This window comes from Rhinolophus hipposideros, assembly GCF_964194185.1.
Source record: "Rhinolophus hipposideros genome assembly, chromosome: 11".
In the NCBI taxonomy this organism is placed as follows: Eukaryota; Metazoa; Chordata; class Mammalia; order Chiroptera; family Rhinolophidae; genus Rhinolophus; species Rhinolophus hipposideros.
Window position 1 is genome coordinate 39962326 of NC_138057.1, and position 243926 is coordinate 40206251.

At 36.8% G+C, this 243926-nt stretch overlaps 1 protein-coding gene across 1 annotated transcript; it reads left to right on the forward strand.

Annotated features, from left to right (window-relative positions):
* The first annotated feature begins 31554 nt into the window (after positions 1 to 31554).
* Positions 31555 to 218001, forward strand: RORB (RAR related orphan receptor B). The gene is made up of 10 exons (XM_081065590.1): positions 31555 to 32159; positions 164405 to 164490; positions 168665 to 168806; positions 176466 to 176867; positions 192913 to 193034; positions 194382 to 194514; positions 197060 to 197167; positions 198705 to 198815; positions 201967 to 202079; positions 211589 to 218001. Exons 1-10 carry the CDS (start codon positions 32153 to 32155, stop codon positions 211742 to 211744), a joined length of 1380 nt encoding a protein of 459 aa, XP_080921716.1. The 5' UTR covers positions 31555 to 32152; the 3' UTR covers positions 211745 to 218001.
* Positions 218002 to 243926: the final 25925 nt, after the last annotated feature.

A 243926-nucleotide genomic window follows, 5' to 3' on the forward strand; every position in this document is an offset into this window, starting at 1 on the left:
TGAATTAAGTTGGGTGGTTCCTCTGCCCCACATAGTATCAGCTTGGTAGCGTAGTCACTATGTTCAACTGAACTATGTTCAAGAGGGCCCATTCACATGGTTTGTAGGAGTGCTGGTTATGGACTGGAAGAGCAGATGGGGCTGTTGACTAAAGTGCCTCCATTCTCCTCCACTTAGCCTCTCCAAGAATCATATCATAATGGCTGGCTCCAGCAAATTCTTAAATCTAGCCTTGGATGTTATACAGTGTCACTCTGTCACATTCTATTTGTCAAAGCAAATCATAAGCGTAGCCCAAGTTAGAGTGAATAACAGAAATAAAAATGCATAGTACTTACATATACCGGAGGTGCCAAAAAAAATGTATGTACATGACTTGTAGTCAACTTTTATTATTGATTTATATTGAGTATTACAATTTTTAATACAGTTTTTTTCCTTTCTTAAAATGTGTATACATTTTTTGGATAAATATAAATATATACCAAAAAAAGGATAATATTTACTATCATATACATTTATATTCTTCCTAACATCTTGTATTATAAATACAATAGACAAAAAAGTCAGAAGGGATATATATTATTATATTTATTATTATATATATCATAATAGTAAATACTATTCTTTCTGCTCCTGTAATTCTGTGTGTGTGTATCTCACAATATATATATACATACACAACTATATATAAATGCATAAACACAACAATACCATATATGAAGTCAGGAGAGAGATAAATATAGTTAAAATGTCTTATAGTCTTTCCATTAGTTCAAGAAAAAAAAGCTGAAAATTAATGATCTAAGCATCGATCTCAAAAAAGATTTTATAAATCAGTAAATAACATCCAAAGTAAGTAAAAGAAAAGGAAAAATAAACAGCAGATAGTAAAGAAAAAGAAAACAAACATAAGATAAAGAAGACCAACAAAATGAAAGTTGGTTCGCTGAAAAGAATATAAAATAAATAAATTTCTGAAGTGACTGATATAGAAAACAAGAGAGGAGTCACAAATAACCAAGAAGAAAAATGAACAGGGTGTAAAGCTATAGCCCTTAAAGGCATTACAAATATTAACAAGATGATAGTGTGACATCTGTATGCCAATATATTTGAAAAGTTAAATGATAAATACAAATTCCTAAGAAAAACACAACATATTCAAATTGATCATCCAAAACCAGAAAATCTGAATAGTCCTATGTCTACTAAAGTTCTTGAATCTATTTTTTTTTTATTAATTTTATTGGGGTGACAATTGTTAGTAAATTTACATAGATTTCAGGTGTACAATTCTGTATTACATCGTCTATAAATCCCATTGTGTGTTCACCACCCAGAGTCAGTTCTCCTTCCATCACCATATATTTGATCCCCTTTACCCTCATCACCCACCCCCCACCCCCTTACCCTCTGGTAACCACTAAATTATTGTCTGTGTCTATGAGTTTTTGTTTCTCATCTGTTTGTCTTGTTCTTTTTGGTTTATATACCACATATCAGTGAAATCATAGGGTTCTCTGCTTTTTCTGTCTGACTTATTTCACTTAGCATTATTCTCTCGAGATCCATCCATGTTGTCACAAATGTTCCTATATCATCTTTCCTTAACGCCGAATAGTATTCCATTGTGTATATATACCACAACTTCTTTATCCATTCATCTATCGAAGGAATCTATTTTTATAAACATCCTCACACACACACACACAGATACACATAACTTTCATCAGGTCCAGGTAGCTTCACCAGTGAATATGGAACATATCAAATATATAAGAAAAAAATTAAACACTTATACCAATCAATAAAACACTTCCAGAGAATTTTAAAAATCAAGACTAGTTCCCAACCTATTTTATGAGACCACAGTAACCTTGACACAAAACCTGAAAAACTCATTTTTTAAAAAAGATTTTTATTCAAATATAACTAACATACAACATTATATCAGTTTCAGGTGCACACCACGGTTAAACATTTTATGTACCCAAAGAAATGATCACCATGATAAGTCCAGCAACCATTTGACATCATTTCACATTATCACAATGTTATGGACTGTATTTCCTATGCTGTACATTACACCCCCATTACATTATTTGTTTTATACCTGGAAATTTGAGCCCCTTGTTTTTCTTCACCTTTCCCCACTTTTTAATTTTTTAATTATAGTTGACATTCAGTATTATAATATTTTATATTAATTTCAGGTGTACAGCATAATGGTTAGACATTTATATAATTATAGAAGTAATCCCCTGACTAGTCTAGTACCCACCCGGCATTATACATAGTTATTACCATATCATTGACTATATTCCTTATGCTATACCCTACATCCCCATGACTACTTTGTAAAAACAAATTTGTATACTTCTTAATCCCTTCTCCTTTTCACCCATCCCTCCAAATCTCCCCCTCCTCCCCCGTGGCCCAGTCTGGCAACCAGCAAAATGTTCTCTGTATCTATGATTTTGTTTTTCTTTTATTTGTTTGTTTGGTTATGTTCTTTAGATTCCACATATAAGCAAAATCGCACTGCATCTGTCTTTCTTTCTGTCTGACATACTGCTTTCAGCACAATACCCTCCAGGTCCACCCATGCCATTGCAGATGTCAAGAACCAATTCCCTTCCCTGGCCATATTCCACTATATATATGTACCACCTCCTCTTTATCCATTCCTCCATCGACAAATACCCAGGCTGCCTCCACACCTTGGCCATTGTAAACAGTGCTGCAACGAACATATAGATGCACACGTCCCCTTGAAGTAACATTTTGGGTTTCTTCAGCTAAACACCCAGAAGTGGGATTACTGGGTCCTTCTTTAGCTCTTGTTATAGCCTTTGATTTAAAGTCTACTTTGTCTAGTAAAAGTATTGCTATCCCAGCTTTTTTGTTTGTTTGCTTGTTTCCATTTTCATGAAATATCTTTTCCCCTTTACTTTCAGTCTGTGTGTGTCTTTCAATCTGAAGTGAGTCTCTTGTAAACAGCATATGTAAGCATCTTATTTTCTTATCCATTCATTCAGCCTATCTTTTGATGGGAGTATTTAGTCCATTTACATTGAAAGTAATTGTTGATAAATACGTAGTTATTGCTATTGTGTTATTCATAGTTTTGTTTTTGTTGTTTTTGTTTTTGTTTTGTTTTGTTTTGTCATCTTAAAGCAGTCCCTCTAATAGTCTTTGTAATATTGGTTAGGTGGTGATGAACTTTTTAAGTTTCTTCTTCTGGAAGCTCCTTAACTGTCCTTTGATTCTAAATGATAGCTTTGCCGGGTAGTGTAATTGTGGTTGTAGGTCCTTGCTTTTCATCACTTTGAATATTTCCTGCCAATCCCTTCTGGCCTGAAAAGTTTCTGTTGAGAAATCAGCTGACAATCTTAAGGGAGATCTCTGGTATGTAACTTACTGCTTTTCTCTTGCTGCTTTTAAGATTCTCTCTTTGTCTTTAACCTTTGGCATTTTAATTATGATGTCCTGGTTTGGGCCTGTTTGGGTTCATCTTGTTTGGGTCTCTGTGCTTCCTGGGCTTGTATGTCTATTTCCTTCATTGGGTTAGGGAAGTTTTCCATTATTATTTCTCAAATAGGTTTTCAATTTCTTGCCCTCTGTCTTCTCCTTCTGGCACCCCTATGATGCAAATGTTGGTATACTTGATGTTTTCTCAGAGGCCTTAAATTATCCTCATTTTTTTCTTTTCTTTTTTGATTCTTTTTGCTGTTCTGATTGGGTGTTTTTTGCTACCTTACCTTCTAAATCACTGATTCATTTATCTGGTTCATCTAATCTACTGTTGATTCCCTCTAAGGTAGTCTTTATTTCAATTATTATACTCTTTATTTCTGACTGGTTCTTTTTCATGTTTCCTATCTCCCGTTTTATATTTCCTATCTCTTTATTGAAGCTCTCCCTGAGATCACTGAGCATTCTTTATACAGTCTTTGGAACTCTGCATCTTGTAGATTGCTTGTCTCCATTTTGTTTAGTTTATTTTTTTTATTTTTTTTGTTTGTTTTTTGTTTGTTTGTTTGTTTGTTTTTTTCTGGAGCTTTTTTCTGTTCTTTCATTTGGGACATGTTTCCTCGTCTCCCCATTTTGACTACTTCCCTGTGTTTATTCCTATGTATTAGGTAGGACTGCTATGCCTACTGGTCTTAGTACAGTGGCCTTATGTAGTAGGTATCTTGTGGGACCCAGTGGTACAATCTCCCTGGTCATCTGAGGCAGGTGACCCAGGTGTGTCCCTTGTGTGTGTTGAGTGTGCCCTCCTGTTGTAGTTGAGCCATGGTTGTTGAATGCACATCAACGGGAGGGATTGACCCTAGGGCTGATTGGTTGTGAGGACTGGACATGACTACAGTGGAGGAGCTCTTTTGCAAGGGCTAATCCTAACGGGCAGGATTTGCTTAAACAGGACTCTGGTCCCTGCCTAGTTTGCTCTTTAGGTGTGTTGTCCTTGAAGGCGGCCAGGTGATGCTCTGGGTGACACTCTGACTCAGTCCAAAGCTGGTCACCAGGCATGCCAGCCCTGGGGCCTGAGGTACCACCACAGGCCAAGTTCAGCCACAGCCTATGCTCTGCCTGGGGCCACCTAGCATGAGCCGCAAAATCAATCTTCAGATGGCTGTCACCCCAACTGGGCCTAGATGTGCCTTGAGAGGCCAAGGTGCAAACTGAGGCCATCTTTGCTTGTGCCAGGCTTCGGCTGCTCATCCAAAGGTGCAGGACATGCTGAAGCCAGATGCTGCTTGTTTTGGTTTTGTGAACTTTTAAGAGATTTTAGGAAAAGTTCACAGCGTGAGCCAAGACAGGCTGTTTGTGTGGTAAAGCCACTAGAAGCAGCTTGGGTGTGCCCAAAAGTTGGTTTGGGTGGGGTCTTAAGGAATCACCAGGGCAGGGTGGAGTACAATGTTAACTAAGTCGATGGAGACTCAGATATGGTGGCTACCTACTTCTGCATGCCAGGAATGGGGAAGGCTCAACAAAGAAATAATGGATTCTACCAGCACTTTTGTATGGCAGAAAGCTGACCATCTTGCCCTCCCCCTGGTGCCAGACAACCCTGACAAGATTCTTGAGAAATAAAAATTACAGGTTAATCTCATTCATAAATACAGATTTTAAAATCCTAAGCAAAAGTATCAGCATGATGAATTAAGATATACAACTCACATGATTCAATGTATTAATACTGAATTTGTATGTGTAGTTGTGTGCATGTATGTGTATGTGCGTGTAGGTCATAATTGAAAGAAACCAAGTGTAATTTATTCCTGGAATGCAAGAGTATAGGGCTGGTTTAATGTTAGAAAATTAGTCAGTGTGTTTTACTACATTAACAGAAAAACAAAACAAAACAAAAAAAAAAACACATATTTTTACCACATTAACAGAATAAACAGAAAAGCACTCACAAGGATTTTACATATTTCAGTATCATGTTATGTAAAAACCCTTAGAAAACTAAGAAAGGAAGGAGACTTGTTTAATCTAATAAAGTGGTTTTTTGCTTTGTTTTTTTTTAAATTTAATTTTTTCTTTGTTTTATGTGTCACAGACACTTAATAGTGAAACGGGAAAGCCTTCTCTCTGAGACTGGGTATGACACAAAATGCCCACTGTCATTACTTCTATCATATTTAACATTGTACTGAAGGTCTTAGTAAAATAAGACAAATAAATAATAAAGGGATTCATAATGAAGATTTGCAATATTTGCAAATGACTACATCGTTTATGTAGAATATTTAAAGAAATCTACAGAAAAATTATTAGAATTATTGTAAGAGTTTAGCCAGACACTAGGATGCAAGACCAGTATCAATAAATTTTATTCCTACATATGAACCAAATAATTTTAAAATTGAATTTTGTGCTTATACTATTTATAATTGCATCATAAATATTAAAAATCTGTAGATAAATCTCACAAACATGTGACTATCTCTAACAAAACTATAAAACATTATTCAAGAAGGCTAAAGACGAATGAACAAATGGAGAAATACACCATATTGTTTTGGATTACAAAACAATAGTGTAAAGATATCAGTTATTACTAAATTGATCTATAAATTCCATTCAGTCACAAACAAAATCCCTGCTGAGAATTGTGTGTGTATGGAAACCGACAAGTGAATCCTATAATTTGTGTTTAAATGCAAACAAACAAGTATAGGTAAGTTAAAATTGAAAGAGAAGAAAAAAGAGGTAAGTATTGCTACACTTCACATTAAGATTTATTTTTAAAGCTACAGTAATTAAGAATGTGGGATTTATTCAAAGATAATTAAATCCATAACAATAGAAAACAGAGCTGAGAAACAGATGTGCACATACATGGACACTTGAATTATAATAAAAGTTCCACTGGAGAGCAATAGAGAAAGACAGTCTTTTCAACAAATGGTATTGAATCAATAGGATATACATATGAGAAAATAAAAACTTGATCTCTACTTCACACCGTACATAAAAATCACTTTCAGATGACTTGTAGAATTAAAAGTAAATCGTAAAAAGGAAACCATCTAAAATATAATCTATTAAAATAACTTCATGATCTTGAGATAAGCAATGATTCTTGTCATATGACACAATAGTCACCATATCTAAAGGAATGTATTGAAAAATTGAGCCATATTAACACTATGAACTTCTGGTTACCAAAAGTCACAAAAAAATAAACAGGCAAACCAAAGTGGGAGAAGATATTTCCAGCACCAAGAAAAGCCTTGAACCCACAATATGTAAAAAGAACTTCAGTAAAAGACAACCAAAAGAAAAATGAATAAAAGACCTGAAGAGGCACTTCTCGAAAGATATAAAAAGGGCCTGTAGACATTCGAGACAGTACTTAACTTTAATAGTCATTATGGAAAGGTAAATTAAATCCACAAATAGATGATAGTACACCCCCAGCAGAATAGCTAAAATTAAGACTGTCAATGCCACATGTTGAGGAAGAGGAGCACTGGGAACTATCATAAAAGGCTGGTGGAGGACAAATTGATATAATCGCTTGGAAAATTGTTTGGTATTATAGGCTAAGGTTAAATGTAAACATACCTCATGACCCAGCAATTCCACTTTGACCTACATGCCCATATAAATACATATATGTGGCCAGCAATAGACATGTACAAGAATTTCATAGCTGCATAATTTGTCATAGCCCTAAGTGGGAAACAACCCTAATGTTCATCAGTAGAATTGTCAAATAAATTGTAGAATATTCATATAATGGGATACTATATAGCAAAGGAAATGAACGAGTTAACATGCCATAACATTGCAAATGTTTTGGTGAATAGTTAAACAGAGTTGGTAAAAGATTCCATGAAGATTAAATGAGATTATCCCTCAGACGTGCCTGTTATTTAGACTCTAAGTGTCTCAATTCATTAACTGCTCATTAGTGTAAAAGTGTATCTTGGTTACATTTATTTTACTTTTTTAGTGAAATGGTCCCCTTTGATATTCAGTCTGCTGTCATTACTTTGAAACTACCTGCTCCCCTTCTAATCTACTGGCTTTAACCAAAGATGGTCTCAGGAAGGGACAAAGGACCTCATGAACATTGGCTTTGCAGCAGGTCTGAGTTAGGATCTGCAGTCTAAGACCAATCAAAGGGCAGAGGAAGTTTCTTGGAAACTAGTGACTTATCAGCAAGAGAATGATTCGTCCCACTGAACAACCAAAGAGCACAGGGTACAAGGCAAGGATGCCAGAGAAAACCCTGAGTGGAAAATGTATGCTAAGCACACAACATGCTTTCTTGTTTTGGAGTCTTGGAAAGGGAGGCAAAGACAAAGTCTTGGAAATGTACGGACAGATAGTAAAGGAGAGGCATTTCTACACACAGAAGGTTTTTATAGGGTGTCAACAACTTCTTTAAAGACGATTCAGACTATGAGTGACAACTCTAAAAGTTCTTTGATCCATATCCAGGGAAGTAATATTTGTGCACAAGTAACTCAAATACTAGTTATCCTGTTTTTAAAAAGAATAATTGAGAGTTCAGTAGTTATACAAGTATGCCTTGGAGTCAGAGTTAAATATACTGTAATCTCAGCATTTTGTCAGCTGAGCATTTTTCCAGCTGTGATGTGGCTAGGATAACTAACCTTTTTTTAGGTCAAATTGTATCTCTAAAATAAGTATAATAACATCTACCGAACAGGGTCATTATAAAAAGTAAAGGAGATAATATGTATAAAATATATATCACAGTGTTTGGTAAAAATAATTACTGTATAATGGCTACTCTTATCCAAAGACAAACAAACATTCATACACACATGCACACACAGAAACTCAAGTAGCCCAAAATCTCAGGAGAGAAGTTAGCACTGAATCATATGAGCAATATAAGCAGAGGTTTAAATTTGTCATCTAACCAACACTAGAGGCTGGCCATCAAGGAAATAAAATTGTTGTATCGAAGAGAATGGACATTTTTTTGGCTTGGGTATACATCTGATAGATGACAATACATATTATGTGATATCATAATGCTTTCCAAATGGGTTGTGCCAATCCACAATGCCACCAGCAATGTATAAGCATACAAGTTTTGCAAAAACTATGATTACATAAGGTATTACCATTTTTGTGTCGTTGGGTGAATTTTCATTATTTTAGGAGATCTTCAATTAATTTACAGGACTTCAGGAGATGTTTAATTAATTTTCATGATTTTTAGGAGAGACTTAACTAACAGGCATTACAGAGCTCTTCAACTGAACCAATCAGTTTTCATCACTGTCATAAATTGATGAGTCTCATTAAACAGAGTGAGACAGCACAAGAAAAATTTTTGTTTTCTAAAATGGTATATACTTAATCTAGAAGCTCATGCAGTTCTGAAGCTCTCTCACAAAGCATTTGCAATTATCCACAAAATGTGCTTCCCAAGAGCATTTTGAAAAATTGGGGTTATTTTCACACTTCCCAGTGTTTTCAGGCTTTCACTGCTTTTTAAAATAATGGAAAAAGTGTGACAACACAAACAGAATTTTTCCTTATGAGAACCTGTTTGAAAGCCCATTGTGCTTTTTGACTATGTAGGAAATTCAAAGTTTTTTTGTTTGGTTGTTTTTGTGTGTTTTTTTTAATCTCAGCACACACGATTTCTTATTTACTCTTAAATAGCAATTTATTTAAGAAGTTTCTTTATTTGTAGTAATTAAATATGTTTAATCATCTCAGAAGCAGAATAATCATTATAAGGACAATTATCTGACAAAGGATTAGGCCTTGAGAGAGAAAAAAACTAAGTTTAAATAGCATATGATAGACTATTTTGAAGTAACACTGAATATATATTGAAATATATATGTGTGTAGTATGCACGTGTGTGTGTACACACTCTTACATGCACCTATATATGCATTATCATTACTGTCTGCCATTGCTGACTATAATATCTGTGATTATAGTTTTGATACCACAGATGTGTATAATCATACTATGATAGTATTTGTTATTCCTTCCATTATGTGGAAGGGGATATAACAAGGACCCCCTATGGAGCTTCCAGGTCTCTTCCAGGTATCTTAAGAAACTTCCAGGTATCTTAAGAAACCCATCACAACACTGAATTGCTCTTTCATTTTCTGTTTAAAAAGAGAGGAGAAAAAAAGAAAGAGTACTTGAAGTATATCATCATGCCCTCTACAATTTATGTGACACAGCTCAATACAGTTGTCACCTGAATAATGTATAATCGCTTCTACCGTCTTAAAATAAGTCCATTTTTTGTACAGTTATTTCTGGTAACTTAACCTATCATTCTTGAGAGAGTAGCAAGCACTGAGGATAAGTTTGGTTTTTAAGGCAACACACATCTCTTGTACTTTAAATATGGTATTGAAAATGTTATTTACATCAAACAGAATCCTCATTAGGAAGACATCTTAGAAAAATGTCTTTCAAGTTTTGTGCCAGTAAGATTGAGCTTCTCCTTCAAAACTTATTTTCATCTCATGAATATTGGTTATACTACGGTGTTTCCCCGAAAATAAGGCCTAACCGGACAATAAGCCCTAGCATGGTTTTTCAGGATGACATCCCCTGAACATAAGCCCTAATGCATCTTTTGGAGAAAAAATTAATATACCCCTGGCCTTATTTTCGGAGAAACATGGTGTAAACTAATGATTATATTTCACTCTTTGCCTTGGTTTACCATCAAATTAATGGCCCACTTTTGACAGACATATAACTAGACCACAATTCATGGTTGCTATGAACTAACTTTACATATAAATTCATTGTATTTTTAAATTATTTTACTCTTTATTTCCTCTTAAAATTTTTATTGAAAAAAGATTAAGCTCTCTTAAATCCTTCTTGACAATGCAGGTTATGCATAAATGGAATAGAACTACTGAATCCATTACTAAGATAGTATTTCATTTGTGTATCCATATTGATTGAGCATCTACATTTACCAAAGAACTATGAGAGGTACTAAGATGAATTAAATATGACTTATGCCTCAGTTTTGTAAGAGACACATTTATGTAAATGTGTAATAAGAATTTAAGAATAGTAATATCTTGTTATGAAAGTAAATGAGATAATGTACTTGGCATAGAATCTACCATAAATGCTCACAACATTTTAGCTGAAGCCAACAGAGATTATATTAGAACTGGAATTTTATGGATAAGTATAATTTTGATATTTTGATATGGGAAAAAAATATACAGTGCTACAAATAAAAAGGAACAGGTACAGGAAATGATGATCCATGCACAGGAAAGAATGTGTAGAAGAGTTTGGCACCCAAAGAAAGTCAATTGGAAATAGGTTTGGAATGGTAGGTCTTGATGAAAAGGGTTTGAACGACTGATGATAATGTGTTTGGGCTTTATTCAAGAACAATGCAAAATACTTTTAGGTTTTAAACAAGGACATATTGTAATTAAATTAATTGGAGAACAAATGAATTTAATAATTAAAGTGGGGAAAAAAAAGGTGCCAAGTGAGATGAGCAGGACAGTGGTCTAAGTAAAAGATAATGATATCTAAACTAGGGTAATTGCAGAAGGAATAGAAAGGAAATAGAGCTTCAAGATATCCATAGACTATAGATGCCTGAGAACTTGGCAACCCTTTGGTTTTGGTGTGCAAAACTGGGAAAAGTCAAAGTCTGTGGCTTTCAGTGTAGTTAATAATCACATTCAAATGTCATCAAAACAGATAAGAAGTTAAGGAAAAAGAAAAAAGATGAAGGTTAATTGATTAAGATTGGATGGATAGTGTTTGAGATGCCAGTAGGATATGAAAGCTGAGGTGCCAGTGAAGTCAGAATGGGAAGCACTCAGAGGAGGGACAAAGTGGCGGCAAAAAAAAAAAAAAAAAAGGGAGTCATTTGTGTTGTGAAAGTATTAGATTTGACGAGATTTATCATAGAGAAAATAGCGAGAGAGAAACAAAGAGAGGTAGGCTAGACCCTTGAGCAGCATTTGTATCTATGGCTCAGAGCCAGAAGAGGATGACAGAAAAGGAGTAGTTCATGAAGAAGGAGGGAAACCAAAGGAATTTAGAACAGCGCAAAAGATGAGAGAGCTCCATTCAAATGATGCAGTTTTCCTTCCTCTTTAGCTGTTTTTATTTTAATGAGATCTTGATGTACTTGGGGTAAATTTCTTTTCCAGAAATAATTCATTGGAATTTTTTTCTTGTATATAATAATTATTATATTCTAAAGTAGTTTTTTTGTTTGTTTGTTTTTCCAGCATGGAAAGTTCAACAGAAGATATTAAACTCCATAAGGTATGTTTCAAGTTTCATTAGTCACAAATAGTATTTCAATAGTGAATTAAAATTTTTTCTGACCTTGGGTGGTGAGCACACAATGTGATATATAGATGACGTATTATAGAATTGTACACTTGAAACCTATGTAATTTTACTGACCATTGTCACTCCAATAAGTTTAATTTAGAAAAATATTTTCAAGAGAAATTAAATTAAGTCATGGCACATGTAGTATAACTTTTAAAAACCACAACACTTCTAGGTAATATATTATTCTTCCTCCACTAATTCATTATCTGTATTATTTGTGACGGGTAAGTACACTTTACTTGCTATCAGACTATTTTTGCTTCTGTTTGTACATTTCAGCTTTAGAATTTCTTTACTCCTAAAGATCTATTGTTATCATTTGGCATTAGATGATTCGTTTTTATTAATATCTTCCTTCTAACAGTCTTTTTCGTTTTTCATGTTTAACTTCTAGTATACAGTTAAAAAAATTAAAAGGAGCATTGGTAGTAAATGATTAGTTATTAATGTGACCTAAAAACTTTCGAATATACCAGGCAGTAGGGACCAATAAGTTCATATAAATATTAAAACTATAATTTCACTATCTACCTCTCCAAACCAAGTCTTCCACATTTATTTTTTTCAGTCTTTGTGCTACACTTGGACTCGTAGACAGTCTTCTCAGGTTATCTTCCCCTACTCTCCTCCATTGCCTGTAACTCTACTTTAGGACCACACCTTTCTACTGCCACTCCTTTGATGCCCTTCATTAAATCAGAGCATCCCATGCATGAAACTCAGGTTGTCAAAACTGGGGCATTTTCTTTTCAATCATTAAAGCACCAAAACCCAATTACGTTCTACCAAAACGAAAAAAAATACCAGTGGACTCACACATAGTTCATTGCATCAGGCTTGAGAACAGACAATGGTTGTTTCCTGATCTCTCCCTTGAGGGGCTCATTCCAAACTGTCTTTATTATAGCCTCTCTTTCTTCCAATGCAAGTTAAATCGTCCAAATGCAGGCTTCTGAAAACAACCAGCTCAGCTGTTCATTAGATTCGTGGGACTCTGAATTCCAGTCAGACTGAGCTTGCTCTGCTAATACAGATGGAGATACAAATATATTTATATGTAGATAACGATAGGGATATATATTGTATAAATATATGTAGATGCAGATTATGTGAATATAAGTAACAAAATACACATAGTTACTTTGAGACCAATTTCCTATATTTTACCACAGGTCCTGTTAAAAGTAAATGCAAAGAAATTCAATTTTGCTTCAATATTGTATTAGTAAGCTTTTTCTGCATTAAAAAACATCTCAGAACTTAGTGACTTAAAACAATCACTTATTTAGCTCACAATTCTGCAAGTTGGCAGTTTGGGCTAGGCTTAGCTGTGTGGTTCTTCTGGTCTCGGCTGAAATGGCTCGTCTCTACTCCAGCAGGCCAGCCCAAACTGGCTCACAAAGTGGTCACAGGGATCTAAAAAAGTGGAAGTCTGCCATACCTGTGATGACCTAAGCTCAAAACTAGCACATTGTCGTTTTGCCATATGTTTTGGCCAAAGCAAGTGACAAGGCCAATCCATATTCAAGGGATGGGTAAATGGACTTCACCTTTTGCTGGGAGGAGCTGCAAAGCCATATTGTAAAGGTTTTGGGTATGGAACTAGTAAAGACTATGTCCATGTTTTCAATCTACCACAAAGTTTATAAAACATTCTTAAGTTGATAAACAAAAACTGTATTGAGGCAAGCAACAGAACAGACAATGTTATAGGACAGTCGTCTCCACAGGGGTGTCTATGCTACATAATAAAGGGAAGGATTCCTGGAAGATATTTCAGAATTGAATGCAGTGACTGGCAAAAGAAATGTATTAAAAACTATTTGTTGAATGAATAAATTATTTCAGAGAAAGAACTTTCATGACGACTAAAGAATGGTCAGTGACTAGTACATGTTAAAAATCTATTATATCCCCAGGATGCCTAGCACTAATTTAAACAAAGAGAAATAAATTATTCCATGTTACAAAGGTTCAGGTATATAAACAATTTTCCAAACGGCAAGTGATATAATAAAATGGGTAATGCACCTTGCATTTGCAAGAGAGGAATGGACTTACCTTTGCCTCAGGTCTTCTTGAGTATATTCCCATCAAAGGATAAATTATAGTGAACAGTAATGTACTTGGAATTTAAAAGTTTTTAACAAAAGTACATCTTTAAAGTTCTTATCACAAGAAAAAAATGTGTAACGATGTGTGGTGATGAATGTTAGCTGAAGTTATTATGGTGATCAGTTTGCAATATATATGAGTCATTGTGCTGTTCATCTAAAACTAATACAATGTCATATGTCAATTATATCTCAATTTAATTTTTTTAAAAAAAGAATAAAGTGGAGTTGGCAAATTTGGGGGAAAAAAATTTAAATCAGGTGTAATTCTAAGAAGATGCTCACCTGAATGCAAGAACTTTGGTTCCTTTCTCAGCCAACTTATAACTTAAGGTGACTCAAATAGTAATGGGTGTGTAGGGAAGTGGCAAGAAGGTGGAGGAAGTGTGGTCTACTTCTAAAGCCTGAGGGAGACCTTACAAGCATCTGGTTTTCAATAGCACCCAGATAGGACTTATAGGAGGTTCTTGTGTTCCACAAGACAATGAGTACCACACTGAAAGGAAGTATTCCATTCAGTCAAAGCATATGGCAGACAACTTCCATTCCAAGACTCCATAAAGGTCCCAAAGTTTGGTAAGAGGATCCACTCGGTTCATAAGAAAAGTATCCCTCTCATCTTATTCCTTAGTCCCGGAAAAAGACTACTGAAAAAATATCTACCAATTAATGCAAATAAACAGCTTCCTTTGTCTCCACTGCCTATCAATATAGCATTGCCTGAAATACTGATTGTAATCACCCCAACTTACACAAGTTGGCAAAGAAAATAAATGATTTAAGGAGCCTTGGTCATTTCAAGGAGGGAGACCAATTCGCCCTAGATTGATTTATAAATGTAATGCAATTCTATGCCAAATTTCTATGGAACTTAGGCTTTTTTATGGAACTCAACAGGATGTTTCTTATGGAACTTAAGATAATTCTAAACTCGTCTGTACAAAATAAATATGTAAGAATATCAGTTACAAAGAACAATGAGAGATATATGCCCTTCCATATAGCAAAAATACCTCTAAGTCATCATAATTAAAACAAAGGGAATTGACACAAAGATCAATGAAAGCAGAATAGAACCTACAAAAGACCCATTTCTGTATATAAATCAGAGTAAATGTGATGTGTCAGTTCATTGGAGGAGACATTGTATTTGTTTTGTTGCTGTTTTTGTTTGGGGGAGGGTATTTGTTTTGTTTTGTTTTGTTAGTTGGGTTTTTGTTGCTGTTTGCTAGCATATATTAGGAAGGGCTTACATATTCCAGATACTGTTCTAAGTGTTTTTCATGTAATAATGCACTTCCTCTTTCCTACAATCTTACAAGATAGGTAAAAGTGTTATCCACATTTTGTGATGATAAATTTGAAACACAAGGAGTCTAGTAATTCAGAACTACAAGCAAATAGCAAAGCTGGAAATGGACCCACACATTCTGATTCCATTACGCCATGTAGAAAAAGATAAGTTAGATTCCTACTTATATCATACCAGATAATAGAGTTCAGATTCTGGGCTAACTCTAATGCCAAATTGTAAGGTATCTAAATAAAATAGGGGAGAATATTCTTATAATCATGGAGTAAGGCAAACCTTCATTAAAAAACATAAAACTCAGAAGATAAAAAAAATTTTTTTAATAAAATAAATATTTTTGTTACAGAAAAATAAAATCTCTTACAGGATAAAAGACACCATAATAAGTTAAAAGAGAAGTTACAGACAGAAAATGTTTGCAACTTACATGTTTTCAACAAAACATTCATTTCCACACTATATAAATAACCCCTACAAATCAATCAGCAAGGGAATGATAAAGATACACAATACATAGAACAAGAATTCCTAAAGGTCCATAAATATATGGGAAGGTCCTCAACATCAATAATAATCAAGGAAATGCAAACGAAAACAGTGGATACCAAGTGCAAAATAAAGAATGACTCTGGGTTGTGAAATGAATATTTTCATATACCATTTGTGGCAATAAATATTGGATAAGGACATTTTGGAGTTTCATATCCACCAAAATGTTCAATGTTAAAACTTAGACTAGCAGTTCTACTTGCTATGGGGAAAAAACATCATGTAGAATATTATGTATATTATATTATATTATTATAAAGATAAATACTATATGTATGTATATATATATATATATATATATAGTTGTTTTTATATATACCAAGGGTGCCAATAAAATGTATACACATGACTTATATTCATCTTGTTATTGGTGTATATTGTGTATTACAATTTTAATAGTTTTTTCCTTTCTTAAAATGTGTATACTTTTTTGGCACCATCTGCATATATACACAGATATATATATATATATACATATATATATATATATATATATCTGTGTATATATATACACACACAAAAGAAAATGAAATTTTGAAAATAAATGTAAAGTGAAATTTTTTTAATAAATGAACTAACATTTTAGCAGTGGTTCCTGCTAGTGAAATGAGAGGATTATGGAAGAAGGGAAAGGGGATTGCAATTTTTATCCTATACATTTTTATATTATTTGAATTTTTCATAATGCATATGTGTTTATGTATCACTGTGTTATTTAATTTTTTTAAAGAATAAATCTTGGTTATTTAAGAAAATGTCAAAACTAGGTTCTCCTGTTTGCAAATATAACTGTATTTTAGTTTTGCCATTTGCTTTCTCAGTTTGCTTTCTCGGAGACTATTTATATAATCGAGACAGAGAGTTAATTTGACTTTTTTGGCCATATTTACAGTGGTCCATTTAGGTAGTATACCATGGAATAAGGTCAAATCTAGCCCAACTTGTGAATAGTCAAAAGTTTTTTTCACTTCTTTTCTCTGCAACCCTCTCTATAATTCTGGTATCTCTAGTGCTGTCCCTTCAGTTGCCAAGGCCTGACTGTGACTGCCAGGCCAGCTCCTAGCAACACCAAGGCCCATTGATAGCACCAAGCCAATTCCTTGCTGCCAAGAGCTCCTTTTCTCTCTCTCAGGAAGGACCATTAGCTGGCATGCACCTTTTGCCCTCTGCCTTCCACTTGTTCCTGATGTAATGCAGTTGGTGGAGAAAATGTCTTGAGATCTCCAGGGGGAAAGCATGAGAACAAAAGCTATATTCTGAAAGTGTCTCAGGAACAGATAGAAGACATCTATGTCCCTGGTGGAATCATGAAGACACCGTACTGGCCTGCTTACCTCTGGCATTCGTGTAATGTAAAAAGAAAAGAACTCACTATGTCATTCATTCGTAGTGAAACTGGTCTTTCTGTGACTCACAAATGCCATTCTTAACTCTATAGAGAGCTCCAAGTGGAAATCCAGGGAAATGGGTTGGATGGAACTGGACCAGGTAGTGAGGTGGGAAGGGAACACTGTGATAGCTCCTCCCTTTCCACAAGGGTGGCTGTCTTCTAACTCATGTGGCAGCAACAGTTGGTACTGTTCTCACTCCTGTCAAGGGACAACAAATGAAAATAGATGTGATTTTTTTTTTAACTCTCTTTCCTTCTTGCGATGGTTCTTAGAAAGGGTCACAAAATTGTCCCTACAGGAATGTGTAACATACCTATGCTATTTTTCCTGCCAAACTCAGTTTATCTTTAGGGGAAATTCTCCTACCACATAACTCTGGTAGGGCTCACCCCTCCAAGGGCTCCAAGGATAGCTTCCAGACCTGCCAATTAGGCCCAATCATTGCTTCAAGGATGGGAACTTGATGCAAGCCAAGCCAGTTGATACCAGATCTGGGACTTTTGCTGAACTGTTAGAAGAAATACTGTGTGCACTGAGCTCACACAGGTGGTAGCATGAAAGCGGGAATGTCTGTTAACTATCTTTACCACCTCATGTGTACCTGAGAAGGAAGTGAACACAGAGTAAGGCAGATTTGAAAGATTTGCAAGTGACAAGCCTGATGACAGTGTGTGAGGTCCTAGATCCAACTGTGCCACTTCTGGCCACACAACAAGAAATTCCCTGTTTTTCACAAACCAGTGCTGTTTCTTGAGTGCTTCAGGGCACTCAGAATGGCTTTTCCTCAACAATTAGAATTTCAATAAACCATGAACAGGGAAGAATCCGTGAGAGGACTTGTGCTAAGAAACAGATTAAGACTCAGATAATAATTGAACGGTGAGTGTTTTTATATATGATCTGATTCAATTCTCAAAAAGTCCTGTTTGATTAGAACAGATGAGGAACGAGGAAGAGAAGTTAATGACTGGCCTTTGACTCTAGGTCCTTACTCTTTTCCTGACCTTCTTCCTTTGGCTGAGACCTAGATCCTGACTTGGTTCTTGAAGCACAGTAAAGTGGTTACAGAGCTCCCCACCAGCACAGGATTTTTGAGGTCATAACATGTGTTAAGATTCTCATTAGAAACACCAGAATCACAGAGAGCATATTAAAATCTCCAAAGCTCCCAACTGTGCCACTTTTGAGAAATTCTTCAAGGGAAATTCTTCAAGGCTACCTATGAAAGGCAGAATTGTAGTCCTAGAAGACCCTTTTCTACCTTCTGGGTTCTGCACAGCCACCAAATTAAATACCATATGTTGGAGGCTCCCTCACATAAAAAAACCTTGTCAGCATTTTATTACATGTTCAAATGATCTCTATCTATAATCTCCTATTGATGTCAAGAGATCTCATGGCCCTAGTTATATAGGCAGCAGCTCTATCATAAGATGTCTTCTATATAGAAATTTCTACAAAATAGTTCTGTATTTCAACCACAGGTAATTTTAATCTGCAAAAAAAAACAACATAAGAATTCATAATATTTGCATTTTCAACTCAAAAATATTTAAGTTTACTTGGTTAAGAAAACTTTTTAAAACATAGCATGACGAATAGAGGTAATCTAAATATCCAATACAGGGAAATGATCACAAAATTGTAGTATATCTACTTATGCATAATAAATTATGCTACTAACTATAAGATATGTTATAGTAAACAAAACCAGCATATAAAATTATAGGTACATAATGATATTTGTGTAAAATCTGTGTGCATTTGAATAAAGGAAGAGAACACTGGAAGGAAAATAATATAAAAAATCACAATAGTTATGTGGTTAAATATGATTATAAGAAGCTATTCTTTTTTCTAAGCTTTCTCAGTTGATTGTTATATGTGTTTTACAAATTAAAAAGCATCATTTTGGGGGCAAAAGAGCTGAACAGACTCCAATAAGATAAACATATAGCAATGAAACATATGAAACATATGAAAAGATGTTCAACATCATATGTCATTAAAGGATTGCAAATTAAAACAACAATGAGATATAACTACACACCTATTAGAATGGTCAAAACTCAGAAAAGTGACAATACCAAATGCTGATGAAGAGCAACGGAAGCTCACATTCATTGGTGTTAGGGATGCAAAATGGTGAAGCCACTTGGGAAGACAGTTTGGCAGTTTCTTACAAAACTAAAAATGCTCTTAACATCTGATACAACAATTGCTCTCCTTGGTATTTACCCAAATGAATTGAAAACTTAGAAGCAATCAAGAAGTCCTTCAGTAAGTGAATGGATAAATCAACTGTGGTATATCCAAACAATGAAATATTATTCTGTATTTAAAAAAAAAAGCATATCAGTCATCAAGCCATGCAAAGACATGGAGGAAACTTAAGCATATATCACTAAATGAAAGAAGCCAATCTGAAAAGCCTACACGATGTATGATTTCAACTCTATGACATTCTACGTAAGACAAAACTATGGAGACAGTAAAAAAGATCAGTGGTTATCAGGGACTTGGAGTGGAAGAAAGGGAAGGAGAGATAAATAGATGACATATGGGATTTTTAGGGTAGTGAAACTATTCTGTAATGGCGGATATGTGTCATTATACATTTGTCAAAACCCATAGAGTGTATATAACACAGTGAACCCTAATGTAAACTGGACTTTCGTTAATAATCATATATTAATAATAGTTCATTAATTATAAATACAGACTACAATGCAAAATGTTATTAAAAGGGGAAATTTGTGAAAGTGGAGGGCAAGGCCTTATGGGAACTCTGTACATTCTGCTCAGTTTTTTTGTAATCTTGAAACTGCTCTATAAAGTCTATTAAAAATAACAATTTAATGTGGTTCACAAAATCATCTTATCAGTAAATTCTAGTTTTGTTTTTTATTTAGTTTGCTTAAACTTTTGGTTTTGGAGTATTTTCATTTACAAATGTCTTAAAAATTTTCTGCATAAATTTTAAAGCAAAATTATATAGGACAGTGATTTCTTTAGGCTTACAGATATCTTAGAATATTTTATAGAAACATTCCTAGTTAAGTAAATATTTGATTTAACAATTTTTGTTGTCTTTGTAATAGATTTCCTCAAGGTTTGATCTCTGTTGAAATATATTGGTGATTGAAATGGTAGATTTTATTTAAATAGATACTCTTGAATTTTTAAATGAATAAGAAACCTCCTTGTAAATATAGTCATGGCTTCATAATGTCTGCCTTTTAAAAAAGTAATTCTTTTTTCCTCCTTTGAGTTTCATTTCAATCATTTGTAACTATATAATCCGCATTTTTTAATCAAGTCCTAGATCCTTGCACTCACTGAAGTTGCCCACTCATCACAGTCCACAGAATGAAAACATGCTTGCCTTTTCCTTAGGCATTTTAATGTTTCCATTTACTGTCCTTTTGTTATTGCCAAGTTCTTTAGTTCTTTAGGAATTTTTTTTTTCTTTTGGAGACTGTAGATCTTTCTGAGAGCTAATGTAAGGATCTATTACTCCCCAGTCGAGGTAGCCTCCCAAGCTAAAAAGATCAATGTGCAGCCCGGTTGCTAAAGACCTAGCTATTTCAACATTTAAATGGAACAAACATAGAAGGAACCAGAAAAAAAAAAAAAAAAAAGACTCTATGGACAAGTAACATATGAGAAATATATGACGTACTGTAATATACTACTCTCAATTAAAAGCAACTATGAAAAATTAATAGCTTATTGGTATTTCCCTGGTAGCTTCTCATTCATAATGCTCAACTTTAATAAAAAATAAATTCAATTAAAAACTGTTAAGACAGATGAGTATGGTTGATTTTTATATTTAATTTTGAGCTCAGTGGGCTTGAAGTTAAAATATTGATTTGGTGGTCTACAATTAACTCCCTAAGTATGAAAATGTGCTGGTCCTTTTTCAGTGTGGTCAGGTCCTCTGGCTCCTTCCCAGTAGATTTAAGATGGTTGCTGAACCAGGTCCAGCACTCCTGACACTAGCACTGCGCCCTCTGCTGGACACTGTTCTTTCATTTCCAAATCTGTTGGGACAGGAAGTGAATGGAGCAGACAGAAGACACCCTGAGTCTTTCCACTTACTCATTTAATTTATATCCCAGCAGTATCTCCAGAAGTACAGATAGTGGATAAAGAAATATAAGCAAATCTGTACAATTTTTTATTAACTTACTTCAAGTTTAAATACATGGAATAATACTAGCCTTCTCTGGGAACATGTGTTCCCATGTGTTCAAATACGACATCACTTATTTTCAAAACCATATTTTTTCGCTTTAACTTTGATTACATAACACTTAGGGTCCTCTGACGAGCAAAAATTAAGTCTTTTAGGTAACACTTTTGTTCTTATTTCTACTATACTTTGAGTGCAACAAACCTATTAATTTTTAAAAAATGATTCACTTGGATGTATTACACTTTCTGTCAACTCACTGGTAAGTGGAAAAAATTTTTTCTCCTTTTTTCAGATAATAGCTGTCTCACAGCACTAATTTTATTATTAAATTTAAGAAATTCACAAATGAACAATATTAACTTTGCCCAAATTAAAAAAAATACAAAACTCATAAAATAACCTAGTTGATGGCTATGTGCTTACTTTGCAGTAAAAAACAAAACAAAGTCCTTTCTGAATCTTTTATTTGGGGACTGTGAACGTTGCTCTGTATAATTGGTTTCATACTTGCATACTGTTCATAAACTTCAGCAGAAAAGCCCATCACTTCCTTTTCCCAGATGGTCTACCATCACTATGGTAGACCACAGTGGTCAAGACAGGGACTGGTAGCTTAGGGATGACATTGTGAGAAAAGCCTTGGGACTGAATTGCCAAAAATACGAACAAACAAACAAACAGCAAAAAACTGAGGTATTATTCCTCAGGAAACCAGACAATCAACTCCAGTCCCAAAGAAAGTCTCCCCTGCGCCTTGCCCTCTTCTGTTTTATTTTTAATCCTTTCTTCTTCCTTTTTTGTTCTTTATCTTTATGCCCCAGCCCTACTTTTCCTCATTCATCCTAGAATGACTATTCTGAAATATGTCCCACCAAATATACAATACACATTAGTATCACTCTATTAAGGACATGCATATACCTTTCCCATTTCTGTCTTTTTTAATTTCTAAATTCTCATTCCTTTTCTCACGCTTTATTTCCACCTTTGAGCTCACTCTTATATTTTCTTTTTCTCTCCCTCTTCTAATTCTTGGCTGTTGAGTTGAACAGAATTTACATTCAAATAAAACACAAAACTTTTTCTCCAGATGTTCATACTGGCTGAGATTGTAAGTATCCCACTAGGGAGTTCAGATATACTTGCTTAGAGTTTTTGAAAAGCAAGCTGATTTCATCCCTTTACTCCTAGAGTCCCTCCAGAGAGGAGGATGGACTATTCGAAAATTGGTTTGGATTGATAAAGTACTTTGCTCTTATTTAAAGAGCTCATCTTGCATCAACCTCTCTTTTCATTCACTAAACAGATTCTGCAGCCCTCCTCATCTGAGAGAAGTAGGCCTCCCTTGTCCGCTTTGATCCAGAAACTCATGCTTTCATTAACACAAATATCTCCTGATCTCTACCAATGCATTTTAGATTTTCAAATTGCGTATGTGCATCATTTATCAAAATGCCGTCAGGCCCCAGATCTGCCAAGCATTCAAACTGGGCAGTCCCATGGCGTGTACGTGGATTCATTCTAAAGTAGGGGCATGGTCCCTAAAGGAGCTGCAGTTAGCAGTGTATGCTGTATTTCAAGGAAAGAAATTTTGTGGTACTTTCCAAGAATGAGATCTCACATCTTAAAAAGCAAAATGCAGATTCCCATCTACTCCTTTGAGCAATAGCATAGATGAAAACGTTTTGTACTAAAAAAAAAATGGTCTGATTTTGTTGAGTGAGTTAAAAAGAGGATCGTGTTTTAGTGATATGTATGCAGTAATATACCAGTAACAATGTTGATATTTGGAAAGTGGAAACACACAGGAAGTTCTTAAATATTAGTGGAAAGTGCCCTGGGTCTAGTTGGGTCCAAGTATATGCTTTCTCCAATTTTTTTCAAATTCAAATATTCAAATAGTCTTCACTTCTGTTTTCTTTGTCCATTACAGTCTATTCTGAAACAGAGAAAGATAAACTCTACCATAAAAAGTAGCATTTAATGATCCAGATACTCAATAATTACAAAATGTGTCCATAATTTCAATTAAAAATTCTGGAGAATAAATAAACAATATATATATAACTAACAAATAGTACTAATATTAAAACTATCAAAAATGGACTTTAATGTAACTATATGTTCAAGGAAATGGATGACAAACTGGAGGATTTTACCAGATAACTGGGACCTATTAAAAAAAAACCAAATGGAAATTCTAGGACCGAAAAATATAATAACTGAAATGTGTGTCTTAATAGATAAGTTGAACAATAGACTGGAAGACTGGGCATAGCTGATAAAAGGATCAGTGAACTTGAAGTTAGTTAAGAGTAAAATATTTTGATGGAAGTTTGAGAAACAAAAAGGATAGAAACTACATATAAGAGTGAAAGTAACATATGGAACATGTGAAAAATTCTAACATACACATAACATCATCTCCCTTCAAAAGGGAAAGAGAGAGAAAATGAATGGGGCAAAGGCAATATTTAAGGGTAAGTGTCAAGAACTTTCCAATTGATGAAAGATATCAAGTCATAGACTCAAGAGGTGCTCCAAACTTCAGACAGAGCAATTGAAAAGAAAACCACACCCATACACATCACAGTAAAACAGCTGAAAACCAGAGACAAATAGCAAATCACAAGAGGACTGCAAAATGAGGATTATTTTCACAGGAACAATCATAAAATTAAAAACTAGCTCTACCAACAGAAAAGATGTAAGGCAGAAGACAATGGAATGACATGAATACGGTGTGGGGAAAAAAAATCTGGCCACCAATGAAAATATCTTTCAAAACTGAAGCAACATAGATGTTTTTAGACCACCAAAGACTAAGCATATTTATCAGCAGCAGACTACATGAAAGGGCATGCTAAAAGTAGTTCTTCAGGCAGAAGGAAAATTATCCCAAAGGGAAATACAGAAAGGCAGGAAAAAACTATATAGGCTAAATCTGGGGAAAATCTGAATGAATGCTGACTATACAAAATAATAATAATAATAATAATAATAATAATAATAATAATAATAGGATTTAAAAGCTATGTAGAATTAAAATGCACAACAATATCACTAATGGATCCTGTGAGGTGGAGCATGTTAATAGAGTTTAATATCTTAAAGTCTTAATATTGACTGAGATGAGGTAAGAGTATTAATTTATATTAATTCCAATCCAAGGACACATGTTTAATTTCTAGGGGAATTACTAAAAGAATCATGAAAGGATGGATAACCACCATGTCAATAGAAGAAAAATTAATGGAATGATCCAAAATTAATTAATTCAAAAGAAGAAAGAAGAAAACAAGGGGGGATTCATAAAGCAATTGGGAAACATCAAATTGAAAACAACTAATAATGTGGTAAATATTCAATAAGTTCATATTCTGTGTATTTATTGATTGTTTAGAATTAGCTGGGAAATGTGATGGGCAAGCAAAATCTAATTGACCTGAACTGAAATATTTAACTATTTAATTGAAAAAATTAACTATTGCTAATTCATTAGACAAATTTTCCACAAGCAAATAATAAAAATTATTAATAGCTGATGATTTTTGCATGATAATGATGTACTAAGCAATATGTTAGTATATCTCATTTTATCCTTTTGAGTTTGTTTATTAGCCCTATTTTACATATGTTTTTTAACAAAGGAATGTCAAGCAGGTTAAATACCTGCTCACGTTGAAAACAGCAGATCTACAAACAGAAAACAATTTTTGTTTGTTCATGTTGTTGTTTAGTTTCATTTTACTCTAGATCTGATACACTTAATCTTCACTATACTTACCAACTGTCTTGAAAAGAAAAACTGAATATTCCATGCATTTTTTTTAAAGGGGATGATAATGAGACATGGAGTCATCTTAGCAAATGTGTGAAACAAGTTTTCAGAAAGAAAAAAAGGTATTGTTTACATTGCTCAAACCCTAGCAATTTGTCCAAGTTATCAATTCATTCAACAGTTTTGTTAAACATGGGCGAGGTGTCAGGCTCCATACTAGACCCCAAAGATATAATACAAAACAACAGAGATGCGGCCCCTGACTCATGGGGCAAATGACATTAATAATAACTTAATGTATGTCCTTCATTAGAAAATAACAAGAAAAGACAAACAAATAAATAATCATAAATTCTGATATGTGCTATAAAGACCACAAGAGATGTTCTGATAAAGAATTATATATAAGTATCCTTTTCAGCGGTATAATGAGGGACGATTTCTCTGAGAATATAACCTTCAAGCCAGCAGAGCTTTTATAATCAGGGTAACTACATTATGTATTGCCAGAGTGGAACACCTTTGAGAATGGAAGGAGGCACTTCTAATAGTTATGCAAGGTGCCTGGCCAAACCAGGATATGTATTCTCCCTCCACCTAAGCCAAGGTAAGGAATATGGGTTTTTTACTAAAAGCAATTGGAAGACACTAAGATATTCTAGCAGGGGAATATTTATTGTCTGATTTACATTTTTGAAAATCCTCTCTAGTTTCCAATCAGAAAATTTATGGAATAATGGGCAAAGATAAAGGTAGAGAGCCGAATTCTGAGAACACGGTACCTGTCTACGTAGGAGAGGGGCAGTAGCTTGGATTGATGAGGCAAGGTTATAAAGAAAAGTAGCCAATTTGAGCTAAAATTTGCAGTGTATCAACAGGTAAAGTTAAACAAAGTATTACATTTGCATTTTAATTCATATTTTAATAAATGCACAAGAAATTATCTTAACATTTTGTTAAGTAATCTGGAAAGAGGCTTTTCCAAAGCATGAACAGAGATATAAAACATAAAGGAGAAATTGTGTACCTGTACCAAAAAACCATCAAATGTAAAAAAAGAATGTTATCCATTAAGCAGCACCCCCTTTCTCCATTAAACTCAGCTTTAAGTTTTTGTCTAATTCTTATCAATTTGTAAGTTTATGTACATTGGTTTATAAAGACTATTAATTTTTTGTGCAGCAATACTTTCTGCAACCTATTGTGTGTATTTTCACTTTGTCTTGGGATCTTTTACCATTCAAAATATTTACTTTTAAATTTGTATATAGGAAAATACATCTAACTTTTTCTTTAGAGAGACTAGGTTTCCTAATTTAGAAAAGTTTGCCCCATCCAAAACATTTTATAAATATACACACAAGTGTAATTCTATTATGTATTTTATATATTTTGTTTAAATCTCTAGTGGTATAGTCATTCTACCAGCCTGCTACTTGTGATTTTCGTTTGACTGCTCCCTCGCCTTAACCAATGCCCTGCTACAACCATCATCATCTAATCATTCATTAGACTTTGTAGCTTCTACCTGCAAAATGTCTCTCATTCACTTTTTCTTTTCTTTTTTTTGTAATTTTTATTTTTACTGGTGCCAATTTAATCCAGGCCCACATTATCTATGACCCAAAATATTTATTACAAAAGTATTTCTAGACTCCATGATGGACCGGAATCAGGCATTAGATAATTATTACATAAATTTTTCACAGTATCCTTTTATTTTCAAAGTCAAAATTTGCTCTTCTTTATTTAATGGCATTTAGTAAACAACTGGCTCAGTCATAGAATGTGTGACATGTTGTACTATGCGGTGGAGACAAGACATCAAAGGTCCATTTATTCATTCAGAAGTGTATTTAAGTATTACTATTTGCCAGACAAAATACTAGATTCTGGGGATTCAGCTTTGAAAAAAAATAAATGCAAGTAAGTCTCTGCACTCATGGAACTTAATTTTAATGGCTACGTATGGGTTTGAATCTTGGATTTGACTTTTTTAGATTTGTGATCTTAGATAAACTATTTAACCTTTCTAAACCTTGTTTCTCTTATCTGTTAAGAAAATAAGTGGGGAAAGGTAGGGAGGGAGATATACTACATACCTTGTAGGCTCTTTTAAGAAATAGAAATTAGATAGGCTGATAGTTCATGTGATTCATCCAATATATGTTAGCTCTTTTTTTCCTGACATGTATATTTTGTCTTTTTAGTAAAGCCTGCCTTTCTCACCTCTTATCCCACATATTTAGGTCCATTTTATGTTTTGGCCCACAACATCCTTTTTATTTATTACATAATGCACAAGCTACACATTTTTAGTATTTGCTCTCTTTTTCATTCTGAAAACTTGTTGAATTTGTATTCATACTTAACAATAAAGCAGAACTTAAAGTACGAAAAGATATAAAGACTTCATCTGGGAATAAATTGAGAACAGTAATAAATATGAAAATAACAATATTTTGCTTTCCTTTATAATTTAGTAACCAAACTCAAATGTCATTTTTTCTGCCCCAAATTAGAAAAGTTGAAAATGAAAAAAAAAAAATTCTCTCTCTCTCTCTCTCTCTCTCTCTCTCTCTCTCTCTCTCTCTCTCTCTCTCTCTCTCTCCCTCCCCGTCTCCCCCACCTTGCTCTCCCTTTGTCTCTCTCCCTCTGTATCTTTTATTCATTAGAAATTCATAAAGAAGAGATCTTATTCAGGTCTTTGCTATATTTCTGGTTCACATCCAGTGGACAAACAAGTACAAGGCATTCATTAAACCAATAATTATCAAGCATCCATAAAGTACCAGGAGCTCTCCCAAACTCTAGGGAGATCCTGGCTCCGACTCTCACGGAGCCTTGCATTCTCAGGTACAGAGCATTAGCTCTGTTGCAGCTACCAGGGTCGTGGTATTTGCCTACATGTGAATACCCTTAGAACTACAGATATTGGAGGTAATCTAAACAATTTTCAGCCTAGTAGAGAAATCTGTATACTTGTCTTTCATTCCACCTTTTCTTGGATGCCTCCAGCAACAAGAAGCTCAGTATTTCACCCTTTCCTTTTTTAATAGGTTCCAACATTAAAAGTTCTCACATTTTTCTAGCTTTCCCAGTATTTAAAGACAGCTTTATATCTCTTTTTCAGCTTTTACAGTCATACAAGCCCCCTAAAACGGGGCTTAAAACACCAAATCTTTTAGACATTCTAAATGTAATATTATTATCAGTAGTGCTAATGTGCCCCAAGATTCATAACTATTTAAAATGGTCTCTCTACCTCACCAGAAACCAACCAGGACAGCACCTTGATCTTCGATTTCTAGCCTCTGAAACTTTGAGAAAGTAAATTTCTATTGTTTAAACCAAAAAAATAAATAAATAAAAAATAAAAAATAAATAAATAAAATGATCTCTCTATATATAGACTGACCAGCTCAGAATATAGTAAACCATTTCTTCCTACTTTGGTTTAAACATTTTAGGGTTGAAATAATCCTAAATGCTTTGGTCACCTTAAGTGTTTCATTCAGATTAAACATTTGTGTCCACAGGATATTTCTTGTCATTATTACTTGATGTCCTTAACAGGTGACCTGAAGGATGGCAATATGTGGGGAAAGCAGGAAAGCAGGCAAGTCTAAGTGAATTTATCTCATTTTTTGAGATTAACTACAGTGTTATGTGACTTAATGATTTTCACTTTAATTTATCAACATTTAGATATCAACTGAGAATATACTTCAGGCCCAGAGCCAAAGCGGAGTTTCAAGCTTATAGGAAACCAAGCAGTTCCATAATCATTCAAACAAAATTACTGACACTGTACTTCATATTATCAAGGACACTATATTAATATATTATTATTATGCCACTTGAAACATGGATGTTTCCTGGCAGATAGGTTACAAAATCATCAATTTTTACCTAAGTATTTCATGACTTCTTGGGAAATGCTGATTTCTTTCATTTAAATCCTGAAATTTTTTTTATATAAAAAAGGTTCCATTCAGTTGAAATAATTTGAAAGTTACCAGGAATGCTTAAAAACGGAGTTTTTAAATTTTTTGGAAGATCCAAAACGTCCCATATCACCACATTATGACCAATGATAAAATTTTATTCACTCTAAAAGAGAAAATAAATACTTTGTATCACTATATACATAGCATATTATACATGCACTTTTGAAAAATGACAAAACACAATTAAGTAGTTCTTATTAACATTCTTTTCAAAAATTTTCAAAGGCATTAGGAAATATGGGATATAGTTCTAAGCAAAATTATGTATAGTTGGACCCACAAAGCAAAGTACATGTACATGTCATACATGTCGACTGCCTTTTTTTTAAAGAATTATAGATATAGCAACAGTAAAAAGAAACTTTACAATTTAATGCATATTTACAAATTTAAGACTAAAGAATTAAAATTTTTGAATTTTGAAAATCTTTTTTAATGAGAAATAAAAATCTAAAATAATGACAGCATCAATAATAATTATAGTGCTTACAAAGGCTTTGGAATTTTCAATATGCCTGTGTATCTGTTTCAAGGACATAAAATTAAAATGATGAAGTCACAATTTGTTTCTTAACTGTTTTATATTCAGTATTTTTAATGAAGCAACTAAATTAGGCATAACTTAGTGCAACTTTAATGTAGTTATGATGAATCTATTTTACTTGATTAAAAATGATAAAAACCAGGGAGCCTTAAATACTATCTTAAAAGATTAACTACTGTGCCAATTACAAAACTAAGGGAAAGGTATTTATAAGGGAATAACTATTCTGAACAGTAACTTCCTTTTGTTCATTTTATTTAATTAAAGACTCAATCAACTTTCATTCTCAATACTAAAACTTTCCCAAATTACACATTGGCTTGCAAATGGAAGGGCATACAGCAGGGCTAAGTCAATGTAACATTAGTGAAGATTCAGCAAGTAATCCGTTTTTTATTTAATCTGGCGGTGGGCGGACTACTGGCAGTGTAAAGTGATCTAATTAACTAAATAATTGCCAGTTTTACATTGCATTTCTGTTACATGACATAGTATGAATATATACCAGTAAAACATCAAATTACTCAGGTTCCTAAAGGAGGATGAGGCCTGCTCTGCCAACAGGTCTGCTCAGGAGTAGATGCCTCAATGCCATAAAATTGAATGGATGAGGTGATTCTTTTTACCCCTCTTTTAGGATGACCAATTAACCAAAGTATCTACAAAACTGGATGTGATCATCTGTGTGATATGTTTATTTTGTTTAAGGAGAGGGAGAAACTTGCAAAGGAACATTTTGATATACACCTTAGATTTTTATCAAAGTACAAATAAATGGTCAAGATGACACTAAGGGATACAGATAACTTTACCTACATTTTAATTGCCAGTCTCCTCTAAATTGGTAAATGCCTTCTGGTAGCAACTAGAGTTAACAGTTCTACCCTCCTAAAGACTTGCACCTTTATCAAATAGAATCATACATTCTGGCCTCAGTCTTAGCCTTGCATGGCTAAGGTAGCCAAGATGCCAACTGGGGCTGTTATCCTTGAATTGTGTAACCCAACGCTAGGAGATTCTCCAGATGCTAACAAAAACCAATTTCCTTGACAAAATAAAGCATCAGAAATTTAAAACAATCTTTAAAAATGGAAGAGATCTCAGTATTTTGTTTTTTGCTTGTTTTTAGGTTTGGGAGCAGGAAGTATCTGAAAGATGGTTTTAAAGGAAGAGGACTGATACTTGCATGGGACTGCATTTTAGTTGAGCTCAAAGTGATGGAAGTTGGCCTGTATTATTCTGCCACAAAAACTGAAGTGTCCTGCCCAGGGAAATCCCCGCCAGACACAAGAGTTCACCGAAAAAGGACTCTGCAGAGCGCTGCTATAAATTCAAAACTGTCTGGGGCCCACAGGCTTTGCCGGAGAGGGACCAACGTGGGATCCGGAGAGCCCGCGACACTCGCCACCGAAGGACTGCTCAGTGTCCTCTCCCTCCTCCTGGAATAGGAAGTGAAATGCCGCCTGCACATCTGCCCGACTCTCTCTGTGGGTCCTTCTCTTCTGCACAGTTAGGAGAGTCTCTAATACCTAGTTACAGCCCTGGCCGCCTTCAGCTCCAGTGTTCCTAACCCCCACCCCTTGCCTCCAATAGAGTCCCCTCCCCCGTGATCCCAGCCCCTTCAAACGGTGCCGGGCGCTGATTGGTGGTGGCGCTGACAGGAGGCGGGGCCTAGAAGTCCAGGCCAAACCCGCCCCCGCGTATAAGCCCCTTCTCGGCTCTCTCTCCATCTCTCCTCTCTCTTTCTCTCTCGCAGCCTTCCTCCCTGTAACTGAACAGTGAAAATTCACATTGTGGATCCGCTAACAGGCACAGATGTCATGTGAAAACGCACATGCTCTGTCATCCACACCGCCTTTCTTTTCTTTCTGTTTCCCCTTTTTTTCCTTGCTCCTTCTCCCTCTTCTTTGTAACTAACAATTCTACCACCAACTCCTCCTCCTGCTGCTGCCCTTCCTCCTCCTCCTCCTCCTCAGTCCAAGTGATCACAAAAGAAATCTTCTGAGCCGGAGGCAGTGGCATTTTTAAAAAGCAAGCACATTGGAGAGAAAGAAAAAAGAAAAACAAAAGCAAAACAAAACCCAGGCACTAGCCAACCAGCACATTTTTTTTTTCACCCTTCCTGAAAACAAACAACCAACCAAACAACCATCAAAACAGTCACCACCACCATCGTCAAAACTGTTAGCATAGCAGCGGCGGCGGCGGCAAACGTCACCCTCTGGCCTCGGCGTCCGCCTAAAGGGATGGTTTTCTCAGCGGAGCAGCTCTTCGCCGACCACCTTCTTCACTCGTGCTGAGCGGGATTTTTGGGCTCTCCGGGGTTCGGGCTGGGAGCAGCTTCATGACTACACGGAGCAGGAGAGCGGCCACACCATGCGAGGTAAGCAGGCTTGCGGGCACGGAGGCTCCCGGGGTCCGGCCAAGTCCAGCCAGATGGGGAGATGGGGGAGGGGAGCGCACCCAGCCGAAGGGGAAAGAGGTTAGCGGGGCGCAGTTCCCGAGTTCGCATTCGCAGGTGGGCTACAAATGGCCTGGGCGTAGAAAGTTGTGGGGAGGTGTTGATGCCTCTCGGGAGTTCTGGAGCGACGCGGGAGGGCGCTTTTTAGAGAGAGGAGCGACGCTAGTTGCTTCTTCCCAGTCGAGTTGCACTGAACCATTTTTGTGTGCCACTCTCGGGTGCGGAAGCGGACGCCGGATGGAGAGAAAGCCGGGAGAGGGATGCCTGTCGGCAGAAGCAGCTGGATTCACCCCGCGCGCAGTGGTCACCGACCCGAATTGGGCGCGCGGGGCGCACCGGCGGGCGGAAGGGCGAGAGTGCGAGGGGACACACACTGCCCAAGTTGCAAAGCCCACCAGCATGCTGGCCGGCTGACGCGTCCCTTCGTGGGAGTGGTAGCCAGAGGGGCGGTGTCGCGGGGCAGGACGCGGACTCCGGGATCGTCCCCTGCGCGCGTCTCACTCCAGCTCTGCGCCCTGGCCAGGTCCGCTCGCGAGAGCCCGCGCAGACCAGGGACTAGCGCCACCACGAAAAAGTTGTGCAGAGAAAGTTCCAGAGGATAAGAGAGCCCGCGCTCCCCGCGGTGGGCAAGGTTCTTTTGCCGAAGGGCCGCTGCGGGAGCCGGTGCTCTGTGAAGCCCTGGGCCAGGACCCCAGGTGGCGTAGGCAGTCGCAGGACGTTCCCGGCGAGCTGGCGGCTGCCGGGCGGCGCGCGGGGGATAAGTGGCCAGACACCTGCTCCTGCTGCACTTTGGGCTGCTCCGGCGGCTGGCCTGGCGGGCTTTAGGGAATCACTTTGTTCGTTTGTCTCCAGCGCTTCGTGCCAGGACCTTCAGGTTTCCTGCGCATTGTGCCGTGACCTACTCTCCTCCACTTTTCGCGTGACCACAACTTCACTCTTTTCTTGGAGAGCAGGCCGAGTGCCCGCGTGCCGTGGGGTTCTGTGCAAGCCTCTGGGCACCCGCCCCCACCCCCAGTTTTTCTTCCTGGCCACCCTGCTGTTCTTGGGGTATGGGGGTGTCTCCTGTCCCTTTCACATGTTTTCTATGGGTGCCCGCAACAGAAAGTTGGAAACGGCCAGCTCCTGACCCTCCTGCATCACTGACCCCTCGTCAGGTGGATTGGGCAGGAAGATCTTGGGAGAGTTGGGCGGCAAACACTCATGGCGTTCTACCTGGCTATGTTCTCCCGTCACCCAATCTCCCAGCACCTCTCCAGGAGAGTTCCGAGGGTGCCATGTGCATGCTTCCCCTGCTCCGCACGCAGTGAGCACCGACCCTAGACTCAGGACAGAGAGTGGGCAGGGCGCTGGGATGTGGCAGAAAAGGAAAGGAGGAGGAGGAGCGGAGAGGCTGTACAGGGAGGTGGGTGGGAAGGAGGTAGCTGAAGATAAGGAACAGGGACGTCCCGGTGGGATGGTCTTGACTGACCCCCGCGCACTGGGAGTGGGGACGCTATGACTGCGAACTGGTTCCAGTTTAGTGTCCCAGTTGGGGGTTTCTTCACGTGTTCCACTGTCCAAATTCTTTCAGGAAACTAGTCTCTGTTTGGTTTTGTGTGTTTTTTTCCTGTCCAGTCTCACGATTATTTGCTCTCCTTTAGGTTTCCTCTGCCCGGGGATGGGGTTTCTAGTCCTTTCTTCTATTGCTTCTCCCCTTCCAACACTCCTCCCAAGGCTGGATTCTTAAATTCTGAATAACTGAAACCATGCTACATCTCAGCTCCGAGCCGGCTCTTGGACCTGGGGCGTAAAAGCCGCTCAGTCTCCTCTTAAATTGCGTGTGGGGTGGGGAGGAGGAGGAAGAGAAGAGTGCGGGGCAGAAGTGGATGTAGCTTGATCGCACTGCTCCTGAAGGAGCAATTTGCCAGCGACAGTTCGGGTTCGCCACTGTGCTGGCTTTGAGTACTCAAGCACCTCACAGGGTTGAAAGTCAGGCGCTCAGCTTGAGAAACCAGTCTAAGCCAGTCTAAGTTCTAAGTTCTAAACCAGTCTAAACCAGTCTAAGTTCTATTTTAAGGCGACTCTTAGGCGGCCTGGTGGGACACGTGGAGAAAAAGCAAGCTTAAAAGGTGGCGGGGTCCTTCTCGCTCTCCCAATCTCTCCTTTCTTGACCCCTTACTGTCTCTTCTCTGCCAATGCCGCGCATTTCCTACAGACCTTGCCCTCTTGCAACATAAGGGGTTGTTCTTTAAGGATAGCTTCAGAAAAGTGCCAGACTACTCAGACATCTTGTGGGAGTCAGGGTTTGAACTTGAGTGTGAACTTGAGAAGTGAGAGCGGAAATGAATAAGCTTTCTCTTGTGCCTGGGCTGCTAAGCAGCCTGTTCTGGGAGGAGGAGGGCGGTTTTTGAGTTCAGCTTTACAGTGTGCCCACTCCATTTCCCCCATACAACACACACACACACACACACACACACACACACACACACACACACACGTGCGCGCGCGCACACACACGCGCGAGCGCGCGAGCTTGCTTCCTGTCCCCAGGTAGTCCCCATCTCCAGTCAGTACCTCAGCCTGGGCTCCACGCTTTGCAGTTGGCAGCTATCCTGAGTCAAGGCGTCGCAAACTTGGTCCAGGATTGAGTAGTCACCCTGGAGACCAATCAAGCAACACCCCCACACACACCTCTACCCCGCCCCTGCCAGGTATAGGATAGTTAAAGAGACTTTATCCCGAGGGAAGCTCTGAGGTAAGAAAGGGGTTAAGGGGCTGTGATCTTTGAGGTCATTATCCAGCTCCACAGTGGAACTGAGCCCGGGTCAAGCGTGGTGGTTTACAATGGGCTGGCCTTTGGCAGACGAGGTTGTATTTGGTGGCGCACAAAACATTTCACCCTTTGTCTGCTAGAGGGTACCACATCAGTTCTAGAGACGCTTCTTCGCAGATTGCATTATTGAGAAAAATAACTTCGGAAGGCTGGAGGAAGGACTTGTAATTAGGTCTGTCCATACGTGAGAAACAAGCCAGCCAAGGTGTGGGTTTCAAGACTCCTTCCTGAGAGTCCTGTCAGCCGTTTATTACACAGGGGAACCGAAATGGTAGGATTTTCCAGCTCTGCCTCTGCAGAAAACCCTGCTTCCAAAAACAGGGTCACAGATGTCGTCGCAATCAATAGGTGATTGTGGCACCGTGGATTAGAAATCTGGTTTTATGCTTGCTGTAAACAAGGACGGGGCTTGGCTTTTCTAAAGGGCAGTTTTCATCTGTTATTTCCAAGTAGTTAGTTTTTATTAATTGCTAACTTTAGAAAAAAGGCTGCTTGCTTCCAGAGGTATGGTACCCCTCAAAAATCTGTACCTCTGAATGTCCTGCTGTCCAGGCCTTTAGATCTATCTCCTAAACAAGTCCGTCTTAATTTCCTCTACAAATTCCAATTAAATATTTCTAACAAACATTCGGCCTCCCAACAATTACAAAAAAAAAAACCCCACAACATTGCTGGAAGGACATCTCTCTCAGTAGTCCATTAATAGTTGTTTATTAAGTAATTTTCAGTAAACTGTCTTTATTCCAAGAAAACATTCAAACAGTTTTAAAAAAATCTGAAAGTTATATTTCAAGTATTGTTCAAAAAATATATAGCCACAAAGATAAAATATTTTTTTTAATTGGTTACATTTTGGGATGCTCTCCTGTGACATATTGTTATGTACTTTGTACAGAAGTGCTTAACATCCTGGGCTTCTGGAATACAGATTAGAACCACCAAGGCTTTTTACTTTTCTGTATTTTCAGAAAATCAGGAATTGGAAAACCAGGATGGAAATATAAAGGAAGAAATTTTGAGCAGCAAGCCACATAAACATGAAGAATAAAGATTAAAAATCCTTTGTTAGTGTTCATTTAAAACTTAGAAGTCCTAGATTTTCCATCAACAAACAGTATAGGTTTTGCTCATTAGAAAACCCTTAAAAGATAGTTTCTTGCATCATTATTAAAGTGATTTATGTATAGTTTTACTTTAACATGAGTAACATTTATTTTATACTCTTAATCAATAATGAATGCTAACATTTGCTTATTTTAGTAACAATTTGTTAAATACTAAACTATTAATTGCCTTAAAAGCAATTATACAGGTGTGTATTTGCATACATTGTATTTTAAATTTAAATGAGTCGTGAGACCTAATTTTACAGCAACAAAGATTTTGCAGCACCAGGAAAGTATGAAGTTTCAGGATCAGTCTTCATGCAAATGATGTTCGAACTGTGTAATAATACATACTATTTTTCTAAAAGTGTAATAATACCTACTATTTTTCTAAAAGTAGTATATACAGAATTGTCATCAGAATATTAAAATGATTCTACACAGGAAGATTTTTCTAGCTAAAAATACAAGTAGAATTTTTCAGCTATTATTTCACATTTTATGAACTTGTATCCACCTTTTAGGACTGCCTTGTAGTTTTAATACTATATAGTTTTTATGCCTATGTAGTTTTTATACTTTCACCACAATATTCTTAAGAATAAATGTGATTCACAACACATTAACTCGATTTTTTTCACTGCTATAAATAATATACTTCTCATTTAAAGTTCATATTATATAGCCTTCAATTAACACAGAGTTAAAAATTATTCTAGTAAATTAAGTTTAAAATTCTATATACCGGGGGTGCCAAAAAAACATATACACATGACTTGTATTCATCTTTTGTTATTGGTATATATTGAGTGTTACGCTTTTAATAGTTCTTTCCTTTCTTAAAATATGTATACATTTTTTTTGGCATCCTCTGTATATATGTCTACTGGTGTTCTGCAAGTTTGTAAATAAAGTGAGGTTTAAAATCGCGAGCAATAACATCAATGCCACTGTACATTGGTGAAATCCAAGCCTTACAGATAATAATGTGAGGACAGTTAAGACCATGAAATTCTAGACAGATTGAAACAAATCAAAGGTTAAGAGCGCAAAAGTTATTAGTGATTGAGGTGACCTAAAATATATATTTTTTATCATTCTAGTATGATGAAGAGAATTTCTTAAGACTAAATCATTTCTGTATTTATCTCATAAAGACAAAAAAGCCATAAAGTCTTCAAATTATATTGTCATTGATTTAATATAATTGACATTAACAAATCATTTTATTGTCATGTTAAAATATACAAAAATGTTATGTATTAGGAATGGACATTGTGCTGAATAATTAACATAGTTTTGTTGTTTTTAATTCTAGATGTAGTTTTACTATTCCATCCGTTCTTATCTAAAAGACAGAAATTAAGTAGATGAATGAAATAAGTCTTTTGTAATATAATGAATGATGACCTTTGATAAAATGAGCACTCTACACATAAAGTATTATTCCTTTAATTTTGTAATCATCTTCCAATTACGGCTTCTTGCAAATATTTATCTTACTTTGAATAGAATCTCTGACTTAACAGAATCTCTAGCAGATAATAGCAGTCTTTGGAGGCGTCTGTTGATACACACTGATACACAATGTATATGTATGTGCCTATAACCACCCACTCAGACAAGAAGAATGAATATTTGAGAGAGAAAATCATTCTTATCTTTGCTTTCACAATTCAGACTTCCAAATTCAAACATATTTTGAGAAACAGAAGCAACTTTCCGGAGTATTCAAAAAGAAGAAATGGATACATGTGGTACTTGAGTAGCATACAAAAGAAACTGTTAAATAGCATCTGTTTATAAATAATCTACACAAAACTCCATTATATTTCCTAATGATAATTAGAGGGGAAAGGAATCAAGTATTCAAGTCTACCAAATAAACAAAATATTCCCTCTCAAATTAAGCAACAAATTCATAGATAACAAGGCCTATGGCATGAATTTGAAGGACGTCTCCTTTGTAGCACAAGACAAAGGGAGCATAGAGGAATAAATATTGATTGAACTAATCATCTGATGAATAGAACTGAGATTTACCAGTGCACCAATATAATAGTTTATGTTAACTAGTTCTTTCATAGTGCATATGCTGCCCTTTCAACCCTTGACCCCATCCATTCACTTCTTAATGAGGGAAACCACAGGTGTTATAACGGCATTTATAGTGAATCAAACTAAATATAATAATCATGTGGTTAACTAATGGCATGGGAGGGTGAATTCTTGTGAAAAGAAATATTGTGATCATAGTGTCGCAAAATTATTATGCTCTGTAAACCACCAAAGAAGTTTGGCTTGTTCTGTTCACCTTTAAAATATACATATCTACGATGTCATCAACATTTCAAGCCCTAAATGCATTGTCTCAATAAGTACAATTTTATTAATGCTTACCCGAAGAGTTAAAAATGCTATTCAACACATATATACCTATATTGTTTAATACCTTGCATAGTAAGCATTTAAAACATTTATAAATAACACAGAAATTATATTTTGTATTTGATATAGTATGCATTTTTCTTGGTTTATGTTTATTTTATAAATTTTGAAAATAGAATATAACTTTATAATAACTATTATAATTATTTTTTAAAAATTGTTTTAAAATTGAATTGGGATATTGTTGGCTTAAGCATCTTCTTACAAAGGTCAAATCAATGTGTCACCTTTTGCCAAAACATGAGGCAAAATACTTATTAAAACATGCTCTTAGAAAAAAGCAAAAGTAATTTGCTTTAACTTAAATGCGTTCACTTCTGCATGGTGAACTAAATGTTATTAACTGGCTGGTATGCTGACTTTGTAAATTACTTTACTACACAAAGTATTCATTGATGTAATTTTTATGTGATTTGTTATATCATGGGGTCCTGGGTTACATTTCTCTAATTCACAGAAATCACAGACATAAGCATAGAAAGAGCAAATTAATTTGGTTGTTTACTGAATTATGTTTTTTTGTCACTAGCCTACTTATTACTTTGTACTCATGTGAATCCAAAATCCTGGCACCATGCTGTATATGAAAAATTTGGGATACTTAAAGAAAACTGTTACATAAGTTTTTATCTCATAGGAAAGCTTTTTCCAATGAATATGGTAATAAGTCAATTTTAAATCATATTTTTAAAATTTTTCATACGACTCCCCTTATTATGTGAATTTCATTAAAATTACGTTGTTATCATCTGATAATAGCAGATATACAATATTTTGAATTAGAAGTACAAAAGGTACTGTCTGAATTTGAGCACAAAATTATCCTTAAAAATGAAACATCAAAAGCTTTTTTTTTAAAGGCCTTGGCATTTATAAGCATTACTTGGCATGAAATAAATAAGTAATCCTGGCTGCAAAAAAAGAAAGGAAAGAAAGTAAAATATTATTTTGTTTTAGTTTTCTTACAAGCTTATAAAAAATATTTTCATATGAATTTCTCTCCTTATAGAAAACCGACTTTGATTTTCCCCTGTTCTGAAAACTTTGTCCAATTCATTGATCAACTCATTTCTAGGAGCCCAAATTAAGAGATACTGTTGAATATGAGAATAAGATCATCTTCACAAATGTTTCCATTTTCTGTTTCAATTTTAAAAGGGACAGACTCAAAGATTTCATCTTTTAGAGCTATATGTATATCTAAATAGAGATGTATGCGACCTACATTTATGAATTCATGATTTATTGAGGATCTGCTCAAAGCCAGGCACAGAACTGGGCCCTAAAAGATGTTCAGGTTGGTAAAGCATAGCCAGCTGTGAGGCTATGACAGCGATGATCAACGCAAGAACAGAACAAAATACAGTGAGACGCCGTCAGAACCTCAGAACATCTCTAACAGGGGAAGTGATATCTCGGATGGGCTCTAAGCATAAGTAGAAGTTCATCTTTTGGTTAATTTGTTCATCATAAATGAGGTTTATTAAATTATTATTTGTTGTATTCACCAGTTGCCTTTATAATTGGTACTATGTGAAATTTAGTTTATTGACATAGAACCATTCCGAAAAGAGCATATTCTGATTTAGAACAAGTAGTAGTTTTGTTCTCAAATAAAACTTTTACTCTTAAAATGATTTTCAAGTGACAATTTTTAAAAACCTCTAAGGTAAGTCTTGAATTAGAAAAAGAAAATGTACTGAAGGAGACAAATATCAGTGTGAGGAAGAGTATAACTTGTAAAAAAAATTAGCAAGTATCTCCAGGAAAAAAAGGGTGGGGGATTATTTTACAATATCCTCATACATTTGTTTTTATAAAAGAAATTCTTATTTTTGTAAAATAATCGCTGGTATGTATTGAGTTTCATGTTCTTTAACATTTAAGGTATTAACCTGAAAATAGTGCTATGCAATTTAGCGAAAATGCACAGGAGAGTATCTTAGATAACTACTAGATATCAGGGAGAATAAAATCCACTGAACTAATAGGTATGTCAACAGTGTCTGAGGGCCACAGTAATATTCTTCATAAAACTCTTACATTCCAGAAATTGAAGATTGAACTCCAAAAATTAAACTAGAAAATTAACAGATAGCAAACTGTCTTACAGACTTTTGAGCTTTTCTCTCTCTTAAGCATATTTAAAGAAGGAAAATTCCTGACTTTTAGACAGTAAAAAAAAAAGAAAATTACTGTGAGAACTAACTACTGTCTGTGTCTATCCCAGCATGTCTGTGGGTAAATCACTGATCAGGCTGAAAAAATATCCGCTACAGTTCATAATTAGGCTCTTCATTCTGAAGTGGTAATTTGGCATTTTGGTTTTGTTCATTAGTTTGTGTGAGCTTAGTTAACTTAAATCCTCATACTAAGGTCTAATCCATTCTAAAACACTGACAAGATCAAGTTTCTAAGCCTAGATCCTGGGCTAGGGAGAATTCACAAAAGTAAATGTCAACATTTTAGACATCCAGGCAGCCAAAGTGTCACTCTTGCTCACAACCCTCTAACACTGGCAGGACACTCGTCTTCAAATTTCGACATGGTGAGCAAGAACACAGAGTCGTGTGTTTCAGTCTTGAAAAATAGATGCATTTTTTAAAAGGTTGATTATTAATTAGAATTTATTAGACTAAGGAATGGTGCTCTTCGGTTGTAGCATGTTCTGATAATAAAATGGCTGTTGTACTTGATTGGTTTATTTCTTGGAACTGGAAGAATTTAAGAAGTGAGTGAATGACCCCATTTCTTGGGGCTTTTCTTCAAAGGTGAAAGGCTGGGAGAGAGGGCACACAAAGGCTCCTATAACTTTTAGAAGCTTTCAATAAGGGAGCTAGTTTTCTGGACACCCCCTCCTTCACCTCTTACTGCAATTTCTCTGGTGCTCACAAGATATATGACAATGGACACATACACCCACTTCATGTTATGCCTGGGCCAGTGTGCTATTCTGGGTGGTAAATGTAAATTGAACCTTTGAAAACTAGTGGTTTTGCTTGAAGGGCTATATGTAATATGAGTCTAGATTTTTACTCTAGCTTTTTATGAAAATATGCCTACTACTTAGTATAACGTTAAACAACCATTTTGATCTTTCCATTAAAAGACTTTTTAAAGACAGTCATGTTAAATAGGGTCAGAATGTGTTGCCTGCTGTAATTAATTCTGAGAACATACGATTCAGACACGTGTATTATTTTTATTTTTCTAAATAGTGTAATAAAAATAATTAAAACTAGTTATTTATCAAACTACATTTAAATATGTTTAATTTCACCTATCCAAGGCATGATTCTCAAACGTGCTTTATATGGGTTCCATAATACTGGATTAACATGAAAACCCATATTCTGTTTCCCAAGTAAAAGTTTCATTATATAGCTTGAGACGGAATGAACACTCAAGTCACATTTTTTTATCCAGCAGCTGCTGGCTTCTAAATTCAAAAATCAAATAATAACATACAAGTTTAAAGAATTTAGACATGTTGAGTTTCTAATGAATAACTGGCTATCATTATCATTGTCAGGTCAAATAATAAAATTATTATACAGAACACTTTCTACTAATTTGTACATAACTGCACCTGGCACTTAGCAATATAAACACTTTTTATTCAAAAAGAAGAAGAAACCTTGTTCCAAATTTCCAGTTTTTGAGTATGAGTAAATGCCACACAGTCTGGTTGAATCAAGTAACATTTGTTCAGGAAAAACACATCGTATCATTAAGGTGTAGTGTTTCTTGGCAATAATCTGTTGTTGATAGTTTTTTGTTTGTTTGTTTGTTTTTACAAAACCAAAATATTTCAGATAAATTCATTTAGAAATTTTTAGGATCCTCACCTATTCATCAGTTTGCTCTAAAATTAAATTTAAAACGTTTTGTTTTGTTTTGTTTTGTTTTGTTTTGTTTTGTTTTAATGCTTAGTACCTTTTAAAAGGCTTGATTCTAAGTACTTTCACCCTTGGATATATATTTCTATCCTTGTAATTGAAAAGAAAATGAAGGACCAAAGGAACAGACTTTTGGATTATCTTTCCAAGGGCAGCTCAGAAATATCAACAATAAGAATACTAATCAGATAGTATTAATATCCTTCCAGTTGTGTATTTGTTTCATTTTGTTTTGTTTACTATTATTACTAAAGCTCAACCTGACTGCCACTCATATCACAATAAATTAAAATTTATTTTATTGGTCATAGAAAGTGTTCTTTGGTAGTGGAATTAGTTGATTTTGAATTTCTTTCCACTGAAATTTCATTAATAATTTTGGAAAGGTTGACATAATTGTTGATTTATAATCCAAGATAGACTTTCTTTTATCATGACCAAAAAGTAAAAACAAACAAACAAACAAAAATTAGATGACAAAGTTGTATAATAGGTGACAACCCCAATAGTGGATCAAGTTTAAATGTGATTCAAAAAGTCTTGATTTTTGAGTACTTACAATGTTTAAGAGGTGATGCTTTCTAAGATAACAGTCTCAAGCACAACAAAAGTGGGTTGTTTTTTTTTACAAAACTCCTAAAGAATTGCTTAGATATTTTTTGTTTAATTTGAATTTCTCAAATGTCCAGTGTTGATTTGATCTCTTTTTTCTAAATGAGAAAAATAGATGACTTGTCCAGAATTATTTGTTAAAAGAGGTGGCCCCCAGAATTTGACTTTAATCAAGGGCTTCCGATTCTGAATCCAGTGCTATTTTTATGACTCTACGTTTTCTCTCTTAGACTGTACTATTTTTTGCCACTACTGCACCTATAGAAGATAATCACTAATTAATCATGCTAAATCCTCATGCAGCCTCCACTACCATTGGCCAGTATTGGCCCTCAACATAAAACTTTTTTTTTTATCTTGAGAGTTTTACCAAAACTCTCATAAGTGTTTTGACCATATGAAGAATAGATGATATTATAATACAACCATTTTTATTTGATCACATGATCCCTTTGAGCAAGTTTTCACTCCTAAAATAATGATAATGACATTTAGCAATCTCAGGAAAAATTTAAATAAGTATTAAGAAAAAATCTAGATTCTGAATAGAAGCCGTCCAATAAAAGCAGTAACAAAGTCACAGTATATACAGTTAACACTTTTGTTACTATAATTATCCCCTCAAAGACTCTAAAATTTAATTTCATAAACTAAAATATGCCTTCTTTTATGGAGATTTCAAGTTTTTACTAAAATTGCATATTTACAGATGTTTCTTCCACTCAGATCCTAACTTATCAGCATCTACTTTAGGGAAGGAAACAATTTTATGAGAAGTAGCTATAAAGACTATTGATGTCTAAATATGACATTCCTCTTCATTCAATAATCAACATACACTTGCCTAATAGTTTATAATATTAATCCACTCATTTGTCTCTTCTCTGGTTTTTATGTTTGTCAGGAGGAGGATTATCTATCTTTTTCCATAAGCATTTCAACGACAGAATGGGTAGCCTAACATACCACCATTTACTTACCTGGGTTTAATTAATTTTGTCTAATTGATTGGGATTGAAAGTCTCAGCACACCATTTTATCAAAGGTCTATTATCATCCTGTCCAATTCTATGCTTTGTAGAAGCATAAAATATTTATTTAAGGAATAAACCTTGACAACATTAAAAAGGTGCCATATCTAATTGTGGCTGGCCATATACAGAAAAAAAAAACAATTAAGTTTGACATTGATTCTAAATAATTGCAGAGTTCTGCTCCTCCTTAACAATACCGCAATTTAATGTGTTTTGCGTTTTGGCTGAAACATAATAGTCCTTACATCAAGCTATCACTTATATGGCTATTTTTTATGCTTTCACATTAAGTCCACGCACATTTCTTTAAAAGCACATTTATTAGTCCACTGTTACTGATTTTTCAGGCCTCTTCAGTGTATATTGTGCTATACAAACATAGTTCGAAACACCAACCCTACCGAGTCATTTATTCTCCAGGACTCGAATTGATCTTATTATGTAATGGTCCTGACTCCCACGATTCAACTTAATTGGACCACAGATCCTGTTAGAAAGAAAATGGACTGCACCAGAATCTGCATTGGATTGTCTTCATCTTATATTTAGTTATCCAGTATGTTTAATAATACCACATTGGGAAAAACTATAGGTTTATCTCAGGTGATTCTCTTTGTTTTACCTCACATACAATAGTTCTTTGCTTGCTCTTTTAGAGATAGCGGTATATTTCTTCATACTCACTAATTCTGTAAGTCTTGGTACTGTTGTTGCTCTTAAGGAAAATTCTGAAAACATTTTCAAAAAGGAACTATGTAAACCTGAGAGGAGCTGACAAATGCAGTCTCATCTCTTTAGAAATGTAAAATTAATAATAATATCTTGCCTGTATTTAGTGCTCTGTAGATCTCAATGGGCTTTTGTAGAAGCCACCTGGATGATCCACACAGCCATCTTGTGAGATACGCAGGATGGGTATGAATAGGAATGTGCCCTGGGTAGCTAAGCCAAAGGAAATACAAAGATATAAACAGAGTGCTTTTTAAGAGTTTAAAATGCAGTTTCAACACCTTAAAAAATAGTCCCCAAACAAAAACATAAACAATTGTTTTATAAAAAGAGGAAATACAAATGATTAATAAACTATTGGAAAGAGCTCAACTTCACTTATTAAAGAACTAAAACAATGTGAATGGCATCTTCACCTGTCAAATTATAGCATGGTGTGATGAATTGTACACCCTTAAATTCTGCAGTAGGCTTTTATATTATTACAATCATTGAGCCTACACCCTTAAAAATGACCATAATCTTGGGGCCAGTGATTCACCTTCTGGGAATCTTTCCAAAGCAAATAAACTAAAGTAGCAAAAGACTTTATACCTAAAGACTTGTGCCTAAAGACGTTGTAGCCTCATTAGGATATTTTCAACAATACAGGGAAACCTTGTTGTAATGCTCCTTATGGCACATTTTCACAGAGTATGTACTCACTGTTTTACCAGTATGTATTCACAATGTATTCAATATACGTCACTAGTATTAAGTGTTTATGTGAATGTGACAGTGTGTTTTAGGTCTTCTAGGGATAAATTGGCAAGCAAGAAAAACATCATCCCAGATCTCACTAAACCTAAAGACTAATTTAAAAAGTTGGAATGCAAAATTGTATATGCTATATGATCTAAATTGTATAAAATGAATAAAAAAGTGAAGAAAACAGACACAAATGTTAAAAATCACCTCAGGATATTAAGATATCAGGTAATTGTTTTCCTACTCATTGTCATTTCTGTACTTCCAAAATTTCCCACACATTCTCTGTAGATTCATCCTAAGTGTCAAAGGGAATGCTCACTTACTCTGGCATGTAGTAAGGCTGTCTTTATCTATGGCTCATTGCATTTTAGCTTATCCATTTGCCTGAAGTCAGCTAGTATGATAATAGGGTTAAGGTTGAAAGTCTAATGGCTCATTGAGAAAATCAACTTACTTAATATTTTCACAATTATTCCCTCATTCATTACCAAACATTTAATCAGGGACCTGTTGTGCATTAGGTACTACCCTAAGTATTGAAAATACAAGGTAAATGGGATTCGGTCCCATCTTCTGAAGAGCTTAGAGTCTAGTCTTCTTGAAAGCCATCTGCTGCAATTCACACTAAATACTGGAAGTAGCAATACTAATAATGTGCAGTTTTTAAAACTTTCTCCATCATTGGGAAAAAGAAGGGTTCTGCCTTAATATTTTTTTATTAAGTGTCAGTTAATATTGCCCTTTTTTGTCTCTGAAGGCTTTTATTAATTTGAGAAATATATTACTTCAAATGATGAAGGAAAGATCAGGATAGGATACTCATATAGAGAAATTGATCAACTTGCCTTCATTTTACCTCCATTAAATTAGCCCACATCTATCCCCTGAATACATTGTGGGACTTTGAAATCCCTAGAGATGTTAAAGAACACCAACACAGACACACTCAGGTCTCAAAATGTAAGAAGCTGGAGGATGATTAATTCCCTATTGATGAAGTTGTGGGAAAATTTTTAAATGTTTCTATGCTGTAAGGTAGATGAGGAATCTCAACTTGCCTTTACGGCTTTTGGAAATTCATCGGTATTTCGCAAGGCAGAATTCAAGTATGGTGTTCACTACTAAGGTAGTCTTCATTCATGTGCACTCATACCACTGGGGCAATGGTTCAAAACAGGTGGTGATTTTGCCCCCATCATTTTGACATATTTGGCAATGCCAAGAGCCATTTTGTGTTGTCACAATTGGGAAGGTGCTACCAGCATCCAGTAGGTAAAGATCAGGAATAACACTAAACATTCCCCAATGGACAGACAGGACAGTCCTCCAAAACAGAATTATTCTGTCCCAAATTGTCCATAGTGCTAAGATTAAGACACAGTACCCTAGAAGTATATAAAGGCTTTCTAAGTGGGATCATGTTACAGATCCTCAGTTTTCCTATGTATTATCTGAGAAACCTGGTTCTTCTTTTCAACCTTCCCTTTCACAATAACCCCACTTCAACAAAAGAGAGACCGGAACTCTCATTCATTTCAGATGACTTTATTATGTACGTGTTTCCCAAGATGGAAAACTTCCATTGTACTAAAACAAATGGACAATTTGGAATGTTGATTTTGATGCTGAGAAAGTAAATGATTCTAAGAAATGCACAAAGCATCCTTTTGCAAGTCAGATAGTTCCCATTTCTTTACTTTCAACAAAATTGAAGAAAGACCTAATCAAATTGTTAGTTATAAATCATTAAAAATAGTTTTGATGATAGAATACTATGTGATTTAAAGCATATATTTCAGAAGGAGTTTAAAGAAATGAGTTAAATTGCTATGGCAAAATTAGTTCTACTTTCATTTACGTATTTATATGAATATATTTTCCAATACTTACATTTCTAAAAACAAAAATAAGAATAGAAGTGATGCTAAACTCCCTTACAGTCTAGTAGTAAATAATAGACAAGCACAGATACCAGAATTAATTGGAAGAAAATAAAAAACGCCCATTTGTCTTATTATGAAATGAATTTCATTTAAATATATGTCTTTATGTTTAGCAAATATATAATGTGTGATATATTTCTGTAATTCTTATCAATTGTGATTTGGTAATAATAACAATCAATCCAGAAGAAATGTTATACTCAGAACTCATGTTCACAGGGGGAGCAAATGTTAAATTTAAATATGAATACTTATTTTTGTTATAAAGTGTAAGGTTATAAAAAAGAGAAGTATAACCAGGTTAATTAATAAAAGACTTTCAAATATGAAAATTTTGACAATAGAATTCTGTGGGGAGAGTAAAATGGAAATATGAATTTTAGGAGAAAATATATTGTAAAATTTAAATTACAGAAGAGCTTATTTATGATTTTTTTCACATTTATACTGTCAAGACATTTTGAGATTTAAATTGCATTCATGTATTTAAAGAGCAATTCATCAGTTTTATTTTAAAATATAAAATTTAAATGCCCCAGAAATTATATCCTACTATACTATATATATCCAGTGATATAGTGTACTATATAGTCTCCTTATACTGTTCTAGGATGAAGGGGAATGCTCCAGGACCCGTGATTCCTAGTTCACAGTGGTTTGCCATGTTCTTCAGGTTCATATTAATCTGGTATCCTAATTGCTTAGGAACTGCATTAGACTGAGCAGCTAGGCAACAACTGTTTCAAACTCTTAAGAAGAACCAAGGATGATAACCTGTTCTCTATTAATTTTTCTTAGAGGACCAGACACAATCGTACTTGAGAAGATTTGGACAGTAACTAACATTTCTTTTCCCCCAAGTTTCTTAAGTGTCAGTTCTTTAGAAGTTCTAGGTGACCACTAATCTTAGAATCAGCAACCATGAGATAGAAACAATATCATCCTCAAAAAAGAAGTACTTCAGGAAATTCCACTAGACCAGGGGTCTACAAACGTTTCCCATAAAGCCCCAGATAGTAATATTTTAGACTTTATAGCCCATAAGGTCTCTGTCACAACCACTTAACTTTGTTTGACATTGTAGCACAAAAGCAGCGATAGTCAATATGTAAGTCTCTGTATTCTAATAAAACTTTATTTACAAAAACAGGTGGCAGACTAAATTTTGGAAGGCAGTTTTCTGACCCCAACAGTGGACTGTCAAGTCCCTGAGGACAGGATCCATGTCTTATTGAACTTGGTATTCCCATGACCCACCCACCAAAAATATGGCATCCAATGAATGTTGAATAAATGAGTGAAAGTATTTGAGTCTTAAGAGGATGATAATATATTAAAAATATGCTGACATTCAATGCACTATTGAGGAGAATAAGAAAAGAATCATAAACCTCATAGAACTTAGATATTAGCCAAGGAGATCTGTTTCTAGAAGTACCAGGCAGCTTGGCCACAATTAATAGAATGAGTCTGCAATATATTATTTATACACATTCCCATATTGAATAATCAATTACTATTCAAGTATAACTTCTTATATATTTGCCTTCTTTATATTTTGAACTGCTTGAGGTCAGACATCTTTGACTCCCAACTCTAAACTCTGAATCTTATTCATCCATAATAGGTCATTGAAACTTCAAATTAATTATGAGTGAGGAAAGGTAACTCAAAAATGGCCAATAACCAACTGATCAGCAAATACGTGGTGTCTAGTATGTTCTGAGCATTATGTAGTTATTAGCGGAGATCCAATGTGGATTTATTTATAAAAAAATAAATACTATATGTGCTTATTATGTGTCATATTCAGGTCTAATTCCTAATAAATGTCAAGTCAGTTAATCTTCACAGCAAACTTGTGATGTAATAGTGTTTATTATTAGGTTCATTTGATAGGTGAGGAAAGTGTGATACAGAAAGGTTAAGTAACTTGGCCAAAGTTAGTAAATGGCAAAACTGAGACTCAGGTCCAGGCAGGCCACCTCCTGAGTCTGTGTTCTTTTTTTTTTTTTTTAATTTATTGGGGTGACAATTGTTATGGTTAGCACTCTGGACACTGAGTCTGTTTTCTTAACCATTGCAAAATGCTGTCACTTTTCTTAAGTCAACCCCTGAGTTTTCAAAAGGACATATGTGAATTGTTAACTAAGAATACAACACAATATGGCATTGCCAAAGGACCCCTGTAACACGTAAAACCTGGATGAGTTAAGAAATGAGAAGTAGATGTTACAGTGATAGGACAAACTTTGCGGGAAGTCACTTAAACTAAACTTTCAAATTGTGTAGAATATTATTAGCAAGGAATCGCAAGAAGCTTTTCAGGTGGAAGGGCAGAATAAACAGGCTTGGAAACAGAATTGTAAAGCAGAAATTATATGTGTATACCACCCGCAATGAAACAAAGTGTAAGAAACTAATATTTACTCTACACTTACTATGTGTCAAATACTGCATTGGGTCCTTCATGTCATAGTGGGGTTATTTACAATCCCAAGTATTAAAGTGGGACTGTCAATTACAATCTAGCTTCTACTACTTACTCTGTGTCCTCGGGCAAATTACTTAACTTCTCTGAGCCTCAAATTTTTTGTAAAATGAAGATAAATACTGGCATCATGAGGTCATTGTAAGGTCTAAATTACATGAGATAACATAAAGTACTTACATAGTGCCTTGGTATTTAGTCCTCATTGAGTGCTTTATTTTTTTATTTCTTTTTTATTTTATGATTTTTAGTAAAATATAGCTAACATACAATATTGTATTAGTTTTATATGTACACCGTAGTTATTTAACATATATATACCTAAAAAAGTGATCGCCATAAGTCCAATAACGATCTGACACCATACTACACTATCACAATATTATTGACAATATTCCTTATTCTGTACATTACATCCCCGTGACTTATTTATTTTATACCTGGAAATTTGGACCTCTTATTCTCCTTCACTTCCCCCCCAATTTTTAAAATTTTTTAATTACAGTTGGCATTCAATATTGTTTTATATTAATTTCAGGTGTGCAACATAGTGGTTAGATATTTAAATAATTTAAGAAATGATCTCCTGTCTAGTACCCACCTGGCACTATGCATAGTTATTACCATATTATTGACTATATTCCCTGTGCTTTACTTTACATCCCCATGACTGTTTTGTAACTACCGGTTTGTACTTCTTAATCCCTTCACCTTTTTCACCAGCCTTCCAAACCACTCCAATCTATCACCTTAACAAATCTAGTACCCATCTGACACCATACATAGTTAAAATATTATTGACTATACTCCTTATGCTATACCTCACATCTCCATGATTGCTGTGTAACAACCAATTTGTACTTCTTAATCCCTTCCCCTTTTTCACTCATCCCCAATTCCCCCCCACCTGACAACTATCAATATGTTCTCTGTATCTATGACTTTGTTTCTTTTTTGTTTATTTTGTTCTTTAGATTCCACATATAAGCTAAATCATATTGCGTCATTTTTTTCTCTGTCTGACACTCCACTCAGCACAATACGATCCAGGTCCATCCATGCTGCCTCAGATGGCGAGAACCTATTCCCTTCCACGGCCGAGCAATATTTCTCCTCTTTATTCATTCACTTATTGACAGACACCGAGGCTACCTCCACATTTTGGCCATTGTAAACAATGCTGCAATGCTTATACCACAAAATGAAGTCTATTTTGTCTGGTATAAGTATTGCTACCCTAGCTTTTTTGTTGTTGTTTTTGTTTGTTTGTCTGTTTTCATGAAATATCTTTTTCCATCCCTTTACTTTCCTTCTGTGAGTGTCTTTCAATCTTAAGTGATTCTCTTGTAGGCAGCATAAGTAAGGGTTTTGTTTTCTTATCCATTCAGCCCTCCTTTGTTATTTGAGTGATGCATTTAATCCATTTACATTGAAAATAATTATTGATAGATATCTAGCTTTTGCCATTTTATTATTCGTAATTTTGATTTTTTTTTTCCATCTTAAAGAAGTCCCGCTAACATTCCTTGTAATACTGGTTTGGTGGTGATGAACTCCTTTAGCTTTTTCTTGTCTGGGAAACTCTTTATCTGTCCTTCAATTCTAAACGATAGCTTTCCTGGATAGAGTAATCTTGGTTGTCGTAGGTCCTTGCTAATTTTCATCACATTGAATATTTTGTGCCAATCCTTTCTGGGCTGCAAAGTTTCTGTTGAGAAATCAGCTGACAATCTCATGAGAATTCACTTATAAGTTACTAGTTGCCTTTCTCTTGCTGCTTTTAGGATTCTTTCTTTGTCTTTACCCTTTGCCATTCTAAATACAATGTGTCTTTTGTGGGCCTGTTTGGGTTCATCTTGATTGGGACTCTGTGATTCCTGGACTTATATGTCTATTTCCTTCTCCAGGTTAGGAAAGTTTTTAGTTATTATTTCTTCAAATAGGTTCTCAATCCCTTGTTTTCTCTCTTCTGCTCCTGGTGCCCATGTGATGCAAATGTTGTTACTCTTGATGTTGTCCCAGAGGTCTTTTATACTATCCTCATTTTTTTGGATTATTTTTTTCTTTTTGCCATTCTAATTGGGTAGTTCCTGTTACCTTGTCTTCCAAATTGCTGATTCAATCCTCTGCTTCATCTAGTCTGCTGGTGATTCCTTCTAGTGCATTCTTCATTTCAGTTATTGTATTCCTCACTTCTGACTGTTTTTTTTTTTTTTTAACATTTTACTTAGTATGTTTTATATTCATGTTTTATGCTTGCTATCTCTTTGGTGAAGTTCTCACTAAGCTCCTTGAGCATCCATATAACCATTGTTCTGAACTCTGTATTTGATAGATTGCTCACCTCCACTTTTTTAGTTCTGTTTCTGGAGTTTTCTCCTGGCCTTTTATTTGGACACATTTTTTTGTTTCCTTATTTTGACTGCCTCTCTGTTTGTTTCTATGTATTACATAGATCTGCTATTTCTCCCAGACTTGGCTAGCTGACCTTTTGTAGTAGGTGCCCTCTGGGGCCCTGGCAGAATCTCTCTAGTCACCTGCTCTGGGTGCTCCAAGAGTGTCCCTTGTGTGATTGTGTGTGCCCTCCTGTTATACTTGAGTTTTGATTGCTATTGGTATGTCAGTGGGTGAGATTTACCCTCAGGTTGATTAGCTGTAGGATTTACAGGCTTCTGTGCAGGGGGCTTACCCCACTGAGTAGGATTTGCTCCAGCAGGCTCTGGTGCCTGTAGAGACCACCTTTTGAGTGTGTGCCACTTGTTGGACTAATTGGGTGGTGCTCGGCTGTGGTCTGAAGCCAACCTCCAAGTATGTTAGTTCTGGGGCCTCTTAGTGCAGGTCCAAATCACCTACTGCCTGTGATCAGTTGGGGACTATATGGTAGGAACTACAAAGCAATCTGCAGTTGTTCACTGCCTGTGCTAACTCTGGAGGCGCATGGGAGAGGCCATGCTGGGAACTGTGGATATCTGCCCCATTACCAGGCCTGGGGTAGCTACATAAAAAGCCAGAACACCTTGATGCCTGTTGCCACTTGCTGGCTCCCTTAAGGATTAGACACTGATAAAGCCTCGTGCAGTACACAAGTTGGATGAGGTAGGGACTCAGGGAGTCACTAGAGTGGGAAGAGTCATGATCTCCAGGTTAATATAGACTCTGGTTTAGTGCCGATGTTGAGCCTGGAGCTACTCAGCAAAAGTCTTAGAGCAAACCACGGCCAGCTGCCACCCACCTGGGTCCTATAGACTCTGATAGTTTTTCAAGTGCCATACAGGCAGGGCTGGCTGCTCTCACAGAAAGTGCCTGTGGTGTTTGGTGCATTGGATGGGGTGGGTTCTCAGGGGGTCAATAGGTTGAAGCAGCAGAGCTCATCGGGTCAATCAGATTCACATTTGGCCATGGAGGAGGGCTCAACACAGAAAAGATGGTGCCTGCCTGCTGGCTGCACGGTAGAAGGACTCCACACAGGGAAAATCACAACTATCCTCCAGCCCTCACTTTGAAGCCACACACCTCAGTCTGCCCCCATATGCCTCCGATGCCCCCCAAGTTCCTGTCCCTTTGCTGGAGCCCAAGGTGAGTGTCTGCAAGTGAGAGGGTGTGCTTGGGCTGTGTAAGAGGATGTCTGGGCTTCTTACAGTCTTCCACCCTACCAGGACGGTTGGAATCCTCAGTGTTTTCCATTTCCAGATGTTGTGGGGACTCCTTTTCCTGGCACCAGTAGCCTGAGGTGAGGAGGCCAGTGTGGGGTTAGGGTTTCTCACTCCTGTGGGGGGAACCTCTGTGGCTGAGATACCCCTCCCGGTTCTCAGCTGCCACATGGAAGTTTGGGGCCAGCCCATTTCATGTCTTCACCCCTTCTGCCAGTCTCTACGTGCCTTCTTCTTTATATCTTTAGTTATAAATCTTCTGTTCAGCCAGACTTCAGATGGTTCTCCAGGTTGCTTTTTCTATAATTTAGCGGTAATTTAAATGTATTCACGGAAGGAAGCAGGCACAGTGTTCTACTCCATCATGTTGAATCTCTCTCTGAATCAATTTGAGTGCTTTATTATTGTTTTTGAATTTTTATTGTCACAAGAAAATGTGAAGTGTTGTCTCTATATTGCAAATGAAATTGCTAAGGCTCAGAGTCTCCTGCCAACATCTAGAACATATGTATAATTTCTCAAGTTAAATGGGCTTATGAGAGCATTCTCATTGGGAAGTAGTGATTTGGTTAGATAGGAGAAATGATTGAGACACTGAAATGTCAAATTAAGAATTTTGTTGTACTAAAATAAATTTAGAATGTGAGGCCTAATGTTTGAACTTTTGAAAAACTGAAATATATGACTATTCCTTGTTTAAAATTTACTTCTTAATGATTTAGTGGGTCACTGGAAAAAAAGAAGAGTCAAGCAGAAAGCAGAGAGATCTGCAGACTTGGTCTGGCATATGCCAGTGTTACCAGGCTTAGCTGATATCTCAGTTGCCCCCTTAAACCTGTGTCATAGTAAGTGTCATTATTATCACCTAACAGGTTTTAATATACCTGTCAACTTTACTTCAAAACATTGATTCAGTGTAGCATTGCATCCAATTATGGAGAAGAAATTCAAGATTGTTATGCTAGTTTGGTGTTTGTCCTTTATATTTACTTACATTTGTTTGGCAATGTGCTTAGAGACACATTTCCCAGATATAAATTGCAATGTTTCCCCACATACCATCTCGCTGAATATTGTTATACCAATCGTGTTTTTTTCCGTAGCTATGGAGGGTTGATCTGTTCTTTTGAGGGAGTGTTTTATGAAGGAGGTTACCACTTTTTAAATGGTAGCTATCTAGTATTTTATTTTATTATACTTTACACCCAAACTTTAAAGATCCCACCAAGTATCTAAAATAGTTGAATCTTTCCTCTTCTCCTACTAAAAATTATAATTTCCATCAGAAAAACTTCTCAAAATTTTGCCTGAATCTACTTTTAAACACACACGTGTAAAATGCATGTATGACCTTTAAAAAAAAACCTCAAATTCTCCATTCTTTCATCTTAAAACAAACAAATGCTTGCTTTTATCATTTAATTTTTAGGATTTCTATTGAAAGTGTCATAATTTCATGGTATTTTCTGCCACAATGGAAGGTACTGACCTCAGGAAATCTAAATTGTGAAACTTATGTAACTTGTAGTATAGTCAGCCCAGCATCTTATGGTCTAATTAAATACAGACCAAGTCAGTTAGCAGGAAAGTAGTGTTATGGTGCAGCTATTAGCACCTTGTTAGCAGTCCAAAACCTGCTTTCTCAGGCAGAAAGTATTTCTGAACGCAAAGTTTTATATAGATAAAAGCTGTAATGTTTGAAAGGCATTTGATGAACCTACATTTGAATCCAGAAAAAAAAATATATTTTTTCACTGATTTTTTTTTTTGTCAACATGGGGCCAGTTCATTGTAGTTAAATACCCTTCTCTTTCTTTCTCTCTCTCTCTCTCTCTCTCTCTCTCTCTCTCTCTCTCTCTCTCTCTCTCTCTCTCTCTCTCGTCCATTTTTCTATAAAGAAAATTAGAACACACATACATCAAAGATATTTAATTTTTTAAAAAAACTATCCCAGTACTCTTAAAAACAATAGGTATTTTCCAAAACAATTGTTTTATGTTTTACGGTTCAATTTCTAGAAAAAGTAAAGAAATGTATTTTTTAAATGCCACTACATGAGACCCGTTCATGTACAATGTTATAAATGTGTGATATAAATGAGCTTAAAGTCCACGTTCCCCTAGCATTAATCTCTATTTTTTCTTCATCATCATCATGGCTAATTCTTATTGATCACTTACTGTATGCTAGGCACTGTTTTGAGTACTTAATATTAATCACCTTTGTTAATAATCAGAATAAGTTCTTGAAATTAGTAGTAATTTGTGTGCTCATTTCACAGATGAGGATATGAAGCATAGAGAGTTTAAATAACTTGCCCAAGAAAACCCAGCTAGCACCTGGAGGAGCTGGGATTTGAATCTATATTTTTAATAGATGTGCTGTCCCCTCTTCCTATCACTTACTTATGGCCAGAGGATGCTGCAAGCTGATTTCCATCTTTTGATCTGTCTTGTCTGTCTCAGAGGCCTTTCCTGGGGTAAATGACCTTCAGACACCTCCCTGACTCTAGACAACCCAAGGCTAGGTGAATGGTCTGGGAAAATGGTCTGGTTCATTTTCTTCTTTATGTCGTGCACAGTATTAAAACATCCCTCCTTGGCACCATTAATGAAACATCTGGAATGAGAGGCTGATCACTCAAAATCACGTCTTTCTGTTATAAATGTGCAGTTAAAAAAAATTACCACCAATGACCATACACTACACCTGCCCCTGAGGCAACCTGTCTTAATTTGAGACTGGGTGGCTCACACCCAAGTGCAGGCAATATCCAACACAATGGTAATTTGCTGTCACACAAAAGACAGACTCTCTTCTGGGAATTCAGTGCAAAGTGTTCTAGATTTTAAATCAGGAGGCATTTCGCTGCCCCTAACTGATTGTGTACCCTTGGCAAGTCACCTCTGTGGCCCCGCCTCCTTATCTCTAAATTATAAGATTGTCTCCAGGGTCCCTCCAGCATTCAGAGGAGACCATAGGTTCATGCCTTTAAGGATAATACTTTGATACACTGTTACCAAGACTATTTCCCAGTTGTTTTAGTTATTGAAAAAACAGAGGCTTTGGAGATTAGGTAACCACTCCAAAACCACACAGGTATAAGGTATGCACACTGAGATTTCACCTCAGGACCAAGTGATTCCAAAATCCTAAACTGGGTTGTCCTTTGTGATCCTAAAATCCAATAGATCTGTCCCCAGCAACATGCCTGGTCTTCAACTTATTAGAATTATAGTGAATTTCTACATAGACCCATAACTTACAACACACCAATAATACAATATCCATTAGCACTATATTAAGAGTCACAGATATCAAAAGAAGAGTCTGATTGTTCTTGAATTCTAGTATAGGCAAATTATTGAGAAATTTAGCCTCAATATCATTTATGCTTTGGTAAATTAATTTACCGAATCCCTTCCCCAGAACATGTCTTCCCAGAGATAAAAGGAGAGACCTCAAGGGCCTGAAAACTTGTAAAAGTCTTCCATCTCCTCTAGACAGCGTTGAGATGGGCTATGATGATTTAATACCCTACCTACTGCACAGTTTTTGCTGAAGGCTAGTCGGAGTGTGTGTGCATGTGCATGCGGGAAGTATTTAGAGAAGTCAGGGTGGGTAGCTTGCGTGGGTGATAGGGGAATTCGACGAAGGGAGATACTTTAGCCTTTCCTTCAAGTGCATCTCCCTCCTGAGTACATTTACTTCCATCACAATGGACTAGAAGAGATCCTTGCTTAGTGGTGCGGAACTCTTGAGACCTAATTTAGCTTTTATAGGAAATTCAAAAAGAGAGAGACGGCACAAGAGCAAGAGAACAGAACAAAGATATGAGTTTGTACAGGGAATATTGATACTTCTGGACTGCCTCTGTAAGTCTTTTAAAAGAAATTTTCTAAGTAAATGCTGACTTAGACTTTTCTGTAAGTGCAAGGCCTGAGCTCCTCCCGAGGAACAATGCCCTGCCCGAATCATCTTTACAATTCCCGACAGCCTGTCGTCTCGGAAGCTCAGGTTCATTGGTTTTTACACTGTGAAGGTCAGCAAACATTTTGGAAAAATAAATTTTCCCTTTTTAATTTCTTAAATGTGCCCTCACAAGGATTCCCAGAAATAGAAAAGTTACATAAATGCAAATTTAAAACATGCCCGACAAGCTGTGCCTATCGCTCCCGTTGATCATTTTTTTATTCACATTTCACAGCAATTTCCAAGAACTTCACCACATCCTTTGTTAACTACATATCAATTAAAATACCTCTGAGAGGCAGATACAATAACGCACTATTTGTTATCCTTCTCCAACAGTGAAAGGCCCACTTTTTACTAACTGCTAACACGTAGCACATAGAGACATAGAAAGAGGGAGAGAGGGAGAAGAAAAAAAAAAAAAAAAAAGCCTGCCCTTAAGGATTTTACAGAAGATGAAGAGAGACTTTTTTCCCCCCCGAGGGCTGCAGGGGAAAAAATCAGAGGCTTAACCAGGCAATCAGTGGGAGGATAAGACCAGAACATAGACGTTCTTATTCCTTCTCATCTATTGCAACCACAAAGTCTAATGAATTGTCATTCACGAGCAATTTTGCTACACAAATATAAGTTGTTAGTGCAAAGGGCTCAAATTACTTCTGGGGATGGCTATAGCGTTGTAGCACTGGAAGGCTGACTGATTTTTAAAAAAAGAAAGAAAAAATTTCAAAACATTGTATTTTGAAATTAAGCATCTTTCTGCCCTACTTATTTTCTGAGTCAGCTAGGATCATTTTTCTCCTGCTCTGAGTCTCAGTTTCCTCACCTGTCCAATAGAAGACCGAGACCTGCTTCATTGGATAGCTACAAGAACTAAATGAGGCAATAAATGTCAAATCGAGCAGATATTTGGTAATATTATTTTCTGATTGATAGTAACCACATAAAACGTTTGCACTTTTAAAAGCTGGCCCACTGTATTTAACATGTCACTCATATTTGTAGGACTGGCTTGCTTTTCTGAATACTATGAACCTGCCTGTGGTTAATCGATTGCTCCACACCATGTTAAACCTCGTAGGTATGAGTACAAAATAAATATATAGAAAAATTTCCATAGAGATAGACAAATATTATATAATATAGATAAATTAGTTTGTATAGATTCATACATTCTGTGATTTAACAGATTAATTAACCAGGTCAAGGTGTTAAATTGAGGCAATGATCTTCACATAGCAAACCACATATTCAATTTATTGGGCAACTGGATGCTAACTGACATCCCTTCCCCAGGTAGAAAAATACATCAACATAGCAACTTTCCAGCTTCTAAATTCAGCTATTAACTACAACTTGATGTACTACTACATTGATCACCGTGCTTAAGCCGAAACTCTTGTTTTTATTCTGGAATGATGATTTATTCAAAACAATGTTTTCACTTAGGGGTCTAATCCTAACCCCAAAATGATTCAGATGGTGAAGTCCAGCTGCAACAACAACAGTATCATCTAGAAAAATAACCACATGTATACTGAATCCCTTAAAAGTTTTCCATAACAGATCTAGGGACGATAAATCATGCAAACTCATTCTATAATTAACTAAAGTGTTCTTTTTCCTTTACCATAATCCAAAAGGATTAGCCCACAACCTTTAGTTGGATAAATCAGGGGGCCATAACTTATTCTGCTGTGCAAAATTAAATTCAGATTGTAAACTCTGACAAAAAAAAAAAAAAACAAAACCCCAAACACACACAAAAGTGACCCTTTTCAGAAACTTTAAAAGAAATCTTCACAACGAATACAAAATTCAACTGGATACTATCTCTATACTAAATAGCACAGTTTTCAATAATCTATTTTAGAATTTTTCCATAGAAATCTCCTGAAATCGCCTGGTCGTGTCATCTGATATTTGAGTTAGTAACATGGATAAACGAAGAGAGCCAGGTTCCTACAGTTTATCCCTTATCTTGGATTGTCACAAGGCTGGTTTTTCACCATTTTGGCCCAATTGCCCAACAGTACCTGTCACAATGGGTATTTGTTGAACAAATGCACCCAGGAAGTGGAATCACACCTCATTTTCCATTCTGTAACAGGATGAAAATACAGTTAACCTCCTTTGGATGTTTTACTATGAAATCATAAGGACTGATGAAGCAACATTGCTACAATACTCCAGTCTTTCATAAATATGCTCCTTGTGTATTGCCTCCTATGTCTCTCAGTTGCTGCTCCTGGCTCTGTTCCATCTGGATTTTGTTTTCTGTTGTCATACCACTGATACATTCAATAAAAATTTACTGAACAGTCACTTAAGACCTTTTTTCAGCAAAGCAGAAGATGGATGCATGAATGGATAGATGGACAGATAACTGTCTTTTCAGAGAACATTTATAGTTGCTGAATTTTAGCAGCACGTTTTTAATTTCAGTTTTACATTTTCGGCCCTCCTAAGGTATTGATCGTCTTTAGAGAATTGCATTGTGCTGAATGTATTGATTCTCACTGAGCATGTTGAAAAGGCCCATTACTTGATACAGCATTAATATAGTAATTGAGATCAAGCATTTTTTAGATCCAAAGTAAATGACATTAGAAAAACAGAACGCAGCATTCATCTTCTCTCCATGAAATACTGACCAAAATTATTCTACACAGTGATTTTATTGCATTATTTTCTGAGTTATCTGTACATAGGTCAAATAAAGGCCAGGAAATTGAGTTCGCATTATTAACCCAAGGGCTGATCACAAACTGGTAACACAACAGTGGATAGGTGTTTAATTTACCTCAATAAGGATAAAGCCTCGTTCTTTGATTTTGCTAAGATAAATCATGTAATGCAGTGCATTGTCTGTGATTTGTTTCCCTCGGGGATAGTGTTGATATTCAGTTCTTTAAACTAGTTATCAAAAAGAGAAACAGCATAAAACAAAATCTGTGCAGGTTATTCTTCACAAGGAACAACCTGTAAGCTGAAGTCATTGTTTGGCTTTCTACTGGACCCAGATAACAAATGAAAGAATGGGAGGAAATGTTTTGATGAATAGGGGCATCACTGCAAATCGCTATTAATCTAAAAAGTGAGCGAGTGAGAGAGAATAAAAATACAAAAAAAAGTACCTCTCTTTCAGCTTCCTGCTCTATCTCACCCTTATTAACCTCACACATCACACTGATTTATAGGATAGGGATGGTGCCATTTGAGTTTAGGTGCTTAACAAGCAGTACGCATTTGGTAGGCATTTCTTGAGGTTTGACTCCAGTTGTTAGTTGTTGATTCTCTCAAATTTTCTTCCTTATCTTCTAATGTGCTGTATAATCTTATGGTTTTACCTTATCTTCTCTTACAAATTAATATCTTTTTGTTCCCTGTCATTTCTCAGGTTTTCCATCATCTCACAGTTCTCCTGGGAATTGATTCCTTTGCTCTCTTCTTTTGTCATAATCCTTTCTGTCTTTTTTTTTCTATTTTCTATTCACTGTCTCAATAGTGTTTTAATTTTTTTTCTCTTTTTTTGAAAGAATTTGCTTGATCCATATGTTCCTCCCCATTTTCTTAATCTGCCCATTTTCATTCTTTGCTTTAAACACCTCTCCCTTTGGCTAAAATTTGTCAAAAGCATCATTGGATTAAGGAAGAAAAGATCTCAAGATCTCCTTCTTGTGCCTTCATAAACTGGGTCAGATACAAAACACAAATCCATATTTCTAGGCTATGGCTCTGATATAAAGTATTTTTGTCACACATCTGTGTTGTTTTACATGTGTTGTTTTACATATACAAATATTTCACGACTAAAAAACTCCAACCAGAGCTTTCAAAAAAATCTTTAGCCTAATTGTTAGTGTTTCATAATCCAAAATTAGAAGAAAATATCACCTGTGATGTTTTCCGAACTACCTTTCCAGCTAGACTCTTTTTCTAGGAGACTATGAAACCAAACATGTTTTAAATTTAATTATTTTAGTAAGGATAGCTAATCTTTTGTTTTCTGTTGAATCTTGCTTCTACGATCAGTGTTAAGTGTGGCCTGACAATTTTGATGAATTGATTATGTAGCTGAAGCTGTTTGGGTCTATATTCAAAATTTCATTTCTGAGCTATGAAAACGATGCAGTATCTCAACGGTACTCCACACCAGATTTTCTAACATGGAAATTATTGCCACGACTTCGTTCAACCACAATTGTTTTAGCAAATATTGTGTGCCAAGGCTTGTGCTAGATTCTAAAGAAGGAAAGAGGACTAAAGTGAAAATCTAATATACAGAGAGCCAGAGATACCACCATCCAGTAATTACGGTGTAGTGCGCTCAGCCAGGGTGACATTTCACAGAAAGAGCTCTGTTAGGTGGAGAAAGACCTGAAGGAAGGTGGGGTTCCTTCAGTGGGAGGAGGAGTTAAGGTCAAGTAAGAGCAAAGTCCGAAAAAGGATTCAGTTTTACTAGATGTGATAGCTAATGAAATCGGGGGAAAGCTTGCCATGATTGATACAGCTGTATCGTTATCCTCTCACAGATACTAAGTCTTAAGAGATCTTGAAGGAAATCTGAAGGTCTTGACTTACACTGAAAAGCTAATTAACTTTATGTTTTGCTGGCCTTTCATGTCCTTCCCATAAAATGACCTGGTGATTTAAATGCATGCATGAAAAAAGATTCAACTAATTTATTGGAGAACATAATGTCTAAATATTTATTCTCTTGTTTGCTCAAACTACTCTTGTGGTCTCTTCTCTACCTTGCATAATGTAAATACTTTTTTCAATCACTATTGATTCTCCCCATATTTTCGTCACCCATCATAGCTCAAATATAAAAAAAAACAAACTCAAAAAATTATAATATCTGTCTTTATTTTATACTCAAATAACGAAAAAGAAAAGAATAATATTATATATCCTGTAAAGATCAATTCTGGAAACCTAATGATCCTGTACAAAATTATTTAGGAAAATATGTATTTGTTTCTCATTACATATAATAAGTAAGACTCTATAGAAAAGGAAATCATTATTTTTCACCTTGGAATTGATGTAGCACAAAGTTAAGGGTATGCAAGGTATTCAAAAATTGCTCATTAAATTATATTTAATTTTACTTAAAGCTGAGTCTACTCAGTGATCTACATTCCTAATACTGATAAATAAACACAAGAGATTAACCCAAACCGTATCATCCTTATATCAAGAATGATGATGTTAAAGTCCTGCTTTTCAGAAAACAAGCAATATTTCATTTTGTCAACAAAATGGAGAAAGAAAAATGTACTTATGTGCTATAATCCCTACTGTGACTGATTAAATCCTTTGTAAGTAAAATGTAGAAGTTATAAAGAATTGGAGGTTATATTGATTTTTTTATTACTAGCTAAAGGCTGGTGAGCCATATTAAATGGATTCTAACATCAAGGCAGGGAGAAGTATTTCCAAAATCCTTTTTTAAAAATCAGTAGGAAACCAAACAGTTGTATAGTCTAGTTAATAAAGTCAGGCAATAGGGTAATGGAACTTTATTTTTACTCTTTCTTAGAGAGCGATAGAGATTTATCTTCATAATTGGTCAAATAATCTTCATTTTTCCATCTTGCATTTCACATATTATTAAACCAGTCAGGGTTTAATTCCTGGGTCCCTTTTAAAAGAACAAGAGGATACCACTCCCACACATTAGAATTTTCACTCTACCAACAGAGCAACTTGGCAGGTATGTGAGAAACATGATTTAAGTTCAGATGTTCCCATAGAATTAGAATATCTGTTTTCAATTTTTATAGTGCGGATAGAATTCGACTGTTTTTCTTTCCATCCCCATTCTAGCAGCACCTGATGAATGTTCACCTTTGCTTCCTGAAATCCTCAACTAAATCAGAATCTCTTATTAAAAGTATTTACAGCACAGATCCAGGCCTGAAAGATATTGAGAAAAGAAATACAAACATACTGTAATTGATCACTAAATTTTCAAAAGTAAAGGAGAAAAAATTGCAAAAGGACTAGTTAGAAAATACAAGAGGTGATCCAGTAAGTTTAGGAAAAATTTTGCTCCTAATTTACAGCTTCTTCATGCATGTTTATTTTCACAATAAGAAAACCAAAGTAGACTCTCAAAGACTCACCTAATTTGGAATCACCCCAAGGTGTGATTAGAGCCTGGCTTACATCAGAGCTACCAGGGAATTTATTCAAAATGCAGGTAACTGAATCAAAATCTCTAACTGAGGGGTCTAATACTTAACAAACATCCATTTTAACAAAGACCCCCAAATAAGTCTACACTACAGCTTGCGATTCGTTACTCTAGTTAACTCACATACTTTTCCCTTAGGGGAACAAAGGCTTACATTTAATTTTACAGTTCAAACAACCAATGAGAAAAAGTCTAAAGACTTATCCAGAATCGACTGGACAGTCAATGACAGTGATCCTTGCATGCAGCCATCGCTTCTTTTGCAGAGTACCTTCCCCATTAGATGGCTTCTCCTTTCTTACCTCTGCAGACAAAGGCTGCTGCAATTTCATAGGTCCACTTTCTTCAAACACTTGTTTCTCAGAATTTCTAATGACTTTTACAAACTACTGAAGATACATACGTGAGACATCCAATATAAATTTCCTGCCATCTTCCAAAAATTAAAATTTGTTCCAGAAATTTGGGGAAGGCATATTTTGCTCAATATGCAAATGAAGTGTTAGCCATGATTCCTGGTCTTGCTGCCATGATTTCTGGTTTTCTTTTTTTTTAAATTATGTAATTATAATCAATTTCAGAATACATGTGTGCAATAATGTAAAAGAATCACTGAGGGAAAAGTAGAAGACTCATGGCTGATCAGAAGAAAAAGCAGGCAAATACACGTTTCACAAATATATGCTTTAATACCCAAAAAACAAACAAGACAATAAATAACAACAAATAATAAATAACCAATCTCCCCCCAAAAGAAAAAAAAACAAGGCAATAAAGACTAAATGTTAGAGAAGAGACATTCTCATGACTCATGGTAGAACAAGAGCTGATGAGCCAAAGTTACTAGAAAGCAAATTTCCATTTATAGTAAGGAATAATTGTCTAAAAGAGCTGAGAGCTGTGTCAGGCTTTATCATTGACACGCTCAAGCAGAGTTTGCCATGGTTGACTTTCAGGGAATTTTATTAGGTTGGTGCAAAAGTAATTGCTGTTTAAAAAGTTTAAAATAATCACAAAAACCAAAATTACTTTTGCACCAACCTAATATAAACATAAGCCTCACTAAATGGAAGTTTGGGATTAAAAATCACTTCCATCCCAATGCTAAAATTCTATGTTGATATATTTACAACTATCTCAAAAGGCAATTTGGGAAAGACACGCTAATTAATTAAAGCTAGCCATAAAACTCATGATTTGCACCTAGAAAGCATAAACATGAGCAGTTGACCATTCATCATCCGTTACTAGCAATATATTTTTCAGTATGAGAAGACTTGATTATTATTCAGCTTTTAAATTAGAAATTTATTCTCAAGATTTTTTTAGGATGCAAGGAGAAGCTTTAATTACAGTACTCTACTACAAAACACAGGATGCTAAATTATGAGCAGTTCTAAGACTCATTCATTCTATAAATGAGTATTTACTGAGCACCTATTATATGTCAATCACTGTCCTAAGATCTGGGAATACAGCCATGAACAAAAGAGTTCAAAATCCCTGTGCCAGTGAGCCTACATTCCAGAAAGAGAGACAGACAACAACAACAACAAAAAAGAATAAAGAGAAGGAGAAGGAGGAAACTCTGTAGTAGTATTTGTAATGGTAAATTCTACAAGAGAAAATAAAGCAAGGAATGGAGGGACTAACATGATAAGACGTTGCAGGGAATTACTATTTTTCTGTCTACATAACAAAAGTATAGCCACGTTTATCATTGCCAAGAATAATTTTAGAATTCACAGATTTCATGTCATAGAGTTCAACCTCCCTGGTTTTATAGAAGAGAGAACAGACCCGCAGAAGTTCATGTTTCATCTAAGATTTCCAAGGACTGTGTTCAAATCCACTCATAGGTAGGCCAGAGCTGTTTGCATTGTATCATGTGCATTTCTTAGAAGTTTAGAAATGGTCCTTCAAATCCATTTTGTCACTGCAAATGAGACCAGACTTTGACTAAGAATATTTTCACTCTTCCAAAATATTTCTCTGTGTGTATGTCTCTCCAGCAGCATGTTTATAGGGTAGGCAGTTGACTTTATGCACTTGCAGATAGATGGCTGTTAACACCATGTTGTGAGTAATGATGTAATTTCACATGATTTCCAAATGGAGTTTCAAAGCTACTCTTCCAAGTCTAAGATCTATGTAGACTATCAACAGATGACCATAAATATAGTTTGCTATACTTTATTTTTAAACTATCTGCTTTTAAAAGATACTCCAAATCTGTCACTGCCTTTTCCCTAAACTTCAGTGACATAAAATAAGAGAAGATTATTTTTCTGTGGGGGGAAGGACCAGAGAGACCTTGAAGGAAGAGGTGAGCAAGAAATTATCCTACATGAGTAAAACAGTTATCTACATAAAAGGAATAGGGGATTCTTATAATCCAAGTGTTGAAAACACTTTTAAAGTGCAGTTATTACTAGAAGTAACTGTGAAAATATTATTCTCTTCATTCAGCTGCTCCCTTCATAGTTGCTTTACTGAAAAAGAAAAAATGTTTATTATAGTTAGTAATGCAAGCCTCAGGTATCAATGTCTCAAGTGTCTCCTAATCTCTCCTCCCACAGATGTGTGTCTGACGTTGGAAAAGGCAGCAGCCCTAGATGTTTCAATCCAGGATTTAGTGTGCCAGGCCAGTGTGTGTTTCCCTTTCCACCTGTAAACTGTGAACAAATGAGAGGATGAAAGAGACAGACTGTGGATGGACCTAAAGTAGTTTTTACACTCTAACTGTGGTATAATTGGGTTTACAATATTATTTGGGACAAACCGAAAACTATTTTTTTCTGAACGTAATATATTACTATTTTGTAATATTACTGAAATTCTTTTCTTCTTTGTTGGTAATACCGCACTAGCATTTATTGAAGAGCCACTAGGTGCTAATTTTATGTCTAGTTCTATGAGTTGTTTTGTTGCACTAGTGAGAATAGTCATAACATTTCTTATATGCCTGCTCTATCCCAGGCACTGTGCTAAAAGATTTACATTTGTTGTCTCATTTTATTCTTACAACAACCCTATGAAGTAGATACTGTTATTACTGCCATATTTTAAAAGTGGAATGAAACTAAGAGGTTAAATGACATATCCAAGGTTAGCTACTTAGTGAGTGGTAGGGCTAGCATTTCAGACCCACAGGATTCAAAATCATGCCATTTCTTTCATCAATGTGTTGATTGAACTCTTTATTTGGCCACTTTTTAAAAGGGGTACACATTTTTTTTCTATCCATGAAGATGGTTAAGGAACTGAGGAAGTATTTTTGCAAATATTTCATAATTGAGAAAAGTTCCTCATGCTGTTAGAGAATTTGGAAGCATGGGCTTTTAGACGATAATATTTTTTTTCTTCATAAAGGGAAGAAATATTGAAACCTAAGGACTTCCAAAGATTGATTTCTTTTTGGAAAACTAAGGAAGAAAGGAAAGAAGAGTAGTTTGTAGTGGCAAGAGGTTGAGCAGAAGAAAAAAGAAGATAAGTAAGGAATCAATGAGCTGAGAATAGTTAATGCACAGCTAGAAAAAATATAAAACTAAGATTAAACTATTTAGTTAAAAAAAAATAGCTCTCCATAGTCTTGAAAAAAATACCTCTCCATAGTCTTGAAAACAAAAACTTTGAGGCCAAAAGTTGTCCTAAAAGAAAGCATTCATTGAGCTATGTACGAGCCAGGTAAAGGACCAGGTCCTGGGGCGTGCAAACTAAACCACCAGCAGCAGTAGGGCTGCATGGAGAACACATGGAGTTGACAGGACTCTTTTGTACAGTGGGGGAATAAAGATGTAAGTTGTTTTTAAAGAATTTACATTGGCTATTGATAAGGAGGGCAGGAGAAGGGGAAGTGGGGGCAGTTCTAAGATAGGTACACAGTCCATAAGGAAGAAGTATTTCCTACTTCTGGATGGGCGGTGGCCAAAAGTCCAGAAAGTTCACACATAAGCAGGATGCAGTGGCATTGGATGGTCTGATTTTTTTTTTTAAATAGCCACCTGGAAGTTGACTCAAAGTTTTAACATACATTCAAAAATGTGAGCAGACTTTTGTTGGTTTCGACAAATAGCTCTGTTAACTGATTAACCTCTTACCTCTTCCTCCCACCCTCTAGTCTGCTGAAATTTAATTAAGGACATCTCAGAATTTTTCTCTTGTCAGTCTCTGCTCCTTGTAGAATCACTGCAAATTTCTCTAATATTCTAATCTTTGAAAGTTGAGGCTTTCTTTGCCTCAACTTCTCATCTTTAAAATGGACATGATAGTACCTGACTCAATGGCTAGTTGTGAGAATTAATACAGTATGTGCATTTAAAAGAGTGAACACAATGTATTTTAAAGAGTGCTTTCAACAGTGCTTAGTACATAGTAAGCACTCAAAAATGTTGGACACTGTAAAGTTTTATTATTACATATCAGTATGTAAAAGAGCATGATACCTAGGGGAATGAAAACTAATTCCCAAGTTTCTGGCTTAAATATGAGGACTTATTATTAAACCGGTATATTATTTAACTTAGTAACACTCCTGAGCTGTATCAAGTGGAAGTATATCAGACCGAAGGAATGCACAGGCAATGTTTTGTAGTGTAAATATTCTGTCTTTCACACCAAACTTAGAAGCACCCCAGGTCTCTTCTGAAAACTGAACTTCCTTTTCTGTTTCTGCAAATCTCTAAGATAAGTCCACATTCCAGCCCAAGTATGTTAAAAGGTTGTACACATAACCAAAATATAATTTCATTCCCTATTATATGTCTGTGTTTAGGAAAGAAAACATTATTCTATTCACTTCTTTTGAAAGTTGATAGAAAATTTTCCACCTTTTCTTTAGATTTAGCAAAATCAAAGCTATCATACTTGATATACCCTTGATATCCCCCTGTAGAATGCAATTCTATTTATGACATCAGTTTATAAGGCTCAGGCAACTTAGGTTCAAACATTTGAAGCCAAATAAAGCCTCAACAATTAGAGTGAAGCCCATATCTTTAAAGGTGACAGCAACCCAATTGTAGATGGTGCTGTAAAATCATTGCACAACTTTCTGCAAGTGTAATTGGCCATGTGGCCACCTGAAGGGGACATTTGATCTTTCTTGTCATGTAGATCCAGAGACTTTTTGGACCATGCAGAGGAGAAATTGTCAAATCATGCCATTTATGCTGATAATCACGAGGCGCTCGTCTACAAATCAGACAGAAACACCCATGGCTTGTGGCTTGAAATCAGCCATTTTCCTCTACCTCATTCATCCCTGTAGGGGTTAAGGACATGAGCCCTTCTACCTTGACCTCAAGGTGACTTTGCTTCTAATGCAGGCTAATTATTTATTTCCCAAGGAATACTTGAGACTTTTTTTTTAATTTATTAAATGTAACTCTTATCCCAGAAATCAATTTATTATAATCCTTCATTTGTCTTTGTTGTTTCATAAGGTACCAGACTATTAGAGTGTTAATCTCAACATTTCTCCTGTAACGTGAAACTAATACTCACATAATAACACTATTTATCTCACAAAGAGACCCCCCCCCAATACATGGGAACACTATGTTAGGGAGACAGTTTACTATGAAATAAACTTATCCTTGTTAAAGATGTAAACTGACACCTTAAACCCTGAAGTTTCACTGATTATTGTATTGACATGACAATGGCTGATCAAGGTAAAATGCTAGTTTTAAGCTTTCTGCTTTTTATGATTCAGCCATAACCCCAAAGTTACTTAGCTCCAACAGGTATAGGACTCCACCTTCAGACTAGGACCATGTGTATAGCCAAATCAAACATGTCCGGAAAAGCTCCCAGTTGTCTACATGTTACAACCAAGTATACAGTGAAGATTGGAGGTACTGGGGAAGCTTAATTTCCCTCCCTGAGTGAATGGCATTCCCATTTCAGAAACACCAAGCTGTGGTTTTATGGAACTTTATCCCCCTGTAGAATGCAATTCTATTTATGACATCAGTTTATAAGGCTCAGGCAACTTAGGTTCAGACATCTGAACTTCAGATATGTATATCCACTGCATAATTGCCTTCTTTAAATGAAATGACAATCAAGTTTTATTGTTATTTGGCTTCTTTAATAAACAAGAGAAAAATAAGCCGTACATTTTTTATGATATCTTCTTTTGAAAGAAAAGTAAATATAAGTCCACTCAGAATAGCATTTCTCCCTCCACCCTTCCTAACTAAAATATGAGTGTAAACATGCTAAAAGTTGTGTGAGAATTTTTTTGATAAAGACTGATAATAAGTCTTCTTGCAGATGAGGTGCAGTTTATATGGAGGAGGTGATGAATTGCTAGTCTTGAAATTCAGTGTCAAAATTATTGCCATTTAAAGTCATGTCTTAAATTTTTTCATCGGTATTAATGCTGTGTGATGTTTGAAGCCCATGAAAAACCTTCAGTGTTTCTTTTCATCTAAGCTGACACACTGTCACTGTGAATAAAAATTTTTAAAACATATAATGCTGTGAATTGTTTGCAATCAGAAATTTGCTTTCAAGTTTATGTATCCTTGATCAGCTATCCATGACCTCTGCAGTCAGTATTAGTTTCTAAGAATCAAAACTTGAATATTTCTATAATTCTTTCTTGTGCTACTCTATAGATCAGGGAAATGACTAATGTAAAGGTAATCCTATTTCAAGAACAGTCACATTACCTAGAAATGTATGTCTGTGAAGATCATTCAAGATACAACAGATTCTCCACCCTACCCTCCCTTGCCCCATTTTCCCTTTTTCTCAGTGATCAGGTCCGATATTCACCCTCAGAGCACCACTCTAAACATAGTTTTTATTTTCTCTCTCCAGACTCATTAGTTCCTCCCAGTCTTTATTCCTCCAAAAGTCTAATTTACTCTTATTTTTACTAATTTTACTAATTAAAGTACGATGCTATACTGTATTTTTGCAGTACAGTTGGAGAGCTGCTTTCCTTACAGGGTCCAGTTCCCCAGACATCCATCATACTCTTTAAGTATAAAATTCTTGTCCTCAACACATTCAATGTTTTTCAGAGCATTGATAGTGAACTTTCTAGTCAGGAGACTCTCCATAAACATAGATAGTGTGATGACATACTCCATAAATTACAAATGGCAGCTGATGGGATGACTCCCAGCATTTTGTTGTTGTTGTTATTATGGTTTAGGCTCATTTTGAATAAGCATCCTATTTTAAAAGCAGGACATTTCACAAAAATCCAGATTTCCAGTTTCTCTGTAAAAAATGGCGGGAGCTTTGCGCTTCTATTCCCATAGGGCAACGACTGAAACTAAGACATGGCCTCCCTCCCTAGATGGACCTGTACTCTGTTCCCTGTGCTCACTGGACGTGCTTCATGACTTGTACCACCTTCCACCACCTGCCATTTGAGTTTGCTACGTCTGCTGTGTACAAATACTATTCAAAGACCTTCTAATCCATTTTATAGAACTATCTCACAAATGCAATTTCCCCACGGAGCACAGTGATAGACACTTTCCTCTGATAGGATCCAGTCAGTGTCAAAATGTTGTTCTTTGGCTGTCCTCATAGTATGCAAAATTTTGCAGGACTTTCCTTTATAGTTCTACAGGAGTCCTCATTCAGCTACCCCCACACCGAGGATATGATGAGATCTGCATTTTTGAAATGTTCTGTAAAATGTCCTGAAAAATTACTAACAGTGGCAGTGACAGCAACATCCCTACCTACAATAATGCTAATGGCAGTAGACAGGGAAGCAGTTTGACATCTTTAGTTTTAATCATAATGCAGTTCTCCAAGGGTTAACAAGCTCTGATGCTTATTATTTTGTTTTGGTTTTTTTTTTTTAATCTACCGCCTAACTTTTCAAAAATTCATTTAATCTGGATGGGCCTGTCAAGCTTATTTAAATTGATTGCAGGGATGAATGTCAGTCCAGGGAGATAATGGCGCCAGTTCTCTCAAGTTTGGCTTTGTTATTATATCCATGAGCTCCAGTGGTTATGATTCTTTAATTAGGAGGAACCTGGAAAAATGTTTTCAGTTCTTTTTTCAATGTATGCATTGCCTCTGAAATTTCAGACTTTTAAGAATAATGTTTTTGTTCTCTTACCGAAAAATTAAAAGTTGATGGCATTCTGGAAAAAAAATTGCCCCGTGACTTTGGTAAAGGGCCCATTAAAAACTGGACACTTTACCATTAACTCATGGATTTAGTCATGTAGCAGGGAAAACAATAATCCATCCAAATAGTGGATGGCCACTGCTGCAGCCGTATAGCCGATCTGTCGACGTTATTCATTTCTCCGCTGAGTGTTCTCCAACAGACTGAGTCTAAATGTGACTTTTTTGATGAAGTTTCTCCTTCTATTTCTTAGTTATCCCTTTCCTGTCTTTGCTGTTTTCTTTCTATTGTTTAAATGGCCAGGTTCTAAAGGGATAAAGAATAAACAAAATGCTTTTCAGCACACTCTTAAGGAGTAAAGAGCATTCTGAGAAAGAAGTTTCTCTCAGATTTGGAATGCTAAAGGGAGGTTGATTGTCAAAGGGCACCAGTTAAATATGATTGATAATGGCTTGATATTATTTCTTTGATCTTATTTCTCTTTTCTCTCTTTAATCCACATGAATAGTAATGAGCACAGCTGAGTGAATGAATACAAAGGCAGATAAGCTACTGTGAACATTTTATACGCTCCAATCTAATGAGCACATTGTCTTTAACATCATTAATGAGTTTTGCAAAATCTGTAATATTTTCATACAACATTATTGCAGCTCGTTTAAGGGTCATTTGACCATATTTTGCCTCTGGCACCAGAGTGATGACTTAATTTTTAATTACAAATGCTAATTCTAATAGCAGGCCTGGAAGAAGTCACATTGAGTTCTGTGTGACCTGTCTACCCACCTACACCCATATGCTAACTTGAACCCCAAAGCCACAATATATGAATGCTCTCGGTGGTATCTGACAAAAGATGCAGAAGTAGCTGCTACTCTCTCTAGGATGGATACGGAGTCAGAGAATATTTTGATGTAATGATTACAATAATATTTTCACTCGGCAGTTACTGTACCCTAAAGTGGCTATGTCAGGACATCATTTCTTCTTTTTCTGTTTTCTCAACCACCGAACCAGGCTCACAATTGGATTTGGCAGCTGCTGAGCTACCCTAATATAGCAGCAGACGAATCCAGGCAAAGAACAGATCTATCACTGTATCTGACTGATCTTTCTGCTCATGCACAGTGACAAATTCTCACCTCTCCATATAGATCAGCAGGCTCTGTAACCAGTCAGTCACGCATAAGTTGTGACAGCGCAGGGCAAGATTGGCATTTTGGAGCCATGAGAACAAGGTGAAATATGCAGTTATTTTACATGAAAACTGCAGTCTTTCCCAGAGCAACATTGTGTGTGTGTGTGTCTGTGTGTGTGTGTCTGTGTGTGTGTGTCTGTGGTGTATGTTGAGGGGGGTGTACATACGTGTTACAGAAAGAGACATTCTGTTCTATTCATTTTATTAAACTGTATAAAGAAAGGAGGTGAAAAAACACACATTTCTGCTACAGAAGAGGGATTTATATTGTCCATTGGATAAAGATTACAAAGATTTCTCTTTTCACACCTGCGTCTGTTACTCAGAGTTGCTAAATCACAGGAACCTCTGTCTAATGAGAATATGTGTTCATGTCACTGGGATTCCAGTGCTATGCTTAGGATGACAAATGAAAAAAACTTGGGATAAATTTTCCAATCTTTCCTATTTCCAGCTAAATAGATTCTCACACGTCTTCTGTTTACCCTCACGGAATCAAAACCTCCCACTTTTATCTCTCCACTAAAAAACTTTGAGAAACAGTTTGGTATTTACATGGATTTATCATTTTATGGTAAGCATATTCACAAAATAAAATGCTTGGCCGCTCCTGAAATGGTTCAAGCTATTAGGTAGAAATTGTTCCCATGAGCTACCCAAATTCGGAAGAAGGCAATAACTTCCTAATGTAGCTATTAATAATGTGTACATTTTGGAATTTATAGGCTAGAGGTGTACAAATTAAATGTATTTTAATATTAGTCATTTATAAGCAACTAAATCTAAAAACAAATGGCTCAATAAAATTATGTAGGATTTTAGGATTTTAATTGGCGATCATCTATATATTACAGGTATAAGAGAAAGTGAATCATGGTCTTAGGACAATCTCAGGTCATTGCTTCAACAGATATCCCCCAAATGGAAGCAATGAAATAGATTTAGTGGGAAGTCTCATAAAAATATAACACATTTCTCTGCTTACATAAAGTATAAGATTCTTCTATTAAATTTACTTCCACTAAGAAAAGACAAGTTCTTATTCAATCTGTGGTTTATTCTAGTTTAGATGATTAAAATAACATATTGTTTTTAGGTTTAAAAAAGGGGAGGAGTCAGCTGTTATACTTCCTATGCTTAAAAGGAACTAAGCCACTACATTAAAATTAAATGAGAATTCACTATATGATGATGATGATGATGATGATGATGATGATGGAGGAGGAGGAAGAGGAAAGGAGGTAGAAGAGGAAGAAGAGATTAGGGAATTATATCAATGGGCACATTTCTGTGGGATAATGTATAAGGAGGATACTCCCTATGTTATCAAACTAGTCCTTTAGTTCATCTAAATCCTTGGAAATAAATTAACTGAAATCCTTCACCTCTTTTGGGTACATTAAAATACCATTTGTTCGAGTATTTTGTCAATTAAGATTATAAACAACTCAAAATCTCCCTTTCACTCTCCGTAGCAAACCCAGTTGACTATATTATTTTAAGCCAATTGCTCAATCTGACTGTCCTGACCAAGTCAGTAACTTCAAGTATCCAGCAATGGATTGCGTAGCTAGAGTCATTTATTACATTATTCCCAGAACATGAAAAAAGAAAATTTCTGAAATTCTGAAGCCGTAAAAACCACACATAGGAAATATCTGCTGACTAGCCCAAGGTTACTTGGTGAGACAGTGATACAAACAGCAGTCTAACATCTGTCATTCAAAAAGCTTTAAACTTGCATAGAAAAGGAAGAATTTTTAACCTTCCCTAAAATGTATGAACATTCCCGTGACCCACATAAGAAAGAATGCTCTCTTATATTGATACTGGATTTTTATTCTTTGCATATGCAGTCCACTTATTTGAATTGATTCCACAACCGTTTTGTGATATCTTTAAAAGACCCATTCTACAAATAAGGAAACTTATCCCCACAAGGTTAAATGACTCACTGCAAGTTATAGAACCAGTTAGGAACAGAGCTGGGGGAATGCAGACCTTCATTCACTTAATCTAATGCTTTCTAGAAGAATGTCACAATGCCTCCTTCATCATTACCTTTTCTGCATGCTTTCTAGCACAAAAATCTGTTTTGCTTGGGGGATTTGAAGAATAAAGACTGTACATTCTCTTACTTGTGTAGTAAACAGAGGTGAATGAAGCATTAATGTATTAAGCATGTGAAAGCAAGCGGAGACATTTTTCTGCACATGGCTTTCTAGTCCTTAAAGGGTTTATTTTTTTTCTCTTACTTTCGTCTACTCAAAAGAAAGTCCCCACAGTATCTCCTGAAACTTGAAAAGGCTAATTTGTTTCCTCCACCGAAGCCCTCAACTCTGTTTAAATATAAGAAATCTTCAAGCCAGTGTTTGTTTTCTTAAAAACAAGAATGACATTTTAACTTTATTCATTCTGCTTCAAAAGTAAGCATTTTATTCATTAGTTCAAAATGAAACATTTTCAAAGAGCTTCATTGCTGACTAGTTTCATGCCATTTGAAGTTTTAAATGTCATTTGATGAGTTTTAACAGGACAGACTAGAAATAATAAAAAGATTTTTGTTCACTAAGGGGGCACACAATATTCTTGTTCTGAAGAACCGAACTTGGATAATTTTTAAATAGTGAAAAGAAATGTTATCACTGGAGAAATTTACATATATTTGCCCACTGTTCACATCCTCAATTAAAAAATTAAAGCTGAATAAAATAAAAAAAACACCCTAGGATTTGAAAAGCAGGGAAAACATTTTCATGAGGCCATCTATTTGAACAAAATTTATTGTGAAAATGCTTCCTCTGTTCTATGTGATTTTGCTGGCAGATGTCACCCCAACAAATTTAAAAAAATGCTTCCTCTGTTAATATTTTCTTCACGATAGTGTTATCAATACGGTGTCCTTTAATTATTATTTCAATTATTTATTAATATTAATAATCAGTATGCAAATAAAAGTATAGAGCTTTGAGAGGCATTTATTATGCATGATCTACTTCTTAAAATAATTTTGAGTAGCTTACAATAGAAAAACAAGATACAAGTAAATAAGCAGGGTTAAAAAGAAGAGTTAAATAGTAAAAGGGAAGTAGTCCAATTGTAATTAAGAGCATAGACTTTGAAGTCACACAAAACTGGGTTTGAATCCAAGCTTGGCTGATGATTAGTGTAACCTTGGACAATTTACCCAACCTCCCTGATCCCCAGCTTTTTAATCTATAAAACAGAGATAATAATGACCGCCTCAAGGAAAATAATGGTGACCGCTGTTGTTTTTATTCTTGAAATGTCTTTACTAATGGACTCTATTGCAATTAAACACAAAAACAAAATTCTGACCTACACCCTCTGCTCCTATTCATGATTATATAGAAATATAAAGACAAATGCTGAACTAAGGTTTATTTTTCCATAAGGTTAGAAAGATCAAGTTAAATTGTAAAACAGATTCTGTAGAATGATATTCATGAATACATTTCATATGTTAATACCTATGAAAATAAGCAATTAATTAAGGACCACAGCAGAAAATATTAAGCAAACATGAGATAATCACATACTTTATTCTTAAAGTTCTAGGTGTGTTTTGCATTAGATTTTATGTAGACGATGCTGGTTTCTCTTTGTAACACCCCTTGAAATGTAATCTTTTTAGAAAAACTAACTCCATAACACCATAAAAAAATGAATGCACAGCATTCCAAGATTGGTTGCTATTTGGATGAGAACAAATAAAGGAAACAGAAAATAATGTAAAAATCTACTCACTTTAAATATATATATATTTAGATAAAGAGAGATTAAACTGGGACTTTTTCTATTAATAACATCAATAAATATTTATTGAAAGAAGGACACTGTTTCTAAGTGTACTGGGCTATAACATCAGTAAGCCAGATGAGGTTCTTGCCCTCATAAAGCATTTTATTCATTAGTTCAGTAGAGTAAACAGACCATGATGAAATAAATATGACAACAAAAATCATACAAATGACGGTTATTGATCAATGCCATCAACTAAAATAAAGCAGAGTAAAGCAATAAAGGGTAGCAAGAAACCACCTTTTACTATGAATTCCATGTGTGGATAAAAATAAAATATCATTTTAAGCACAATTCCAGAAAACTTTAAGTTTTGTTGTTAATTACCATATCACCTATCTACTCAAAGCCCTCCAAAATTTTTTTTTTCTTAAGATAAACAAAGTAAATTTGCTTCTTGCTTCAGCCTTCAAATCATTTCCCAGACACAAAATCAGTCATTGTTTTCTAACTTAAAACAGTAAAAGAAAGTATTGTATTTCAACAAAAAGATTTTTTTTTTTTGTCAGTGTGACAGAAAGACAAGGCTGGAATAAACAGGATTTACCAACTATCCTTTGCAACTTCCTCTTCCAGCAATGTAGGAAACAAATACCTTCCACTGAAAACAACTAAAAATGCTGGATACCTTTTAAACTATATATCTTTTCTTTGAGCATATAATTCAGCACACAGTTTGAAAACAAAAAAATATTTACCAGTGTGTACACTGAGACATCCCTGCCTGCCCCATCTACTCCCACTGTGCTCCAACCTGCCTCTTCTACTTATCTTTTTTATTGGTTTTTTGTGTACCCTTCTACTTCCTAGCTCTGTGAACTTGGACGTGTTACATAACCTCTCTCTGCTTTAATTCCTTCATCTGTAAAAGTGGGGATAATAATATTCAACTAAAGGGTCTTAAACGACAATGAATTGGGTCGATAGTCATAAAAATACAGACAGTCCTCGACTTATAATGATTTGACTTACAATTTTTTGACTTTATGATTGTGACTTGATGATGGTGAGAAAATGATACACATTCAGTAGAAACCATAGTTTGAATTTTGAAATTTGATCTTTTCCCAAGCTAGCGACAGGCCGTGTAACACTGTGTCATGAAGCCGACAGTGGCAGTGAGCTGCAGCCCCCAGGTCAGACAAGATCAGGAGGGTTAACGACTGATACTCTACAGTGTAGTATTAAATGCATTTTCAACTTACGATGTTTTCAGTTTATGTGTTACGATGTGTTAGTGGGGACATAACCCCATCATAAGTCAAGGGGCATCTGTACATAGAAGATTTTCTGACAAATGAGAAGTGCTAGGTACATGTTTGTTAAGTAAATAAACCAATGCATAAAGCAAGTAAAATATATTAGTAATTTCCTCCTTTATCATACAATAGATAGAATATAATATACTCTTTTGTAATTTGCTTTTTTCACTTAACATGTCTTAAAATATTGCATTATTAGTACAGAGAACTTTCTAGTTTTTTTGTACAAAAAGCTGCTTAGCATTCCATTGACTAGATGCACCATGCTTGGTTTAACTATTTTTATACTGATGATCATTTGGGATGCTTTCAGTCTTTTGCTTTTATAAACAATGCTTCAGTGAACAACCTCATAAATACATCATTTTGTAAGTGTGAAGGTAAATCTGTAGGACAAATTTCCAGAAGTTACATTGCTAGATCAAAGAGTAAATCTATTTGTTATTTTATAAATATTTCCCAAACTTCTCTCTGTTCTGGTTGTATCATGTTGTACCCCCACCAGCAATCTATGAAAGTGCCTGAGAAAATATATATTTTAAAATACATTGTTGTTTCAAAAATGAAAAGACTTCTGAGAAGAAAAAAAGTGAAAGTGAGACTGAAAAGAAGTGGAGTCAATCGTTATACTATTATATTTAAAAGATAGTTTAAAGTGATACAATAATTATTATAATAAATACATCGAGTAATATACATAATAAAAAGGACAATCCCTTCTTCAAGTAACCATCCTATCCTCCAACCTGCCTTACATTTTCTTAAACTGAATCTATTCAAGCTGTGATTTATTATTTTCCTAAACTATGTTTTGGAGTTTTAGTTATGATATTATTCTAGAAAGGGGGTATTTATAATTTTGATGTGTGATTAAATTGTGAGAGATTTTTAATTATAAACTTTTGTGTAGAAAATATACTTTCCCTTCAATAAATTTATAAACATACATAATTCAGAACGAGACAGGCAGACAAACAGACAGAGGAAAGCATTTAAGCTGTCTTTTATCCCTGAGCCATCTGCCAATCCTCATGAGCTTCCATTTTGATGATCAAGGGGGTGGGGCTGGTTCAAGAGACAAGATAGTGATCTTAGGACCTCCCAAAATGGAGATTCTAATTGGATGGAATCTTTCAGGACACTGTACCAGTAGCTCTTCTTTGATAGGGAGACTCACACATAAAATTGGAACAGGCCAGTGATTCCTCAACCTTCACATCAGAAGAAAACAAACATCTCTCTTGAGAATGAATAACCCCAAAGTAGTCTTCTTATGGATTTGCAGCCCAAATTTACACCACCGATGTGGAAGGGAAAAAAGCCCAATCTAACACAAAATGAAATTTAAATAATAGTAGTACCCTTAGATATCTAATAGAAGCAAATTTAAATCTCTCTGGAGAAAATGAAATTTCAATCCAGACCTCAAAGGATTCACATAGACACAGTTCTAAGGAACATAAGTTAACAATCAAAAATGACCAAAACAGGGCGGGCCCGGTGGCGCAGGCGGTTAGAGCTCCGTGCTCCTAACTCCGAAGGCTGCAGGTTCGATTCCCACATGGGCCAGTGGGCTCTCAACAAAAAAAAAAAAAAAAAAAAAGAGAGGAATTCAAAAAAAAAAAAAAAAAAAAGACCAAAACACTAAAGGAAATAAGATATTCTAATAGAAAAGCTAGATTCACAAAGACTTCAGTTATTGGGATTATAAGATTCAAGATATAAAGTTAGTATGTTAACTATATTTCAGGAAATAAAAAGAGATATATACCATGTGAGTAATGAATAAGAGGCAATAAACAAGACCAAGCATATCTGCAAAAAAGAAAAAATATGTATATATATTCGTATATATATTGATTCAGAAGTCTAAGGAATTCTAGTTTAAAAATAAAAACAGCTTGATGTAGGAGAAACCAAAGGAGCTGGAACTATTGAAATGATGCATACATATGTTTAAATAAAAACAAATTGAGTGAGTAAATACTATCTCCCTAATCACTTGTACCAAAAGCTAATACAATCCTCTATCAATGATCTTTAAAAGGGAATTGGGAGATGTTTTCCTTTGTAATAATGCAAAGGAAATTAATATCACTTCATCAGAGCATGAGAGGAAATTACTGAGAAACACAGTCTCAGCTAAATGCATGCAATATGAAGCCTGGTTTCATCTATATGTATAAACTAGGATGTGAAATGGGTTTGCAATTAAATTGAACACCTTGGAGCTAGGTCTAAACTGCTAGAGAGTTTTGTTTCCAATCTCTTGACCTAAGGCTTAAATTGGATGAAATCTTTCAGGATATTGTGCCAGTGGCTCTCTTTGATAGAGAAGAGCCAGTGAAATGTACTGTCAGCAGACACAATACCCTTTCACTTTCTTATTTTTTGTTCATTACTCGGACTCCACTAACATCCCCGCCCACCAACGCCTCCTCCAAACACTCCCAGGCTTGCCATTTGCCTTGGTGCCCCTGTTTGCTCCATTCTCTATCATTATCCTTCTGATTTGAGGATACCTCTATTGATGTTGATTGCTGTCTGGTCACATACTGGAGGCTGAAAAGGCCCAAACTGGTACAGAAAGCTCTCCTCTCCTCTCCTCTCCTCTCCTCTCCTCTCCTCTCCTCTCCTCTCCTCTCCTCTCCCCTCCCCTCCCCTCCCCTCCCCTCCCCTCCCCTCCCCTCCCCTCCCCTCCTCTCCTCTCTTCTTCTCTGTCTCTCTGTCTCTCTGTCTCTCTCTCTCTCTCATCACACACATATACACATACACACACACACACACACACACACACACACACACACATACACTGTTTTTTAGTTTCCAGCAACCCCTGGATGTCTCTGCACAACTGCACAATTCCATACTGAAAATTACTAAAATCAAAGATGGGGGAAAGGATTTGCTCCATGATTGCTTTATAATTTTCTAATTTGCATACAATGGGTCTAACTAAATAAGTAAATACATATATGCATATGTATGTGTGTACGTTTGTATGTACGTTCATACATATATTCATATGTGCATTCATACATACACTAAGGGATGTGGTCCTGATTTAGAAGGCAAGTTCTGTGCTAAATTACCATTTATCTTCAGAGCTTGCATCTCTTCTCCCACCTCTCTCCATGCTTATCTTGGTCCCTCCAATCCTTGCCTCACCAGGCTCTCATGCAATGCTATAGCTCATGGAAGTCCTTGGCTCTGTCACCATCATTTCTTGTCTGGGAGAAATTTTTACCATGAACATCTTGGCAGAAACAGGTACATAGATTTCATCTCTCCTCCATGTGCCTGGGGATCCTGAGGGAGGAAGTTCTCCCCTACCCAGCCAACTTAATCAGCTGAGTCAACCCCAGAATGCAAAAGGATGACAGATGTCACAGTCAGGTTCCCATCATCCAGAGGAGTTAAACTTTGAAAATAGAGTGGTAGAATTTGCATTCAGCATAACCAGTTGTGTGCAAGGGGGAAGAAAGAGGCTTTTAACTCCTCAGAGGCTCATTCACCTCATCTTAATATTGGGATTCATAACACAGGATATTGTGGCATTTAAATGTAGAAAAGTACTGGAAGTTCTTTGGGAACTGTGATGTACTACACAAATATGAATTGTTTCTCTTCTACTTCCATTGCCACAAGGATTTCTTACAGCACTCATTTTGGGGGTTTTTCCTACTGCTTTTCAAAGAGACAGCTAGCTAGTATTTGGTTGGATGAAGCTCATGGTTTGATTTACTTTAAGCTCCTCCCCCCCTTCCAATTTTGTGCTTCAGATCGTGCCTTTTGGATACCTGTTATAACTCAAATGGTTATTTCAGTCATGAGGATTTCAAATTGGTAGTTCTGCTAGGAGTAACACTATAAAGACTTTTTGTATACATCAAATCTCTCCATTATTTTATACAAAAAAGAAAACTAGCCCAGTGGGCTCTTTGAAACAACCCAAGTCTATGTTTATAGTAAATATATCTAACATTATTATGAATAAGTCATTCCCTGTTTCAATAGATGGATGAATCCAATTCTCCAATTTAGGCGATCAAGAGAGGTTTTGTAAAACAGGTAATGTCTGAGAAAAGCCTTAGAAAATCAGAGAAAGAGGTAAAGTACCCTCTAGAAGAGGAACAAGACAGCGTAAAGACAGAGAGATGAGAAGGTTGGAAAGAAGTTGTAAAAAAATAGTCTGGTTAAACTGGGGTAGTTCCTCTGTAGGGAAAAACGTTCACCAGTCAATTAAGTTTGGAAATACTTTGTGTACACTTTTTGGAGATTTACAATGAATGTGAGAATAATAACCTGAAATATGGAAATTAGAATTAAGTCACTCTTATTTTACCTGAAAATCGTTTTTTGTTTTTTTCCAGGGGACATGTGTGTCTAATCATTAACATGAACCGGTGATAAATACATCATTGGTAGTACTTTGAAATCAGGGAGATAGCAAAGTCAGCATTTTGTTTCAGACACATTCAGAATGCAAAGACATAAAAATAAAAATAGAGGAACTAGCAATGGGAAGATATTTACGGGTTGTTGTATTAGTCCAGGAGAGTGGTAGTAATAAGAATTTTCCTAATTAGAGAAAAAAAAGGCAGAAGGAAAAAATGTGAGCTTTGTCCTCTGTTTAATTCTGGGGGATGATCTAGATAAAGTAGTCTAAAAATGAATTGGAGATTCCAAACTGGAGTTATGTGAACAATAATGGATTTGATTTTAAATAGGGTAAATTTGAGGTTACAGTGGAAAATAATAAAAATCTGGGTGGAATTTCTAGGTGTAACCTAGAAAGGGAGGCATGGCAGAGTTTGAAGAATTATCTTCATGCTTACATCTCATCTTCAACAATGAGAAAGGTCGTTGTTGAAATTGCTGAAGTAGTTACTATTGCTGATAAAGGATGTAGTAAGATAAGAGATGAGGGCTGAGGTAAGAACATTGGGGGATAGTCTGTATTTCTGAGGGAGGAAAAAGAGCTGCTAATAAAGGATATAGCAAGAAAGAGAGGAACCAGTGGAGGATACTATCATAAAAACAAATTTTTAAAAAGAGGAGGGAGAAGAAGGGCATAGTCAATGGCATCATAAACTGATAAAAGTTTCAGGGTGAAGAGAGCTACGTAAAAGCCCCTGCCTTTAATAATCAGAAGGTTATTCACTGACAAGCTCAGAGGAAAAAATTCTGGGATGTGACAGACAGACTGCTCGGAACTGAGGCAATGATTCTCAGCCCAGCTGTGCATTTGAATTATCTGTGGACTTAATGATAGTTATTCTTTTGGTTTAATGTATGTCATCAGAACCCACTCCTAGAGGTTCAGATGCATTTGGTTTAGGATGGGGCCTAAATTTCTTGTGAGGGTATTAGTGGTGATAAAAACAGAGGAAAGGGCCATGTTCTGAGAATTTTGACAATGAAAAGGAGAAGAAAAGAATATCAGGATCAAAATTTGTTGGGTAGTCTTGGTTTATTTTGTTTTAGGAGGAGAGATCTAAGTATATGAATAGGTTGGGAGAGAGGATGAAAACCATAAGAAAATATGTATGAGAAGAAATCATTGATGAATCATGGCCCAGAGAAAGGGAGAAAGGGATGAAGAGATAGGATCTGAACATGAGTATAGAGCATGGCTTTAAATCAGAAATTTTGATATTCCGTAGAGGGAAGAATAGGAGGATTTAGAGGTGGAGAGGTGGGAACATAGGTAAACTAAACTTTAATGATTACAAATGTTGAAATAAATTTCTAGGTCCAAGGTGGAGACACTTTTGCCCTAGTTACCATGCTATGTTTCAGCAAACTGAAACTTAGATAACTTCCATGTTCCTATAAATGCTCTGCTTAACCAGAAACACAGTATATTCAGTCAGCCAACCCCCAACGCCAAGGCAATCTGTGCTCCATACTTACTTTCTGCAATAATTCAGGTTACAAAGTAGAGTGACTTGGACCCAAAAGGTAGCTCTGGAAAAAAGTTATTACTATTTTTTTTAATGTTGAGTTTTCAATATACTTTTAAAAATAAAGAATCAAGAAGCTTGCTGATGGATTGAATATAGGGTGTGAGAAATCAAGCAAGGATGACTCCCCACTTTTTTTAGCATGAGCGCTGAGGGCAATAACATTATCAATAATGGGATGACTATGCAGGAAAGGGTGGGGAAAGGAGGCACATCAGCTAACATGTGTGAGTTAGCTGTTGTTATTGTCTTTTCTTATGATCACCTTCTCTACTCCCAGAGGTTGTTTTTTGCTTTAAATTGTATTAACCTTTATTGAGATAACAGGTTAGTTTTGGGTTTTTTTTTTATATTTAGAAAGTATTTTTACAACTTCAGTTTCTCTGAAACAGTAGTTTCTGTTGGATGAGAAGTGTAAAAAATATATAATTCCAAGATATGCAGGGAAAAACTATGTACTGGAATGAGCTTTCTGGTTAGAAGAGATTTCCTTATCACAGAATTCAGTATATTTTGTCCAGATTCTTTTTAGTGCTTCTTATTTTGCAGTTTGTTTTTGTTTGTTTGTTTGTTTTGGAATAAGTGGATTTACAACATAATCTGAGCTGCTGCTTACAGCTACACAAACGGCATACTGCACAACTCCAGGGGCCATTTACATGGTGGCCTCCTGCTTTCTGGAGTGGAACAGGTAACTCCTTTGAAAGCAATATGCACTTTAAAAGTAATAACTCGTCATCTCAGCGAATGTGAGCAATGCAGAAACATATAAAGAAAAAATTAACTAACACTTTAAAATATATTGGTGAAGTTTCTTCCAGCCTTTTTTCTATGCATGTGTACAGATATATACTATTGTTCTTCAAATTTGAGATCATACTGTAAATACTTTTAAGATACAATGAAAGCAGTCACTGATGGGTACATCAGATGACAATAAAGAACAGAACTCTTTTGAGATATATACCCTAAAGCCCTAACTGACTATGATAAGTGGTTCTTAACTTTGACTACAGAAGCACCTGAACTCTATCTCCAGAAATTCTCACTTAGCAGATCAGGAATGAGGATTGCATAATATCTCATTAATAATCTTTATGTTGCTTGCATGTTAAAATGATAACATTTTTAATATATTGAGTTAACTAAAACATATTATTGAAATTTTACCTGCTTTTTTCTTTTTCTTTTTTTAAATTGAATTTATTGGGACAACTGGTTAATAACTACATAAATTTCAGGTATACAACTTTATAACGCAACATCTGTATACTCTATTGTGCATTCACCACCTGAACTCTAATCTCCTGTCACCATATACTTGACCCCCTTTACCCTCTTGTTTTCCCCACACACCCTCCCCCTGTGGTAACCACTATTCTGTTGTCTGTATCTATGAGTTTTTATTTTTGATTATTGATTTTTTCGTCTGTTGCTTTTTGTTTTATATCCTATATATGAGTGACATCATGCAGTTCTTGTCCTTTTCTGTCTGACTTATTTTCACTTAAGTCAGTGAAAATAAATAGCAATATTTCATTTTTTATGGCAGAGTAGTATTCCATTATGTACCAGCATTCATTATTGAGGCTACTAGAGAATTTTAAATTACATGCAAGGCTTGCATTATATTCTATTGAACAACACTGATTTAAAGATGAAGTATGCCCACTGAGGTGAATTAAATTTATTTTCACATTATTGAAAATTTAGGCATCTAAAATGATACAATATAATTAGGGGCTTAAAGTAGATAACTTAGTATGATTTAATCTTATGTATATTCATAGTGTACATTAAAAAAAAAAGAGATCTCTCTAAGTAATTGTAACCCAAAAGTTTGTTCGGGAAAAAAATGATAGTGGTTAACGTTTGGTTGATTTTTCAAAAGTTGATTGTAGAGTGCTTTTTACAACATGAATATTTTTCATTGATTAGATAGAACTAATAAATCTTTATAAGGAACAGAACGAATTTATACCAAATACATTTAAAGTAAAACTTATTCTCTTCTTTTTTCCTTGTCATGAAGAGTGACCAAAGAGTGGCACAGTTTTAGCCCAGGAGGAAAGAATAGTGTTAAGGGCATATTAAAGTGCTGTTTCCAAAATGGAATCTCAGGGAAACCAGAGCACGCAAAAAACCCAGCCTGGAAGCAGTAAACCAGACAGGGTGGTTGTTACGAAACAAGTTTGAAGGAACCATAAACTTGACAATTGGGATTAGCAGCAAACTCTGCAAGCGGTGACAGCATGGCAGTGTGGGGAGGCTGTCTGGCTGGACAGGACACTCTAGGGCATACAACAATGATCGCCATCAGTGGGTTGTCCCCAAGTCCTTATTACTGTCTCAATTCACCAGATAATTCATGGTGCAACTCTAGAAGACAGTAATTGTCTCTCTGAGGTACAAATCTCACAACCAAGTTCAAGACTATGCATTAGATTTTCTTCACAAGGTATCTTTCTCCTATGAAAGCAATGCCTTTCCAATATAAGAACCTTAACTCTTCAGCATCATATAATGTTAGGCCACAGAATTATATAGAACATTAGAACTGGAAGGGGACTTTCTGAGATCATCCAGAGACATTGATTAGTGTTATGAAAGAAAAAGTCAGGGGGGTGACAGGTTTAAATATTAAAAGAAATTCTATTCTTTGTGAGTCTTATTAAATGCTAATCTGCATTATGAATTTTCAAGTTGAGGATATAGTTGTATATGGCGTTTTCTACTCAGTGGAGCCATTGTTCTGAACATCACAATTTGAAAATCTTGAGATAGTTCCAACCACTTATTTTCCAGATGAGGTAACTGAGGCCTAGGGATGTGTAATGATTTGTCCACAATTGCAAAGTGAGTGAATGACAGAATCTAGGGTTTCTTCTGTCAACTCCATCAGGAGAAAGGGAAGCATGTGTCAGAACTATGCTCAGTAGGAGATTTTAGGGTATTGATAGATAATATTGGTATACATCTGGAGCACGTTTTTCACTTTTTTAACTAGGACCCATTCTTGAAAATTTTTCCTCATGACCCAGTATAAAACACACACACACACACACACACACACACACACACACACACACGCCATGCACATAAATGTAACTAAAGTGTCATAAAATAGCGCTTAACTTTACTATGTGTGCTGTACTCTGATATTTTATTTTTAATCTTTAAAATGTTAGTTTTATAGACAACTAAGTTATTTAAGAGAACATTGGGAATATGAATAACTGAATATGTGATGACATTGAGGAATTTATTTTTAGATGTTATAATAATTTGTAGTTATATAGTAAGAAGTCCTTCTATTTTCTTATGTTTACATTAAATGATATGACTCGTGGAATTTATTTCATAATAGTTCAAGAGAAAAAGGGGTAGATGAGGAATAGATCAGATAAGATTGCCCATAAGATGATAATTGCTGAAGCTGGTTGATGTACACATGATTCATTATGTTATTTTGTCCACTCTTCTATATGTTTAATATTCTCCATAAGAAATACTTTTTTTTAATTTTAAGGAGAAACATGTGATTCACTAAGAATATTTTACAGCCCACTGATAGTGACTCACAGTTTGATATAACACTATTTAGAAAAGGAAATCTTGTCACAGGTGTGCCATTTTTAACTGACTAACTTGTTTGAGAAATTAATTTTATTTAAATACTGAAGTATAACTTAACACAAAGTTATACAATTAAAAAAGAGTTTTGCCACATTACAAAATAGAAATTTCAAGTAAGCTAAATTTTTCAAATAAAAGTTGGAATCAGTAAGTGCTTTGGCTATCAGTGAAATTGTTTTTTTCTATTAATCTCTATTTATGCATTCTACTAACATGCATTAATAGAATTGCATTATGAATAATAATGGAGAATTTTTTTCCACTCTTTTGTGTTGATGAGTCCATTATGGAAATATTGTATTCAATGCTGCGACCAAATTTTTAAAGTATATAAACTAGAAGAACAACTGTTCCAATAAGACGGCTAAAGTATAACTGTGCGAGAGACCACTAAACAAACAAGGGGTGGTCATATTACAGAAGAAAAGATTCAGGGATGCTAAGTAGCTTCCAAAATTTGGAAGGTCATCATATAACAGAGAGGTTAAACTTGTTTTATAGGCCTCAAGGAGTACAAATGGAGCCAAGGGGTGGAAGCAACACTGACAGAAATGTGGGGTGACACTATAAGGGAGAACTTTTATTAGTGCTTTCAGTGTAAGAAACGGGCTGATTCTGAAGTAGTGAGAATCTCATCAGTGAAAGTAATCAAGCATAAACGAGGTAGACATTTTGCATGGATTTTTTTGAGGGGGGAGGGATTTATCTTAAGAGCCTCCTGTTACCATCCATAACATAATGGTTAAGAGCACAAAGTGAAAACAGACAACTTGGTTTTGAATCCTGACCATGTACTTATTGGCGTTCTGACTTTAAGCAAGTCAGTTACTTCTCTCTCTTCAGTTTCCTCATTTGTAACATGTGGAATATGATGATGATACTACATCTTAAGTTTGTTATGAGAAGTAAATATTAGTATATTAATAAATAAAGCACTCAGTAAAGTATCTAGCATGTGGTATGCACAATGTAAATGTTTAGCCTACTTTGCCTAGCTTAATGTAGGCTCATGTTGCTGTACAGAGCAAAAGGATTTCTCCCATATCATGTTTATACTATAACTTATTCATTCATTCAACAATTGAATATATTAAGCATATAACATGCACCATGCACTCTACTAGGTTCTAAGGATAGAGTGATCAGTACAGAGAGGGTTCCTGCCGTCACAGAACTTACATTTTCAAGAGGAGATAGGTACAGACACAGTTAATGAAGATATATCCAACAAGAGAAAGAACCAGTAACCAGTGCTCTGTAGTTGACATAGGACAAAATGACAGAAAGTGATTTGGAAGTCAAGCAAGAGATCTCTGAAGATCAGAATCAAAGGAAGGACTCGGCTCAGAGAGCACATCAGACCGACTATGCTGTTTGTGCAAAGGCCCTGAGAAGGAAACCAACTTGGCAAGGATCAGATACCCAAGGAGTTCAGGAAGGCCTGGGAAGATTATCTCGAGCAGATGGGGTGGGGAAAGAGAAGGAGCCTTGATATGGAATTTGGCTTTTATTCTGAGAACAAAGAGGAGGCATTGGAGGATTTTTCACAGAGTGATACGGAGCAGGAAGACCAGTTTTGGGTAGTACTGGTGAGACAAGATGGTTTAAACAATGTTTTCCCCTAAATTTAGAACTATCCGATGAGACTTATGAAGTTTGCCTCTTTTTTTATTTATATTTTGGTTCTGAAACAGATCTACATTTCATGTAATTACATATTTGGAAATTCAGAGTCATAGACAAATAATGTGAACTCTAGACAAGAATGCTCTCATTTTACTGATAAAAATTTTGAGAACCAAAGTAGCAAAATGACTTCTCTACAGTCACATGTGGTCAATAAAAGAACTAGAACCAGAATTAACATCATGTAATTCACCAGTGTCTGTACAGACCAGCACTCATTTACCAGAAACTAGAGTTCCATTCTTAACAGTGAGGTGCAATATATATAACAAACGTAACTTTGTTTTTTATTATTTTAAAATTTTTCCAGCTTTATTGAGGCATAATTGACATATAACATTGTACAAGTTTAAGTGTGTACCATATGTTGATTTTAATACACTACACATTGCAGAATGATTACCACCATAACATTAGCTAACCCCTGCTTCACATCACTTAATTACTATTTCTTTTTTAGGATGAGAACATTGAAGATCCACTCTCTTAGCAACTTTCAAGTATATAAGACAGTATTATTAACTATAATTGCTATGCTGATTTTAAACATGATTTATACATGATTTTAAACGCAAGGAATAAACAGATACAAAGAGCACAGATCATATTAACATGAATTTATCAACTATGTCTTTGTGGGTCAATGGGTACAGCTATTTATTGATAGATTGCCGATTAAAACACAAACATCATCTTGCACTTTCATGTAGACACTTGTCATCGCCTTCTGTGTTATTTATCCAATGAACGACTTCAGAGAAAACTGGAATCTTGTGATTTTCTACGAAAACCACAGGACACTAAATTATGGCCACTCCTCGTTTCTTGTGACCCAGGCACAAACACTGTACAGCAGTCTAAGTTAATGTAAAATGATGTGTAGCACTTTCAGAACTCGCAGATCCTTTGGAAATCATCTAGTTTAGTAGTTCTCACTGAGTGGCTCCCTGACACTCAGCATTAGCATCACCTGTGGAAATATTAGAAATGCAAATGCCCAAGCCTCACCACAGATCTGCTGAATCAGAAACCTTGGAGATGACAGCCAGCATTTTGTGCTTTGGTAAGACCTGCAGGTGATTGATCTTGACTTAAGCTTAAATTTGAGCCCTACGGAGCTAGTTCAAACTCTTTCTGACACAGGGGAGGCACCTGAGAACCAGAGGAGTAAAGTGATTTACCTGAGGTGACTCTGGTTAGCATCACACCCAGGACTAGAACCCGGGCCTTCTGACTCCTGGAGCTGTGTATTTGCATTTTGAACTGCACTTCCTTCCTGTCTCTGCAATTGCAACCTGAGAAGCCCAGGTTGGGCCCAATCGTCACTGCTTTTTGTCTGTGCCCTCCTATCCTACATCAGGGAAAGGTATGCTTCACCGAGGCACCTGGGCTCTTTCGTTTCTTTTTGGATGGTTGCACCAGTTTGTTGTTTGGAAGCTGCATAAATAATGAGCAGGCACAGCCAGCCCTGTTTAGCCACAGCTAAACCTTAGAAGGGCGTGTAGAGCTACCCAAAGTCCAGCCTCTTCCAGATGCAATTTGAATAACTTAAAAAAAAAAAAGAATAGAGATTCACTATCTATTTTCACAAGCATTTATCTGATCATAGCTTCAATATAAGCTTTCTGTTTGTTTGTTTGTTGAGGAATGAATTAATACAAAGGTCCCTGTAGAAGTGGAAAGATAGTTGAAATACTAGCCTGAAAATTCAGATGAGCAGTGACTATTTGGTAGCACCAGACCATAGCAGTGTACCCCCTGCTTTCTTTGCTAGTAAGATGGCATTACAAATTCAGTCCCCGCTAAAAAAAGAGATCTTGTCATCCTAGAACTTTACCTGGCATCTCCTTTCTATAGTTGTTAATATAGCCAAATACGATACAGTTACCCCAATGGTTGGGTGGTGTTTCTGGCAGGTGTGATTGTGAGTACGTCTCTGTGCAGAAGAGGTGAGCAAAGAAGGAGTTAGAGAGAAAAATGGGCAAAGAAGCAAATCAACATTGGGAATCGGCTCTCTGAGGAAATCAGTCATTAAAACTAGGCACATGCTAATTCCACAGTCTGGTCACCACTCATCGTCCCTCATGGCCCCTTCCCAATCCGGCTTATTCTGCTACACACTGAGGCTACTGCCCACTGGCCTCTTATGTAAGTCTGAAATCAGATCTGGCGTGCGATTTGTTTTAGCCTGTCACAGACGCAGGGCACTGTGTTGCCCTGACGAGGCTGTTCAGCATAGCATATGACTATAAATCTTCTTTTTCATGCACCACAGTGGGGACCTTTGTCCTAGCAGTGATTTAGCAGCTTTTATTAGCCTGAGAAGCAGCCAGTAATCAGGAAACATTTCAAGTGGGAGCCTGCTCATTGCGATGGAGAACAATCCAGAAACCAACAACAGCTTTTTAAAAATTACTTTTGATTTAAGAGAAATAAGACCTTAAAAATCTAAGTATATGGTAGGTTTCCATTTTAAATCTATTATTGCTGAAACCAGTGCACACAGAATTTATCAAAGACTTGAACTCACAACTGTGAAAGTATCTTTCAAGCTCTGCATTTGTCAAGTCATGAAGCATGGGGGTTTATTTAACTTTTGAGTTTTCAGAAGTATGCATTTTGAAAGGATGTAGGTCTTGGATGGCAGCTCCCTGTATGTTATTCAGATCCTGGAATGTCCACTACGTTTAAATTCACTGTAATTGTAATTAGAGTTTGGGCTCAGGGGTTGGCAGCAGCTGCAAATAAGAACTAATAATGTTTCATTCTACTACTTACGTATTCTACAAATGCATTCTTGACATGGTAGTTTGCATATGATGTCAGCGTGGGAAAATAAGAAGGTATTAGCATCTGTAAGCCCAGCAAAAATTTCTCAGAGAAGCCACTTCTCAAGCTCTTACAGCTGATTCCACAATTTAGGCAATGTTTGCATTTTTAAAAAATGTATTTGGTGATTTTTCTTTTTTTTTTTTTAGTTGAGCCATAAACTATCAATGGCTTTTTATTTGCATGTATTTACAAGTTTCTAATTTACTTTTATTGACATTAAGTTTTCCATTACAAATTGGTGGTCTTATTGCCTTTTGCAATTATAGTTTTTATATAAATATAATAAAATAATTATTCTCAGAAATTTAAAAATACTTGTATGGCCATCAACGTGAAGGTTTTTGTTGAAGTGAGTTCTGTAAGTTCCTGAAACTATTTGTGGGAAGACAGAAGCATGATATGCATTCAATTCATTTATATCTTATACTTTATTATTGATATATGCTATTGTAGAAACACAAGGGCCTCTGCTGTAGGTCTTAGGACCCTCTGGGATAGTGAAAGAGTGTTATATGACACTAAAGAGGAAAATGAACCTTTCAAAAGGAAACCTTGCTTTTAAAATGTGGCATAAATGATCTTATCTCTACAGCAAGGAGTTTGATCCTGATTCACAAAGAGCTGGAGTTATGCAGCCAAAGAAAAGTGGAGGGCTATCCATTTATCTGAGGATTTGGGGACCATCCACAGCGACCAGGCAGGTTGCTCAGGAAACAGAGCCCACCCTTCCCCACATTATCTGATGGCATGGATGGTCTTATATTTCCCAGATAATTGCACCACACACTGTTTTGCTTTGCTGGGTCATAGCAATTGGCTGATTGGCCATGAGATAAATGGGGCGGGAGAAGGGGGAATCACCAGGAAAGTCATTTCTTTAAAAGTATTTACCTATATGCTGTTGTGGGTGTTTTGTGTGCTGGGGAGAGGCAGACAGGATAAGGGAGGGAGGGAATGAGTACAATCTGATAATGGAGCTGAAAGAGACCATAGAATTATTTTTATACCAGATTACTATTGCTACAATAACTGAAACCCAGAAATTTTGTGACTTTCTTCACAAATGGTGTGTTAAAGCGAACCCTTGGAATAGATTCTGAGTGTCCTGACTTATATCTTGATGATTTTTTTGCTCCACTATGATTATGCTACCATGTAGTAGATACTGTTCCTTGCCAGAATTTATTGCTCTCTTTTCATCTGTTTACTAGAACCCTAACCCACCCAACCTCCTGCCTTTTTTTTTTTCCAGGAACAAACTCTTTCCCCAGATAGTACAAGACCTAAGTCTTGTACTGATCTGTTCCCATCCAGAATCTAAAGCAATCCATTGGTCCTGGAAACCAGGCTTAAGCTAGTCATCACAGGGCATTCTCTAACATCATTATTGACCCAGATAAACTGATGGGAAGAACTTTTATCCCATGCTTGGGGGGGAGGCTCTCTGGCCCTTTCACAGACATCAATAAGGAGGCAGGCAGCCCCATTTGCTGCTGGCAGCCATCTTGAAACCATATGGAAAGCCAGCTTGAGGAACATGCCTTACAGAGGAGGGCAGTGCCAAGAGAATAGCCAGAATGATAATAGTATTGAACTTGTCCTGCCTCTTGATGTTTTAATCAGTTCTGCCAATTCTGAGTCACAGTTTCTATGAATTTGCAGTTGAAAACATTCCACCTAGTAAGTGCTAACATGTTCAGATATGTGAATACACTCCTATGTGTAATATTACCTAAGGAAAGGAAGGAGCTTTGACAGAATATCCATTATCATTGGTAAGATGGCCTCCCAGAACTTTGGCCTTAATTGTGATAATGGCAGAGAACTCTTTGTGACATCCTCACAACTGAAGTAGCCTCAGTATATAAAAAGACCAGAATTCTGTCTTGTTCCTTTATTCTAATTTTGGTTTTGATGATTTAACAAGGAGGAAACACCATGTTTGATTTCTTTCAGATTGCTCATCTGAGGAATATTTATTGGTTTATGTCATCTTTTCCTACAAATTTCTAGAACTTAAGAAGTGATAACCCATTATTACATAAAATTTTAAAAATATTAAAACAAGGAGAAAATAAAAATGACCTATCATGGTCTCACCCTCCAGGGCAAATAATTGTCTCTCTTTTCAAGGAATATATGTTTTCCTTAATATTTATGTGTTATGTATATAAATATTTCTATAAGTGTTATATTTATGTAAGTCATTTACTTTTTCATATAATGTGATATCTTGGCTAATAATATATTCCACTTGAATTATAACATCCCACAAAGCTACCTTTCCTTTTGTGCCGGCTCCTCAAGTAGCAGCATTGAGCTTGTGTGCCTGTGGATTGAAAGGATAGTCAGTTACACCTAAGCAGGAGCGGGTGACTCTCAGTGCTATTGCTCAGCCCTGAGAATCTGCTGTTCTTTGATTGGCACCTCTTAGAGATATGCCCTTCACCTCTGTCACTTTTCTCTCTTTCTCTGCCGTTTTAACTTAGCTCTCATTCCCACTTAAAGACTATATTTAAATAGATATATATGATGATTTTAGAATCTAATGAGCACAACATTGACTTTTTATCACAAACTGCACTCATTTACTCAGCACATTTTAGTATGGTGTGAATGGATCACCATACATTTCCTCCATGGTTTCCAATCTACTGGGAGAGATAGACTGTAAAAAACCATGGCAATACAGTGTGAGGAAGGTAAGAACATACTGTGTTTTCCCGAAAATAAGACCTAACAGGAAAATAAGCCCTAGCATGATTTTTCAGGAAGACATGCCCTGAACATAAGCCTTAATGTGTCTTTTGGAGCAAAAATTAATATAAGACCCAATCTTATTTTCGGGGAAACACGGTCGTGCTGAGAAGAAATAGAAGGACAAGTAACTAGAATCTGCAAGCCCCACTTCTCTTCAGGAGCTGTTCAAGTTTTGTTGTAATGTAATTTTACATGAGGCTTAAGACTGGTTAGTTGCAGTAATCCTGGAAGTTTAGCTCTAGAAAAATGGAGACAGAGAGAGAGAAGAACCACATGATCTCACTTGTATGTAGAATCTTAAAACAAAACAAACAAATGAAGAAAACAAGCTCAGAGATACAGAGACCAATTTGGTGGTTGCCAGAGGTTGGGGGGGTGGGAAGTGAGAGAAGTGGGTGAAGGGGTCAAAAGGTACAAACTTCTAGTTATAAAATAAATAAGTCATAGGGATGTAATATACAGCCTAGTTAATAATACTGTATTACATATTAAAAAGTTGCTAAGAGAGTAAATCTTAGAAGTCCTCATCACAAGAAAAAGAATTTGTAAATATGTGATGATAGATGTGAACTAGACTTATTGTGGTGATCATTTTGCAATATATACAAATATTGAATCATATGTTGTATACCAGAAACTAATATAAATGTTATATGTCAATTATATCTCAATTTAAAAAATAAAAGAGACTGGTTACTTGCCAGTTATCCTGGGACTTTAGCTCTAGGAAAGATCTGAGTACTTGTCTGCTATAATAAAAATCACCCTTGGAGAAAGTTCATTAAAAGCAAACACGTATAAATGGTCATTGTTAGCAACAACTGTGAAAAGAAAGTTCTAAGGAGAGTGTGACTGACCCATATAATTAAGACTTCAGTCTCCCAAATTGGAGTGTGGTTATCAGCTTTAAATTGCCATATTTGGTAGCCATAATTTTCAAACTCAGGGCATAGGATTTGATAACCACCGTGGGCTAATGGGGCAGGATATGTGAAATCACTACTATGTTGACAAATGCAAGGCACTGGATCTCTGTAAACCATATTTCCTTGCATATTTGTGTATTTTGAACAAGTCATTTTATTCACCTTCTATACCAAAATGCCAATTAGTGGCTTCTAAAATTCTGAAAGAGGTAGAGTGAGACATTGTCTCTCCAGCTCCAAGGTGTCGAAATTAATAGAAGACAGCCACTTCAGAGCTGCTCCTGCCACGATGTGAAAATGAGATTGGTATTGTGTGGAGTGACCCGGTGCCTCCCCCCCCCCCAGGCCTATGGTCCATGAACCCATTCCCAAAATCATTGGCCACCATCTTTCCTTGCCTGTTTTTCAACGTGAGGTTTTTTTTTTTCTTTTTAATATAGCCACAATTTCACCTTTGACTTTGCATATTATTGATAGAGTGAGAAAGCTGGTGAAATTTGAAAACAAATACAGATTTTTCAGACTGGAGTTTTATACACAAATACAGGACACTTGAGCTTTAAAGTTCACTCAGGCTAGATGAGATAATAATAGTAATATTCTGGTTTTCTATGGCATCTTCCCACCAAGGAGATGAATGCACCTTGATAGCAATATTTATTTATAAAATGTCTATAAAGTACATGTAATGCTGTTATCCTACCTTATTTATGAGGAAACCAAAGCCTGCTTTTTTTGAAGACATTTTTCAAGGTTGTACAGAATGGCTAAATTGGGATTTTCAAGGTCTTTAAAGCAGGGACACTAAGGAAAGACTTAAGAATTCTATGTAGCTGTCACATAACCACATTGCAAACCATTTACAAAATCTCGTTTGAATGTATTGGTAGTGAAGAGTCAAATGGATTAAATACTGCTTGAATCGAGTCTCTCAAAAAACTATAGGAAAGGTATTCAGAAAATGTTAAGAGAATTGGAGCATTTTTTTCTTCTACAGTTCCCCCATTTCTATTTACTATTATTCTTCAGTGACATGTGGGAACCTCATGGTTCTCATACAATGCGTAATTTAAGAGCAAAAATCCATCTCTAAAAGCATCCTTTGGCTATTTCCCTTTACAAAGTTCAAATTGCATTTCACAACTTCAAGTGCAAGATATTTTTAACCTATTGTGTGCTTGTAGTGTGGAGTAATGAAAGCATTCAGAATCCAAGGTAGGGCGTTAGGCACATTGTGGCACAATCCCTTACGTCCTCTAGCAACATAAGAATGTTATCCTACACAAAGCATGTCAGAGAGCACTGTGGCTCCATCTATTACCAACTGCTATGCCCTGATCACCTCCAACTCTAAAGCAGCCTATTGAACTGAAAATATTAACGGGGAAAGTATGATTCGAGTTGTTTAGTCATAGTTTAAGAAAATACATATATTCTTGTAAGTTTTTAGCTTTAGTAAAATCATTTGCAATCTTTCCAAAGAGACACTGAAGGTTGTGTAAAATCTTAAAGCAGATTCAAAAACTGTTGATCATCCTTTTGAAATTTTCCTAATAATATGTGAATTTTACCTAACCATCTTTCGGTATTAGTAAGGCGATATCAATAATTACCACAACTCACCTATAATTTCAAAATTACTTGCTCCACTAAAAACTGAAAGCAAGACACATAAATGATTCTTTCCTACAACCATGTGGGCTTCAGTTTCTCTTACGTGATCTCAGAGCCATGGAAATATGTGCTGTTTGTCATGCTATCTGAAAATACATCTGTTATCAGGATTAGACCTGAAACCTAGTATGAGACCGTGGTCTTAACTTTCAGTCTGTGGAGTAGATAGGAAACTGTTATGCCTCAGTCCCTGAGTCACATTAAAGATGATGTTGCCTCCAGTAGGTGCAACTTCCCTTCCATTCTTGAGTAAGAGATTAAGCCATGCTCCTTTTCATACTCCAGTGGATAGAACCTGAAGAAATATTATAATCAAATTGCAGCAGTGGAAATCGCCATCTCCCTAGGATGCCTTCATTGAGCGTTTTCCAGCAACCTGAGGAATAGGCTACTTTTGCTCAAGTTACCCTTCCCAGCATTGTATGTTTCTCTAGCTCTTGTCTTAAATGGCAATCAAGAAGAGGACTGAAATATCGGGGGAAATTGTGGATAAAGTACCACATTCTTTTGAAAGATACTCAAAGTAAATAGTTTATTTTGCATAAATGCTATGAGCCTAAAGAATCATTCTTTGACATCTATCTGTAAGTTCCAACTAAGTTTAAAAGACCAGTTTAAAATTTGAAACCATTTATGTCTGGTATAAAATAGCATGTTAGGATTTAATGCGCCATATCTATGCATAAAATTGAAACCATTCAAGACAGAATTGTAATAGTTTTATTAGGAAGAATGAATTCCTAGTATTTTATTTTCTATTTTGAAATAATTCTAGATTTATGGAAAGGTGCACAAATAGTACAGAGAGTTCACATACACCCTTTACCCAACTTCATCTAATGTTAGCAATTTATATAACCCTAGTACTGTGATCAAAAGCAGGAAATTAGCATTGGTACAATACTATTAACTAAATTACAGTCCTTATTCAAATGTCACCAATTTGTCCTCTAATGTCCTTTTTCTCTTCCAGGATCCAATCCAGAATCCCATACTTTACTTCACTGATTTACCTTTCTAACCTGCGAGATTCTTTCATTCTTTCTTGTCTTTTGTGACCTGTAACACTTACGATGACTGCTGGTCAGTTATTATGTAGAATGTTGCTCAACTCAGTTTGGCTTTGTCTGATGTTTTCTCATGACTAGATTGATGATATGCATTTTTGACCAGAATTTCACAGAAGTAATGTTGTAATGCATCGTATTAGACGCTGATGCATGATATCAATATGTCATATTGCCGATAGTGTTTACCTGGATCATTTGGTTAAGGTGGTCTCTTCTAAATCACGAGTAATCTTTATTCCACTCCCCATGAGTCAGGGAAGCTGTCTATACCTAAATTCAAACCTTCTATATACTGCATATACAAATCTGCTATTCTCTTGTACATCCAATTATATGTTAGGTGTGGCTCCATATCTTTCTTGCCTATAAGGATATGCTAAAATATTATTCTTGGTATCTCAAAGTTAGATTGAGTGGAGCAGGAATTTAAGTCAGACTTTCTAATATACTGTGACCCCAGCAAACTTCTCAATATGTGCATGTGTACATTTTGATGTACATAATATGTGACTTACATGATATACTTTATATCAAGAATATCAAGAAATGGATAAATTGGCATTTGTTTGTGAATCCAACTGAGAGCAGAGCTAGGGCTCTGAGTGCCTTGGGAGGCACTTTGATCACTCTCCTGCTGGTTTACCCTCTCTTAGATCAGATGAACTCGATTGTCATCTTTTCTTCTCCCCAGCTCTTACCACCATGGCTCATGCGGCTCTGAAGCAATGAAAGGGTTGAATGGTGGGTCGTCATTTCTTAGTAGGCAGCAGTTAACATGGAGATTCAAATTCTTATCAGTGAGAGTCCTGGCAGGAATTAGCACACTCAGCTAGAATTTTGGGAAACTTTTAAAATTATTTTTATTTTGAAAAAGCTTCCAAATTACAGAAAAGTTGCAACAATAGTACAAAATACTCCTATGTACACTTCATCCAAATTTCCCAATGGTTAACACTTTATCAAGATTGCTTTTTCATTCTCTGTCTCTCCTCTCTCCCTCTCCTCCTCTCTCTCTCTCTCTCTCTCTCTCTCTCTCTCTCTCTCTCTCTCTCTCTCTCTCTCTCTCTCTCTCCCATTGTTTATCTGCTCCATTTGAAAGTCAGATGAAGGCATGATGTTCCTTTACTTCCTTAAATATTTCAATGTGCATTTCCTAGCAATAAGGACATTAGCTCATATAACCACAGTACAATCATCAAAATCAGGAGATTAGCAATGATATAATATATTACCATTACCTAATGCACAGACCTTATTTATATGTCACCTATTTTCCCAAAAATGTTCTTTATACCAAAAAAGAATAATCTTGTCTGGAGTCCAATCCAGGATCACACATTACGTTTAGATGTCATGTCTCTTTAGTCTCCTTTAATCTGGAGTTTTCTTCAGTCTGCTTTTTTCTTTCATGGCATTGACATTTTGAAGTGTAAAGGTCAGTTATTTCGTAGAAGGTCCCTCAGTTTGGTTTTGTCTAATGTTCCCTCGTGATTAGACAGAAGTGCATTTTTGACAGTGATGTGTCTTGAAAAGACTTATAATGAAGGGACAACGTACACCAGGATGGGAAGGATTAAGGAAACGGGCAAGGGGTGCAGAGGTACTTAAAAGTAGCAAAAGAAGAAGTGGTTACTCCCCTGGGGGAGACTGTTATAAGGGAGAGCTAGAACCTGTGGGGATGGGGTGGGTGGGATTTGAGAAAAGGAATAGTTTTAGACACTGCAAGAGCTGTACTAAAGCGTAGTGGGAGTGGAAGAAGGTGCCTTGCAAAGGCTGAATACCGTGAGAAGGTGGAAGGCAAGGAAGACCAGTGATGTAGTTCATAAATGCTGGCCACTTGAGGCCCAGAGCAAGGCAAAGAAAAACAGAGAATGGATTTGTTACACAAATAGAGAATAGCCACTGCAGAATTTAAGATTCATATTTCTCATTCCTCCTCTTATAATCAACATATTCCACCAAGCTGCAATTCATAATGTTCCATACAATAAAATATAAAGTATTTTAATTAAAGTTTATTGGGGTGACAATTGTTAGCAAAGTTACATAGATTTCAGGTGTACAATTCTGTAATACATCATCTGTATATCACATTGTGTGTTCACCACCCAGAGTCAGTTCTCCTTCCATCACCATAGATTTGATCCTGTTTACCCTCATCTACCACCCCCCTGCCCTTTTACCCTCTGGTAAACACTAAAAACATAAAATATTTTAAACTATGAATCAGAAAAGTTAGGCCCAGTTGCTAACATCACCTCCTTTTGGTCACATCACCTTAGGCCAAGTGCTCATCCCCTCTGGGTCTCTGTAAAGTCAGCCTCTCACCCTCTGTCCATCTCCTTTGTGGTGTCATTGCAAAGATTAGTATCATGCTATATAATATGTGTAGGACTATGAAGTTAACCACAATTTATTAACTTAGAGCAAAGGTAAATGAAGAATAATAACGTATGTTTATGCCTCATGTTCAAAATGAGAATGCCTGTGCCTCCTTATTACACTTGTTTTCCAAGAAAACCATTTTCTCGTGTAGTGTGCCTTTCTTGCATCTACCATATTACTACTTCCCTGAGAGTGGCATAAATCGTAAACAGCTGTCATTTGCAAGCTCACCATTTTCTCCTATTTGGGGATATTGCTGAAAAGAATTGAACTTGTTTTGACTGCTCTATCTCATTTTCTCTGTTTTTCTTGCCCTTTTGCTTTTCTGCAGTCATTACTTTGTATAGTTGACTATGGTTCTTTTAATTGTCAGTAGACATCAGTTGGTAGAAGGTAGATAGAATGAATATAAACGTGTTTTTATGTATCATTTAAAAAAATAGCATCCACAGGATTTAAAAGGAGGATTTAGAAATGAATAGATTTTTTTAATGGAATGGATATAATATTAAATTTAAAAAACAATAAATGGGATGGGACTAAGCACTGATAGGCTGAGATTTAAAGGATCTCACAGTTCTAGTGCGCTTTTTTTAAAGGGTATAAAGATGCCAGGAGCTCAATCTTGGATTGTTGGCATAGATAAAGTGTGGCCTTTTGATTGGCAGCAAACATTCAGAACATCTTTCTACTTAACATTTTCTCAGCATGGGTTGAATAAATATTGGTTCACTGACATCTTTGAGCAGTGGTGACTCTCCAAAGATTATATCTTCAATGTAATGGGCACTTGTCAGCTACATGGAAAAAAAATAAGGCATCTCTTAAAATTTTCCTATTTTATTGTTAAATGTCTTTCAGTGATATTTCCTATTTTGTGTTACCTGAATGTTGCATTCAGGACCTAATAATGTAAATACCAGATATCAGTATAACTCTCAGCTAAAAGCACCCACCCTTTGCAAAGACAAACCACAATATATGCACTCAGAAGAGAGTTTCCCATGAAAAATCCATTTATTTATGAATATGTACAAATAAAATTAGTGTTTGAGAATTTCTGGAGAAAACCAATGGGCTGCTCTTATCTGTTCCTTCTTTGGTTTAATATTTAGCAACCTTGGGTAGGATAAGAATAAATTTTTGAAACATATCCACATCAAAATTAGAAAGTTGATTAAAATCACATAAATGGTGAATTTGGTCACTGTTCACTGCCCAGCTTTCACTTTAGCTGGCTAACATTAACACTTTATCAAAACCAATCTGTATCTCAGAAATGAATGTGATTTTAAAGACATTCCACTCCGTAGGCACTCACATGATCTCTCAGTGGTTAAATTTAGAGAATGTGAAGTCAAAGTGAAGATTATCTATCTTTACATTTCTTTGAAAAGTGGAATGTAAAAACCTGTCAATATCTTAAAACATACCTGTCCTTTAAAAGCGTCTTTTTTTTTTTACACATTTTTTAGTTAAGCTTTTCTGCTTGCATGTTGGTAAAGAAGTCTCTTTGAGGTTATATGTGATTGACCTATGGATATTCTGTCAGTGAGATCTCCTAGTTTTATCATTTATACTTAGGCATATCACGGTACCCTTTGTGACATTCTCTTACATGAATATCAGAATTGCCTAATTCAAATGAAACTGCCCTGATTAGTCACAAGTGCTCTTTGAATAAGATGTTCTGATGATCTCCAGTCCTAAAATTCCGTGTTAAAAAGGTTCTGTAAAAATACTTCATGCATCGTAATCATGCTCTCAAGCACTGGCAACGTATTAGTGAAAAGACCATAGTCATCTATCTATTTGTTGTCTATTGAGAGAGGTAGAATAGGGCCCTACCCACAGATAAACGTGTTCCTTTTCTCTTCTGTCCTATCACCTCGAATGTTGAAAGGAGGAGTGAGGAAATGATAAAATTCAAGACCAGGGAAATACATTAGCCAAAATATTTTCTTCATTAATGCCTTTCATCAAAAGCTTTTATAGCTTTTCAACTTTTCTAGACTCTATGAAATCTAAACCTTTTGAGTTACAATCTCAAAATAATCCTGCTTCATACAATTGTTGGGCGCTTATAAGATACCACATATGCATTTCTTGTCAGGTTTTAAGAACATATTATTTATGTTCTTTTCCATTACTTCATTAGTAGTATTAGCTTTATTATCTTATCTATACTGTTGTCAATAGTTTTATATTTCTACAGTGGTTCCTTCTGACCCCCTCTTCAATCTTCACCTTTTATGAGTTTAAGGCTTCTGATGACCCCTTTCTAAGTTAACTGGAGGAAGTGGGGTGAGTTATAAGGCTAATAGCCCCAATTAAATCAAAGAAGTCATTAGTATTTCAGGAAGTCAACCATTGATATTGTCACTTGATATGAACTGTCTTCCTATGTTGGAACATAAAATAATCCAGAAGCTTCTGCTTAAAGGAGTATAGTCTGTGGGTTATATGGGTTTTCCAAAAAGCTGTTGCTTATCTGCCTTATCTGGGACAAGGGATGCCCTCTGTCTGACAGGACCCTCTAGTCCTAGAAAAGCTGGGTACATTCCCAAGGAAGTGAAGCAAAGATTAGTCTGAGACAAAATAGAATTGGACCTTCACATTTTCTTCTTGGTAATTAAGCTCACATAGCCAAGACAGAAAAAAGGGCAGGAAATGGCGAAGAGTGAAAAGTACGTTTACCCAATGTCATGACTCACAGGGACATGATAAATGTGGGGGAGAAATAATGATGAGGATCTCCACAGAAACCATAGTGTTGATGGGCACCATCTTTTCCAACGCAATGGCACATATCAAATTTAATTCAGCACCATAACCTCTTCTCATTCTGAAACTTTGCTGCCAATTTTAAGGAAAACATTTCCTCTCATGAAATATAAAGAGTAAGCAGTCTTATTTTCAATACTCTGAAACAGCGATAGCCCTTTCCTTGAGTGAGTGGGTGCTTTTATTCAAATGTATGGCAAATATCTGTGCTTCCTTTGGAATGGAGTGCCATGAAAGAAAACATTTTGACCAATTACAGAGTAAACATCAGGAACTGTCAGATGACACTAGCTTTTAAGCTTAATGTCATTTTATTTTTACAACCTACGGTTTTAACAATTCAGAAGGCTTTCTACATGTTCATTAACCATAAATCTGTCATATAAACGTACAAATTCTCCTGTTTAGTAATCTATCACATCATTTCTATTATTTCCCATTACTTCCTGTTCTCAACACTCCAAATAGAGTCCAAATATACTACACTCTTATAACACCTTTCACATGTTAAAAGTGTTCAGTTTTGCTGAATAAAACAAAATAAAATAAAATTCAGCACTGGACAGCACTCCCCAAAGCTGCTTGATTCAGATGAAAAGTGTTGTTTCCACATTGGCCTGCAGCATATATTTATGTAAATTTTCTGAAAATAGAAACCCAGCAATGTTATTGTGATTTTTTTTTAGGTTGTTACATTAGGGATAGAGAGAAGTCACCTAAAGTGATGAAAATTAGCAAAATAAATGTGACTTATGAGAGTAGCAATCACTTCTTTTCCCAAAAAAATAAACTAGAAACTTGTCTTAAAAATGTTAGCTCAAATTATTTAGCTCAAAGTATTTTCACCTAGAGTGAATGAATAGTTAAAATATAAGCCTAAAATTATATTTCTAATATAAATATGTATTGAAATAATTTGTAGTTTCCTCAGGGTATTTACAGTGTCACAATTTGACAGGAATGAAAATTCTTCATCGTTTACCAAATATTAAAAATCACAAACCTCAAAAAAGTCCTCATTACAAGCAATATTCTTCTAAGAACACACAAGAGATACACCCTCAGCTAGAGATTATAGTGACTATAAGGCTTTGTTAGTGGAAGAGGTTGTTCCTAGAATGAATATAAACCATTGAGATGTTATTTTATGAATAAACAATATATCAATCTACTTCAGCCACAACACACAAGTGGGAAAATTTTTAATGTATCACAATAAAATGAAATTATTATTATTATTATTATAGTGTAATTTTTCTTGATTTTATTAATGAATGCCATGACCTCTTCACCATTATTTCAAGTTTTAGCTTATGAAATTCATACTTTTTTTTAGTTTTTATAAATATGTAAGATTCATTTTACTGTTGTTATTGTTACAAGGACTGTATTCAAAGGCATTAGGAATGTATATATTAAAGAATGTAATGTAGCCATAGTCAAGGTTTATAAGAAATGTCAATGCTATTTTTGCTGAAGTTCATGATGATAACAGTTTAAAAAGTGAGACCAATTCAAGAGTGTTAAATTACATACAAAAAAATGTTAATAACTTTGTGAGTAAATAACATTGTACTTTATGGTATCGCTGGAGATAAGATTAGTATTTCACAAATTTGATGTGTTAAATGAAAATACCATGTAAAAACCAGTACAGGTAACTTACCTCGAAGGTAAAATGTTACTGTTTTTTGTGAACCGTTACTCATCCTTGAAACAATCTGGAGACTTCAAAAATGATCTAAAAAATCAAGAAATTTTGATATTTTTGTTTGTAAATAATTTTAAAATACCTCAAGGAACTTATAAAGAGAAAGCTAAATACTGCATTTTTCAAAATTTGACTCTTTGACAACTATAATACAAATGCAAATGTCTCTTTCTTTGGCTGTATATACACAAAACCAAACATCCAACATATTCAATAATAATAATAAAAATTCAGCTCTGTGTTTTCTCTGCCAAATATTTGGAAACATTCAAAATTTTTATTCCATTTTTCCAGATCTCATTAAGGTGTTTGATTAAGAGCATCTATGTTGTTCTTCCTTCCTATCTTAGATACCTTAAAAAGAAATAGCATAGACACTCCAATAATATAAAACTTCAGTTGATATTTTTTTTTAGGGTTAATAAATGTATGTCAATCTTATAATACTAAAATCCTTTCTGCCCCTGAAAATTTGGGGGAATGGTATAGAGAATAATCAACTAAATGAATGTAATTCCTTAGAAGTTAAAATTATTTTTAATAAAAGGATATTCTATACAAGCTTTTGTCAAATAGGTTTATTTCATACTTTCTCACTTTATAATGAATCATTACATGCCATTATTTGTTAAATTGATAGAATTCTACATACAGGCATATATGTGATGAATGTGTAAATGAATATGTATTTGTCATCTTTAATGTATTGAATTTGGCTGATGAACCCATAAAAAAGCCTCCAGCATATTTGCATAATTAAGCATACTATTATGATAAACCATTTCGAGGAAAAAAGTTGGTATTATTACCATCATAATATGTTTATTTGTTTTAACCTTGGATATTCAGAATACATCTGTGAAAAGAATTAGACGTAGAAAATGTTGGCTTTGACTCATGAAGAGAGGTGAAATGTTATTTTAATTAATTTTGCATTATGCCAAAAAGAGTAATTATGTAATAAATATTAAACATGACTGGTACAATTTTGAGGGGCGAGATTATCCTATCCTTTCTAACGTTCATACAAAAGATTTCTAAAAGGCATTATTAATTGGGATTACAGTGTACTACAACTGTGTGTGTGTGTGTGTGTGTGTGTGTGTGTTGTAAGTGTGTATATTTCTGCAATTTTCCATGATGCCTGATAAATAGTGTTCAATAAATTTTCCTTGATTAATTCTTATTCTCCCTCTGAGTTATATCACAATAACATATGTGAAGGTTAATAAGAAAATCTGTCTTTTAAAAAGATATTTTTAAACTTTATTATTAATATTCTTTTTTAAAAAAAGATTTTTATTGGGGAAGGGGAACAGGACTTTATTGGGGAACAGTGTGTACTTCAATGTCTTTTTTCCAAGTCAAGCTGTTGTCCTTTCAGTCTTAGTTGTGGAGGGTGTTGTTCAGCTTCAAGTTGTTGTCTTTTCAGTCTTAGTTGTGGAGGGCGCAGCTCAGCTCCAGGTCCAGTTGCCATTGCTAGTTGCAGGGGGCGCTGCCCACCATCCCTTGTGGGACTCGAGGAATTGAACTGACAACCTTGTGGTTGAGAGCCCACTGGCCCATGTGGGAATCGAACCGGCAGCCTTTGGAGTTAGGAGCATGGAGCTCTAACCGCCTGAGCCACCAGGCTGCCCTATTATTAATATTTTTAAAATAAATATAGAAATGTGTAAATTCTAAGGATCACACTATAGTTGTAAAATAATAATAAATAATAATACTGCAATAAAATTAATAGTAAATGTTTTTTAGCTTGATGGATGGAAAGAAAATTTATGATCAAAATGGAAAATAATTTAACCTATGGGAAAGTGCATGTAATAAAGTTTTTCCCCCAAGCTCTGTCGGTACTGTAGTTATTAGTGACATCATGTGGTTGATGTTGGAATCGACAGCAAAGTCAGTTTCCTAAAAACAGTTGTATCATTCTCTTAGCAATTTCAGTTACACTGTACAGTGTTAGCAGCTCTAGTCACTATCTTATAGATTAGATCCTCAGATCTTATTCATCTATTAATAGTAATTGAACTTTTGTACACTTTTCCCAACCTTGCCCTACTTCCCCCACCCACCAGGCCCTGGCAATCCCTTTTTTACTCTCTGTTTATATGATTTAACTTAAATGTGCTCATAAATAAATAAATAAATAAATAAATAAATAAATAATAAATATGTGAGGCAATGGGTATGTTAATTAACTCAATGAGGCATACCTTTTCACCTTGTATATCAAATCATCACCTGGTACACTTTAAATATCTTACAATTTTATTTGTAAATTATACCTCAATAAAGCTAGAAAAAATACTGTTCAGCACAATAAAAGATCTTAAATATGTAGTATGTAAATTAAATTGGAAACAAAGTACTTCACTTGTCGTAACTAATAATTTGTCCCTCAAATAATAGACCTTTTAAATTGAGTAATCTGGTGTGTAGACGCTGGTGAAAATTAATGAATTATAGTACTACATGCAGAATACACAGGGGCAGAATTTCTTACTATAGCTCTTGCTTCTTTTCATTAAAAAAACTAACATTTTTAATTACCAGAATTGAGTAGTCGATCTCTTCAAAAAAGGGTAGAATTCTCTATTCACTATCTCATAGTGATCTGTGAAAGATGTTACCATTATTAAAAGCATTTTAAAAACTAAATTTTTATCCAATTTTTTTTGCTTAAATTACCTATGATAGTATAATTAAATGTTATCATTTCAGGAAAACACCTACTATCACCCCAAATTTAGAAGTGTTTTGTTCTAATTCTCTTTTCAGTTCATAATAAAAAAAAAGTCAATTTTCTTCTTAAACTTTGAAATTAAAAATTCCTTAATGAGAGTGCTAGCACTCTCATTAATATAACTTTCACCTATACAATATCGTGCTCCTGCAGTTTGATGCAATGGGAGGTCGCAGGCATAATGTTGCCAGCCCTCTGTTCTCCTGGAGGAAGGGCAAGGCTGAGCCAGGAGGGGGGTGGGGGGCACCAGTACAGTAAATACTGGCTCTGCAGAGCAAAGAGAGGATGGATTCTTCAGTCAACATTCCTGGGGTTGTCCCCATCTCTGCCCCTCTCCCTCCCACCTGTCTCTTCCCTGGTTCCCACCTTACATTATGTAGCACAATACAGAGCCCTCTCTCGGGAACCTTCTGTCCCTACCTGGGGAAGGACTTCTAAATTCTACCATATCTCCACCTGAGATATCAATTTGCGACTTTTGCCAGGGTTTAATGAATGCATGTTCCCCAGAGGAACTCTTATTGTGCCACACGATACTAAATGAAAAGCTCTCTTTCTCTCTCTCTCTTTCTCTCTTTAAAATTCAAGCCTTTAAATTCAGCGGGATGGGGAAGCACAGATAACATTTATTTATATAGGCGATTGTCGCAGGTTTTAAAGGGCAATGGAAGTGATGGGTACCGGTATTACAGAAAATGTTATTGTCAGTTATGTCTCACGACCAAGGTCACAGGAAATACAATCTTTAGTTGGCTATGAAAGTATCTTAAAGAAAGCACAGGGATGAGAAGTCTTTTTCCTGAGCGTGGATGACTGGGGAAATCTGGGATGTGCCTGGTACTGTAATGCAGGCTATTTTTGGGGAGAGCCAAGACCTGCAGTTGCTTCTCATCAAGAAAGATGCCCCACAGTGATAGCTGGTTATTGAACTGGTGGCATTGGCAATTGATGAGGCGATGGTATCATCCTTTAAGTGCAGGTCACAGGAGGAAAAAAGGGTGATCTTGAGGGCAATGAGATACAAAACCAGCGGAATCACACTGCCATTGCCCAGAGCTAAATTAAAACCTGTAAGGAAAAACCCCTTGGAATATTTTTCCCTCTACACTTGGGGCCAGCCTTGGGACTAACTAGCTAAATTCAGCTGAAATCTCCCTTTTCCTCACTAGTTTTTACTTAATTACTTCGTATGTTTGCTCATACAGGTGTAACACAACAAGGTTAAGTTCAAACAAGTCTCAATGCCACTTGCTAAAATATATTCCCAGTTTTTCCCTCATGTATGTGACACACAGGATGAGAACTAGACTGTGAGGCAATTGTTTACCAAATGACTACAAAAATCAGCAAATTGCAGCTGAATTTGAAAGGGTAAAAGTTTCACCGTCAGAATCTTTTGATTGTATGTTACCAATGTCTCACCTCTTTTTTTATATCAAATTATTTTGGTAATTCAGCCAGGAGCCCCACTTTCCCAGCCTATAAAATATTTAACTTGAGGTAAAAGTAACAAAAGTTTCACATGTATTTCGATTACGAAAAAGATTGGCAAGTTTTTACATGTGCTTTTTCCACATCTTAACTCGATCAGTCTTACTATTTTGAACAGAGTATCGTGGTACCATTTTTGACATTTAATTAACTGGTACATCTGGTAAAGAATTCAAGCGTGATCTGTCACTGTTTGGAAAGTGCTACACGTCACACAGTGACGAGGACCAACTAGCCACTTGTGTTATTTGTACAAGCAGATTTTCCCATTCGATTTTGGTTCCCCTCTAAGTGATGACTTCAGCGCCTGCGTTTATTTTATGGAAGGTCAGGAAAGCACTGTGTTCTCTGAGCTCAATGCGACAACATTCAACCAAAGGCTCAGCTTTTGTTGTAAGACAAACTGGGCTGAATGATTGCAGCAAACAGGGTTGGGATTTTATTGGTGTACTCTATGTGACTGTGACAGTGTTGACATTAAATCAAATCAATTAGCATGGGCTTGCTAATGACTTACGCTGCTTCAAAAAGTAGAAAGGACAAAGCACTTGGCAAAAGAAATCTCACGGTTACAGTCTCGTTTCCAACTCATTTTGGTTGCTTTTTAGCACGATAGCTAACTGCCAGATAAATGTTAAAGAATTTCATTAATGGAACTCTTAATATGTGTGTGTGATGATTGGGAAAGGGGAGGGATGGTAGGGAGACTTATGTCCTCAGGTGCTCTTGAAGCAATTTCGAAAACCACTGTGGGGCGCATCGAAAGAAACAGCAACTGCGTCCCTAGAGGATAACTTGGCTGGACAGGGTATCAAAGCTGCGAGGGGAAATAAGGTCTGTGGTCAGGATAGGGTTTCAGTAAAGCTAGAGGCACCCTCTCGGAATGCGTGGGAGGCCAGGCCATTATCTGAGCAGCATTTTAAAGGAACAGAGGAGCCATTATGATACCTGCACCACCCCAGCAAGACGAAGATGATGTCCATTCTAGATAGCCACAGCTTTGATTGACTGCCTCCCCATTGTTTCTTCCCTGATCGTCTGGCACTTGCATTATCATACCTACCCCCTCCCCCAAAAGGGGCAAGGACAGCTTGGAGTCACATATACACCTCCCACTCTCCTATCAGCAAACAATCCCAGCACTGAGTCAGTTTCAGGAGTACTCTGTCAACACAATATTGAACATAGTAAGTATGATCTTAATTTAGAGAAAGAGTTTATGAGAGAAAACAACCAATATCCCGCCATGTCATTTTGTCATTTGGATACTTCAACCTGGTTTCCTTACATGTTTATCCTCTACTTACCTTTTCCCTTTCACTTCATAGATATTTTCCCTTAATGTCTTTTTTTCAATCCATTTAAATATGCTGTTAATAACAATTGCATAAGGAAGTAGCATTAAAGAGCTCCAGAAAGGAAATAAAATATTTGTTTAGTCTTAGGCACATGTCGTCCACATTGTAGTGCAACCAGATTATTGTGAAAGAACAAAGCTTACAAATTCGAAATTGGGCAAAAACATCACTCTTCCTTAAATTTCTGTAACTGGTAAGTTTATCATGTAATACTGGAACTTGCAAATGCCAGAAGAAAAGCCCCAAACTAGCCACGCAATTGAGTATCCAAGCCTATATCGAGGTGATTTTGACATTAGTGAGAAAGGAAGATATCTTCCAATTCTAGTGACTTCTGGGATTATAAACAAAGAGAAAAAGATAGGGAGTGATGCTCCAGAAAGAAGTATTCATGTTAAGGAGATCCCCCCTCATATTGCCAGTCATACTGCTAGGGACAAAACTTATCTGGGACTGAAACCTGTCGCTGGTTGGGGGCAAAAGAGTATTTGTTCAAGAGGAACAGGAAATAAGGAACTATAAAAAATACAAATTACTCTAAGTGTGTCCCCATCCCTTTGAAAGTTGGTTGAGCCATGTGGAAAATGGGTCTAGACACCTGAAACATCTGAACTGGGGTAGAAAGGGCAGAGTGTGCCTCTCTCTTATAACAACAGCAAGATGACCTTTTTTATGCCTCTGCTCTAAAAGAATCACCTTGTTTCGTCTTTCAAATTACCCTGTAAAGTAAATATTATTCCTCCCATTTTACAAACAAGAAAACTGAGGCTCCACCTCAAGGGAGGCTCTAGAATTTCTCTTTGGAAATGCCCCTTTGTAAGAGGCAGTTCAAGGAGAAAGGGGAAGTGGGAGGACCAGTTAGGGCCACATTTGCTTAGCAGGCACTGCTCTTCTCATTTAAATTGACTGTATTCGCACCGCTTAGCCCTGCTACTCTCTTCACCAGAAAAGGGGAAAACTTTTTCAAAGTCCACCAGGTAGTGATAGAGCCAGGATGATTTGAATGCATCTGCCTGACATCAAAGCCTGTACTTTTACAGACTACTTGCAAAATGTTCCGTCAATGCTAATTTTATTCACTTTATTACAGGCTTCCAAAACCATTGTACATGCCTGGACATTCACCCAGGAAAAGGCACAGTTTTTAAAGATCTGACTACTGCATCTCACAAGGCAACTGACACAAAAACGATGTCACACAGTTACCTGTCTACAAGTTAAGAATTTGCCTCCTGAAATTTTGCACAAAAGTCAGAAAGGGAAGGAATAAAGAGCAGTCTCCCTACAGAATGAAACAGGGAATATTATATTCCACAGAGTAGGAAGGACAAATTGGACACAGGATTTTGTGAAGATCAAATGGGAGAATGCACGTGAAAGCACTTTGTAAATGAAAAGGCACTGTGAAATGTTAAGCTTGCGTTATTGATAATATTATCACACAGGAGTCTGCCTCCATTCTTAATGACCTAATGGTCTTCTTCAGTGTCCCCAGAAGCCAAACCAAAGGAAACTGTTTCCAGAGAAACGAAATGTAAAGGTAATTGTGGATGTTCAATAAATATTAAACAGCCTCACTATTTGTGGGAAGCTTCAAGTGCATGATTAAGTTGCAGGTGATGGTAAAGGAAACCAGCATGATCTTTAATTATAAAATACTTGTTAGGTTTGATTCCAGTAAAATGCAATTACCTTGAGACTTCCGGTTATATCTCACAAGAGGTTATTTTCTCAAGATGAAAGCTTTTGTGGATGACTGTTAGACTCCATTGTTTGGGCCCATCTTCACCCGTCCTGGCTCCTGTCTGTAGCTGCTAATCACCATTAACTTGGCGAGCTTTGCAGGAATTCCCAGTTGTATGCCAGCCATTCTGTGGCCCGCCTTGAAGTATGGGAACATCACAGAAGTGGGGATAAGGGCATCCGTGGCAGACCAGAGCATTAGCTAGGCTGAGGGAGAAAGGGACTTAAAGGGAATTCAAGATTTCATAGTGGACAAAAGAAAGCTCGGTAGGAGGGACAAAATGGAATTGTCCTTGTACATGTCACCATGGTTATAACGCAAACATATATTTTTTTAAAGACTAGCAAGGAAACCTCTGGATGACATTTAGGAAAGTGATCCATCAGTCTGTATAGCATCATTTTAACTTGAAATTTTTAATCAGTGTCTATTTTTTGAACCCACCGTGGAAGCAATTGATGGGCTAAGAAAATGCTATTTTGAAAGTCTTTTTTAGTTTCACATTGGTAGGGTTCCGAAAGCCTTTTACTAAGAACATCCTTATAATAACAGCTAACATTTAACTGGTGCTTATTACATGCCATGTACTGGCAAGTGCTTTATATATGTTAACGCAATACTTGCAATAAACCCATGGGGAAATTGAGATACATTAATGCTAATTAACTCATCTCTAGTCACACAGCCTGTAGTGGGAGAAGTCGTTTTCTGTGTCCAGGTGATCTGAATGCAGAATCCAGGTTCTTATCCACCACACGTTAGTAGCTCCTCGGCTAGTGCCACAGAGATTTCAGGTATATACAGGTTATAAGAAAGGCTATGTGTCTGTGTTTCTGCATTGTCTGTGTATTTTATCACTGAAGCAATTGAATTTTGATGGTTTCTTTCTCTCTATGTTCTTCAGTTTCTTCCTGTACAATTGGTTCTACTAAATGGATGTAGTTTCTTCACTAACATCAAAATGGTTCTATAGAAGAGTTCCATCTCCCCTTTAAGAATGGTGTCTTTTCCTTTGCCTTCTAAATTGTTACTGCATTAAATTAGAGTCAGGAGCTTAAATGCAGGGTGACCATCAGTCTACTTTTAGAAGTCTACCTGGTTTCATTCTCCTCGTCCTACGTTTGCTCTAGGGAACAATAGCAGGCAGCACAGGACATGAATCTTCACCTGGAGCATGCTAGTCAATAGGCAAATTAGTTTGTATGTTTCTGTTTGAGAGAAACTGGGTGCTGTGGATTGTGATGTGAGGGGTAGGTCACCTTCAAAACCAAGAGCAAACTCTTCCTCAGAGGAAGTTAGTAGAGGGTGACACACCTGTTCTGGATGAAAAGTAAAATTGATCAGACTCAAAAACCAGACAAACCTGAGTTTAAGTCCCAGTTCTCCTACTTTCCAGTTTAGCCTCATTGACCCTCAGTTTCCAACCCTGTAAAATGGGGGCAATAACCCTGACTGTAGGTTTGCCGCAAGAACTGAGAGAACCGGCATAAAGTGCCTGGCATGTAGTAGCTTGTTAATTAATTATAATGCCAAGCAATAATTGTTTCTCTTCACTTTGGTTCCAGAACTAAAAGGAGCCTTGTGATCCTCCTTGGGGATGACTCCACACTCAAAAAATCTCAGAAATCCCAAAGTATCTGGTAGGGATAAAGTATTAATCCCTACCTATCTTCCCATTATACAGATCAGGAAACTAAGGACTTGAGAAGGCTCCAGGTCATACATCTAGCAAGTGATGAAGATAATATTGGAACTAAACACTCTGCCTCCTTCTGGGGCATTTTCCATTACGCTGACCACTTTTTTTTCTGTACTGAAAGTCTTAGGCCAGTAGGGGTCAGCCAAGAGCAATTATATCACCAAAATTTTTGGCCTGCTTAGGTGACTAAGATGATAAGATTAAAAATAGGAGTTCTAAGAAGGGCAGAGGAAATATAGACCATCAAATGCTCATGTGTGAAAGAGAACAGTAACAGTTTACAGAGAGTACGATTAAGATCCAAATTGAACATATGCTTGGGGGATGGTCCATTATTTGGTTCAGTGAAGTGTGTTCAGGACGTGAAGGACTCTGGGAAGTCAGTTATGACAATCAGGTGATACAGATGTCTCGTGAACCGATTTATAAAATTGTGCCATAATATGCAGTAAAAAGATTTTATTTGGAACATGAAAAGTTTACTTGAAGTAGTAGATCCTTTTAGAGAGACCTTATCAAGGTCACGTGCTGTTGACTTAGCTGCCATGGTATAAGCCCTTTGTCGTCTCCATGCTGCTATTCCCATATGAAGTCTGTTATGGTTAAAATCACTACTGGGGTTCTGTCTTTCCTCTGAAGGCTGCCTGACTCATTCACACAAGTTCTGATTGCCAGTCAGGTCCTCTGCCAGCTGATGTTGTATTTCAACACGTCCTTATCCCTTTCCTTCTGCCTGTCCTGCCCTACTTCAGCTCCGTAGTCAGCGACTATCTGCATGTGGAAAGAGAGCACTCCATGACCTTGATTTATATATATATATATATATATATATATATGAGTGGATAAATACCTCTTCCTAACAAGCTAGATTTTGCACTGTATTCATTATATATATATGAATATATACATATTATATGTACCATGCATATTTTAACTGATTATTAAGTTCATATCTTTTTATGATTTTCTAATGCTTATTCTATTATTTTCTCATCTAGATTAAAAATAATAATTTAGTACGTAACATTTTACATTATAAGAAATTTTCAGTTTTGACTTTCAAGCATATGGACATGGAACTTAAAACTAGAGAGATATTAAATGTCAGTCAATAACAAAACTATTGTTTATTTGTTCATATATTAACAGTGATTTCCAAAAAAAATAATGATTTACACATTGCAGAGTGTACTTTCACTTTTTTCTTTTGAAGTTTTTTTCTCTTTCTTTTGTTTGTTTTAAGTTGCTGGCAGGATCTTTTCCCATCGTTCAGGGCTGACTTCCCAAAGGCTTCCCTCCCTGAGTCACAGCAGGACTAACTGAACTCTGATGGGTGGGCCATTCCTTTTTTTTTCATTAAAAGCTACAATGTTGCCAGGCACAAAAGTTGGATTGACACACAGGAGTAAAATGTTGATGGTAAATAAGTGGGAAATGGAAAAAAAGTTTTATTTGCCTAAGAATGTAAATCGCAATCCTGAACTTGAGAAACGCTTTTCCTATTATGTCAAGTTCACCTCCGTGGAAGGGAGTATCTTATAAAAAACACCAACTGCAAGCATCTGAAAATACTAGATTTTGATTGCAATTTGTGCCAGTCAGCCTTGGCTCTCGCTGTCAGTGGACAGTTTGTGTTCCCTTTGGGTAGACTCATTTGTCCAGAGAACACGGGAAGGCCTTTCGGAATAGCCTTAGAAGGCTTTTATTTAGGAGGAGGTGATATTTGGAAATGGCACAGATGAAGTAAGCCTCAAAAAGTGTGTAACTGGAGCAATGAGGAAATTATCAAACAGTTTACATTAAACTTCCCTGTGACACAAAGTGTCTCCAAAATATGCATGAAATACACTTGAGTATTTTTCTATGCTAATTTACTAAGCCAATATTACCTCTTGCCAAGATTTGCATGCATGTCAAAGAATAGTGAAATTACGCCGGTGATCTTGTCCATTTTTTCACATATTTTATTGAGATATAAGTGACAAATACATTGTGGACATTTAAGGTATACTATGTGAGATCATACACATATATATTGTGAAATGATTACCAGAGTAATGTTAGTTAACACATCCTTCACCTCAGATAATTACCATTTTTTTGTGGTGGTGGTGAGAACATTTTTTAAGATCTACTCTCTTAGCGACTTTCAAGTGTACAGTACAGTATTGTTAACTATAGTCACTGTGCTGTATATGTATTAGATCCCCAGAACTTATTCATCGTATCATTGGAAGTTGGTACCTTTTGGCCAGTATCTTCCCATTTCCACCCCCTCCACCCCATGGCAACCACTATTCTAGTCTCTGCTTCTATCAGTTTGGCTTTTTTAAATGCCACCTGTAAGTGAGGTCGTATTTGTCTTTTTTTCTGACTTACTTCACTGATCTTGCCCCTTAATTGGGATCCAAAATCATCTTTCCAAAAATCATTACCTAGCAAACAGTGTAAGACCAATACTGAAGTCTTTTTTGGTACACTAATTCATGGTGGCTATGGGAAAATGAGAGAAAGAATGTCACTTCTCTTACGTGTTACTGCAGCTCCTCCAAAGGAATTCTGTAATGATTTTTTAAGGAATATACTATTTTTCCAGGAAAGGAATTAAGGCCACCCAAAGTTATTCCTCAGGGATGGCAGATCAAGCAGCTAGCTGTGCCTTCTTTGGGGACCCCAGAAAGGTGCTGGTTCCAAGCAGTTTACAGAAATCAGACCATTCACGTGGCGAGAACACTGTGCACGAGTGATCACAATGATATTACCTTATCCTGAGGAAGTCAATGAAATAAACCATGCCTCGGTTACTTTGACTGTAGGATGGGAATTTCTATAGCAGGAAAAGTAGTAGAAAGGAAAATTTCTCTAGTAAGTCCATAAGTAAGTAATGGAAAATCATGGCTTTTTTGGAATCAAATAGTTCATTGAATCTCCAGATGTGAATGAAGTTTTTCCTCATTGGGCCGTAGAGAAGAGCCAGAAGTTCAGATGGGGAAAAAGCCTCACTTTTTTCCTCTACCTGAAAGGTCAAATTCCTGACTTTGGTAGCACAAAACCCCAGAGACCCCACATAACTCCTCTGGATCCCTAAGTGAAAATAAGGATGTATCCACTAGCTTCCCTCTCCCCTGATAAAAATTTCCTGGCATCTTAGGAAGCCCAGCTCACACCTCTTAAAGACCCAAACCCCAGAGAAAAGGCTCATGCAGTCTCAGGTACCAAGAATGTTACCATGCCATATAAAACTGACCATCGTCAAAGGTAGGGACATGAAATAAGACCCAGAATGTCTGCTTTTTCTTGAGCTGTAAACAAACATTTTCTATGTGCTCCACTCCTACATCAGCTGATTAATAAAACTAATGCTAGTTTCAGGATAGAGATGGAAAGAGATCATTTACTAAGGAAACCAGACTTGTTTTGTTTTTTATCTCTTATCCCAGGAACCTAAGACCACAAAGGAAGGCTTCTATTAGCAAACTAGGTTTGCCAGCAATTAATTGATTGCCTTCACAGCCTCCCCAAAATGATAGGAAATATCTCCATCTGCTTGAGAGGGAAAAGTTGGTAGACCTCAAGCCAAAATGCAAAGGAGCAAGGGGCATTAACCATAAAATGTGAGCTTACATCTTCTTCAAATATTCCACTTTCCCTACAAGTGTATCTGCATCAATCTATTCAAAGGTCTGTGTAACCTGCAATGAAATTCTCTCTTAAGGAAGTGATCCCCCCGAGAGCCAAACATCATTTGATACTGAATTCATGACTACCAGTAGGCATTAGAACTTGGGGCATTCCTCTGATGGATTATTTGATTATATATTTTATGCCACTGTTTCTCTAGAACTTTAGAAACTCAGACACCTGCTATACACTTTTTACATGTGTAGGTAGTTACTCTACATTTTAAAAAAATGGCATTGTTATTTTAGTTCTAAAAGTCTGTACTCATGAAGTGAAATAAAGAATTCTCACCCATATCAATCAGTTCAAAGAAAAATCAGATTCCTTGGATTTGTGATAACAACATAAATATTCTATCATCTATTCAGTGTCTGATTATATCTCTTCTTAAACTTAGCAGCATGGATGAAATATTATATTCTGTCAAAAGAAATAACACCCAAAATAGCATTGCACTGTAAGTGGAATGGGATAAGTTTATGACTAGTTTGCTTAGTTGGTTAGGCCATGATACTAATAAAACCAAGGTTTAGGGTTGAAATTATGAGCCTGTTAGTCATTCTAGGGTCATTTACTCCCTATTTGTCTTTAATATCAATTTCCAGCTGGCTTTTACTGTGTATACAAAAAAGAATTTAACCAAGAGGAAAAATGGACCAGTGGAAGTTGTCATTGATATTAGAAAAATGGTTCAGAGCCCATGCCCTAAGAATGGCAGGTAAGGAAATGCCAGTGTCACTTCGAAATCTGAGCGAATTATTAAATTGAAGAGAAACCTAAAGGTTACAAATGGGGAGCCTGCATGCCAATACCCCCAAAATATTATTTTTAGGAGCCAACAGTGTTTTTGAAAATACCTGAATTAGCTACCAGCATTAAAAGATTGGAAGACATCACACCAAAATCGTAGTTGTCCCCTGGTGCTTAGAACAGTCAGCTGGTCTGAGCAGCCACTGCTTCTTTGGACAGAGCATGCACTTACAAGTTCACTGCAGGCCCAACCACACCGTGTAGTCTTGGGCTCATCTCCCTTCTACCATGTATGTTTTCTACCCACGCCTCAGAATATACTTGAGCTTGCAACCTTCTAGAGTTCTCATATGCACAAGATAAACAATTAGAGGATGTGAGTCTTTTCTCTTTTTAAAATAGAGCCTCTATTCATTTGGTAGGTGTCAAATATTGCTTTGAAGGGATAGAAAAATGAGAGTTGCTATATCTTCAAAAGAGGACTCAAGAGCTTATACCACCGTGGGTCTCTTGCTCAGGTCTCTGCATAGGATTGTATGTCCTAAGAGCTCTACTCATGCATCAGGCAACCCTGTGGCACATGAACTGGGCCCTGGTGTGCACAAATGGAAGGCTGGGGCATGCATATCTAGCTCCCTTTACCCATTCTCTTCCCCCAAGCCTGTGAGGCTTACCACTTCCAAGACTGAAACAAACCTACTTTCCAATCCATAGATGTGAATCTAGAGCTTATTGTGTTCTTTGTAGTCATTTACTGTTGTCTCAGTAGGTAGTTAATAAAGCACCTTATAGACTCCAGAAGAACTGGCACGCACCCACGCAGGCAGCTCACAAAACTGCACATGCCCCAGACATCTTTCCCAACAACCAGACAGTCCCTCAGGATCCATTGATCCATTTCCTGTACTCGGTCCTGGTAATTCTGCTTTTTTTCCCTTTTCTGGATTGTTTGCATTTCCAAAATCTGTTTTACTTGGTTTACTAATTCTACAGGTAATTATTTATTTGCCAAATAATTGTCTTGACTAGTCAAATAGACTTCCAAAAGTTGCCCCCAGGTTCAGAATCTGCCAGTTACAGAAGACAAGCAGTTCAGACCACAAACCAGCTATGTCCTTCCTGGATGTTTGGGCATTGGCCTATCGGTAAGGTATTGCATCCAAGAAGTCAATACTACTTAGCACTAAACCATTGAACATTCTGAGACTCTGGTGGCTGAATCCACATATGCTCTGTGTTAGTTCTGGTGGGCAGTCTAGAAGTTAAAGATATCCCTTCCCTCTGAAAGGCAGAAGTCAGCATTTGCCCACCCAGAAATTAAACTCACTAGAAAACCAGCTCGGAACTTTATTGGCATCGCTCAAGTTTATGCAAATATTGTCTTTATGTAGAACGGTACAAATTTAAACTTTTCTGCAAGGACTCTTATGATAGTAAGGAAACATTTCGGAGGACTTAGCTTGTGCTGTTCCTATATGTGACAGTCTTGACAGCGATAAACACTCTCTCCAACCTTGAGACTCTGGCTGGACAGGCTGAAAATTAGAAACCACTAAAATCATTACATGGACTATTACTGGTCGGCTCCATGTAGCAAATCATGCAGAATTTTGATTCCATCCCCTGTGCAGCATTAACAATTTTTGTCATATATGATATATATATATATATATATATATCATACATATATATATATATATATATGTATATATACATTGCTGTGTCATTTCAGCAGCACTGTATGATGAGGTGGTGGAGAGTTTTTATGGAGCCAGTCTATCTAGGGTTGTACTGGCTGTGTGACCTTGGGCAAAATATTTATTCTCCCTATGCCTCAGTTTCCTCATGTAAAATGGGTAATGTGATAATATAACCACTTACAAGATTATATCAGTACAATGTATGGATGCAAAAGTTGGATAGTGAAAAAGACGAATGGAAAAAAACAAATTGATTCATTTGAGGTATGGTGTTGGAGGAGAACTCTACAGATACCGTGGGCCACCAGAAAGATAAATAAGTCGGTTCTAGAGCACATTAAGCCTGAAGCATAGTTCGAGGCAAAAGTGAGAAAATTGAAGCTGTCCTTCTTCAGACACGTCAGGAGAAGGCAGAGTTCTTTAGAAAAGATGATAATACTGGGAAAAATAGAAGGCAGCAGGAAAAGAGGAAGAGCAGATATTAGACGGATTGGCTCTCTAAAAGAAGCCATAGGCATGAGGCTATGGGGCTGAGCAGGGCTGCTGAGGACGGGATATTGTAGACATCACTGATTCATAGGATCGTGAGGAGTCAGAGCCAACTCAAAGGCATGTAGCGTACAGGGTTGTTATGAGGATGAAACGAGGTAATACATGAAACAAGACTTACTGCAATGATTGGCACGTAGTAAGCACTCATTTAAATGTTGATTTCTTATTATTTCTCCAGGAAGTAGTGTACTAGGCTCTAAAGAGCAGTCTGGGACTTTCCCAGTGCCATTCATTGCCTTCTGACCGTTATCAATTGATTTCAAGGGTCTGCTTTGTTAATATCAGCTCAGTTATCAGAGGAAAGAAGCCATGAAGAACACACTTTGCTAGACATTAGTTTATTTTATTTAAAGTCATTGTTCATTGGTAAGAAAGACACCTGCTTTGGAAAAGTTTTATTTCTCTCTTCAGTGACTATTGTCAGACACCTCCAAACTAGTGGAGCTACAAGCAAAGGGACACAGAAGTGGAATAAGGGAGCTGCCTTCAAAATGAGGTCCCTGCAGGAGCTGGGAATGGCTATCAATGGATATGAAGTTGGGTTGTTGCATAGGAAAAAAAACATACATAAATAAATGCTGTGGAATGTCCTGAGAGTGATGGTACACCCACAGTGCCAGTGGACTAGGTCTCCACTGCCCCTTTGAATCTAGTACTAATGCAGTGGTCCAACCAGAGACCTTCAGGGTAACGGCAGAGTCACCCAACCTATATATGCAGAAAGTGTTGCCTGAAGACTGATAAATACTACCTTGTGCAGATAAATGTGACCGTTTTTCAAATGTACATACTTTACTGAGGGTACATTTCAAATGTACATACTTTACTGAGTAGCATTTTATAACTGTGACTGCTCCCCACCAGCAGATTCCAAAAGAACAACTTAGGATGAATCTGAAAATCTGCCTACCCTAAGCAAGTCTGTTTATTCCACATTTTTGAAACCACCCATCCTAGCTTGATTTCAAAAAATATAAGGGACCAAAAGAGTAATATATGAAAATACAGAAGTGAATGGAGTTCTCCAAAGGTTGAATAACCATATTCTATATGTAATTATGCACTTTTATAAAGACTATAAGCAAGTGGCTGCTATCAGATTTTTCAACCATATCATACATTATTCAGTGTTTGTCAAACTGAAGGTCTGTTACCTTTCGATAATCTTGGTAAGTCTTCTCTTTCTTTCTGAATTCTAAGTGTTAGAGGGAGTGCAGCTGACAGCCATAGTCTATACTTTGCTTGTCCTAACCATTAGCTTTTGAAAAAGAATAATTTCATTGGGACTGTATCATCAACTAGCCCCTCCTTCTTTCTCCCTCAGGAAAAGCTACTCACATTAAACAAAAACAGACTCATAGAAACAGAGATCCAAATGACGGCTGCCAGAAGGGAGAGGGATGGGGAGAGAGGCGAAAAAAGGTGAAGGGCAATATAGTCAATATCATTGTAGTAAGTTTGCACCGTGATGGATGATAACTACACTTAATGCAGTGATCACTAAGGTCTATAAATGTCGAATCACTACATTGTACACCTGAAGCTAAAATAAATTATATTGTATACCAACTATACTGAAATAAAACAAAATAAAAAATACACTTAGCTTTCAACTGACACTTTTAGGCTCATGCATATTATCCCTCAATTCTTACCCTATGTAAGTTTATGTGCATGTAGATATAGTTTGTTAAACTACACCGCACTTCTTTTTAAAGACTTTATTTTCTTTTAAGTTCACAGTAAATTGAGAGGAAGGTACAGAGATTTCCCATATGCTCCCTGCCCCCACACATGCCTAGCCTTCTCCATTTTATGAGCATTACTCAGCAGAACGGTACATATTTTAACAAGGATGAAACTACATGGACGCATCAGAATCCCCCAAACTCCATAGTTTACCTCAGGTTTCACTCTCAGTGTTGTACCTTCTAGGTTTGGACAAATGTATAATGACATCTAGCCATCATTAAAATGTCATACATAGTATTCTCAGTGTCCTAAAAAATCCTCGTTTCTCCCTCTCCCTCCCACACACAGAGCACTCTTTTTCACAGGAGATATTAGCGTAGAAACTATACAAAATTTACCAAAGTATTAATGATCTACAGATGACAATGTCATATGAAATTCTTAAGCCAACAGATAACTTACATTTAATGCAAATGCATTTCACTTATTTTTATTTGTTTTTATTGATGCAGGTAAACTGTATGTGTAGGAGTGTGTGTGTATGTGTGTGTATGTGTGTGTGTGTCTGTGTGTGTGTGTATATGTGTTTGTTATGATTGTGTGTTCAGAGTATTTTATTTTGGGAATACTTATTCCTGCTTCTGTGTTATACCACTCCACCTGGACAAAGTTGGAATCTTTTCTCTAAATCTGGCCAATATTTTTATTTGTGTTTTGCCCTCTACTTGAATTTACAGTAGAGAAGAGATTTGGAAAGAAACTCTAGTAATTTCTGCTAGTATCACTTGTGAAATTGGTCGGATTAAACAAAATGTTTAACTTTGTTCTAATCTTAAGAATTAACAGCATAACCTTCTCCTGCCTCCATTAATGTAGATACATTGTTCAGTTTCTTTATCTAGTCTTCCGTAGTAAAAGTCATGTCTGATATCCAATGAACTCCTAACCAATGTGTTCGTTTTCTTGGTACCAACATTAGCTTGTAACATTTTGCAGAGCAGATTATTTAACTGGCTTTAATTTTCCCCATCAATAAAATTAGCAACTTCATCTGAACTGACACTGGAGTGATAAATGATAGGAATAATTATGAATTAATAAAGATCAAATAATTAAAGAAGTTCAGCCTAGGTTGATCCATGGTGCTCTGAATGAATGGTATTAGGATTTCGGTTTCTATTGGTCAGAACTTCAATGCCCAAATCAGATCCTGTTCATATCAACTCTTTCCTGATTACCTCCCAGTAGAATAGACAAAATTCTATATTAAAAGTTACTGTTATGTCTGAAATTCTATCACCTCTAAGAATGAGAGAAGTTGAATAGTTTTAAATTTTGAAATGATTCAAGAATTGTCAAACTACATGTATGAACCTGGAATTACCCACTTGCCTTTTTTATGTGTTGTTCTCTACATTTTTCAGTCTAATGCTTTAACTCCATCATAATGTGTGGCCAAATATATTAGTTAGCCTTATGACCTAACAAACATCTCCAAAATTCAAGGGCTTAGAAAAACAAACTTATAATATTAATTGTGATTCTGTGGGTCAGCGAGGTGGGTCTTCTTGTCTGAGCAAGTTTAGCTGATCTCTAATGCCAGCTGAAGACTCAGCTAGAGATGGATAGTTCTAGATGACCTTACCCATCTGGTGGTTGGCAGGATGGTGGTCAAGGGAGCATCAGCTGGAATGACTTATCCACCATTAAGATAGCCTGGTATTTTTCACATGTGGTCTTCGGGTTCCAAAGATCAACAATAGGGGCCAGCCCCAAGGTGTATGCATATGTCAAGCTTCTGCTTCTGTCAGATTTGCTCTTGTTCTATTGACTGAAGCAATCACATGATCATGACTAGAGTCAGTGTGGGGGGTACTGTCCACACTTGTAAATACATAGAGATATGCAACATTGTGGGCCATTACTGCAACAGTCTCCCAGACCAAGGCAGCAAGAGAATTCTGTTCAGCCACTAGGCCTTCTCTTGGCATTTCACCAAATAATCATAATATAATTCTGCATAATTTCTCACTAGATTCTGGTCATTTCTGCCCTTTTACACAGGGCTTTGAGGTTATAGGATTCTATGTTGCTCATGGGGATTTTATTTAAAATAAGGTTTTTGGATTTAGAAGATAATATTTATACTATCTAATGAAGGCAGGGGGATATAGTGGCAAGAACATTAGACTAGATCGATCTAAGCAGGCCTATTCTTGTACCAGAATGATGCGGGGAAAGTGGAATAATTAGGGTAAGTTCCTTCTTTTCCCTGAGAATCAGTTTCCTCACCTGGAAAATGAGGGATTTGGGCTAAGCCTTCTCCTCACTCTGATATTCTACAACTGTAAGATGTCCAGAATATGTGAAACAGTATGAAAATTGATTCTGAACTTCAGTAAACATATGTATATCTTGCTCTATGAAGAAAATATTAACCTTGGAAAACTCAGGTCAATATATTTTGATGTTTGACTCAAAGGAATCAATACCCACTTTTTTATCTAAATAATGCTTTTAAGAGCCAAAGCCAGTGGTGGAAATGAGTTTACCTCTCAGCCTAATAAATGCATTATATACAGTGTAATATTATTATATTTCATCATTCATTATAGTTGGGTATTCCTTGATTTAGAACAAGGGTATAATACTCTTAATTCATCATTCAGTTAACTTTTCCTCTGAAGGAAAGATAAAAAAAAAAAAAAAAAAAAACATTTCTCATTCTTTTCAGGCCATTAGTACATGAAATGGTATATTCATTACATAAGAACACTCGGAGCTTTTAAGCTATCAATGGAATCTTGTTTAGTCAGCTAAAGTACATGTATTACCTTGTTGTATGGGTACAAAGTGATTCAAAGCAAGATATCTTTTAATCCTCTGAGGAAAACAGTTGTATATTTCTCTGTCCTGATTTCACTGTTACCGTTTCTTATTTCTTCTTGTTTTCCTCTGGATTTGGCTCTAACCAATAGATGAGATTTTTTTTTTTTTTTTTTAAGAAAAGAACCCAGAACATGCTTGGCAAAAGAATGATTCTAACCATAATTTTCCTTTAAAATGAAACAGAGTGTTAGCATTCACAGAACAGTACAGGGAGGACTCGGTACAGGTTGGACATTCTATTACACAGCATCACAAAAGCGTCCCTTTCACAGAATTGTCCATGTTTGAGGTCAGAATATTCCTTGGAATTCTTTGTCCACAGTTAGACTCAATCTAAGGATTTAGTAATTTTGCAAATAGGGAGAGCAGAAAATGGAATTAAGGAAGTGGGGGGATTTCAGTGATCAAATGAAAGAATTTGTGACCCTAAAGGAACTTGACCCTAAAGGAAATGTCTCTCTAATATTTCTTCCATTACTCCCCACCCCTTGACTTAAAATTTTCTCTTCTAAACAAGGTCCCCATCATTCAGTGAAAAGAGCCTAGACATGAACTGGATTTAAAACCTGACTTTGTCACCCGCTTGTTTGGGACTTGGGGCAAGTCACTTTGTAAGCCTCAATTTTCTCCTTCTTTAAATGGTGTCAAGACCTATCTTACAGGATACATGTGAGAATTTAAAATGTCATTTATTGTGTAGAATGCATCTAGCAAAATACCCTAACTCAAAAAATATTAGTTTTCTTACTCATGCCTTCCTTCCTCATCTCCATATCCATGAAACCAAATTTAAAAGGAACTGGAAAAAAACACAGGAAGAGAACATCACAGGGCCTTCTCACATGCCCTCCTACCTACCCCTTTTTCTCCTCTCTCAAGGACCTGCTGAGCTGGTCTGCTCTCTGCATTCCAACCCAAACTGGAAGCCTCAGTTCTTCCTCAGAGAAGAGTTATCAAATCTAGACACTAGGTTGGTGCTCAAACTATGCATTCCCTCTTCTTCCGAGCTGCAATTTGCACACTTGCTATTAAGTCATTCATTACAATGATTGGCTTTCTGTGATGGCCAAGAACATGGACTTCATTGTTAGACTACCTAGATTCAAATTCTACCTCCTCCACTTACTACCTGTATGACCTTGGGCGAGTGACTTAAAAGTTCTGTCCCTCAGTTTCTTCATCTGTAAGATGATGATAACAATATTATCTTCTCAAGGAGATAATAGGTGTGTATAGAGGGAATGAGAACATTTCAAATCCTTCTTGGCATGCAATAAGCTCCAAGTGGTAGTAGCGATGATAGGAGGAGAAGTAGTAGCAGTATTAGTATTAGTACTAAGAGTACAGAAGTAGCAGCACTCCTTGCTGGACTGGAGCGCACATCTATTTCATTCACCACTCTCTCCTCAGTACCTAGGTTTGTGCCTGGCACATACTAAACACTCAGATATGTTTGTTGACAGACTGATTACTTTTGGATCAATTATGAGTCTTTCTAAAATGTAATATAAGTTATTTTATCAATTATATATAATAGTATTTGGTACTAGTCTGGATTATAGTCTGAGTTCTGACACTTGAGTCTAAACACTGACCTCAGCCGGACCTTAGTTCAAATCCTAATTCTACCACTTACATATTGTGTGACTTTGGGAAATTTACTTAGACTTCATAATCTTCTATTTCTTCATCTGAAATTAAAATTGTCATGAGAATTAAATAAGATGATACATATAAAATGCTAAGCATATTAACTTCTAGTGAGCTCTTTCCATGATTTGCTGTCACATTGAGTGAGACCTCTGCCCCATCTTACTTTGCATTCTGTCTCACAGGCACCAAAGGATGTTTTGTGAGAGTATATTATTGTTCCTTAGAACTTATTTGTATTTTCATTTTGGAAAACATTCTATTATGAGCAACTGGGTTATTTTAAAGGGAATTTCAGAGCCAACTGAATGGCAGTGAAAAGGGGGGACGATGAGGACCTTCTACAAATACTAAAAATCACTTAAATTTCTATCTGAGTTGAGTTCTGGTAAAATCACCTTTAACGTAGACTGAACTTCTAAAGTTCAACTAGCCTTATATTGCCTTTAAAGAGTGACCCCAGTCTTGAATTGGGCCCATAGTATTCTATATATGTGAATAAGTGGCTTTCCATGGGGTGAGTCAATGTCTATTCAGCAGAGAAAACATCATGGCCTTCACATTCATTCTTTCTTCAAGAAGAAGCCCCTTAGCTTTAAAATATTTTAGGAGAATACAAAAGTTGCACACACCCTAGTTACAAAGAAAAGGAAACCAGATTTATAGCAAATAGCATAGGTAAAACAAAGCTATAAACATTCTAATTTAAAGTGGATAACTGATACTAAGTGGACACAGGTCATAAAGTCCTGTTGACAAGTCTGATTATTCATTTTATTGCCCTAGAGTGATATGGCTGAGATAATAAATAGATGCTGTCATGGAATTTGGATTTTTTGTTTTACATAAAGCATGTTTCACTCAAAGCTGGATTTACTTAAATTCACTGACAGCTGGAAGCCAAATGTATTCACATTAAATTGTTTATATCACAGGGATTCCAGCAGACAGATGAAGTATATTTCATTTATTAATGCACAACAAGTAGAAGAGACCCTAACTCCTATATTTAACCAAATATGTCTCTCATCATTTCTATTGCTTAGAATGGTACTTAGAGGTTTTGTGTGTGTGTGTGTGTGTGTGTGTGTGTGTGTGTGTGTGGTGTTGTTTGATGTGGATGATGGCTGATATCTTTGTTTTGACAATGTATCATTTGTTATGCTTTTTTTCCTGTTTGGTTTTACAAAATATAAAGTCAATTGCTATCTACAATGGCCCAGATTTTGATAGTTCAGAAACTGACCATAAATCTATTCATATTCACTTTCCCTGAAACCCTTAGTCTCCTGCGTCAGCATTCTCACATCTGTGGAAAATAGTGGGAATGCAAAACTTCCAAATGACAAGGGTTCATGTTATTGCTAGGGAAGGTGTAGTACCCGGAGTAGAGGAATTTATTAGAAATGCAGATTCTCAAGCCCCATCCCAGACCTTCTGAACCAGAATCAGCATTTTAAAAAGTGATCTGTGTGCACATGAAGGCTTAGGAAGCACTGCCCTGGGTGGTGCCCACACTGCTGGCCACCTCCAACCCCCAGGTTCCTTGGAGTATCCCCATGATATTGCTGTAGAATTTGTAAAATTAGAGAGTAAGAAGCAGCCAAGGGTGGTGAGAAAATGGTTCTCTCTTACCACTCATTGCCTGGACAAATTTTTTTAGGATTATGTGACTTAAGGGATGATGAAAGTGTGAAAGTGCAGAACCTCAAGGGGGAAAGCAGATATTACTAGTGTGTAATCTGAGAAGCCAAACCCAGACTGAATAGTAATGGTCAGTAACATGCCTCAGAGCCTACAATGGACGACAAGAGGCACAGTGAGCCTGTCAAGGACATTCCAAAAGCCACAACTCAGGGGTGAAGAGAGCTGGAGACTAAGGGATGCTGTTAGAGACATGTCCGTGAGGAGCTTGCTGACACTTAGGAAGGTCTTCCTTGTGTCTTACTGTTTCTGGGATGGATGCCAGTCCCGGCAGCTTTCTACCTGTGGTACCTTCAAGAGCCCACTCAGCTTTTTACTTCAGTTATCAATCACTTAACTATCTGGCAATGTCATTTTTGCCAGATATGCATCAGAAGTTTCATTTAATTCAATTCAACAAATATTGATTGATTGAATGTATCTGACACCGTAACTATGACTCAAATTTTAAAGATTTAAAAAAAAAAAAGCACCCAAAATGTCCTTCGATAGATGAATGGATAAAGAAGTTGTGGTACATATACACAATGGAATACTATTCGGCAGTAAGGAGAGATAATATAGGAACATTTGTGACAACATGGATGGATCTTGAGAGTATAATGCTAAGCGAAATAAGTCAGACAGAAAAAGCAGAGAACCCTATGATTTCACTGACGTGGTATATAAACCAAAAACAATAAAGGAACAAGACAAACAAATGAGAAAGAAAAACTCATAGATAGAGACAATAGTTTAGTGGTTACCAGAGGGTAAGGGGGTTGGGGGGTGGCAGATGAGGGTAAAAGGGATCAAATATATGGTGATGGAAGGAGAACTGACTCTGGGTGGTGAACACACAATGGGCTTTATAGATGATGTAATACAGAATTGTACTCCTGAAATCTATGTAATTTTACTAACAATTGTCACCCCAATAAATTAAAAAAAAGAACCTCCAAATAACCAAAATAGGCAAAGAAGTTCATTACTAAAGTTCATCATTCTTCCATGGAGAATTAGGATAGGCCTAATTAGGAGTCTATTTTTATTTATTTATTTCATTCAACTTTACACACAATTCTAGCAGACTTGGTTATCTGGTTTCCACGAACTAGAGCGAACTAGAGTGGACGGCGAGGAAGGGACAGGACAGGACAGTTAATGCTGTTGCTGCAGGAAATTGCACGGATGGAGTCAGAATAGCAATAGGTTGTCCATAAATGAAGGAACAGAGACTTATAAATAGAAGGCACAAGAGCTCAGAAAGCACAGCCATCTGGAGCCATTTCTGTGTAATACCAGCATTTCTATACACCTCACAAGACCTAGGCCTCAAATTGTTACATCAGTGCAGTGGATTCTTAAAAGGGAGCTGAGTCTTCACAAAAAGTAAAATCGTGTTCAGAATACTATTTTAAAGAAAAATTAAAATTATGTAACATATTCTAGAAAGCTCTCCATGCAAAGAGGCTCCATTAGAAAAGGCATGGTGCGTGAAAGAGCAGCCCCAGTGCTTTAGGAGAATTTAGAAAAGCTCACGCTATAACATTCTGGATATATGAGGCGTTAGTGTGTGTTTAAAAGGATAAAACTTACTTGGCAAAACAGCGATAAATTGAAATAAGACGCACTTTCTGATGGACCCTAATTTATACGGTATACCTTTTGCATGAACAAGGCTTTTGTGCTGCTGTACATTTATGAACATTCCATAGCATTTGCTTGTGACACATCTGAGGACTCAGAGCTGCCAACACATCCTTCTCATATTTAAACCCTCATTTCCAGGTACTTGAGGTTTATTTCCATTAAACAGGCCCAGGAAGCTCCAAACAAAAGAACTGTGACCCTTATTTGCCTTTTCCTTAAGGGATATTAAAAAGTAGGGATATCTGAGGATAAAATAGCATGAAAATTGTATATACAATCTATACATAATATGTATGTTGATATAGATATCAAGTATACAAGTATATGTTTCATATTATACATATGTGGGGACAGAGCCCCAGAGAACAGTTTCCAGGCTCTTGGCCTCATGTGGAGAGGTGCTGGCTCAGGTAGTAGATGACCGTTGGCTGTGGCTGGTTGGCCGTCAGCTGTAACCATTGAGCCATTGGCCACTAATATAACTGCCGTGGCTACGGAGGAGGGTGGAGGAGGGTGGAGAAGGGTGGAGGAGGGTGGAGGAGAGTGGAGGAAGGTGGAGGAAGGTGGAGGAGGGTGGAGGAGAGCCAGTCGGTTGGCAGCAGAGCGGACAGCAGGTTGCACGTCATGTAAACCCAGCCTCCAGTGAGACCATAGTGGTATGACTTCCCTACCTATGGCTCCTTGGGTGTTCCTTTTTGGCCTAGCCACATCCTGTGTTCTTACGTGGGGAGCGGGACAGGAGGCCCCGCAGGCCGCCCTGCCTGTCACCCCACAGGACACCTGGTGCAGCGAGCAGAGTACGGTGCCGGCCAAAGCTCTCCGAAGGGCATTGGAGCAATTTGTACATCAGTCTCAGGAGGACCAGGAGGAGCTGCTGCCGGAGAGCTGGACCCCCGTGGAGGGATGGGAAGATGTGAACTGTTCCCCAACCAGCATAGGCCCGAGAAAGCGAAGGTCATTGAGGCCCTGTGGGCTGGGAAGTGCTTGCTGAGGCAGCCCGGATGCAGGACTTGTCCCAGGAGGAAACGCTAGCTGAGTCCTCCATGGGAGAAGCAGGTGAGATCAAGGTCGTCCCTCAGCCCCACGACAGCCCTGGCGAATGACCATGGACTGTGGGGAATTGCCTTCTATCCCTAATTTAATGGACCGCTTGACTGTCTGTTTGGGAACATGCCACCATGTGGTGGAACTGGCGGATGTTTGCTTTTGTGTCTCGACCAGCCGCCGTGGAGAATATGTGAGAAACCCTGGCTGTGTCCAGGAAGTATGTAAACACCTTGACTGTGAGTCGCTATTATTCTAGCACGGTACCCTGAGAGGCCCAGAGAGAGTGGCAGTGCCCTGAGAGCCCTGGCTGTGCCCGGGGAGACTGGTGGTACCCTAAGAAGCCCAGGAAGTCTGGCTGTGCCCAGAAGGACTGGTGGTGTCCTGAGAAACCCTGGCTATGTCCAGGATATTGCATTCACTTCTAGGCTCCTCGCACAGGGCCCCTCGCGCAAGACACTTATCGCGTAGATTGTGAGGCGAGACCCTGTAGGGGTGGAGTGTGGGGACAGAGCCCCAAAAAGCAGTTTCCAGGCTCTCGGCCTCACATAGAAAGGTGCTGGCTCAGGTAGTAAATGGCCATCAACTGTGATCAGATGGCCATCAGCTGTGGCTAGTTGGCCGTCAGCTGTAACCAGTGAGCCATTGGCCAGTAATATAACTGCCATGGCTACGCTAGCAGAAAATGGGGACAAGCAAGAAGATGGTGGCTGGCAAGCACGTAGTGTGGCGGAGTATGGATTGCAGATCATGTCGCTCCTGCTTCCTATTTCTCCAACCCAGCCACCAACAAGAATATAGTGGTATGACTACCCTACCTATGGCTCCTTGGGTGTTCCTTTTTGGCCTCACCACATCCTGCGTTTTTATGTGGGGAGCGGGAGCTGACACCCCGCATGACACCCCGCATGACACATGGCGCAGCGAGCAGGGTCTCCTGCACGACAATATACATATATACTAGTATATATGTATGTGTATGTATATATATTACATACACACACACACACACACACACACACACATACATACTAGAGAGAGACAGAGAGTTGGAAATATGCCAGGAAAAAGTTTATAAAAATTATAGTCTGAACATTTAATAGTGGTCTTCCTCTGGGAAAATAGAATTGTTTATTCCTTACTTTCTTCTTTATATATCTGCATTCTGTAAAGTTTTTGCAAAGAACACACACATATATATTTACACACATGTAAATATGTAAATGCCAATATTTTTATTTGGAAAAAAGAAGGAAGGAAGGAGGGAAAGAGAAAGGAAGAAAAGAAGGATATTGGGAGGGCGGGAGGGAGGAAGAAAGGAACGCGGAAGTACTGGGAGAGTGATAGAAGTTGGTTCATTGCCACTTAGCCTGTCAGCTTCCCTTCATCCTTCTCCATACCAGGATGCCATGCCCTTTTCATAGGATGATGCTTCCCCATTATTGTCACTGATTATTCTGCACACCCAGTCCCTGAGAATGTCCCCTTTTGGTAAACAATAAAACACAGAAACTAAGGATAAAAACCAGCCTGAATCCACAAAGCCAATCTTGGGGATGGCCAAAGATTGGGAGTCCCTCCACCAGTTGGACTCTCTCCCAGCCACATAAGGCTCTCTGTGACTCTCTTCTTCCGTTCCATATGCAGTGTGGTTAGCTTCCTATTCAGAAACACATCTGAGAACCAAAAGACAATTCTTGTCACAGGTTATTGCAAATTAGAACAGGCTAGAGAAAGAGAAGACTTTGGGTACAGGCAGCCTCTCGTTGGAGAAACCTTCCCTGAAGCCCAGTCATTGTTCACCCAAGTAGGCAGGGCATAAGTCATCTAAAGAGCTCATTTTATTTTTTTCTCTCCTAAACATGCCCTTTCTTTGTATGCTGTTTAAGACTAAACAGCATAAAACAGGATTGACATTATGTAATTACTTGCCTTTTACACTGTGCTAACTTAATTTGCTTTTCATTCTCAGGTATTTAAGAGACCATTATTTTCCCATCAGACTTTACTGTCTGCCAATTAAGGCAGTTAGATGGATGAGGTAGAGACCATTGTTTGGGAAGACATATTGAAATATTGAAAGCAATCGCTTTGTATCACTTTTCTTTTGTCAAAGACAGACTTTTTTTTTTTTTTTGCCAATTTACCAGTTTATGTGATATCCTCTGTGCATAGTATGTTGCTTTTTGGTTCTACTTCAAAATAAAAATGGCACAACCATCATATAAGTTTTAGCCTTTACACCTAGGTGCAAACTAAGTCTTCTCTCCATGGGAAGAGTAAACCAACAGGGATGAGGTTTAGGAGCTAGAGTTGTTTTGAGGTCATACTTACCCTCAGGGGTGCACCTAAATTACAAAGCGGGTTGTGAGGGGCCCAGTAATCCCACATAGCTGTGCTGTCCCTCTCTGTGTTCTGCCAGGTAAATTTCATCAGGAACCACATCCCAGCTCCATGGAGCCCACTCAATCCCATGATCAGATATGACTCATGTCCAGGGAAACCTGGGGTTTGAGTTGGTTTAAGAAAGGTGTGATAACCTAAACAAAAAATACAAGTCGCTTTTCTCCTTATCCACTCTGATTTTAAGTAATAAGAGTCATATCACCTCATGCCTTGAAACCTTGGAACCCAGTCATTTTCCTTTTCTCTGTGTTATTATGGAAAATGCCTGTACTTTGGAAGTGCAAGGAAATCATAGTGATTGCTCAAGAACTGTGGAAGATGAAAAGGTCCAGGACAAAAGCAGAGACATATATCAGGTCTAGAAAGTATTTTGTATAAAAGAGAATTAATAAATAAAAAAAATGTCTCCATAAGCACAGCCACATAGCACAGCCTGTACCATTAAAAAAGTAATAGACTGCTATGATAAAGTAATGTCAGTTATGATAACTCAGAGGCCAAAGGAAGAGAACAGCTTGTGCGATCATTAATTACAAAATACGATTATCATGTTGTAACCTCCTTGTCAGAATTCATGGTTCTACTTCTGACCTGGAAAAATAAGTCCCTGCGTCTTGATCAGGCAGTGGGCTACCGGTTGTTTTGATTACCCTAATCCTGGGCTTGGAACACACACCGGTTCAGTGAATCCGTCTCATCTCATCTCTGTTCTGAAAGAAGCCCTAGAGAAGATAGGGCCGTCGCCTATCAGATTCTACCTCCAAGTTAATCCTGAACTCACCCCAGGTTTGCGTCTATGATCCCTGCACCGTTACTGAACGCCTGGCCTATCTGTAAGAGAGGCTCATTAGATAACGACTAGCCACGTGTGGCGAAATCTAAATTTAAATTTAAGGCAGTCAAATTTAAATGGAATTTAAAACTAGTTCCTTATTTGCACTATTGGTCACTTTCCCAGTGGCTACTGGCTACCATATTGGACAGTGCAGATATAGAATATTTCCATGGTAGCAGAAGGTTCTATGGGAAAACATTGTAGAATTAGAAGCTCTTGTTCTCTTGGTAATCCCCCAGCCCAAGGAAAAGTTTTTAGACTGACAGCAGTAGTTTTCAAACTTGAGCATGCGTCAGAATCACCCAGAAAACTTGCTAAAACAGATTGTGGGGCCCTCCCCCAGAGTTTATGACTCAGTAGACCTATGAGGAATCCCTCAGATTTGTGTTTCTAAGTTCCCAGCTGATACAGAGGCTGCCAGTCATGAGACCACACTCTGAGAACAATGGCTCTATAAGAAGTAGGAGTAATACCACCATAAGTGCAGGGCTACAGATATCAAGCCTTGATTCTGTAAATGAAAACGAGTATTATGTAGAGCTGTGCTGTCCAGTACAGCAGCCACTGGCCATGTGTGGCTGGTGAGCACTAGAAGTATGCACCTACAGAACTGAATTTTTAATACTATTTAATTTTAATTAATTATAATTTAAATATTAAAGCAGTGTAAAATATTTTTTCATTAATCACAGCTATATTGTTTTGGCACTTAAACCACTGAAAAGTGAACATCCAAACTGAGGTGTTAGTGCAAAATATACATCAGATTTTAAAGATTTGCTATGAAAAAAGGAAGGAAATGGTGGCACATGCTGCAACATGGATGGATCTTGGGAGACATTACGCTAAGTGAAATAAGCCAGTCACAGAAGGACAAAGGGTGTATGACTCCACTTACAAAGGCACCTAGAGTAGTCAAATTTACAGATACAGAAAGATGGTTGTTTCCGAAGACCTAGAGGGAGGGAGGAATGGGGAGGCAAATTTCAGACATAGGGCAGACCAGAAATGAGGTATTTTCAGACTTTTAGTGATATTCTTAGTCAAATTATGGAAACAACTGTGTTTATCTGCAGATGGAGATTATATTCAAAGTGAATTAAGGTAAACCTTGTTCACCACTGAGATGCTTTGGACATCTTGCTGAAAGAATATAGAAACCTTCACAAAGTTCCTTCTGTGGGCAGTGGGTGTCCCTGGGATCACTAATGAGCCCTGAGGCCTGTTATTTGTAGTCATCATTTCAGATCATCCTCTGAGCCACAGGTGGTCCCAAACCTGTCGTTTGGTGCAACATGAGTTGAGGGTCTCCTGCTGGCTGTGGTATAGTTTTTCTTACTGAGATATACTCATATATCAAAATAGCAAAATATTTCAATGACTTCATAAGGTATATAAATATCGAGTCACTATGCTGTGACATAATATATTTTAATTTTTAAAAAGATAGAAAAAGATGTTTCAGAGCTAGAAACATTAATAAATTGAAATATTTCATTGAAGTACAAATCCTCTTTTATCAGTACAATATCTTCTGCATTGACCATAATTCTATCATCAGTTCAGTGAAGAACTAAAATAGTGCAAATTTTACTAACATCAAAGGAAACCTAAACATTTCCACCTAGGGTTGAGCAGGCTTCCCTTTAAAATCATAATTTTCTTAAACTAATCCTTTTGATAATTTGCATTCCACAGACACAAAACATATCAGAAGCAAAAACTCATGTTCAGTGGCAAGTAGAAGCCAATTTGGGGTAAATATTTAATTGTTTTATAACATTAATATATCAAGAAGCCATTTTTCACATATTACATTAACAGTAACTATTTTGAAAAAGAATAATAGTCAGTGTCAGAAAGAGTATAATGAGACAGGCACGCTCATAACATGCTCAAGGTTTCAAAAAACCTTGTGCATCTTATAATAGGAAAAAGAGTCTTAGAAACAACTTCAGTAACCACTTATGATGAAATTGAATAAATTAAGGCAAACCCCAAGAAGAAGTATATACATCTACTAAAAGTAATGTTTCTTTGAGAATATTTTAAAACTTTCATTTTTATTTTAAATTCTAATTTAATTTTGCATAGAGAATATTTGAATTTTATATATATATATAATTATATATATGAAATACTATATACATATAAAATTTATATATATAGCATGTATATATGTGTATATATATATAAAATTATATATATAAAACACTATATATACATAAAATACAATATACATACATATATATATATAGTATTTTAATGGTTCCAAAGGAATTCCATTAAATGTTTTCATCTCACCTCTAATCATCTCCACAGAGACAAACAGTATTACCAGTTTCTTGTTTATCATGTCAAAGATGTTTTATGCATATACAAATTCTAACACATGTGAATAACGTTTTTGTTTTCCTCTGAGGATGCTCATATTAAATTTGTAGCTTTAAAAGAGATTACAACCCAACTAAGTATCTCATTTCTTACTGTAAAGCTTCCCATGAGATTTCCAAAATGTTCATTGTAGAAGGACGTAATGTCATGTGACATTGCCAGAAATCTGATTATGAAGATCTTCTGACTAAGAACAAAAGAAATAAGGAGTTGTAGTCATACCAGCACTTTCCCTCCAAACTTTTAATAACCTATTACAGTCTGGTGGATGAATGGGGGTAAATGAGGTTTCCTCCCTCTACGCCTAGACTATAGTCACTAGAAGACTATACTTGTAGTATGAATGTGCAGAATAAGCCAAGTAAAACCCCCAAACTTGACACTAGCTACAGTAACCAGAAAGAACCACATTCTCACCTTAAAAGCAAGACTAGACCTTGAACTTAGCTTAGGTCACGGTCAGCAGAACCGTATGCTGGTCGCCTCAGCACCATCTATTCCTGCTCTTCATTGTGCTGACGCCAGATGTCTGGCTATATCATCATGGTGCGTCTAACTGCCAACACTGCCCTCCATCAACAGCACCACCCTTAGCGTGCCAAGAGGAAACTGCAAGCCCTAAAGAGCAACCGTCACCCGCTCTCTCCTCAGACGGAATAAAATGTCTTCCACGTGGCTTTTTTGCTGAGACTGGGTGCTTTTTCCTCAGATTAAAAATCATAAGAATAAAATTATCATATATATAAAATAGTTATATAAACTATTTATTGAATTTCTAGATCTGGTACATAAGCACTCAATAATTTTTCAAAGAGACGCCTGAATATTTTTTAAAGACGCATGCATGATATCTTTTGGCACTGCATAGTACGTTAAATAAAAACAGTACAGGTAGAAGTTCTGGTGGTGAGAAAAGAACTTACGGAGTTGTGCTGGAGAAAGGTTTGATGTAGCGTTTGGTTCTAATGCACTAATGATGACAGGATACACGGCATGACGAGTGGTGGTCTACCCTTTGCCGCTGACCTTACTAACGCACTGTTATGTCCCTAAACCACCATACACACAGAGTGGAGAAAAAAATTAATGATCCCTGAATTACAGAGTACTTTTTTTTTTTTTTCTGAAGAACTCCAGTGTTTGTTTAGTCAGCAATTCCTTTTCCCATAGCTGGTTATTTAATACTTTTCCTTCTGTTTTTTCAAGCAAGTCTTCATTATGTAAATTAGTTTCATTTATAACTGGTAAACATTTTCAATTTTAAAACGTGCGTGAAAATGTACATAAAAATGTGCCATATAAAGTATTATTATTTATGATAACTGTTACTGTTGTTATAACTCATATGTGAGTGATAATGTTCATAATGTTCTCCCAAAATAATAGGCAACTGTTAGCTGGATAACCAGTGAGTACAAATGAGCACTGGCCCAGGCAGTTAATGAGCATTTGATAAGAATTTATTGCTGAATTAGTCAGTACGTGTAATTTTCCCTGTCATGGAATTATTGGGAATAAGAACTAGGTTGGGAGATGAGGTACCCCCTAGAGGTAGGAATGCATCATAGGTGGGAGAGCTTTCTTTCACATGTAATGTGCCAAGTCTTGAGTTTCAGGCATTCAACCCCAAATCATATGTGTCCACTTTGTTGGCTGTCTGGGAGGACTCTCAGCCTCCAGTGATGAGGGAAATGCATGTATCCCACATACCTGGGGTTGTGGCTCTTTTCTGGCATAGTGGCAGAAAGCTCAGCTATGCGATGGGCAGTTTTCATGGTTAATAATGACCACCATATGCTGACAACTTTTAATTGTATGTGCCAACCCGGGGCCAGTTACCTCACACAGGACTACAGTTTATCCTTTCAGCAACCCTATGAGGTAAGAGTCATCATGCCATTTTGGTACATGGAGTAACTGAGATGCAGAGAGGCTGATCATCTTGAATAAGGATGCATCTCTTAAGTGGACTTGAGCACAGGTCCAAAGCCTATGCCACAAATTACTGTTTCTCAAAGTGCGATTCTCAGTTCACTAGGAGGGCCATGAATTTCTCCAGGCCAGTCTCTAATTAAATATTACAAGCTCTTTTGTTTTCAGTTCTTGTAATAGACAGATGACAATTCTGTGGAGTTTCATTTTCACATAAGTCTAAGGACTTATTCACTAGTAACTTACTTCGTACCCTGTTTCCCCGAAAATAAGACCTAGCAGGGCAATCAACTCTAATGAGTCTTTTGGAGCAAAAATTAATATAAGTCCCAGTCTTATTTTACTATAATATAAGACCTGGTCTTATATAATATAATATAAGACTATAATATAATATATAATATAATATAACATAACATAACATAACATAATATAATCGGGTCTTATATTAATTTTTGCTCCAAAAAACGCATGAAAGCTGATTGTCCGACTAGGTCTTATTTTCAGGGAAACACAGTAGATTTCAAGGAGTTATTAAAATATTGATATTCAGAAACTAGAATTAACATGTTATTAAGCATTTTACAGGTGGCTCTAATTTATTAGTGTGTGAAGAAATCAGACTATCATATTGTCAAGTTGCTATTTTACATATGTAAACATACATATACTTGGAAATCCACTAGAAAGTGGGCATGGGTGCAGTGGGAGCCCTGTAAGATCTTTGCCTTGCTTAAATGCGGTATAGTTTTAAAAGTTTGGGTACCACTATCGTAACCATTACACCAAAATGGAAAGAGAAGGAGGACTGTCTAGTCTGTTCAGGCTCCCATAACAGAATACCATAGACTGGGAGAGTTATAAGGAACAGAAAATTATTTCTCCGTTCTGGAGGCTAAAAATCTGAGATGAAGATGCCAGCATAGATAGGTTCTGGTGAGGTCACTTTCCTGTGTTGCAGACTGCCAACTTCTTACTGTGTCCTCACATGGCAGAAAGAGAGAGCTAGCTAGCTCTCTGGCCTCTTCTTGTAAGGACACTAATCACATTCACGAGATCTCCATCCTCATGACATAATTACCTCCTACAAGTCTCACCTTCTAATACTACTACATTGGAGGTTCGGATTTTAACATATAAATTTTGGGGAGACACAAACATTCAGTTTATTGCAAAAAGTTTATTCCATTATATGTGAACAAAACAAAGCATGGTGGTATTATATTCCTATACAGGGAATGGGAGCTTAAGCACAAAATGTTATTTGCAAAATGGTGCAGCCACTATGGAAAACAGTTTGGAGGTTCCTCAAAAAATTAAAAATATGACCCAGCAATTCCACTACTGACTATTTATCTGAAGAAATCCAAAGCACTAATTCAAAAACATATGTGCACCCCTGTGTCCATTGAAGCACTATTTACAATAGCCAAGATGTGGAATCAACCCAAGTGCCATCAATAGACGGCTGGATAAAGAAGAGGTGGTACATTTATACAATGGCATATTACTCAGCCATGAAAAAGAATGCAATCTTACCATGTGCGACAACATGGATAGACCTACAGGGTATTATGCTTTAGTGAAATAAGTTAGACAGAGAAAGACAAATACCATATGATCGCACTTATATGTGGAATCTAAAGAACAAAATTAATGAACAAACAATACAGAAACAGATTCATAGATACAGAGAACAAAGTGATGGTTGCCAGAGGGAAGAGGGGTCTGGGACCTGGGTGAAAAAAGGAGAAGGGATTAAGAAGTATAACTTGGTAGTTACAAAATAGTCATGGGGATGTAAAGTACAGCATAGGGAATATAGTCAATAATATTGTAATAATTATGTATACTGCCAGGTGGGTACTAGACTAGGCGGGGAATCACTGCATAAATTCTATAAATATCTAAACACTATGCTGTATACCTGAAACTAGTATAAAATAATACTAAATGTTAACTGTAACTGAAAAAAAACAATTAAAAAAAATAAAAGATATTTTTTGTTGTTATTTTCTGAACCAACTGTCTAGAATCTCAAATAAGCAGGATGTATCCAATGCTGATGATTAGCTCTGTCTTAATTCTCACATTGATTCATTTTTTGAGTAAATATTATTTGAATCCTTTCCTGTTTTAAGGTATCTTAACAACTGTGTCTTTTTCATACCCTAAGCAATATAAACCTCTCAGCGAGGCCATTTAGTCTCTCTTCAGAAAATCAGAATAAGCATTTTTCTGAAACATACCTAAGGCGGCTGCTGCTCCAACACATCACCCATCAACTGCCTTTAGCAAACAAAAGATAATTTTTAGATTCCTAGCATTAACTATTCTTGGACCCATTAGTTACAAGGGCATGGGCAAATTGGGTTAGTCACTCTATGAGTGTTTGTGTCACAGGCAAAGTTACATATTGTCCTGTATTTATTGAACTATTCCTGCAGCATTCATGCCCTACTCATCTGAAAAATTTTTTAGCTGATGGGATACAGTTCTTAATTTTCAACTGTAAGACAATAATTCAATGTTTATTCCTCCAGATTATCCAATTATTATTTGTTAGTAAGTGTGGTAGTATCAAATAGTGATATTTCTACTTGGCTGAGATTTTTATCTCAGCCCAACGGGGGAAATATTGTCTAAATGGGATAGAAAAAGTATTCTTTTAAGTCTTTGATATAACATTTATTACTGAAAATTCCCCGGGCTTTGTTGACCTCCGAAACAGCAATATTTTGATAATGCTTTTCAAGCAGTTTGAAAATAACTTGAATTTACCATTGAATAGTGCTTAAGACAGCGAGTTGAACACCTAATAAGTATTAAGGAGAAAAAACAAAATATAAGTAAAATGGAAAGTCAGATGCTACTACATTCACTAAATTGTATCCACATTCAGCATTTTACCCTTTGTTCTGACAAAATAGGGTAAGCCTACAAGTTTTATACAATAACCTTTTATTTAAACCTAGGAAGCAAAGGGAGAGATCATCATACATATGTATTTCTCTTTGTTTCCCCTTTCTTTCTTCAGGGAAACTGGAGTTTAAATCTTTCATTCAGTTGTGAAGTAACAGTCAGCATGAAGTGTAGCAAAGGTACTCATAATAAGTGAAAACAGTAATGATGAAAATGCCTAATATCATGGCATTTTCATGTTTAAGAGAAATAGACTAATATCATTATTAAGGTATCATTATTAATATCATCATTAAGAGACTAATATCATGTTTAAGAGATAGGAAGAGAAAATAAGTGACAATTCATTTATTAAGCAGGCGCACAGATTTATGACAGGTAATCAAATTTCATGAGGGTTAAGAGGATCGGAGGCAGACTTTAGAACCAAAAACTCAAGGTACTGTTGGTAAGTGATCTCCCAAGAGAAACATGCTGTGGATTTTGGACCCCAACAACAGTGACGTGCTCTATTTTCCACAGTGCGGACATTCTGTCCACGATGACATTTGCCCCCAGCAAGAAGGTAACCCAGTGTCTGTCTGCTCCTTAGAAACAAAGAGGGAAAGGCTTGCGCAATATGCATTTTGCCTTTGTTTGCAGGGGTCATCTCCCCTCCTGAAACTATGGGGGCTGCAAACATAGGCCTTCAGGACTTCTTCAAATAGACAAAACAAACAAAAGAAAACCTAATACTTAGTAAAAAGTATGTCTTTCTTGAAATGCTCCTAAATACCTCTTACCTTCATGAAGAAATCAATATAATGTGTATGTAATTTAGGGTATGGGTTTACATGCCAAAACACACAAGGATCCACCATTATTAACTGTGTGATCCAAGCCATTGTTCTCACACTTTAGCTCTCATTAGAATCAGCTGGAGGGCTTCATAAAACCCAAAGTGCTATAATGTTCACTCCTAGAGTATCTGGACCACCTCTCAGTAGATCTAAGGTGGGACAGAGTGTTGGCATATCTCACCAGCATACACGCGCGGGTGATTCTGGTACTGCTCGTCTGTGGACCACATATTGAGATCACCACTGAGGTTTCCCTTCCTTAGCCCTGCTGCGCCTCAATTTCTTCACCAATTACTTTAGAGTAAGACATCTACCTCCCAGAGTTGTGTTAAATAAATGAGGTAACACATTAAAGTTCTTAACACAGAACCTGGCACATACTAAGTTTTCAGTTCATGCTAGCTGTTATTACTGTTTGATTCCATGGAGCCTGGAGGATTCTGCAAATGAAAACAGTGAATGGCTTGATATATTTGCCATTGATTGCTTCTCAGGATTTTCTGCTTTTAACTTTAGATCAGATGAAAACTCCTGTTTTCCCTTTTGAGTTGGAAATTAAAGATTTTGTTTCTCAAGGATGTTAAATCTGCATTTAGTTTGGCAACATGTGATTTGTTTATGTGGTTTTCCATTCTCAATTTGTTTCTTACTCTGTTCAGTCAAATATTCACAATTTTGGTTGGCTGTAAGATGCTATAAGCTGTCCCAAGGATGAGCTAGGAAAGAAAACTGTGCACAGTCTACCTTGTAAGATACTTCAGGGACAGATTTCTTTCTGTTAATGCAAACTTGGACTGCACACAGAGATAATGCTACCATTCTTGGACTTTCTACATTTTTTAAGTAAATTTACTGTATCCAGTTGTTAAGTTGTCTCTTGGTGAATATGTTCCTTAGAAGGTACAAGATGAGAAACTCAATTCTTTTACTGAATTTGTTTAGCACTAATGACTGTACCTGAATTCTTTCTGACTTAATTGCCTCATTCTCATGTAAAATAGGATATGCTGTTGGTGGCTTTATACAGAAAGAAAAAAAAATAGAATCTAAGCAATAGCAATAAATGACAGAGCCTAGAGATCTGGGGTTAAAAAACATCGATGTTTATAAAAGGAAGAAGTTATTCTTTTTACGTCACGGCCACAATGGAAGAAGATCAGACTCTTGAGAAGTGGAAATTGTTTTGCTAGAAAATTCTGAGCTAGCATGTATGAAGATCATGCAAAAGTATATAATAATATAGGTCCCAGGTGTAGCAGCTCGTAGTCATGTGTCCTGGATTAAAACAATCAAAGCTCATTCTGTGATGTTGCATATTCAGCAACATGCAAAATTCCTTCTGTCTCCCATGGTACTAGATATGTGGCGTTATATACAGGCTTATGATGGAGCTGATCTAAAGTCAACTTCCAAGTTAGACATCTTGGCAAACACTTTTTTAAATTACAGTTTATTGGGGTGACAATTGTTAGTAAAGTTACATAGATTTCAGGTGTACAATTCTGTATTAGATCATCTATAAATCCCATTGTGTGTTCACCACCCAGAGTCAATTCTCCTTCCATCACCATATATTTGACCCCATTTACCCTCTGGTAACCACTAAACTATTGTCTATGTCTATGAGTTTTTTGTTTCTTCACTTGTTTGTCTTGTTCTTTTGTTGTTTTCAGTTTTACATCCCACATGTCAGTGAAATGTTCTCTACTTTTTCTGTCTGACTTATTTTGCTTAGCATTATAATCTCAAGATCCACCCATGTTGTCGCAAATGGTACTATTTCATGTTTTCTGGCCAAACAGTATTCCATTGTGTATATATACCACTTCTTTATCCATTCATCTATCGAAGGACACTTTGCTTGTTTCCATGTCTTGGCCACTGTAAATAAAGCTCCAATGAACATTGGAGCACATATGTCTTTATGGAAACTATTTTCAGATTTTTTTGATAGATACCCAGGAGAGGGATTGCTGGGTCATATGGTAAACAAAATTGACAGACCCTTGGCTCGACTCACTAAGATAAAAAGAGAAAAGACACAAATAAACAAAATCAGAAATGAAAGAGCAGAAGTTATCAGGGATGCCACAGAAATACAAAGAATCATCCAGGAATACTACGAAGGCAAACATCTTTATGGTATCGATCTCTGCATATTTTTAAGAGTGGTGTCTCCTCCACTCAGGAGAATGATTTTCAGAATGAAAGGAGTTACACAACAAGAGTCATTAAAGCAGAGTTGAAGTCACCCACTGAATAGAGGGTTATAAGGGTGAACCTTGCCACTTCAAGTAAGCAAAAGCCTCCAGAAGAATGATATATTGGGGACTACAGATTGTTTCTTCTTTGATGGTAATCTTTGAGATTCCTGGCAAACTGAAAAACTTCCAGAAGATTAGAAATAACTGAAATGTCCCACATTCAAATCCAGACAGAGAAAAATTACACATATACAAGTACTTATACTATATAGATAGAAAGCTATATATGTACATATCTACATATCTATATATATGTATATATTTATACACACACATGCATGCACTGTACATAATAGCAAAACTTTAAAACAAATTACAGACTGGAGCCATAGGACTAGGGAGGTAAATTGGTGTCATTGACATTCATCTTGGGCACACCAAAAATTAAGTAATGACAAACTAACCCTAATCATTTTTAATAGTATTTATTATACTGAGAAGACCAATAGAACAGCACAGAGTTCTTTTTTTTTTTTTTATTTCAGCAAGGCTTGTGAGCATACTAAAGATATATGAGCTGGAGGAAATCATAACTCATTGATCAGCAGGACAATGCATTAGTGAAATTTGTTATCTTGCAAAGTTCTGAACCTCCCATCATTGAATGTAACCAAACAGGTGCTACGAGTAAATGAGAACAGGGAAATCTCTTACTCTTCCTGCACAGTAGGTTTACATACAGATAATTGTGGTCTTATTACATACAGGCTTACGAAGGACCTTAAGAGAAGGTATATTTAATTCAGTTACTAGAATATTGTATGCACTCAACAAACATGTTTTTGCTGAGTGCACAAATGTCAAGATTCAAGAAGCAAATGGGTTTAAGCCATTCCCTAATGTTCAAGTCTCAACTCTTAAATAGCTTGGATTTCTACTGACTTAAGTTTGCTTAATGTCAAGAATAATAAAGGCAAGACAATGGAAACAAGAAAAAAGGTCTGTGATTGCTGGGAGGAGTTGGGGGATGAATATACAGAGCACAGAGGATTTTTAGAGCAGTGAAAATATTATGTATGATGTTATAATGATGGATTCATGTCATTATACATTTGTCCAAACCTATAGAATGCACAACACCAAAAGTGCATCCTAATGTAAACTATGGACTTTCGGTTCATCCTTATTTGAAAATATACACCATTCTCGTGAGTGATATTGATAATCGGGGAGGTTATGCATGTGTGTGAGCAAGAGTTATATGGAAAATCTCTGTATTTCTCTCAATTTTGTTGTAAAACTACTCTAAAAAATAAAGTCTTTAAAAAATATTTAGCACTTTTTAATGCAAATAAAAAAGTACTTGTTCCCCAAAATCTACCTTACATATCTGACCAATCTAATAATTGATATAATGGAAGGACTCTATTTTGCATGATATTGGAAAGTTATTTCTGTTAATTTTCTTAAAGTTTAAGAAACTGATATCCTGGTATACAGAAGGCACTCAATAAAGTGCCTTTAAAGACACTCTGATGTATTAGAAGGAAGCTTAGGAATGTGTTAATAAATGAGCCACCAGGGCTCAGATTTCTGCCATTTGAATTTTGGATTCTGATCTTAATGTCATCCAATAAGAATACTGCTAGTCTCTCTGTTTTCCATTCTATTGTCCATATAACTTTCCCTTGAGTGGAAAATAAGTAGGAGCACTGTTGAGGAAATGCTTGGAAATGTAAATACGGGTTTGAACTACCATTAAATATTTGTAAGCTCATTCACCAAAATAACATAGCTACTGATTAAGGCAGTAATCACTAGTCTACACTGCATCAAAATTAAACTGCTAAAGTTTCTCAAATAGATTGTACAAGATAAGCATCACCCAGGGGATAATTGGCAATATTTGGAAACCTTTTTCGTTGTCACAGCTGGGGAGTGATACTGTCATCTAGTGGATAGAGGCCAAGGATGTTTACAATTCTGTTGTTGAGCAATAGCATAAATGATGCATTTAGCCTTCTGGAAATGTATAGTTTTGACTACATTAAAGAATACATTTAATTTTACCAAGTACCCTTCGTCAACCTCACTTTGCAAATGCAATTTTGGCAGAACGAAATATTACTGTGACTGGAGAAACTCTTCTCACTGCTTACTAGGTCAATTTAGATAAAATAATACCATTCTATCTGCATAAAGACAAGGGACTGTGCTCACCTTGTTTCTTGCTATGCTCTCATCAGCTTTGATTTTCAGGGAATTAGATCTTTATTGAGTGCCTTCTGTATACCAGGATATCAGTTTATATGGTTTCGTATGTATTATCTAATATAATTTTTATAACAAATGCATGAAATAGTAACTATTTTCCCTACTTTAAAAATGAGGTCAAGTCACTTGCTGAAAGTGCATAGCTGGAAAAGGGTGGGAACAGAACCCAGTTCTGATTCTGACATGCCCTTATTCTTCTCTCTGGCGCCTACATCAGCTGTAGACTGTAAGGTGTGTATGAGTATCATTTTGATTCATTACTCAGAGGAGAAATTGATAAATGGATACATAACTCCTATGTAAAGACTTTAGAAGAAGGTTTTTCTCAAGGGTGTGGAATCAAAATAAGACTATCTATCATCTATCTATTTATCTATCTATCTATAAAGGATAGCTGACATTTAGTGAATATGTACTATCTTAATCTGTTCAGGCTGCTAGAAAAGGTACCACAGACTGGGTGGCTTAGAAACAACAGAAATTTATTTCTCATAGTTCTGATGCTGCAAGTCCAAGATCAGAATGCCGGCATGGTTGGCTTCAGGTGAGAGTCTTCTTTCAGGTTGCAGACTGTCAACTTCTCATTGTCGTGAAAGAAAGTGAGACAGCTCTCTGGGTCCTTTTATAAGGGCACTCAGTTCCATTCGTAAGAGCTACAACCTCATGACCTAATCCTCCCAAAAGCCCCACCTATTAATACCATAACATTGTGAGTTAGGATGTTAACATGTGAATTTGGGGGAACATAAACATTCAGTCCATAACATGTACCATGGAGTCAAGGAAGAGCCATTTAGAGGGAGAGATCAACTCCCTCTCACCTCCAATGATGATATTCCTAACCAGAAATAAGGAAATCTACCAACAGGACAGAGGAAAGACTTAATACCAGTGGGACAATTGTCTAAATTAGCAATTAAGTGCCAGACAAAGGGGCTGAAAGGAAAGGTAGTTGACTAAGGGAAAAAAGGAAATCAAGAGATATTTTTTGTTCCAACTTCCCTGTTCCTACACTAAAAACCAAATGTGATTAAATAAAGAACAAAAAGAAGCAAGAACTCTTTTTCTTAATCTTCTCTCATCTCCACTAAGTAGCAGCAAGCAAATAAACCAACATGCCCCAAAGATGAGCTTGCTGTCAAAGAGAAACACAAATTAAAGGAAATGGTAGGCATTGGTGGTGAGACTTATCTATGGTCCCCCAGTGCTGCAGTCAAATCATTATTTGATCTATTCTTCTCTCTGCAAGGAAGTTCTTCATGTCTTTAGCATGGTGAGTGTGGCTGAATCCCAGACTAGCAGACTTCTTTGGCCACCTCGCCAAACAAGTGGCAGCATTGAATCGACCCACTTCCTTATAACTGCTTGTGTGCACCAGGCTTTTTCGGTTTCAAGAACATAAATGCCGAAACACATTCAACCTTGTCTTTCTTGCCCTTAGTGATGATTAGAAGTGGGGCTTTCTTTCCATCCAGATGAATTACCAAAATACAGGTAATACATGCACTTTTGTAACAAGTGGAGGGAATGTAGTAGATTGAGGCACCCCTCTGATCAATTGTCATCCAGCCAGTGTTGTGACACTTTGAATTCTTCTGGGGATATTCCTAACCACAGTGCCATTGCAAGGGCAATTGCTTGAATATCAGCCCTGTGCACAACCAAAGCCTTTCCTCTCCTGTCAGCAATCTATTCACAGATGATGTCTTCCAGCTCAGGAAATAATGGTGGCCGACCTGATCCACACTTGAGATTCTTAGCATTTTTCTCGTCTACCTGTTGACTGAGCTTGTCGTACTCTGCTCTCCTTGTTCTGACCATTCAGAGATCCAACTTCTCTTTGTAGAAAGCTGTAGGATTCTTGCCCCGGGAGTCCTCCACGATTCCTTTCTTTTACTCAATGGAATAGCTCTTTCTTTTTGCACTCATCTGGGGCTCAAAATATTATTCCCTTTAAATCTACCATTAAATCAAGTGTTAATTGAAGACTTAAGAGACAGGAGTGGCAACAAAAATGATGACAGTTAAGAATGATGGTCCACACAAAAGTGACGAAAAATTGCAGGCACCAAAATTCAGAAACGTTTCTTTATTTCACACAAGTGCATTAAGTACATCTGTTACAACACACAGTGTATTGAATTATGAAGGTTCATATTAGACACAACCACATCCGTTGGTTATCAAGTGCGCACGTTATTCCTGCGTTGTGTCTGTACTCCAATTGGTCATTGGGCAATAAGTCTCAAGTTCATCTGTTTACATTGGCGTTTATCTCTCATCCAAAGGCACCCACTTAGGTATTTACAAATACTTAATTACAGTTTGTATTATTATTTATTTTAAGTATTAATGTCAATAATATTATTTATTTATATTTAATTGTATATTGATATTATTATTTTATAATTCAATACATCCGTCATGTATTGCAACAGATGTATAAAATGCGTCCGTCTGGCTGAGGATCTTAACTGGGGCTTATTTTTGTGGTAGGGCTTATATTACAAGCATCCTGAAAAAATCATGCTAGGGCTTATTTTTCCAGTTAGGTCTTATTTTGGGGAAAATATGGTAGTGCCTATAAATTTCATTCCATACAAATTAGTATTTAATAACCTTTAAATAGTTCACAGAGAACAATTCTGTTTCCTCATTTAAACTATAACACAGGAGACATCTGCTATCCCCCAAATCTGTTTACGTTCTGGCCAGAAAGAGTTTTTAAATGACTTTCTTCTCCTTATTACCAACAGGTCTAAAAATATTATTTCTAGTATTATACAGAACACTGACAACTACAATGGAAGAATTTAAGTAGGATTAAATTTATTGGTTTTCAATACACACTGGACTGTGAGCTCCATAATATTTATTTCTCAGTGTCTAGTACGAATAGCATTAATTATTAATTAGTTAATTAATTAATTTGTATTGACTGATGAACAAATGATAACTAAAGCCAACACTAAAATGCATGTCTTGGAGATAAGTCAAGGCAAGCAGATTCATTTTCAAGTATATTGAATTTCCAATATGTATACACCAGAACCTGTGCAAAGGATTTTCACATTTACTCCTTCCTCATGCAACTCTAGTGGGTAGGTGTTATAATTTTATTTCAGAAATATGCCACCTAAGACACAGAAAATATTAAATAACTTACCCAAGAATTCAAAACAATAAGTTTTAATTCAAATTCCAAGATTCTTTCCTTGAGCTTTTCCCAAATTTATCTATCATAGCAAATACTTGAGTACTTATTATTATAGCTTTCCAGGCCCCTCCTCAGAAGATTCTGACTCAGTAATTGGTGGGGGTCAGGAATCTGTACATTTAACATACATTAACATACATCTCTGGTGACTCTGAGAAACATTCCAGGAATCTTCAGTCCTGGCTGCCGATTAGAAACACTTTGGATATGTTTAAAAACTTTAGATGCCCTGGCCCACACCAAACAAATCAGTGGGAGGTAAGAGAGAAATCTCTGGGCATCAATATTTTTAAATTCTCTAGATTATTCCAATGAGCATGCAAAGCTGAGCACCACTGGGCTCAGCTCTACCATGCTAACAATAGTATTTGATGGGTTTACCCAGCCTCCTCTAACCACCTCTCCACCCCTGGCCTTCCTTCCTGTCGAAAAGCAGTTCTACTTCAGTGTTTAAGCCAGAAAAAAAGCAGAGATGTTTAAAAGAAAAGAGAAATAGAAGGAATGGAGATCAAGAAACTATTTGTGACAAGGGATTAGTGAAAAGGAAATGATAGCTGTCAAAGGTGGTGGGGATGTGAGGGGTAAAGAGATAGATTTGAGATTTATCATTGAAACAATTTAGTAACTCTAAGCAAAAGTTAAATAAAGCGGATAGTCATGTGAGTATTTTGCTCTCCCATTAAGGTTGTGTTGTTTTCCTATGGAAGTCAAAGCAGTGTTTACATATTCATATATTTATCCTTCCTAGTGACAAGGGATGAGGATCAGAAATTTCTGTCTGTGTACCTTCATCATCCTTATTTTATAAGTGGGAGCACCAAGGCATGCTGGGAGAATGAAGTTACTTTAGATCTCAGGGTTGGGCCTAAGTGGCCCACCTAGTATTAAGTGCCCAAACTGGTTCCCAGGCTTTGTTGCCACTGCTGCTATAACTAAGATATGCATATTTTATTTGACTGTAAAATGCTCATGTTTATCAACAACTTTGATCCAGTATTTGGGAGAACAGGAACATGATATTACCTGTATGCAGTCCTTCATCCCTGGAAGTCAAGAGAGGATCCATAATAAGTGGAGCAAGCTAATCCTGAAGGAAATTTATGTTACATATTTATAATCACAGAAATGACTCTGTTACATGGCATATGCCTATTCCAGTGGGATGAAAATAAAGGAGAATTGAAATGTAGAAACTATATGTATCTATGTAATTCTGGGAGATGGGGAGGAAGTGATGTTTTTAGACTGTTGATTCTGATTTAGCAAATGCTGCATTATTTTGTGAATAAGTAGTATTAAAAAGAAAAACCAGTATTCTACCTCCTGCCTTTCTTGCCTGGGCAGCCCTTCACCCTTACTTAATGAAATGGAACAGTTGATGCCTTTAACTCCTCTTTCATTTAATCTCATTAATGCAGTCTGTTGGGATTCTAGTTGTGAAGTAACATAGTGTCAGTCGTCAGACCTCTAGTGAAAAGTGCAATATTTTTCATTTAGATTTTTAATTGCGACATCAAAATGTGTGAGAACGAGCTCAAATCTAAAGCTGACGCCACTGGTGAGTTTTACATTTTTTTTTTCTCTTCTGACGCTTAGCTGTATGAACTATTCTCCAGACAAGACAGTAAGCATTCATAAGGTCTCAGCAAAATAAATTAATGGCTAGGTGTGTTAACAATAAAATATATTCTGACTTCAGAATGTATGTAATAAATAAGTCACTCAGACTTTATTTTACACTAGAGAACATATTTATATATATTAGCATATCCTGAAGGCTACCAAAGGTGTAAGTTTTAAGATTGAATTCAAATAGTCATCTGCCACATTACACCAATATGAGGTTAACAGTACAAACATCCTTGTCACAATTTTGTAGCTTTGATTTTAGTCATTGGCACTGCTATTATTATGCTCATTTCAACTTTTCTAATTTTAAAAAAATTCAGTTCATAAATATATTATACCAGATACCTTGTCATATGTAAGAAATCTGTTTTCAAAAAGCAAAAATTCTATTTGGTTAAATGATGATTAACAACGAGATGAATTATGTTGGTTTTTCTCCTACATGTTTTACGTGGAAGTTAGTGCATAGTTCCCTAAACACACATTTCATAACATAGACAGGTTTGGGGCATTTGTCTTAAAAATATTTCAGGGAAATGTGATGCATGATTTATTGTGATTTTTGCTAGTTGCTATATAGCAATCAGCAACAGTTGGAAATATTAAAATGTAAATCGACGGAACTGCTTCATTCAAATAATATAAACTTTACACTTGTTCAAAAAAGTTACTAATCAAACTAAATCTTATCTACACTCAGCATTACATCTTTCTACAATGCTTACAGATTCCTGGTGCTTGTATTTTTAGGAAAAGAATATTGTTTCAAGGCAATTCTTTACTGGCTTCAAAATACATGTGTTTAAAAACTTTATTGGTGAAATAAGCCATTAACAGCAGATTGCAGACCTGATATCAATGAAGTCTTCAACAGCTATTTATCCTTATGACTGACAGATTTACTCAGGATATTGTTGCTATTGTTGTTCAGAAATTAATAACACTGGACGTATTAACGTCTATGTACTTAATCCTCTTTGGGTTTGAATTACAATTAGCAAAGGCTGACAGGCGAGCATAAATGTTCTTCTTTCCACTTACTTGATGTAAAAAGAAACATGAATTTCCTCTGTTGTACAATTACATAAAACACAGTGTTTGGTTTTAGGAGCTTACATCTGTATGCAAACACACAACTCATTTTCTAAATGAATTGCATGAATAAGTATGTCTTTACATTTTGCAAAGAAAAGCAGATATTTTACTTTCCTCTTAAATTATAGTGGAATTAAAAAGAATATCCTAAATTAAAGCGGCAGCTTTTTTTTTTTTAAGTTACTACAGTAGAATACTTGGTGCCATGCTTAGCAATTTCTGGTTGTCACCAGTCTTTTTCTTCTATTATTTTCCTCTATTGTTATTTTCCACCAATAATAAGTATCTCTGCTACTTTAGAAGTAATTCAAGCCTCTAAAGAAATGTCAAAAAAAAAAAAAAAACTTTTTCTCCTACAATTCAGTCCACCTGGTAGCATCAAAATTCCTTTGGAATAAATTAATGTGTAAGAGACACAGTTAACTGAGACAACCATAAATATCTCCAAGCAAATGTAATTGTAAACTATCAAATAATGATTACAAATTTTCTGCTTGTACAAGAAAAAATTCAAACGGAGGATTTGTTAAAATGGAATTTTAATTTTAAAGTCTCAGTCTCTATTCTTACTACTTTGTCATCATGTTCGTACAACTCCTTCACTAGCTTACGTAAACGCTGAATAAAGCTGTTAAAGATTACATGCAACATGCTGGATCTGATGAGCTCAAAAATAAGATAGCTCGGGTCCTGTAATATCTAAGATTATGCTGGTAATCTCTTTAGGGAAAGTGTACAGTCTCAGCAGAACAGGTACCACAGTCTTCAGAGGAGCCATACACTAATTCTACATTTACTGGGTGTCTATGCTTTTGCCTACATGGATATAGGGAATTTGTGACAGTTATCATAGGGTGAAATTATCTAGGACATTAGGATGTCCTAGAGTGACATCCTAAATTATCACTACCCCTAAATAATTTCTGGTGCTGCATGCTGAGAATACCTTCCTCCAAATTCTATGTGTCCCCTTCTTTGAAAAAGGCCATCTATGTAAAGATGAACTAAACCCAAGCATGATTTTCCACAGTCTCTGAACTCATTTATGTCTCTAGAGATGAAGTAAAAATTAAAATGGTCTCTGTTACCCTATAGTTTCTTTTTATTTCAAGATTCAACGCTGAGGCAATGGAGGATGAATTGCAATTTGTTAGAACATAGATGATATAATAATGTAACGCTTAATACAGAAACTTGGGATATATTTTGCTATTATAGCATCGTTTATGTTAAAGACAAAATCAAAGCTCTTGTATAAAATGCAAAAAATGAGTTCCTAAAATCTGAGTTCTTATACAGTGATCACTGGTACCATTATATGTCCAAGGTGTTCTCCCATAAGTGAAAACTCCCTAATGTAACGTTGAAGTGCCTATTCATACAATTTTTTCCCTAAGTCAACCCTCTGATGGCAAAGGAACTCTTTGGGGCTACTGGTACTGATTGTTCTTTTTCCATTTCTCTGTCTCTCTCTCTGTCTCTCTCTCTCTCTCTCTCTCTCTCTCTCTCTCTCTCTCTCTCTCTCTCTCGGACACACACAAAACAGGTGTAAATATCTTACCCATGTTTTGAAGTTTGTTTATATAATTATTTGCTGCATCAAATAATTTGCTAAGGGCATATTAAAATACAGAAGTGTTTTTAAATATGACAGAGTAACAATATTACTGTTTAGTTCTTGGCCATTCAAGCAAATTATAAGTTGTTATGAGTCAGTTAAATAAAGTTATTATTACATTAGGAAGAAAAGGTGTTAATATGTTACTAACATTCGGATCTTATGTGAAGATGGTCCTCATGGGGGAAATAAATCCACCCAGATATCTTAGGAGAAGATAACGATGCTACTTTTATTTTACCAGGTTTCTCTTTTCAAGAACAAAGGCATTGAAATTAGATTTTGATCTCTGTATTTTAGAATATATCCTTGTCCTTTCCACTGTAGTTGTGACTTGTCTCTTTTTTAACACACTTTAAGAGAATTAGTCTTTCTTGGTCACCAAGGAGAAAGAGACATGTTCTAATTATTTTCAAACTCTCTGAACAAGTGCTGAGAACTTCAGGGATGGTCTCTACCACTTCTATTAATGAAGAGAATGAGAAGTATAATAGTATTGTGTGCTTTTCACCCCAAACTTTAGTTACTTGGGGTTTTCTGGGTATGTTTGTGTTTTTTTAATTTAGTAATCCCGTTCCAACTTTTGAATTGTCTACCTTCAAAGATATAATTTAATGGCTTTATTTTTATATTTATCAAGCATGTCCCTGTGAGTTGGTCATGATGTGTCATGTTAATTGATTTGAAGTTAATGAACCAAACTTGCATACCAGGAATGAATCCCACTTGGTTATGGTGTATGATCTTTCCAATGTATTGCTGAATTCAGTTTGCTAATATTTTGTTGAGGATTTTTGTGTCTATGTTCATTAGGGCTATTGCCCTATAATTATCTTTGTTTGTAATGTCTTTGTCTGGTTTTGGGATTGGGGTGATAGCGGCCTCATAAAATGAGCTTGGCAGCCTTGCCTCCTTCTGGATTTTTTGGAATAGTTTGAGGAGAATAGGTGATAATTATTTTTTGAATGTTTGGTAAAATTCATCTGTGAATCCATGTGGTCCAGGGATTTTATTAGTTGGGAGCTTGTTGACTACTGATTCAATTCCATTGTAGTAATCGGTCTGTTCAAATTTTCTGTTTCTTTTTGATTCAGCCTTGGAAGATTGTATGCTTCTAGAAATTTATCCATTTCTTCCAGATTGTCTAATTGGTTGGCATATAGTTGCTCGTAGTATTTTCTTAAATTTTTTTTTTGTATTTCTGTGGTGTCTGTTGTCACTTCCCTTCTTTCATTTCTGATTTTATTAATTTGGGTCTTCTCTCTCTTTTTCTTGATGAGTGAGAGACAAGGTTTTTAATTGAAGCAAATAATAATTGGAAAAAATAGCTATCAAGTAGAATATATGTCTTCTCTTTTTATAGAAAGTTCTCTTTATAGAGAGTTGGGGCTTGGGAGCAGACACCCTGAGGGTTAAATTGTAAGATGTCTTCCCTTTCTCTTTTCCAGAATTTCTCAGATTTTACTGTATATATATAAATCATTGATATATTGTCACAGTGAGGATTCTGATTATGTTGCTCTAGAATAGGACCTGAGCACCTGCATTTCTATCAAGCACCCAGAGAACAACAACACTGCTAGTCTCACTTTGAGTAGCGTATCTCAGGACAGCATTATGATAGATGATAGGAATGCAGTGAGTATCCATCATGACTGCTCAACTCTGTGTTAACTAATCTGCCCCCACATGGTGGGGCAGCTTCCCAGATGTTTTGTTTCCAGAATTACCATGAATAGCTGAAATGAGTTCATTTCTGTTTCAAACATTGTTTGATCTCCTTATCTCCACTGAAAGAAGTAAACTTTGTGCAATTCCATTCTTAAAATAGAAAAACTATTTTTTAAAATCTTTTCAAGAGAGGATTTTTCTTTTTCTTTTTAATTAGTTTATTGAGGTGACATTGGTTAGTAAAGTTACATAGGTTTCAAGTGTACAATTCTGTAATACACCATCTATATATCACATTGTGTGCTCACCATCCAGAGTCAGTGGTCCTTCCCTCACCATATATTTGATCATTACCCTCATCTACCACCCCTCCACCATGCTCTGGTAACCACTAAACTATTGTCTATGTCTATGAGTTTTTGTTTGTTTGTCTTGTTCCTTTGTTGTTTTCAGTTTTATATCCCACATATCAGTGAAATCACATGGTTCTCGACTTTTTTTCTGTCTGACTTATTTCACTTAGCATAATAATCTCCAGATCCATCCATCTTGTCACAAATGGTACTATTTCATCTTTCCTCATGACAGAATAGTATTCCATTGTGTATATATACTATATCTTCTTTATTCAATCATCTATCGAAGGACACTTTGATTGTTTCCAGGTCTTGGCCACTGTAAATAAAGCTGCAATGAACGTCAGAGCACATATATCTTTACAGATAAATGTTTTCAGATTTTTTGGATATGTACCCAGGAGAAGGATTGCTGGGTCATATGGATTTTTCACACTGAGTGTCCAGAGAGTGAGCTAATGGCCACAACCCTAAGAGCAAGTCTACAGAAGAGGGGGAACACACTACCACACAGTGTTATAATGTGAAGAAGATATAGGTTCAGCTGACAATCGTTAAATCTGCAAAAGAAACCCAGTACACTAGGTGTTAATTACAGTAAGTCAAGATGTTTCTGGAAACACACTGGCTTCTTTTTCTTCTGCCTTGTCAGTTAATGACCAGAGTTTTTTGTAACTAATCCGTCCATTGTCCTACCACCTTTTGAACAAAAGAGAAATGCCTAAAAGACAATAGCAGAAACTACTTTTCCAGAATCCTGTCAAGTTTTTAATTTTTCCTAGTGCCAGAGAAATTAAAAATTCCATCAGTTCTTAGAGTAGCTACAACTGTAATTACCTGGGATCAGGGAACAGTTCTTCTCAACCTTGAATGCCATCCTGGGGAGCTTGTTAAACAACAAATTCTGATTTCATTGGTCTGGGATATGTCTTGATATTCTGCATTTCTAACATGCTCCCAGGTCATGCCAGTGCCACCCATCTTTGGATGGACCACACTTTGGGTGGTCTTGGCACATATTAACTCCTTTCAACCTGAATGATGTCAGTTCCTACACACACATTATCTCATTATAATTAAAACTTTGACAGGACAAGATATATTTAATGGGAATTAATTCATAAATTATGAGTTTAAAACCACTATGATTTATGAAAGTGATTTGTTTCCAAGGGGGATATTCAACTTATTATCAGTAATTGCTACTAATGATAATACTAATCACTCTCATTGTTGTTTGTTGATTACATTCTCTGTTATTTCAATCTTCTGAGGAGTTACAGTAGACAAGCAACACTTCAGAGGTAAATGATCCTATGTAGAAGATAAATCAACTCCCTACATGATAATCTTACCAATCGTGCCTTTAAAATAAAATCATTCTTTGCCACTAATATATGATAGTAATTTTTTTTTTAATTCTAGCTTTCAATGATATGTAGTTCAGGAAATTAGTTACCTTTAGGTCATTCAGAAGCTGTCTGTCAACTGAATGCAGCAGAGGGCTCACACAAACCACCACGCAGAATATTACAGCAGAGAGTTCGGGAAGAAAGGGAGACCTCAAATGCTGATGGGTATAGGGCATTATAGTAGGAATTAGAATTGCCCTGTATTTGAATTTCATGCACTGTATTTGGGGTTTAAGCAGGAAGCTAGGATTACGATGCTGTGTGCCCTGATGAGCTATGCATGAACACATACCGGATCCAACATCAGGAATCTTTTAGACTCGCTATATAGCATGATATAAGGGCAAAAACTCAAAGACTTACTTTTTTTTTGAGGGTCTCATTTTTTCCACACTTCCATCCCACCCCAATTTGGGAGTTGTTTTCTGACAAATCAATGTTTACTATGGAACCAGATCTTAGGAATACTTGCTTCATCCTTCGGGTTTGTGGTTATGCGACATCAGAAGATTTTATACCTAAGAGAGGTAGACACATGTCAGTCTGCAAGTGGGAGAGGGACAGAGTACCAACAGTGATTTTAACTTGGATTTGCTGCAAATAATAGATGGGATGCAATTTGAGTAGATGAGATGCAACTTGAGCTACTGAAACCATCTGTGAAAGGATTTTAAACCAAAATAGTCATCTTTATTGGAAGTTTTTATAAGTGCAAATTGTGTTTTACTCAGACATTAAGAGTCTTTCCGTCACTGCTCACTTTTAGTATAAATGGAAAATTCTGGGAAACTGAAACTGAGAAGCAAACCCAGTGTCCAGGAATGGGAGTTATTGTAGACTGGGTAGATGTTTATTTGCCTTAAGGAAAAAAGGAGGTGAGGGCAGAAAACAAAAGATACCACAAGTATAGCCCCAAACCAAGAGTCAGGAAATTACTGGTCACTCCTTAATATTTTCAGATTCTAGGGAAAGGATTAGGTTTTATTGATTTTACAGACGGTTTATATGCTACAGAGAATTCCTACTTAATAATGTGATTCATTTAATCCTCAGTGGGGCCTAATCACCTGGGAGGGGGGCTATTTCCAAATATACATCTACCCTAATCTCAAGATTCTGATTTCTTCTCCTCACCCCATATATGGAAAATCAGTATTGCTTAAAGCCTCGTTTATAAAACGGAGTATGTCAAATCTCTTGCTTCTACTGAAAGAGAAAGAAATTTAGCACCACTGCTTTAAGATGTTATAAAAATTCTCTTTTGAGTTCCATAGAAAATATGAAAAAAGAGTATGACCTGGATCCTGTTGTCAATGGACTCAAAATACCCAGAACATAAAATGGCCAGGTGGAGTTTTAAGAGATGGAATTGAGTCACACAGAGCAAAAATGTTTCCTCCAACCAGAAAGTACCTGAACAGCCTATTATTACTACCATTCCTGATGGATGCTTTTAAAAGTTAAGCTATTTTGATGGGTCGAAGTGATACATTTCAGAGTTAACTCATTAGCCTGGATTAGTTAATCTAAATTAACACCTGCCTTCACCAGCAGGGTATTCTGAGAGAGCAGAACAAAAGATGTGTACATTTTGATTAGCAGGAAGAATTGAATACATGGTGATTTTGTGTGATGTTGTGGTAAGGAGCCTAAGCAAGGAAGGGCCTTCAGGAGGCACTGGAGGGGAGAGGACCACCATCTTCAAAAAAGAGACAAATTTTGACTACTCCATATTGTTGAATGGGACCTGCCTACCAAATCACAGCATATTACGTTAACTATACTTCATAAATTGTTCTAATATAACATAAAACATCAAATTATTTTAAATTGTTCATGACTTTTTTTGACATTGTAAGAATATCATTTCAAGAAAAATTGCATCTGATTGTTTTATAAACAAAAAATTTAATTGGTAGACAAAATTTTAAATAGAGTTTCCACAAAGGATTACCAATAAATCAATATAAGTGAGGAAGATAAAAAGAAATGGAAAAACAGAAAAATGAGCATACGAGCCATCTCTCAGGGCATTTTAGCTCCTCTACATTTGTCTCTCAGAGAAAGGTATTTGTTAATTAATCCCCAAGTGAAGCAAAGGTATGAAAGTGGAACTCCCTCCTCAGTTTCCTTATCACACCATCATTGTAATATCTGGTGAGGTCCAAGTCACCAAACCTTCCCTAGATGTTCAGTTTGAAATCATGATCGATAGCATGTCACCAGATATGTATTCACTCAAGGTAATTTCATGGGAGGAGATGGCTGGTGTAACACTATTTAGAAATGGCAACTGTTGGAGCAATCAGGTGACCTGTTGTCCTAATCAGTGTCTGAAATACTCGTACTCTGTCTTGAAGATGTGCTTTAGAAAACACACTGTATGAAGTATGAACTTGTATTTCAGAAGTAGTTTATTTTAAACAAGAGAAAAGGCAAAGGATTCGTACTTTAAATGATTTAAGTTTATCTTCTCCTGTAATAAACCTCAGATGATCTATTCTGCCATAAGTAAAAATGGTCATAGGTTTTCCAAATCGATCATCCCTTCCCACACACAGCAACACACATATACCCTTGTAAGTGTCTTCTTTCTCTTTAAAAATACTGTTAAAGTGTTTATGGTTCTTCAGGATTACATGTTGAGCTAGGATTATAAATATGTATAAATATGCAGATGCTGTATGGAATCATTTCTTATCCCATTTGTATTTCTGAAGTTGTGGAAGATAACCTTTGTGGTTTTCAAAAACATCTTCTCACATCCCAGGGGGCAAATTACCTCTATTTTCATTTCCTTTAGAGTTAGATCATTTTATAATTAAGAACTTATTGAAGCAGATTCTCCCCATGTGTAAGTTACTTCCTGGGGAGTAATTTATGCAAAGAGCCCCTCTGACTTAATATCATATAAGCCTAAAAACTGTACAATGGATACCTGGGATTTTTAGTCAATTTTGTAATCATTGTAAAGAGTCCACCGTTTGAAAGGTTATCAAAAAATGAAACAAAAAGAAAACAGCACAAATAACTTCATTTGATTTTTATAAATGATAAGATTTTTAAGAAAAAAAATAGTAATGTGGCTTATCCTATTTCTTGTCCAAAAGTATTAGTAATAGCAGTTCACAATGATGATGATGAAGAATACTGACATTTTGTAAGTCTTTGCTATTTACAAGACACTTCTACTAAACACCTCATTTAATCCGCATAAATCTATGAAGTTTGTCAGCTCAGCTTTATAAACCAAAAAACAAGATCAGAGATTTTATAATTGCCATGGCCCCAATCATTAACATAGTAGGGACTGGAATCCAAGAGAACAGAACTGAACAGAACATCAAATCTCTCATTTTTCTGTATCACAAATCTTGAAAATAAATAGTAGCTAAAGTAATGTGAAAGGTAAAAAACTAGAAGCAAATAAAAATAGCCTAATACGTATTTTAATTGACTTTGTCTCTTCTGATATTTTCACCATTATCTCTTCAGCTGGTGTTATTGCAGTAATATAGGATTTCAAATTTGTATTCATATTTTATCTTTGCGGGCAGCAGAGAAAGGGCTACTGAATGAAATATCAGGAAAATTGGGTAATTTCTGGTTGCCATCTCCAGGTCAGCTCAAGGGCATCATTAACCACCTGGATCCTCAGTTTTCTCATATGAAATATAACGATATAACACTGAATTAAACTTACTAGGTGACTTAAACTTACTGTGAAATATTTAGTTTCAAGAAATTTAATATGCTTCTAAAGCTAAGTATTAAGTTGATGCAAAAGTAATTGTGGTGTAAAAGGTTAAAAATAATTGCAAAACCGCAATTACTTTTGCACCAACCTGGTATCCTTTTTTAATGTAGAACAATAAGAAAAAGAGGGTATTTCTTGCATTTATTTGTTTTGTATATTCAAGGGTGAGAAACTGCAAAAAACATCCAAGTGGCACATTGATATACAAAGCATTTGAAGCATATTTTGCATAATTATTTTAAATTGGGAGTTGGAAAAGCAAATCTTCGTAGTGTGTTTAATTTTAACAACACTTAGAATACTATCAGAGACACGGGAACTACTACATTCTAAATAAAGTTTATCCCATGAATTTATCTATAATCTCGATGCTGATGACTTAAAATCATCTTTCTAAGTGGTTCCACATACAGGGGCCTACAAGACACCAAATTGCACACATATAAAATGGAAAGCCCATGCTTCACCATAATCCACAAAGTAGTTGCCTTACTAACATCCTTATTTTTGTCAAACATACTATTTAATCTTACCCTCAAGGCTAGGAAGCTAGAAGTCACCTTATTATTCATTGGTTTCTACCTCTGTGTCCTTTCTGTCATTTTTAACTTCTCAACCTCTACCTTCGCACTCTCTTTTATTTGCCTCTTCCTCTCCATTTATCCTGCTACTGATGTAATCCACAGGTTCATCTCCTAACACCCAGGTTAGGTATAGCCGTTTAGTTGGTCTTGCACTTGTTTCTGGTTAACCTACGAAACTCACCTTCGTTAAGGTACCCAAACCACCACTTTCATCATTTCTTCCCCTGTTCACTTCCCTGATTGCCTGTGACAAGTGATATCAGTTGAAAATTCCTCTGCCTAAATTCCAGGAGCTCCATAATCTGCTATCACTTCCTCTATCCAACTATAAGGCCCAAGTTTCCATTAGAGCCAGGTTGCTTGTCTCAATGATCACAAGCCATAATCATTCTGAACCTCCTTCATTCATTCCGGACCTCCTTTATTCATTCCGGACCTCCGTCATTCAATTCTGCTTAGAGAAATGCCCTTTGCCTTTCACTTCAGCCTAACTAAATTCTACACAATCTTCAAAAGCAACCAAACTGTCACTTCAAATGAAATGATTTTATTTCCTACTAAAGTCATAGTTAGTACCCACATACTTTATCATTTTTCTCTGATTTCTCCCTGTATTATATTTTATTAATTAGTTTATTGGTGTCAGTATATTGTGTCTTGTGTCAACAACCTTTATCATTTTAGTGGACACATAGTGTATGCTCAGTAAATATCTGCCTGATTCATTATTGGCATTTTCACAAGTAAACATTCAGCCACGTAATGTATAAAGTCACCACTGCCGCGTCCAGTTTTCTTTATTTACTTATTTCAAATATTACTGAAATAAGGCAATGCGATAACTCTCAGTGACTTAATGTTTGAAGTGCAAAATAAGAATACCAAAGACAGAGATTCCAGGGATTTCTGCGTCACACTATTTCAAAGTCAAGTTTAAAAAGGAAAAAAGAAACAGTGAAGGCAAAAGTTTAGAAAATTTCTGGTCCCTGGTTATATTAGTTTGAGAAATACATTTAGTTTGAGAAAAAGAAAGCAAAAAGATGGATGCCCTTTCAATTAGAAGCAGCTTAGGGAGGCCATTCAAATAGTAGTGGATGACCCCACGTCCACCTCCCCAGTATCTTCAAACACTAAGGTCTGGCGGGGAGGGAGGTAGGAGGGTGAAAGGAAGAAGACAACTTTGTAAGCTCAAAATGTCCCTTTTCCCTTTTCAGCACAAATTGAAGTGATACCATGCAAAATTTGTGGCGATAAGTCCTCCGGGATCCACTACGGAGTCATCACGTGTGAAGGCTGCAAGGTATGGGACTTAAACACAGCACTGCCCAGAGCAGCCATGTTTGCCCCAGGCCTCCATGTACCTTGCTATGCAGGTGGTGACACCTTTTTAAAGAAGGCCTACTAAGGGATGCTGGTGCCTGCTGCTGACATTCAGGATTTCTCCTTTGGTGGGTGGGTGGGTTTGTTTTCCCTTCTTTGTCTTTTAACCTTTTTTGTTATTGTCTAATTCGTCAGCAGATACTTAAAAATGGGTTGTGATGTAAAATACCGAATTATTCACATTTACAGAAGTATAAATGCTGATTCTTGCCTTTTTAACAATATTGTGTCCAGTAAATTCCATGGCATTTACTACTATATATGAAAGAACTAAAGACTGTAGGCTAATGGTCCCAGATTTATTTATCTGCTTGAGAAAGAAGAAATCCAAGTAATAGTGGCAATATGCATATGGCCATCCTTTATTCTCACATGCCAGAAAAATATTTTAAAAACCGGAAGCATGAAATGTTAATAGACCGCATAATCTGTAAATTAATTAAAAATCATCTGCCTCAACCTCCTTATTTTTCAATGAGGCCCTGAGGTATAAAACAAGATTATGTCATTTGGCCAATGTCAATGATCTAGTTAGTGAGAGAGCATGACCAGAAACAGTTTTTTTCATTCTAAGTCCAGTGCTTCCCTCCCCGACAGATGCAACCAATCCTTCCAAAACAAACTCATTCCTATGGGCAAGTTGTTTTTACAATACAAAGCTGGCATAGATAGATGATGACCAGTGATAGATAGATGATGATGATAGATAGATAGATAGATAGATAGATAGATAGATAGATAGATAGATAGATAGATAGATAGACAGACAGATAGATAGGACGAAGAAGGTGGGGAAATAGTAATTAACATAGACTTAGTCTGAAATAAAAGAAATTTGAAATTTAATAACAAATTTGTTAAATTATTCCTTAGAAGGAAAGAGAGACTAAATATCAAGGGGGAAAAAATACCAGTCTACAACTAACTTTAAAGGGCAATGTGTAACCAGAACAAATAAAATGCTGCTATACTCTGGGAAGGAAAAGAGATATGCTGGCAAAGTTATTGGCAAAAACAATTATATTTTTGATCAAAGATGCAAGAAAGTAAATCGTTAATTTAAGATCAGCAAACTGAAGGAGAAGTAGCACAATCATAGATTCTAAGAACCAACCTTAATCTTAAGAGACTTTCAAATGTAAATTAAACAAAAAGTATTTTAATTGTCAAATAGTGGTGCTATGTGAAAAATGGCCAATGTCTTATAATGTCTCAAGAAGTATGATTCCTGGAATTGAAACTGGAGGGGAGAAAAGGAAAAAGAAAACTAATGAAAATAAATCCGGGGGAGGGATGCAGAGATGAGACAATAACATTAAGGTGGTAAGTAGCCCATCAACATACAGACCTGCTTCAGAAGTAATTATCAATCATCCATATTTGACCATCATGAGATGTGCCTTGCATTCTGTTCCTCTGCAGACCTGCAATTAAGAATTGCACATTATCCACCTTAATTCAATTTTTTCAACTCATCAGAAGAAACAATACAACAAAACTACAAATCAGCAATTTTGGTCCCAACCCCTAAAATAAGTTATTACTATCTCTGGGCAGGTAGACAAATCGTTTTCTTTGTAAACACTAATAATTTTGGAATCAGAACCCTCTCCAGTGAAAGCATTTCCACCACTGTGTCAGTTTATTACGAAATTTTGAAAGCTCTGGTCATAGTATCCACAGAAAAAATATTTTTTAGATTCGTGTCAAAGTGAAGCTTTGTGTTTCATTGTATAAGCTCTATTTTGAAAATACCTGATTTCAGAATATGTGGATGTATTCATGTTAAGGAGTAAAACATTAAAAGCAGTAATTTCCAGAAGATTTAACTGCTGAAGAAATATATTCCAACAGACCAATAGTCAGGAACAAGTGTTCAGTCTCCTGTCATCTTTTCTGTTTAAAGGAGGAATCCACAATCAAAGAAATTATGCATTATTCTGAAGCATACTCTGAGGTTTTAGTCAAAATAAAATTGTATGCCACACCACTTTTTTATTTCGTGGAAAAACCCACATTTGTAAATATGCTACATTCTTCTCCAAATAGAAAACTCAAGAAATTCCATTTAGAATAATATGTCAATGTCAGCACATTTAGTATCAACCTCTGAATTTTCGTAACACTGTTTTCCAGTCAACATAAACAACCCATTTTAAATAACATCAATTCAGCTTGTGCACTTATTCAAATTCCTATTCATTCAATAAAATTTGAAATGAAATCTCTTTTTCATGCCAAAAACCTTATTTACAATAATGAGCAATAGAAAAGCAAGAAATGCCTCGTGATTAATGTCAAATTGGCCTTGAATTAGGGCTGTAACTGTGACTTCGTAAAAGTCTTTTCTGTCAACTCTTCTGCTCCGTGGCACTGGAGTACCCAAAGATTAAAACCACCCAATTCTTTCTTAAAATGTAAATTCCAAGTCATCTTTAATCATGATCAAAGGGCTGAGGTGATGCTTTCTGTCAGCTTTCATGGTATATGAAGTACATCATTTCAATCCCTGGGAGCTCAGATATAATCTTTATTTTAAGGGGCTCCATGCAATCATTTGAACTGGACAATCAGATATCTCATTCTGCCACCGATGGTCCATTAAATAAATAATACAGATGGATCTGTAAGGATGAAACTAGTGCTTGTTGCTGAGTGGCTTGGGGCTTACAACCACAAAACCAGTTGGCACTCTTTCTGTCTAAGAAGACACTTAGCCACACATCCATTTCTGAAGTCCTTCACAGGTTGGCCAAGATCCCTTTACAGTACCATGCCTGAAACAAAGTGAAATTACCAATCTTGGTCCTGTCTTTATATAAACTTTAGGGAGTTTTTTGCATTAATGTTGATTTTTAACATATTGTTTTAAAATATTACTTATCCTGATTACCAAGACTTTTGGTGACTTAAATTTTGTGGCCAAGGTGATTGCCTCACTAGCCTCAACCCTAGTCACAGCCCTGATCTATCTCCTGTTGACAGTTGAGGAAATATGGAAGCTGTTTGACGGAAGCCAGGTGACGTATCCCAGGCCTCTCAGCAAGATGGGTAGTGGGCTCACCACCTGGAACTTTCCTAGGCTTCCCCCTTTCAAAGGGTGAGACTGTGGGTTATTTTTCCTAAAATTTCTCCTGGCAAAGCTCCTATAGACCACCACTTTGTTCGTAGCAGTTTGCTCGTTTGCTGTATTGCAATTCAAGAGTAAAGAATGGTTAGGGAAACTGATTAAGTACGTGAATTAATGGGTAAATCATACTTTCATATCTCTTGTGAAAATGTTCATTTTTCCAAGTAGAGTTTTCTGTAAGATCACTAAGGTGAGTGGTATCCAAAGAATTTTAAAAATAATAAAATCAGCTGTGGGTTTACTCAGAAAGGTAATGTAAGGTCCATGGCAGGTCATTTTGTAGCAGGACCCAAACTTATTTACATAAAAACCTCCTATGTCACTTTAGTCTAAGGCCAAACAGAGAGCATTAGTTTAGCTTTTACTTATAGCTTATTTTTTATAGAACAGTTCATATACCATATTGTTTTATTCAAAGATGTGGTTGATTATAAGGTACATCACTGGTTTAAAAAACAAGCTTTCAGATTTATTCCGGCCAAATTCAAAATTTTTCAAATGGGTGAAAATGGATCTTAGAAATTAGAAAGAGAGCCCGCACTCCTCAGTACTGCTATTGCGGCTAATGCGCCAAATCCCTCACTTCCACAGCACTTGATATAAACCTGTGTTATTGTCCCCATCAAGTTTTGTCATATTTGGCTTAGCAGCCACATTTTCCTCTGCTCTTTAGGAGAGGAACTCTGTTCTGTTTTTCTTTGCATAGAGCAGCACACCTCATAAATGTCTTTAGTAAACATTGATTAAATGAATGAATGATACCTTCATATCTTTGTAAATAGTACACATGTTCCTCAGTAAAAACATCTGTAAGCTACCCAAAAGGAGATATCCAAAGAATTTTAAAAATTAAACTCAGTTATGTTCACGGTAGAAAATGTAGCAACCAAAAATGTTAATGGTCTTCCTTTCCCTGTTTTGTTTTTAACTCTTATCTCCCTCCCATTCTCTTTTTCCCCTCTAGGGATTCTTTAGGAGGAGCCAGCAGAACAATGCCTCTTATTCCTGCCCAAGGCAGAGAAACTGTTTAATTGACAGAACCAACAGAAACCGTTGCCAACACTGCCGACTGCAGAAGTGTCTTGCCCTAGGAATGTCAAGAGATGGTAAGGCATTGCCTTCCTATTTCCTACATAAAGGTTTTCAGATGGATGCTTTGCTGGAGTCTGTTTAAGCCACTGGAAGAATTCTAGACAAAGGGAATTGGAGATAAGAAAAGAAAAGTATATGATGGTAGAGCATTAAGAGGAAAAGTAAGAACATATAAAAATATCATATTGCTTATGAAATAGGAAGAAAAGACTTGTAGCTTGTGGAGCAAGCTGTGCTAACTAGGTTAGGTGAAAGGCACATAGGCCTATAGTGAAATGTGACCACATGTCCAGGTTTGCCTGCAAATGAGGGGCTGGTTTCCTGACATGTGAGATTTTTAGAGTTAAAACTGCAGTCCTAGGCAACTGGGACCTTTTGGTCACTGAGTTAAGTCTGACTGGTACACAAGTGGCTTAATATGAAGAGATGCTAAGGAACAGACTGAGTTTCTATGGGAAGTCCAGAAGCTCCACTGGCTGGTCACAGCTACTCATATAAGGATGTAGAATATTCTGAGTCATGATGATGCCAAAGGCTGTAACCGCCATGCAAGTCTTACAAGGGTTGTGTAGGTGGTGTCCTCAGAATGTACTGAGGTGGTGTCCTCAAGTGTGTACTCCACCTTCATGCCCAACCCAGCGGGGTGGCTTGAGTCCCCAACTGAACTTCTTAGATTAATGACAAAGGACAAGTAAACAAAGAATTTCATGTAGCTTTTCTTCCATTTTTAAGCATTCATCTAAACGAATTATTTCCCAATTGACATTGGCCACAGAACTCCTACATCAGATAGTGAGCAGCCCTGAGTCTTGGGGCCATTTCTGTCTTATTCTCACTATATCCTCAGGGTCTGGTTAAAAGCAGGAACTTAAGTGTTTGTTTAATGAACCATGCAATTCTCTTTTACATGGAGCCTGAAACAAAGACAATGCCCCTGGTACTTATTCTCTATGTGAATCTCCCTGGATTCTGTGCCTCTGGTCACAGTCCCTCTAATGAAGTTCAAGGTGATATGGATGGAGAGTGCACAGGCACCACCCCACCCCCCAAAAAAAGGAAAAGTAAAACTTCCAGATTTTTAAAAATTTGGATAATTGGCATGCACTATCTCTTGGTAAAAAGGAATTTTATGTGTTATTAAACTAAATGTGGGCCTGTTAGTCATTTGATAAATTCACCTCTGCATAGGTCTTGATATGTAAGCATATAAACTGCTTACTTCTTAGCTTCTATTCTCCAAATAGTTATATCTTGAATTTTTGTTTATCTTTGCTCTAATTCCCAACCCACCTAAACTTGTCTTGCACAAAATTACACTTATGAGGCAAATTTAACCAAAAAATAAATAAATAAAAATAATCTGAACTTGAGCCCTTTAGTTTATAGGTAAGGTAGCCGCAGAGATGTAAGTTTCTATTTTTCTAAAAGTTTCTGATAAAACTTTTCTATTACTCAACTGATTTTTTTGTTTGTTTATTTTTTTCTACACTTGCTAACCACATAAATTTACTCCTAGGGTAAATTTATAGCACTGTGTACTTCCACATAACTAAAATGAAGAAAGTGGAGGATGGGGGTTAAATGGTTTTCAGGATTTATTTAGTAAAATTTTATGGAAATTTGAGTTAACAATTTCGCACTTCATTTCTACCATATGGAGGTAGTATATCACTTGACAGTATTTGAAAAGCCCCATTAATAATTGTGTATAAAGAATAAGCCATTGGTATTTGTCTCTGTCATTTCTTCCTACAATAAAAGGAAGTATCTCTTTTGGAAGGGCAGATCTTGTGGGTCTGCGCTGGGGAACAGAATGCACAAGGGATGAGCATATAGTTCAAGGCAGAGTCAGTGACATCAGCCCACAAAATCAAGGAGATTGTCTGAATCCCATGACGTAAAGGACAGGTGTTGAGCCACAATCTATTCTCAAGGGGGAAGAACTTTACTGCAGCACATAAACCTCTATGCAAGTAAAAGCAATACAGTGTCTAAGGATACTGGGGATTAAAGATAATGATCCATCTTAATATTCAGTTCAGAGACAACCCTGAGGCTGCCAGGGACATTTTCCAAAATGCCTCCTGAGCATGTCTTATGTCAATCTAATGAGGAGGATTTAGGGGTGGGAGTGGTGGTAGGGAATGAGAAAGGGCCCCAGCAGAAAAAAAAAAAAAAAGAAAGAAAGAAAAAAAAAGATTCTCTCTAATAGAAAACAAGTTCTTCTTTACTATGCTATATAGAGGGAATTTGGTCTAAACCTTGATTATAAAGCGTACTTTATACCAAATAAATCATACTAACATGAGGGAAGCTGAATAGGTTTTATCTCTTATTGATAAGTAATGCCTAGTATGTAGCATTAAAGGATTGGAAAGCCCTGAAATTATGGTTGATTAGCTATGTCTAGTAAGGACTCAAGAAGGACAGGTGGTGTTTCTCCTGCCAGTAGTTTATTATAACTATCTTCTAATGGTTAAACAAATATTTTCAAAGTGCGTTAGCAGTAGTATCCATAGCCAGGGTAAAATGCCCTGACACCTAACTTTTTTCTACATACATCCCATCCACCTTCCCCCAGACCTAAAGTAGCATCTTCATTTTGATATTTGCATTTGCTTTTTGTCAATTATGCCTGGCTCCAAGAATAATTTCTTCACCATAACTGGTCGCTGAAACAACATGGCTACTAGTAGATGGTTTGTTATAACTGTTGGAATTGCTGGACTGTCATTCTCTCCTGAATTTCCGCTTTTATGGTGGTTTATTAGCCATGACACACATATAAATAGAAAACTCAGCAATAACAAATTTGTTCAAATTTAGCTTAGACAAAGAACCAAAAATTAAATCCACTTGAAATACATACTGTCACGCAGGGGACCCTGCTCGCTGCGCCATTTGTCATGCAGGCTCCTGCTCCCCACATAAGAACACAGGACGCGGTAAGGCCAAAAAGGAACACCCACGGAGCCATAGACAGGGAAGTCAAACCAATATATTCTCGCTGGCGGCTGGGCTGGAGACACAGGAAACAGGATCTACATAATCTGCCTAACAGTAGTCCACCCTTGCCAGCCACCATCTTCTTGCTAGCCCCCATTCCTTTCTGCTAGCGTAGCCACAGCCGTTATATTAGTGGCCAATGGCTTACGGGTTACAGCTGACGGCCAACTAGCCACAGCTGCTGGCCATCTGATCACAGTTGATGGCCATTTACTACCCGAGCCAGCACCTTTCTATGTGAGGCCGAGAGCCTGGAAACTGTTTTTTTGGGGGCTTTGTCCCCACACATACACATGTGTTTGTGTATATAATAAGGTGAGGGTATGTATGTATATGTGGGTGTGAATTGATACCATGTATATGTCCAGTGAAATCTTCTCTACCATCTTATTTGTTTTTTCTTTCTATTCGGACCCTTCAAAAATGTTCGTTGCAGGAATATTCAAAGTAAATTATTTCCAATTATACTACTAAAAACCAGCAAAATGCCAGAAAAATGTTTGGCACCAGTAGGAAAATATTGGGCTCCAAAGAGCAAACATGATTCTTACCTTGCAGTAATCAAATACATGTACTCCTAATCACATGCCTCTATGGAAAAATGGAAGCTGCCCGAAGAGAACAGTTTTCATATTAAGTAAGCTTCTTCTTATCCAGAACGGCATTGTCCAATATGGTATCCAAGTGTCACGACTTAAACTGAAATTTAAATTAATTATAAAATTACATAAAATTTAAAATTCAATTTTTCAGTTACACTTGCTGTATTTTAAGTGCTCAACAACCACATGTGGTTTGTGGCTATCATATTAGAAAGCACAGAGAACATTCCATCATCATAGGAAGTTCTATTGGAGAAGAAGTGAGGGGGACGAGAGAGAATGTTTTTAAATTATGAATGGGCTTGAGTAGATTGAATTAGATTTTTTTCTAGAAAGCTTAGAGCCCTATAAAAAAGGCATATCCTTGAAATTTAAAAGAGTTAAATTAAGACCAGTTTCTTGGTAAGCAGGAGATATAAACATAGAGAACTTTACAACCAAAGATTGTAAGATAAAATAATTTCCAAAATGACTATGGAAAGTCGTAGAAGATAGTTTTACAATTTGGTTCTCTTGAAACGAAAAACATGTGTCTAGTTGTCATGTGGTAATAAGTAGAACTCTGAAGAAGCAATGACTTTGTTGTGTAGTTACTCCAAAATCTTCCATTCCATTTAGAATCCTGCAATCCAAATAAATATGAAAAGATTCTCAATATTTTGCGTAAAATTGTTCTTTGCTACTGTGGGATCAAAATGAGGGTTAAGAGCTTATCAAGAGCAAATACCATCATTACTGAATATTTATAAAGCATTTGCAATGTATACAGAATTGTGCTAGTTTCTTTGAGAGCTAGCAGTTTAACAAGAGGCTGCCTCTATACTCAAGTGAATCTCATTAACAGAATAATTCAAGTTTGAGAGGGGCAAACACTTAAAATATGTGCTATTCTGATTAATGGGTAGTAGTAAGAAGAATGGTAATATATGAAAGTATAATAGTAATACGGCCTTTGTTGAAATAGGTCTATGAATACAACAAATGTATGTATTTACAAATAGTGAATTATTTATATGTCAGGAAAGTTCAATAGGTCTGTTTTTTCTGTTTTTGGCTTTTTTTGACATTTTTTTGACATTTTTTTTCCCCAAATGTGTCACCACTTTAATTATAGGAAAGGGCATAAAACTAAAACACTGGCTCATCAGTGTTTCTGAAATGAATGGAAAATTTATTCTAAAATAGTATTAGAGTAATTGTCAATAAAGTCTTTGATTTAGAATGAAGCCTGATAATTCCAAAAGGTAGTGGGGCTTTCAGTTGTTTTTTTGAAAATATTTCAGTTTGCTCAGTGACCTGATAAGTTAATTTCTTGGAAAAAGCATAATTATTCACCATTGAGCTTTCAGATGTTCATGAGGGCAGAGGTCTTGACAGCATACTTATTTGACATTGTTAGCTTTGATTATGAGATCTGGGGTTAACAGCAGAATTCTGAACTTAAAGTTGTTAAATGTAGGATCTTGACTGGATTCATTCATTCATCTGCCATCAACTGCAAGGCAGTCTGTGCCTCTACTGATTATAGATGGCATTGTATGGGATAACTGAGGGGGTTCGGCTCTGCTTCACATACCTTGTCCTCCAGCAATCTAGTTTAGGCATGCCCTTTTTGTGGTGAGATACTCACACAAGCACTTTGGAAGCCTCTGTTTATGTCACATCTCAATATCCCATTAACCCAAAACAGGCCCTATGACCCTGAGTCAGCGGTGGGGTAGAATGCCTACACAGAATGAAAAGGCACTGCAGACTTACATGGGGGAGGCCATGGAAATAGGTAAGAGAAATTAGAGTCATTAATAAAATCAATCTACACAATGTATGTTTCACCTACATATACAGTGTATAGAAATCTAAAACAAGGATTAAATGGAAAGAAGTTTTAAAAGAGACATTGCCTTTCTGTCTCCATGTTAGAAGTGTTTCTCATTCTCAACTGTTTTTCTCCTATACATTTTAAACTAACAAATGCAAAACTATTCTACTAAAGTAAGTCAGAAAGTGCATATACTCCAGCCAAAACAAAAATCTTAATCTATAGCAATAGATAGAAATTTTGTATTCACCTCCGTAGCTCTGTAACAAAGAGCTACTCTGAGCCTACACGAATGCAAGAAACAGAGGATCAGCAGATAAAGAAGCATATCATTACCTTCTTAGGGAGGAAGGGAAATTGTTTCTGAATCAAAATTTATCATGATTTATTTTTTTCTTACACAAAAAGGTTTTTTTTTCCCTAGAGAATTATATGTAGTAAACATATAATACATAATTATTTGTAAAGATATAATATAAAGGTACAGAGAACACTTTCCCTAAAAGTTTCTATGAAATTCTCTCCATGGACAAACTACAAATACCACTACAATTAGTAAGCAAATAAATTTGTCTCTGAGAAACAAAATCTAATAGTGTCTCTACAAACAGAGTTAAACACAATGATCTAAATGGTTCAAACCCTATAAGAAAGAAAATTGAGGTGGAAAGAGGAGTGTAGTCTGAATTAAGCAGATTGTCTTCATTCAGAAAAATTACTGGATAATTACCACATTGTTTTCCAACTTAGGCAGCATCAGAAAGCAAGAACATAGGCTTTTCAGAAGGATTTGGGAGAAATAGAAAGAGTTTGGATTGCCCGAAGTCCACCCCTCACATCTATAATCCAGCAGGCAAGAAGGAGGAAAATGACATGCCCCAAAACCCAAAAGTGTATGCAGCCCTTCTATTTACATCATGTTACCTATAACTTAATCACAGTCACACCTGGCAGTGGGAGAGGCTGGCAACTGTGGTCTCCATTTTGAACAGCTGATGCTTAGATAAAATTTTGGTAGCTGTATAATTAATGGAAAAAGAATGAATATTGAAGGAATATTGGGGGGTGAAATGGCAGCTCTTCCACTGCAAGAATCTCTTCTGTGGGCCTTTCATGCTCAAGAGTTCATAAGCACTTCACGCTTTAGTTATTCTCAAGTTATTCTCATCAACCCTAGTGACCGAATCCAAAAATTGAACCTGTTTCTACCCTCCACTTTATGCTTTCTATGTTCCCTGAGCTTCCAACATTAACAGGTGATGGGAACATTGTCACAAAAGAAAAGAAAACAGAAAAGCAGAAAGGAACTTCCAAGCTTACCATGGTTCCCACTATTAACATGAGCTGAATAACATAGTGCTTGATAATTTGGACAAGGTGGCCCCTTGACTCAGGATGTTCACAGCCTAAAATGGGAGTTGACTGCTTGTGAGGAAAAACGTCACTATCATAACAGTTCGGGAGATTAAGCTTGATAAGTTAAGAAGAAATGCATTTAGATCAAAGCATCTTCATATTACTCTATGACAACTCACAGAGCCCCTTCCTCCTCTTCCCTCAGAGTGGCTAAGGATTTTGCCAGAAGAGATGGGTACTCTAAAACTTGGGTTGTAGAATGAGAAAGGAGGGGTTACTGTTGGTTCACTTGCTGACCATTGGATTTGCAAAATTGCTACTTTCCAAAGATCCTTCATTTGATCCTAAAGCCAACTAAAGGCAATGTGGTTTACTTAAAACTGTGTTTATAACTCTGCCCCACGTCCTTGTTCTGACCCAATACACTATTTAGAAGACAGTGAAATAAGAACATCCTGTCCGACAATCTAGTAATCCTAATGCAGGGGTAGGGGAACTAATAATGAGTTTTGGCTGACATTTTAATAGCAGGTACTATTTAGTAGTTTTTGTTTTTTATGGTTTTTTGGGTTTCCCTCTCCTCCACTCCCCACAAGAACAAGGAAATATACCTTCTAACTTCATGGCAACAAATGTGAAAACAAATCAATAAGTTTTCACATTTCTGCCTAGCTTAGATTTAGTTCTCGGTATGTACATAAACCAGCACAGAAATCCCTGAATATAACCTTTCACCAAAAGTGGAATGCAAGTGAATGGACTCTGGGCTATGGTGCTAGGAGTTGGTGCCTTTGCTGTTGAGGAGACGACCATCCATGATCCTTTAGACTTGAGGATGTGAATGAGAATGGTAACTGCAATGCTGTTTTCTGCTTTTTTCTCCACCCCAGCTGTGAAGTTTGGGAGGATGTCCAAGAAGCAAAGGGACAGCCTGTACGCTGAGGTGCAGAAGCACCAGCAGCGGCTGCAGGAGCAGCGGCAGCAGCAGAGCGGGGAGGCAGAAGCCCTGGCCAGGGTGTACAGCAGCAGCATCAGTAACAGCCTCAGCAATCTGAACAACGAAGCCAGTGGCACTTATGCCAATGGACACGTCATTGACCTACCCAAGTCCGAGGGTTATTACAATGTGGATTCCGGCCAGCCATCCCCGGATCAGTCAGGACTTGACATGACTGGAATCAAACAGATAAAGCAAGAACCTATCTATGACCTCACATCCGTACCCAACTTGTTTACCTATAGCTCTTTCAACAACGGGCAGTTAGCACCAGGGATCACAATGACTGAAATTGGTAAGTGGAAGTCAACTCCCAACTCATTTTTTGGAAATTCTGCTTTGAAGTTGCCTGGTTCTATTTTGTATGGTCATTTTCTAAGGTCTACATTGAATTACTTGCCTTCGTGGCTTCTAATGAGAAAACGAATTGATTTTAAAATGTATTCTACTAACCGTCATTGTTCCCCTGCCCCATAAAAGTTTTTTTCAAGCAAAGGGAGAAAGAAGAAATTATAAACAGAAAGATGCTATCTGTAAAAGAAAAAAAACAAGCTATCTGTTAAATTTGGGTTCATCACTGAAGGAAAATTTCAGCAAGGATTCAAAGTGGTGGTATTTAAAGTAAGGTAGCTAAGGGAAATAGAAACAGTGTCTAATAACTGAATGAACAGGTCTCCAACTCTCCCACTAAGATAACTGGGGACAAACCATAAGCAAACGGTACCTCAGTTTCATTCTTACTAAAAGCAGAGGAGTAGGCCAGAAGATCTCTAAGCCTCTTATAAATCTGAATTCCAGAATTCTACATGGGAATAGAGTATGAATTACTGGCAATGAAAAGAGTGTAGTCTGGAATGTTACAGAACATAACAACAACAGATAAGCCCTCGTCACAGGCGTGATTGCATCAGCCACCCGATCCTCTTTCTGCTGTGATGGCCTTTGACTCCTAAGGAGTGGTCTTCGAGAGTGTTCTTTCCTATGCATGTTCTCTTCTGACCTGTCGCAACTGTGTTTAACCCGCTTAAGTTCAGAAGTGAATTAAATGTTTAACCAGTTGATCTCATTAACTAAGTGCCATAAAAAATATTGATGTAGATTTAACACATTACCCTCCAGGGTAATGGAATTGCATGTGAACAGTGGCCTAGAAGAGCTAAACAAACAGTGGCTATACCAGGGTTCGTTGCAGTATTTAGTGTACCGGGGAAAGCAATGTAGAACTCAAGAACCTTTGAGGCGTCCTCACACCCCACCCTGAGCGGTGGCAGAGCAGTGTTTAAGAACCAAGCCACCTGACTTCAAATTCTGGCTCTCGGGCTTATTATTTGTTCTGCGGCAAGGTTCTAAATCCCTGTTTGCTCATCTGTTGTTTTGTTTTTTGTTGTTTTGTTTTGTTTTTGATTGCTCATCTTTAAAAAGGGAAAAGTATTCATTCCTAGATCACAGGGTCGTTGTAAATATTAAATGAGGTAATACTTGTAAAACAGAGCAATGTTTGGAACTCAGCAAGTGCTCGATCTCTTGGCTGTTATTACTCGTATACCATGTGCTCAGTCACCTTCACTAGCTGCACTGTGAGTAGGAGCCTAAAGCCTACATGTTTTAAATAAAGTTGATGTGAACACATAATGAAGTACACGCCATATGTATCTTGGCCACTTCTACCATCTGGTTGAGGAAGAAGTGATGTTATACAGTTATAAAACGTTATTTCTCCCTTTTAGCAATTCAGCATGTGACAGTGAGTAGAGAAGCTGTTGACAAAGCACCTGTAATGACATTCACAACTGAGAGACAGAAAACTAAACATCAGCTATAATACAAAAATATTTATTATTATTGCTATTCTTGTTTTTTTAACTATGTCAGAGGCACTTCACACACATTTCGTTTTCACGAGCATCTTATAAGTAAAAATATTGTTTCCATTTTACAGATGAGGAAACAGAGGTTTAGAAGTGTCTCATGACCTTCCAAGGGTCCTTTGGTTACTAAATGATAGTCAGGTTCCACCCTTAGGAGTCTGATTCCAGAGTCTTTTTACTTATCCATTACCCTACTACCTGCTATGGATTTAATATCCACAAACTGCATTGTCAACAAATCAGGACAGTCTTTTTAAGTGAAGTCACTTAATATTTCCAAGAGGACATGTTAACAAAAAAGAGAAATAGGCACCATTTTTTGGTTTTATCCTACTTAATATTTAAGTGCCAAAGTCTGCTATTGATTTGGAACATATGTTCAAAACCTAGTGAAACAAAATAATCGTTGGGTAATCTTCTTCCCCATACCCAAAAAGGAAAGTCTTGTAAGAATTCAAAAATCACAGTTTCTTAGTGATTTTAAATCACTAGGAAGTATTATGGAAAAAGAAAGACCATTAGTCTTCAGAGATCTCTAGATATTTTCTAAATCGTGGAGGCTTGTTCCATCAGACTTTTAGGGATGCAATTAGATTGTCCTGCTAGTGCTTTCAAATTTATCAGGCTCTTAATCCTAATTATTGTCTTGGTTCACATTTTGTTAAAACAGCAATGCCATCTAGTGGACACAGACTCCTTCTCTGGGTGTCAAATGTTGGTACCTATGACAAGCCACAACAATGGGATACACTATTCTTTCCTGCACCATCCAAAAAACTGCCACCCATTTACGCACTAAAACACTAATTTCCTAACAGTATCACTGGGTGGAAAGTCATGAAAGGTATAGCATTGGTGGTTAAGAACTCGGATTCTGGATTCAGACTGCCTGAGTCCAAAACCTGATGCACTTTTTCCCTTAAACAACTTACCTAACCTCTGAAGTCTCAGTTGGGAACCTGGGGCAATAATAGTCCCTACTTGTGTATATTGATTAAATGAGTTAATATTTGTAAGTTCTTAGGACAATATCTGTCATCCATAAGCCTCATTATTACTAATATAATTGGTATTATAATGTTAGTAATCTCATTATTACTTAATAACATTACTAGTTATGACAGGTCCTATCACTACCTTTTATTGAACACCTACATTGAGCTGAGCAATGTCCTATATTTAACACTCATAACAATCCTATTATGCCTGTTGTATAAGTATTTGTGTATCCATTTTACAGATGAAAAAACTGAGGCTCCAAAGATACAAAATGGGTAAAAATTAATGTAAACATATAAGCCCAAGTCTGAGTAACATCAAAACCCGTTCTTTTAATCATTATACTGAATTCTCTCTCATCAACAAAGGGAGTCCCACAAGCTAATTGGCATTCCCACCACAAAACACGTTTAGTGTTTGCTTTCTGCCCCACGTCCTTCTAGGTGCTACAAAGGAGCTTACAGAGTGAACATACTGACATTTTGACTTGACTGGATTAATGAGCATCTGTACTAATCTGGCTAGTGGCAAGCTCTCATAGAGAGAACCTTATGCAGACAAAATACAAAATCTGATATTAGCCACATTTTCACAGGGTGAATTCAACCTATATCACACTAAGGAATTTTTTTTAACATTGTTCTTGGCTACTAGAAGTCCTGATCTGTTCCCTCGGGTTTCTGAGAGAACAATGAAATTTGTACAACCAGGGTATTATTCTCATATTAGATCATCTTAAAAGCAGTTGTTTTTTAAACCAGTTTTTGGATTATTCTATGTAGGTTATCTTTTCACAGTTTGGAAACTTTTAATAAAAACACACATTTAAGAACTATAAAACAACTGTAGATCCCAAAAAGTCAGTTCCATGAATGTTATCACAGGAATGTTCCCAGAAAAAACAAACTTGTCTTTCTAAAAGTGCAGCAAAAAAACTACAAACTTCCTAGTTAAAAATTCTAATAATAATAATAATAATGCATGTTTGGAGAGAAATGTAGGAAGTCCTTTCATGCACGTTAGCCACTTTGACCTCACACCAATGCCTTCAGGTGGACAATGACCCATTTTGCAGATGAATAAATTAAGGGTCTGAAGCAGTGAGCAATTTTCCCAGACCACAGAGTTCAAATGGTAAAGCTTGAATCTATTGTTGGTTATTTTACTACCCTAGACTGCCAGACATTCTTTCAAATGCATATTTTTTTTAAATGCCAGGTACTCAAGGCAAGCAGGCCATGGTTCCTGCCCTCACCATTAGGAGCCAGAGACATGAAAATAAATAATTGCCATTCTGTGTGTCATATGTTGTTAGTCCCCGGCATGATGGTATCACAGAACCTCCTGGATGTGAGGGAGATAGGGGCATTGCTTACTCTGAGTCTCATCTCTTACGAGGAATGTTATATTCCCATAGTTTTGGGAATAGAAAACAAGATGTAAGTAAGCGAACAAAACAGTATTAAACATTTCAAGAATTATATCCTTAGGTTTCTCAAAATCCCATAGGAAAAGAAGACATAAGAGAAGGGCAAAAGTAAGCTTTAAATTAATATTTAAGCAGCAGTATTAGCTGGATGTAGCTGAAATTTTCCTTCAAGCTAACATGGTGAATGTGTTAAAGTTCTGAAAATAAAATTTTGCAGTGGTTGGTGGCAGGCAGAGGAAGCTAGCTAAAGGATACCTGGCAGACAAGCAGAGAATGAAAGTGGAAGCTCATGTTTTTGCTCCCCTACTGTAGCCTTTAGATGGGTTGGGAGATTCTGCAGGACTAATACTCTTAATGAAAGCTCATTTATGCTCAGAGATGATTGACAATGTATTTGTGAGGTCCCAGACAACAAGACAATTCAAACAGCCAAACAACATGCTTTTAAAAACAGAAATACAAAAATAATCCATCAAATTAGCTGTGATGCAAAGAGGAGAAATTGCCTTTTATATACATCACCTGAGTTTGCTTTTCTATTCCGTAATTTTTTTCTCCAGACAAAGACAATGAAATGTGAATTCATTGGTCCCTCTTCTATAAGCATAAACATAGATTTACTTTTGTAATCCTTTTGTGTTCTATTTATAGAATTTGGAATTTTAAGCATCAGAAATAGAAACAAACCTCTTTTTTAAAAAATTCACCTATTACAGAAGATGAGTATTAATAGTTAGAGGGGATTACAAAAATGGATTGGCCTAAAAGTCATCTAGTCCCAGTAGAGTACTACTTTATTCTGTCAAGTCTACCTAGAAATATAGAAGATGTTTCTAGTGCTGTTTTATTTGGGGGAATTCTATAAAAGTTGATGGTGTTTCAATTGTTATTTGTTAAGAACCCAAGCAGGTGTTATGGTCTTAAGGCTGCACATTTAATGACAGATAAATATTTTATAATTGCTTAAATCTACCTATGCATATTTATACATACATTTATATAATATACATTTCTCTGTGAATATTTAACTCCTCATTCAAAACTGATACAGAGTAGATTTTAACTCTAGCTATGTACCAGTATTTCCTATGTACTCTAATGGCACCTGTATCAAACACAGGTAGGCATTCAATTTAGAAGCAACTGCCTAGTAAGTCATTAAAATAAAATTAGGCTAAACTGCTGGGGGAAATCACTCAAGCAGTATTGGGAAAGGAAAATTCAGTGTCTTTAGTTCTTTCTTGCTTGCTTTGAGGGCAGACATGTGGTGAACTTACAGTGTCATCTACCACCACCCCCCTCGCCCCAACCATAGAGCCTCTTCAGGCAGGTCAGCGTCCGGACTCCACATACTAGCTATGTGAATATGTTCAAAATTAGTTCAGCTTTCTGAGGCTCAGTCTCTCCATCTGAAAAATAAGGCAGTTGGACTAAATGACTTGGAAGGATTATGGTTCTCCCACTACCTGGTGGAAGGTTTGGTCATATGTACAAATTCCCTTTATTATAGTCACTTCCCAAGGAGAAGATTAAGGTAGTGGAGAGGAGGGGACTTGTAGGCAACTCGGCAGTCCTGAAGGATACTGAAGCACTTGTCTATGGCAGTAGATAGCCACACCTCCCTTCCAAGGAGCAGGACCACGTTTAAGACTTTCCGTGGGGTAGAATGACCCTGTCACAAATCAGAACTATGCGTCAGCCTCTTCTCTCTACCCACCCTCCAAAGAAGAAGAAGAAAAAAAAGAGAGAGATCTGATTAAAATGAGCATCAAGGACAACCAGAGGCAGCTCAAGGATAGGGTGGTGGCCAACCCCAAAATACTCCAAGTTCATGTACAATCAGTGTGAATGAGCTGCTGTATGGATAGATACAGCTTTGGGGGAAATCCAACTGTCTTCTCTGGCCCACTCCAACATGATTACCTCTCCAAGTCCCTCTTAAGAGAAAAAAGGGAAAGTATAAAATGAAGGTACGTTTTGACTACTAATGGACCAGCCTGAGCCCAGGCCCACACAAGTCGCCTTGTTCACTGAAGAGGTACTCACTTGACTCCTCTGAAATTTTAACACCACCTTGTTCTTTGCCACCCACAGAATATCTCTCAAGAAGGCTGCTATTTCCAAAATGCTGCCTTCTATCTAAAAAAAGAATTCCCCAAGAGTGGAACTGGGCTAATCAACTTGACTTGTCACCAGTCCATGGCCATGAATTATTCTAGAGCATCCTGAGACAAAGAACACTGTAGTTCTTTGCTAAGCTCATTCAAACCCATATCTTTTTAGATATATTTTAATAACTTCACAAAGATGGTCTAAAATCACGTGGCAAAATGTTGAAATCCCTCTACGGTCATGTTCAGGCAATGATTAACAACAACTGGAATAAATTGCATAATATACACAAAAGCAGGGCTCTAAATAAATATAAAGGTGATTTACATTATAAGCAATACTCATATAGATGCTGAACTCAAGTACTTATACACATACATATCTGTTTATAGCCCATGTATGCATATTAGTCATTACATGCTTGTACCTCTGTTAATACATCTTTTCTAAAATGCTAGCATTCACTAGATTAGGTAAATCTTTTAAATCACCTTTTCTATTTTGAGTTGGAAAGTGTGCAAAATTGATCTTCCTCAGTGGACTTCCCCTGGAGATACTAGTTTGGGATTAATCTTTTACGCGGAATTCAGAATTTCATAAGAAGATTCTAAAAATCCACTAACCTCCCCACCCCCCCCAAAAAAAAACTATCGAGAAGCTATTGGAAAACCAATTCCATTTTATACACTCAATTTCAAAAGCCACGGTAGATATGAAATATTCTGCTATGAGGAAAAGGAAAGAAGACTTCATGCAGTTCTGCCTGTGACTTACCAAGAGAGGGAATGTTTATGAGTGTACAATAACCACTGAAACAGCCCCCACTGTTGAACAGTATTTTAAGTCATTGCAAGCTTGGACAATGGCTCTTGGAAAAAGCTCTGAATCACTTTTCCACTGATTGGGGTGGATATGTGCTGTTTGCATTAGTCTCACTGTCAAGCACCTATTTTGGGAAGAGCCGGTTAGGGTTTAAATACCACACAGAAATGTCAATTGATGGCCAGGTTACTGAAGGTCAACACTTTGGTGTTATTAGCATAATATAAAACCAAGTTATCAGGCTCTCTCTCCCAACCAGTACAGGATTTATTTATGTGATGTTTAAAAAACTGGGGAAACCTGTTGGAAATATTACTAACTGGAAATACTTTTTGTTTATGTGTTTTGTTTTATATTTGTTTTTATTTTAGGTTGTAAACTTTACTTTGACAATATACCTTCAATATTAAGGAGAAAGAATTTACTATTTAAATTGAGCCATATTTATGAGGTCTATTGTAGAACTACTATTTGGTTTTCAAACAAGTTTGTGGTAGGATAATTTTATGCTAGATTATTTAGAAAACACTTATTTTAGAACAGTAATCAATTAAATGTATTATTTAAGTAATCAGTTACTTTTAACATTTTAGATCAAATGTTTGAAAAAGTGTAAAAATTGCCTCCAAAGATTTCCTCTGAATTAGTTCTTCCTAAAGGTCAGAAGAACATTAACTAAATTTCCAAAAGAAGGGTGAGATGAGGGAAGGGCTGCTTATGTTTAAATTAACAATCAATCCATATGTCAACAAAATCCAAATAGTAAAAGTCAATCCTAATGATGGCCCTAAGCTATTTTCATAATTAGGACTTCATCATCTGTGACCTACTAATTGTCCTTTGGCTAGTGTGTGGAGGTACAGTATTTAAAAGAGAGTAGGGAAAGGTTTTAATCGACTTTAGATTATATCATTTTTGTTTGTTCTATCTAAGACTCTTCCACTGTTTTTAAGCCTGAACTGTACTCTTATCCTCTGCAATTTTGCAAGATTTCTCCCTCGTGAGTCAAAACAGAGGGAGAAATGCCCATGTAGCCTCTAAGATTCAAGTTGCCATGCTTCATACAGCCCTTAGAAAATGTCTCTGCTGCCAAATCCCTCTGTAGATGGATAATTAAACCCAAAGATACTAAGACTTTAAGATGTTAAATGACTTCTCAAAGGGCATGAAATAAAAGTCTGTAGGGGGCCATATTGTCTTCCTCCATCTTATGTGATAGCTCTCTTAGAACTCATCAATTCTAGGACATTGAAGTATGTTGATCTTTCCTGATTGTTCTGTCTTTTATTATGAAAGTTAACTTTGAAATATAATGTTTTCATAATAGATTCTTTCTCAATTTTCTTAGCTAATTTGAAGAAAAGGAACTGTAATTTCCTCAAAATTAGACATGCACTATTGCAATAAAACAAAACACTTGTGATCCAAAAGAGTTTTCCATTATTAAATTATTAAGAAGGCACCATCTTAGTTCATTTGTATTGCTGCCTGTGTTTTTTCCTTTGTATATACTCTGCTTAAATACAAATGCTATATGGATTCTTTCAGTTTTTCTTTCTGCTTTACTCTCTGCTTTCTTACCTTCTATTAAAATGTTCTTACATAAGCTTCCTGAAAGTTGACCAAATGTTAACCATTTTGTTAATCTGTTCATTCATTCTTTGCCCAGACATTACTTGTATTAATCTGATTTTTTCATTTCTTTTCTTTATGTTTATATTTCATTAAAGTGCATTTTTATCGTTTTCATTTTGCATAGTTAATAGCATAATCTTATAGTTCATTAATATATTTTACTGAAGAACATTTTGGTTCAGGTCTACATGAAGTAAAAATCAGTTATTGCATTCTCTGATACAATAATCGTCAATATAATTTGTATGAAAGAGAGACCAGAAGCTATCCTAATTCATTAGTGAGAGAGCAATGAGTGGTTGGGCTATGAAACTGAGCCAATAAATGAGTTACATGTTATTTATGCCTCACTGTTTCTTAAAACAATTTGAGGAGCTTAAATGCTAAGAATACTATTCTCTTAGTGAGGCTGTGGATTACTAAAACATGGCTGTTTTAAGATTAAATGTTAGTGATGTCTTTATGCTGCTAGCACAATTCTACCCGGGGTACCAAAAAAATGTACACATTTTAAGAGCTGTTATCTATGTATCACTTTTCGAAGTTTAATTGAATTACAGTAGCAATGTGTATAGTATGACGTTCACTCAAGATGGCGTTAATCAAATGAATGCTAGTGTCATTCATTATATTACAGTTTTAATACAGTTTTTTTCTTTCTTAAAATGTGTGTACATTTTTTTGACACCCACTGTCTTTATGCTAAAAAATAATGATCTCTAAAAAGAGATTAGAAAAATCAGAAAGGTCTTGAAATTGACATTATCCTCTAATGACATTGTCGTCTATTACACACTAACCAGTAGATTTGTTCTTTTTAATGATAGAATACTTATAAAACTAGTGCTCTATTGTCAAAAGGACAAAATGCACACTTGGTTAAATGTTTCACCTTTCAAACAGTTGTTCTAATATAGTTACTGCCTCAGAGCGTGGATTCTGAGAAATCTTGATATTCTGAAAACCTAATGCAGACACTTAAAACTTGCCTTGAGCAAGTCCGTTAGAGATAACCTGGCATTAATTCAAAGTGAATCCCCTAAGAATTCTACTTTCACACTAGTAGTATGAGCTAAACGGAGAATTGAGTGGTTCTCTAGATCCTTAAGGCAAGTGATAAATTAAAAATACATTAATCATTTTGATTGAGGCCAAAGTATAGTATTTTAGAAAGAATACAACCAAGTTTTTAAAAAAAATCCCTTGTGGAGGAAAATGAATAGGGGGTATAGTTCACCAAGAAAAAACCATCCTTTCTCAAGAGGGGATAAAAAAAAGAGGAGGAAGAGAACAAATTAGAAAGTTCAGGTGCAACCCTCTCTAGTACTATAGATAGCTGTGAGTCTCAGCTTTCTCGCCTAAGTACAGTTGGGCCATGGTGCTCTTGGTAATAACACTGAAAGCAGCATTTTTTAAAAAAGATATACTCAACTTTCCTGGCTCCCAGGATGTGGGATTCTAATGAAACCATCCGTGCAATCCTTGTCTGAGACACTGCAGCCTTTGGAGAGCGCCATTTGCTGAAATGTCTAGTGAGAACTAAAATAAGCCCCTTTGGTGGAAAAAACCCGCTGAGTGGTTGAAATCAGAGCTGCAGAAGGTCATTTGCTATTTTAGTAGCTGCAAGCTGGTCCTCATTTTATAACATTATAATTATAAACAAGAAATTGTCACTTTGCTTGTCAGTTTACTTATTTCTCACTGAAATAAGCAGATGTCACTATTTTTTTTTCACATAGAATTAGGTAATTTGGACGACTTGTTTCCGAACTTTGCTTTACTGTGTGTGGTTCAATACATAAGAAAAGTTATTTTTCATATATTTGTTTAAGCATTACTTCAAAATAATGTGTTTACTTTGTCTGATAGGATTGACCTTTAAAACTCATTTATCCTTGTGAACTTTATCATATACATCTCAACCATCTGTAAATGCCTCAAGGGGGAGACTTCCTTCCTACTTTGATTTATTCAATAGATCACAATGAAGATTGGTGAGGATAGGGGAAGTCCTTTACCATCTCAGAGAGAGAATAGAGATTCAACTAACTTCTGGGATTATTTGGATACAGTCCATTTGGAAATGGAGGAAGGAGGTTAGTTCCAGCCCAGAGTCCTATAATTTTTTTAAATTACTACACTATTGACAATTTCCATCAATTTTATTCCAGTTTTCCCTTCAAAAATTTAATTTCTCTCCTCTTATTGTCCATGTCGTAACTGGATTTAAGATTTCTAGGGAATCTTAAATCCTAGGATTTCTAGGGAAACGTGACAATTTTAACAATGTTTAACTTTTTTTTCATCAAAAATGATAAAATGTATTTGTCTATATCAGTTTTTTTAAACCTCTTTATTGAGATATAATTGACATACAAAAAGCTGTACATATTTAATATATACAACTTACTGAGTTTGGAGATAAGTATACACCAATGAAACCATCACCACAAGCTATGCCATAAATATATCCCTATATCGATTATTTTAAAGATTTCTAGGATTATTCTTTCACTTGAATCCCAAATTGTCATTTCTGTCTCATAAAGAAAGTTAGTTAATACACAAAGTGACAAATTCTGTTAATTTGTTTTAAGTCTTAGCTTCCAATGAGCTTTCCTTCAAGAAATCATATCTGGGTCAAAGTCTAAAAACAACACAGCAATTTCATTTTTAAAGTTATGTATATATATATATATATATATATATATATATACATATATATATGTATGTATATATGTACATATGGGGAAAGAGAAGGAGAGGAAGAGAGAGAGAAAGTGAGAGCAAGCTATTTTTCATGAAATTAACAAATAGAAAATGAGGATCATGGTCCTAATATTAACCTGCAATTACATACCCCGTTTCCCCCTGGCTAGCATCAATGTTCACACTTTACCTTATCATGATTGAAAGGAATGACTGGACTGAGCATATAAAATTGTTCTCCTCATTCTTTGACATCATCTTAATAACTATCAAAGCAGTCCACATACTTGAAGTGATTTGGACAAATCTCTATCTCGCTGAACATATATACCGAATCTTAACTACTGAGAAGATGTAGCTGCATTTTATTTTCCACTTAAGAAATCTCTAGCTTTATCCCTGGTCTTAGGAAGAGCAGAGTGTGGGCTTCATAGTTATCACCTTTGAAGGTGGTAGAATTTCCCATTAGTCAGTCATCTGGACCATATTCCTGTTGAACCCATTATTCCAGCACAGTGCGTGCCGACTCTTTCTTCAATATGTGCCTTCTGCAGTGCAAGCTAGTTAAAAAACCCGACAACTCTGAGAGCCAGCTGCAATCCTAGTCAGGGAAACGGATGAAGGGTGTGCGATTGCCCAGAAAGATTCCATATCCTCTGCTCTTTTACCTCAGTCTCTTTGTCTAGACTTTCTCATGTGGTTGGTCCCTGGAGATGATAGCGTTTACTATTACCTTTTCTATTTTTCCAGGCAAGGACTCTTGAAAGTTCCTTTGGCTCCCAGCAGGAACTTTGCATACTGTATTCATTTCTCTCCCTTTGTCCCTTCTTTTTAAATCCTTCTCTCCTTTTCACAACTGCAGACTCTGAGTCCAAGCAAGCCATCTCCTCTGATGTTCGTGCATCTTTATAATCAGCAGAATAAGAGCCCTCAGGCCTTGTTCCCATGGGACCAAGTCTAGCTTTACTGTGTGGTTTATCAACCTGAGCTTTGAGAGGGTCAAGTCAGGTTTTTGCATGTGGTTCACCTTTGCACTGCAAACCCATTGAAGGAAGTGGGAGGTGGGGACTGCTTCTGCAACTGCTGCTTCTGTGTCTTAGCTTTCATTGATATTTATAAGTCTTATGTCAAAAAGAGATTTGCCTTTGGTTGTCACTATAAGAGTATAGGAAATAATTATGCATGTTTTGTGTTTGACTTCAAAGCCATTGTGAGTGCTTAGGCTTTAAAATAATTAAACATTAAATCTAAGCTTTCTAAAATCCTTTGTGAAATTAAGCAGAAAATGGAAGAATGGATGGATGAATGGGTGGATGGATGGATGGATGGATGGATGGATGGATGGATGGGAGGATGGATGGATGAATGGATGGGAGGATGGATGGATGAATGGATGGGAGGATGGATGGATGAATGGATGGACGGACGGACGGACGGACGGACGGACGAATAGATGGATGGATGGATGGGAGGATGGATGGGAGGATGGATGGATGGTTAGATGAGTGGATGAATGGACATTTTCAACATTATTTTTACTAACTCAACATTGGTTAAGCACCTACTATACTTACTGTTCTCTCTCTCTCCCTCCTCCTCATTTGCAATTCTTGGGCATCCTTGTTCAGAGCTGTCTTGAATCCAGCCCCTCTGCTCCTTCTCTGTTGTTCTTACCTAGGCCCAAACCTCCTCAGATCTTGCCTGAATTTTCACAACAGCCAGATTAATCTCACATACTCTCTAATACCATCTCATTTTCTTTGCCATGACCAGGACCACCTTTCTAAGATTAAAAGAAAAAAAAGACAGCATCACTGCCTTGCTTCAGAACTTCCATAAGCTCTCAATCACCTACAAAATAAAATCCAAATTCCTCACTCAGCTGTTAAGCCTCTAGACACAATTTCCATCCCCCGTCGTATATCTCCTCATCTCTTCCATGGATTCTATGTTTCAAATACTACAGACTTCTTTCCAGAAAAGACATGCTTAATTTCAAAACACCATTTGCTAGCTCTATAAAAATGGGTCTAGAGTCACTCACTCTTTCTGAACCTCATTTTCCTTCTCAGTAAAAGAGAAATGGTTGTAAAAGGTAAGCATTGTAATAACAAAATATGTCAGAAATTATCAAGCCTGTAGCCAGTTTTTTCTATCTGTGCCTTTGTAATGTCATTCCCTCTACCTGAGGTTCACCTTTGTCTTCCCCGTATGACAAACTCCTGCTCAGACCCAGGTCAGCAGACATCTTCTCCATGGTTATTTTTCTGCTTCCCCTAGATCGAGTTATACACTTTCTTCTTTGGGCTCCCACAATAACTCAGGGGATTTATTGCATCATGATATATGATATGATATATGATATGATATGGTATGATTTTAGATCCTGAAAAGTCTTTTTTAAAATCTGTATCTTAACCTGGTATATAATAGCTTCTCACAAATATTTGTTGAATGAATATATGAGGCACTGTGCTGAGCTCTGCAGTCCAGTTGTTGAAGAGCTCACAATCTTGAAGGGTATGGAACAAACATATGAAGGGTATGGAACAAACAGAATCCATACAAATAACCACAATGTGAGGGCTTACTTGGAGGTAGAATCGAAATGTAATAGCAGCTGGCCCTTCTACCTGAGGACACAGGGAAACAGGGAAACCTTCACCAGGAATGGACATGTGAGTTGAGTCCTAAAGCATGCATGTGGATTTCACTTCCAGTTTTGCTTAACCTGCCCACCTGTTTATTATGCCCTCTCTTCCTCATACCCCATAAAGCCCTAAGCATTGGTGGCAGAAGTCCAGAGAATTCTAAAACCTTGGCCAATAGTTCCCAGGAAATGTCATAAAATTACAGATAGAGTTTTTCATAACACAATTTTGAGCAGCAACTATAGTTTTGCTTATACACCTTGAAGCCAATAAATTACTGACAAATCAGCATGTCTTTGAAGATGAAAACCAACTATACCAAGAAGATTAAAATGATGAGCTATAAAAATCTATGTTTTCATTATATACCTATGAGGAATAGATATGTCTGCTTTACATTCTAAGTAATTAGACTGCTCAAGTAAAATTGACAAATGATAGACCATGGCATAGCAATCTATTTTAATATGACTTATAGAGTAATTCCTGCCCTTTTTTTTGCAATGTAAGAGGATATTCAATAAAATTATGAATATAGGATTTTTTAAAGAAAGGATTTTATAAGACGATAAACAATAAGTCTAGATATGCTCAATGCTGAATCCAATAGAACAGAACTATAATCACAAGTTAACATTTGTAACATCTTCTACATCAATCACTATATAGTTCTGATTAAAAAATTCTAACAAAGATTGAAATATCTTCTTTCAGTAGTACTGATCCCAAAACGAAATATCTCTGTTTTGTTTCCATTGGAGTCATCACGTTGCTTCCCTGATGACAAACAATATAGAACGTCCTAATAATGATAATTAATTTATTTAATGTTGATAATGTGCTAGGCAATAGACTATATGACATTTTTTTATTTGGAAAGTACATTAGAAGCTTCATACGTTTATGGTTTTTTTATTCTCTACATCACTAAAATTCAATTTATTTCATACCATATATACCAGAAGCATAGCAAGGTAAAAAGAAGTTACCTAAGTACTGCTTTGAAAATTATCTTGGAGAAATGAAATATGGCTATGTAGGGAAAAAAAAAAGTGTCATAAAGGAAAACAAATTTGAAATGGCGCAACCTGAAACACAAGAAAAATTCAATTTCTGTATGAGCCAAGAACAGTTATCAGACCAAAAATTTGGTCATACCCCACATATAGAATTCCTATGCACTTTGGTTTTCCAAGATGTCTCCTTCTTCACGTGTTCCAGTAGCAGATGGAATTATTAGGGGACCTCTTGCCAATTCTGTCCAACTTCAGGGGATTTACAGCAGGTTTTTAAGGAGAGCTCTTGTGTCTGGTTTTATCACTCAAATTTCATACCTCCAAACCCCAAACCATTGGTATTTAAGATACCAAATACAACTCATTTGGGATAAATGGCCCCAAAAGACAGATTGTGCTTGTTACTACTTTTTTATGAATATAATCATTTTCTCTTTTTGTAGCTCTTTTTTAAAAAATTTCATCATATAAAAAAATTAGAAAGGAGAATATAATGGCCCAACTTCAATAATTATCAACTCGTGAGTCAATATTATTTTATTTATACCCCCACACCCTTATTAATTATGTAAGATATCTACATAGTTTCAAAGTCAAATCTACAAAAATATCATCAAAGAAGTCTGGCTTCTATCCCTGTCCCTCTACTGTATTCTCCTTTTTCTATAGAAAACTATTTTTTAGATTATTGCTTAATTCTCCCTTAAAAAAAATATAAGCAAATATATTTATATTTTAATTCTTTCTGAAATAAACAATGGGGTCTAATGATTTTCAAATATTTTAAAGTATTAGAGTGTAAATGTCAAGACTCTTAGTGGAATTGTAGGAATTTTACACTTTCCAACTTGTAAAACACAGATTTGTGATCAAAAAGAAAAGGAAAAGGCAGTGAATTTTTATTAAAAGACTCAAAATTGGGAAAAGTCCATGAAGAGTTTGTCTGGAGATTTAAAAATAGATAGTAGTGTTAAAAACACTCTAATACAATTGGAGTATCTCCAAAAGACATTCCAATAGTAAACATGTTAAGAGCAGTTTTCTTTGAGCAGAGTGGGATTTCATTCACAAACCCTCGAATTCATGTTCTTTCTCACAGATCGAATTGCACAGAACATCATTAAGTCCCACTTGGAGACATGTCAATACACCATGGAGGAGCTACACCAGCTGGCGTGGCAGACGCACACCTATGAAGAAATTAAAGCGTATCAAAGCAAGGTACTCTGGAAAACTAACTGTGGGAAAGTGTTAGAGAAACTGTGGCTTCTCTATTTCTGGCTTTCTCAAACTCAGCAGTATTGATATTTTCAGCTGGACAATTCTTTGCTGTAGGGACTGTCCTGTGCGTTATAGGATGTTTAGCAGCATCCCTGGTCTCCACCCACTAAATGTCAGTAGCACTCCCCTCATACACAATGAAAATCAAAATGTCTCCAGATACTGTCAAATGTTCCCCGAGTGGCAAAACTGCCCCAGTTGAAAACCACTGCCCTGTCTGAGTGACGGGGGAGACTAAGCCTACACCAAATGATTTTAGAACATCTCATGGTGGCTTCTTAGAGCCAGGTAAGGAGCAGGAGCAGTTGAGAAATCACAGTCACAAAATGACACTGCAGATCTATGCGACAAAGCCTTCTTTTTTTTCTTGCCCACATGTTTAAAAAGACCAACTCACCCCATATTATTATTGTTATTATTTTGATTACTTTTTGTGTCTATTAGAGAAGTTTTTAAGAGAAGGAATTTGTTGTTGTTCTATATTTACATTGTTTTAGTTTGGGATTGAGATCCTCAATTACAAGATTTACCAATAAATGAAATTTTAATAAAATGTATAAATGTGTTTGTATTTAAATAGATGATTACAGCATACTGATTTTCTCCACTGAAACAATTAAATCTTACCACTTTTATATAAATAAGGAGAAGAAAGCATAGATATTGTTATGGTCAATAGAAACCAGAATCAACACACTTTGATTTATATTTCTGATTCCAAAATAAATAACCCAAAGATCAAAATACATTTCTGGAAGTCTGTATTACTTAAAAGAGAGATTTGATTTGATATCTTTCCCCTTGAAATTCATTTTATACTGAAAAACAAACTTTGTAAGTTCTGCAAAAAGAACACAGAATAAAAATATTACGTGTTTCATGTCCATCAGGTACCCATGAAAATAACCTTATAAAAGCCTGTGAATGAAATCTCTATTCCTCAGTGCAAGAATTTATTTTTACTAAATGGACTAAGAGCTTGAGTTTATTTAGCCGAAGCAAAGGAGGAAAAGTAAGAGAAAAGAGTAAAGAAACTATAAATAACTATCTTTACATGCTACTGCAATGTTTCCATTATTTTAGCCTGAGTATGTTGATAATTATAGTGTATCAATATTCAAACAGGTCAAAACACTATCTTAGACAATATTGTCTACCACTTTTAAAGGAATTGGGTAAATTCCCACCTTGGGCCCAAGTGATAGGTAAGCGCGCAACCCTGAGTATTGCATTGACTCTCCAAGTTGTACTTTGCTCCCCATACATTCTATCTTTTCTCTCTTGAAGTCCAGGGAAGCACTATGGCAGCAATGTGCCATCCAGATCACTCACGCCATCCAATACGTGGTAGAGTTTGCAAAGCGGATAACAGGCTTCATGGAGCTCTGTCAAAATGATCAGATTCTACTTCTGAAGTCAGGTAAGCAAGGAGAAGATTCAGGGAGTGGGCCTATTGTAGACCAGGATGCGGTCGGCCCTTAGCTCAGTGTTAACTCTAGACATCCTCCTTCCAATATTTAGCTCCTTTTTACCACCCACACTGTCAGCCAACTCCCAAAGGAAACTCTCAGTAATAAAAATGCCCTGATACTCATTCAGTTCCCCTTTGAAGTCAAATACAATTTTGCTTATTGAAAGTCGAACTATTAATTGCGAAGGTTGAGATACCCAGCTTGACAGGCAGTGCAAGTAATTAGCGTGTCAAGGTGGCTGAATTGCTGAGCTGGCTCTAAAATGTACTATTTGCCTTCTGTTGTGGGGGAAAAGAAATCCAGACTAGCTGAGCTCTGCCTCTGTGGTCATTTCCAATCATTTTAATGAGTATAGCCTGCAGCCAGAATACACTGGTAGAAACTCCACTGTGCTCTCATCTTTCCCTCCCCCTTTTCTCACACATACTCTCTGACATACACGCAACCACTTAGGAAGTAGTTCAAGAAACTCGACACATGATTGACTTAGCAGATCCAATACCCAAACAGAAAAAAAAACAACACATTATTTGTCTTTCTTGGCCCTGTTTCAAAATAGAAGGCAAGAAGCAACCACCATAGTGTGTGTACGTTAACCTTCAGGGTCCTGGGGCATAGTAATAGTAACAACATACCCTTGTATACATAATAGCATACATATATTATTTATGTTTACCTATAACATCTCATTTAATCTTGTGAGATCAATATTATTTTCATTTTATAGAGGAGAGGTAAAGGGCTGTATTCAGTATCATAAAGCCAATATACTCAAAGCTTGCATTTGAACTTGGGCCACATAGAAGTCTAAGTTATTCTAAGTTACTGCTGCTTCACCAAATAATACAAGTGGATGCAAATCTTGACTCAAACATTAACTTGATGTATCAGTTATCTACTGCTGGGTAAAAATAACCTGCAATTTGGGCAGGGCTCAGTAGGGATGGCTTGTCTCTGCTCCATGTGGTGTTCACCAGGCAACTTGACTGAGGGCAGGAAGATCCGTTGTCAAGTTGACTCGCCTGGCTGGTGGTTTGTGCTGGTTGACAGCCCAGGGTTCAGCCAAGGCTCTGGGTTGGAGGCCTCGGTTCCTCTCCATGTGAGCCTCTCCACAGACTGCTTGGACTTTCTCATAGCATAGGTGCTAGGTTTCAAAAGCTGGCATTTCAAGAGAACAAGGTTTAAATGCATAGTATTTTTCTGACTTCAGAAGTTACATAGTGTTACTTCCAGCACACTCTATTGCTGGAGGCTGTCACAAAGTCCCACCTGGGTTCAAGGGTAGGAGACATGACTCTACTTCTTGGTGGGGGAGTAGTAGTTTCTAGGAAAGCATGTGGGATGGAAGATATTTTTGCGACTTTCTTTGAAAAATAAAAGCTGCCACACTTGCTATGTGGCCTTGAACTAACCTCTCTAGATGAAAGTTTCCTCATTTGTAAAATAAAGAGATGGACTAGAAATAATGAATTCCAAATTTGGAATTGCGTCAGCAGCATCAGAGAAGCTTACTGACTGTTCTGAGTCATAGGCATCATTTGAGGCCCATGGAATCTGAATCTCCCAGAAGGGAACCCAATTCATTGTATTTTGAATTAAGTCTCATGTATAACTAGTCCATGGGCTGACATTTGGGAACCATTGGACCATATAATCTTTAACATCTCTGCTGTAAAAATGTGTTGACTCTAGTATAAGAGGCAGGGTACTTAACTCATCCAGCCCCCAAAAAGGGCCTGCCCTCCATTTTAGCCACCTTTGAAGTATATTTTATCTTTAGTTCTTTACCTAAGTGCCAAGAGAGCTTTATTTCTAAAACAGGTATTTTTCATTTGGGAAGGAATCTTGAAGGATTTCTGTATGTGTGTGTCTATATGTGCCTGTGTGCATGTTTTAATGTTTTTGAAAGCCTCTTGACCTATTAAATGGTATTGCAAGGAGCAAATAAAATAATAAGGGGCCAAGAAAAGTGACTTCCACATTGTAGATAGTAAATGGCATTTATTGTTTTTGACAGGAAAGCATTACTTCAATTAATATTTGCAAATCCCCTCCTACAGCCCTTATTCTCAGTGCCATATGAGGGAAACCGAAGAGAAATCAGCAGAACAAAAGAAGTAAAACATTGACATAAATATAAAGTGGCAGCATAAGAAAGGCACCATGGGTACCTTTGGGTACACTACAAGTGTAGTCAAATTACCTGTATAATGCCTTCATGCAAGTTTGTGGCTTCTGAGTCTCACTGTCACTTTCCAAAAATCTATAAGGTCAAAGCCCATTTCTCCAAAATGTGGCGAAATTGTGTAGCAATAGTTCCTCAGGATGTCAATAAATGTCCAGAGGAAAAAACAAAGGTAGTAAACTAATTCATGCAGTAAATATTTATTAAGCACCAACTACATGCCAGGGAATTTTCTAGGTCATGGAGATATAACCTCTGTACTACTGCATATATTATACATCGCTTTGTTTTTTTTCTTTTACTCACAGGTTGCTTGGAAGTGGTTTTAGTGAGAATGTGCCGTGCCTTCAATCCATTAAACAACACTGTTCTGTTTGAAGGAAAATATGGAGGAATGCAAATGTTCAAAGCCCTAGGTAAGTTTACGTTTGATGATGACACAACTTTATTAGCTACCATTAGTTTCTCCACTCAGATTGAAATTGGTAAATGAAATTCCTTGGTTCTTTAGTGTGAATTAGTATCTCACTATTCAAGCCCCCAATATTTCATCTAAATCTTCAGATCTTATCATTGTGCATCCAAACATGAAAGGAAGGAGAGGACCCCGGACCTTGTTGAGACCGGCCATGCTTCATTTGGAAATCAATGAAGACTATTTCTAAAAGATCTGGGATACATTATAGATCATTTTTTATAGGGGCAGCTTCTCTTTTACCTTCTAGCTTACTGCTTCACAAAGTATATTATGTAGATCACTGGTGGGCCATGCGGTGACCTCTTACATTTTTAATGTAAATTCAAAATCATTCGTTAAGAGGCTTAAAAGAGAAGGCTCCCTCACTTGTTTCTCACTCCGAGAAGTGACTTTCTCCCTGTTAATTCATGAAGTTCTGGGAGCACAGATAGAGTGGGTGTAGACCTGCCCAAAATGATCCCCCAGACCATTCTTGTGGGAGACCATGGACAGAGTCATTCTCTGGAAGTGTTGTGTATCATTTACATCCAGTCATCAGCACATGGCATGGAAGAAAAGAACGTCAGCAAAGATGGGGTGATGCCAGGAAAGGTTTTAACGATTGACAATGCCATTTGTTCCGTATCCTGCCCATGGACATCAAAGAAGGCCACTGGCCTTTCACCTCTTGTGCTGTTAGTTGATATGGTAGCCAACAGCAAGTCCATCAGGGCTGGCAGTGTTTCCCTTCTGCAGTTGATACACATTCCTGTCATCTCCAAGGCTAGATTTTCAAGAAAGAAGGAAAAACCTTGGCAAGTAACTTGGGTATATTTCCAGCTTCATAAAATAAACATTTACCAAGGATCAGTGTAGGGATGAAGCGTTATTTTGCCAAAATTCCCAGTGGCTAAGCAACTGACTCACAAATCATTCATTTAGAAGGTAAAAATAAATGAATGCTTGCTCCTCAATCAAATTTCCAGGGAAGTTACCAAACTGAAAGATACTTCATCTCTGTTGTATAAGTTTTTAACATCTCAATTTGAGGCCCCTGGACACTATATTGCCAGGTTTCAGTGCCACAAAGACTGATAGCCTTTTGCCCCTTGTATCTAATATTTTAGGTTTTCCATGAATGCTATCTTTATACAAAAGGATCCCCAAATTACTGATTTAATCTTTTTAATTGGAACTAATTTCAAACTTATACAATTAGATTCGGGTTATGTATTTCCAGTTGGATATTACAATGGGCACACACCATTTCCATCTGCCCCTCACTGGTAATGTTAACTTTCATTACCTGGTCAGGATGTTGCCTGCTTTCCTTATTCTATAATTACCATTAAATCACTTTTTATGGATAGAAACTTGGAAATATTTTTTCTATGTTCCTAGTATGCAAAACTTTGAATAACTTTGCGATTATGGGACTTTTCTTACTATTGCCCATTCTGTTCAAGTATTTTCACTTAATTTGCCTTCTTTTATAGGTTCTGATGACCTAGTGAATGAAGCATTTGACTTTGCAAAGAATTTGTGTTCCTTGCAGCTGACTGAGGAGGAGATTGCTTTGTTCTCATCTGCTGTTCTGATATCTCCAGGTAGGGAAGTCTGAGGTCTTTACCTGGTTTTTTTGTTTGTTTGTTTGTTTGTTAGTTTTTAACCTGTTTTACTATCTTTCACATGGATTATACCTACCTCAGCCAAGGTGCTCAAGAGAAACTTTAAAAGAAGTATATTTTCTTTAGCATGCTTACGATGTTTTGGAACAATTCAAAGGAAAGTAGTAGCCTCAAGTTAATTTAAATGACCAATTTTGTTCCCAAAACAAGAGTAGAGCATGTGGTAAGGGTCACTCTAGATTTGGATAAGCAAAATTATTCCTTAACAGGTAAATGAAAACTGATCGTGGCCTGAGTTATAACTGTATTTTATTTTTATTTTAAAAATAAAGCACTTAGGATATTGAATGTCAACTGCAATTGAACATTTTATTTAATTTTTTAAACATTATACTTTATATTTTTTAAGTGAAAATACCTTCAAAGCTTTGTAAATAATGTTTTATCAATAAAAGAGTTGAAAAGATAAATCTAATAAGTTTATGAAAAAATAAAACTAAAGTACACAGGAAAAAAATATCCAGTAAGGTGAAGCTTAGTAGAAATATACTTGAATGAAAGATCCAGCATAGGGACTAAAATCAGTAAAATACACCCTTTCTACTGTTCAAACAGCTCTTTCACTGGCTTTTCCACCCCAATTAATGTCGGTGTACTCACTTCGTGCAAATGCTGGAAAAGGAAAACTCTGATGTGGCGTTAGCAGTCTAGTACAGGGTCTGTCACCATTTTCTTGTGTGACCTTAAACACTTGACCGCTCAGAGCCTCATTTTCCTCATCTACAAAGTTAGAAAGCTGGGCTTCATATTAATTTTATTATCTATATAATACATTTATTAAATTATTAATAAAAATTATTCAATAATTTTATTAAATATCTATATAATATTTTTATTTAAATTATCTATATATAATTTTATTATTATCATCTAATTTTAAAATGCATTCAAAGAAGGTAATGCATGACATTTATAGATCAAACAGAACAGTAGCAATTGAAATTCTTTTTTTAAATATATTGCAGCTTGAAAATGTATAAAATCCTAATAAATACATGATTCCTTCTTCAACCACAATGAGAATTCAGAGTCACTCACTCAGCTGTCTGTTCAGTTAGATTTTAGGTCAAGGGATAGCAGTGTTGTTGACAGTTCTCCACTGAAAGAGAGACACTTTCCTGCTAATTTTTACTGTCAAGAGACTCATTCCTTCTATTACCCATTTATCTCTAGAGACTAGATCTCTTTTCTTATACCCTAACATATTTTTCAGTGAGTTGGAAGAAATCAGTCTTACCTATGATGGTACACTTTGACATGTCATTCTATATCTACCAATAATACCAGCTTCTACACTTTTTATCCGTAGGCTTTATTTATTCTTAAATCTTAAGAAGATTTTTTTCCATTGGCTTTGGTTTTTTTACTACATACTTTGTCAAAAATGAAAATTTGTTATCATTTGGAGTGTTATTGCTAACAATTTCTTTTGTGGCTCTGTCTCAATACCAAGCTGTACCATTTTTTTTGTTTCTTAACCCTAGAAAGTTTCCCATGCCTGGAAGCACAAACATAAATGGAAGAAGTGGCAATAAATATTTACTTCTGGCAGCAACCAAATGCCAAATAATATTCCTCCTACTATTTTCTCACTGCATTTAATTGTTCCCATTGAGGATAGTTCAATAGAATGCTAGTTCTAAGCCTGTGGGTCTATGATGAGGGACATGATTTCACTCTGTTCCCTGCTTGCTCAAAGGAAGTGTTACAAAATTCAGGGTCCTCTTTAGGTATGTTTGTGGTGAGTCAGTAAATTCCTAGCGGCAAATATTTAACACGTGATATATCAAACCTAAACAATCCTTAAAGGTAACTGCCCCAGAAGGAAGACAACCTTGTTCTTTAGGAGTTAGGAATCAACTGAACTATGAACCTTTTTCTAGAAAGGATGTGTTGTGGCCATCAAATTCTGCTCAATTTGGAAGCACAATAATTTGTCTTACTGTACCTAGGGGGAATCTTCCAGCCCAGGTAGCAGACCTACAATCAGAGGCTTTAGCTACTCCAAATACCTTGTTTGTCACCCTGGCCTAGTGCCATATTTAAAAAGGGAGGGAAGATAGATTTCCAGACTGTGTAGGCTCCATCTCATGCCAGACCCCACCCTTCCCCTAGGTTCTTGCCATAATGACCACTGTCTATTCAGCTCCAGATAGTTTAGGGAAACGAGAGGGAGGGACACTTAATTTATTCTGATTGACAATTGTCAACTGAAGGCTTTTGTGCTCACTTACGTAAGGGTTTGCTTAACTGTTGGCTAGACTTGTTCTTGCCCTGTCTAGTATTACAGAATTGAGTTTCTCTCCTGACCTGAACTGTATTCAGAAGGATCATATCCAAGTTCTTTTCCATGAGTATTTGTTCAGCATTTGGAGACTCTAGGTGCCTCTTCACTGAAGCTCCAACCTAAGGCATTGATGTTGGGCTGAATTTTGTCACCATGGTGTAGAAAGCTTCTAGGAAGAAAGAAAGGAAGGAAGGAGGGAGGGAAGAAAGGGGTGAAGGAAGAGAGAGAGGGAGGTCAGAAAAAAGAAAGGAGGAAGAGAGGAAGGGATGGAGGGCTTATCCTATCAACCATTTAAAAATTCAATACAGAAAAAAATGACAGGATTAAATTTTAAAAATCAATTCACGTTTATGCTATATAAATGATAACATAGCACATAAAAGGGAAGGGGGATCCTGAACACCAAACATATTCCTGTACTACAGGGTCTCTTCACTTCTATAATTCTTTCTTCATCTTTATTAACTTCCACTTTGAAAAAAAATCTCAGCGTACATGCAGAAAAAGAGATATAAATTGTCACAGACAGTAATAAACATGTAGGAGTTTATTTAACCATCACATCCTTACCTCCATTCTGATTTCCTTTGTCACTGTATTGTGCATTCCAGTCATCATGGCATTGTTTATAAAATATTTATGTTTTCTATAAATAATTGCATGTCTTCAGAAGCAATTTAGAACTAATTTGAAATGGCTTTGAAACTCAGCACTTGTAGATGTAGGTGAAATAAAACAAAGCTATGTTCCCTTCCCTTCTTACCCATTCTTTTCCTTTGTCAGACCGAGCCTGGCTGATAGAACCAAGGAAGGTCCAGAAGCTTCAGGAAAAGATTTATTTTGCACTTCAACATGTGATTCAGAAGAATCACCTGGATGATGAGACTTTGGCAAAGGTAGGTCCTCAGACCCCAGACCTACTGTCTCTGAAATAGTGCAATGAGAAAAAGAAGGCTGGATACATAAAGCAAGGGACAGTTCTCAGAGCAATTTATAAAAGTTACCAAAAGCACGTAAATTTTGAGCGGTACATTTTAAAAGAGAGACTAAATTATAACTGATTGAGGGGAGAATGATGTTCTTAGGGAAGGATGACATTGACAGATCTGAACCCCAGATAGAGGAAAACAAATCAAAGGAACTGAAAAACAAAAAGTTTGAAGCAAGGAATCAAGTCTTCAGAATTCATATGTGACAAAAGAGGAGACTCTGTGCCCCTTTAGGAGTCATGTCTGGGCAAAAGTTAAGAGGAGGTAGATTTGTATTCAAAATAAGGGAGAACTATAAAATGATGAAGATTGCTAAACAGAGGGGTAGAGCACCATGTGAAGTAGTGAGCTCCCTGTCATTGATCATATGCTAATAGATACTGCTTGGTTTCCCCTCGGGCATATTGTAAATGATAGTCCTACCCAGAGTAGAAAATTAGATTGATTCCTTATAAATTTCCCTTCAATTCTAATCTCTTCACTCAAGATTTGCCCTGGGGTTCTTTCAAAAAGTATCTCAGGGACAAAATGCAAGCAACATGCCACCCATTTCTTGATTCAGCTTAATTTAGAATAGTGAAGTTTGGATGGCAGGAAAGCTCAATTGGTTAGAGCTTGATGCTAATCACACCAAGGTTGCCAGTTCTATCCCCACATGGGCCACTGTGAGCTGCGTCCTCCTTAAAAAAAAAAAAAATAATAATGATATTTAAGAAGAGTACTGAGAAAAGTTGTTTACCAAAAAGAATGACAATAAAAAGAAAGAAAGAATTTTCTAATAATTGGTATTTAGCATTATTTTAGATCTTAAATTGTCTCTGAATATATACATCTGTCTCTGTAATTATTCTGTAGCATATATGCATAAATACATCCAGTTAATTAATGTGAGGGGAGTGGCCTTCCTGCATTTGGGATCTCCCAAAAACTTTGGTCCCCAAATTTCCACACTGAAATTCAGGGCTCGGTAAAATGCAGAGTTAGACAAAAGGTGTTATCGTGCTGAGGAAGATCATCTGCTTGTCGGAAAACCCTGGTTTCATCATCTGTAAAATGAAGATTATAATTTCTTACTCCTATATAAATAGATATATTTTGAAGTTCAAATGAGATCTATAGACTGCATAAATTCCAATGCACTGTGACATTGGGATCATTACTGTCCTAGGAGAGTAAAACTCTCACCCTTATCCCATTTTCTACCTCCTCGTGTGCTGGTGCTGGTGATCTGAGGCATTTGAGATAGAAAAGAAAAAGAAATTGAAGAAGAAAAGATATTTAATGGCAAGAAAAATAAATAATTAAAACACCAACTATAGGTCAGCTTCATTCTCCTTTCCTTATCTTTACTGGGAAAAGTACACAATTCAGTTATTTTTTTATTTAAGCTTGTTTTTTAGTAAACTTGACATATAACATTATATTAGTTTCAGATGTATAACATTATAATTTAATATTTGTGTATCTTGCAAAATGGTCACCACAGTAAGTCTATTTAACATCCATTCAGTAATTTTCTTATAAAAAGAAAATGTTGCAAAGCTGGGGACCAGAGAAAGCATTAGAAGGGGTAATTTCTTGTATAAAATTCATTAGAGCCAGATGACAAAGCGCTGTTTCCACAGATCATGTGTGGATATTAGATTTTTGTGTGGACCCTTCTTTGTAAGTCATTATTTTAGTAGGGTGCTATTTGAACTAATATGGAAGAACCATGAAACAGAATGAGAGTTGGACTCTCATTTATCCCAGCTCTGAACTATGTGGCTTTGGGTAAGTCACTCCATTTGTCCAAGTCTCAGGTTCATCAACTGTCAGGCGCTTGGGTGGAGACGATAAGGCTCTCGAATTCCTGACTACTAGAATAGTTTAAGGACAAGGGTGCCATTGATGTAAAGGGACACCCTCTCATCAAACCCACACTGTTCAGAAGGAATAAATGTTTTACAAGAATTTAAATCCAAGAAAAACTATTCTACCCGATCACAGATTCTTCTCGTCTTTGAAGAAATGCCCCTTCTGCCTTCACAGAGCTCTTCTGTCTCCACATACCTCTGAAACAGTGATGACCGTTCTTAATATATGATACTTATAGACTTCTCAAGGAATCTGTCAAACACTATGAAACCTGTCTCTAGAACAATGTACACATCCCCAACTATTGTGTTCAAAGCAAGGGGTCAGGTTAAATCCCCAGTAGGCGAGGTAAATCTGTCCTCTGTGTAGTGTACAAAGACTGTTTATACTGCCAACCAGTTTGACCCTGAACAGGTGTAACAAACATCAGGTGAGAGGGGCAGGGCTTAGACACAGTCATTGGACCTTTTGCTGAAAGAACAGTCTCCAACACACTTCCCACATGCTCACCTTCTGAAATTAATGAAATTCATGTAGCTGTACCTTATACTTTGACCAAACTTGGACCAAGGGAGGGTTTGAAAATTCAGGAATTTTGTTTCCATTAACTAGAAGGTTTCAATCCCTATATATTAATCAGTTTGTTTGTTCGTTTGGGGGGGGGAAAAAACAACATGCTGTTAAAGAATCTAGTTTTCCTTGTTAGCATAATGGTACTATGTAGCTTATTTATAATAAACCATCAGAACCACTTCCTCACTGAGTGACCCGGGAAAAGTTACTTAACCTCTCTGTGCCTCAGCTTCCTCATTTGTAAAATGTGACTAAAGATAGTATCGATCTCCTACGGATATTTTGAGGATTAAATGAGATCAAATATAAGCAAGATGAACGGTTTACAACAGGTAGTATGTAAGTGCTGTTGGCGTAATTGTTGTAGACAGAAGAAATTTTATTTCAGCAGAGAAATTTTTATCCAAGACATGGTAGATTTGAGTTAATCACCAATGTGTAAAAGCTATTTCAAAAGATGGAAGTCGGGGGAGGTGTTGAAGAGGTGGAGTATGGCATTCTAAGTAATGGGGGAAATGATATGGAGGTAAGAAAGTATAAGGTATATTCAAACTATGAATAATAGATTTGGCTGGATCCTCAATTTGAGAAGCCAGATGACACTGGTCACTTTCACTAAAGCTCATGGAAAAAAATAATAGATATATGTAATGTACATATATATTTTTAAGCCCCATCTGACTAGGGCAGGCAGCCCATCTGTTCTCTAGGCTTTACTTTTCTTGTCTGGGAAACGAGTAGGTTGGACTGAATGGTCATTAAAGTCCCTTCAGCATAATATTCTTTGACTCAAAAAAGAGAAAAACAAAGGTTTCTTCTTAACATATTCTTTTGCCCTCCAGTGCTCAGTCCAGTGTGATAGTTTTAAGGACTCTTCAGATAGTTTTAAGGACTCTTATTATGTCTTCACAATAAGTGAAGAAACAGACCGATTTCACTGAGTCTTGTGGATTCAAATTGGTACTCTGCGTTCTATGTTAGTTTAGTCTAGGATGATACTCCAGCCCAAAGCTGAAAAGTATACAATGTTTATAAAGCCTGTGTCCAGGGTCAACATTCCCATCAGGCTTTCAAGTAGGGCTCCATCACCTGGAGCTTTAGGTGCTGTGATGACTCACTCTGAGATATTTACTTCCGGGATGAGGACCACTATGGGGATTTGGAAACTGTGATGCTCTTTCTCCACTTGGTTGAGATTAGCATGACCACTGATGTGGGAGGGGAAAAGGTGGCAGATAGAACAGTGAATGTTTGAACTATAAAGACTTGTGACAATTCTGTTCTCTGGTCTGTGGGCTTCCTTATTACAAGTCACTAAATCTACGGTTATTGTTGCCTGCCCAGAGGGGCAAAGAGTGGAAAGAAAAAGGGCCAATCCAGCTGTGACTAGGTTGAGGCAGTGCACTCATGGCCAAGGAAAAAAGCATGGGTCTGCATGTCTTGCTCACATCCTGCCCTCAGGTGTCCATTTCCTGCCCTTTCTTAAGTGCAGCCTGTGGCAGGACTATAGCTGGAGCTTTCTTTGACATAGTCTTCTCCGGTCCAGCCCCTCCTGCTGTGTCTCCTGGATAGTTAAGAGTCGTAGAATATTGTTAAGTAGCATATTTATTTTTCCCAGCACTCCTGCAAATATATGCAGTATTCCTGAAGGTATGTTCTTGCCCAAAGCTGTACTGAGAAGTTTAAAACTAGCACACTTCATGAAAACACACATATATCCAATGGGAAGGCAGGAAGAAGTCCTCGCATAACTCAGACCACAAAGCCCACTGACCTCACCATATGCAGACACTGAAGGGAGAGTCATTTTTATATCGCTACAACTAGAACACTTCAGTGAATGCCATGCCTTCAATTCACTTCTCAGAATAGTTTTCAGATACTGCTGCCTTGCCATGTGCTATAGATATTTCCTTTTCAGGAATCATTGGCTACACCACCCATGGGTGTTTTTAGACCCCGTTCTATGCTGATAAACCCCTTCTAATTCTTCCAGGATGCGGAGCAGTCTATGTGTAGGAGTTCTTTTGTGGAAGCTCAGAATCTCTGTCGGTCCTCCCTTTTCTCCTATTCCTGGCTGGCCAGAAAGTTCTTACCTGGCCCCCACTGGGCTCTCTTTTCTATTATTGTAGAAAATATTATTCATTCAAGGAAAAAAAAATAATAATACCATTATTATTCACTTTTTCTATTATTAAAAAGTCAGTCTTTTAAAGCCCTTGCGGCCCATAAAGATGTCCCACTGCATCTCTTCTTCCATAGGTATTAGTTTAAAGTTATGTCATGTTCATGACAGTGCAATGGAGACCGTGGGGTTGCTATGAGAAGAGAATGTCCTGGCCAAGAAGAATGACTGCACCATGTGGTGACACATCTGTTCTTTTGAGGTTCATCGCCCCCTCAGATCTGGAAGGCTCCAGCCTTCCCAGGAAGAATTGTGATAGGTTAATCTGAGAGAGGTACAAGTCAACAAGTTTACCAACCTCTTAATTCCTAGTCCATTTCTAGCATAACAATAACAAAACTGTATCATTAACATAGAAACAGAAGCTTGTCTTACTGTTATAACAGTACCAAGTTATTAAATAAAAGCTTAAAAGTGAATGGACAAGTGAAATGGATGTATTCAGCCTCACTTGTTGTGCCCTGGTTTTATCAGTGCTTCTGAAGTTTCTCCCAGTTTCATCAAACCACTGTTGGCTGCCTGCGACAGGTTGGAGGTTACCTTGAAGCCCATATGAACAAGATCACTTGTTTTACCTTCTGCATCTTCCATTTTTTCAACCTCAAATGTACCAGTTGTAAAATTGTGGATTTTCTAATAAAAAAGTACCCTCTGGAAAGAGGCATGGGATTATTATCTCTTCTCAAACAGCTGCTTTTTCTTCTTGTAGACCCCTGTAGGTATAAGCTAAAGCTTCCCTCTTAGAAAAAATGCTTGTATAAGAAAGAGATGAGCGTGAAAATGCCTTTTTATAGACCCTCTGTCTCGTCCCGCTATGGGAATTATTTAAACATGAAGAAATTTCATGATGATTTGAAATTGACTACCTCCTCCATCTCCAAGTGTTTCTGGATTACCTCCCCAGCTGTTTAAAAGTTGTTGAACCATTAACTACTGTTGAGGCTGCTCTGAGCTCCCTTTGAAACGGGGGTCCCCCAGCTGTAGTACATAATATTAATGAGCAATAAGTGACTGCCTGCTGCTTCTTCCACCAGGCCCTTCTGGGCTCTGACAAGTGCTACTGCTGCCTCTGCATGGCCTCCTGGCTCACGGTGCCTCCAGACAACGAATGCCCCTGTCAGCACTTTTATTTCCACAGCTGATTGAATGCCGTTAAATCAGCCTCTTCCAAGAGTACAGAGATTGAGGAAGCTCTTTGCCTTTCTCGGTGCTCTTTGTTCAGATGGTCCCAGTGCTCTTAAATAAAAAGGGATTCTCACCATTCAGCCCATTCTACAGATGAGTAACAGGGATGGGATCCCAATCCCACAGAAGAGGAAGAACAAGGTCCTGAATGAGATGCCTCTTAAACCCAGTTTTAGGCAGGAAAGAAGCAAGAATCCCTATTCCCTTTCCAAACCGGAACTCCAAACACGGTCAAATTGTTCCAGTGCAACTGAGCAACTGTAGAAGGGTTTCAGTTCTTGCATACAGTTAATTTTCCACACCATCCCTTCTCTAGAGGAGCAGAAACATGCTTTAAGAATTGTAGTACCTAGGATTCTACTTTAGGGATCACAGTTGATTAAATCAGTAACTTACTTCAATTGCTATAAGAAAATGAAAATCAATATGATGTTGCTTTTTTATTTTAATAAAAGTAAATGGTTGATGTTGTATTCACACATGATCTACAGAGATTCAATTTTTGGTGGTTTCTTGCCCTATGTTTCATTTGGCTAAACCAGCATGGCCTTGACTATGTATTTCTCTCCTTGAGGGAAGCATTATGTGGGAATGGAAGCATGACACCTAACACGTATATCACCGCTATGTACCAGGCACTGTTATAGACAATTTATGTTGGCTCATTTAACCCTCACAAGAACCCTCTCAGATAGGAACTACCATAATTGCCATCTGACAGATAAGAAAGCGGAGAGGTTAAGTGACTTGCCCAAGATTGCACAGCTATAAATAGCAGATCCAGGATTCAAACCCAGGCAATTTCACAGCCCATATATATATATATATTTATCACTAGGCTAATCCTCTCTGCATACGTACTATTTGTGTGTCCTAGGGAACTCAGGAATTTCATTACTTGTCCCTCACCCAGCTAATAGAATTAAGCACACGGAACCTTCCCTTTCCAGCTATAACTTCCTTGTCTGCCTCCTGAAAAGGAGTTAACTTTACACTCAGCTACTAGGACTGTTTCATATATGATGAATTTACTTCTCAATTTTGAAAACCAATTGTAAATTCGTAAGATGTGAACCTCTGAAGCAGTGTTTCTCAAACTTTATTTCATGGATCCACTACATCAGTATCTGCAAGGCATGTTTGTTTCAAATATGGAGGCTGAGCTCCACCTAGACTGAAACAGAATCCCTAGCAGTAGAGCCCAGTTATCTGCCTTTGTAGGAAGCACCCACTGATTCTTATGCACACTGAAGATTGACATACATTCTGGAGTTGCATGTGGAAGTTTCAGGAGCTCTGCACATCATCAATTCAACTGCAGATAATTAGAGAAAGCTTTCAAAGCCTCTCTGCATTCAATAGCTATTTCAGAGAAAATTGAAATGTGTAAGAAGTGTTCTGAAGTTGTTGTAGTCCCCTTCTGTGTGACCCAGCTAGTTAAGAGAGCTTGAGTAATTTCCCAAGGAACACGAGTTAAGTGGCTACTTACACATTCTTTACCTATGACAATATAGAAAAGACACAGTCTTCCACCCTGGACCCAAAGAGAATCTTTCAGAAGAGGATTCTGATCATCTTTACTTTTTGCTTAAAAGCCTTAGAAAGACCTTAACGTAGTAGACTGAGACCTTGTATAATCTGGCCATGTCCATCTCTGCCAGCTTTATCCTTGAACATGCTCACCCACTGCTCCAGTGCTTTAGTTCTTCTGGTGCCTCAAGCACCACGGATTCTTTGCATGGGATCCTGGGACATATTATGTAACCCCTGGCCCAGCATCTAGTAGTTAGGTCTCACCCTTCCTTCAGAGCCCAGCCCCAATGGCACTTTCTCAGGTAAGCCCTCCCTGACCTGCCAGAAGTCAGAATGTCCTGTTATCTACCACCTCTCCTAGCCCCATTTCTCTATAGCACTCACCACAGTTTTTCAGTTTGCTTTTGACTGTGTGGTAACTTCATTTACATCTGCCTTTCCAAGTAAATTTTAAGCAAGAACCATCCTGTTTGTGACTTCCGGTGTTTAGCAGAGTGCCTACTACAAGTTTAAGTCACTCGTAATGTTGAACAGAAAGTCTTCATTCTCAGTCTAAAATTTAATAGCCATTCTATAGACAAAGATTCCACATTTTTCATTTCTAGTTCTATGAGGAAATAGTAGAAATGCAAAGACTGAACAGCAAACTTCTTTGTTTGTTCTAGATCCCTTTAATGAAAATGTCAATAGCTCTAATTCTAATGCTAATTTTAAATTGCTCATAGTATGGCTATATAGTCATCAGTTGTTAAAAAGAAAGTTAACGAAAGAGTGGAACTTTCTGATTTTGAAAAACTGCAAAGTAACTAATTATCTGTTTCCTCTTATACTTCCAAAGCTGAAATGTTTTCTTATTAAATAGGGTTGGGGACACAGTGAACCTAATTGGTCATTAGATGGGTTTTATTAAATTTTATGTTATCATCACTTTCAAGTGGACCTTTGGTCAGCTACGTGAACTATCAAGCTTATCTTTTGTAAAACTATTCTCTATATGAGAACATATTCCCACAGTAAATGGATCACAATGACATTTGGGTTTAAGCTAATTTTGACACTGATGGATTCTAAGTGTCCCTAAATTATAAGTATGTTAAAAAGCTAGATTTGTTCATCTCCTAAGACCTATATAGCATTTAGCAAAATGGACATTTTCAGTTATTGTAAAACACTGTCTTCAGTATTTTAACTCAAAATTACATCCTACATAATACATATATATCAAAACCTAGCAATTATAGGTGCATATTCCCCCACAAGTTTTTAAAACACCTCCCTAAGGGAGCTAAGTGCCAGTGACCTCCCAAATTTTATATTGATTAAATATGTTTCATTTTGTGCATTACAGCAGAAAAGGATTAGAGAGATAACAGGCAGGCTAGTGAGCTTGACAGCAAAGCATTCCAGATAATTATTAATTATACTTCATATAGTTTAAGTTATACCTTCCTAAGCCTAAAAATTTAATATTCACATCATGAAAAATCCGTGGGAAATAATAGATGATAATAATATTCTCTAACAGCTGTTTCATGCTTGCAGTATTTTTCACACTTTTGTATGAATTACCTCACTCAGTCCACACAACAACCCAATGATGTAGGTACTGTGACTAAGCCCCTTTTGCAATTGAGAAAACTGAAACATAGCGTATGTCACAGCCACGCAGCCATTTAGCCATTTTGAAACCAGAATTCCAACTCAGTCAGTCTGCCTGCCAAGCACCCACTCCTGGTGATTAAACTAGACTACCTCCCATACATACTTTATTTAAGAATAATGAATCAGGAGGCTTGGTCTGGCTTTCTTTCTCTTTATTTTTCCTTTAGAGGATGGTGGGGAGCATGGGGAGGATGTGAACATTTTTTGTTTTGTTTTGTTTTCTTTTCTTTTATTTTGTTTTGTGTTTTGTTTTGTTTTGTTTTGTTCTAAAAGAAAAGCTGAAAGTGAGCCTTCTTTCTTTCTGAACATCTTTTTCCAAAGCCATTTCTCTTCATCTGGGGCCAGGAAGGACACTGATTCAGAAGACAGAGCACTAATGAGCTTCCTCCTTTGTCTCCTTCCCTGTCCCTCCATTCTGCAGTTAATAGCCAAGATACCAACCATCACGGCAGTTTGCAACTTGCACGGGGAGAAGCTGCAGGTATTTAAGCAATCGCATCCAGACATAGTGAATACACTCTTTCCTCCGTTATACAAGGAGCTCTTTAATCCTGACTGTGCCACCGTCTGCAAATGAAGGCAACGACAGAACTGTCTCATAGTTATGGAATGCATCACCATTATGACAAAAGCAATGTGTTCATGAAGACTTAAGGAAAATGTCACTACTGCAACATTAGGAATGTCCTGCACTTAACAGAATTATTTTTCACCGCTACAGTTTGAAGAATGTAAATATGCACCTGAGTGGGGCTCTTTTTTGTTTGTTTGTTTTTGAAACGACCATAAATATACAAATATAGGACACTGGGTGTTATCTTTTTTTTTTAATTTTATTCGGGAATGTTTTGGGAGACAACTGTTTATAGAATTTTATTGTAGATATATACGAGAACAGAGCGGTACTTTACATGATTACTTTTCCTGTTGATTATTCAAATATAATTTAAGAAAATTCCACTTACTAGGCTTACCTATTTCTATGTTTTTAGGTAGTTGATGCATGTATAAATTTGTAGCTATCTTGGAAAGCACTGTGCATGTATGTAATAAATATATAATATCTGAGAATATTATATATGATGATTACGTATACATGCACATGCACTGTGGTTTCAAATACCATACCTACTAGCAAAGGAGGTTCAGTCAGGCTCTCTTGATTATTTACCTTCTGTGTTATATGTTACTTTTATGTTAGACAATCAGGATTTTGTTTTCCCAGCCAGAGTTTTCATTTGTAGTCAATGGCGGGATAGTACCAATTCAGAAATAAGTCTACAAAGGAATAATTATAATGCAAGGCCTCTGTATAAAAACTTTTTTTTTTTGTAATCAATGACATCAAAGCCTTGTCAAGATGGTACATACTGGGGAGAAAAAATATAAATATTTGGAGCCATTTTCCTGTTTTAAGAATTAGGCCACAGATAATAAATAATATTGTGGAGTCCAGAACTTTTTTGACCAAACAATAGACATTTCCTGTTTTTCACCAGGACACATCAAACACTTTTGCTTTGGATTTCAGGTTGTGAAAGAAACTTGCTTTTGGTGCTTATTGTGTCTTCAACAAAGAAATACAGTCTGTAGATTACGACCACCAGCAATTTTTTCTAATAAAATTAAAGAGTAAATCAGAACCCAGGGTCCTAATGCCATTTCATGTAAACATTTCCTCTCTAACCATATTTATTTATTTTTTTTTTTTTTGGCAAAGAGGAGGTAAGGTAGAAGGAATATACAAAGTAAAGTAGTAGTTCTTTATATTCATTCTCTTTAATAAGTTTGTTAGAAAAAAAAACAGCAATAAAGGGGGAGGCAGGACTTTATATCTCCTTCTAGTCTGGAGCCTCTACATTTTTTAAACTCCAAAATGCTATATTATAAAAATACAGCAAAAACTTGACAAATTAGAAAAAAATGATCTAAGTTATTCTAGGGAACTAATATACCCCAAAGCCAAAACTATTTCCTACGCAGTTTGAAATCACATTATCCATCTAGGCTAGGATTGTTTTTTAGCAACTTTTAAAAGTAAAGAATGCAAGAGGTGAAATCAGGATTAGAGAATTTAGACTTTCTAGTACAAGTTGTCACTTCTCCACCTGCTTTTCCATCAAACTGATCATCAGAAAAGCATAAATCCCAAGGAATTTGTTCTGCCTGTGTTCTGGAGGCCCTCCACTTTTGGTCTTATCTGATCCAAAATAAGGTGCATAAAAAAGAAGCCAGAGAGCTTTGTATATAAGACAATGAAAATTATGATTGTCTGTAAGTGTAGTCCAGCCACCAACTCATGAAGACTTTCCCTTTTCTCCTTGTCAAACACACACACACATACACACACACACACACACACACACACACACACACATCTGCTTTGTAAAGTTTCCATCAGTGGAAGCTTTGATCTTTTTGTAATCTCCTATGCTCTCCTGAAGTTACATAGTTGAGAGCCATCTATCTCCATGATACCACAGAGCTCCTCATTGATGATTAAACAGTAGTGTTAGTCTTTTCTTTTAGAAAACAGCATTATCCCATCTCATGATTGATGCATTCCAAACCAGTGGGGAAAACCAAAAAGGCTTTAAAATAATGAATCTCTTTCTCAACTACTGTTATATTCAATTAATTTAACTACATTGAACCAAATTACCTTCAGTGTCTAAGAAGACAGCTGTAGACTGCTTATTATGCTGCTACAGGGACTCAATTCTTTTTGGTGTAAATGTCACTCCTGCTAGCTCTTTGTATAAAGAATTAATTCCAAGAGTCATATTTCCTTCTAATGGAAAGATTACTTTACTGATTGCTAGGAAAACAGGGTAATGGAAGGCGCTCAATTAAACCTAGCCGTTTCCAAATGCAATGTATGTTTTATGATTGGCTTGTGATAGGCGATGTTTAATGTGTCTACTTGGTGTTTCCCTTTGAGCTTTGAACTTATGTCAAACTTTGTTTTCATTGTTCTGTTGGCCTAGTGTTTTCCATTGTCAGCCTGTAATTCCTGCTCAGTTGCAAAGGGAATCATTTGTTTCCTCCAATTTACCTTAGAGGATTTAAATTGGCTCAATTGATGAAGTGGCTGAGAATTTTTTCCTCCCTTGTCCCATGGGTGATGTAGGAAAAAGATTGTTCCCCACATTTGCCTCAGGAGGTACTGAATTTGAATTTGTGTCATTTCCACTAGTGCAAGTGCTTAATTGGGATGGCATGAACCTTTTGAAGCGAGGGGACAGGAAACAGTGAGCGACTAAACCAAAACAAAACAGGGAAACCAGTACACGTTCAGCTCACTTCAGTTGAGAAAAGAGATTTCCATTTTTCACCACAGTTGTCAAATCAGTCCCTTAAAAAGAGAACCAAGTCATAGTTTCAATGGTAACAATGCACCTTTAAAAGCTGCCCTTTAAACATCTCCTGTGACTTCATCTCAAGGTATTTTGAAATTTTAGTATGAACAACTTTTTTTTTACCACATGCAATCTTTGTCCCTTCCACATGAACACTCACAAATGTTCATAACACATTCATGATAAAGTGTGCACTGGAAGAAAGAACCCATGATCTGTACTTTTCATGCTTCGTAAATGACAATCACTGCTTGATGCAGATGTTGCACTGTACCCTCTCAGGGATGTTTTACTGAAAAAAAAAAAAAAAGGTACATCAAGAAAGAAAAAAAAAAACAGGAAAATGACAACAAAATGTAAATGGCATAAATTAAATAGCCAATAAGAGAACCTCTCTGACAAGGCTTTCAGACCAATGAGCAGTAACTTCGTGTTGTAAACTGAATTTACTTTTACTGTTTAAACTTGCTGACAAGTTGTTCACGAGTCAGGACAACTCAGTCTCATTCTCTAAAATCTGCTAAGAGCCAAATCATCCAGCTGCTCCATGGATAGGAATATACAGTGAACCCAAGCTTCCTTTACAAGTCCTGAGAAAGGAAAATACAGAAATCTCAGTGGCATTAGATGAACCTGACAAGGGAGATGAAGCTGTACCTCTGGTCTGTAAAAGGAAAGGCAAATTTTAGAGGGAATATAGCAGAAAAAGGGATTCCAAATCCAGCTTAACATCTCACATAGACCCCTACTATCTTTGTGTCCCTTTTTCTGCAACTCTTTTATTCCCCAAAGACTCCAAGCTGAGAGTGGAAATGTACTCTACAAATATACCCTTTCTGGATTTCCCTTGTTCTAATACTGTCTTCAAGGCACTGATTAGGTAAAAACAGAGAATGTAATGGTCTCTTGGGTAATTAGACAGCGTTGATCAAATCTAAGAGACCCAAAATCATAGTGAGCTCTGAATATTAACAAGAGGTGCCAAGGAGGCATCAGTACATTTTCTATCATAGCTGCCTTGTTCAACATATAACTTCACAGCAGTCAAGTTAAACTGTTTGTAGAAAATCATGCACATGGATAGTCAACACACGCTCACTCTACACTCCTATGTGTACCAGGCTTGAATGCAAAAACAATTCTTGTGTCCCAAGGACAACCTAAAATTCAACCAGTTTTTTGTTTTGTTTGTTTTTCAAAAACGTCAGAGGCAAATGATGTCAGTTTTGTTCCATGTTCTTTGTTTTCATTTATTATAGAAGCAAGAAAAATACTATGGCTATTGGAAATTAGAAGAAATATTTTTTTTCCTGAATCTTTTTTCTCTATAACCTTTTGTTTCCAAGTTAGTACAACTGACAGTAAATTCAGGCAAAGGTCTCTGTGTCCTGACAGAACCACCATTGAATAGAACAGCAATAATTTTAAAGTGTGCATGATTAGTGAAATTTTGCACAGTCTTCTGTATAAAGAAGAAAAAGCCCACCATCTGCTTTAGATGAAGTGGTATTTGATTTTCTATCTCTAACTGCTAGTAAAAGCAGCAACCGAACATGGGGGTCTTTAGACAAGAGTTGACAAACATTTTAGGGTGGGGAGCAGACCAGGGGCTGTCTCAGGATCAGAGATACATGTTCATTTAAAGCAAGGGTTAAATTTCAAAAAGCTGAAAAGGGCCAGGGAGTTGATGCAAATGAGTGAAGCAGTCCAAGTGGAGAGCTGGCAAGGAAATGCCCCATCTGAAAAGGGCCATCCAATAGTCCGCTAAAGCTGAAGAGTGGCTAAAGCTTCTGAATCTCATAAAATCTCTTGACTTGTAAACGATGTCAGTTGGTTCAACGCTTAGTGCAGCCCAAACAAATACATCTCTGAGCAGAAGACGGCTCACAATTTGCAACCTCTGGTTTAAAGCAAAGTCGAATTAAGGGGCCTGTTTGACTGGAGAAGTCTGAGCAGATACAACTCTGAATGATATTAGAGTTGGGGTAGGGGTGGGGGTGTGGAAATCTTGCCCTTCTGATATTCAATTTGGTCTCCATATTTGACTATCACTACTAGAAGACACAGTAAGAGGTCAGCTGAAACAATAGCAAACAGTCTAAAAATGAAGACGATTCAATTTAATGATGGCATATAAAAGACATTTCTATTTGTCTTGCTCAAACTCCTAGCTTCATAGAGCCAGGTGGCTAGATTTCTTGCCACCTTTTTCCAAAAGTCAAATGCACGATTTTATGCTTTCGAGTCTCAACAGTCTTAACGTGTTTCTTTCAGTGTGTGGCTTCAATATCTGCGACTAGTTTTTATTTTCCCTTGGTTGTATCTAAAGAATTTATTCTAGAGTCATGATAATGTAGTCCTCCATAGATCTGAAGTGTGGGACCATGGATTCCTATGCAGCAGATGGGGGTTGTCTGTTTGTGCACTTTTTTTCCTAAGCTGCTGAATGTCCTCCAAAGTGAATTGGCCATAGTGATCTTAGCGTCCTGCATGACCTCCAGTGGATCAGAAAAAGCAGCTCAGTGATTGTTCTCATGTCCAGAAATAAAGCACAAGGTTACCCGAATTGAATAAAACCAGTTGAGGGAAGTGTGGGGTAACTGCGCCCCGTTGGGCAGCATGATCCTTACATTAAACCCTACCCTCTGGCAGTGGCTAAGGGAGAGCATTTGTGTACCTCTGTCACGGCCACATGTGGACACACTAGTATGTCTGAAAAGCTACAGATCCCACATCCACGCACAGTACCGTCTGCTTCATCTAATTAACACATACATATACAAGAACGAAAACCACACCCACAGAAAACCGAGTATGTATTGTAGAAATGTAGAGGAAAAATAAAAATATTTTTTCAAATGTAATTACTTTTAATATATGCTTGTGGAAGGTCTAATACGATGTATGCTGTCTCTGTAATTTTTGTTGTAAATAACTGGAGACAGTGAATACACTGATTTTTCTATGTCTCTGTTTAAGCATAAGACTTTGTAACAATTTTTTTAGATGGGGGAAAACCAACAAAGAGCAAATATGTACTTGCTTCCTTTCTGCGTGTATTGTACTTCTCAGAAACTGGTTGTAACAGTTTAAGCATCTTGACGGGTCATTGGTGTTAAGTGTATGCTTCTTTGTGTAATGCAGCTGAGAAAGGGACAGGCTGTCAATTAAATCTGCTCCAAAGAGTTTGTATTGAAGATTGGCCTAAGACCTACAGACTTTACCTGAACTAGACAATACAAAAAAGGAAAGTAAAAAGAGAGAGAAAGAGAAATGTTGCCTGAGTAAGTCATCTTTCCTTGTAACAATGGCTTTGTCTAAATCCTCTCTGCATGAAATAGCTTAAGGAAAACAAACTCTGCTTTCTGATGAACAAAATATTTTTGTACATCTTTATTTCTTATTAATAACCTGAGGTCAGACTACTCATTCGCTGAAGCCATAACTGACCTTCACCAAATAAATTCTGTAAAGAACCTGGGGGAGGGTTGTGGAGGGACTGAGAGGGAGGAAAATCGAAGGTGTCATGAGCTGTAACAACACAGGCAGGAGCAAGTCTGATGAAACTGATGCTTTTCCTGCATCCCAAATATGACTTTAAAAGGCTAGTATTTTATGATGATCAATTTATAATAATAATAATAATAAAAGATATTTAGATTTAAACGAGACTTTCCAGTATTTTTGAAATCCCTGACAGTGCTTCCTTGCTTTTAGGATTGAGAGAAATGATTTTTGTATACTTCCAACTTTCAGAGATTTAATGTTTTTACCTTAGCTCCAGCCTACAAGTGTAAAGTGAAGAACGACGCTGAGTCCTCCAGCGGTTGAGACCGCGGACTATCTGGGGCTTGGCTGTACGTACGAGCCACGTCTGCATCCTGAGGCCGCGCGTGAGTGTACAGTTGGCATCTAGAACTAGCATGCACATCATTTTGGGAAATGCACAGAAGTTGCATTGCGAAAAGTATGTAAAATAAAAGCATTCACTCTAAAAAGCATAATAATTATACTTTTTTAAAAGAATAATGCCTTCTATAGTCACCATTGATTTTCCTGGAGCTTAATTACATTATCACCATGTATTATGATTGCCCTATCGAGGCAAAAGGCAAACTACCAATAAACCCAGTGACATCTATAGTTTTAAAATCTGCCATTTTCTGATCTCTCTCTCCTTGTTTAATATATAAACCCTAATTTCTGTGTATGTGAGTAAAACTGCAGCCTGAGTCATTTAGGAAGTAAGCATTGAGGTTTGGGGGTTTTTTTAATTATAAATATACTAGAATAAAACAGCACTCCCTAACAATTAAAAAAAAAAGAGTTTTATATTACTTTAGAATGTAATAGGTTTTTGTCCTTATTTTATGTCCTGTAAATTATTAGTTGAATACTGTTAGCATTCCCTGATAATGCACACATGATTTCTGAATGTTTTCTGTAAATGACAATCAATGTTTATGAAGTTCCCTCCTTTAATGCTGAACAAAATTAAAAGAAGAAAAAAGAAATCTTGCCTAATTGTTTTCTTTTCCCCCTCAGGGAACAAGGAGGGGATGAAAAAGATAGGTAGATTTGGCTTTGCAATACATTGTCCCATGGGTTCTTACTTACACAGTTGCCCCTTTTCCATTAAATAATGGGATTTTTTTTTTCCTGGAAATTCTGCCCTCATGGACCTGGCCTGAGTTAGAAATGCTCATTGAGAAAAGAGCCCGACTTCATGCTAGCCAGAGAGCTCACCAAGTTCCAATTAAAATGAGAGCAACATCTCCCAAAGATAATAGCTCTCCTTTTCTAGAACTTTCATAAAAGGAAGCACCAGCTAGCAGATCCATAGCAACTCTTCTGCAAACACTTAGCTAAAATAAGTTGCAGCAGGTTTGAAATGGGTGTGACAACCCCTGCATCTGATGAAAACTTTCAGGTAATAATTAATTATTAAATCCCTAAGTCTGATTTTTTTTTAACAAAGCGTTACCAAGCAGCTCCACCACCAAAATCACCAGCTCACCAGCATAAGAATGTTCTGAATCTTATTTAAACCTGTAGTAGGAAACAATTAAGGAAAATCACAGAATGCCAGTGATGTTGATACAAAGGCAGTACCAAGAGAGATCGAAGATTTTTCAGGTGCTTGGAAGTTGTTGTGGGTTGGGGTCCCTAGAGATGAAATGAATAGAGTGTAAAGCAAAATTTAACAGATTTTAAAACTAAAAGCACTAACCCATACGACAGGATGAGCCTCAGAAACCTTACCCTTCTGTAAAGTTTCTCCCAACTTCAGTCTTTGGAAACTGTGAAACACAGTATGTTTTGAGCAACATCTCTACTCCAGACATCCAGATCTCATGTGGCCCTTTTCAGAGAACTGTGCTGATCTTTCTGTGAAAGCACTCTTAACATTCCTTGGTTTCTAATTGGGTCTTCAAATCCAGTCAGAGGCAGGAAATATGTTATCACCACCTATCCCGGGCTTATGTCATTTGTCACCAACCATTGATCGCCGAACTCTTTACTATAAAATCATCTAAAGTTTTTTGGTTTTGGTTTTTGGTTTTTCAGAAACCTAGGTCTAGGAAGCATTGAAACACAAGATGAAATTTACCATTTTAAAATTCAGGTTGGACCATTTTAGAGGACAGCCATTAACCTCTGAGAGCATTACCAAAAATTATGAATGAAACCCTTTTTGTGCCCAAAAAGGGTTCTGTTCACAGATCCTCTTCTTTCAGAGTGAGAACTAGCAAAATGCTCCCATAACCACACCAGGCTAGTGTGCATATGGAATTTCGGGTATCAAAGAAGTAGATGTGGTTTGGCTCCATATTTCAAGTGGCAGCAGCTCCTTGACCCAATTAAAGAAGAGTTAGAAGTGAAGCGAACCCTCTAATGCCATCTTGGTAGGGGAGTATCTCACATTACCAAGCCACCATGCTATAAAAGTTTTCTCTCACTATTTTCCGAACTTGAACTTGCTAAGCTTAACTAGTTGAATAAATATTATTCTAAGAGACGATAAAATTCTCGACAGCTGTGTCTCACAGATCTTTAAATCTCCCAAGTTGATGGAGCAGGGCATGGAACAGTGTAAGCACTCAACTACCAGTATTGAAATCCATTCTCCTTCTGTAATTTGAGCTGCTCAACTATCTATTTACTGTAATGTCACTGGTTTTGCCCTGGAGCAAATCACCCTCTAGCAGAGGCACCAGACACAGACATGCTTTTTACCAGAAGCAATGACGGGGGAATGGCAGCCTGTTGGCAAAGGGCATTGAAAGAATGCTCTTTCCCTTCCTTTCTCCAAAGATTTAACCAAAGGCAATAAGAGAAGGAGTCAGAGTAGCTGTTAGAGGTTAGACATATCTTCCCAGATTTTCACAGAAGACTCAGCTGGGCAAGAAACAAAAAACAGAGAGACTACGAAGCCTAATTTGTAAAACAAATTGGACATAAAAGCCTGGTTCTAGGGATTAAGACCAACATATCTATTGGGTGGGACATATCTGTTTATGTGATCAACACATAAAAATTAGGGAGAAGATAGTGGACAAACAGACAAGTTTCCTCCTCTCACGTAGGGTACATTCCAGTGATATTTTGTAATTTCCCACCCGTTCAATGAGATGATAACACTCCAAATTGATTTTAAGAAACTATAGGTATACTTTGAATATCTATATCTGTGAACTGACAATCCACAGATCACACAACTTGTTCCTAATGCAAAGGAAACGGGTCAAAGCAGCATCAGAAAATACAAGGCAGAAGAAGGAGGGGGTTGGAGGGCTGGGTGAAAAAGGTGAAGGAATTAAGAAATACAAATTGGTAATTACAAAATAGTCATGGGAATGTAAAGTATAACATAGACAATATAGTCAATAATGTTGCAGCAACTATATATAGTGCCAGGTGGGTAGTAGAGTAATCAGAGCATCACTGCATAAATTATATAAATGTCTAACCACTACGCTGTACACCTGAAACTAATACAAAATAATATTAAATGTCAGCTGTAACGAAAAAAAAGTAAATAATTATTTTTAAAAATTAAAAAAAAAATACTAAGCTGAGGGACAAGAGAATGTCAATTGAAGAAAGATGCAAGAGGCATTTGAGAGGTAAGTGTATTAAGTGGGAATTCTGGGATTCAAACATGGCTAGCCAATCCCAAACACCCCTCACCGTCCCAGGCACTTTTCCCAGGGATCAAATGCCTCACTTATGTATTCAAAGATGAACTAAGAGAATTTACACTTTCTCATCTAAAAATATTTAATCGGGAGGACGGAGAAGGGGATTAACAATCCCTTCACTGCTCCAAGCAGCAGAAGAAACTGAACAAATGGCTGGGAAGTTCTACCTGAGCTGTGATATCCATACCGACCTACCACTTAGTGTCACTTAGATTATGTCAACAATGTTCTTCACTGTAATTTCCATCCTCATCCCACATTACCTATAAGACCTGTAGTTATCTAACATGCGCGGGTAAAATGCCATTTGAATTTTCCCCTGTGGAAAGATAAAACATTATTTTTAAGATGCATAGAGCTGACTGAGCATTAGCAGTAGGAGAGTGGGGAAAGCAAAGTCAGGAAAGACTTCCCAAAATAAATAGGAACTTTCATGACCCGCTGTCTGCAGAAACCTTCCCTCCTCAAACTCTACATTCATAGTGTTGGCCCAGCAGCTCTTGATCTTTACACGCTGAAATCAGACAAGATAAAACATGACACGCATGGAAACTTGATTTTTTTGGTCTTGTGCTTACTGAGCAATTGAGCCCTAAGATACCTGTAGTCTTGAAAGAAAGTCATGAAAGTATTAGCTATTAAAGTAAGCCCTTGGCACACATCTTAATTTTACATCATCCAACTAAATGAAAATCTTTATATTTTTATTAAAACAAATGATTGCAGGTTAATAAGGGGGCAAAGACCTTTTTTCCCTTAAGTTTTCTCTCTCTAAATTCTCCTTTAAAAAACACCTTTCTTCCCTGAAATTGGGAATTAAATTCCTAAAATTAATTTGATCTGAACTTGTGGAGATCCAACTCAGATGGTTAACTGGAACCATTCTATGAGAAATACCCATCTGTTTCTTAGCAGAATTTAAATCTCCTATACAGACAGGTTCAACGTAGCAGTCAGATTGCTCTTTCTAATTCACATTCCAGAGAAGAGTCCCAGATGCTATCTAGACAGTTCCATCCAACTTCTAGCTTTCAGCTCTCACACATTTCCCTTCACTCCAGAAAGAACAAATGCTTGCCCAATTGCCCTCAGTGGACCTTGCTGTAAGCTATTCTTTAAAAATAAACTCTTCAAAGAAAAAGCCCAGACATTTGCTCAAAATAACCAGTCAATTCTTTTTTAACACTAATTTTTCACATAGATTGTATCAGCCATTTTTCTACTTGTACCCAAAGGTCAGGGATAATAATTTCCTAAAGGCAAGGCATTGTGATTAAGTATAAAAGAAAAATCTGAGATGTAAAGCAGAAAGGAGAGCCGAGCTCAGGCCTCACGTCCCAGAGTCATGTCTGTTTCCCTCCTTCATTCAACAAATATTGAGGGCATACTGTGTGTTAAGCATTATATCAGGTCCTGAGGATAAAAAAAAAAAAATGGTTAACATGGTCCCTTTCCTTGAAGTCTTCATATCTAGATAGGTTTTAGGTAGGCAAACCAGCAAACAAATGCAGTGACATATTTTGGAAGTGGTATTCAGAGAGAAGACTCTGGGAGCTATAAAGAATGGGTGATGAAATCTATTTGAGAACAGCTATAGGAGAGAATGGGGAAAATTAGAGAAATGATAGGTGCCATTTGAACTGAGCCCTGAAAGATGACAAGATGTTTATCAGAAGGAAAATTATTCCTAGTAGTGGAAGAAACATGTGACCCAATAAGGGGAGGCAGAGAGGGGAGAGAGAGAGAGAGAGAGAGAGAGAGAGAGAGAGAGAGAGAGAGAGCAAGCAAGAAGTCTAGAATATGGAGCAACTGGCAGCCACATTCCAAATATTACGCCCAGACATGTTTTGTTTGGCAAAATTAGGAAATTCCACATAAAATTGGAATCTCCATTTTCTTTTATAAGAAATAGAAGATCTGGCAACATTGTTCTCACATTCCTATATGGGAAAATGACAAGTGCCCAGTCAAGGTTAGCCCTTTTAGACAGGACATGTCTTCTTTAATTTTACTCTTTACTCATTTCCTACCTGCCTGGCTCCTTAGACAATTGAGTACATGGTGAGCAACGATGAGTGGGGAAAAGTCAAAAGTAGTCTGGTTATGAAGGCTCTGGAATGCCTACCTAAGAAGCTTATTTTTAGCTGAATGTTTCTATGACCATGTCCTCACAGAACTGGTCATCCACAAACTAGATCAAAGAGTTGATTTGTTTTTCCTTGTAAATCTTTTTTAAAACATTGCGACTGATTGCCACCCATCTATATTGGTGTACAAGGGGGAAAATCCTATTATTTATAATCATAACTACATACTCAGGAAGACAGTTTCTGTTAAATAGAAAATCTTCAGTTCTGTTGAAACTTGATAGCTTTAGACTTACAAGTTTTGGAGAAGAATTTCAAGTTTTCAAGGCTCTCCAAGAGGAAGAAAGTACTTCAGGTAAGAAGGGAGATGACCCCAAGAATGGAGCCAATGAGATCGTGAAAACTGGGCAATGATGGGTCAAAGGATAAATGAGAAATTCTCAGTCATAAGATGTCCCAGAGGATTTTAAGAACAGGGATAACAAATGTATGGTTTTAGGTTGTTTGCTACTCAATGAACAATATGGCACCCCAGCCCCACCACCACAGTGACTCTTGATTTTCAGTAAAGTCAACCTCAAAAGGTTTATGTGACCTTGAGAATTGAAATACTCAGAAGCAGCTTTGTTTACGGTGGCCAAGACATGGAAACAACCAAAATGTCCTTCGATAGATGAATGAATAAAGAAGTTGTGGTGTATATACACCATGGAATACTATTCGGCGGTAAGAAAAGATGATATAGGAACATTTGTGACAACATGGATGGATCTTGAGAGTATAATGCTAAGCGAAATAAGTCAGACAGAAAAAGCAGAGAACCATATGATTTCACTGACAAATGGTATATAAACCAAAAACAACAAAAGAACAAGACAAACAAGAAACAAAAACTCATAGACACAGACAATAGTGTAGTGGTTACCAGAGGGTAAGGAGGGTTGGGGGTGGGAGATGAAGGTAAGGGGGATCAAATATATGGTGATGGAAGGAGAACTGACTCTGGGTGGTGAACACACAATAGGATTTATAGATGATGTAATACAGAATTGTACACCCGAAATCTATGTAATTTTACTAACAATTGTCACCCCAATAAATTTTAAAAAATAAAAAGAAATACTCAGAAACTCACAAAAATCTTTAGAAGAGGTTTAGACTTTCAGGGGGCACAATATTGTCTGCTTAAACTAGATGTCACAGAACAGGAAAGCCCTGGCTAAATATTAGGTTTATACTAGAACTTAATCGCTAATGGAATAATATTTAAAACAAAATTATTATTAAATTATTGCATGCCTAATCTTAGTATTTGATAATAATGTACTATTTTTCTGTACGGAGCAACACAACTCCCAGGAGCTCTGACACCTGAACACACTTGATGAGTGCAAAGCTAGAGAAGACTTCCTGAGGCTCTCTAGTTCTCAACTTGGGAAGTGGATCATGGAATTCAACCTAGGAGAAATGCATTTTCTCAAAGTTCCCACCTGCCTCACGGGAGGGCAGTGCAAAGACACTGGCAAGGTCTAGACCAGCTTGCCTGATTGCTCTTTGTTAATGACCACAGCTCAACCTGCATTGGAATTGAATTGCAATGTCTCATCAGCTGGTGAAACAGCTTTGGTCTATAATTCACCTCCTGGCTCCTGGACCTTGTGCCTGATGGATGCAAATCCCCAAGCTTCCCATTCTGAATGGTGCCTATAGTAAAGCTTGGGTCTCATAGTAAATCAACCCATAATCCTGTCTTCAGCTGAAATGAAATGTGTCCCTCAGATTTCCCAGTCTGGAGACTCTTGCCAAGAAAACAAAGACCTGCCAGGTGGTTAAGGCTCAGCAAGCATCTGCTCGCTCCATGTTTGACCAGAATGACCACTGGGATGCATGTATTCCACAGATGTATTGTCAGACGCAGCAGCCAAAAACAAGAGAGAACCCAACGTCTGCCTTTAAAAGGAAGCTGTATGTGGTAATTCATTTCTAAATAAATAATTCCCACATATCCACTGTGTCCCTGGGCACAGGATCTCATATCCCTTTCGAAAAGGACATAGATAATTGAAAAAGCAAATAGGAGGTGAAGGTGGCCAACTTAGGTATCAAATCAAATTAGCACATACTCATTGAGCATGCACTCTAATAATAATGACTAACCGTGGTAGCATTCTTTACATCTTACAATGTCTTTCACAAGCAGAGGGTGCCAAAAAAATGTATACATATTTGAAGAAAGGAAAAAACTGTATAAAAATTGTGATACTCAATATATACCGATAACAAGAGATGAATACAAGTCATGTTTGACTTCTGCAATTACAAAAGGTGCTCAAATTGGTTATCATCAGTATCCAGACACTTCTGATTACAGTGAACTTGAGCAACGTTGACCAAAGTGTCCACTTGTACACATTTTTGGCACCACCAGTATATTCTTCATTTGAGCATCACAACAGCCTATTATAGGAAAAAAGAGGGCTGACAGAGATCACCAATATCACCAAGTGGTACTTCCAAAATTCAGCTATGGAATACAATTTCCCAACATAAAATGAAGTATAACTGAAAATAGAAGGAAGCCCTTTAGATCTTAATATTACTAGAATGTTAAAATTAAGGTGATTTGTGAAGTTACTAAAATAAATTCTACCACTAAAAAAAAAATTGTATGTCACATTACATTATTACTGTAGGAATATTACCCCTTTTTTACATGCATCTACAGAGACAAGAAAAATGCTTCTTGAAAGCTATAAACTAAGTGTCACACCTAACAAGTTTGGTTTCAAATAAATTTATATAAGAATGAATTAAAGGAGAAGAGTTTACAGTTTTACTAATAGCTACCAAAAAGATATTTCTAATAAAAACCCTAATTAATACATGAATAGAAGAAAACTGTATACCTGGTAAAGAGATTTAGATAATCAGTATGAATTTTAGAAAACAGACACAAAACCATCTTTATATTTTAAACCATATAATTATATATCTAGAAAATCCAAAAAACTACTTTTCAAAAAATCTATTCAAATTAAAAAAAAAATTTCATTAGATGGCTTCATGGATGATAAATATGCAAAAACCTATATTTTAAAATACTATATCAGTAAGAAATAAAATGGAAAAAAATCTCTGTCACTACAATAATAAATACTATAAATTTCCAGTAAAAAAACTTAATAAAATACAGAACTTATATGAACAAAATTATAAACTTTTATGGAGGTCAAAAAAAAAACAAAACAAAAAACAAGACTCAATACACTGCATTCCTGAAGGAAAAAGAAGAAAAGAAACAATAGAAAGCATAATATTTAGAAAACATAATAAAATGATTCAAAAATAAGTTTATGCATATTAATTATAACAGATGTGTTAATTCCCCTTTTTCAGGGTAGAGACACAAATCAGGTTTTTTTACATATTTAAATGTGTAATGTTTTAAAAGAGAGCCTTAAAACAAACTGACAGTTAACATAAAAAAATGAAAAAAAGATGCCCTAGATAAATGCTAACAAAAAGATTTTTTTAAGGATGTGAAAATAGTAAACAGACAAAATAAAATTCAAGAAAATTATAGTATGGATTATTTATATCTTAAAAATTTACTAATCCATCTAGAAGATTTAATAGTCATTCATTTTTTAATACACCTAAAAATGTAGTTTTGAAATATGTAAGTAAAACCTGTTTGCATTCCAAGGCGAAATTTAAAAAGCCACAGTGGACAAAAATTACACAGACCTCAGATCCTAGTAGATCAAACAGATTTTTTCTCAAGAAAATTTAGGGAAGATTTTAATAAGTTAACAAGTTTGATCTGAGAGATAAATATTTATCTCTGTACCCAATAAAAAAAGAACGCACATTATTTCCAAACACATGGAACATTCATAAAAATTGACTGTGTACTGAGTCACAAAGAAACTCTCAATAAGTTACTCACCACAATGAAAAAATAAGAAATAAAGTAACAAAATAAATATATCCACCACCATCAAAAAATTGAAGCACCTAGAAATTTAAATATAAAACTTCTAAGTAATTCCTGGATTAAAAAGGAAACTAGAATTTAAATTACAAATGACTTAGAAATACAAATAATGTGAGCTTTAAATATCAATATTATGGGATGCGACTAAGTGAAACTTTGTGGGGAGTGTGTGTGTGTTAGAAAATAAAACTAGACATTCAGCTCAAGAAATTAAAATAAGATAAACACAAAATCAAAATAAATAATGTAAACAAAAGCAAAAATTAGTCAAAATGAAGTAGAGCTGATCAATAAAACAAAAAGTTGCCTTTTTTAATTAAACTATAAAACAGACAAACTTCTGACAGGTTGGATTCTGGAAGGTGGTGAGGTGGGAAGAGCTACAAATGTCAGCAGTCAGTAGGAGAATTTAACTACGTACACATCTTGTGCCGTCAATTTAACAGTTTCTTCCTCAAGCTTTTGAGCATCAAAACTTTGTTAATGATTCATCTCTGTCTTTCTGGAAAGGATATTCTAGAATCCATCAGTTCCCATCTATCTCTCTATCCCCGTACACCTTGCTCCCAGTAACTGCAGTTGCTTGAACCCTATTTGCTGACTCAAGAAGGAGCGTCTGTAGGACCATCGTTACCTTTGACAGGTAAGCATCAACACTTCTTGCTGATAGGCCAGCCCTCGTCCTCTCTTCTCTTCTGCCAGGATCTCTAGGCCTGAGTGGCCATCTCCCAAAAAGTCAGGGCTTTATATTGTTCTTGCCCATCTCCCTCCCTGCCCTCAGCCACAAGATTGTAGTCATCCCTGACTTAGAAGTGACTGCCTGCCCGACTGTCTAGCCCTGACTGCAACCCTAGGGACTGCAAAAATTGAAATCCCTGATTACCAAAACAAACAAACAAACAGACAGACAAAATTAATAACAAAAAAGACAAACCTGAGAAGCACTTAGAAAATGCAAGAAAAAGAGCGAAGAGATTTTTAAAAATCATTTGAGAAAAAAGTAATTGGATACAAAGAACAAACCAGAAAGAACAAACCAATGAAAAACAAAAAGAGGACAATGGAATAAAAGGATCAAGGATAAACCAAAAAAAGAAAGATGTTTCAGGTTGAGAAGGGTCACTCTGGTCCAGGCAATTTACTAAAAGGAGATCCATGCCTAAATAAATACAGTAAATGTTTACATTTTAAAGTAAAAAATCTTCAGGTATACAACCTATCAGCAAATCCAGATTGCTCTTCCTTTAAAATACAGCATATCCAATATCCACCCATCTGTTGCCACCATCCCAACCCAGGGATGCTCACCTCTGACTTTCACTATTGCATAAGTCTCCTAACCAAGAGCCCTGCTACTGCTCTCACCCCTTGCACACTATTTTCTACCCAACACCCAGAGTAAACCTTTTACAACTAGAGTCATGGCATGTCTTGCCTCTGCTCAAACTCTTCAGTGGCTTCCCATCTCCTTGAAAGTAAAATCCAAACGATACAAGGTCCTATATGATCTGCCTTCCTCCCCGTATCCCAACCTCTTTTGACCTTCTCTCCTGCCACTTATCACCTCCCCCTGTGCCTACACCAGGCTCACCCCTCTTTGGCTACAATGACCTCCTTTCTGTTCCTTCCCAATTGAGTGCCATTCAGTACCTTTGACCTTGCAGTTCCCTCTACTTGCAATGTTCTTTCCCATATGTCCACATGGCAGACTCCTGCTCTCCCTTCAGGCTTCAGGATAGGCCTGCCCTGCTACCCTATCCTGCAAGAAGAACCACCCCCACTTCCTTCTCTATCCCCCTTACCCTGTTTCATTATTCTTCATTACATTTGTTGTATATTTATTGGTATGTAGTAAAGAAGTAACCTCAACCAAAGAGAGGTCTGGACTTTGGCCTTGGCTACTAGAATATGCTGTCCAGGCTCTGGAATGTCTTGCCTAATAGGAGTGTCTTTGTCTGGAGGCTTTTGTCACTGGACACTGTAACAGTGTGATTTATGATGGGGGCTTTGGGCCATGCTGTATCAGTTTTGACCTCCAGAGGGACCAGAAACTAAAGGTATTAGACTAACCTCCAGGAGGACCTAAAGACTAAAAGATAGCTAGGCCTGCAATCCTAGGCTGGCAGTGATTGAGTCCAATAAGAATGCCAGACACCAATGGCTCAGGTGAGCTTCCCTGATTGGCATACTCTGTATATTGTCACACATTATGGTCAGCAGAAGGTAATGCCACCATGATCCCAAGGGAAAAGGAAACTGGAAGAGTCCCATTTAGACTCCGATAAGACTCTACCCTATGCATCTCTTCCTTTGTCTGGTTCTAATTTTTATCCTTTCCCCGTAATAAACCATATATGTGAGTATAACAGCCTTTATCAGGTTCTGTGAGAGCTTCTATCAAATTATCAAATCTGAGTGTGGTTTTGGGGATACCCCAAACTTGCAGTTGGTGTCAGAAGTGAGGACAGTCTTGTGGGAACTGTTTCCTTAGACCTTGCCATTTAGCTAACTCTGGGTAATTGAGTTGTCTTTCCCCCAACCCCACTCAAATCAGGTTCTCAGCTTCACAAGCTTTGGTTCACTGCTATATACCTAGAGGATAGAACTGTATCTTATACATAGAATCAGCACAATAAATATTTATTAAATTAAATAATTAATCCAAGAAGATAAAACAATTCACCTTCAAGGGACAAAAACAGCATTGACTTTTGCAACAATAAATGCTAGAAGACAATAACATGCTATTTATCAGATTTCAGGGAAAAAATAAAAAAACTATTACCCAAGAATCCTATACTCCACCAATGTCTTGTTCCTCTATGAAAGTGCAAAAAGTCAAATATGCAAGATTGCAAAAAGAATATTAACTATATAACATTCCTGGATAAAGAGGAAGACACTTTTCAAAGACATTTACCAAAACACTAAAGGATCAGCCAAACACAAAGTCAAAATAATAGTAGTTAATAATGCTTGCTATATGCTGGACATTCTCCTGATTCATTTAAATACTTCTGTGCAAACCATTGAGGTAGCTACTATTATTATTCCCCATTTCCAGTGAGGAAAGCGGAATATAGAGAGGTTCACTTTCCTGCTCAAAATCATACAGCCAATTAGAGGTGGTGCCAGGATTTGAACCTTATCATTCTGGCTTCAAATATCACACTCTTAGCCCTTACACTATACTGCTTTTACTAAACCTTGAAACACAATCACAGAAGTTAGTTGATTAATCTAATTACCTCACTTATTACTACAAAACTGAACACTAAAAAAGTGTTTGAATCATTTATTTTAAATGATTCAATAGAGAACCCCTGAAAAAATTAGTGAAGATTTTTTTAAAAGTGGAGAACACTGTATCTTTAAAGCAAAGATACCAAACTCACCTACTAAAGAAGAATTGAATTCTACTAACAAAGAATAAAAATTAATTGTTTTTTTTTTTTTTTTTTTTTTTTTTTTAAAGATTTTATTGGGGAAGGGGAACAGGACTTTATTGGGGAACAATGTGTACTTCCAGGACTTTTTTCCAAGTCAGGTTGTTGTCCCTCCAGTCCCAGCCGTGGAGGGCGCAGCTCAGCTCCAGCTCCAGCCGCGGTGGCCGGTTGCAGGGGGCGGAGCCCACCATCCCTTGCGAGGAGTTGAAACGGCAGCCCTGTGGGTGAGAGCCCAATGGCCCATGTGGGAATCGAACCGGCAGCCCCCGGAGTCAGGAGCATGGAGCTCCAACCACCCGAGCCACCGGGCCGGCCCAAAATTAATTGTTTTGATTTTGATTTAATAATTAGATAAATATAGGCTTAAGAATGTTCCTTTAAAAAGTTTTAGAGGCAGCTGGATGGCTCAGTTGGTTAGAGCATGAGCTCTGAACAACAGGGCTGTTGGTTCAATTCCCACATGGGCTGGTGAGCTGAGCCATCTACAACTAGACTGAAGACAATGAGCTGCTGCTGAGTTTCTGGAGGGGTGGCTGGATGGCTCAGTTGATTAGAGTGTTTGCTCTCAACAACAACGTTGCTGGTTCAATTCCCACATGGGATGATGGACTGCGCCCTTTGCAAATAAAGATTGAAAATGGCAACTGGACTTGGAGTTGAACTACGCCCTCCACAACTAGATTGAAGGACAATGACTTAGGGCTGATGGGCCCTGGAGAAACACACTGTCCCCTAATATTCCCCAATAAATTTTTTTTTTTAAGTTTTAATGGAGGATAGCGATCCAAGATGGTGGAATAGATAAATACTGTGCCTGCTTCATTATGCGAACACATTAAAATTACAACTAAATTATAGAACGACCAACCTATAGAACCTGCTGAACCTGCTGAAGTCTAGCCAAACAGAACTAACTAAGGATATAAAGAAAAGATCATGTCAAGACTTGTAGGAGGGGCAGAGACACGAAACAAGCCGGCCCCAAACCTCCAGGCGGCTGTTGAGAATCAGGAAGGATTCAGTCATAGAGGTTCCTTCTGAAGGAGTGAGGGACCCCAGGCCCACACCAGGCACTCCAGTGCAGAGTACCAATACCAGGAATAGGAGGCCCCACAACATCGGGCTGTAAGAAACAGTGCGGAGTCCAACAATCTGGGTGGGATAGAAGGTTGCGGGAAACCTAGACGTTCTCTAAAAGAGCTCTCACAGTCTCACTCACTTGCAGGCACTCACCCTGGGCTCTGGCAGAGGGATAGTGACTCAGGGGGTGTCACAGGCATACAGGGGACAGATTGACCTGTGTGGCTGAGGGGCAAAGGCTGAAGGATAGTCACTATCTTCCCTGTGTGGGTTCCTTCTCCCATGCAGCAAGAAGGCGGGCACCATCTTTCCTGTGTTCATCCCTTCCCCACAGGCCAATTCTGAATCTGACTGACATTGTGAGCTCTTCTGGAATGCTGCCCCACCAAAATCCCCCAGTGTCTAAGGCACTACCTCAGCAAACAGCCAGCCCTGTCTGCATTACACTCTTTCTTGGAAAACTATCAAGAGTCTGCAGCCCCAGGCAGGCAACAACTGTCCTCAGAGTGCTCTGAGACTTTTGCTGAGTAGGTCCAGGCTCAGTACTGGCACCAAACCAGAATCTACATTAACCTGGTGATCACAGCTCTTCCCACTCTAGTGACTCCCTGAGACACTACCTCATCCACTATGGTCCACACAAGGCTTTATCAGTGGTTGAACCTTAAGGGAGTCAACAAGTGACAGCATGCCTTGAGATGTCCTGACTTTTTGCACAACTACCCCAGGCTACCCCAAGCCCAGTACTGGTGGCAGACATCCTCAGTTCATAGCATAGCCTCTTCCACCTGCCTCCAACTTTAGCACAGGCAGTGAACAACTGCAGAACTCTTTGTAGCTCCTATCAGGTAGTCCCTAGCTGGTCACAGGCAGTGGGTGACCTGGACCTGTACCAGAGCCCCTCCCAAGAGGCCCCAGAATGAACATAGTTACATAGTTACATAGTTACATAGTTACAGGTTGGCTTCATTAGCAGAGCACCACCCAATTATCCCCACAAGCAGCAGACACAAAGGGTGGTCTCAACAGGCACCAGAGCCCACAGGGGCAAATCCCACTCAGTGGGGTAAGCTGCTTGCACAGCAGCCCATAACCTGTGAACATGGCCACAGCAAAACAGCCTGAGGGTCAATACCACCCAATGACATGCCTATAGCAATAAAAGCGCAACATAACAGGAGAACACACACAACCCACATAAAAGGCACTCCTGGAGCTCCTGGAGCAGGTGACCAGGAAGACTGCCAAGGCCCCACGGAGCACCTACTACATAAGGCCACAAGGTCAAGACTGGGAGACATAACAGACCTAATACATGGAAACAAACACAGAGAGGCAACCAAAATGAGGAAACAAAGAAATGTATCCCAAGTAAAAGACCAGGAGAAAACTCCAGAAAAAGAACTAAATGAAATGAAGGCAAGCAACCTACCAGATACAGAGTCCAAAACTCTGTATAAGGATGCTAAAGGAGCTTAGTGAGAACTTCAACAGAGACAGCAAGCACAAAAAAAGTCATAGAAACCATAAAAAAGAAAAAGGAATACAATAACTTAAATGAAGAATGCACTAGAAGGAATCACCAGGAGAATAGATGAAGCAAAGAACCAAATAAGCAATTTGGAAGACAAGGTAGCAGAAAACACCCAATAGCAAAAAGAAAAAAGAATAAAATATATATATATATATATATATATATATATATATATATATATATATATATATATATATGAGGATAGTTTCAGAGACCTCTAGAACAACATCAAGCATAACAACATTCAGATCATAGGGATACCAGGAAGAGAAGAGAGAAAGCAAGGGATTGAGAATCTATTTGCAGAAATAATGACTGAAAACTTTCCTTACCTGGTGAAGGAAATAGACATACAAGCCCAGGAAGTGCAGGGAGTCCCAAACAAGATGAACTCAAACAGGCTCACACCAAGACACGTTATAATTAAAATGGTAAAGGTTAAAGACAAAGAGGGAACCCTAAAAGCAGCAAGAGAAAGGCAACTAGTAACTTATACGGGAGCTCCCACAAAATAGTTAGCTGATTTCTCAACAGAAACTTTGCAGACCAGAAGGGATTGGCACAAAATATTCAATGTGATCAAAAGCAAGGACCTACATCCAAGATTACTCTACCCAGCAAGGCTGTCATTTAAAATCAAAGGACAGATAAGAGCTTAAAAGGCTAAAGGAGTCCATGACCATCAAACCAGTATTATAAGAAATGTTAGAGGGACTTCTTTGAGACAGGGGAAAAAAAATCAAAATTATGAACAATAAAATGGCAATAGCTAAATATTTATCCACAATAACTTTCAATGTAAATATATTAAATGCTCCAATCAAAAGATATAGGAGGGCCAAACTGATAAGAAAACAAGACCCTTACACATATGATACCCACAAGAGACTCATTTCAAAAGGAAAAATTCCCACAGATGGAAAGTAAAGGGATGGAAAAAGATATTTCATGAAAATGAAAAAAAAAAAAAAAAAGTTTGGGTTGCAGTACTTATACCAGACAAAGGCTATAACAAGAGACAAAGAAGGACCCAGTAATCCCACTTCTGGTTATTTATCCAAAGAAACCCAAAATGCTACTTTGAAGGGACATGTGCATCCATATGTTCATTACAGTATTGTTTACAATAAACAAGATGTGGAGGCAGCCTGGGTGTCCATTGATAGAAGAATGGATAAAGAGGAGGTAGTACATATGTACAATGGAATACTGCTCGGCCATGGAAGGGAGTGTGTTCTTGCCATGTGTGGTAGCATGGATGGATCTGGAGGGTATTGTGCTGAGTGGAGTGTCAGACAGAGAAAGACAGATGCAATGTGATTTCACATATATGTGGAATCTAAAGAACAAAATAAATAAACAAAACAAAAACAAACTCATAGATACAGAAAACATTTCGATGGTTGCCAGATAGAAGGGGATTTGAGGATGTGATGAAAAAAGGGCAAGGGATTAAGAAGTACAAACTGATAGTTACAAAATAGTCATGGGGATGTAAAGTATAGGGAATGTAGTCAATGATATGGTAATAACTGTGTATAGGGCCAGGTGGGTACTAGACTAGTCAGGAAGATCAATTCTTAAATTTATAAATGTCTAACCACTATACTGTACACCTGAAATTAATATAAAACAATATTGAATGTCAACTGTAATAGAAAATTTTTTAAAGGGGGAAAAGTTGAAGGGGAATAAGAGGTCCAAATTTCCAGGTATAAAACAAACAAGTCATGGGGATGTAATGTACAGCATAGGGAACATAGTCAATAATACTGTGATAGTCTAGTACGGTGGCAGATGGTGGCTGGACTTATCATTGTGATCATTTCTTTAGGCACATAAATGTTCAATAACTATGGTGTACCCCTGAAACTAATATAATATTGTATGTTAGCTATATTTTTTATAAAAATCTAAAAAACAAGTTACTATGAAGCCAACCACTCATAAAATATCTAAAAGAATGTCTAGCTATGATTTAAGTTAAACTTGCATGAAAGGCATCTAAAAATGCTGCATAGCTGGCAGGGCAAGAATTTCAGGGCTGCAGAGCAGCCCCTTGGCCCAGGACACCTGGAACATGAAGACCAGCCTGTCCTGCCTGTCTCCTGCATTGGCCTCTTAATGAGTAGAAAAGACTCGTATAAAAATAAATTACTTGGAGTTCCAGTCCATGATGGTGACACTGGAACCTTCTGAATTGCCCTCCTTCCGTGGACACACCAAAAGCATAGCTACTCACGAAGCAATTCCCTCTGAAAGAAATCCAGAACATAGCTGAGAGACACCTACACATGAAGCAAATGAGAAAATACCCACATCAAAACTGGAATGACTGCTATCCTCCCTGGAGACTTTGGGGAGCCACCAAATGCCTCCTCCAACTTCTCCCTCTAGCCCACTCCAAATTACCAGGATTATCCTAGAAGGAGCTTGAACACACCTCTGTGCCACAGTTTTGCAGCTGCTGCCCAAGAGATGCACTCCTGGATCTCCAGGTTCTGACAGCCAACGGGGTTTGCATTCAAGAGTTTCACAGGACCACAGCAAAGAAAAAAGCAATTCTTAAGATGCAGGATCACCCCTCTCCAGCTATACACCTAGGCCAACCATGGAGGAAGCAGGCAAAAACACTCATCTCCCCGTTTCTCCCAGGAAGGGGTTTAACGATATACTTTCCCAGCTACTTTCTGAGGCTCTAGCTTGCAGGCAAACTACACCTACCGGTAGGTGCTGACCGTGATCATGATCTTCCCCTTTAGGACACAGACAGGTCTTAGCATACCCTCGTACAGGGAGGCACCAAGAGCAAAGGTGACTGGCACAATCACAAAGCTTTGAGAGACAACCAAGAGCTCAGGCCAGGCTGATTGACAAAGTTCATCTCCTACATGAGATCACTCTGTCACGACTGGGAGAGGCAACTGTTTTATGTAATGCGTAGAAATCAACCTTCCTAAAGAAAGTTATGGTGTTTATTTTTTGTTTGCTCACCACCCTCTACCCCAATCCATTCTCCATCTTTCATTGTGCCCAGGGAGTGCCGCCATTAATTCAAATTTAAATCAATTGCTTTCAAACCCTTGTCAAATTCTTTTCTCCAATGACAGTGTTACCAGTACACAAGTATATGCATACACACTCATACCAATAATTGCACAACAAGTTTCACAAGACAATACTTATTCTTACTTTGTGTGAGTTTCTCTGTTACTTTCTTTTATAATTTACTTTGTTTCTTTTCTTTGTCCTTTTTCCTTTAAAATGCAAATTGCAACCAACTAAACTGATTTCATGACTCACTATTAGACTAAACCTGCAGTTTGAAAAATATTGGTTTAAAGGAGAAATAAACCATTATGCATAAGAAAAGGTATTTAACATTATTAGACACCATGGAAATGCACATTAAAACTATGAGATATCATTACATACAATATTCATGTCTAACGATAAAAAGAGTGAACTCTTTATATACACAATCACATGGAGAAATCTCAAAAGCAGGTTGAGCGAGTCAGACACAAGAGGGTATATACTCTGTGATTCTATTTATAAAAAGTTCAAGAACAGGCAAAAAGTAATCTACAGTAATGGAAGTCAGTACCTGGCAGGGGCTTGACTGGAAAGAGACATTAAAAAATCTTTCTGGAGTTATGGAAATATTCTCTATCTTGATCCGGATGATGGTTATATGAGTATATGCATTTGTCAAAATTCATCAGTCTGTATGCTTAAGATTTGTGCATTTGACTACATGTAAATTATACATCAATAAAGGAATATTAGCATTTTTCAAAAGTCTAAATAAGATTTAGCCATCAAAGGGAAAGGTAGGAAAAAAAGACTCCAGGCAGAAGGAGCAGGAAAGCAAAGGCAGGAGGAAGGAAGTATAAGAATACTATGAGCTGCATCTGGAGAGGTAGAGGGCACTTATACACTATATTAGGAAGTTTGGACATTATTACTGGTGTAATGGAACCCTCTGGTGGGCTGGAAGAATGACACATACTAATGACTAATATTAATACTAATTAACAATACTGTCAGATTTACATACCTGATAAATCAAGCTGGTGTCAATGTGGGAGATGGAAATAAGGCATCAAGGAGGCCAACAGGGTGTCTTAAATATGTGTTTGTGGAGGGGGTAAGGTTTGGGGAAAGATGGGCTGTTCATTACAGCTGAAGCATGGGATATATCATGAGTAGGTAGAGGTGTCTACCCTGAAGAAACTGGGTCACTATTGTGAATGTCTGTATACCATGGGAAGGAGTTTGAAATTATCCCAACTGAATGAGAGGGAGCATGAGAATGAACAATTACAGAGCACCCACTGTGCATTAGATTGTTGCTAGTTACTTAGTGTGAATTATCTTAATCTACGTGAAATCCCCATGAGGTAAATTTATTAGCCTGGCTTTACAGATGAAGAAACCAAGAGATTCACAAAATAAGAGTGAATTTTCTGAGGCCACACAGCCAGTAACCATCACAACTAGGATTCAAACCCAGACCTATCCCATTTTGACTACCTGTTCTTTCCAAAATACCTTACTATCACCATATTTTTGAAGGACCTAAAAGCATACGACAATTCCAAAAGGTATAGTTTCATTCAAATTGCATATAGTAGTTAGGGGAACAAATAATCCAGGTGAGCAGTGACGGTACTGGACATGGTGAGAAGTGACCATGTTCTGGATATATCTGAAGGTAGGGCTGAGAGAATTTGTGAATAAACTGGATATGGGGTGAACAAAATGAGAGGAATCAAGGATGATTCCAAAATGTTGGGCTTTAGTAACCAAGAGGATGGGTTGAATTAACTGAGATAGGAGAGATTGTGAAAGAAGTTAAGTTTGGGGGGATATCAGGAGCTTAGGTATTAAATGATTTGAGATGTGTACTGGGCTTCAAGTCTAACAATCAATGTCAAATAAGCATTTGAACCTAGGTGACTGATGTTCCAGGGAGTTTTTTGTTTAAGTTTGTGTGTGTGTGTGTGTGTGTGCGCGCGCACGTGTGTGTGTTCATTTACCATACTGTTCTAACAACAATTAGATTTGTTTATAAGATGCAAAATGAAAGAATGAGGTAATCAATCAGTATACATTTACTAAGAGAGCTGTCTGGATAAATTATCAATAATAGGGATCTCTAAGTGGTAAGATAGTGGGTGACTTGTACATTCTTTTGGGCTCTTCACTCAATTTCTTAAATTTTTTACAGTGAGCTTTGGCTTGTTCTTCCAAATATGATAACAGCATTTTCAAAAACTGTTAGAGAAAATTCATTTTACATGTAAATCCTGAAAGTGACCTTAGCAATTGTCTTCAGTTTCACACAAAGAGCTAAAATGAGTATGAACTGACAATTTTAAACATCACAAATTACCCACTTTCAGGTTATGAATGGACCAGATGCCCTTTTGTGACGACACTCGTTTAGCCTAAGCCTGTCTATGACTAGGTACATATGTGCATTATGTATGTGTGTGTGTGTGTGTGTGTGTGTGTGTGTGTGTGTCTGCAATCTGCATCAGGACTTGGTAGGTGCCTTCTGCACCAGTGCTATTAGACTCCACTAAAAAAAAAAAAAATGAGACACTGTCTGGTTCCACAGTGTTAAATGAAAATAACATTCAGAGTTGAGTTAATCTGATTGCATGGGATCTATTTTCCCCCTTGCTGCAAATCAGAGCAGTTTTCAGCTAACAAGAATGGGTGTCCTACTTGAATGGGCAGCGGGCACTGCTGCTAGTCAGAGCGGCACTTAGCATGGCATTGCCATCATTACATCCCCAGGTTCAAGGCAATGAAACTCCAGGAGTGGCAAAGTCAAATCAGTTCAATTGTCTGATTGTTCATACTCATAAAGTGGGGAAGCTGGCAGGGGTCCGGCATAAAACTTAGAGTTCTGCAGTGGAGCTCCTTTAAGGTAATTCATTGCCCTCTGCAGTAGCTTAAATCAGAAGGGCCAGCATGGTCACAGTAAATGCAGCTCCCCACACTGCTTGAGAGCAATATCGCAGATAGCCGGCTGCTATGCCAGATGTCAAAGGTGCACTAAAAGCACTTGTTTTTGATCTCCCCCATTCCCGAGAAGTACAATGGATGGGCCTTTAAGCACTGCCATAAAAAAAGATTGTGATTAATGAAGCAGCACAACTTAATAAACCAAGTTGACTCCCGCTTCCTTCTCCTAGGCATTTTCACTGTCCACAAAGCAGTTCTTTTACTTAGCAGCAGGGACATGTAAAATGTTAATCATCAATCTGTGGGCCATTAAAGAAGTTGCTTTCCCTTTCTCAACTTGAAAACCAAGGGGGAAAGATAATAGGTTTGGTTAACAGAGCCATTCATGTAATGGAGATGTGTGGGGGAAGGCTTTGATAGAGTCAGCGAGGGAGCCCTGAGCATTAAACCATCCTGCTCTCGGGACCATAAGTTCAAATCCTAGCTGGGACTGGGAGGCTGAGGATGGAGGCTGGGGTGAGTGTCTTGATGGGCTGGACCAATGGGAGGTTATTGTACCTGAGTGAGGCCAAAAGTAAGACAAGAAGACTCAGAAGTTTTCTGCGTCAGACGAGAGGGTTGAGGGCTGTTGCTACAGCCTAATCTTACATAGTCTTATTCTTCCCAGAAACGCAGACCAAAGCCACCTTCTCAGGTAGACAAGTGGCTGGGAGGGGTGCCTGGGCAGTAGAGTCCTCCCCTACCCAGAAATCAACAGTTTTCAGCTAATTCTCCAAAACCTAATGAAATACTTTCTCTGTGGGAGTCAAAGGTACTTCAGTTAGAGATACATAACTTACAATTTTACTCATGATTTAGGAATTGCTTTTGGCAGAAGTCAAAGACACAAGGATCAGGCACATGGCCCACAAATATTTGATACAGTCAATCAGTTAATATCAGCAGGCAAAGAGAAACTACTAGAAGACAGTGTCAGGTTGGGACATTTTGAAATGTCCGTAGTTAGGAAAGTTGATGCTAAAATTAAGAACCGTTCACTGCATCTCTTTTCACTCTTTTGGATAAACTCTTGGTCTAGTCTTGCCTTGGTAAAGAAAGCTTAGACTACACTGTAGCCAGAGCAAGTATGAAGAGATACCTCCCACTCCTAGAGTGAGTATGTGCCTGATGACTCCAATGAGAGAAGGGCCAGTGGTCCATGTTATTTCGAGAAACACGATATGGTCCCCTGAAATGCTGTTTCCCTGCTAGAGCTTTTAACCTTCAGTTTTCATTGCTTCCTCTAAAAATTAAATTGGGGCAAGGCCATTTTCCATATTTTAAAATCATGCATGCCTATATTTTCTATATTTTTCAAGTGTTTTTTCTCTCAGCATGCTTCTCCTAAGTTCAGACCCTCAGATCCAATGAAACTTGGACTCTTACTAACCGAGGTGATCCACTTGATCAGAGGGAAATCAACCAGGCTCAAATATGGAACACTCAACTTCTCAGAGCAGGACATGCAGGTCACAAAAAAGATGCCAAAAACCTTGAAAAGTAGACTATGGCCAAAGAAATCTTTGGCGGTTTGTATTGGAGCCATGATTTACTTTGTTTTATGAGATTTCTTGCAGCAAGAACATGGACATACGGGAGAGCTATGCTAAGTCAACAAAAGTGAGTTTCCTTTCTCCCCCCACAGCTCGCTTACATCCATTGGATAGATGTTGGTCAAATGAGCCTAAACACTTTTTTCAACACCTTTTATTCATCAAGGTGACCATATAGCTCTCCATCCCACAGCCTCCAACCTCTACTCCACAGATCAACAAGAGCCATTGTTCTGAAACACTTGAAATAGAGCCCAGTCAAACCAAAGCACTCCTGTTCCCTGGCAAGCCCTCTGCTGCAAATTCCCTTCCCCATCCCCTCTCCCAAAGTCTTCTCATTCTCTATGAATCAGTGCAGGCTTTACTTCCTCCAGGAAGCCTGCCGTTGCCATGCACATTAAGTACCCACAAGAGAGCCTCTGCTTGTATCTTCTGCACACATCATCTTGCACTATGCCAATTGATGTGGGTCTGTGTCCCTCAGGACACACCTACTAGAGCACCTTGTCTCAGTGGACAGTAAAACCTGTCATTGTTGACTGCTCCAGACTTCCCACACAGAACAGGTATGGGGAAGGGCCTCTTTGATTGAAAGGATCTTTTCTTGCTTATATACTAAGGACATTGTTTTTTATAGTTTTTACATCAGGAAAATCAGGAAAATAGCGGTATTTGCCAGTAGACACTTAACATAAGCTTGAGAAAACTTCCATCATCCACATCAAAGACAATGATAATGTTAATGGTGATATGAAGTGAACTTGGAAAGATGGCATGAGCAGGTAAAGTCTTTCCCCCAAAACCCTAGAGCCATCTCTATGGGTTGTAATCACTCAACAAACTGCAAGTTCCTTAATGGACAGATGCTATATCATATTCTGTTATACTTCTAAAGCCAAGCAGTTTATACTCAATGGACGATTAATAATGTTTTCCGAATTAATGAACTGATTTATCCAGAATTCCTATGTTTAAAACAGTTCCTCACCTCCCTAGCCCGCATGATAAAACTTAAGTCCTTAGAATTACATGAAAGGCTTTTAAATTTACCCAATCTTTCCAACCTCATCTCTTGCTGCCTCCTACCTATCCTCCCAATAGGTGCCCTAGGAACTAGACACACAACTACTCACCAATCCCCAAACATCTCTCCCAGCTGCTGTTCCCTCTACCAGGTAAACTCCTTATCATTCTCTGTGAAGCCTTTCCTTCCTTCTTGAGAAAGGAGTCCCTCCTTCACTTGACTTCAAAAGCATTTTTACAAACGCCTCAATTGTAGCTGTGGGGGGCAATAAGATTATTTTACATGTCTGTCTTCCTAGGATCTGTGAGTACCCACCTTGCTAATCTTGGCACAGCGCACAACAAATGCTAGGCACGTAACGCATATTTGTTAAATCTACACATCAATGACTGAACCAAAAAGTGAGCAGCCACTGGGGAGTTACAAAAAGGTCACATGTTTTGTCTAGTCACCTATGCTCTCTCAACCATGGTTTTTAGGGGGCTTAAAAAGGAGTAGATCATAAATGTTCACAATAGTACACTAGAAATGTCTTCAATTGTAAAATTTGCTAAATTGAAATATTTTATTAAAATGTTTCAATTCCCCAACCACTGCCTTTCAAGAAATGATCTAAGATGACTCTTAAAAATCATTTTAAAGTTTATGGATACAAGCTTTTAAAGGCAGGACACCCCTTAATGTATTCTACTTTGTGGAAAAGGTAGATGATAAATAACTTTCTTCATAAAATTTACTCAATTCCCATCTCTTATATATACATATGTATCCAAGTTTTTTACCTCCATCTTAGCTATTGCCATGGTGAAAATTTACAGTGATCATAGTCCTTCAGTGTAGTAAATGAATTAACATTCTCCACAGGACCCTTATTTGTATGGTTTATTAATAGGCTTCTTATGTAAATTTCTACCCATACCTCATTGCTTACATGCCTGCTACTTGGTTGTATGCAATTCAGAAATGAGGGCAAGAAATGTTTAATGTCACATGATGCTTAGATTGATGGTAAGGAGAAAAATGAGTAGGGGTCAAGCATTGAGAGGAAAGTTACATGGACATATTTTATAGCTGTTACCAAACTAACAGTGCTTGATAAAGCCAGTACTCATTCCAATTAGATTTGACTTCCTATGTCCAATAGATTTTACCACTACAAATAAACGAAGGGAAAATTAAAAGTAATAAATCTGATATTTTTCAGATGTCTGGTGCAAGATATGAAGTTACTCAAAAGTGTACTATCTCCTAAACAAGAATTTTTCATTAAAGATTTCTATGGAAAGAAAACCCACTCTCCAAAGCCATACCAAAGAACACTCTACCTTCAGAGTCACACTCAATCAAATGAGAAATTGGATTAAAATAGATAATCCCTAATCTGACAGATATTGCTAGCTCTTCATCAAACTCATGTTTTCTTTTTCTTGGGCATATTGCTAGACTGTATTTCTTAGGC

Coding starts and splice junctions, on each gene's coding strand:
- RORB (XM_081065590.1), top strand. Junction 193,035..194,381: donor TTAAAGCGTATCAAAGCAAG/GTACTCTGGAAA, acceptor TCTCTCTTGAAG/TCCAGGGAAGCACTATGGCA. Junction 202,080..211,588: donor ATGATGAGACTTTGGCAAAG/GTAGGTCCTCAG, acceptor TCCATTCTGCAG/TTAATAGCCAAGATACCAAC.